We start from the raw sequence: 288,358 nt of genomic DNA on the forward strand, positions 1-288,358 counted from the left end.
TCTATTTCTCAGGTGGACAACTACACTGTGTGCTGAGTATGGCACTCTGCTCACAAGCGAGCCATACGGAGGCCTGTAGGACGTGCTGGAAACACAAAATGGTATTTCATAGTATTATCACAAAAGAAACCACTCAAGTTGGCTTTCATCTGAAGGCAATAAAGGTTACTTCCAGTACGGGTTGGGGAACCAAATATCCATGTAGTTGCCTATTTTGGATGCTTTATTCTGTTTCTGTAAATTAATGAGGTTTTATTTATTGTATCCTCCTCCTTACATAAAATTCACCAGGATCTGCTGACAAGCTTTCTCTGAAAACCGCTGTCCACACCTAGAGGGTGCCACCCCTTGCTTGTCTGTCTTGCACCCATTCTCCCGCTGATGGAATTGTGTACATTGGCTCCCCTGCCATGGGCATTCATCACCCAGTGCTCCCGCTCTGCTGCTCGACATTCTTGAGGATCAAATGACATGGGCCAGGCTGTATGTGGGGAGCAATGTTGGAAAATTCCTTTGATGTTGCGACTTGTGACACTCAATGGCTAAATCTAAGCTTTTGCTCTTTGACCAAATGCCAAATGTGCTAGTTTCTGAATATCTATGATCTTACAGAGAGCTGGATGGAAAAATAAGAATAAACCACTGGAAAAAATATTTTAAAATTATTTTGCAGGGCTAATTAAGGTAAAGTTTTTATTAATTGGAAAGTTAGTTGAGCAGAGTATTTAAGTTAATTAGGAGCTAAGGTATAACACTTTTAAAAATTCATTTAATATATACTGAATGTCATCTACGTATAAGGTATTAGGAATGCAAATAAGGGCAAAAGTTCATACAGTTCTTCTGTCCAAAGCATCTTCTGGTTTTCTTCTACCCATTATTGTTGAAAATTTTGTTCTATTTCCTTCTAGGCCTTTGTAATGCTTAAGTTTTTTGTTACAACGATGTGATCACACAGAATATGTATTTTGAATCCATTTTTATTCATTTAACATTATAAGAACTTAATCTAAGCATCACCCAAGCATGTAATGATGTGCTTAAATATTCCCTTATTTGCTTGAAATTTAGTTTGTTTCCTCTTGTTTACCATGACAAAAAAAGGCTACAAAGAAAATCTTTACACAAAGAAGTTTCCCTTTATTATTATTATTTTTGTATTTCCTATGATGAATTCTTGGATGTGGAATTATTGAATCAAAGAAGACAATTGTAAATGCTCATTGTTATCGATATGCGTTGCAATTGCTTTCCTAAGAAGTTATTCCAATTTATAGTCGCACTACCATTGTTTCACTGTAAGTTTCTCCTCACTATCTCTGTCCATATTGGGCTTTATTTGTTTACATTTTTTGCTGATGTAACAGGCAAAATACTTTTGAATCAAAAAAACAAATTTAACACCCATTATCTATTGAATTCACACAATAACCTTGCAAAGTCGATAGCTTACAGATGAATAGATACTGGGAAAGATATTAATTGACTTGCCCAAGTTGGTACAACTATTATCGGAGCTGGAACTTGATCTAGCTTCTTCTGAGTCCAGGCCTGTTGTGCGTGCCACCCTACCACAGCCGTGACTTAAAGAACCGGATGGGTCTAGGCTAATGAGGCCTGCAAGGCAAGCTTGGAGCGGCTAGGTGGTTGGTACGTACAAAGATGGGCAGGACTGTCCAGATGACTTTGTTCCCTTAAAAAATCAAACATTTCCTCAAACTGAGTAAGTTGTTAATTAATTTGCACATGCTGTTTCACCCTCCCACATGCACATTAAAAAGATTTTTTTTAAAAAGAAGAAAGTTATTTATCAGTGCCCAAGTATTGGAGTATTTTAACTGCACTCAGATACAGGAGTGCCTCCAGTGGAAGTTGTTCATGCATATCTGAAGCGACTGTGGCCTTTTGACTTTAGCATATTAAACACAAGGAAATTCATAGTTAAAATTCCACTCTTAGCTCTCTAGCCATGGTGGGAATGGCCCCGGCCACAAAACATGCTGGACAAGGCTGCCCCAAGGCCCAATAATCTGTTGGCATTCTAGAGCAGGGTAAGCAAACCAAGTAAATCAAGGTCTCACCTTCATTTTTCAAAAAGCTGGATGGATTAAAGTGTGTGCTTCGTTCTCTACCGTGCAAAGTCTGGTTTTCTGGAGCGTGGTGTGTGGAGTAAATGACAAATGCCTCCCAGTAAGATGGTGTTTGGATGCCCCAGGTACCATTTGGAAGATCTTTTGGAAAAATGATTTGGGACCATGCAGCCTTCTTCTTCTTAGCAAGAGTGAAAAGAAGGAAAACCCAGTTTGGAGGCCACAGTCTGTCAGCATCTGCCAGCATTGGCTCCACCACATGTGGCTTGGGCAGAGCAGTCTGTGCTTCCATTCAGCTGGAGGTTCTTGGATTTAGGAGGTCCCCTGTGAGCTGAGCAGAAGGCTGAATAACGGAGTTTAGCAAAACTCAGGGATGGGTTCACCTCACCTGGATTTCAAAATGCCATTAATCTTTAATAGGACCACCATTTAATGGACATTGAAAACAAGACAACATCAAATCACCAGTATTTATCCTGCAAGGATATAACTCTGAATGTGGGTAGCAGAAAGGATATCTTGTTAATATCACTCAACAGCTCCTTTTAGATAATTGCAAAGAACGCTGGCTTCTTCAAGCATTCGGATAATCTCTAGAGTCTTCTGTAGGGAGATGAAACTGCTTTGGTGCATCCTGCACTGAGAAGGTTATCTGGACTCACCCTGCTTTAAGGGAGAAAAGCTGGAAGCAGCAGGATGCATTTGTGCAGACGCGGAAAACTGATCATCTCTCCAGGTCCCTTGTTTTGTAACCAGATTTTAATTTTAATCAGTGAAGAATCCTGAAAACACAGTAACAGAAAACAACCTGGAAGCAGCTTTGATTTCAAAATTGCATAGTGACGCCTCCACTCCACCAATGTGTTTTCATAGCCCTTTGCCTGAAAGGCCAGGCAATAAACAGGCGTATCGTCCAGAGCTCTGCGTGGAGCTGGGTTCTTGTTTTGCTGGTGGCCTTCGAGAGCAGGCCTGCTGAGTTGAGCTCCAGGGGCATTTCCCCTAGCCTAGTCTAAACGAGGCCTCTCTCTGACGTGACTAGAGTGTTTTCTGTCACCTCCAAATATTACACACTGTGATAACATTGATTTCCAAGGCTCAAACCCTCTGTGACACTCAGGAATGCGTGTAAGATGCAAGCAGAGTTGAACAAGATGGGCGAACCCCTCCCGCCCAGCCCTGGCCAGGAGGTGGAGTTGGGGAGGGGCCGACCCTCATTTTGCCCTCTGTTGTTTTTGGAAGGCTTTCATTTGGGTTTTTACCACTGGGTGGTCTCTTGGGCCTCCCACTGCATTCCAAACATTTCCAAAACATTCTGAGAGGTAGTGCTTCAACCAAATGAGCGTACTCTCCCGGCTCCTGCGGGAAGGCTGTGAGGTGCTGGCTGTCCCTCTGTCACAACATTCCTTCATGCTAACCCCTGTGTTTCCTTGGAGCAAGATAGAATTGTAGATCTGACGTTCTCAAATTCTGGGTATGGTGGAATTTTTTCTTGCAGCCCCTTATGCCTTAATGCTCAGTGGTCTCCAAGCTTTTGGATGGCTTACCAGAATCAGTAAAAGATTTTAAGCAGATACTCCCAATATTTGGTATTTGTTTATTATAAATATATATGCACTATTGAACTAATATATGATATGTTAGTTAAAAACACACAAAGAAAAAATTTTACAAAATGAAACAATATTCTATATTTTTTCGATGGTACAAAAACCCTTTTTGCTTTTACTATGCTATTAATGCTGTATGTTCATTTTGTATTTACATGTGACTGAAATGAACATGCTTCACTTGAAAAGCTTGCTTTACCACTTTGTGATACGATTCAAAAGTCTGATTCTAAGCACAGTTTATTTTGATACCTGGTTTCAGTGACTATCATGGCTAAAAACAGTGCTACAAAGGTAATACAAGAAGTGCATTGTTGTCTGTCATTATTCCATAGTCACTCATGTTTTCAGCCACATCACCAGCTATGCGAGGATTCTGTTGAAAGTTTACTAATAAATTTCCATCTTCCTTAGCATCAATCAATTGCTCTTATAATCTAATCAAGAAGTGCTTCCCATTGGCCAGACCCAGAAGGCAAGGAAGCCTGGTTGATGCACCATTTTAACAGATAGATAGATAATAGATAGATAGATAGATAGATAGATAGATAGATAGATAGATGATAGATAGAAAGACAGTTTTAGATATGTTCGAAGCTCTCTGAAATTATATATTTGAAAGATTTTTAAATAATTTAGAAAAATCTGACTTCCAGTTTTCAAAATGTGTATGTATCAGAATTTCTAACAGAGAAAACATTGTTTTCAGAAACAAATTTATACAATAGTGAAAACAATTCTAAATACCCATTTTCAAAGTGTTCTCTCCATAGCATGAATTTTTTTTTCAGAGCAGTCACTTTCTCGCTCACTAGTACAATGTCAACATGACCTTGGCTGGACAGATTCAGTGTCTTCATTTTTGCAGAGCTGACCGCTAGGTTGCATATTCCAACAGCTTCTTGTCACCATAGCAAATTTCAGAAAGTGTTTTTTACACAGTAAGATGGCAGAAGGGGTCATCTCACTAGATGAAATGTTTTGGTTTGTTTCTGCTAGGTAGGATTATATTTTAGGAACAACTCAGGCAAATTGTGAGGGAAGCAAGTGGATGGGTCTGAGTTCCTGTAAGTAGCTCCTGGTGCATTTCACTGGGGTACTTGAAAAGAGTTTATTTAATAAAGGCAGTTAGCAAAGGGAAAAGGGCCGTGATAGGGCAGCAATAGCTAGAAGCCGTTACTTCTTTCCCCTAAGCCTGGGGTCTGGGGAGGGAGCAGAGACCCAAGCCAAGGGAGAGAACCGTAGCTCTAGGAGAGGGAGCATGGTCTGCACCTGTGATTTTGGGAGAGGGACTGTATTAGTTGGCTCAGAATGCCACAACCAAGTACCATGACTGGGTGGCTTAAACAATGGGAATTTATTTTCTCACAATTCTAGAGGCTAGAAATCTAAGATCAAGGTGCTGCAGTGTTGGTTTCTTCCGAAGCCCATCTCCTTGTAAGTGGCTGTCTTCTGCCTGTGTCTTCACGTGGTCTTCCCTTTATGCATGTATCTGTGTCCAAATTTTCTCTTCTTATAAGGACACCAGGTATATTGAATTAGTGCCCCCCAATGACCTCATTTTAACTTAATTACCTCTTTATTTCCAGATACAGTCACATGCTGGGGGATCAGGACTTCAACATATGAATTTTGGGGAACACAATTCAACCCACGACAGGGACACTGCCAGTCTGTGGCCCACAGGGAGGAAGCCTGGAAATAAACCTTAATCAATCTTCCCTCCAGCCCACCAGTGGTCTGCATGTACCTCAGATTGGCCAAACCTAGATGGAAGCCAGAGGCAAGCGAGCCTGTTTGATGCCGCCCCGGAAGGTCCGTCTCCTGGGACAGAGAGTAATCTGGAGGAGCAAACAGAGAAGATCCAGCTCACAAAGTGACTGTGCTGAACTTAGAAAACAGAGATTTCATTGACCTATGGGGTTATAAATAATTTAACACAGAAAGAAGGAAAGAAGTAATGATCAGATAAGCCAGGAGGTGTGGCTTTGTGGATTGCACAAGAGTCGTGAGTTTCAGAGAACTGCTGTTACTAGGCTCGGCTTTGTGGTAATAGATTGAATATCTTGCACAGCACTAGTCCTTGTGAGAATTAGAAAAAGATATTCCCTGCGGGCAGACAAATTAGAGAAAGATGCCTTCCACTGGGTCCAGCAGGCCTTTTGGTGCACAGCTTTTGGTGAGCTCCCCGTTCGCCCTCCTCAGCCAAACTCACCCTGCATGGCCGTGTACAGCGACCCTCATCATGAAGTCAGATGCACAGCTAACATGCTATTAGCATCCTCTTTCCAGCCCCGCATCGTGAATACCTTCAAGGATAAATTTTGATACTGTGTCTGCTGTACTCTGCAAACGGGCGGCCTTCTAGTTCCACATGGAAAAAAATCATTAGGCTATAGCAAAATTCAAATATGTTACTGGCTGTTTTATTAAATCAATCAAGCCCCTTTTGCTGACAGTTTCTGGCTGACCTGAATTTAACTATTTGCTGTGTCTTCCACCTAAAGGGAGTAATTAATGTTCATTTAGATAATTGTTCCTTATTAGCACTACTGGTAACCCCATTTTAAGATTTTGGGATTTTGGCAAACACGAGATTTGAATATAAGCATTGGATTTTATTTGTCCATCAGACAAACAGACTGCAGCTTGCAGTGAGAAAGCTGAGCCCTGTACAACTCCAGGGATGCCATTTGCAGTCATTGTAGATTTGTACGGTCTATCTGACAATCTTTCGGCAGATGGCTGTATAGAATTCTAAGAACAGGGTACCTCCTCCCTCCTAAATTGCTATAAAGTTGCCACTTGGGTAAGTGGCAGGTTAGGTCCCTGTGTGTGTGAGGAACTCTGCTAGGCACTGGAGTAGAGCTGGTGGGAAAGGACCCACTGAAGACTAAGCCGTGGTCCCAACTTCTCAATACAGTGGAGGAGGAGGGCTTATGGGCCCCCTCTCGGCTTCAGCTTCAGCATAATGCCCGGGTGTACTACCTCCACCTGCCCCACCTCTCAAGTTCTGTGCATGTGAAGGAGGAGGAAAAGGTCCAGGAGGATGTTCCACACCCCACTCAGGCGGTGGCAACATTAGGCCACTGCAGCTATTCTTGGGGCTCCAAGGGCTGAGCCTGTGAGACCTGTGATAGCCACTGCCAGGCCAGGAGTGCAGGAAAATTGCTGAGGTTGAGGGGTGGGAGCCAGTGGGGACTGGGGTGGGTGGTGAGGGGGGCTAGCCCAGGAGCAGCCTGGTCAGCTCCACAGCAGCCATGGGTGTCCATGGAAGCCACTAAAACACCATCTGAGGCCCCAGAGCACCCTAACAATGAACTGCATCCTTGCTTAGCCAAGCCTGGTTCCTTCTTTTCAGTAGAAAGGAGGGGAGATCTTTTTCGGTGTTCACAGTGGGAAAACATTTATACTACTTACACCCTTGGCCCAGCACCTTCCCCTTCCCGTGAGAGCTGGGACCCCTCAGCTGTGGTTTCTCGTCTGCTCTGCTGATCTTTGCCAATACTCACCCTCTCACTCACTGGGCTCTTACTGCAGTTTTTATTTATTTATTTTTTTAATCTCAAGTAGAGGTATTCTTTGCAAGAAGGATAGTTATTTCATCTAATCTTAGGGTCTGTGATTACCACTTTGAAAACATTTTGGCATTATCTTGTAAAACTGATGCTAGGCATACCCTATGATCCAGCAATTCCACTGCTGGGCATATACCCTGCAGAAATACAGGTATGGATGCACCAAGTGATACGTACAAGCATTTTCATCATGGCATGTTCATAATAGTCAAAAACTGGAAAGAGCTCCCACGTCTATCAAAAATAAAATGGGCATGCTTTGGTATATTTATACAATGAAATACTACTCAATGATAAAAATAAACAAATTACACTTATGCAAAAACTCATGATTAAATGTTAAAGATATAATACAGTCATGAATTGATTAACGATAGGGATACATTCTGAGAAATGCGTTGTTAGGTGATTTCGTCGTTGTGCGAACATCATAGCGTGTACTTACACAAACCTAGATGGTAACAGGTGTAGCCTACTACACACCTAGGCTATGTGGTACTAATCTCATGGGACCAGTGTCTTATATGTTGTCCGTTGTTGACTGAAACGTTGTTATGCGCCTGACTCTATTGAGCGAAACAAGTCAGACACAACAAAATATTTAACGCACGATTCCATTTATATAAATTTCAAATATAGGCAAAACTAAACTCTAGGTTTTAGGGATGTGTATTTAGGTGGTAAAATCATAAAGAAAAGCAAGAAAGTGAATACTATAAAGTCTGTATATTGTTACCTACTGAGCCGGGGCGGGGTGGGAGTGGTGGGGAGGTTGGGGTGGGGGTTATGGTTGTGAAGAGACACCATGGGGGGAACTTTAGGGAGGGGGCTGGCTGTGTTCTATTTCTCAGCTTGGGTGGAAGTCAGAGGGTATTCATTTTGCAACGATACTTTGAGCTGTACATCTATGTTTTATGCACTTTTCTAAGCTTATTTTACGATGTAAAAAAAGTTAAAAAGAAAGTAGTTATTTATTGCCTAATGATTCTCAGGAAGATTAGGTACTGAGTTGAATCTTAAAGGATAAATAGGAGTCATCCAGGTGGAGGAGGACATTCTAGGAGCGAGAGAAGAAGGAGCAAAGGTGCAGAGTACAGAACTCTTTTGAGATTTTAAAGTTCAAGATGGGGTGTGGCTGGAGGTAAGGCCCCGAGGACAGTGGAAACGAGGTCATGGGGGAGCCAGGCATTTAGACTCGGTGGGCTGGTGGAAGGATTTTAAGCAGGGGAATGAAATTTCAAGAAGAGGAGGGCTGTCAACAGTGACAAATGCAGCAAAGAAGTCATTCAGATAAGGATTGAGGGTTCTTTGACTTGGGAATAGGAGGAGGTCCCTGTCCCCCTGGGTGGGAACTGTGCAGTGGAGAGCTGGCAGCGGACACCAGATTGCAGTAGGATGAGGTGGAATGGAGCTGGGGGAGTGGAGACAAATGTGTTTGGCAGCGCTGACCGATGCTGCAGAGAGGGCCAGTTGGAGGAAACAACAGATGAGATGGATTAGACTGGTGAATTCACTATTTCTCCGTGACCATAAAAGGTTGTAGCTCTTTTTCTCAAAAACTCAAAGGCATTTATTTCAGAGACTCCAGAATGAACTTCTGGGTGATAAGAAGGTTCAGCTGGTGAGGTAGTATCCCCACGCTCTGTGAGGTTGGACTAGATTCACTTGGGAGGCAGTGGAAGAATACCAGGGGATATCAGTAGGCAGCTGCTTCGGAGTTTCCGTGGGATGTTGGATTTGTTGCCTCAGAGATGGCCACGCACTGCTGACATCTTAGAAACTTCTCTGTTCCCTTAATTTGATACACACCAGAGTTGGTGGCTGAGAGCTGGTAAGAGACCAGCAAGTTTACCAGGCCCTCGGGGGACAGCTTCGGGAGGGCTGCGTCAGTCAACAGAGTTCATTTTGTCTTCTTTTTCTCCTCCACTCAAACTTTCTTATATTCGTTTTCCTTCCTGTCTCCCTTTCTAACTCTCTTTTCTACTTCCTTTCTCTCTCTTCTTTCTGCCATCCTCTCATGTCTTTTCTAACTCCTTCCTGATTTTTCCACTTCCACACCATTCCTGCTCGTCAACTCTCTGCTTCAAACCTTTTACCATGTTCCATCTGACAGTGAGAGGAAAGCACACTTCAAGGGGCAAGTTTATGGCATCACAAAAGACCGCCTTCCTTTGGAGAACATTTACCCTGTCATGGCAGAATTACTCCTGTCCCTCAATATATGGTCCTCATCTCCTCTGGGCAGAGTAGGAGGAGAACCAACTTCCTCACCACCCCCAGACTCTCACACAGAGCCGGGTATGAAAGCCCGAGCAGGGGGCAAGGCTAAGGCATTTGTACAGCCAAGAAGGTGGTGGCAGAGATGGGAGGTTGGTTACATACAGGGGAACTGATCAAATGAGTAAGTATTTCAAGGATATCGGGGGTCAGGTCTCTTCCTGTCAGAGGAGAGAGTTACAAATAAGGAAAGGGAAAACGATCCCTGTGGTGTTGGATTGGAATTGGAGGTATGGATGTGCAAACATGTTCTTCAATGTTTATAGTTAGTATCGAAAGTACAGATGTAAATGTGTGTTTGTGCATACCTGCACCACCCCTGCACACACACACACACACACACACACACACATTCCCTAACCTTGTTCACCGACGGGACTTGGGAACAGTGACATGTCAACAGCAAAGAGTACATCTAGTGCCCAAATCTTACCTTCTAAATGCCAGTGTCCGCTAAAAGGATGCAGGGATCTTTGGAGAAAGGGTTGATTCCAGAACTGGGACAGGAAGAGTACAAGATGAGCTTGGGACATCGAGTGGCACCAGAAAGCAAGGAAGTGCTTAAAGAATGATGGAGACATATCTTAAAAAAACACAGAAGCTGGCCTGTAGGGGCTTCCACTGGCCAAACTGGGGACAATTTGAGCATCAAACCAAATAACGATTGTAACAGATTAGAATCCATTGAATAAAATAGGAAACGTTGAGTCCATACTCATATAAAATAAGTCGATGAATGAATTCAAAGTTTGAGGGTGTTCAGGATATTTACATGGTTCCAAAACATCTCCCCACAAAATACTTAACTGCAAAGTGGGAAAGAGTAACTTTACAGTGGAGACGCCAGGCACATACCACCTTAATTAAGTGATCGAAGGGAACAGCATCAGTAAAGAGACAAATTGAAATCACGCACCTCCTGGTGGGATCAGCGAGGAGAACACAGCTTCACTTCAGTCCTCTTCCTGCCAAAGGAGCAGGACCACATGGAAACTTCAAACAAACCAATCTGAGGACACTCTACAAAATAACTGGCCTGTCATCTTCAATCGTGTCAAAGTCATGAAAGTCACATAAAGACTTTCAGGAGCTATTTCAGACTAAAGGAAACTAAAAAGATATGACAACTAAATGCAGTGCATGATTTTGAACTGGATCTTTTTACTACAAAGACATTACTGGAATAATTGGTGATATATCACTATTACTTTCCTTATTTTGATGGTTGTATTGTGGTCGTGTAGGAGAATGTCCTTGTTTGAAGGGGATCATGGAGCATCAGGTTGATAATTTGCTCTCAAATAAATCAGGATAAAAGTTCTTTGTACTGTACTTACAACTTTGGCGTTTCAAAATTTTTCTTTTTTTTGGTGAGGAAGATTTGCTCTGTGCTAACATCCGTTACCAATCTTCCTCTGTTTTTGCTTGAGGAAGATTGTCCCTCAGCTAACACCTGTGCCATTCTTCCTCTACTTTGTATATGGGACGCCACCAGAGCATGGCTTGACGAGCGGTGTGCAGGTCCATGCCTGGGATCCGAACTTGCAAACCCAGGCCGCTGAAGTGGAGCACGAGGGACTTAACCACTACGCCGGACTTAACTACTACGCCATGGGGCCAGCCCCAAAATTTTAAAAAATATTTAAGAAATAAATAAAATGGCACAACCACTTTGGGGAAAAAGAGAAAGAAAGATATGTTATAAGGTAAACACAAAATTCCCATTAATTGCGGAGAAAACATAGGAAGTTTTGTGTTTATGGTGGGCCACATGGGGCTATGCCTCCACATCCCTGGAGTTCCCTAAGCTCTTTCCTCAGCTCTCAAGGGTCCTTTGATAGAAAAATAGAGCAGCACTATGATTTTTGAGGATCCTTGGAAAGCTGCAGTATTAGGTAATGGAAAGTGCCACGATCCTACTTCCCAGCTCACAGGTCTTGCCACAGAGGAGCGAATGCCTGCCCAAATCAGCCTGCCCAGCGACTCGCCCCCTAGTGCTGATTGCGGTGAAATGGAAGAAACCAGATGGTGTCTTAGGTCTCACTTGAAGTGCTCAGTAAAGCAGCAGGATGACTTGTGGTTTGCATCTCATTTTCCATTCGAGGGGCTGAATGTGGCAGTGAAAGGAGCATCTGGAATGTTTGTGCTGTTGCAAGAGGGATTTTGTCCTTTAGAATCAGAGCAATGGCCTTGGTGAGAGCGATGAAGCACATCTCATAGGAACATTTGGGAAGAGATTTAAATGAGAACGTCCATTACAAGTCTAGTGCCTTCCAGAATCACTTTCATGAAGTGGCGCTTTGATGTGCTGCCTTTGGCTTTCATGGAGGGGCCCTACCTGGAACAGCCTTGAGAATGCGTCACCGTATTGGCAGAGAAATGTGGTGGAGGACATTGCCCAGTGCAGTGGTCTCTATACAAAGCTAGTAAATACTATCTTTTTCCAGAAGATCTGGTAGGCTTTGCTCCCTTTGACAGTAAGAGCTATACATGTGTGTACCTTTCTCCCTTTTCATCTTGGCTGCCAGGAAACTCAAAACTACTGAGGTTCAACTATATGGATGGTGGAGGCCTTTTGGCTTGCAGAGCTACTTTCTGTGCTCTCCTTTTCTCTCTTCACTGTTAACCTCCCAAGCCCTGATTTTTAATTTTCTGTTTTACTGTCTTTCCTCTAAGTTGCTCCAAACCTTTGTAAAATAAATGGACAGAAGGATCATTGGAAGAGTGAAAGTTGAGGGAAACAGAAAATCTTCTTTACAAAACTGTACTAAATGTTAGGAAGAAAATCATGTATATAACAAGAATGGAAGCAGTTCCTTCAGTATTTTTTAAGAGAAAATAAAAGGCAAGGTGGCCAGAAACAATATTCATGGTCTCGGGCTTGTGTCAAAGCACAACGTGTTACAAAGCGGATATGATGGGATTCCTGCCTAGACTTCTGTGAAGAAAGTAATAAATACAAGAGTTCTCAAAATATAGTGGAGGGGGTCAGAAAACTACGCGGGTGTCTGCGAGTCCACAGTCTGCCACGTGCAGAACATTTGACTGAGGGTAAAAAAGTCAAAATGATGTTATTTGGAAAGTATCCTACATCCTGCTTGATTGAAACAAAACAAGACAATACTTTCTTGTTACACATTCCAATATTTTCCAAGCAGGAGTGACAAAGGAACATCAACTCTGGACATCTGCTCCAAGTCTCATTCTGGCAAAAGCAGAGCTCCCTAAGACTTCATTTGTCTGCCTGCCTATTTTCTCTCTCAGAATGCGGAGGAAGCAGCGAGGAAAACGACTGCGTCAGAGTGAATTCTGATCAGTAGAAAAAGGAACTGGCTGGTAACGTGAAAATGACAAGAATCTCAGGAGACAGTGTTCATGTCGTCTTGGCTCTCTTGCAGAACTCCCAAAGCTCTTTATCATCATCATACTTTTGTTACTTCTCCTTGCAATATTGTCATTTATATACTTGCGTCTCCCCACAGGAATGTCCCTCGAGGAGTGGGACCACATCGTGTCATCTTTGCGTCTTCTGATGTCTGGTGCGTTATCTTCTAAATGCAAAATATCAGTCAAACGTGCTGAACTGGAATACATTGAACATAGCGAGTTGCACAATTTCAGGATGATCTGACACGCTTTGTTAAAACCTTTTTCTCCTGATCATGTTTTCATTGCAGAAAACTGGAAAAACTTGGAAAAGTATAAATGAGAAAATACAAACTTTCTATAATTCTACTACCCACAGCTAAGCATTTTGAAGTATCTTCTCCTCATTTTTTATTCTTAAATATTGCTTCATAATTATGAGCATACTATATCTATACTCTGTACCTAAACTTTCCATTTACCTTATATTCTGAATATTTTTCATGCCATTAAAATGTCATTTAAAAATGACTAATAATATTCCATTGCATGTCTTGATTATAATTAATCATGACAAAAAACAAAACAACATAGAGATGTTAATTGGCTACAAGCTTTAAGAACTGTAGTGTGCGCAAGAAGTCAACAGGAAACCATTTCACCTGTATAGAACCATGCGGCTGAGCCGGGGGCATAGGTGAGGCCCTAGGCTATTCCTGGGGTGCTGGGTTTTGTCCTGAGTCACCAGTGGTGCATCTGGAGCATGAGCCGATGGCGTGGAGTGTGGAGCCAGAGCTGATGAACAATTAAAGCTACAAGGAACGTTCAACCCCGAGAAGATTCGAGGAGCCAGCAGTTTTCCACATTTGAGGAATGACCGACTTGTCTCATTTTTAAAAAAGATTTTATTGTACAAATGGTCATACATTAAAACAGACTTTTTGGTGTACAGTTCTATGAATTTGAGCACTTACATAGATTTGCGTAACCACACAATCAGGATATAGAATAGTTTCATCACCCCCAAAATCTCCCTTGTGCTATCCCTTTATAGTCACAGCCTCCCGTCCCCTTTAACTCCTGGCAATCACTGATATGTTCTCTGTCACTATACTTCTGTCTTTTCAAGAATGGGAATGACTGACTTATTCTGCAGCATCTCAGTTGTCAGAACAAAGGCTGATGAGTAGAAAATACAAAGACACAATTTGGACTCCTTAAGCAAATTTGAGAGCTGTTCCAAAAACATACAGGACGCCAGGTGAGGTGGGAAGTGCCCCATCATTGGAGGTATTCAAGCAGAGGAAGTGGCTTCAGGGAGCCTAGAGGGTAGGAGATACACGCAGAGTCTTGTTTATGATCCGTATCTTGTGTAAATGAGCAACGGAATAATCTAAATCAAACCTCAGTCTCTCAGAGTCACATTAAAAAAAAAAATGAATAGCATTAAAGTTGTTGTAGTTAATCCAACGCCACCTGTTTTCAATTCTGAGCGGCGCAGAGACCTGCCAGCGCTTTCTTGCGCCTCCGAGTCATGAGGTCTGGCAAGGCTTTTGGCTTCCTCCCCTGCCCCCAGCTTCCTTGAGCCTTGAAAGTCCCATTTAAGTTACTCCCCAGTCTGAGCAACAATGCTCTCCATGAGGGAGCTGGCAGCCTTAGGCAACAGTGATTATCTGTGCGTCAGTTCTTACTGTTAACCCCCAACTCAAGAACCCTATCATCCCCAGCACCGAGTGCCAGAAGACTCTGAATACCCACCAGCAGTCCCCCCTCCAATGCCCTCACCCACGTGGGCCGGGGCTCCTGCCTCAGAGCTCACAGCTGAAGGTGAAGAACAAAATCCTCCCTCTAGTGGCAAAAGATAAAACACTCCCTGGCCCTCCAAAGACCCAGAGGGTGTACACAACAGACACTCTGGAGCCATTTCACAGGGTTGAAATTCCATTGCCTCGCGGAGCTCATCCCACATGAAGGGATGGGCACACGGCACCACCTCTCAGCTGTGCCAGGAACCCCGGGCTGGGACCCGTGGGCGCTCACCTCGCAGCCCCCACTCCCCACTGCCATCTGGCACAGGCTGCCGGCGGGGCCCCGTGTTCTCAGCGATGACTGAGGAGTGATTACCTCATCACACTGCTATTAAAGGGGAAGAAACTGCCTGGGTTTCTTAAACCCTGAGCTTTGAGTTCTCCTCCTTCCTCACCTACTTCACAACTTCTGAAGATTTTTCTGTCGGGGCAGGAGATGGGCGGCTGGTGACAGGTCTGTGACCTTTACCCGAAGTTAGTTGGATCTTTTCCTTTTTGGCTACTCCAGTGGAATGAGGATATCAGTCAGATCTGAACATTTTTTGAGCCCCCACTTGGGCTGGGAGGCACCACCTTCCTCCTAGTGAATTTTTAATCAGTATTTGAGGAGGTGGAATTCAGGCTCCCGTGGACTTACTGAGCACCACGGCCGCTGAAGGGCATGGATGGTGGGGAGAAAACGGCTCCCTCACCGCCCCCCCCCCCCCACCTCATCCCAGCTGACACAGAAGAGGAAATATGCAACCAGGGAGCAACTACCAGAGCTTCTTCCCTCCCCTCCAACCCAGGAACTCTACCTCGGATGCTGGGTACCAGCCCATCTCAGACAAAGAGGAAACCCTGGCTCCTGATGGTGACCCGGGTAACCACAACATTTTTGCAAGGTGGAATTGAACCCCAAAGGCACTTCAGTTCCTCTTTTTATGTGCGAATGACAGCTCTTTCTGAACCATCATCACTCTGGTTTGCTCGTCCCTTGCGCACAGATGGAAAAGGTGCTCCTGAAAGTGTTTATCAGTTTCCGCGTAAAGGCAGCTAGCTACCAGATGTCCCAGGACTGCAGTGACATAAATCCTTCTTAAAAAACGAGAACAAAAGTAAGGCCAACCAAACCTAAGGGGCTTAGCAGGCTGAATGGCATTTCTCTCCTGCCTTTGGTCGTTGGTCACAGGTAGCAGCACCAGGACAGCGCAAGGCTGGGACAGAAAATGAGACCATGCAGCTTACATTAGTAGCAGCCTGTGGTGATCTCCGTGAGGCCACACTTTCCTCCTGCCCAGCATCTTTCTCTCTGCAGCAGTGGTTATCATCAGAGGACCCTGTGCCCTTTCTCAAGGAGCCACTGAGTTACCAGTGCTTTCTTGGCTCTGGCAAGTTAAGTGCTCTAAACCCCACTTACCTAATTCACATTCCACATCGTCCACACTGCAGGGGAGGCATACGGAAATGGAGGGTATGGATATTTTTCTTGCCCATTCCTTTCACCACCATGACAGAGCCATTGGGCAGCAGAAAAAGAATACCGTACAGCTCCACTAAAAGGTTCAATCTGCCTTGGGTAAAAGGAGTCACTTTCCTGTACTTAGTGCCTCCCATAGAGCACATGAGTGTGGGAAAGACAGTTCTCTCTCCTCCATGAATGCTGCACTGGAGGCTCCTATTGGGAGCAGCCACATGAGGTCCCTAAAGGAGGCCCTTGGTCATCAAGGCACGGAGAAGGTCATCTTGAAATCCTTACCCGCGTGCTTGCTTACCAGAGATGGGACACTGTTTTTATTTTGTCCTTCTTGCTGGGCAATGACAAATAGTGCCACAGTCATAGGACAGCAGTAAGGAAGGAGGAAGCAGAGGGGTCCTGCCCTTGGTCTTTAAGAACAGACCAAAGGCAGACTTTTGCTGAGATGAAATGTGCTGAGCTGATGGCTGATGTCTCTGGTCCCTGTACACAGATTTAAATAACCAGAAAGAAGAGGGTGGGCAGGTTTTTCCAATTCTTTTCAAGGAAATGTATTTTGAGTACACAATGAATCTGAAATAATTTTCAAGTCACTTTCAAACCAATCTATTGAGCTGAAGAAAGAGATCAGAAATGAAATTCTGATATACTCTACTTAAAAGAAATTGACAGGGAAAATAAAATTTCAGATGTTTTTTATTCAAAGGTTCTCAAAAGAAATAAAACAGAAAAAGCTAACAATCTGATCAAATGTACAGTTCAAAAATGTCTTTTGGCGTTTAACAACAAATCCTAGGAAAGAAAACTACAGAGTTATCTTGAACCGGACAAATAAGTTACCACTGGCAAGTTTGTGGCACTAGTAAAACAAAAATAAAAAATTAACTCTCTTGATCATATAGATATCTCTATGAAAATCTTTTTTTTTCAATCTGTACAAAAGGTCTTTCTTCATAAATTAATTTTTTTTTATAATTTAATGGCTGTCTACTATGTGATGTTTAACTGATTTTTTTTTTTTTTTATGTACAGAGGTTATGTTTCCCAAATCTTACCCAGACGAGTATGGCACTTAGTTCAGACATTTCTAGCAGCAGACTTCCCCTCCCCTCTAACTGAGCTATCAAATTTCTGTCTTAACTAATGCAAAAATATCAAGTAGTGAGAGACCCAGGTTTATAAATGTACTAGGTACAAGGAGGGTGCTGCGTTCAGTCTGGACTGTCACAAAGCAGTAATATTCCAGGGAGCATAGAACCAATAATACCACAACTTTAAAAAAGGAAACAAAAACAAAAACAAAAACACATTTCTCTTATGACTATGTAATTTTCACTAGAATCTACACTTCTCAGAGCAGCAAGGACTTTTGAAACTATGAAATGTCACTGACATCTATAATCAAATACAAGCATAAAATTTAAGAACTAAAAAATACTCGAAAGAAATAACTGTTAGCCCTAGCTCCTGAGCTAGGAGGATTTGGTCTGTGGAAACAGGGAGGGCCAGCAACCTGTCCCAGCACAAAAGAAAATAGACTCTGAGGTAGATAACTGATCACACACAGTTGACCAGACAAGTACACAGTTTTGGAAGACAACTTAATTTACCATTGCTTTTCAAACGTATGCAATTGTCTTAATAAAAGAGCTTTAATAACAGTGAATTATCTTATATGTACTAAAGTAGAAATAACTGTGTATTTATGACTCAGGAATTTCATAGTTTCAAAATTGGTTTTTCTTTACACTTAACACTTGTAGTGATGATGTAAAGTGTGGCACTGCTTGGATCCAAATCTTCCTTCATGCTTTTGTTTGTTTGTGTGTGTCCATACATCAGTTAAAATTATAAAACCTAAATGCGAAGGTACAAAAAAGGCACATTCTCCTAACCGCAAACTGGTCCGGCAAAAATAAAGAGCACAGAAGATGCGACACTGAGACGAGTTGGAGCTACTGGTTACTGGCTCTTCGGTCTTTGGTGAAGTTACCTTTAAAAGTGCCAAGTCATTTTCATTTCTCGAATTTACGGAATAGAGAGAGCGAGCTAGTAGCCAATCGTTCTGCTTCTACTCATATCTCAGCCTATGTTTGAAGATAAATCCTTACTTTTAGCTTCTGCCATTTCGTTGCAATAGCAACATTTTTCGGTTTGCCAGATCGCAGGCATGTCTCACTCTAAAGCACTAGCATTAGTATAAAGGAAGGACGAAACATTCGGTGACTCCCCTCCCCCGCCCCCCCGCCCCTAGCCCCCACGCTACCTACACTACATCTAGAACATCAAGTTAGTTTTTTTTCCTGAAAAAAGGCAAAAAAGACTTTACATTGCATCATACAGCAGATATCCTAAATCAGTCAAAACTATCAGAGGAAACTGTTGGCGTACAGCCTTACAAACGATTTACCCTATGAAAAGTTCCCCAGTCAGAAAATGTGTTTCACACAAAACATTTTTCCCTTCCTGCATTTCACTACCTTACACATTATGTGAAAAATCATTAAAAACACCTACTACATATTTTAAAAAGCCAAAATTTCAGCAACTTTTATTGACTACCTTTTAAAAGCCCTATGCTGCTGTTTTACAAGGCATAATAGACCAGCTCATTTGGTCAAAGCGTTCTACATTAGTTTGAACTAACTTTTACTGAAACAGCTACAGCATCAAAAGAGTTAAGGCAAATTGGAATTCATAGAAAAGGATAAGACACTTCACACTAAGTTGAAAGAAAAACGGAAAGCTAAGAAAAGAGACGCTGACGGCAACACTGAATTACAGCAACACTCGCACTGCAAGCAGAGAACACGGTGGGTGAAGTCGGACTATTGAAACTTCAGAAAGCCCATTTCATACAGCTGAAAAAAACACAAATTCAACACAAAATGAACAGAACCACAAAAATCCGGTCATGCACTTGGATAAGTCTTCATGGTCTTTGTGCATACCCAGAAAATTGAAGTTTTCTTTTCTTTTTTTTTTCTTTTCCTTTTTTTCTTTTTTTTTTTCCTTTTTTTTGCATCATAACATTTGATAAAAATCTTTTGTTTTGTTTTTGTTTTTTGTTTTTTTTTTTTTACTAAAATAAACCTGTTCAGGGGAACAGCTACTAGATGAATTTAAGGGTTTTATGCACCTTATAGAACTTATAGCAAAAATAGTTTTAGTTGATTTCATTATAAATAACGTTTTCAAGAACCTGTGCAAAACTGTCAATAATTTCCTAAAGCACAATTGATCAGAAAAATCCATGATTGTTCAGCCTTCACACCCTTCTTCATGTAAGAACACCCTTCTGTACATCTGGAAGAGAAAAATAAAACACAAATGCTTTTGTACACTTGGTATAATACATCACAGAGCTTTGTAATTGCTTTCTTGTTTTAAAGATATATGTGTTTGAAAAAGGCTTTGCTCATCTCTGGTGGTAGACCAACAAATGCAAACTCTGGAACTGAGGGTTGCTTTCTATGCCTCAAATCCACCTTTCAAATGTGGGATCTGCAACATACATTTGCCAGAGCAATCCAGAAACCCAGGTGTTCTCAGTTCCACACAGCTATTTTACTGCAATTGGCATGGTAAAGTGAAAAGTTTTGAGACTTGTGGTCCACGTGAGAGCTGGGAAAACAATCTCTCAATCTAAGGATACTGACATTAAACTCATAGTCAAGATATTGCTAATCTTGTAATGCTGGATTAGGCAACATCTTATGCTATATTTCCTTCAGTTTGTGAGCATTAAAGCAATATAAATGTAGGCTACACGTATTGTAGAACACATTGGGTAGCTGGTGTTCTCTGATATGTTACAGAATTTTTTACGAGGGTTAGGGAGGGAGAGAGTAAATATACATTTGACTTCAATATAAGGCACTATTCTTTTTGGACAGAATATTCAATCTGCAAATCCACAAAATCACTGATTTTAACATTTCAGTAACACTGGATTGCTTGGCCACGTTTAGAGCAGTGTGACTAAATCTGAGTTAGTTTAAGTACCATTTCGATAAAAGAATCATAGACTTTCCCTGACTTGAGCCCTACAGTCCAGGAGACCTTCCCCTCATACCTCACAGTTACTTATTGGGTTGAAAGGTGTATGGAGAATGGTCATTAGACGTCTCCACAGCCACCTGCTGCTGGCCACTCGCCTCCTACAACAAAGCAGAACAGATGAGACACGTGAGCAATGAAATCTGAACTCTGCTATGCAGGTCTGACCGAGTCCAACAGCTTACAAACAAGCACTCTTTAAAAGTGATTTTCTTAATGCCATGTAGAGCTCTCAGGGTTAATTATTTCCCTAAGGAGTTAAAATGTCTGACAGACCCAAAGAAACCTCCCACCCCAACTTTTATGAGTTGTCTCTTCATGTCAAGCTACAATGTATCAAACAATCTCTTATCCCCTGGGGCCAGGAATGACTTGGAATTCAGTATTTTCAGATTTTAGAATCTGAAATATGGTATTTATATGGTGAATATTCACAGAATATTCTGTGGGGTCTAGGGCTATACCTCATAATCAAACACATTAACAGGTCTACACTGAAAGATATGATTGTGCACAGTAAATGGGGTAAAGATTTTGTCTGACATTAGTTCAGGCTGCGTGTGGCCACAGGTTACAACGGTTTTTTGCTCAAGCAGTTACAAAGAGAATTTTTTTCGGATTTTTTTTGTGTGTTTCAGAACTATAGATAAGGGATTGTGGGTTCTGGTAACTGTGGTTGACAATAACTGCACAAATTTAAACCAAACAGAAGTAAACAAAACAAAACAAGAACCACTCCCAAATCCAGCCACAGTCTGAGGGCTGCTTCTGGAATTGGAACCTATGGGATCTCTCTAGCGAGTGGGATTGATCGGGTTGATGAACTTCCTTGGAATTTTAAGAGTACTTTGCAGGAAAACGCTATACTTTCTGTCCAATCTTAATTCAAATGTCAGACTTCTTCCCTATCAATATCATATCAGTATCTTCCATAATAAGAACTAAAAGTTATTTGGCTATACTAACAACCTCTATAAAAACAGGTATGGTTTGTTCCCATCCCTGTTGCAGTTCTGAAGCATCGGTTTTTTCAAGCATCTTAATTATAACTGATTTCTTTTTATAATTATTATTATTGATATAATCTTTGATACTAGGATTCCAAACTCCAGCTTTATCTTAATTTGCCTGTAAGCATCATTTTACAGGAGACAAGACAGAGTCTTGAAGGGGTATGAAATGTGCTACAAGCTTAGAAAATATTTCTGGGAGTCTTACGCGTGGCTTGGCTGTTGCTACACTAATTGTATGCAGAGAATTATATTTCATAGTTGAAAATAACTCTAGGTATATACTCCCTTCTAAACTCAACTCTTTATGCAAATGTTGGACTTTTGATTGATATTTTTTTTTGAGTTCTATCTAATTTACCCATTTCTGAAGCTACTCATTGCCAGAATGGCCATTGGATGGTCTGTACCAACCTCAACAGGAACCGCTGTCGTCTGCACGTGTGTGTACTGTGGCAAATAGGCCCCTTGCATAGCTGATGTTGCAGGCATATACTGAAAAGAAGAAGATGGTCAGGATGGGCAACGACAAGCCATGCAGAATTCCGAGCCCTTGGGGAATTTTGAGATGGGATGTCAAGTATCTGGAAGTCTCAAAGAAGAAATTTAAACAGGCTACCTCACAGTTTAATTTGTGCACATAAATACGTCATATGGAAGCAAAGTGAATGTTTTCTACTTTTTGAATCTGTCAAACTGAAAATCCCACCTCTCTTTGGATTTCCTAACAAAGAAGCACCTGGGTGAAGATCATGAAGGTTTCTCATCCTCAATAATTCAATGTCACCAATGTGTTATTTTAGAAGATCTCTCCTCAAAGGACCTGATTATTTTCCAGCAGCCCCCTAAACTAGTATCTAGAGTTGTTTCCATAGGCGGCGACCCAAGAGGTAAATGATTTCTCAGATCTTTAACAGGTCACTGTGGAATAGGAAATAGACTCTTGCTTTCCTGACGCAGAAGTCATCCTTTTCCAAAGGCAGGAGAGCTTGCCAGTCGATCTCACTGGATGTGTGGGGCCCTGGTTTAGCCTTCCCAAGAAGCTGCTTCTGGTTTTGAATGTAAGCGGGGAAAACTCACTACCCTCTTTTCTTTTAAGCCACCATAGACGTGGACTGAATTAAAAGCCTTTGGCCATCTCACCATCTAAAACTACACATACCAACCCTGGAAGTTAACCTGGTGTCATCTCAACCTCAATACCGAACTGAGTCCCCTGGACTTTGGGGAAATAAGTTGATACTAAGATGGTGATTCAGTGCCCCCAAATTCCATAAAAAAAAAGTGAGGAAAAATCTCCTGCCTTGACCACGATGTATCACCTTCATCTTTTGCTTCATGAGACCAGGTCTGCGTGTGAATCAATGTCACTAGTTATTAGGGCTAGGTGTGGTCATGTATGGGTGCTATATTCTAATAAAGGAGAGATACCCAGAGAACAGACTTCTAGTTCATCAATTAATTAAGAAATATCTGAGTATTTACTATGCAGAAGGCAATGTGTGGGTGAGAGGGGATCAGACATAATCTTTGACATCATAGAGCCTGTAACTGATGTGTAAGACATAGGCTGCATTAATTTACCCTCTGTTTGCCAAGACACATGATATTAATTTGCCACCTACTGTTCCGGTGCTGCCTAGTGACAGGTGACTCATCTGCTGGGCCAGAGGGCTGATCATAGACGCAGGCTGTAGTGACATGGTGTGCTCCATCGAGGGAGTTAACACGGCACCCTGGAGAGTCAGAGACAAGAACAATTGTGAGACAAACTGAGGGAGGGAGTTAAGACTCTGTAATCACCTTTTGCAAAGGAAATGTCTTAGTTTGTTGAGGAATGTGAAGCTAAAATAACCTCCTCTCAAACTTGCCAATGGTATCACAAACAATTTCCCAAAAATCTTCTAGATTGTGCTTCCTGGGACTTTTTAGAGACCAATGACTTCATAGAAATTCCTGTAATAAACACCTTTCCCTTTTCCTTCACTTAGCTGTAACGCAAGCTAGTCCAGCAGGAAGAACTGTAATAGGAAACGCAAACTGTTTTTGGCTGACTAGGGTTACAAAACTCTTTCTTTTTATACTGAATATATTAAATACAGTGTATGTTTAAAAATGTATTACACAGGGGGCCGGCCCGGTGGCGCAAGCGGTTAAGTGCGTGCGCTCCGCTGCGGCGGCCCGGGGTTCGCTGGTTCGGATCCCGGGCGCGCACCGACGCACTGCTTGGTAAGCCATGCTGTGGCGGCGTCCCATATAAAGTGGAGGAAGATAGGCACCGATGTTAGCCCAGGGCCGTCTTCCTCAGCAAAAAAAGAGGAGGATTGGCGGATGTTAGCTCAGGGCTGATCTCCTCACAAAAAAAAAAAAAAAAAAAAAAAAAAAAATGTATTACACAGATAGTGATTTGATTCAAGATCAGGCTGTTAGGATCAAGATCACATTCTTCACTCACTCAGTTTTTCTCAGAACTTTCAACTAAAATTTGGTGCCAGGAAAGCAGATTCAGATATGATTTCATAACCCAATTTCAGATTGATTTCATTTGAAAAAATTCTGGTCATTAAAAATAAAATTAAATATAGTTAAAAAAACAGAGAGGAGGGGTGAAAAACATTGCCATAACCCAGCCTCTCTCTCATATATCACTGTCAGCGCTGTCAGGGTACTACTGCCCAGATTCTAGCCTCAGTGTGTTTTTATAGAGTTGCAACCAGGGCACATAATTTCATATCCTGGGTTTTGCTTTTAACTTAAATATCCTATTAAATATTTACCTAACTTACTCCATAGGTGTCATTATCATTTTTAACGATTACGTAACAGCACATTGATTGTATAAACCCAAATTTAATTAATTCTATTTCTGGATTTTTGTATTTTCTCTCATTTATCCTATATAATATTCTTATGGATTATACAATTTCTCTCACTTTTGCCACCACCCAGTTACCTGAGAATGCAATTATTCCAACACACCCTACAAATATTAATGTTATGTTTTTGATATCACTGGACCTGACTTATCCCTTAAATACACTGTTATTTAGTGATAATCAGATACACAATTGAGGGCAGAGATTGATGTGTAGGCCCTTTAATTCTGGTTGCAGGCAGTCTAACTCATAGGGAAAGAGAATGAGTCCTCAGATAGGAACCTTCTGCATACACACTATGGTCTCCTTGGAGAAGTTCAACTGAGAAATGTGCAGCCTTTTTGTCTAAAAGTTGCCAGAAGAAAAAAAAACCAACCATATAGACGTGTGTCAGAAATGGTTTGTTAATACACTTCTTAAGAAAATTTTTAATGTGCATCATCAAAAAGTGTGTGGTGACATGGAAACGACTCAGAAGCCCAGAATATGCTGAAGGATTTTCCTACTCCTTTTTTCCTTCATCTATAGCAGCTACTGTACTAGGAAGACCCTAAATGAAAAGTGAGTTGACTTCCAGCATTCCAACACAGGACAGCACAAAGTACTAGGGACACAGATTGACATGGGCATTTGTGTACGTGTGGATTTGTGGGTGTCAATATGTATACATGTGTAAGTATGTGTGGGTTTGTGGATGTACATGTGCATAGGTATGCGTGCATGTAGAGACATACGTGTGTATGTTTTATACAGACACATGACATACACACAGACATCATCAGAGAGCTCTTCTGTGTTATCAACTAAACATGTTTATCTGCTTCTTCAAAGTCATCTCAGCAACTTCCTGTTCAGAACTCGTCCCTGGGGTGCTGTTTCATACACACGGTCTTATACTGTGCAGCGTCCTCTTGAAGAGGTGTCCTGAGAGAAATTCCCATCTCATTTTGAGGCCAAGAATTGTGTGCTTTTCCTCAGCAATGGATCTGTTTTTATCTTATAAGTACTGTGAACTGTATTGCTTATCAAGATTCCCATTTTGCATTAGTTACTAGAAAGCTTAGGGCCAAATTTGTGGCCCTCTCATGGCAAATATGCAGGTCACTGTGTTGGGCATTCTTAACTTTTTTTTGTGATTTCATTCTCCACCTTTATTTATCAACTTTTAAATCTATGTTTTAATTCAACAAACTGGATTTTATGTATCTTCGAAAAACACATTAAATATACTATCTAATAGGTGAAGTGTAACTCATTCAATTAAAAAAATGTAATACATACATAAGTATAACAAATGCTCATATCACTCAAGAAATCACATTTATTATTTACCAAAGAAGGTGTTACTACTTTGGTATCTATAATTTTCACAGAGAGGCTTACACTGATGAAAATCTCTCGCTCAATTTTTGTGTGTGTGTGTGTGTGTGTGAGGAAGATTAGCCCTGAGCTAACATCCGCTACCAATCCTCCTCTTTTTGCTGAAGAAGATTGGCCCTGGGCTAACATCCGTGCCCATTTTTCCTCTACTTTATGTGGGACGCCTGACACAGCATGGCTTGATGAGTGGTGCATCAGTTCACACCCAGGACCCAAACCTGAGAACCCCAGGCCACCGAAGTGGAGCGCGTGAACTTAACACTATGCCACCCGGCCGGCCCTCTAGCTCAATTTTGAACGCTACTTTATATTGGCATTAAACAGAATATGAAAAATGAGAGCTGTTTCATCCTATGTACTGTTAAAAATTTAGCAATTTAAAAACTTTAAAATTTAAAAACTCAATTGAATGATCTCCTACAGAACTGGTACGAGGAAGAAAATGGTGCCCTGCCTCAAATACGATGTATTTTAAGTTCTTACAGATTGCAAATTTAACTTAAATGTTAACTACCAATTTGTTTTAAGACAAGGGTGAAGGGAAGTTTTATAATGAACTTGTACATTCTCATATTCCATGCTTAAAATTTCCCAAATCCCATACCATCTTTGGCAAATAGTTTTAACCCAGAGAATAGTTTTAATGTATACATAGCTTACTTGCAAACCACAAAGCCATTAAGATGAAAAACTTACAGGGTGCTGTAGGATATATGGTTGAGGTTGCATCCAAGAAGGACTTTGCACCTGGAAAAGGAGGATTTTGAAAGAAACATTGATTTCCATTGGAAGGCTACCTATTTCTCTAGAACTCTTTTAATCATGTTAAAATCTACAGAAAGAAAATAAGGAAACAATACTATCAGTGATTAAACAGATTAAGGTAGGTAGAGTTCTTGGCAAACTGGTCACTCTGAATAGGATGAAATGATTATTTAAAACCAAGTTCCATTTGCCCACTCAAGAAGTATTTACTGAGTATCAGACAGCAAAGAGAAAAAGACCAATAAGACACGGGACCCACCCTCAAGAAATTTACTGTCTAAGCAAGGCAGATAAACAAGACACCAACTCAAATAAATAGTGAAAAGTGTTATAATCAAGGTATGAACTAGGTGCTTTAGGAATACAGATGAATGAGAATTAATTTCAGCACATCTTATCAGAAACTAATCCTTAAAGTATGTGCTTCTTTTAAAAAAACAACCAAATTCAATTCTTCTTTGATATCCAGGACATTAGGTTTCAGAAATCTTGTCTGGTGGTTAACAACTTCTAGTTAGTATGGAAAATAAAAACCTGAAATTGAGATTTAGGAAATTAAACTTCAGTAACTAAATCCTGACATCTACAGTCAAAAGGGCATCCACACAGTAGACCCTCTGGACTGAGAAATAAGACGTGAGAGTCAGGTTCCATGGCAGGAAAGAAAGCACGTGCAGTCTGCCACTCAAGACAAAAAAATATCGGTCCATTTCTTGATACCCAGAGCTTTCCTGAGACCATGTAATTTTTAAAATAACTTTCAGTCTCTAATTTTTAACAACAAACCCCTCTTGTATGTTATCCCCTACTGTTAACTTCAGAGGTTCTATAGAAAGGATATGGGGAAGAGTCATGGGGGAAGAATGTATTGTGATTTACCTTGATAGCAGAGCCCCGATACTTGTTTTCTCTGGTTTCCTTTGCCACCTAAGGCAGACCAAAGTTAAGTGCTTCTGCCTTGTTAACATTTCAGTTATCTGGACTGCAGCCTTTCCCCATCGGGGTATTGGTGGTTTCTTGCAGATGCCAATTTCTCAAATCCAATTGTATAAGCATATGGTGGTTTAGTGGAGAAAGGCCCACTCCAACATGAGTGCAAGGCCTTCACTGAATAAATCATGGGGAGGCGAGCAGCTCCCTATAGACCTCAATTTGGGCCAGAGGCTCCCATTTCTTGTATGCTTCAGTGGTCTTAATAATCTAATAGCTTACAGCATTATGAGGTTAGGGAGCTATGACATCTAATCCAATTTTCTTTCTTAAGCAGCAAATCAGCTGCTGTCAATTTCTAGTCCTCAATTTTCCCTAACTGTAAAATGGGAATAATAATCTATGTTCTATGAACTCTTAACCATTGGTTCTTTACCCTCTTTTGGGTCATGATCCCTTTGAAAACCTGATGAAAGAAATACACCTTTTCCCCCAACTAATTGCATATACACAAGCCACATTTTGCAACCAATTTAGGGGAATCACAGACCACTTCAAGCTCATCCACTGACCCTACTGGGTCCCTAAATTTATGGGGTTAAGAATCAGCCTTAGAAGTTATGGCACTGAGTGTCAGGCCAATGGAATGAAATTCCATATGTATGTTAGGGAAACACAGAATGCTCAGGAGAAGAAATCAGGCTTTGAAATGAAATACTGTTTCCAGGTAGGTATGTCAAATCTATTACCAACACTGGTCTCCCAATTTTTTTATTCTATGAAACAATTCTGTGGCCAAAACACTCATCATTTTTATAGTAAAGAGGGGAAAAGAGGTGGTGGGGAGATGCATTAATAGCTGTAATATCTGTAGCAGCATACATTCAAATTAATATGCACAATCTTTCATTTGCCTGAGAATAAGCTTACATGTCTCTATGTTTTAGTAATATACATAAATGGCAGAGGTTTCCAAGTTCAGATAGTTAAGAAAGACTACCTTTCAAAATCAGACACAGGAATTGTTAATTAGAGAAAATGCACCACAGCAGATCACACTGAGGCTTATACAGGCAAGGAAAACAGAAATCTGAAGTCCAAAATAATTAAAGAGGCATTAAGTGAGTGAATACTATGTCCAGCAGATTGAAGCACCAGCATAAGTAACATAACAATCAGAGAGCTAAGAGAAAAGAAAATAAGTGACAACTCAGGGAAAGGAAGAGAAAAGAACCTAAAAGCTGAGGGAAGCTCTGAACGCTACTTGCAAACTTTAGTTTTAGTGCATTTAATCACTTTTCTTTGTTATTCAAAGCTACTTTTATGTTTTAGACAGAACCACCTTTATGATATTGTTTATGCTGACCAATCCATTATTTTAAAAAAGTATAAGGAATATACTCTTAACAGCCTGCTAATCCTGCATATTAATGATGATAGTCAGAGCTAACATTTATTGAGAGCTAATGATATGCCAGGTACTGTGCTGAGCTATTTACACAGTCTCATTTAGTTCTTGTAAGAAGCCTATGAAATAGAAACTATTATTATCCCCATTTTAAAGATGAGGAAACTGAGGCTTACAGAGGTAAAATAACACAGTTATTAGATATTGCAGTCCTCTAACCCCAGAAATCAGGGCTACAACATCTAATTCAATTGTTTTAAAAACAAGAATACACAAAAGTTTAGTTTAGTCACACATGATCTCAACAGTCAACAAAAGAGAACTGTATTCCCACATGTCTACAACTGAACTCCGTTATGAAGTTCCTGTCTGGGCCAAGGCAGTAAGCCTGTTAGACGCACTCTGATAAAGGAGGAGAAATGCATGTACACCACTGGGTTCATGGAGAATAGGAGCTAACCCTGCAATAAAACCAAATCAATATTATAACAAGGTGCTTAATGAGATCTTGGTTCTAAGTTGGGAATTTATTTTAAGGTAAGGCCTCTTCACAAAATAACCTAAACAGGGAGTCACCTCCCCCCTCCCCTTTTTTTTTCGGCCTCCAATCTCATGGCACAGCTCATTTAATGTTATCTAATAGAGACACATCTTTATTTATTAGCTTGTTTCCTTGCTCTTTTGTCAGTTCCTGCTGACGAATAAACAAAGGTAGGTGCACACCTCTCCTGTATTTTACCTAATGGCAATTCTCCTTAAGCTTCAATTTCTGGGACACACAGGGTCCACGGCAGGCCCTGTTGTGGAGGAAGTATTCGGGTTCATCCCAATTCTAAAATGCTCTGATTTCAAGGACTGACAACTGACAACCATTTCCCCTTGTTTTACGTTCTCCTATATGTAAAAGTAAATCGCTCTCAAATAACAAGCAGCTCCTTCTAAATTGGGTATCCAAGTTACATAACATCTGACTTAAATTTCATTATAAATCTTCAAAACTTTAAGACACATAAAAAGGTAGCAATGATTCGTGGTCAGCAAGTTGTCACACTCTTGATGAATCCTAAAGGTACAAACCTGGTAGGCAGATACAGGAGACGCAATATAGGGTGTAATAGAAGTTTGAGTGATCATTCGGTTTGTAGCAATACTGTATGGTGAAGGATAAAATCTAGAACAAACACAAAAGCCTTTAGTAAGTAATCCTTTAAACAGAACAATTCATGGAACAAATGTCTGCTATTTTCCACCTTCACATTTTCCCTCAAGCCATTATGTATTTATCTTAATGACATACCCGTTCTGTATAGCAGCTGTGGTTGGGTCATAAGTAAGTGTCATTCCAGCCTATGGGAAAGAGAAAGAAATAGAAACATTCATCTGCAAAGGCATGATTTAAACATTCCCTTTCTTAGAGTCATGGCGACATCAAACAGTGATAGTTTAGTAGCATTTGATAAAATTGAGAGTTTCTGTCAGACATACATAATTATAAACTCAATATGACAATTAAGCTCTAGATCTGCACTGTCCCACATGGTAGCCATTGGCCACATGCAGCTATTTAAAATGAAAAGAAAAATTGAGTCCCTCCAGCATACTTGCCACATTTCAAGTGCTCAAACAGCCACATGTGGCTAGTGGTTATCACTGGGCATTGCAGATTCTAGAATGTTTCTACTAGACAGCAGTTCCCTAGACATTCTTGCACTAGTATGTGACTTTAGAAAAAAAGAAATTCATTGGAAATAAATATGAGGAAATGGAGGTCTAACATCTTTATTATGAAATTGAGCTTTTTTTCTTTTCTTTTTTTTTTTGGTGAGGAAGATTGGCCCTGGGCTAACATCCATTCCCATCTTCCTCTACTTTATATGGGACTCTGCCACAGCATGGCTTGACAAGTAATGCGTGGGTCTGCTCCCAGAATCTGAACCTGGGAACCGCGGGCCGCCAAAGTAGAGTGTGCGGACTTACTGCTACGCCACCAGGCTGGCCCTGAGTTTTTTGTTTTTTTTTTTTAAAAAACAAAACAAAACATTATTCTAAAGAATTAGACAAAAAAACTCAACAACAAATATACTAATTATTTTAATAATGTTATTTAGCATGATTTCTGAATAATTATAAACGTAAATCTAAGAAACCATGACATACCAAAAAACAAAAACACATGTGCATTTCTTACAGCAATGTAAAATGCTCTTTTACTTTATATGTCGTTAACTGGTAAACATAGCTGTTTTTACGTCTATCTGTCTGTCTAGAGAATCGTCACTCTCCTAGCACCATATCCACTGGGAAGAGTTTTAATCTGACATTATCTGGACTATAAAGTTTTAAATCTGGCACCATTCATGTAGGCCTTCATGATCAGACACCCGCACTAAAGTTTCAGGAAAGGACTTACAAGTCTCACCTCTCCTTCTCTATGCCATGGTCTTCCATTAGGGATGTATTTGTTTGGGTTCTGTCTTTTCTTCTGTCCTCCATCCGCAAACTTACACAATAAAGGTTCTGTAGGAGCTGAATAAATAGGGAGAAATAACATGAAACCAAAATCATGTGTGTGTACAGATGACAAAACGGAACTGAATTTCTTTTTTAACAGGAGCAGTGTTACTGCTATAAGGGAAGTGATAGAACGTTTTAAGGCAAAGCTTACTCAGACCCCTGTACGGTCATCCACTGGTGAAAAATACAGTACAGAAAATATATTAGTTATTATTTTCAAACCAGAGAGTAATAAAAACCTTTAAAGAGCTATTCTGAGGAAGCAAAGGAAAGGAATCTTTTGATTCACTTCCGCACTTTAAGTGCAGATCCACTTCTTTTCATTCTGGGCTCTCTCTGATTCCACCTCTGTAAATCTTCAAATGTAAAAAGGATTGTGTCAGCCTCTCCTCTCCCAACTTAAAAATGCTCTCATAGCTTCCCATTGTCATTCCTCAGAGAGGCCTTCACTTCCCTGGGTAGAAAACAAGTTCCCCTTTATACTGCTCACACCATATTTTTATTCACAGCATTCAGAACAATTTGCGAGTGTGGTAATCTGTTTGGTGTCTGTCTCCCCTCCAGAGTGTAAGCCCCATGGGGGCAGGCACATTTGTTTTGTTCATCATTGTATCTCCAGTGCCTAAGTGTCTGGCATGCTGTAGGCGCTTATTACATCTTCGTTGAATCAATGAATGAATACTATCTGTTTATCTTTGGGATACAGCATTGAAGATAGCTGTTGTGAGAAAGCTGAAAACACCTGCCCACTCTATTTAAAGGCTTTTCTGAGCCATTTACCATCCCACTTGGTGTTGCTTTACCGTATATCCACATCATAAAATGATCCAACGAACAACTCAAGAAACTAACATAGAAAAGCAAAAGATGCTGAAACTATTTTACAGGGATACATATTCATTAGTTAAAAAAAAAAGAAAAATTAATAACAAACAAACAAAAAGGCAAACCATAGTAGGCCACCCATGACTTTTCCTTGGCGTTTCATAACGGAAATAGCAGTGTATTCCTGAAAGGGGTGCATGTTTTTGTATGTTTCTAGTTAATGTAATAAAGCCAATCACACCTTCCTGTCTGGTTCTCACAATCCGTCCTTTGTCTACTGTAGAACTGTGATTACTACTTTCAAGTTCTGTTTCAAAGTTAAATAACCATGAAGGGAAAAATATTACTTGTGGAAAATTTACTCCTTTCTCCTTTGCCCCTTATTATCCTAATTCATCTCTTATTTTATATCACTATTACCCACCCACTAATGACAGGGTGGAAGCAATAGTGCCTCTCAACACTTCTCTGCCAAAAAACAAAACACAACATAAAACCCAACTGTAATTCCTTCTCGGCGAGCTGTGTAGGCTGTTGTCTGGCGCTCCTTTCTCCTCTCCCTGGCGTGAACCGCTCCAGAGGGACAGCTGGAACGGGTGCTCACTTCTGAACAGCAAGTGCACTACAGTATGAGGAGGTGAGAGCAAAACTGTGAGGGGCTGGTGAGAACACCAGAAAGTCTGGGCCTTACCTTTCACAAAGGGGGCCTTTGTTTACCTTCTGACTCCACTCCCAGGCTTTCCTGAACACGGAAAGGCAAACTGGGTTGTGTCGCAAGATGGATGGGGGCTAAATCCTAGACTGTAGATGAACTACACTCTTTATCTTTCCAAAAAAAAAAGTATTGATTTTGGGAAATTTCTACCTTCACCAACGATCACAGAAGGTAAAGTAAATGGATGCAATGAAGCAAGAGAGCGTTCTAATCACTGATGCTTTTAATTCTACAACTGGGCCATTTAGGGAGAGATGGAAATTAGGGCTGAGAGAATACAGCACTCACATAGAAGGAGGGGATCAAGGGCAAACCCTCCTAAGAGTAAGGAGAGTGTGTGTCTGCTGTGGCTGGGGATGCCTCACTTTGACTTCTAAAGACAAATAAGAAACTCAGACAAAGAGAAGCAAAGATCTCACTCTCTGCAGATGTAGAAAGGCCCTTGTGGCATCGAATGTTTTCTCCAACAACATCTGAGGTTTTAGGATTTTGCCTCCCATAACTTCATAGGGCAAGAGAGTATAATAAACTCTGGTGCTGGCACTTTGTGGGACCTCACTTGGAGGACAGACTTTAATCTAGAGGCCTTATAAAGACTAGCTCCTAGACTGAAATTTAACTTTATTTTAAAAAAACAGTTTACTTGACACAGTGAGTAATGCGAAGGACCATTTTCCTGCATGAGCACCATTTCTTCCAGAGAAAGAAGATGACCAGGTTGGGTGCATTCCAGAAGTTCACTACAGGCAGGTATGAATGAAGCAGTGAGGTGGCAATTCCCAGCGAGCGCTGAAGCTCCACACTCGCTGAAAGGCCAAGCGTCCCTATATCTGTGGTAAGGAGTTTCCAGTACATTTCACTCATCTAGACTACGCTCTGTTGAAGAAAAAGCAATCTCAGGCAACAAAAAAGCCTGCTAAAAACAGATAATGATGAGGTAAACATCAAGCGAGCAACGAGATGTTTGCAAATATATCATTTAAAATGAAACAAATGGAACTGGATGTAGCTGAATCTTTCAAAAAACCACTTATATTTACTACATGATTTTGTGCTGTCATTAAGATATTTTTCTCCCTCTAAAAGCAAAACGGTAAGTAGCTAAAACAGTTTGTACGCTGGCAGGTGTCTCCTATCTCAGGAAAACAAATTTCTTATTTTAAAACAAGAATTATAACCAGTAGAAACCACACATTTTTAAAATAGTTGTTGGCTCCTTGTTTCAGGGAAATGGGGGTGCCCCAGTATTCCCTGTGAAATGATATAAAATTCTAACAGCTTCCTTCTTGTATTAAAATTCCCTTTGCTCTATTTAGCAGTTGAAATTTTTATTGAGCACCTACTATGTGCAGGTACATTGTTAAGAACTAGGGATATAGTGGTGGATAAAACAGGGTTTTACTTCATAGGGATTGCAGTCTAATGGGGACAAGAGTGCACCCAATCTTATGAAAACCCATTTACCCATTTATGGTACAGAGCACTGTTTTTTTTTTTTTCCTGAGAAAGAGTTGCCCTGAGCTAACATCTGTGCCAAGCCTCCTCTATTTTGTATGTGGGTCGCTGCCACAGCATGGCCGCCTATGAGTGGTGTAGGTCTGTGCCCAGGAACCAAACCCAGGCCACCAAAGGGGAGCGTGTTGAACTTAACCATTAGGCCACGGGGCTGGCCCCAGAGCACTGTTTTTAATAAAAATGCCACCCAGAAGTGAAATACTTCTGATACAGGAACAGCATATTTCTTTTATAGTTGCTGCTCTATGTAATCGGATGACATCATGAGAAACAGCTTATCCCTATAAGTTCTTGATTTCTTATTTATCACCAATATTGATTGCACCATGTGCTCCAGGAAAGCAACTACACGAAGATTTCTTTTAGACATTTATGCTACCACTAAGCTGAGCAAGGGGGGTTAGATGATTTCAGTTAGATTTCTGAACAGAAAAACAAACACACACACCCAGATCTGTGCCATGGCCCACTTGGTTTTAAGTGCGTGTGTGCTTGTTTCAAAAAGAGAGACCCTTACTTGACCGGTATATCCTGTGGCTTATTCCAAACCAGGGAATAGTCTCTAGTTTGTGTTTTGGAGCCTAATACACAGGTTCTAGGTTGAAGATTGGGACACTCTATGTGATGTCACATTGTTCTACAGAACAGACCCTTCAAGTGACTTCCTTGATTGTTTTTTTTAGAAGGGAGGTACTGACATGCAGAAAAGGCAGGCCATGAATACTAGTAATACGACTATGATCGATAGGTAAGTTTGGGTATATTAACTTTAAAAAATTAGTATGAACAGTCAACTCATATCTTCTATATGGTCAATTTTTTGGATTAGCAATTCTTCACCTTATTGTGCAAAACAATTAATTGCAATGAGTTCTAACAAATGATTTGTGATTTAAAATATATTTCTGTACTAAACGAATACAAAAGTTATATAAAATTATCCCAATCAATTGATTTTGCCAAATATGCACAGTATTCTAGGCTGAATTTCCCCTTAAGTAACCACAGTCTTTTGGCTTTGTGAAGGGTGCACCTCAGATGTCTTGTGAGATCTCTCAGGTTAGATTCTCTTCCTTATTATCCAAGACAGAAAAGTTATTTCCTTGTTCATCAGAACCTAAAGGAACATGTGCCTCCAAAAGCTTGGCTACTGTAGTATAACCTCCAGCAAGCAATACCACAAATGCAAACACTGGTCTGATATTTTTTGGCACCTCTTAGAGCCATCTAAGGTAACTGCATTACCGGATTCTCCAATGTGTCCTCAAAAGGGCTTTGTGGGTGGGATGATCTTTTACTAATGCCTGATTCTGTGGCACTAACAATCCCTCCTAAGGGACTAGGAGCCATATGGGTGATGTCTGTGATGACTCACTGCACATCTCTACCAAGTGGTTTCCTTAGCCATATTCTGAAGCTCAAACTCTACCATAATTTAGGCTCAAATGTCTTCCCTTGATAGCCACACTATAAGTCACTTCTCGCATGTCTGCTTTGACTAAGCAGTGTAGCTCATGATGTGACCTCCTGGAGGTCCTCCTCACGCATCTTAATCAAGCAGCTCAGAGGACTCGGGTTTCTCTGTAGTTTGTAACAGAGTGGGCCTTTTCCTCACTGTGTTCTAACAGCTGGAGAAATTGCTCCTTCCAAACTCCCATTTTTCTAGTTATGCAGTATTTATCCCAATCAACATTCTGTAAAATGTGAACTGCCCTCGATAGAAGCTTTTCCATCAGTTGTAGAAAACTAGCCTACTCTGTAATTGCTTTCTTTCCGAAAATGTTGCCTACTTTCAAAATTCCTCAACTAGTAACAGGCAAGGAACTGTCTGGGGCTCTTCTTTTAAAAATTTCAACCTAAGGATCGAATAAATACTATCCATTTTTTTATGTGCATAATATTGTTTCCTGCTTTAGCTCCTCTCTGTTTCTAACCAAATCCTGCTGTCCTGCTCAACCACAGCACAGACCTACAGCTTCTCTCCACAGACCCTGTCCTCCCACACCTGCTGTTGGGTTCCCATCTCTCCTCCTTTCCTGACCCTTATACAGTGGTTCCAGGTCCCACTCAGTTTTACCTATCAGTAAAATAATGATTTAACAACATTAAAGTCAGGTTAAATAGAAAACGGAAATGCAGTACTTCCCTATCACTCCAACATCAATATTTTAATATTCTATATTTACTACTTTTCTATGTCTATATTTATTTTTCATATTTCCAACGATAGGTCCTTTTCTTCTACCATTTACATTGTGCCCCCTTGTCTACCTTGTTATAGAATCATTTAAGGAAAAGTGGTTACATAATGTTCTATTTGAAAAGGGATCATGTCTAGTTTCTTTGTTATTATAACTAACATTGTATGAACATCTATGTGTGCATATTATTTATTTCTCTGATCCCAGTGTCAACTGCTACACTGGCGGACAGATTCTATGGTTAGGACACGGGCTCTAGATTAGTCTCCCCGGGTTTGAAATTTGGCTTTGCCATGTACTAGCTAGTGACTCTGGGCAAGTTACTCAACGTCTCTGGTTCCATAATCTGCAAAACGGGGACAGGAATAGTACTTACTTCAAAGGATCGTTATAATTAACATATAACATATAAAGTGCTTAGAACAGCTCATACTAACTACTGTTATTACTACTATAACAACAGGAGGAGCTCAGATTTTTGAATTATGGCTCCTCCTCTTGCCTGTGAATTATTAAGATAAATTCTCAGGAGAGGGACTTCTGGTTCAGAAGTTATAACATCTTTAGAGACTGGCCTGTTTTCCATGGGATTTGATTCTGCGAGATTTAACGAGCTGGCTAGGGTTGCTGCCTTGGCTTCACATAGAATAAAGAAATGTTCAAGTCGTAGTTAAGGATGAAGTTACTGGAAAATGTCTTTTAGAAAACTGTTTCAAAGTAACACCTACATCTTCCACCCAAGATCCTTATGCTTTAATAAAATCTTACTCCACTATTTATTGTTCCTCCCCAGCAGAACCTGATAAAGTAAAGGTATAAAACGGATTTGAGGGGCCTGCGGTAGGCTGGGTATGATTGATGGTGATAACAACTGCCCGAAAGCAGCTCCATCATATACCTGGCACGGCACTCAGGCACATTTCTAGTTGTGGTCCTTTGTCACTTTTTAAAAACCAGACTTCCTTCTCCTTAGTGGAGAATGAGTTTGAGTTTTGGATCCGCAAGACAGCCCTCATCCCACTGGCCACCCAGGACTGTTCCAGCACTCCTGCTTTCATGCCAATGACTGCTCACGGAGTACAGCCCTTGGAGGGTACATCTCAACAATACGTGCATTCAGACTCTGCTCCACTGTACATGCTGGGTGAGGGGGTTGTGAGCAGACCACAATCCCAAAGGTACCATCCCACTGTTCTAAAGGTACCAGGAGCACTGCATACGTCTTCAAGTGTTTCTTTTGTCCTGGAGCTGCCAAAATTTTCTGTTTTTACAGAGTAACAATGCTTAAGACAAACATTCAGGGAACACAATGGGCAATAAAAACCCTTGAAAGATTTCCAGCCTTTTTAGTAGAGTCATAGTTTTTCCTCTAAACATTACCTTTTCTGCCTCCTGGCATAGGACAATGTCCTAATAATACCACCTCCACACAGGGAGTAAGGAAACGCGGGTAAGAGCAGTTTGAAGCCCTGCTGGGCACATAATCCAATCTGAACAGTCAGGGTAACACAGAAAGCAGATGTACAACAAGCTGAAGTCTTTGAATGGAGTCAGCCAGCAGTCACGTACGTACTTTGCCAAAGCTCCTCTACAACACAGACGAAGCTCTGGGCGATGTGGCAGAATGATGCCAGCAGAATACTGAGAATCTAACACAGAGGCAGTGACTAGATACATTTCTTTTTTTTTTAAACTCTCTGCCCTTAGCACACAGAAACTTATTCGGACTCTATTCATGTCATGGCGAGGTCCAGAAAGAGATGGGTGATCACATCGCTTCCTGCAGCACTGAACACATGTGTGACCTTTGTCCATGGGGTGTGCATGTGTGGTGTGTGTGTGTGTGTTGTGTGCGATGCCCACAAAGGCAAAAACAGCAGGCTCAGGGCAAGCAGCTCTAGGAGAGTTCCAGCTAACATGCCATGTGCATTAGTCTCCTCAGACACTGTACTCTCTTCCAGGAAGGTACTGAAAGAGCATTTTTTAGACAAATCCCTGAATCATGACCACGAGTGACAGTGTTTTTGCCTTGGGCATGTCTCCTAATTTGGACATCAGTTCTACGTAACTAAAACTTCCCATTCCTTATTTCTAACATTCACTGTGTGGGAAACCACCCACCATACTATTTCTCCATAATGGAATTTTTATCTAGCTAATATTAAGTAGATATTTTAAACTTCTATGGAATTCACCTAGATCGTCTCACAAAGAAGTCGTTGGTTCTTTTACCCTGGTTGGGGACCTTCCAAGCAAATGTGACTTACTGCAAACCAGCTGGCACTCAAAACCAATGTAAATCCAAATAAAAGACAATGCTTCAACATTTTCAGGGAAAAATGAGAGACTGGGTGGGGGATGATAGAAGGAAAGACCTTATGAGCAATTATTTTTTTCAACACAAACTCCAAAGAGTTTAAAGAAGAAGTTGCTATGAGAAAAGACAAAGCCTCTTTGAAAATATGATAACATCAGACACAAAAGCACAAGATTTTTTAATAAGCAATTTCAGAAAACAGATTGCATTAAAAATTGTGATGTGGATTTTTATATAACTATAAATATGTACTACATGATGTACCATGTCCTAGGCCAGGGTAGAGTCCGTCCGGCACGGGGGAACCCAGCCACATCACCCTGGTATGAAAAGAGTGTGTGGGCAGGAGGATGGGTAACATCTGAGAAGTGACAACTCATGTGCATACTGACCTCCTTCTGCTTCTCCATCTAGAGACTTTCTTAAGTGTCACAGTTAAGATGAGTTCACTGTTCAGTTTGTTAACTTTCAGAAAGTGTCTTTCGCAAACTGTGTTTAACGTGGGTTTCTTTACTGTACTTGACTCCAATGTCACAGGCAAATTGCCAGTCGTGCAAGAATCTGAGTACTCTGACAGAAACCATCCTGGATAATTCTGCTTATGCCAGCTAAACAACCTGCATCATTAAATAAACCATCCTCTGACTGTATTTATGAAATGTTATGTCTGCCTAGCAATGAGCCTACATTATTTAAACATTAAGGTGGAGGTTCATTCAATTTACCCTTGCCTGACAATATTTTCGTTTTTTCTTCTGGTTCTACTGAAAATAATCATGCACTCCATGGAGAAAGCCACGTTATGGAGTAGCCATTCAGGTAACAGAAGGGAGAGAGTAGCATCTAATCAACAGACTGGTAGTCAAAGATAACTCTCATATTATGTATCCAAAAAAGAGAAGCTGAAAACTGTTTCAAATTCTGTTGTGGGTTCTCAAATCTACTGGGGACTTGTTCTGGGGAAAAGTAGGGTTCACTGGAACAGTGTGCTTCCAAGTCCCACATTGTACATCTTAAACTCCTGCCTAAAGGCAGTTCAACCTTGCTTATATGCAAAAAGGTATCCAAAAAGGCCCTCAAAATAGCCATGACTATTGTTATGAGGTCTACATGAAAAATGTTCTTGGAAATTGCTTGGTAATCTCTACTGGTACAGGGCAATGCACAGGCTTTCTGTGCCTACCGCAAGATTAAAAATAAAACACAGCCCCCGCCACCAAAGAACTTGCAATCTATTTGGGAACCAAGACCAAGACACAGGAAAGATCACTAAATATTAGAAAACGGCATAAAATTAAATTCTGATTCAGAACAAAGAGAACAGTTTGACTGCACAGCTGCTCCTTCAACAGTGACGCTCTCGATGTAGAAGGAACCCGTCTGTTTTTTGTGCCCCAACTGACACTTGGCACAACTTGGAAGAAACTATTCTTTACTAGTTGCAAAGATGCAGAGAATCCTACAATCATTTACATGTGGTTTGGAAATCAAGGTCTTTTTTTTTCCTCGAATGGGTGTGACCAATAGTCTTCAAACCCACTTCAAAGAAAAGTTAGATGACACAACCATGAAGTCATTGGGAGAAAAAAGGAAACTGTCCAACCCCGATCCGTGACACCCTGAGATCTATTTCATTCAGAGAACTGGTAGATCTTATCTTAGATTGATACAACATGACAACAAATGTATGCTTGGATGTTTTTCCTTCTTGAACTTTCCTTGTTGCAGGCAAGAATGAGCTGAGAGAGTGAAGAGGTCACCAGTGAGTGGATGAGCAGCCCTTCAAAGGGACTCAAACTCCGGGGTCCTGACTATGTAAAAGATGGCACAGGGAAGCAGGGAGGACACCAGGTGCCAGCTGTGCACAGGGGTTAAACTTCTATGTATGAAATTCCTCCTTTGTCTTTACTTGGTTGGAGGGTAAAAAGCATTCCTTTTTATTTTTTCTTTCAACTCAAGTATTGTTGATGGGAAAACAAAACTAACTTAAAAAACAAAAAGGAAGCTCTTTCACAAGGCTGAGTTCCTTGGAATACTGTACTTCCAGGTCTTATATTTTATGCTCCAACCTCGTGCCTGTAGGCAGTTCAAGCTTACATATAGCCATGCCAACCGTATGCTGTCAGGTTTTAGTATTACAAGATGAAGTGTAGTCTGTGGTGTCGCATATACTTACAAATAGGTTCCCTATGAAGTGAGACTCAACTGGATGCAGAAAATTAAAGTAAATCCCTAATCAAAATCATCAGGCATCTGGTTAAAAATGGAACCCCAGAGTTATAAGAGGAATAAATACTGAACACTAGTTACACATGCAAGGCTAACATGTGGGGGAAAAATTGAAATGTCTTCTGGTTTGTGGTCAACCACTAACATGCTGGCTTGTAAACAGGTAGTATTGTCTTGGTGAATAGTGTAGTGAAATTTATACAAAACCAACAAACATTTACTGTTGCTTAGTACGGTTGGAGTACTGTGCTGGGCATGAAAACAAAAAGACGAGGAAACAGTTCCTGCCTTCGAGGAGCTTACAGTTTACAGTTTAGTGGACTGACAAGTAAACACGTTAAATGCTGTGACACAAGTGGGTGTCCTCAAGGTGCTATGCAAACAGAGGGTAACCCAACTGGATCAGAGGAGGCCCTTGCAGGGGAGGCAAGCTTGAACAGAGTCTTGAAGGGTGAGGAGGGGACAGCCAGGTTAAAGGGAACTGAAGGGATCTGAGAAACTGGAAACCACGTGAGAGAAAGCAAAGGGAAATGAAGCAGCATTCCGTGTATCTGGAATACCATCTGCAGTTCAGTAGATAAACAGTAAGGCAAGGAACAGAGGGAGACAGGACTGAAGAAATGGGCAAGAGCCCTGTCACCTCTGGTCTTCAATGTCATTCTAGGAATCCTGGGTCTTTTCTTCTGGGGGGAAGAAGGGGACTTTTAGCAGTAAAGTGACACAGAGGCTGTTATTTTATCTAAATCTCTCTGCTGTAGTCAGGGAGGATATGAGAGAGGAAGGACAGGGTAGGCAATGAGGAGGCTACTAAAATGGCCTAGGTGAGAGATAAGGGGTTAAACTAGGCAGTGGTAAGAGGGCTGGAGGGGAGAGGGAAGATTCTAGAAATAATCAGGAAGAAAAGTGTAAGGACTTGAATGACTGTATGTGAGAGATGACGGATGGAGGGGGACAGGGGAGCCCAGGATGATTCAGTCCTGGGTTTCTGGCTTGGGTGCCTGGGTGGATACTGGTTACATCAACCAAGATAACAAAAACAGGAAGAGGAGCTGGCTTAGACGGAAAAGGGGACTAGCTGAGTTTTGGAGTAGATGAATGTAAGGTGACTGAGGCCAGGCAACCTGAAACTCAGGGGAAAAGCCAGGATGAGAGATGAATGTTTGAGAGCTGTCTGAATGTAAGTAGTAGTTCAAACCTTGAAAGTGGATGAAATCTATCAGAATCAAGAGCCAAAAATGAAATTCAGGGAAACACCAATAAATAAGGAGTAGACAGAAGAAACAAGCCCACAAGAGAGAAAAGAACACAAGATGGAAAGAAAATAGAGAGACAGGTGAAACAGAAGTCAAAGGAGGACACATTTCAAGGATGAGTGAGGGATCAGCAGTACCATATATAGCAGGTAGACACAGCACAAAAAGCCTCCAGATTTGATAATCAGGGGGTAAGTGTTAAGGGTTGAATTGTGTCCCCTACACACACACAGCTGGAGTTCTAACTGTCAGTACATCAGAATGTGACCTTATTTAGAGATAGAGTCTTTAAAGTTCAAATGAAGTCATTAGGTGGACCCTAATTCAATGACTGGTGTCCTTATAAAAAGGGGAAATTTGGACACAAAGACAGAAACGCATAAGGGAAGATAACGTGAAGAGATATGGGGAGAAGACATCTAAAAGCCAAGAAGTGAGGCCTGGAACAGATTCTTCTTCACAGCCCTCAGAAGGAGCCAACCCTGCCGACATCTTGATCTTGGACTCCTAGCCTTCAGAACTATGAGACAATACATTTGTATTGTTTAAGCCACCTAGTTTGTGATGCTTTGTCACAGCAGCCCTAGCAGACTAACACAGTAAGTTTACCACGAGGAATTTCAGTTGCACACTAGGGGGAGAAGTCAGATTGGAGAGAGTTGAGGTGTGAATAGGCAGTGAAGAAGTGGGATTATACTTTTAAAAGGTTTACATGTGAAGGAGGTAGAGAGTGCTTAATTTAATTTAGTTTCAAGATCACAGAGACCTGAATGCTCTCAAACACAAATGGATAGATTTTTCTAGAAAGTTATTTATTAAAATGTATTGGCATAAAGTAGTTCATAGTTTTGTTCATTGTATTCTGTGATTTTAAGAACGTCTATTATAGTTATGGTCACAATTTTTGTTTCTAGTATTATTTATACATTTTATCCCATTTCTCTACCAATTAGTCTTGCCAGAGATCTGTTATTAATCACAAAAAAAGGTTTTTGGTTTTGTTGAAAAAAAAAAATAAAAGCAAAAGACAGACTGAAATTATAGGAGAGGGAGGGGATAACTGGCAGAGCAAGGTTCTGATGGGATGGGATCAAGGCCACAGCTTTGAACCTCCTGTCCTTGAGACTTTTGGGAAGGAGGGAGGCAAGAATGGGTGCGGGTGCAGGTCTCCTTGTCGGGAGGAAGCAGGAAGTTGACGATGGCATTTCCATCTGGTGATCTCGATTTTATTCATCAAGTAGGAAGTGAAGTCATCTGCTTAGAGGTGGGGGGCAGGGGTTAGGGAGGGGACTGAGCAGGATGGTGAAAATGGAGAAGAATTATGCTAAGGAAGGGTGAGAAAGCTGAGTGAGGACCAGTGATGCTGAGGGTCTGGTCAAGCTGAAGACAGCCTTTACCTGCCTGGATGTAACAGCAGCAGTGAGGGTGGACTGTTGCAGGATTAATCCAGGTTCAGTGTTCTGCCAAGCAGGTGTGACCAGGGGATGGAGCATAAGGAAACTGAGGATGCTGCTAAAGAAATGGTTTTAGTGCTCAAAAATGGAGACCAGATTTGGGGGGGATGGGAAAGAGGCAGAGGAGAACCAATAAAGAGCGAAAATGGAAGGATCCCTTTGTATTTCAGATCAGGTTTAGTGGGAATCAGAGTGAGTATGATGTTGGAATGAAAAGCTCCTGAGGTGCAGTGTTCTTGGTCATGACAACACAGGGCAGAGCAATGGGAGGAAGTGGCGACAGGGGAATGGACAGAAAGGCCATAGGAGTTGAGGTCCAGGCTCTATAAGGGGGGGAGGGGTAGCACATGTTGAAATCTTCCAGAACAAAGGAAGGAGCTGGGGTGGAAAGTACCCCAGTCCCCAACGGATGTGACTGAAAGACAGAAGATTTATTGAGGATGGTGATACGGTGGGTTGGAGGATGGCTTATGCATCAAAGAGGAGGCTTCTGAATGCTTTACAAGTCAGACAGCTCCTTACCACGGGTCTGCTTTCATTCATATTTAAACATCCAATGTCTGGGGAGAGGTGAATTTTTAAGTTTTATTTGTAGATCCAAAGAAATAAATTTTAAAGAGCTAAAAGAAGCGTTTTTGTTCTTGACGTAAGAATCATTACATGTTAAAATTATACACACAATACATAAAAGACTACTGATAAAATTTAGACAAACAACATACCAGAAACTCCGGGGGGTGTCTTGATGAATTTTCCATTAAAATGACCAATTACGGCTTCGCACTTTTCTGTTGACTCCATCCTATTTACATATAAAGATAGAACACATAAATTTATATTTAGAGATCTCTTAGTTTTCATTTTGTTCTGTGCACGTGAATACATTCTTATAGGTTTACTGGATACAAATGAAACCTAGCAAAAATGTGAATAAGAAAAAGTGCGTTTATCCTATCTTTTATCTAATTGCTGTTTGTGAACTTCTATAGTAAAATAAAATTGATATCCACAGTACATTTGGAATCCAAAGAAAAATAAATTATATCGAAGTGTTCACTATCAAGCATATCAAATTCTACAATTTTTTTTCTACTTGTTGGAAAACTGAGTCAATAAACAATAGCTCTGTTAGTCATGATATTGAATTAAAAACAAAAATACCAGTTTAAAATACTCATGATTTGCTGCTGCTAGAATATTGGTCATTTAAAGACGGTCCTTCCTTTTACATATTCACAAAATGACAGGCTCAAAAGTCATGATAAGAACTAGTGTGAATCAGAGTATGCCTTATATGTTTTTTACATTAGTTTCAAGTTTAAAATGAAATTAGTAAAGTTAATTATTTACTTTCTTTGTCATCTTGGTTTTGGAGGAGTAATTAAAGGATGGAGCCTAACTTTATAACTTATTCTATGCCTGCAAGTGGTTAAAAACATTTGTGAAACATTTCAGGGGAATTAAAGTATTTTGACTTATTTTTCTTTAATGGAAGAAACATTCAATAATCTACTCAAATGCGCTACACTCCTGGACTACCCAGAGAGTTATACTTTGGTTTTAACAGGTAGTGATAGTTTTAAAAAGCAATAGAATTTAATTGGGTTCCGTCTTTGGATGTAGAACTGAAATTACTTGATCTGCTTTCAGAAGAACACCCACAGAGGGGACGATTTTTAGACGGTGCCGATCTTTTCACTGTTTCATCTGGATCCTTTTAACCAATAAGGCGTACACTGGAGATGCTAGCCTTGGTGACTTTCTCCTTGTAGAATATTTTAGTTTTATTATAAAATTATCTTGCTTAACAGAAAGAACAAAGGACTAAAAGCCAGAAGAACCAAGTACTAGACCTTGATTCATCAGTTGGAAGCCTGGTGACAGTGGAAAAGTCCCATCCTTGCCTCGGTTTTCTTATACGTAAATAGTGAACAATGCTTGCTTTGTTGATCTCATAGGTCTGTGTTAGATGTGATTGTCATCAAATAGGATAATGTAAAAATGTCAGCAATTTTTCTTCCAAAATCAAAGTCAATACTTTACACTTCTGTTACTGCACAGTATTAATAGTTTCTAAATAATGTATTTTGTACCTGGGCTTTCAGATTAGAACTATGTCAAAAATCAAAGCTCCTTCTGTGTAAGATTTTTCCTGTAGAAACCAAATTAACCATTACACTGAAGTATCCTTTCTGGGGAGTGAGGGCCCTTTAGATATATCTGTAACTTTTTACTTCTTAAAAAACAATCTGAAGCAAAATTATAAAATGTTACAATTGGTATAGCAATTGGTGGTTATACGGTTGTCATATCATTGTCTTACTTTCCGAATGTTTGAAATAATCTAATTCATTGACTTTGTCGATGATGATTCAAACTTCCATCTAATGAAAAAAAAATATCAATTTATTTAGGAACCTGAGATCTTTATTTTGAAGGGTTATATGCATCCTGATCTAATTAACCAAAATATTAAGGACACACATTTTCAGAACTATTGTTCATGTGATATTTCCTTGCCCGGAGCCAGCAAAAATTTAGTGTCCTCAGGTTCAAGAATCCTAACGAAATTCTAAAGGTTTGGAAAAATGCAAACCAGTATTCACAAATTTAATTTAATTAATTTATTTATTTTCCCCCAAAGCCCCAGTAGATAGTTGTATGTCATAGCTGCACATCCTTCTAGTTGCTGTATGTGGGACGCGGCCTCAGCATGGCCGGACAAGCGGTGCGTCAGTGAGCGCCCGGGATCTGAACCCAGGCCACCAGCAGCGGAGCGCGAGCACTTAACTGCTAAGCCACGGGGCCGGCCCTAGTATTCACAAATTTAAATTCACGGTGCAACTGGCTGCCATAACCCTGGCTTAAATTCTCTCTTCTTGCTCAATTTTTATTTTCCAGGAAACTTTGCAGGGCTATTGTTGTTGACATAATAAAGACAGTGCAGCATGCTTACCTAGCAAAGCCAACACCACGACTTGTACCACTGGAATCACGGAGTATTCTCGTAGAAATAACTTGTCCAAATGGTTTGAGCATATTTTCAAGTTCCTGCTCATCCATGGACAGTGGCAAATTAGAAATATACAGGTTGGTAGGATCTTGTTCCTGTTGCTAAAACAGAACACAGAATTGTCCATTAATTCCCAAAAGAAGGTAAGATGTTTTTTATGTTAACACGTCTACTTTTATTTAGCCACTGTCATGGCTCAGGTCCTTTTAGAGTACTCCCTAGTAAGACCACGGGAACTGCAGAACACCCAAGTCACCCTGGACGCTTGAAAAGAGTATCTGAAGCTTGCACAATCTGTGCACGTCAGACATGTCCCACCGAGCCATTCTTAGTAGATTTGGAAGTGGAACTGCTGGCAGGCACCGCTGAGTTGGAGAGGATGCCCTTATGGAACCAGGACTCTCAGCTGTTTGCAGTGTTCCCAAAAATAACCAACGTCCCCTGCACAGTCCATCCCAGGCACACTGTTGCACAGAAGGCTATTACTGCTGATAATTCAATCCAGACAAACACGACAGATTCTAGACCAAGCCATCTAAAGTACAGGGGAGCTTTGCCCAAATTCCCCTCCTCCGCTCCACAGCAGGGTCCTTACTACTTTTGAGTTGTGATCACCAATGGGAAAAGGAGAGCTCCTAAATTAACAAAAACAAGGAAACTCAAAGCATGTAACATGATAAACTCAAGACAGAGAAAATTTTAGAATCTGGGTAAAGCTGAACTCAAGAGTAGATGGGGGAGGTAGTTTTGCTAAATCCTTGCTACTCAAAGAGTGATCCAGGGGCCAGCAGTGATGGAATTACCCGCAAGCCAATTAAAATGCAGAATCTCAGGCCCCATCTAAGACCTACAGAATTAGAAGCTGCATTTTAACAAGACTTCCAGGTGATTCATATGCATATGAAAGTTGAAGAAGCAATAATTAGATATTTCCCACTCACCTTTCCTTTGCTGAGATACAATCAGCTGAAACCAAAGATATGCAACTGAATTTTCTGAGAACCAGTAACTGCTATGTATATTTACTAAGAGTACGGTGCTAAATCATCAGGGAAAAAGCTTATATGACAACTGGAATATTTTCTGACCAAGTCAAAACTCACCTCTGCAATTGTGAGATTAGGAGAGTCAATTAATTTTAAAGCAGGCTTTCCTTTGATCTTATTAACCAACTGTATCTTTACAGAATGAACTATGCAAGCTTATATCTTTTCTTTAATAAGCACTATTAGTAAAGTCAATAATTGATGTTTTAGCCTTAGGCAACAGAATGGTGTACTCATTATATTTTAGATTTCCAAAATGCAGAGTACTTTAAAAATATATGTGAAGCATATGCATGTTTGAATTGCACAGTCTCTACTTTCAAGTGTGTCCTAGCATTAATTAAACCTAAAATGAAACTTGCCCTTTCATAAAATCCCCAAGAAAAAGTGAATGCTGATCTTTCGTGCTATACTTACCTGGTAAGATTTAAAATAACAATCTGGTATCCTACAGAATGGTAAATACCCTGGTATTCCCAAGAATGAAAGTTATCAAAGACTGAGAAACTATGGGCAAAAAGCCCTGTCCCTATGACTTCCTGGTTCTGACAGAAGGCGGCAACATGTAACCAGGCCAGTTCCAAAGGTACAGAGCAGAGGTTCCCAACCTGGGTGACTCAAACTGGCAGAGGCGTGTCAATGCGGGTGGGTCCAAGAAAAAAAATTAAAAATTTTCAAATGCTCAAATAGCAAGCCAAACACTTAACCTCATTAACCCTTCACAGAAGACACAAAATGACAACTACCTTTGCTTCTAGCTGAAATGGATAAATTCAGAGTGGTACCACTGATTATGTTAAGCCGAGCAAAACCCACTGACAATCACAGAAAGTGTATCTTTAATGTATAAAAATTGGAAAGGGATTTAAAAAAAGCACAACAATAATAGATAAAATGTTTCAAAATATAGGGCAAAGCAAAATGGTCTTAGATATTAAAGTTTTCAAATTCTTCTGAGGTGGGACAAGTGGTAAAATCTCATTTTCACTTCACTCACTACCTTCACCCAATTAATTACACAGCTCCTCGATTAGCCATCTCAAGTCAGCTCTAACTCCTAAGTCCCCAAAGCTTTCCTGGAGTGCGAAAGACTCGATTTGTTCCTGTGGAAGTCTGATCCTTAATCGGCCAAGGCAGATGGGGTCCCTTCTCTCTGAAGGTGGGTACTGAGGGGCCCTGAAGCCTAATACAGCCAAATGACATTTACAATGCCTCTCATACATCCCAGACTCTCCTTACACAATAACCATGACTCGTCCTGTCTTCTAGCTGCCTACAATTAAGTAGGGGAGAGAGAAACACACGTAATGAATGCTGTAATAGAGACATGTACAAATCACAATGGGAGGACAGAGAGGGGCGCTTATCTTAGGAAGATTAGGGAAGCACCCTTCCGAGGGCATGATATTGAGTTGAGACTTGAGAAACAAGCAGAAGTCACAAGGCTGAAACCAGATTGTGAAAGGCTATCTAAGGAGTTTGATTGTTATTTTGTCAGTCATGGCTGCTTAAACTTTTCCACTTAAGCAATGTTAACAGCAAGGAGAAGGACTACATATCCTGAAGAGTCTGTAGTCAAAGGCCAAAGAGTAGGCTTGCCAAAGCTGCAAAATTTCCTTAAAGCCTTGTGTTTTATCTCAAAAAAAAAAAAAAAAAAGTCACATAAATTTTGCAATCTACTTCCTAAGTACTGGAGTTTGTTTTAATATAGAAACAATATTTCTGACCTAATCCTTTCAAGTAACACTGATCCTCCAGGGAAGTAAGCCATGTTTACCCTGGAGGGGGAGGGGGAGGAGCAGGGAGGAGGGACTGCAGTTAGAAGGCCACGCCCTGAAAAATGGGAGCTTCTGGAGGCATGAAAGCAGGGGAGAGACATGATCAAATCTATCTTATTAGAAAGATTTCTGAATCATGCTTAGTCAGATTCAGAAAAAAGCTGGGAACTTCCTAATTAAAAAGCATTAAAACACTCCTTGGACAAAGACATGGCATAAAAAAAATGTTACATAAGAAACATATCATCAATATTGTGGGCTTTCTTTTTAAGCTAAGTTTAAGTTTTTATAAAAATCTGACTAATATTTAAGAATGTTCATAGGAGAATTTGTCATATGTGAAGTATTTTTAAAAGCGTTGACGATGTAGGTCTTGTAGGACAATGCAGTACTTTCTAAATCTGTGTTTTAGTTGCTTCTATTATTAAAATATTAATAAAAATATTACATTCTTTAAAGTCTTGATTCACCTTGAAAGTTTACCAATGAAGAAAATAATAATTGCTAAAATCAGAATCCAGAAAGAAATGGAGCTCTTAGCCCATTCTTTGATAAATAGTGAGATGGAGTAGACTAAAATACAAGGAAATATTTCCTATGATTTTAAGGCACTTGTTTTCAATAGCAACAACTCAGTTAATTAGGTTTCGTCATTGGAGATGACCCGTAGAGCTAATGTTATTTATCTTTCTTTTCAATTGGTCAGCTTATCCTAATGCAAACATTGACTACGAAGTTGCAATAATTAAAAAAAAAAAAAAAAAAAAAAACAAGAAGAAGGAACTCCAAGCTGGCAGCATTGGCCACAAAATGATCTAATCCCCAAGTGTCCACGCATTCTAATTACCATACATTCACAGTGAATGGAATAAATAATACTTGTAGTAAGTGGGGTGGTTCCTGAATGAGGGTAATTTAGTTTCTTTAAAAGCAGTGACAACCATAACTCTGTTTTATTACATACAATGCTATGTCTGAAAAAACAATTATTCTGTAAATTATGGGTGGCCAAACATAAAAATGGGGCCAACGGGCCTCTTTATATCCCTAGGCATGGAGAGAGTTCAATGGCTTCTCTAACAAGTAGAAAACTAGATCCCACATTGGCCGTGAGAGGGATAAATGGCTACTAATGTTCACTTGAGTAGAAAAGCGGGGCTCGGAGGTCCCGCCTGGTGTAAAGCACTCAGTCATCATCTGAAAGAAATTAACAAAAACCTCCCTGTGCATGTGGAATGGTTCCTAAAATGCAAGAAAGGGACTTGGCAGGAAGACCAGACATCTGTTTTCTCTTGTACTGAATAGGTTCCCCAACCAGCAGATAGCTGCTTACGGGCATGTGAATGCAAACTGCTTGAAGCACGGTAGGCCTCTGTGTGGAAGAGGGGTTAAATTCCTGCTCTATTGACTGCCTATTTACTGAAAAAAATGTGCAAGCTTACCACCAGGCAAATACCAGGCGATGATCTGCTGACCCCCAGCAGGCCTTAAGAGGTATGCTGAAAGGCCCACAGAAGTCATTCTGGTCACAGATATCACCAAGGTTGATTTGAGTTTTCCGTCTTTTTAGCTCGTTATCTGAGTTCTTCTCTTTTTTTCATAGATTCTGAGTCTTCTATTTTAAAAAGGCACACATGGGAAACAAATGCCAAGTTTAACATAAATAGAAATGGCCTTGAGCCTTTGGGAAAACCTTTTGGTAAGTTTCATCTGGGTACTCTATGGACAGAGCCCAATAAATGTAATTTTCAAAGGTCCCATTCTTAATTCCCAATATCTGTCCAATCTGGGAAGAAAGTTTTCTCTTGCATAACTGGCTTCTTTGATCATCAACAAAACAAACATTTAATATCTACCATATGCCAGGTACCAAGCAAGGCAGTGAAAATTAAAATAGGAATAAGAAATAATCACTGCTGTCGAATGCTCTCCACTTTCAGTTTTGCAATTCAGTTCTGAATATTTGTGGAGTCCCCTTTCAATCCAGGTAGCCAACGTGTCCAACAATATTATATTCTCCCTCATCCCTGGACTCCGCTAGTAGAATGCCCCTTAATTTTTTCTGATTACATAAGAAATCAAGCCTTTAGTATGTGGCAATGTGAATTTTTAAAACCTTATAGTACCCTGATTAATTCACTAGAGGAAAGTGGACGGTGACTGGTCCCTTATCACCCAACCATGGGAGCCAGATCTAAACTTCTTTTAAAAAATTGTCTCCACAAAAGGTGCATGCCAGGTGCTCCTTTATCCAGACAGCATAAAGGGGCTAAGTCAACTCCAGATACTCAAATCCATGGCTGTGGCATAGAACAATGGACTCTCTAGCATTTAAAACACCTTTGTAACTTTAACGGTATAATAAAAAAGAAATCAGGTCCAGGAAACTCAGTCAGTCTACAGAGACCTGAAGAAATTCAAAGTGCAGAATGTTGGCACACTGCTAGCGTCTCTGAACCTGCATACTGCTCCTTCCCTATAGATGATGTAGGAAGGGATCATTTTTCCTAGCCAATTCACAGGATCAAGCCTCCTAAAGAGGTCTTTGAACAGTGCTCATTATCAACCCCCGGGAAAGCTGGCATTCAAAGTGCACTGTTGACACGATATGTAGTGCCAATCTATACCCAGGCCAGTTTTGACTAAATGCATTGTCAAGACTTCTTCGAAACAGTGTATATTTAACATACTATGCTGCTTAATATCACTGGCATTGAAAAGATGCCTAGGTAAGTGCTCACAGGGCCACTCTAAATAAGGCTTCTGCATTTGTAGCAGGTTGTTAAAATAGGCCTATTTCTAACTTTGTTTCAGCAGAAGCCACAAAACAATGGGTGTCAGGCACTCCCACATTCCAGAATGAGAAACCAGACCACCTAAAGAGAGTCTGCATAGGAGCTGGCTGAGAACTGGTTTGGGATGCTTAGCTGACCACCCACCTCCTGTCTGTCTATGAGAGACTGGAGAGGCTGAGAATGAACACGTATATGGAGAGAGACGCTGATGTGTTCTGAGTCTCACCATGTGGGCTGCTTCCCTATCACCGCCAGTCAAGCAAGAGGGGCTTCAGAAACAGACCACTCAGGAGGCTTGATCTGCGTCCCGTGGAGCTTGGTGGATACAGTGGATCAATGTCCCACTTAAGCCTGAGGAAGCTAAAAGGCAAAAGGCTGGTTGACAGGGCCTATCAGTGTGGTTGGGAAGTAACTACTCTCCCACGGTTGGCAAACGTAGATCAGATATGGGCCACACAAGGTCGAGCCGGCCCAGGGTTGTGTTAGATCCTCCCAAGAAAGCTGCCTTGAAGGGCAAGGAGGTCCCAGCAGAAAGGGGCTAAAGACAGACCCTTAGATTATCAGAAGCTGAGGCTAATGGGCTGAGGACATGTATTCTCTAGCTTCAAGGAAGCATGAGGGAAAGATCAATTGGGCGTGCGGGAGGTAAGAGATCTCTGAAAAATTCCCAAAGCATTCCGTGAGGGAAAACGTCAGCTCTCTGTCTGGACAGAGAAATCAACACCAGATTACATCATTGTCAAGTCAAGAAACTTTCCCATCCTTACCACTGTTCCAACCCTGGAGGAGTAGAAACCACGGCTAGACAGCGGATGAAAGAGTGGGAAAGACACAGGTTTGGGAAACAGGAAAGAAACTAACCATGCTCCCATCCCACTACAGGCTTACTACTTAGAACAGACCTGAGCTGCGGGAAGGGAGACGCTTTAACATTATATGATACTCAAAATTTTGTCAAATAAACAGGATTGGACATTTAAATTATAGGCATCACACACTTAACATCAGTAACGTGTTCTTGAAAATCAGACTTTCAGCATCAAAATGTTAACCAGGAGCTTATTTCATATTATTTCAAATAAAAAAAATTATAATGTATTCCACATTAATCACAACCCCCAATTTCCTAAAATGTAACTAAATACATTTGCTACATATCTATATGTGAGTATTTGTGTGTGTGTATACACACACATAATAGATGGTTATATTGGGATGTAAACCTTTAAAACATTGCTTCCTGATCACCAAATAATCATTTGTTATTGTTAGCAGACAACTGCTTTGTAAGCTGTGATTTCTTCTGGCACCAGCAACATCCAAGACACACGTCCCTTTTGCTGACTCTCAGCAGAGTTTTCAAAACCTCTACACATGATTCTGACATTTTACAAATTGTATTTGGAATGTAACTTGAGATTTTCCCCATACAACATCTTCTTTAAAATATACTGAGGTTAATGTAAATACATATAGAAACAGCTGAAAATGTACTGAAAGATAATTATGTTCCATGAAATTTGGATATGAAAAATCAAGAGGCATTCTACAGAAAAAAAAATTAACCAGAAAAACCTGAAATGAAAGAAGCAACTGAAGGGACTTTTTAAAATAATGAGAGTGGCCAGAAAAGTCATGGGACCTGCCCTGGATTTTATCCACGCGAGGAGGAAGCAGGAGCTTCATAGAGTAGAGGAAACGGACAGAGTAGGGGAAAAAAATCGAGCTGTTTTCTGATTGTGCCTTAAAAGTCCTGCTTATAAAATGTATGGTTACCCATTGTTTACAGATGCAGATTAAATGTTCTGCAAATCATTATACAACATAGGTATTGCACATTCACAATTAAATATATTTAAAACCTCATAATCATTGTCTTTCAACAATGCCACAGGGAACTGCTCTATATTATGGGCAAATAATCTGAAAATCATGGTGCTTAATATTTACAGTTCCTGTTTATTTTACCTTCTTACTCCGGAGTTCAAGAAAATCTAAAATTAGTCCAACTCAATCCAAAGCTTTAAAAATATTAAAAGTCAAGAACTACTTTAGAAAGGTGATCCTTTTCATAATTCCTGAAATCTTTATGCTGATTCTTTTAGTCCTGGTAGCTGTACATATGTCCCTCAGTAGCCTTAAGGTCTTAGCAGGTAACTTATCTCTTTACTGGAGTCCTTTAACCTCCATAAATTTCCTTCCTTATGGAAATGGGAATGCTCCTCAGGGAATGATCACGTGCTACTATTCAGAAGTAGCAGAAGACAGCACAAAATTACTTTTCTCTTTACTTCAAGAAGCCAGATAATATGAAATTATTGATCTCTTGAAAAGAATACACAAAATATCAAACTGCGGAGTTTCAGGCTTGAAAATATTTTCCATAGCAATTCAAGGACCACAAATGGAAAAAAAGATGTACATGATTATATGAATATCTTAATAAGTGCACTATAGGTACTCGGTATGGTATAACCCAAGTTTACATTTGGGCCATAAAGACTGGGGCATAAATATCACTTCAACAATATTCCTCATCTAGAATGCTAAAAGTTGATCAGAAACATGTCTTGAATAAAGTCACCGCAGAACTACTAGAGCAGATTTATATCCCATAAATAACCAGTGTCTAAATATGTCTGACTTATACAGATTCGAAATGGCACCTGTAGGTTACATTGCATTAAAACTACTATTGAGGATGTGGAGGCATGGGACAAGTGTCCAGAAGTATCGGTGGCTAGCTGGGATGGCGGGGAGAATGCGAACGGTGATAGGAGAAGCAATGTGTCAGTCTTCAGAACCAAAGCCAGGGAATAGAGAAGAGATTACTCGCTCTCAACTCACCTTTGCCATTTGAGCTTGAACTCCACTAGCCTTCAGGGCAGACACAGCTTTCTGAGCTGCTGCGGGACTGTCAAAGTCAACAAAACCATAACCTGAAATGGAAAACACACTGAGTTTAAAGCCATTATTTTATGATTATGTGAAGAGTAAAAGAATGACTCCATTTGGTTTCAGATGCAGGCAAAAGAAACGAAAACCCTGATGTCCTGATGGGTCTCAAGCTTTAACAGCCGCAATGCAGCATCCTCCTCAGGCTGTCCTTCCCTGTTGTCTACCAGGGGCTAGACAGGCTTCCCTTCAAAGTAATAATAATAATAGTAATGATTAAAGAAAAGGAACGAGCTTTCCCCTCTTCCAGATCTTTTTCTCAGGTATCCTGTACTTACTAAAAGAAAAAAAATGACATCTAAATTACCAAACAAGGTTAAAAAAAAGGGAGGGTGGGGACGTGAATCAACTTCATTGCATTTTTTTTTTGTGTGAGGAGGACTAGCCCTGAGCTAACATCCGATGCCAAGCCTCCCCTTTTTTCTTGAGGAAGATTGGCCCTGGGCTAACATCCGTGCCCATCTTCCTCTACTTTACATGGGACGCCGCCACAGCATGGCTTAACAAGCGGTGCATTGGTGCGCGCCTGGGATCTGAACCTGCGAACCCCGGGCCGCTGCAGCGGAGCCCACGCACTTAACCGCTTGCGCCACCAGGCCGGCCCCAACTTCACTGCATTTTTAATGAGTTGGTAAGAAAAATGGAGCTATCTTATGGAGCTTACAAATGACAGAAACAAAAATTATGTGTAGACTAAGCTTTATTTTTCAAATAACTTATTAAGTACAACCATTAGGTATCTAAAACATAAAAAAAGTCTAAATTTTAGTAATTGGTTACAAATATCATTACTTATTTACCTAAAACATAGCTCATAATCTTCCTTCAAAATAAAGGGGGAAAAATGCCTCCAGATACCCAAAATAGCTGTTTCAGCAGTTCATGCCCTAAAGTCTTAAAACATAACAAAACAAGCAAATAAACAAATAACCTCCTAAGAGATGCCCTGCTTCAAAGCTTATTTATCCATAGCTTTACAAATATTTTTAACAACCTGGCAGCTATTTTCCCTGGCCACAACAATGAAAAGCAGGAAATTAGGGAAAGAAAGGGTTGGGTTGAGGAGATGGCTGCTACAAAGTAAGCATATGGATGGTATCTAGCAGTGAAAACTAGTAACAAGCAATAAAAGAGGAAAACTATACAAAGAACAGGATTTCTGCAGCATAAGAGCATCAGCCCCATGCATCTCAACCAATCCTGTGAGCATCATTGTATTAAACAGGCAATCATTGCTTTTTCACTGTGATAACTCCTAAGTTATTGAAAAAGGTTAAGTTATATTCAGCACACTGTTTAAAAGATTGGGATACCAAGCAAAAATACTAACAGAGATTTTCTGGGAACTCAAGGCTATTATAAAATTAATTTTAAAAGGAATAAGAATATTTTGAAAAAGTAACATGTGGGAGGTTGCAGAGAAGAGGGGCCAGTCCTATCATCTATTTATAGATAGTTTAAAGATATAGTAATGCAGACAGTAAGGTACTAATGTCAAAATAGACATACATATCAACAAGACCAAAGAGAAAGCTCGGACAAGATCCAAAGGTCATTTTGCAGTATTTGTACCAAAAATATTGCTGGTAACAAAACAGATGGTAATGAAACAGAGCGGACTATCGATTACAGAAATAGACGCTTTAGGAGAAATCAGTGTTAAAGCTGAAATAAGCAGTAGCTTCCTTCTATTACCTGGAATTGGATTGAAATAAGGCTTAATTTGATTTAGACAGTGGAGAAATAGCCAGGTTGGAAAGAAAAAGAAGAGGCTGACCCAGGTAAAAGCAGAAAATGCTACTCAACGGCCAGATCAGAAATCAAGTTAATATTTCAGGTGTTTTCTAGAAATCTGTTGTTAATGCTAATATGCAACCCTCTGTGGAGACACACACAGGCGCGCACTCACTCTCATACATATTTTAACACCAAACACAATTTTAGCAGGTCACAAATGAACACCCAACTACACTGAGATGATGTAATTCCTACCGATGGATATTTAAGTTTTCCCTCCAATTTTGCTGTAGTCAATAAATTACAATATATAGACGATCTCAATTTTAATGCTATTGTAGTTGAAGTTATTAACACTCAGGTATTATTAGTATTATTTTATGTTATTTTCTTATTAGGAAAAATCCATAATGGTTGCATTTTAGTTAATTGTTTACAACCTTTTCTGACCTTCTCCAACCACATAGCTGTTTCATAAGCATTTGCTGAAAACAAATGTAACTGGTAAGCATGCAATCTTGTGCTTTCATTTTCTCACTTTCAAGTAAATATGAGTATATAAATTTGAGTTACACAGGTTCTACGGGGTCCATTATACAAATATGTATAAAGGTATTTTTGAAGGCAGGATTCACTCAATAACACAGCACCTTCTCACTGGATCTCCAGGAGGATCTTCTCAGGTCTCAGGAGCAGGAATAGTTATGGCGTTCCTGCTTCTTTGATTTTCCTCCACATTGTGATGACTGAATAATGGCAATAGCTATGTTTTTCATTTTTGCTTTGGCCACTAGGAAACACAGGGCCATTTCTATAGTAACCTGAAACCCTGAAACTTCCTGCTCTCACCCCTATTTTCTCTTTGGTCTGACTTATCCTCACCCATTTTTAATGTGTGTGTGTACTCTCTGTATACATCTGTACGTGTGTATTCTGGTCTTACATGCCAATCCGTAAGCATTAATAATTAGGTAATCAGTATTACAATCAATCCTTTGTAAGCTTTTTTTGTTCTAAACTGCCATATACACCAGTGTTGGGAAGTGTTTAAATACCTTTTGTTGGCTAAAAACGAACAAAGATTGAAATGTAGAAGAGCAGCTGAATTGTGAATTTTTAAATTTAATAACTAAGGTACATGTTATTCAGAACGTTTCCTTCAACTTAATCTTGTCTCTTGGATAGAGGCTCTAAAATATGTTTTGTGACAAAAAATGTGCTATGACCAGTAAGGTCTCTAATTTCTAAGTTTAAAATTCTTTGATCTCACAATAGCCAAGACTTGGAAAGAACCTAAGTGCCCATCAATGGATGAATGGATAAAGAAGAAGTGGCATATATACACAATGGAATACTACTCAGCCATAAAAAAGATGAAATCGTGCCGTTTTCAACAACATGGATGGACCCTGAGGGTATTAAGCTAATCGAAATAAGTAAAATGGAGAAAGTCAAATATTGTATGATTTCACTCATAAATGGAAGATAAAAAAACAACGAACAAACACATAGACACAAAGAATAGACTGGTGGTTACTAGAGGAGAAGGGAGGAGGGGGAAGGGTGAAAGGAGTAAAAGGGCACATGTGTATGGTGATGGATGGTAATCAGTCTTTGGGTGGTGAACATGATGTAGTCTACATACAAATCAAAATATAATAACGTATACCTAAAATTTATCTAATGTTATAAACCAATGTTACCTCAATAAAAATAAATAAAACAAAAAAAATTCTTCGATCTGTTCAATCTCAAAAAATTAGTATACAACACAAGCACTTCTCATTTATACTGATACTCTATAACCTCTTATGCATTATCTTTCATCCATCCACCCACCTACTACATTCTCAACATGGGTAACATGTTATCTTCATTATGAGCTATGTAAAGTGTTATTTCTTCTCATTTGTCCTAAAATTACTTTTTTTCAGGAGCTCTCTCTCACTTCCAGGATTTTATAAACCTATTTTTGCTTACTCTCTCCCCTCCCTTACTTCCCACCCACCCACCAGGTATCTGTTGACATCTATTCCTGAGAGGCCTGTGTGAGACAAAGATCCCTAAAAGGTTTCTATCATTGTCCCCATACAACAGGCAAGTATCTCCTGAGATCTGCTTTAAGAGAAGGTCTCCAGGAAACATGTATCGAAAATCAATTCGAATTATTCCTACCCTTATTTCAAAGCCCACAAATCGCTCCACTTATCTTTGGACCCTTTCCAACTGTTATGGGTTTGCATTATGATAATATGTTAGATTTAGCATTAGTATTTTTTTTTACTCATACCTTTTCCAGATCATGTTGAGCACTTTGTGGAATTTTGGTTTTTAGGGAATAGGTTCTCACTGGAGAAGAGTATACAATAGTAGTTTCCAGTATAGGTACGTGGTGAAGAATTCAACCAGGAAGCCCTCTGGGTCCTCGCCCTCACTTAACTAGGGTAGCTCTGCTTTTTAACACACTGATCTGCTGTGTAAGATTTCTCTGTTGGCGGGTGGAGAGTGGGAGAAGGAGGAAAGGTAGGGTAAGGCTATAAAACCACTTGTCTACTGTGATTTCTCTCTTGGTTTGAAACTAATGTTTGAAATCAGCTTCCTGTTTTATGCTTGCAAGAGTTCACTTTTCTTTATAAAACCAAATATTTTTTTCTGTGTCCCTGCTCTCCCAAATCATTTACAAATATGTTAAATAGGACTAATCTTGGCAACTAAGTGTATACATTTCACTCTACAATTGGACTCTCTCTAGTTTGGTTCATTTAAAATATTTATTGAGTACTACTCTACATAAAGCACTGCTCTACTCACTGTCCTAAGGCAAAACTGCCCTCATGTGCCATGCTGATTAAACATGGGCTTAGATATTTGTCACAATAGCTCCTTTAAATTTAGGAGCTTTGAAGAAGAGACAGAAATACAATGAACCACTTCAAGTCTAGATTAAAGGAAATGGCTGGCTTCTAAGGCGAGGCCCTCCGGTGGGGTTCGTTTCTGTTCTTTGCCTTTTTCAGACTGTCCTAAGCCACAGCCGTCACCACTACTTGAAAAACTGGGGTCTAATTAATGAGGAGATTTGCCTTCTCTGCCTATGCCTGTCAACCTTATTTCAATTCATGGGGTCAGTCGTTAGACTCAAAGTCAGCTGACTCCATTCTTCCCTTTTCCTAGAAATCACATGCCTATTGTTAAGATGCTGGATCATTAAAAGTCAGAACTACAGAGCATCAGTGCTGCCTTCTATAGACGCCTCCTCTTCCAGCTCATGGAACTGGATGAGCTCATCCCAATTACATGGAAAACTGAAGGTCAGTGCATCAAATTAATGCAGCAGCATATTTCAAAGGGGCGTGTGACCTCCCCTCCCTATTACAATTTGGTCTGTGAAAATGGTTCTCTCCTCCTGCTGCCAATATTGTCAACAGGCATTCAGCAGAGAACAATCGAGAGTATTGAAACATGTAATTAAGTACTGCTTAAAACTACTCTATTCTAATTAATAGAGCCAATTTGCACAATATGTAATCTTTTCAGTTCTTTAGTACAGTCCAGTGGTCTTCAGTAAGCAGCTCTAATCTCCTCAGACTCAGGGAAAAAAAAACCTATTTTCTAACTCTATTCCCCTTTTAAAAGTAGGGGCTAAATGCCAACCAGTATTTTGCATGTTAACTCCACTGGCGTCAAATCTGGGATTCTGGCAAACTGCTAGCTGCTGTTGGGTTTCCAGCCAAAACGTGACCAGGGACAAACGTAAGCAATATGCTGACACTGTGCAAGACAGAAACTGGGTGATGTATAAGATTTGGTTTTTAATAAAACGGAGGTAGTTTTGAAACCAAACATCAGGTTTAAAATTCCATCATTTTTCTAAAGCTATGATTTAGCAAATCATCAGCCAAGGAAACAGACCTTTGCATTTGTTCGTTGTCTTATCCAAAATTGCCTTTGTGGAGACGATTTTCCCATATCTAAAAAAAGACAAAAAGAAAAAAAAAGAAGTTATAATCAAGGAACGCTTATTAATGTCTAAGTCCAGAGAACACACATACTTTTCAAACATCTGCAAACTTTAAAGTACAAAATGTTCTTTTCTAGAGGACAGGAAATGAGAATTCTAAACTTAAAACTAAACTAAAAAGAGGGAATGGCTAGGCCTCCCAATTGAACCTTTGGATTAAACTTTCATGTTCAGCTTTGAGGAATTCGGTACTTACCTGACAAATCTTGGGACCAAAAAAATGGAATGTGAGCTCTATAAAAAATAGTTTCTTCTAGTAACACTATGTCTGTGGTCAAATACCAAGCCAAATGCAAGGCTTCAGAATTATTAAAGGAAAGTACTACGATCCACACAGCCTTTATGAACTAATAACTGGAGAAAAGCTGCCTGCATATCTATTCATTCTGGTTTAGCAGACAGTACTGCATGGCTCCAGATCATCACAGAAGCATGCATGCATGTGAGTGTATTATGTTCAACACACGTGATAGTATATTTAAAACAGGTCTTTTTTTTTGGTGAGGAAGATTGGCCCTGAGCTAACATGTGCTGCCAATCTTCCTCTTTTTTTTTGCTTGAGGAAGACTGTCCCTGAGCTAACATCTGTGCCAATCTTCCTCTATTTTGTATGTGGGATGCCACCACAGCATGGCTTGATGAGTGGTGTATAGGTCCGCACCTGGGATCTGAACCCACGAACTCTGGGCCGCTGAAGCAGAGTGCACAAACTTAACCACTATGCCACTGGATTGGCCCCTAAAACAGGTCTTTTATACCTAAGATTTTGATACCTGTTTATCAATATATTTATTAACATCTCTTTTAACTCAGTAATAATAGTTATACAACATACTCACTAACGTGTGTACATGCACGTGTGTGCAAGCAATGGACAATCAAGAATATAAAACAATGAATCAGGGATTAGGCATTGATTTTACGAAGGTTTGTATGAGAAATGTGTTCAAACTCCTTAATGTAAAACAGAAGTTGGGGGAAGAAGGAAAAAAAATTCAGAACATTAAAATTTAGTGCACTGCTATTGAAAATGAAGCAGCAGTATAAGCTTAAATATTGGTACTAATCCTACACCCTTTCATAATGACCACAGTGAGCGCAACGTAAAACACTGCTATCTACGTTAGTCTTCTAAAAACTGAGGAGAAAAAACTTTGAAAAATAATTCTTAAAAATTATTGGGACTTTGGGAAATACACATAACGTACTTCACGTATCTGAGACTCACTTCCTCATTTACACATCATGAATTCAAAAATTTTACTTTCCTATCTATTTACAGCAAAAATTTCACATTTTCTCCAGTACTGCTTTGTCATGATCAATTCTGAGGACTAAAACGTCTTAAACGTTTTAGGAAATGGAAGTATCTGTGTGGCATTTTAAACCATTCTGAATACTGTAGGTTTCTATTTGATGCACTGGACAAGCTGAAATATATTTATCTAGAACAAACAACTGGCTTGAGCCACCTCTCTCTCTCAGTTAATTTTCACTCTGTGTAATCATGTAATCAAATGATTACTAACTAGGCATCAAAGTAAAGATAATTTAAGGTTCAAATGACAATTACATCCAAGAGGCCTAATGCTCCACAAATACCTTTGATTCCCTGCGGAGATCCTGAGGATTTATAACAACATTAACACAGGTCACTAAGCTTACAAATAAAAAAAAAAAATCTGCAAACCAGAAAAAATAAGTGATTCAAAGATCACCTTTTAGTTACCATTTATCTACCTAGGTTATTTACATGCTTGATATTTACCAGCGCTCTCTTGTTTGCACAAGTTTTAGCTGAAAACGCTTTTAGATTGCATCCCTACCTCCTACCTTTCCAAAAGAAGAGAAGAAAGTTGGTATGACTCCAATTTAGGATAAGGGGATTGATAAAGGGATTGAGAGTCACAGAGATTAAGAGACTGAGGTCACGGAGTTCAGGGTCTTTTGTAAACCAAACAGAAGAAAGGAAATTTAGAGAAGGTCAGGGCTGGCCTTCTACCCTTCTGGTTGTGCTCTCCACATTAATGATGGGAAAGATAAAGACGTGGAAAGCAGGAAAAGAGAAAAGGCTCTTGGTAGCCCTGATAATCCATGCCACACTCTCTTCTGGTTTTGGTTCTCTGATCTCTTTGCTGCATTTGACATTACCATTCACTTCCACATCTATGCGATGTGCACCTCTCTCTGCCTCTGCCCTCCCTCCTGCGATCTCATTCCACCTTTCTGGGTTCTTTTCCTGTGGTTCTTTGCCCATTCAGCTTCCTCCTCTCCCTCCTGAACCAAGTACTTTCATCACGTTTAATATTGGGTACTCAACCCTTCCTTTTCCCAGGAAATTCATTCAAAGCCATGGTTTTTATTATGCATCTTCTCAGATGATGCCCATTTCTCCTTCTTGGGTTTTTTTTTGCTGAGGAAGATTGGCCCTGGGCTAACATCTGTGCCCATCTTCCTCTACTTTATATGTGGAACGCCTACCACAGCCTGGCTTGATAAGTGGTGCATAGATCCGTGCCCGGGATCCAAACCTGCGAAACTCCAGGCCGCCAAAGCAGAGCCTGCGAACTTAACCACTAAGCCATAGGGCTAGCCCCTTTGTTTTTGTTTTTAATCCCACTAAATCTTTAGTTTTTGTCTCTTCCTCTTTTAATTTAAATATCTTAGTATCTTAAGATACTTAAGTATCTAGTTAAATGTCACCTCATGCTCACTATTTTCTAAATCCCATCCCCAAAGAACCCCAAACACACCCTTCCCTGTCTCTTCTTCATGTCTCTTTTCATTCAACAGCACTGTCACACTCCCAATCTTCTACAAAGCTTGAGGCCCTTGAGACATCATCAATTCAGTCATTCCTGAATCCAGGAAGTTAGTACTCTTCTGAGTTTTGTCTCTGACATGCTTCTAACATTCATTCCTTCTCTTGACTGTGCTTAGACCTATGCCAGAAGCACATAAGAATACTCCTTGCCTCCAGCCTCTGGTCCCTCTAACCCTGTCTCCTGCATTAATTTACCTTAAACATCACTTGAAACATGCCTCTCTCATCTCTCTATTCTACCCATCCCCGATCTTGAAGAACCTGTTCAAACATTATCTTTTCCATGAAACTATCCCTAATATCCTCAACCATTTACAGTCATGTGCCACAAAGTAACGTCTCAGTCAACGACGAACTGCATGTATGACGGTGGTCCCATAAGATTCATACGAGATAGCCTAGGTGTGTAGTAGGCTAAACCATCTAGGTTTGTGTAGTACACTCGATGATGTTCACACAATGACAAAATCACCTACCGACGCATTTCTCAGAACATGTCCCCACCGTTAAGTGTCACATGACTGTAGTAAGAAACCAGAAAAGGGATTACATTTACTCAGTTCCTACTTATGTTTTAGGCACTGGGCCAGGCACTTTGTATATATGACCTAATTTACTTTACAACAATCTATGAAGTAGCTATTATTATTCTCATTTTTGCAAATGAGAAAACAAAAGCTCATAGACATTTTGAGCCTAAGATCTTGCCTAAAACCCCACAGCTCAAAAACAAATTGTGTTTACATTCTCACTGAAATTTGTCTATGAAATAATCTTGAAAAATAATGTTTCCTTTATACACTCAGAGTATGAAAGGGGGGGAACAAAATGGAAGATCTCTTCTATTAAGGTATTGGAATAGATTTATTTTTCAAGCCAAGGCAAGTCTCTTGTTTGTCTTAAACACATGAAACAAATGTGTGGTTCATGGTTGAAAGAGCAATAAGGGGGGGAAGGTGTAGGAGAAGAGATATTTCTGAAATTTATCAGTTTTACTTTCTATTGTGGTTTTCATCATGATTTGTGGGTTAAGACTGAAAGACCACGACTTCCCAGAAAGTCAGAAAACAGTTTTCACTCTGTCTGTGGAACTATTGCATATGGCCTCCCTGCAATCCAGTGGATCAGGAAGATGCTTATCTGGAGTTACCTGAGGGGTGTTGAAGGGTTTCCCTCTCCTAAAACATCTTCTTTTTGGGGCTGTCCACTCAGTTACACGGCTCACAGCACAAGAGGCTCATTAAAATGCATACCCCTGAACTGGAGGATGTAACCCTTTAAATCCCTCAGACCCTGGCTAAGTTAGCTTCTCAGTGGGTGACGCACTTACCATGCTGTGGGAAGGGAGTATAGAACAAGTAGTTTTGATGACATGAGAAAGAATCTAGAATATGGGGAAGAGTTTGTCTATCAAATGGCACCTCAAGGAATGAGAAAAGATGTGGCAGGGTTCAGAGTGGTCACTATTTCCCTCTACTGGTTTTACTTGAAGTAAGATTTAATAATGGGGAAAAAGGATAGGGGGGTGGGGAAGAAGTCATTACAGGTGCTTAATTAACATTTAGTCTAATTCTATTGCTGATCATCAGTGCCTACGAGAGTAACAGATATCTGGGTAAAAATGTGTAAAGCAACCAGATTTTCACCTCCTCTTGTTCCTATTTGTAGCTTAATTTGTAAAAAAAAAAAAAAAAAAAAAAAGTCATCACTAAGTAACAGAGACATACGACGTATTGAGAGACACAGGCCTCCTGACTGGCAGAACTCACACTCTAAGAACACCAAGGACATGCATGCCCAATAAAGCAAGCTGTAGAATTTTACGGGAAAAGTGGTGACTATGAATATTCTCTGGGTTTTATCCAGCTTCAAAGTAACAAGGCTCAGACCACAGCCTTGGCTACCCACAATATAATATTCTTTGCTAAGAGTAGATAATCCATTCTAGAGGAAGCTCTGACAGTAAAAGTTTAAAGAGAAATTAAGAGATGTGACTACAGAATAATTAGAATTTTAAACAGAGACGATAACAAGTAAAAGCTCACATTTAAACCTATTGGCCCAAGCCAACTTGGCTGATAATAAAACCTTCTGCTTAGAATGTACCAAAATTTCCTTTGTTTGCACCACAGCCTTAGTCATTTCTCCCTCATTTCCATTTATACCTCTTCTTTCATCTGCTGTAATATAAAATCTAAGTAGACTTTAGTTTGCACTTAGCAAATAAAGCTTAATTTTCTCCTCTGCCCCCCATCACTTTAGTCCCTCCTAAATTCTACCTTTTTGTTAATCTACCTTAATTACAAAAGAAATACATATTTATTCTAACTAGAAGACAGAAAAGTAGGATGAAATATTAAAATCACCTGAAGTCCTAAATATGAATGTTAAACATATTGGTGCATATCCTTATTGACTTCATCCAATGTGCGTACACACACACACACTCCCCTCTATTAGGGAGCCTGCAGTGTTTGAACATTCCTAGTTAGAAACCAAGGCTCTGGAGAGTGGAGTTTACTCCACCCACCACCAACAGATGGCGATAATGGTCGATAAGTTATTTTAATATTGGTCATCTCAGTTGTAAATTCATTTAAGGCACCATGAGGTCCTCTGCAGTGTTTGTGTTAGTTTTGGAATACTGTATGAACATTATTAAATCTGATAAAGCAATGAGTGTGTGGAAAACAACAGAAAGGAAAACTGTACACATAACATAAACAAAAAAGATTTTTAAGTTTGAAAAAGGGCAGGATATTGCTCATGCATATAGGATGATTGTTTTTATTTGTTTTAATAGCTGAACTGCCTCTGAAGGACAGAGAAGGACTCACACATCCTGTGAGAGATGCTGTGCTAGCGTCAATGACAATAATCAGCAAGAATGAGGGACAGGGGACTGAGATGAGGGAAAAAAACAAACATAAAACTTCTGAGTATGTCGCTGTCGGATCAGAATCAACATGGGAAAGCCTATGACCTAGTGAGTTAATTCAGGGAAATAATAAAAGTCATGGCTTACATATACAGCTTTTATTTTATGCTAGGCGCTGTTCTAAGTGATTTAGGTTAGTTATTTTAATCTTTACAACAACCTTCCGAGTAGTAAAGTATTATTCTCACTTTGGAGATGTGAAACTGAGGAGGAGAGTGAGTACGAGACCTACTGAAAGGTTACACAGTTAATAAGTAGCAAAGATGGGAAGCAGGAAGTTTGCTCTGGCCAACCATGTTGACAGTTGCAGAAACTTTGGTCACCAACCACAGACTGTTCCATGGTTCAAAGCAATTCCCACTGTGCATCTGCACAGCTACAAATGAGTGAGGGGATGAGGGCAGACTCCGTAACTGCTGAAGTCTCTAAGACAGATGCTGTAACCTTCAGAAAGTTACCTGACTTTCTGGGTAGACAACACTGTTCTATTTGGAATAAGATGCTCAACAGAACATAATATATCAGTGAGGAGGAGGCACGAATGGCTTTAAAGCTTAAAAGGAGTAACTGATGTAACTATTTGGTGGGAATGGATTTGGGGACTATAAGCCAAAACTCCTTGTATTATTTTGGACTTATTGGGGGCAAAGAAAAAAAATACACACATATATACATCTACACACAGATGATATTGTATATGTAGTTTTCTAACTTGCTTTTTTTTTGCTGCTTTATTTTTTCAGTGGCCTCCCAGGAAAAGGGGATTTCCTAAAATTTACTCTAGCCCTTATAACAGTGGTTGAATAGGGGAAGAAAAATAGTATAAATTACTGAAAAGTATGTTGGAGAATGAGGCCTAAAATAAAAAAACAGGAAGAGTCATTTATCCACGCTATTCTGAATCCTCATTACCTTGAGTAATTCAGCTGGTTACATTTTCTTTATTTACTTGGTATAGGAAGTGGTCAGCATTTGCAAATGAGAGACAAGGCGTGAAATTTTAAAATTAGGCAATCAATATCAAACAGATTTGGTAAGACTTTATCTTTTTGGCCCTGAAGATTTTCATTGTTTCTACAAGACTCTTCTAAGATATAAAAATACTAAAGATGTAGAAAGATATTCCATTTTTCATTCCAGTTGTTTTAACTCTTACATTCAATAACTGTCCCTTCCACTTGTGTTGTATGGCTGGGCGTGTCCTTATGATTACACGACTCCTGGTATTTGGGATAGAACAGGAAGCTACATCTTATGCAGCTGGAATTGGAGCCAGGGTTTGAAGGAGGAAAATGCTTGGCAGGACAGGCTGCTGCAGCCCTAAAGGTCAGAAACAAATCTGGAGCTGAAGATGAATGGAACACCGGAAAGACGAATTACAGTCAAGAAAGAGATCAGATGGAGAAATCAACCCACAAATATTTATAGCACGTTTATAGCATGCCCTTTACCATACAAGGCCTATGAAAAATATATAAAATGCCATTCCTACCATCAAGGGGGACAATCTTTCGGGGGATGTAAGGAATTTTTAATATTAAAAAATAAATAAGAATATTGAGATCTTGTATGATGAATGCTAAATAAAGGTGGCATAACCATAGAATGAAGGTCAAGTTCAGCAGGAAAGACTGAGGAAAGCAGAAATTCAGGCGGGCTATGGAGGACACGAAACAGAAGAATCTGTCTAATGCAACCTGTATGGGGGGGGTGAGTAATGCAAGTCAGTCTGAGAAGATCCTATAGGGCCTTAGTTTCAGGAAAAGGAGTCAGGGAACAGAAGGTGGCTGGAGGTTTTGCAATTGCAGAATGATATGACAAAAGCAAGATTTCAATAAGATCAATGAAAACCTTATGGTTAGGATTAGCATAGAGAGAGGCCACATTTTATTATATATATAAATATATATATTTTTTGCTCTCTGTATTCAAGCAATAACACTCAAGTTCAAGAAATTAAAATGGAGGGATGAGGACAGCTAGGAAATGAATGGAAAGGTTCTAAATGACAAAAAAGTTCTAAGACAGAGGACTTCGAACTAGCCTTAAATAATTACCTTGACATCTGAGAAAAATAATCCGTGATATCTATGCTATGGAAAGCCAGTGGCTTGTCTTTGTGAATGCAGAGAAGATGGGAAAAGGAACCACCATGTTTCACTTTTCTGAACTATCCTGGAAAGGACAGTGACTTCCAGCCCCAGCCATGGACCTAGAGCCTGCAGATTAGAGATGACGTAGCAGAAGCTCAGACCATCTTCAAGTGGTCTAACCCTCAGCTAGACTGGTTGCCTTACAGCATGTGAGCTGATGGAGAATAAATTTCAGAAGCTTTGGGACAAAGTATCACATTTTTCAAGAGAAAACATACATATCTACACAGCTGATTTTTCATGACACGAAAATCTTAAGATAAACATCCTTTCAGAACAAAACTAAAGTTGGTAATTCGCACCCAGATTTTGAGATTGATAACCTTTCCTGACTAAATTTGGAACCATTTCTGCTAATTTGCCTTTTCAACATTCCTGGGTGGCACAACTCATCTATTATAAATGCTACACAAAAGTAAAAATTGATGCTGCTTATTGCATGTCTGGCTTGAACTAAATAATTCATATAAAATGAACGTTAAAACTACCTCATTAGAAATGGCTAAGATGCCCTTTTTTGCCATATTTTATGAAAAACTTATACCTCTCTTCTAAACAAAGAGCACACTATAAGGCATTTGATTTATTACAAAGATTTGCTCTTACAGTTTAGTATCAAGTCTATTATGATCCACAATCAAGGTAAAGCAGCTTTACACGATTTTATGGTCTTTTAAGAGCACAAAGCACACAAAGGGTCATTTACATTATCTTACGACAATATTTTTGCCACTAGTCACTGTACTACAGCACTTATGAATGCAGTCACAGATGGTCACACCCAAATTAGTGCTCCCAAGTACTAATATGTCAGAGGAAAATAATACATGTTGGAAATGGAACCCAGAAGTTTGCAAGTAAAATGTAGATCATCCATCATAAAAATGAATCCCTAAAAGTCTCCAACACTGATGAATGTCTAACTTTTAAGACAAAGGCCACATGATTACAGAAAGTGGTCTTTTATTTCTGAATTGAATTTATGAACTGATAATGATTGAGCATTTCTTAAATTCTCTTCCTGTCCCACCAAAACCTATAATGTATTTGCTTTGACAATCTCAGCTTCATGTTTATATAGTACTTCACTTTATTGTATCATAAGGAAGACAATGTTACATTGGAAAGAAGATAGAACTGCAACCAGAGAGACTTCTTCTCAAGCGCTCATTCGGCCAATGACCAGCTCTGGTGATTCTGGTCTCGCCTCGGTATCCCCAACTGTAAAGCATCATGATAACATTTAGCTCACAGGACTGCTGTTAGGGGGCTAGCACAGTGGTTGATACATAACATATAGTCAATAACTAATAAGTGTTATCCTTTTCTCCCACCTCCTCCAAATAACGGCAATTCTAATTCTTATCACTTGAGAGCACTAAGCGAAGACCACCTCCTTACCTTAATATCGATATGGTCCTATGCTGCCAAATGTTCAGAAAACATAGACCTACCATTTTTATGGTTACTTTTCAGCACAGTTCTCTGTATATTGTAACCACCCAATATATAGGGTTGTATGAATGAAATATGTATAAACATGTAATACGAATTTTCTCCCCTTAAAGTATTTGGTGTGGAGAATTAGGGTGGTTGACAGTAGTAGGGAGAAGGGAAATACTACATTTTGCCTTGGAAAATGGACATGGCCTTGTACTTTATCCCAATTTAGCTTATAAAAACACCTGGGGGAACCTAGATAATTTAGGTGTTTGATATGCAATTAAAAATTAGTACTAAGGGGCCGGCCCAGTGGCGCAAGAGGTTAAGTGCGCGCGATCTGCTGCAGCGGCCCGGGGTTCGCTGCTTCGGATCCTGGGCACGCACTGATGTACCGCTTGGTAGGCCATGCTGTGGCAGCGTCCCATGTAGAGTAGAGGAAGATGGGCATGAATGTTGGCCCAGGGCCAGTCTTCCTCAGCAAAAAAAAGAGAAGGATTGGCATCGGATGTTAGCTCATGGCTGGTCTTCCTCACCAAAAAAAAAAAAAAAAGAAAAAAATTAGTAGTAAAATAAAATAGGTTAGAGAAAAAAATCCCAAAAAACCTAGAAGAGTTTTTGTTCCTAGATTGTTTTTCAATTATCTCTAAATTTGATGCTTCTTTTAAAAGAAATCAAAACTGGAAATCTTTTACATACACACACATACATACACACACACATACAGTACCAAAGAACTGTGTCAGTCTGTAGAAACCGAATGCATTAAACTCCAACACTGAAAACCATAAATGGCTGCTTCATTCAAAACAAGAAAGCGTGACAGAGAGTAAAAGCAAACGTGCTCTCTGAGGCAAAACAGAGCGTTATCTGCAACTATTAAAACAGTGTGCAAATTACCCAGACATTTCTCTTGCTTCTGACATAAGCTAAAAAGGCAAGAGTCAAATTGGACATTTCCTAGACTGAACGCTAATGCTGGCTTTGATCCAAAACACAGCACCAGTATATTGATTTCTGAATGCAGCCAGTCCATCCTTTTCTAAAGTAATAAATCCTGACTGCCCCACGACCTTGAGGAGCCAATCTGAAGAACAGACTGAAAAGGAAAATGATATCTGTTTTACTCACTTCAGCTCTAAGAAATCTGGAGATATAATATAAATGTATCACTAGTAAAAAATACACTTGGACTGTATAAGCAAGGGAATGCTAATGTAGCCTGCCAGCATGGTTGATGTTTCTAAACTTAGATATTTTGTTCCACGGTCACTTGTGACAATGGTCATGGCTTTAAGAGAGGACCTGATGGAAAAGGATAAATAGGGCTCCCACACTGGTTTCCTACTGGTTTGCCTATGAACAAGACAGTCTGTAGACAATGTAGATAAAGATATGCAATCATTCCAGAGTAGCACAGCTCTAAAAATCTATAATCTTAAAACTAAAGAAAACCAGAGGAATTAACTTTATTAGCGAAAGAATGGAACTTAAGAGAATCAAATGCTGTAAGTTACTTTAGTATCAGTTTCACAAAATTACCGTAACCCAAACCAAGATAATATGCCTCACTCTCAAGACAGCTTGAATTCACCACATTTTCCAGAAGATGTTCTGATTCTACTTTACAAGTAAGGGGGCTGTGAATGGAGACTGGGGCTAAAAGTGTTTCTTATTTACATGAGAATTTTCCAGCCCTGGTTGTTTTGAGAAATCCTGCACAACAGGAGAGGTGTTAACAGAAAGGCAAAATGCCATTCAGATTCTTTAAAAGAATAAAACACTAGATTCTAGAAATGAAAGGCAGGTAAGGCTAATGCTGATCTGAAGCCAAATTCCAGAGTGGATTAGCAAATAGAAGGTTAGAGACACTTGTGAAAAGAATAAGTACCAGTAAAGTCCTTAAGAGCAAGTCATGCACATTAAACTTTTGTTCTTTCTAGTTTGGGGGGGTGGCGAGGAAGGCAGGGTTGCTTGGGAATGCTAAATAGTATATTTTGATTTGAGCTAAATAAAAATCCTTATTTGCTCATGGATTAGATAAGGATATCTGGGAAGAGGAAATTTGGTTTGGATGAGCGGGTACGTGGTTAAACAAGTGACTGAGATGAAGTCTGTTGGTCAACGGTCACAGTCAGCACACAGGGAAGCCTCTAGGGATATGCCACAAGGCTCCATTCTCGGCCAGCACTTTCTCAACATTTAAAGAATGACATCAGTCAGATAACTGATAGCACAGATGGTGAATATAAGATGTCAGAATTAATACTTCAAAATTATTTCAACAGGCTAGAATGAATACTTGGCCAAAGCCAACACTGTAATATTTAACAGGGAAAACATTAAGTCTTACATGTAAGTTCCAAGGCTAGGAAAATCAACTGTACAAATTTAGGGAAAGCCTTGGCTTATTCACATGAAAATACCTGCGTGTTTTGATTAGGAACAAGTTCAAGTTCTCTAAAAAAAAAAACAAGTAACACTGAGAAAAATATATGATCCTGATCATAAAAAGAAATTATGCTCTTGGGCCTCTATGCTCACCATTCCCCAACACCCACATTATGGGTTGAATTGTGTCCCCCAAAAAGATACGTTGAAGTCCTCAGCAACAGTACCCGTGAATATGATCTTCTTTGGAAATAGGGTCTTTGCAGATATAATCAAGATGAGGCCCTTAGTAGGCCCTAATCCAATGTAGACAGTTGTTCTTAGAAGAGGGAAATCTGGATACAGATAGAGCCACAGGGAGAACAACATGGGATGACTGAGGCAGAGGGATACAGCTGCAAGCCAAAACACCAAAGATTGCTGGCAAACCACCAGAAGCTAGGAAGAGGCAAGGAAGGATTCTCCTCTATAGGTTTCAGAGGGAACGTGGCTCTGCTGACACCTTAAGTTTGGATTTCCAGCCTCCAGAACTGTGAGACGACAATTTTTGTTGTTTTAAGCCATCCACCTTGTGGTACTTTGTTACGGCAGCCCTGGGAAATTCACGGAGCTCCAGCTTACCTACACATCCCTCTACAAGTCCCTGTGCCTGCCCTGCTCCGTCTAAATTTCCTGACCTTTAACATGGTACTTCACCTGGGAAATTCAGTGCCATTCTGCAAGCCTCAGCTGAACGGTGCTCTCCAGTAGCAAGCCTCTTCTGACCTTCCCTGGCTGAGCTCAGAGCTGCCTCTGCACTTTCCTGCTGCATCTCAGTTCAGCAGTCAGCACACTGCTGCATTACCTGCATGCCTACATCCTCATTAGATGCATGCCCTTGGACTGATTTCCTCTTAGCATATCAGGCCCCAGCCTGGTGCCTGGCAAATAATAAACAGTCAAAATTCAGAAGAAAGGAGTGGAGGAATAAATGACTGAATCATGATAGCCTGCTCTCACTGAGTGCTTTCTATATTGAACACATTTGTTCCAAACATCTCCTCTTCCCTAATCTGAACTCTTTCAGAAGAGAGTGAGCACTGGAGACAAAAGGCTAGAAATCATATCCTACAAAGAAGGAAGGCCTTGTGGACGCTTACATGGAAAAGGAAAGACTAGAAGGAAGGCCCTGTTAACACTGGCAGTGTTCAAGCAGAGGCTAGGTGCCCACCTGGGTCAGGGATGCTGCTGCAGAGAAGTATTTCACAAAAACTAACCTAGGAAGAGATGATCAGCAGTCCGTCAGTGGTAAACAGAAAAATAAGTGTAATGAATTTTTTAAAATGCTAAATTTAATCTAAGATTATGCACATCTCACATTTTTGGTGTTAAAATGGCCTTTCTTTTTATGAGACAGTGATGAAAGATGGTGGTTATTTCAGAGTATGTCTTTTTTTTTTGCTGAGGAAGATTTGACCTGAGCTAACATCTGTGCCAGTCTTCCTCTATTTTGTATGTGGGTTGTTGCCACAGCATGGCTGCTGAGGAGTGGTGTAGGTCTGCACCCAGGATCCAAACCTGGGCCCCCGAAGTGGAGTGCACCCAACTTAACCACTAGGCCATGGGGCCGGACCCAGTTTGTGTCTTTTTCGACAAAATAAAATTTTAACTCTATACTGGATCCCTAACTCTAATTATTTTTGCTTAGTGTCTTGGTCCTTAAAATCCAAAAATCTAGGGAATCACTAAAATATGGTGGGTTGGTGGGTGGGAGGTTGGTATCTCTGCTTTGAAAGGGGACTGGACTGAATGATCAATAAGATGACTGTCAATAAAGACAATGGTTACGTGGAAAGAATCACCGGGTAAAACGTTTTTTAATAAACCACATTTCCCAGCATCCCATTTATTTTAATTTCAAGTTATAAACCAGGATAAAAACAGCCCAACAAAATTCTGTAAAATCGTGTATGAACTGGCCATACCGCAAATAAAAATACACATAAGAAACAAATGAGACAACAGGGAGAAGGCTTTTGACTAGCTTTCCTCTCTTGGTCTCCCCAGGATTCAGGCGAAGTGGGCATCGTGATCAGCAAGGATGCTCCTTGTACTCACTGTAGCTATCCTGCTGCATTAGCAGAACACAACCCTCGGCTCGCCCGACTTCCTGCTTTGTTCAGGGCTTACTTAACCTTGTACGCTTACACAGTCCAGGTAAAATGGGTTCCGAACGTAAATGTAGCATTTTATAGATCCTCACACAGGCCCCATAGAACCTGCAAGGAGAGGATCCTCCAAAGGAAGCCGAGATCCTAGTGATACTAGAAAATCACTGAAGACATGGTGCCAAAGGAAGTAACCAGAAAGCTTCATTACATAACACAGTTTTACGTATATAAGCTCACACTTAAACATACACACATATATACACATACACACACCCAGTTCTTTTCAGGTAAATGTAAAGTGCTTTATATTTCAAAGAGTAAGTGTAATATCTCTGGTATTAAAATGGGACTCCAATACAAGGCAATCCAGGTGGAGACGAATTCCCTCTTCGCAGACCCTGTCCCAGGCATGGCTGGGTGGTGATGGGCGTGGGGATGGGAAGGATGCGTGGGCTTTCTTTGAGCCTGAGTTGAGGGCAAAAAGTACGGGTATGATATCATATCTCTCCTGTTCTTATTTGACAAATACATATTACATATTATCTATATTATGACCCTAATACTTCTAATTCCCACTCTCTTCTGAGACACATGGTATCTATTTTACAACGTAGGTAAAATAAAAGACAAAATCCTAAGTAAAAATTAAGTACCTTTTCCTACTACTTAACCGTTGAGAGCTCAGCTTATCAAAATATTTGTTTTTCTTTTACCTGGGTCGGCCCCCACCAGGCCAGCACCTGTTCCAAACTGTATCCAGAGGAAGGTGATAATTGCCCCCTTAACACCCGGGCTACCCTGAGCGCACTAATTGCTCCAAGTCCCTGCTTGTTTCCTCTCACAAACACCCTAACTCAGAAGGAAAGCAGGGAATGGCCTCAAGCTGCAGCTCACTTCCTAGGCCTGACTCCAAGCCCTTCCCAAACTGTGCAACCCATGTACAGAGGCAATGGGACAGGAATGAAGGGCTAGTGAAGTTGGGAAAGGGTGGTGGACAGGAACAGGCACTTTTAGATCCAGTAAATGACAAGCTAAATTTTCTTCTAGTACCTACACATAGAACACAAGAGATATTCAATCACAGACGAATCAGACAGAAGCTGCAAAGGAAATTCAGCAGATAATAAGAAATCAATCTTTTTAAAACTGACAAATACTTCAGAGAGATGAAACCATGCAACTCTTGAGCATGAACCCTGAACGGCAAACCTTAAAGAAAACAAGAGATATACAGTGCATTCACTTTAAATAGATGAAAACGTGAGGGTTACAGCACCTTGTGTAGTACCACATGTAATGAGAGGCCCACATCTGTAAATCTCTTTTGGCAATGATGATAATTTTGAGCACACGGTTCTATAAATATTTTCATCCTTTTCAGTGAGGAGTCCTCCCTTACTACTCACAGGGTATTTATCTACAGTACCCGAAGATTTCCATTTCTCTGACATGACATTACGCAGGAGATTTTGCAGAAAAGGAGAGTAAGAGGTAGTAACGCACCGTAGGTCCTCAACAAAATATTTTTGAGTAAACAAATGAGCTAATGAATGGGGAATTTGTATGTCTAACGAGTGTAGGATGAACATGGGGGCAGTTAAGGTAAGAATCAGGAGAGAAGCTATAACATGCGTTTGATTTTTATGACAAACTTTTCAAAGAACTGTCACATTTGACATTTTATAAGGGCTTTCACACACATATCTCGGCCAAGCCTCACGACAACTCGGCAGGGAGATTAGTCCTTTTCTAGAGGGGAAGGAAACTAAGACTGAGGTGGAGAGTGACTCATCTTTCCACTGCACTGCAGTAGAAAGGAGACAGAAAAGGAAACCAGGTTATTTGGTAGGTGCTCAGTAAAAAGAATGAGTCTGAGTCAGGTCCTCCTGAAGCTCACTGAGGAGCCACTTCCAGTGACAATGCATATTAAGGAAACTGTTGGCTAAGATGGGAAGAGATCATTGCTAGAACCAAGACTGGACATCTGCCACGAAGAGTGTGTCAGGTCAAGAAAATAACGCAACACATCCCTCTTCTTTAGGAAAATGAAACTAAAACACTTAAACCCAAAACTCATCCCTTTAGTCACCATTTCAGGCTAAGTTTAAAGCATAAGTTTTAAGTTTACACTAATAAGAGACTCGATATGATTTGGAGGGAAAAAACAACCCAAAACAATAGTCTTTGAGCCGAACAAAAAAAGCTATAATGTAATGTAAGACTTTATCTTGAAATGGAGGGAAAAGGGTATTTACCTCAGGAAAAAAAGGCCAAAGCCCTTCAGCTAATCACATAACAAAAACGAAGTAATGAGGATTAAAATCCATCCCAACCTAGTGTGCAGAAGAGAGAGAGGAAGAAATGTCTAGAGTCTAAAGAATATGGTTTGTACACATAAGCTCAGCAAAGAAAAATAAATGGTTTCTGAAGAAATGGCATGTGACCTATCCATCAACTGAAAAGGGGACGAGAGAATGCATAAGACAGTATTGTTGGGGAAAATTTTTTTTTTAATGTCTTTATTTTATTATCAAACTAATCAACCAAGTGAAAAATACAAAGGCACAAGGATTTGCGGAACCATCAAGCTCTACTCAGAATAGGGAGCAGCCGGGAGAAAGAAGGTCGCACAAAGGTTTAGGAGCATCAATTCATCAACCGGCTGAGCCTCTCTTATTGTTACAACCACGTAGCAAACCTGAGACATGACAATTACAGGACAGCAACCTCCTAGGGAACTGTTCAAACTGTTGTGTGTGAAAAATGTTAATGTGCCGGAGACAACAGTGATGATCAATTTCTTGACATAAACCAGTTCCTACTCTTGCTAAATAAAAAGAAGGAAAGGTAAAGTGTGTTCCGGGTTTCTTTTCATTTGTTCTCCTCAAGTGCAGAAGGCACAGAACAGATTTTTGTAAACTCTTGGCTAATTGGACTTGCAATCCTGATGTAACTGTATTCCATGTAGCCATGCCAATTAAAAACTTCCCAGTCTAGAAGGACTCTTTTCCCCAGGACCTTCATTAGGTACTTCTAAAACGACGTGTAATGTTAAGTGTTCTTGGTTTCCTTTCATTTCTAGGGCACATGTATGGATTGGTTCCCACAAGATTCATCCCGCCAGGTAATCCATGCAGTTTAAATGATTTATTTCTTAGGGTCTTCATGGTTGGCAAGAGGACCAGATCTTCACTAAAAATATAATTTGGAATGGTCATAGAGTCTGATGTACTTCTGCATAAACTACAAATTGATTTGAATCTCTATCTAAAGTGGGTTTGGATAAACTGTCCATCATCCTCTCCTGTTATTTTACGCTGAGCAGCTCATGTCAGAGTGTAAAATTTAGTTGTTTTTCCTTTTCTAATCGAAATAACACACACGATCTATCAAATTGGCAAAGATGATAACAAAAAAATGAAAATCCCCCCCCAGGTTGCAGAGGAAATGGCAAAAAAGGCATACACTACTGGTATGAGCAAGCTGGTCACACTCGGAGGGCAATTTTGGCAAAATAGGGCAAAGGCTTAAAACCATTTCTCCTAAGGAAATTACAAAGATTGTATAAAGATTCTGTGGCAAGAAACACTTAATAATCTAATACTAAGTAAACTGCAAACAACCATAGGATGGAAAAAAAAAAATCAATGTATTTGTTACAGTGTTGTCTCCAGCAAAGAGGGAACAAGGTATTGTATTTTGTGAGATACAGACTGTGAAGAAATCATATACACATCTCCACTTTTTTTCTCCTGAAATACCTAGACTGGCACTGTCCAGTAGAAATAGAATGCAAACCACAAACGCAACCCACATATATAATTTTAAATTTTGTAGTAACCACCTTAAAAAGTAAAAAGAAACATGAAATTAATTTTACCATTTTCCTTAACCCAACATATCCAAAACACTATCATTTCAACATGTACTCGATATAAAAATAATGAGACGTTTAATATTTCTTCTACCGTATGTCTGAAATCCCATGTGTATTTTGCACACCCAGCACATCTGAATTTGGACTAGCCACGTTTCAAGCGCTCTATAGCTACCTGTGGCTGGTGGCCATCCTGTTGTTTGTGCAGATCTAAATGTTTATGTTGCCTCTTCCACAGTTCAGCATTTCCCTTACCACGGGAAATAGTAGCCTGGCACCATTTAAATCATGGCCTCAGCAGCTGGCAACCACTACTTTAGACTGCTTATGGTAGTTGCTTTGGAGTGGGCACACATCAGGATAATAATCCAACTTTTGCACTTCTAAAGTTATTTTTCTAACCTTGCCTGTAAGGGAGATAATCATTCACCTTGGGGGGCTAATCTCTGAGAATATCTGAACAGCAAGGTATACTTGAAAAGCCCTGACAGCATTTTCCTTTTAACTTTCTTGGGAAGATTTTATGGTTACTCTCAGAGTATAACTAAAGTCCTGTGGCACATACACAGCAGAACATTCTTCACTTTTTCCCTCATCATCCCCAACTCTGGGGACTCTGAATGAGTTTTATTTATCATAAAGTTTGAGTGGAATGAACACCACCTATGACTTAGGATCGCATGTCAGAATGGTACATTTGTTTGATAAGACTTATTTCAAGAAAAAAAATTGGGGGGCAGTCACATATTTATTCACTGTCTAAAAACAAGGAACTGACTAAATTTGAAGCCAACTGACCTTGTAGATCTGAGACCTCTACCTGTCTCAGATATCACATTTTAACCATATGCTACCACATGATGCTAAGGGAGCAACTGGGATAGCCACTAGCCTTTAAGGCACCTTTCTAGCAAAAAAGAAAAAGGTACCCTCTGTGGGAGGAGGAAATCCCTCAGGCCCAGCACTTGGTGACTGAGCGTGAGATGCATTTCAGCCCCACACACCCCCTGGCCAGTGCAGGTGACAATGTCCCCAACTGTACATGGGGTCCTGGGAACAATTTCCCAGCTGGCATACAACAGCAGACACAGGTAGCAAGCTCTGGAGATAGCAATGAGCCCAACAGGTAGGTCACAGATTTCCTTCAGGCACATCAGTACCAGGAATGCCACCCTTATTAAATATTACAAAATGGTGAGAGCCCTCCCTATGGACAGGTGAGGCAGAAAAGGAGGAGTAGAAATCAGATTCTCAAAAAGTAAAACTGCTGTTATACATAAAGTTGGAAATGAAAGTTTTCAAAGTTGAGGCAGTTCTTAATATGAATAAATACATGACGAATTTAATAAAAAATGTTTCCCATAAATCTTTATAAGGTACATAATAAACGATTCTGAGAGAGTTCATCTAATGATACAACTGGGAAAGCTGGGGCTTGATCACACACTTCTTCATTCCTCCTTTGCTATAATTTGACTCTGGCAGAATAAAGAATAGAATACTCAAGTTAATTTTATATGTGTGCTATAAAAAAGTTACAGGACGTTCTACTGTCCATCTAAATAGGGTCTAAATGAAAATGTACAATAACTTCAAGCCAAACTCATCGTCTCCCCACCCAAACCTGATATTCCTTCCATGCTGAGAAAACAGTCATCACATCTTGCTGTCCATCTATCTTTTTTCTCTCGTATATATTACAATCTTGTTAAGGATAGGAACCAGGCCTTATTCATTTATATGTCCTACGCTATCTGCCACAATGCCTTTCACATAACAGGTGCTCAATAAATGGTGGTTGAATTGATTCATTTAAAAAGCGTTAAACTGTGGGAAAAAAAGAAAAAGCAGTGGACGTGAGGCACAAACAGGGTGAGAGAGAGGAATATCCAATAACCATGTGATACTTAGAAGAGGGAAGGCGAGAGTAAGGAAAGAAAGAAACCCTATTTATTCCACTCCCTCTCTGTGCCAAGCGCTGGTGGAATGACTTTACATCTGTTGTCTCACTTAATCCTACTTTATGACTGAGAACACGGAGGCCAGAAAGGAAAAGCACCTTGCCCAGGATCATCCAGCTATCACATGGCGAGCCAGGACCGAACTCGGCCTGCCTATGCCAAATCATATCCCTTCTCCTGTGCCCTCTGCTCTAGGGAGAGGAGCTGTGAGAGAAAAAGCCAAGATGCCAGCTGTGCGGACTCTGGAGGAAAATTCTGTGTGACATTATCCAAGCAGTTATCTTTCTCTTTTTCCTTTACTTGTCACGCATCTTGTTCTGTTCTATTGAAACAAGTTTATTTTCATGATGAACAACATTACAATCTGAGTATAAATGCTAAACTGATGACCAAGTTACTTTAATAATATTCAATATAAAATTCCAGGAAAACAAATTATTTTGAGCCTTTGAAGTTTATGGTAACAATGGTTTTGTTACCCGTTATTTTTCCTGTGTTTCTGATGTAGCTGGAAACAAATAGATGTCAAAGCTATGTTGGCGCTCTAAAGTTATTTATGGTGATCTAAAAGTTCTGCGAAGAGCATGTATAAATTAATTTTTCCCACAGTGCCAGGAACTGAAATACAAGTGTGTATTTATTATACGCTACAGACTGTCCTAAAATAATGTTCTTAGTAAAGTGTCCAAAATAGCAAAATGAATATATGTATATGCCCAGTGTATGAACGTATCTGTACACACATGTGTATGTGTCTGATGCAATTAAAAAATATGTGTGTATATACATATGTATATATATGTATGAAATAGCCTTTGTGACCAAAGTAAACTATAATAAGGTCTAGTTAGTAAAAGTTAGACTATTAGTTCTTAATTTATGAGTTTCTTCTTATTACACAGAAAAAATACATTTTAAAGATATTTATCTTATTCTTGGATTGGTGCTTCTTCTTGGACCATCATTAGTGCTCATCAAATATTCACAATATTCAGAGTGCAATGTAACCCAAGTCCCTGTCTTTCAGAAGCCTGTACAATCATTCTCTCTCTCTCGCTCTCATAAATTTGGTGCTCTGTTGTGTAGACCTTAATGAATCAGTTTAGGTTAACTAAATATACATATTTTAAATATCAACCAATGAACTGTGGAGAGGGGTGTTTTAGCAATGGCATTACTTTTGATTCTTAGTTTCTTCTTTAAACTTTTGTATATTTTTCCATTTTTTCATGAGCATATATTATTTTTGAGAGAAAATAATAAAACATACCATTTCCACTGCTGTAATTTATTAATGGATCAATACTATTTAAAGAATGTTAGCTAAAATATTAAAATAGCCACATGAGATAAACATCTGAAAACATCTCTAATTCTGTGAATCCCACTGACGGCTTTAAAAAAGGACATCCTAGAGCTATGTTCTTATAGTGACTATGAGACTCTGGAAGATGCTGGAAGTAAGAACTTCTCAAAACATACTCCCAGGAGGCCCCACACTGGCTTTTGGTTCCCCAGGGAGTAATCTAGTAACAGCAAAAAGACACAAGCTGACCTCGGGGCACATGGGGAGAGAGGAAGAAAGAGGGGAGAGCCCCGAGGAAACGATGATAGAAATTAGAGGAGGCTCGCGAGTAAGAGGAATCAACAACTCTTTTTTAAAAAAATCTGAAGTAGGTGCAAATTCAACAATAAAGAAATGCTGATAACCAGAATTCTCTGACACAGAAGATATAAAAGATGGGCAAACTGTTACCACCATCCAGGAAAAAAAAAAACTTAAAAGCCAGAGCTAAGGAATTAGTAGTATGTGTCCATCCCTTAGTGAAAAGGTGAAATTTCCAATTTAATCTTTTAGAAAACTGGGATACTCATGTACTGGTATGTCAGTAATATAGAATTTTTTTTTTAAACTTGCTATTCTAAAATACATGTAAGTCCTAGAGGAGTGATCAATACCGTCAAGCTGACATAAATACCCAACTATTATAGAGAGAGTCATACCCCAAATAACAGCTCTTAATCAAATGATTAAGAACATTTTCACAATCTACTCTCATTTTTTCTATTATTTCTCCCGTTTTGTGAACTGTTCATTTTTTAAAAGATTATAAAATGGGTTGGTGCTCTTATAAAATTAGAAAAAATAATTTTCTTAGAGTTGAAAAAAAATGTATGTATGTGAGTGGGTGGATGGACAACTAAAAATTTTTAACAAAATTGGGATCATGTCGAATATACAAGTATTAAATCTTTTTCACTTCATAATATATTGTGAGAATCTTTTGCATATCATTAAACATTCTTTAAAAACAAGATCCGTAATGATTATAATATGTTTTAATGGATAGACTATAAATCCACTATTTCTGAACATTCAGGTTGTTTCTAATTTTTTAATATTATAAATGACACTGTGATAAACATCCTTTTACTGATATCTTCAGCCCCATAATTACTTTCCCTCCCTCCAGCACCGAGCCCTAAGTTCCTGTGCTCTGACACTCAAGCTGATAACTTGGTACCACTGTCAAGAACAGGAAATCTCCGTCTTGACATCCCAAAAGGGGCAGGGGAATCTCATGTTCACTATGAGGAGGAGAGAGTCAGGGGTCCAGAAAGAAACCAGAACTGAAAAAACAAACCAGAAATCTAGTTACACAAGAAGAGACATATTAATTAGATAATACATTTTCCCTGTTCTCGGGGATACCTAGAAATGAGTATCCCTAAATGCAGACAGAATAGGATGGTTGAGCTATACTACCATCTGTTTTCTGTTTTCACCTGAACCAGCAAGATAAATTAAAATGTCCAAATAATTTTAGCTCACATCTCAACTTTCCTTCCATTCCAAATCTCACAATAAATAGCTGAGTGGATAAATGAATGTGAGCAAGATCTAAAGTTGAACTTTTACCTCCAATATAGTTACATGTTTTTAAACATTTATACTAAATTAAAATACTTAATGTGGTCCGCTAATGATATTGAGAAAACTCAATAAAAAACTTACTCTCCAAAAGAAAAGTTTGGTAAACTGGTGGGACCTTTCTTAAACCATTTGTTTTATCTAGCAGTTATATATAAATTTCATTTCACAATCTTAATGTTTGATCTTTAAACCTGGTAAAATTGCCTGTGAAATCAAGTGACAGTTAACATGTTGTTCAAAAGGCTAATTAAGACGCCCTGAGGTCTGAGCGGCTGTTTTATCACTGTCATTTACAGAAATTTGTCTTAAATATCTGACCCTTTCTCCTCAAAGAAAATGACTTCTATTAATGCTTGGCATAATATCATGAAACTTCAGGAGGCAAAATCATCTTCTGAGAGTGGTTAAAAGGTACAAATTTCCAGTTATAAGATAAATAAGTCCTGGGGATGTCATGTACAGCATGGTGACTATAGTTAACAACACTGTAGTGTATATTCGAAAGTTGCTAAGAGATAGATCTTGAAAGTTTTCATGACAAGTATTAAAAAAAATTTTAACTATGTGTGGTGACGGCTGTTAACTAAACTTACTGTGGTAATCATTTCACAATATATACATATATCAAATTATTATATTGTACACCTAAAACTAATGTCATATGTCAATTATATCTCAATTAAAAAAATCATCTGAGAGATATGTTCCTATATATGTTTAAACATCTAAACAGATATCTCTAGTGCCCCTTACAGTTACTGAAAGATGCAGCACGTGTAACACAAAAAAGAAAACCCAACCAGAGATTATTTTTTAAAGCTCTTACATTCATTTGTTAACAGTACCAGCTGCCTACTTATTTAAATGTTCACACAGTAAAGTCTCTTCTTAAAATTGTTAAATCAACATTACAGAAGAAATAGAACATATTCTTAGGGGTCAGACACTCCTTCCACCCTGAAGCATCCACATCATTTGCTCTTACCAGAGTCTTTAAGAGGCATATATATCAAGTTAGCAGTAAAGCAGGGAAATTTTTTTTTAGGAAAAATTTTACATTGTCATCACCTCACTACAATCCAAACTCGGCATTTTCAAGTGATATATGAAAAAATGATTATCTACTAATAATTGGAATAAGGGACATAAGAAGCCATCATGGCATGAAACACACCTCATGGAAACCTACTGACGAAGCCAAACTATAATCCAGGCAATTTTGTCACTACAGACCAGGTTTTGAAGAAGGTTACCGCCTAGGTTAAAAATACTTGCTTCGACCAAATGCTATATCCAAGGAGGAACAAGGCACAGTTCTAATAGGGTTAGGAATTCCTCTTTTCAGGAATCTTAGGCAGGACAAACCTGATTTCCAGTGAATATTCCTAAAAGTAAAATCAAGAGTACCCATTACTTGACCTTTCAAAAATGGCTATTCAGCACTTCAGAAATCCTTTTTGATTGTCATAAATTAAAAAAAAAAAACCCAAAATGTAAAATTTACAGTAAAATGACAAACTGACTTTATTAGCATTGTAGCATTTGCCACATTTTGTTGTCTTACTGTAGCCAAATTATAGCAGTCGCTCTGTCCTAGGTCTGCATATGGAAACGGAACAAGCTCAATGGGGCCTCCTGTTTCATTATTAAACCTATCGGATTACTGGTTCTAATTAAGGGTTGTGTTACTGGCTACCACACAGTTATTAATGTGCATTACTGCCATTATAGGAAGTTCTGATCTCTGCTGTGAGTCACCTGGAGTAAAATTTAATTACCAACCAGAGAAAAGAGAAGTGAGGACGATATAGAATGGCTATATCTTGTGAGGCATCTGTGATTATAAAATACTATTTTATAGTTTTGCTTTAACATTAGGAGAATAATTACAACTAAACCCTCTTCTAGAACCTAAAAATAATTCATCCTGAAGGTGAGACCACAGTGTATCTATTCTAATTTTCATGTGTGCTATTAATTTGGCAAATTCTTTATATGATATATTGTTCAAAATTCAAGAACATAAGCTACAAGAAACGGGATTTATTGACTGAAATTAGACTGACCTTTAAAACAATATTGTAGGACTTGCCAACATATGTTTTAAAACTATATATTTATTTCCTATCCTATCCTTTGTTGGCCAAATGCTCTAAACAACTTGGAATTAAGGAAAATATTTGTTACCATTTGCATGGATATTTTCTTTTTTTTAAATCTGAAAGTTATACCTGTAAAAAGTCAACATGAAATCAATAAAAATGGACCTCTTTCTGGTATTTTAATTACTAATTATCTCACATAGTCCTCACAACAGCCAGTAAAGTAGGTAAAATAAGTAATTTGTAAGCAGCAATATTGGATGGCACAGCAGGTATTACTAAAAGGCAACACAGTTCATTCCTCTAGAAAGTTTAACCTAAGAGCAAACACTTACTTTTCTGAGATACTTTCAATGTGGCCTCACTCAAAGACAGAACGTGGGCAGATACATTTTTATATTCTTTTCCATATCTATGATGTTCTGCCTGCCTTGCTGAGCATTTGAATTTATGACTCTAACAATATATGGAAATACTGATGTGTTCCGTGAAGATGCAAACATAAGCTATTCAAAAGGAAGAGGTCAGATTCTAATTTTTCAAGAGGCAAGTGTATGGGAATGGCAAAAAATTTCACAAATATGACATTTCACAACTACGTACTGAGTGTCTGCTGTGTGCTAGTACTGAGCACCTACTGTGTGCTAGCACTCAGTCCAGACAGTAGACAAGAGAGGACAGAAAAGAAAACCTGGTATAACACAGGTGGGTAAGTGTTAGGTGCAGTGGGCTACAGGAGTCCTTACTTGTTCGGCAGCATCATCTTAGGATCCCATCATTTAGCACAGTGCCTGACACAAAGCAGATGCTCAAATAAAAGCTTATTAAATTGAACCTAGTATACAATGATTCCCCAGATTGGATAGGTGATGCATCCCTAATCCTTGACTTAAAATACGATGACAATAATCATATTAATAGAAACTTCCATCTGTGATTGTCCATGGGTCAGGTGGTCTGCATGAGAGCAAGGACATGTTTTGCTCTCTCCTAAAAATAACCTTAGAATGTTAGTCTTCTAACTTTATTTTACAAAAAAGGAGACTAAGTTTCAGGCAGATTTGTCCAAGATTACACAGTAATTTCAGTAGAATGACATAGAAAGTAGAATCCTTTCTCTTCTCACAATGCTAAGTTGAGTAATCTGTAGGACATTCAGGCCCTATAGACTAGCAGACAAAAACATAAGACAGCAAGCAGCTCAGAAAAAAGTGCTATACCAGACATTTTCACACCAGAAATAATCAGTTTACAGAGAGCACCTGAAAATATGCAAGAGAGCAGGAAAAGCAAGTTAGCAATATTTAAAGGCAGGAAGAGTAGCCTATACCGAGAGACTAGTAGTGAGGGGCCATGGTGAAGAGTTCTTAAGGGAGACCCCAAAGTGTCCACTTCCGAGGGAACCTGGAGTAGGGGTTCGAAATTCACATTCCACATAACACAATTTCCATGTTAAAAATGAAGAAACCGAAACTTAAATATTTAGTGTATTCCTAACAGTTGGCTTGTAACCAACCCTTACTAGTAAGTAGTAGGTCCAGGGCCTGAAATCAGGTCTCCTGCTTCTACACTGACTCCAAATCATATGCTCCGTTTTTTACTTATTCTTCGAGACGACAGCCCAGGTAAATAGTATCCTTTAAATCCCCTTCGAAAACTAGGGAAGTTTCCCATGGGGGGGCAGAATGGGAATAAATCAGTTTGCCAGTGCTTATTCCAACTGGTTAGAATCTGTTCTAATTGTTAAATTATTTTGACTGTCACTCCAGAAGGGAGTGGTGAGTGGGAGGAATCATCTTCCCTCATAATGCCGTACTTAAAACTTTAAGAAGGATGGACATCACGTTAAGAGTCCAGGCTATGTCAAGCACAGTACCATGATTAGTATCCTAAGCAGGCAGTGACTGTTCAGAGTGAAGGACTGTGTTATTAACTTCACCTTGGATCTCCCAGAACCCAGCATAGTAAGCACTCTCATTAGATATTTCCTGAATTGCTTGATAAACAAATTTCCCCCAAATCTGGGAAGCCTTCTCCAGTCTTCAGGGTCTCCTCAATCATGGAATATCTCTCATGCCTGCCCATACTAAAAAAAAAACAAACATTTAATTAGAGCTTCAGCTCTTGACCTCTTTTGGTGTGGGTTTTCACAATTCTTACCAGAGATGGGCTACAACATCATTCACCATCAGAATGTACTCTTTAACTCAGATATGCCAGCCCAGACGTGATGCTAAAAATATTTAACTCCTGGTATGACAGAGGCACCAACCAATCAGAATGGGCAGCAGCCAGTGGGCCCTCAGCGCTGAATGTGAGCCCTAAGCCAGCTTGCTTATTCCTTCAGAACGCTGACCCTCTTTCCTAAGATGAAGATTTTGCTTATCAAAATAAGAATCAGATCACATTCTTAAAATACAGACAAATCACAGAAAATATCCAAATCTCCTTTATATCTCTTCCTAAATTTAACCCAAGTTGACCTGAGTCGCCATGTCGTAAAACTGGCCTGAGCTTCCATTCTCTGTCCCTTCCTCCTAAAGATATATTAACCAACACAGGAATGGGGTTAGAGTGAAAACAGCCAACAACCAAGAGATGCTACACATGAACTCTCTCAATGACAAATGCTCTGACTGAATTTTTCATTCGTTTTAAGCCATTCTTACAAGTTAAGACCTCAAAGGCAACACAATGCAATGGAAGAACCAAAGAACAGAAGCTAGTGGTCTTGGTCCAATAACAAAATCCTCTAAACACTACAGAGCTTTGAACACAATTTCTTAAAGCTACCTTCCAAAAAATACTAAAGAAAACTTTTATGTTTCATTTGGGTTCCTTAGTCTAAACTAATTGCAATTATTATTCAGAAGTTCTTTTTTCAGAAAATAGCAAACTCTGCAAAAGAATGGTTACAAAAGAAAATCCATCGTTTCCTTTTGTAGAAGTACTATGAAAAAGAGATCTTTTCTTATTACTTGTGAAAAAGATAAGCAGAAAACCATCGTCAGAGAGTGAGTCTCCGCGCTTTAACTTAAGTCATGTGAGAAATGACTATCAGAGAAAGAATGAATGACTTTGAACTAAAGGAATAAAATCACTTGCAGTGTTAATGCAGAGGTGGGACCATGGATGTCTTTTCCTTTCTAAGGGCCAGAATTAATTGCTTAGAATACTAAAGCAATAGTCTATTGCCTCAGTAGCTGTAATAATTCAAATAGTTTAAAGTTTCAACGAAAAACCCAGCATCCTGCTCACAAGACATTTCAAACCACATAACCACCAAAGTGAACACAACTCTGCAAAAACTTAAGATTTTCGAACAATAATTTTTCAAGTAATGGTTCTAATACTACACTGTGTTTCTTTATTTAAACACCATTTTTAAATCTTATTTTTATCCCCACTTACAGCATGCATGTGATATCCAGTGATATAAGAGCATTTATAATAATGGATTTCTCTGATGCAAGAGATCAAGTAAGACTGCAGAACTGGAAAATTATTTGGAGTAGAATGGTGGTGAACACAAGGCAGCAGTAAGACTAATCAGTTTCCTCACTGGAGATCAATCAAGTACCAATGTAAATGACCAACCCTGAATACTATGGGTGCAGCCATCTCAAAGGTCTGTCTACCAATTTCATCCACGGAACATATAATTTTGAGAGTTACATTTTTATTGATCTCTAAAACCATATAAAAGCACTTTCACATATATTATCACATGAATCATAACATTTCTAAAATTCTAAGAAATTTTGCTGCATTTCATGGGCAATATCTCAAATCTAGCCCAACAGCACACCAACAGAGGTCCTGATTCCTTGACCTGTTTGAATAGATTGTTTTATACTTTACAAAGTGCTTTCACATTCATTATCTCAATCTTAATTCAGAGTTCATGATTGAGAAAGGAGGCTAAAATAAATGGTAACAAATTAGACACCGTCCACTGCATGGAGAATGGTCAGGGGCAGTATTTCTGAGCTTTGACCATTCTAGAACAGAACAATGGCCTGCAAAGTCATTATCTCTAATTTTATTACCTTAAATAAGTTTCCCTAATTGTGATCCAATTAAAGAATGCCATCTATTGCACTTAAAATGTAAAGTGAAAGGAAATCATTATACAAATCTACCCAAAAATCAATATTGGGTTTTTTGTTTTTTTTTTTTAAAAAAAGAGTGTATGTAATTGACACTCCAAATGTTCCCTATAAGACATTTCAAAAGATGTCTCATTCAAAATATCCTCTTCACCAGAGTAACGAAAAGGTTTCTAGTTGATGGTTTTCATTACTTTATTCACAAAAGTAAAAGTGACATCTATCCATTGGTTTTACACATTTAAACATATAAGCTTGCGTGCATGTACGTGGTATACAGAAACATATGTATGTATATGTACATACATATATGTATATGTATGGCCTGTCCTGTTCTAGAAAGAACTTAGGGTAGCTTATAAAAAGGCATACCCTACAAGATAAAATAAAGGTAAAAATCAATGGTAAAGAATACAGGCCAAAGGGAAAATGAGGCAGGAGCGAAATGGCTTATTGACAAAGGTCAACTGTTTCAAGTGCCCGACTTTTCATCTGTAGTTGAGCCTGAAGAGCTTGTCTAATGATTATCAACCAGCCCACTGATGAAACACAGCAAACGACCTGGAGATCAAGCACCTGACTGACAAGAAATCTATCATAAGCAGCTCTTCAGCACAAGCATAGTTCAATGATGATTGGTTCTAATGATGACTCTGAAATGCAAGTGTTAAGTGTAACCTGAATCATGATAGGAAACGTACCATACTGTATTCTATTGGTTTGAAAATTGACAATTCATATAAGATATATAAAGTAAAACTAGAATCATAAAATTTGATTAATTAAAACAACCTGTTTCTTGACTAAACTGCAAGACAGTCTAGTGATTGATTACTTGGAGATACAAACCCTGGGTTTATTAATGTGTTTTATGCAGGGATATTAAATACCAAAAACTGAAACAAGCAGGTTCCAGGTCCCTAGAAAGACAGAGTAACCCTTTATTTCTCCCTTTCTTAGACCACAGAGCTGGAAAAAATCTGCCAAGGGTTTCACATAGCTATCATCTCGCACGCCAACTCTGATGAGTTGCTAGTGGTTATGTTGTGTAGGGAAGGATTCTGAGGCCCAGCCAGGCCCAGCAGGAAAGAGTGTTCTCATCTACTTATCAGCACTTCTGCCAGGGAAGAGGAAATGAGGCGGTACGTCACCACTTACTTGTTTATTCCTGATTTCAGCTCAATTTGCTGACGTTACCGATCAGGAGTGGCAGGCTCAAGGGGCTGGTTATTTATTTACCATTTCTTTTTAGGTTTATTTGTAGCCTACCTTATTATAAAAATTATTCTATGTGTTACAGAAATACACATAATAAGATAATAATAAATAGATGAGAAAAACAGGATAAGAGAGAAAAAATATATACCATGGAGGAGGAAAAACTCTGTCCTTGTGGCAAATTCTAAAGCCTTCATTTTCACCACAGCCTTTCCCAGCACTGGGTAATCCAAATTCACTGACATTTTAGTTGCTCATCTCAGTGAGTGTGAGTGTGTGCATGTGTCACAAATAATGTGCCTCAGGACTAGGTCCCCAGTTTGGCTCTCAAGAAAACAATGCCTCTGCAATTAGAAATGTGGGCTCATACCTCAGCCTTCCTTTGTGCCATATAAAGAAGCATTTTATTCATTCATTCAAAAATATTTACTGATATTTGCTTTATAATAAATAAGCAAAAATAAGCAAATTGCACAGTATGTGAAAGGGGGGGATTATGATTATTAAATAGCACAAGGAAACGGGGATTGAGATTAAGAACACCAAGGTGGGGGCTGGCCCCGTGGCGTACTGGTTAAGTTCGGTGTGCTCCACTTCAGCGGCCTGGGGTTCGCAGGTTCAGATCCTGGGCACGGACCTACACCACTCGTTAGCCATGCTATGGCGGCGTCCCACATATAAAGTTGAGGAAGACTGGCACAGATGTTAGCTCAGGGAGAATCTTCCTCAGCAAAAAAAATAAAAAAAAGAATGCCAAGGTAAAGTGGAGGCAGATTACAATTTTTTAAAATGTGGCCCAGGTAGGCTCACTGAGAAGGTGTCATTTGAGCCAAGTCCTGAAGGAGATAAGGGAGTGAGTCAGGAGGACCCAGGGAGGAGCAGAGCAGGTGGAGGAGGAAACATCAATGCGGGGCTGGAAGGCGGCAGCAGACATGGTGGGCTTTAGAAACACCAAGGAGTCCACAATGGCTGGAGTGAGGTGGGAGAAGAGAATAAGGGGAGATATGGTCAGAAAAATAATGGGGAGGGGGGCAAATAATATAGGACCTTGTAGCCATTGTAATACTTGTGAATGACATGTAAAGTGAAAAAGCCATTTGGGGTCAGTTAGCCAGGACAACTGAGTTTACTTGTCTTTGGGGACAGGGCCTATCTGCACATTTTGTGCAGAAGTGGCCAGCAGTGGGATACACAGATTGTGGGCACATGCCCAAAGATGTTCATCTTTATGGCTCATATTGGTCTATAACATGAAAAGACATGCTCAGATTGTGACACATCCGGGCAACTGTGTCGGTGCGGCAGCTGCAGTCCTAAGATAGTGCTGCTGGGGTGGTTCAGAAAGGAGCAGCAGTACAAGTGGAGAACGAAGCGTTGCCTAATTTGCTGCAGTCTGAGATCATTTACGAAGCATCACCCCCTCATTTCTTCAGTTGTGGTATTAAAATTCTTTCTCCTGGACATCTGTAAGTGGTGGACCCACAGAGGAAACCTTGGTCTAGCAGTATCAGAAGTCAAAACAACATTAAATCTATATAATTAGACTGGCGTATAAACGAACTCTATAAAGAAATAAAACCAATCCTGAAAAATTCATAATCAATTTATCATTACTGTCTATGCAAGCCCAGTAAAGGTTGGTGCCATCAGAACAGAGATCTGAAGAGAGAGGGAAGCAGAGGAGAGGAAACTAACAACCAAGCATGATGACTTACTTCTGGAAGAAGAATGTTCCTTCAAGCTCAAGTCTGGGAATTTATCAAGGAATTTATCAGGAACTCATAGTAGATACAGAATCAAGCAGACGCATAGCCCACAGGAAGTTTAGAAGCTAGAATCAAATAATTTAAATTGTGACTTATTAAGCCACTAAAACACAGAGGAAACAAACTCCTAGAGCTAAAACACACATCCAGGCAAGTTGCTGAATGTTTCTGGTCTTCAAACCTTTTAAGACAGACAATTAATTCAAAGCCAAAGTGAATTCCAAGTGAAAACGGATATAAGAAAAGCACATTTTAAAAAACCTTCCTTTTGCTGAAGATGTCAATCAAGCTCAGAGTTGCTGGAAATCACGATTTTGGGTATTTGCTGATTTTAATGCTTACTGACAGTCAGGGAACAGTGTGCATCCACTTATGTCTTTACAGGGCCATGAAGAGAAGGGACTAGATTTTCCTTTCCAATGGAAATGCTATTAGATATTAAAAATATCAGTATTTCCAAGCAAGCCACTTTGATAAGAATGATTGCTGTACAAACTGACAAAAGAAGATGACCAAGAAATGTTCCACCTACTGCGATTATAAAAGAAGCAGTCAAATAGAAAGCATGAGAAATATTTATTTATACCTCTTCCCATAAAAGTTTGAGACTGCTGGCAAAAATATAAGCAACATCACAAGATAGAAATAGATGCAAAGTTTCAAGGTGAAGGGAAAATAAACCCAGGAGTAGAGTTCTTAGGCAAATATGTGAACCAGAAAGTGAGGTCCTGCAGAACTGCCAAGAGTAGATGCAAATTTGGTTCAGAACTTTCTAGTACTCAAAATAAGAAGGAAACACAACAATTACGAAATTGAGTGTTCATGAGAGTAAATGCAAGTCAAGGGCTCATGAGAAGTTCCGTTTGCCCCAGCTCTAAGGCCAGAAGGATCTTCCTCCTGTGGGTCTCCCTCAGGGCCACACCCTATGTGCAATGCTCCGGCAAATGACCACTTGGTGCTCAAATACCCTGGCGCTGGTACGGAATTCTACAAGGGCAAAAAGCTAGTGGTTAACATACTAGACTCTCGGCCAACTTTGTGGCATCCAGGGATAAAATCCACACTCCCTGAAACAGTGATTATCAAGTTAGGCTCTGAAGAGGTGCTTTAGGAGTTCTACCAATTTTCAGTTTGAATTTTATTTCTTAGCCTTTAAATACAAAAACAAATAGGAAATGCAAGCAAATACACAGCACAACAAATCTTAACACACTGATAATCACTTTATATGAAGTAACCTCAAGTGCAGATGCTGGACAAATGTGTCTCTTGCCATCTCTTTGAGCACCTTTTAACTTCTTAAAAATGAGTCATTGATTACGAAAGTTATAACACTATGTTGGTACTCTGAAGTTCAAGTCTATGCACGTCCATTCACATAAAATTGTACAAATGACCTACACACAAATCATGCTCAAACAAATGACAGGCCAAGAGCAGGTACAACTAGTTGGCGTACACCCTCACCATGATCTAATAGCCAGTTGTACAATAATAAGCTACCTACCACATTGAATCACGACAAAGGGACACCACTAGGACTGGTACTGACTCTAAGTTTCAGGTGCTCCTGTGAACAGCTGTATTATTAGGGATTAAACATCAAAACAAAAAAAATTTCTGGTTCTCTCTAGCTTCTGGATCAGATTAATTCAAGAACATACTAAGAAGATAAAATGAGCTGTTAAAAAATTGTTACCTTTGCAACTCCTTATGGACCTGAGTAAATATTTTTCTTAATACTGTACCACTAAAATGGAATACAGAGATAACCTACATATGTTAAGTTGTTGATACTGTTCTGCAACTGGCATCCCCAAGTCCCAATCTCAAATGTTTGAGTTCATCAAAACTGCCTCACTGTTCCCTCTGATGAATTTTATAAATTTGTATTTATCAAACATATACTAAAAAAAATACTTTGAAATATCTGTATATGTAGTTCAGTTTAAGATTTCATTTGACTAAGGGCTTTTCTACTAAAAACTTTCTAACCCGCCTGCTGGGGTAGTTCTCTTACAGGTGTGGAGATACAGACCCCATCAGCCCCTAGACACTGGGCAGGGCCTGTCACTTCCGGCACTGAGCAGCCTCGCCACTGGATGATAACCAATCTAATCTAATCCAATACTAATCTAATCTAATACAAACATCATCCTATTCTATGTGTGCCACGACAAGGTTGGGAAGCTCCCCTGATGAACAAAGGAACTACAGAGCCTTCAGGCAATTCTTCATAAATCTGATTTCTTCCAACAGTTTTTGACAAGAGCTGGCAGTGGAGAGGACAACGTTAAGTTCTTTGGCAAGAACGTGAAGTGCAGATATTTCATACTTATGATTAAGGGCAGAGTTGAAGGTAGAGCTTATATTCATTCATGAAGAGTAAAGAGGCAAATCAAGATAGGTGGGTGTCTCAGGAGACAATGGGATCTATTCCCAAGCCTGTCACCTTCTAATTTTGACTTCAAGAAGGTCATTTAACCTTTCCTGAGCCTCAGCTTTCTCAGTTATACCATGAAGGGACTAAATCAGAAACTCTTAACTGGGACTGAACATCAGAACCTCCTGGGAGCTTTAAAAAATACATAATGATCATAGTAACATTAATATGTGCCAGGAAATGTTCTGAGCACTCTACATGTATTAATCCATTTAGTCCCCACAAGAACTCTGTGTTGTACTATTATTATTCTGATTTTACAGGTGAGGAAACTGGGGCACAGACAGGTTGAGAAATTTGCCCAAGCAAGTATCAGAGCCAGGTGGAAAGCTCTAGAACCTGTGCTCTGTAGTACAATTGCATGTTATTCTGCCTCTCTGCACATGTATCTCTCTGAATTTTTTGACTCAGAATCTACTGAAGGGCCTGGGCACGTGTATTTTAATTCTGGTGAGCACTCTTCGTTAACAGCCACTTGACTAGAAGAGATGTAAAGTTCTGTGATTCAGACCGGAGATGAAAAAAGTGCAATAAACTTGTAATTAAATGAATGCTCAGATTCTTTCACCTCAAAAATCTGAGTCAAAATTAAACAGGTTTGGCTTTTAACAGCTAATTGTATAGCATCAAACAAAAAAAGATAATGCATAAAGGGGTAGAAGGGAAAATATAAGAAAGAAAATGTTATTTAGCCAGCTAGTAGGACTACAAAGGGCCATTTAAGCAGATTAAGTATTGGAGCAAAAGCTATGTCTATCAAGGGGAAATAATACTATTTTCATAATTTATGACTTAGATTTGGGGGTGAAGATGAAACATTTTGGAAAAACCCTTGGAAAGGATCAGTGCTCCTGTCCAAATGGGCCAGCAGCCTAATTTGTTTCTAGGATCACAAATGACTCTCTCTTTGTTTCATCTTTAAAGAAACAGTCCTCATGCTAGCAGAAAGTGGCCTTTGTAAGTTGGAAATCCACAACTATGCACGTAAATGCTGATATTAAAAAAAAATGTTTGTTTCCTCATACGTGTTCCCCCATTGACATTTGACACTTAATAGAGGCAGGAAGATGCTATGGCATAAAGAGAAAATGAGGAAGACAAGTGATCCTGGTCCCATAAGCAATTTAGATAAGTTGAAGCCTGGTATGGCCAGCTCAGTGAGTGCACAGACGGCCAGGAGGAGAAAGAGTCCTTGTCCCCTGGCAGCGCCAGGAACTTGGTCAGGTTTGTTTGTGTTATGAGTGTACTTCCTCGCTAATTCTAGATACCCCATTTAGAGAAACTCATTCTTCTCTCCTCCCACTCAGTCCCATGGCTCTTATAAAATCTCTTCTCAAAAGTCTCCAGTCTGAAGCCAAATGATCCTATCAAGGGAGTTGCAAAGCACTTTATTAAACAAAAAGGAACTTTTAAAAAAGTTTAAGCCCCTAAAACAACTATAAAAATTGAAGAAAATAATCACATATTAGAAGAATATATAGATCTTATCATTGTTGATCATAAGGACTATATCGATCGAAAGTTTCCACTATATGGTATTCCAGTTGACAAATAAACATGTTTAATTACTAGTCTCTCTTCTGCACTGAAGATTCACCAGTCTGGAATTGATGCATTATTTCTTTTCATTTAATAGCCACACCAAAAGCACAAACTCATGAAGCAAACAGGCACTCCATTTGAAAAGTTTCCCAAGAGTGGATGAGAAGTGCCAGGCAAGAATAAAAATAAGCTCTTTCTCCTGATCCCCATATCTGTTAATGTTACCAAACTCCCAGTTTCCTAGAATCAAAATTGTATACTCATCTTTAAATCATCTTCTTCCTTGGACCCACCCTCTTTTTCACATTCTATAAAGAACAAATCCTGAGACAGTATGTATTACCTACCTTCCCAGTGAAGTACAAACCTTCCTCTGGCATTAAAATCCCCCATGATGAGGTGGTCCTGGTAAGGACCAGACAAGGCAGGCAGCCAGGCTAGTCCTGGCCTCCAATCTGGACTTCAGCTGCTCACTCGGCCCTGAAGACTCATTCAAATGCCAAGCTTTTCCTGATGCCCCCAATCCAATCACTGTGGCACTTTCTATCTCTCACATGACACATTACATACATTCTGGTACACGTGATGTATAAAGGTTATTGTCTATATAAGACAAGAACCTCCTTGAGCACAGAAAATGTGTCCTACCAAGTGCAGTCTAGCAAAATCAAAGGCATTCACCACTCACTTCTACTTGTTTAATTCCTCCTCAAAAGTGGCGTAGTCTTATGTTTTAATCATATTTATAATAGTAGTAAAAATATAATGCTATGTTATGCCCATTATTTTCTAAAGCAATGTTGCTTGGATTTGTTAGACAGCGATCCCCAAAAGAATGTTTCTTTTTGTATATGCACTAACCACCTCAGGTATCAAGCAAATGACAAATTACCTCCTCTGTGCTGTACAATCCTGGGGAGCTGCACACTGGACAGCTAATCAGGAGCTGAGTCTCACATAAGCAGCTACATTAAAAGGGATTACTTTGTGAGATGTCAGGAAAGACGAGTTCCTCCTCTATCCTCCTGCCTTTACTTTGAGCTTTTGATTCTCCTGGCTATTCAACTGGACTTAAGGAAAGCTGATTTTTCTCACAAAATCTTGTTAAATCTATCATGGCTGAACATCTTTTTTAGGATCCTGGAGAAATAAGTCTTTTTGTAGCTTGTGGGAACATGGGCACTGATGAGGGAAGGATGAAGATGATCAGCTGGCAGTCAGAGTATATTTGGGGAAGTAGAAAGCACAGGGGTTCAGAGTATGGGCGATAGAGCCGACTGTCCAAGCTCAAGTCCCAGTTCCACCATTATTAGCTGTATTATCCTGACAATAAGAAAAAGAAACCTCTCTCAACTTCATCTTTAAAATAGGGATAACAATACTGCTGACAAAGATAAAACACTTGGCACAATTACTGGCACCCAGTAAGCATCTGACAAAGGTTAGCCGCTGGCATTATTCAGGTGTTTATACACATTATACAGGATTTTTTCACAGATATTTATTATAAAATGAAGATAGGGAAAGATGAAGGGAGAAGTTGTAAATTTCTAAGATTCATGGTAACCCAACAAGGAAATTCTTTAAGGAAGAAGTTCTATAAATTCAGTAAGTCAAACTGAGCACAGTGTCAAGTAAAGACTTTAAAGGCTTTTATTCCTGATGACACTACCTTCACCTTCATATAATGGTTAAACACCCCCAGGCTGCTGCTACAGAAATCTAAGGTTCATATAAAGGAACACAGAATGGACATAAAGTAAATTTCATGTGCTCTCACGGAGAAGGAGAGAATGCTCTTTAAAAATTTTTTATGGTTATGGCCATTATTTTCAGAGCTGGCTTCCCAATTAATTTCTGCTAAGGCTAATATTACAATTGGTTTGCCAATAGCTTGTGCAGTATTTGGGCAATACAGGGGAGAATGGCTCTTAACCATGCCTCGGAATAATAAAAAGAAATCCTAAAGAAAAAGGTCAACTGACAATAAGGAGGGTAGGCTAAATCTCTAAATATCCATTCCTGCCAGCAGGTTTCACACTAAGGATAAATTAGAAAATAGACACAACCGAGATTTTTTGCCAAAATATCAAATGCGTGCATACAATAGGTATTTGGCAATAATTAATACTTGCGGTTTCAACTACTCAGGACGACACTGAAAGTCTCTGACGTAGTAATTTTTAATTTTGCTGCATCATGTATTTGAATCGTGGGCACTCTTAGGCAGAGGGAAGTGAGTCATGTAGCCAGCGAAGAAGCGTTCCCTATCACCCAGGGTCCACAATTCAAGAAGATTTTGCTCTAATTGTGTAGCAGTAACTCTCAAGAAGGGATTAAATATTGTGTTAATTTTAAACAAACTGCCCACCCCCTAAAAAAAGCCAACTGATAGTTGTAACGATAAAAGTAAAGCAAGAGCAAGGAGAGGTCTAAGAAAGAGATGGTGCTCTACTGGAAAGTAGGTATTCATGGGGAATTTGTTTGATGCTAAAATTATTATTGTGAAATTCTGGGATTTCCAAAAGTCTTCAGACTATAACTTGGTATGTCAAAGATCTACTATATACAAAGTATTTCTTAAAAGTGCCAGAATTCTTTCATACCAAGAAGAAAAATGAAGCCATTAACATGAACAAGAAAATGATTCTATATGGCTGATCCAAGAGATGAACAGAGACAAGATTTAGTTAAATACAATGTTGTTCCTAAACTCTCAAATCTGCTTTGACCTTCGTTTTTAGAAAAAAAGATCACGAGGAAGATATATTTTGCTGTCTCCAATGCACCGTGTCATACTCTTTGACTATACAGAACCATAATGGAATACTGTCCATGAAGAGTTAAATTATAATTAGTGACTCAACGTTTTGACTCAATAGACTGGCATGCCTTTTTAAAAGGATGAGACAAAGTCTGAAAACTTCCATCTTAGATCACACTTTTCAGTAAAATGCCCAAGTTCCTTGGTCTAAGCCCTCATTGAATTATTTATTATGTGTCATACTTTTATGCTAGCAATAATAGGAGAAGCTAAGTCCCAGAAACTACTGCTGTTAGTATTTTAAGTATTGAGAATCTTCTAGATCAGTGAAGAAAGAACTCCTGAGAGGATAAAACTTAGCTGCTTTACAGAACAAAAAATTGGGAACTTAAAAGAAATCCTATTATTTATAATAAAAATAAAATATGTATATGGGCAAGAAATTATATAACAGTAATAGAAACAAAATGGCCTGCATTTTCTATGATTAACTGTGGAAAACTCATCATCTTAACTCAATTTCCTTTTTTGGGAGGCTCAAAAAAAAAAAGTATGTCAGTCAATAAAGAAATATATTTTTTTTAAAAGTACACACAATCAGAGAAGAACTATTTTTCTATTACTCCACATTTCTGTTAATTTTGCTTTTTCTTTCCCTTTCCCTGTTTTTCAAAGGAATCTGAGAAATATGCTAGATATAGTTTTCAGTACACTTGTAAAATACAATTTAGAAAAAACTGAAAATTCGAATGGCTTTGAAATAGAGTATAGTTCAATATGTCCAAAATCAAGTATCTGAGATGCAGTAGATACCAAAGAAAAAATGATCTGTCGGTCTTTCACTATTGGTGTGAGTTAAATACACCACAACCACTGTCACCAGCACCACCACTAAGACACTACTTGAACTTGCCTAGAAGACAACACTTGAAGGGTAAATTATACCTTAAATAGAGATCATCTCCTTATACCAGCTTCTAATTCAACCCTATATCAAGAGCTTTGGGTTTGTAAGACTCACATACCTAACTCTAGAATGATGCTGAATGTAGGCAATAAAATCTCTGGTCTATGTCTTTCATGTCTATACAGCTATCTGAATACCCTAGTGTAGAAATACGTGGAGTGTGTGTGTGTGTTTTCTACAATAAATGTACTAACTCAGGATACGTTCAGGCTTCTTGGACTGAGTCATTTGGGAATACCTGAAGGACCCTGGGTCACCTGCTCTAAATTCTCTCTTCAATTTGAAAATGATAACCAGATCTCTTTTGGGTGAAATGATTTTTCCTATTCCATCACAGGATCATTGTTTTGTTTTGAATTTAAGGTCCTCTCATTTCATGTTTCTATAAATTCCAAAGGATTTCATATTTACCTTTTTCAGAATACTAAGTCTGGCAGGCCCATTGTTACTCTGAAGTAAACATTTAAGGTACTTTCAAAATAGGCTAAAAGTTGATTAATTAAGCATAGAAAACGGTATTCATCTTATTAGAATGCCTTCAATTTCAAATTTTACCCTAAAAGTAGTCTAATCATTTTGGAATAAAGGGATGATCATTTTATTCCAAGGTAGAAGAAAAACAACTTTCAGCAGATAGATTGCTTAAGGAATTTTAGAGTTACAGAGATAAAGGAGGATGTATACAGAAAGAATATAATTATTTCAAGTTGTCCATTTTTCTGATAGTCGCCCTAATTTTTTACAATGGCAGAACAACTTAAAATACTCTTTTAGAATCAGTGTTCAACAGGGGGCTGGCCCAACCACGTAGTGGTTAAGGTTAAGTTCATGTGTTCAGCTTCAGCAGCCCTGGGGTTCGCCAGTTCGGATCCCAGGCTCAGACCTGTGCACCGCTCATCAAGCCATGCTGTGGCAAGTGTCCCACATAAAATAGAGGAAGATGGGCACGGATGTTAGCTCAGGGCCAATCTTCCTCACACACACACACACACACACACACACACAATTCAGTGTTCAACAAATAAGCTGGTTGTTTCAGAATAGCATTTGGTTCACTGGGCCCTATTTGTGGGTTGTACAAACGAATCAAAGCACAGTCACATCTAGGGGACACAGGGAGAGGCTGGCCTTTGGGATCTGAGAGAGAACCAGCGAGAGAGAGAGAAACCAACCTTTCCTGTGTTCTCTCTCAGCTAACGCAACTCAAGTTTTCCCTTTACTCAGAGCTAAAACCTTACAGTCATTTTTAATCATGCTCGAGTCTTGATGTTCCTATCTCCAAGACACCCCCCTGCAGTCCCAGCGTTCTCTGCCTTTCCCATTTCCTATTACTGCCCTGGGTCAGGGTCGCATCATCTCTCGTCTATGAGAGTCTCTCTCCTCCAAGCCAACCTTCCTATTTTCATCAGAATTACCATTCTGAGAGAAAAACAAACATAACATTGAATTATGCTTCTCTTCTACTCCAAGGCCTAACTCCTCCTCTGTAACTAAAGAATAAACTCAAACTTTTTAGCTTATTTGTCAAGGTGCTAACACAATATGCCCCCAACCTGCACCTCCAGCCTCATTTTCCTCTATACCCACACTCTCCACTCTGGTCACCAAGAGCCCTGGCTAACCAACAATTGCTGGATGACAGCTATGCACCAAGAAGTGTTCTTTGTGCTTTCTTAAACATCGAAGCACTCTCACACCTCTTGGGCTCTTTCTGACACCTGGAGGACACTACTGTTTCCACTCCACAAGAAATCTTCCTTGTCCTTTAAGGTGGAGATGTTATCTCCTCCCTAAAAGCTATCCCGATCCCCTGGAATCAAGGATAATGAAGCCCTCCTCTGACTTCTCCCAGAATACTACACCAATTATAATATTTACTTTATTCTGTCTTACATTAGGGATGGTTTTATATGTCTACCTCTGTTGACCTATCTTGCTTTTCTGCTTCATCTTTTTGAGATGTATTTGTATTGTATTCAAAAGAATAAGGAAAACTTGCGGAGAACAGAAAACAAAGGGATAGGAAATGAAAATAAATTGGCTATTACAACCAGGGATATTGATTATACTTCAAAAATATTTCCTTTTAATTAGTAATAGGCTATAATATTGTAAGCTAGATTTAATTTCACATTTATATTAAAATCATGTTTTATTGCACTTTGAAATGAATTAGATATCTATTGAATGAAAAGAAAAACAACTGGTTGACCAAGGATTGGTTTGGGATTCAGAAAAAAGCTGTAGAAAGTGGGAGGAGTGGAAATACCTCATTCTGTTTTAATATCAATAGATGAATTTTCCTTTAAAATAAGTTGTTGATGCACTGAGTTATCCAGACCTTCTCATGTGATGTCAATACCACGTAACCTCTAAGCTACCGAGCCTTGGCCAGCAGAAACACACACATTGCTCCCACTGCAAACCAGGAAGAACTATGAACCAAATCTTGCATGCAAATGTTTTTAAATCTTCAGAAAAGATGGCTTGGACACAATGGAAGATTTTACATGCACTAGTCATCATTATGACAAGAAATATATCAGGGGTGGTCACACGGCTGAAACTAGTCTTTTGCAAGTGACCAAAAAAAAAAGCCTCAAGGAGGAGGAGGCTGGCGGTTATGTTAACATAACCTACTTCCTTGGCTTTCTCAGCTTTCAGAATCAGAATCTGGTATTTTTTTTCTCCTTAGTTTTACATGTAGGATTACATATAATTTAAGTTTATTCTAGTAGTTAAGATTCTGAGGAGCAAAGGCTCAGGCACAGGGGAGATAAATATTTGCTCAATAGCAACAGTTTTCTAGGCAGCAGACCAGCTCCTTTCCTTAGATTACTTGATTTAATCCTAATCACAACCTCATGATACAAGCATATTTGACCTGTTTTACAGGCTACTGACTGAGAATTAGGTCCTTGCCTAGCACTGTGGTGGGTAACTCGGGGGTACCAAAAACTTGCCACGCTGAACATCATTATTTTATACTGTAGGTGAGAAACTGGTGAGGATGATGCACTGTCAGCATGACATGCTGTCACAGACATGCTGCTAGATAATGCAACAGGCACTTGGAGGGCAGAACTGTATGGAAAGAAGACGCTTATTGTGAGGTGGTGACACATAAAAAGAAATAAGGAGAGCTCAGTGTGGCCCCAGCATCACCGAGGCAGAGTGAGCTTGGCCTTGGCCTTGAAGAATCAAGAAGGGTAATGGGGAGGCACCTGAGGTGAGGCAGCAGCAGGACAAATGGTTCTTGCTTGTCACACTGTAGGGAGGGAGGGAGGAACCACCCAGTTCTTCTGGCAGTGAGAAGGAAGAAGAAAGGCCAAAGAAGCTACAGGACTCGGTGACTAAGAGGATAACGGGAAACAGTCATGACTGCTCCAAAGCTCCCAGTGGAGGAGAGTAAACCTGGCAAAGTGACAGTTTGGAGAGGAAAAAGATAATGTTGAATTTGAGGTGCTAATAAAATATTCGTGTGGAAAATCTATAGAAAATTGGAGAATATGTAGCCCCCTATGAGAGGATGGGGCTAGAGAGGAATGAGCCAAGAAAACTGAAATCAAAAGAGCCAAAAATTGAGGAGAGGTGGTAGATAGTGAAAAAAAGCCAGAGAAAATAAGGGAAATGGAAGATGCCCACGCAGTCTCAGTTGAGAACTTGAAGGCAAAATGCAAAGGGTTAAGAGAGCAAGAAAATGGAAGCAACAAGAGTACTCAACTCGTCTGTCAAGAAAATTCACTGAAAAGTTTGAATGAGAGATATAAAATGGTAACACCGTCAAGCAAAGTATTTTTTGGCATGATTTTAGAGAAGGGAGAGAATTAAGAATGTATGAAGGTCAAGGGGTAATAGAGTAATCCTTTCTGTTAGCCAGAGCATTCCATTTCCTATACCTGCTGGTTAATTGTACTGATGTACTCTTTCTGAGTAGATAACTTTTTAGAAATAGGGAGCAAAGTTGCAGCAGCCAGGAGTAGTCATGAGGTCCCAACAAGATTTCTCATACATATTTCCCAAATTAGAAGTTAACTAGAGCTGGTCAGCTTCTTTCATTAAATACTCCTAGAAAATTTACCTACTTTCAATCCATATCACCTTAGCACCACGACCACGGTCACATCCCTGCCTGGTCCTCGATGCTGTCTCCCTCAGTAACCTAAATTGACTGCCTTCCAGCTGGGCCCCTTCCTCTTAACTTAACCATGTGGATCTACACTTTCCAGTGTCACGAGTCTCTCTGACTTGGGGTGAGGCTGCTTTTTCACTGTCACCTCTTGTTAACTGTCATCTCGTGTCATCACAGTATCTGCTTTTTCACTGTCATTTCTCCTAACATTATAGGATCTGTATATTCTGCTCCAAGCATAGCTTTTTAAAAATATTTTTTGTTTTCCTCCCCAGTTTTCACAATCCTCATGTCATTCTTGTCTTTAGACTTCCTGCACTGTTTGTTTTGAACTGAGTCACTATTATAAACATTCTTAGGTATCTTCTCATCTTTCTATTAGATAATCCTCTAAAACATCCCAGCCCCCTACAGACCCAAATTATTTTCATCCCTATCAGGTCAATCTGTAATTACAGTGCTAAATTTTTATTTCTAAAACATGTTGTCTTTTTTAGAGCTATGAATTTACACCTATGTTTTCTGAGAAGTTTCTGATATTCACTTTTCTAAAAAATCTCTAATTACGTCCACTGGGTTTTTTAAGCTCTAGGATGAGTTACTTTCCCATAAGTTTCTTGTCACTTTGAAGTCACCAACTAGCTACTTTTTATTGGAAACAATTAAGTCCAGAACAGGAATGCCCTTTTTTGGCTCTCTCTACATTCCAAAACACAAAATCGTCAGCAAGTCAAATCTGGTACTTATAAGATGCTCTGTGTTAAAGGGAATGAAGCTTTCGGTAGATATTGACATAGAGTCCTCTATAATCTATTGCATTGTATAACAGAGTCCCCTGTATGTCTTGCCTCTGTATACTACATATCAAGAAAACTATCATCAGAGTTAAATATCAAACCTGGAGTTTTACAAATGATAGGAAAGAGTGAGAGTGGCAAATGGTTATTGCTGCTATTGATAATAGCAAAGAAAGTGATGTTTGCACACGTTAAGAAAATCTACATACATCAAATAGACCAACAACAAAAAAGAAATGAATTTTCTAGGAAAAATGATAAAATGCTCTTCTACTAGATTTGGAATATGATTTGATTCAACAAAAAAACTGGTGGCTTAATTTTTCAATACATCTTTACTGTATATAAAACGTGGCAGTACTCTATTATTTTATGGTTATTTAACTCTATGCCCTTGATGTTAAAACTCACCTTACATGACTCAAAACTAGCTGAGGAACAATTTGTCTCTTGAAATCCTTTTCCCTTCTCTTATACGTCAAGAATTTGAGAGTTAGCTTCATTCTTTTGTTTCCTACAAAGTTATATTTTTAGCTCCTTAGACTTTATGGCGCTCTATCTACCTGTAATTATGCTGCAAAAGCATAAGAAGACGCCAGCAAAGGCCAGCAGCAGACAAGATAGCAAAAGGCCTATTTGCGGTCTTGAACAGCTGCAGTAGGGCAGGGCGCACCTGGCAGAGTTCCCTCTGACTCTGGACAGGCATGACAAACCCCAAGAGCTGGACTTGCGTTCAGAGGAGTCCCTAGCACAAGACATTATTTCACTGCCCTGGAAGCAAAGGGCTGCAGTCAATATCCACGGGGGCTGATCAAAAGGGTGGTAAAGGCTAAAGAGAAAGGCACAGGGAGGGGCTAAGAGTGATGGCTTTCGGAAAGCTCTCCAGATCCTAAAGAACCACCACCCACTGTCCCACCAGCCTCTCTAAAAACAAGAGAAAACCACCACCACCTCCTGAGGGAAGGCCAGATGCTACTTTTAGTTCCAGTTTGGAAATACTGCTCAAGTTAGTTTAAAAAAAATTTTTTTCCTTAAAATAAGAAGTAATAAATCTGTATCTTCACCAAGACAATAGAAATGAGATGCTATTAATCAGAGGTTTAGAAATGGGAAAATTTTTCAGGGAATAGGAAACATCCTCTAGTGGACAACTTCTTCCACAGTTACGTAAAATTCCTTTTGTAAGGGGCCATTATTGTCTTTGGATAAATAAAAGATGCTGTTCTCTGTGCAGGCTTTTCCAGCTCAATGTGATTAGAGGCTTTACGTTTTTACACAGTGATCCTTGCACGGCACAGTGCTTCTGGCTCCTTAGTTTAAATTAGTGATTTCTTACTTAGGGAGGTAATGTAATTGCAGCAAAATAGCATATTTATATTCCATTCATCAACAACCTTAGCATATAATGCAAATTTACTTTGGAATTTCATGTACATGCACACATTTCTTCACAAGACTCAGAAAGGGTGGAAGTGAGAAAAGGAATAGGAATTTGGAGAATAAGAATTCCCAAAGAGATGAGGTGAACAACCCAGACCACAAAGCTAGGGGTGCTAGTGAAGACAGACTATCATTGTCTGGCTGGAATGAAGAGTTTGACACATTTAAGATAAGGTTAGATGGTAACTACCTTTCTGACAAACAATGACAACTAACATTTTTCTTATTATGGGAAACATTGGCCCCCAGAGATGCTTCTATAAAAAATAAGCACACCTCAAAGGATCCAGCCATATGTTTTAAAATAATGCATATTTTACTTCTTATATGCCAATAAAGTCATATTCTACTGAGAAAATGCTCCAGTTTATTTTGTTTTATAGGCATTCTGTTGATGTTAATGCTGACTGAATAAGTGTCCTAGGACTTAAAACCTGGAAACCCTGCCATTGTGTCGATAATGAGCAATCACAGACTTGTCTTATATTAAACCTCTCTTATAATATAATTTATATCACTCCATAATATGACCAAGGAAATATTCAGCAGCTAAAAACAACAAGAACAACTGCTACTTACGGTTGACACAGCTTCACCAGGTCCTGGTCTGTGGTGTTGGGAGGCAGTCCTCGGATATAGAGGTTCGTTTTGCTTAGCTGATCCCATCCTGAGTTGCTACTGCTGCTACTGTTGTTATTACTGCTGGTGGTGCTGGGGCTGGGAGGGGCCATGGGGTGCGCTGGGACCAGAGACTGCTAGAAGAACAAGATGGGGAGCGTTAGGATGCTAGATGGACGTATCCAGCACCATTCAGAGGCTGTATTTCCCAAATCAAATGAAGTTACCAAGATATAAATACAGATCTTAAGCTACTTTAATAAATACAAAATTTACACCTTAAAAAAGATCTAACAGATCTACCAAAAAAACCCTCCTTCAACATGGAATTAATAATAGGATTTTATTCAGAAGCATATTCCCTATGCATACCTTAAATATGACTAAATTTACGTAAGATTAATTTATTCACACATTTTAAGGAACACATCTACTGAGACTCAAAATTAACTTGCATGAAGTTATATGATAATATCATTTTAATATACAATAATTTAGAAATCACTAGAACTTTTGAAAAAGTTTTCAAATTCCAAACAACATTTGACTGAAAATTGCTGATAATTTTACTAAGATGACTCTTGGGAAAAAAGATTACTCTTCAAGTGTAAGAAAGTTCGGATTCAATCAAGATGCTCAAATAAGGAAGACTTCACCTACTTCTAAGACAGACATACAGCCTCACTGAGACATCTGGATAAGATTCATGGCATGCTGCCTTTCACTCTGGCTAAGGTTGTGAAATTTAACCCCTGTGAGAATGCGGTAGTAGTTGGAAACTTTCTCAGGACCTGCAGCAACCAACACAACTTGTGTAAAGCCTGCAACCCAGGGCTCAGTGTGGTTTCACAGTCAGCAGCCACTTAGGAAGAATGTCTGAAACTGTACTCACACCTGACAATTCTGTTAACCAATCGAAAGAAACCACAGTTCTCTGTCCCTATGCCACACACATGACTTTTGAGGAAGTCAAATGGTTCAGTTTGAGATGGAAGTCAGACACCCTGAAGTGTCCTCACAGCAAATGCTCAGCAGTTTCACACCAGTACAGTAATTTTTTCACCTCACATCTTCTAAATAATAAATATATTAACCCAAGGATATCACTTACATTGACTAACAGTTTGAAAACATAAAATCACATAGTCACTAAACATTCAACAAAAATTTCAAATCTTACAGCTTTTTACTACCACAAACGAGAAAATTAGGCATATGTAAGACACAATTAAATTCCACTTTGGAATGTTCAAAAAGCAAACCCGTTGCAATAAATGTAACCTTGCTTAGCTTGCCAGTAATCTCAACTATCCACGAGACATATCTGGCTCTGCACCCAGTTTCTGCCATGACCATCCTGATTCCACAGTATCCCAACACACTGGGATCCTCATTAATCTAGACATGTAACCATTTCTTCATGTCCTATACTATGCGGATTCTTCTTGTCACTGCCCAGAGTCCTTACTAACATCATTGAGTCCAAACACCCCTTTATCTCAAGAGATTCTCTTTAAGAAGGAAAGTAGCAGAAGGGTTAACAATAGTCAGTGTGTAAATGAAAGCTGAACTTGAACTGGGAACACCAGTGCTGCTTAATCCAAGATAAAACCTGCCTGAGATCACATCCTATCAAATCTATTTGATTGATGCCCTTAGTAAGCTGTTGAACTCATATCCTTTCTTCGCATCCCTGTTTTTTCTCTAAGGGATAAAGACTCTGCTTTTTAGATGTAAAACTAAGACGAAGTCCTGTCCCTTGCTCTGCCACAGGTGGCACCTCATGCCTCCAGCCACGCCATACAAACACCTGTGTTCCTTCTCCAAAGTCATTCAGTACAACTGCTAGTTGCTCCCTGAAATTAGCCAGGCATCCCCTATTTCTCACTTCAGTTAAGGACAGACACGCTGGGAAGTAACACGTACATTTGCCTCCCTGCCCCAAGCCTTTGATTTACACAAAGAACTTGTAGCTGTACACAAAGCTAGGCAAGACTGAATTTTTTCTTAAATCACCTTTGATTAATGTCCGAGAACCTGTCCTTGCCACAAACCACACTGTTATTCACAGTGGGACCCGGTGTGTTCAGTGCAGCTGTTGGGGGATGAAACAGGGTCACCCGGGATAAGACTTGAAAAAGTCTGGAAGAAGCTGTGGATCAGGTCCATCCCCACCTCTCAGTGGGATTACACCAACACGAAGCAGATGAACCATCAGACATTTTAAAGACTGCATTCCAAGTCTGCATCAGCTCCAACCTCTGCTTTTCTCTGGGCAGCAAAGCGAAGCGCCGGGTGTGGACTTAAATGATTAAAAGAAACATTTGTGGGTATGATTTATTTGGAGATTATTTGGACATGAAAGTAATAGGTTTTTATTTATGTATTTATTTTTGGCAGAAGTAGAACCATGATTTACATCTCAGAATTTACATAGCTGATTTAATATATCTTTGACAAGCCTCCATATTTATTACAGTAATATTTCCCACTTCGGGAAGGAGGTGGGGAGCCTGTTCCTCCCCACTTCCCCTCTAGTCTGCCTGAAGGGGAAAGAAATCTCCAGCACTCCGATCCCAGCGGGGAGAAGGGGGTTCCTGAATGTACCCTGAGGAGGACGACTGGCCTCTGGTGAATCCTGTATAGAACAAGTTCAAATTCAAATGTTACCCTAGTATCAACTATTTCCCAGAACTAGCTGCAGACAGAGAAAGATACCTGAAAGAGAGAAGCACCAAATTATTTTAGGTTGTCAACTTCTTATTTTGGGGTACAGAAAATTTCAGATCAAAGATTAAGTGTTTAGAAGTTGTTGAAATTAAACATTTAATCCTGATAAATACTGGACACACATTCATAAGAAAATTTAAACACAATAAAGCTGTTTACTCTAAAATATTCAGAATGGGTTAATGATAATTTTAATAGCATGAGTAATAATTACTGTCACGTACTGCATGATTAATATGTGCCGGACACTGTGCCAAGGGCTTTATATGCATTAACCTACTTAACCCAGTGAGGCAGATATGTTAATGTTCTCCCATTTTGCACATTAGGAAACTGAGTCTCAAGAGAGATTAAGTGATGTGCCAAGGTCACACATTTAATAGGTAGCAGGGCTGCAATTCAAACCCAGGTCTGCTGCACAACAACCCAGAGTCCTCAAACGGTACTCTAAAAGGCACCCCACACACTGTCTATATCCTAAATGTCCTATTTGTATTATTTCATTTTTCTGTGCCCATCCTTCTTGCAACCTAATAATTAAATTCAAGTTTCTCTGAAATGTGACATTGGTAGCTATGATTTTTTAAGAAAGAAAGTCAAAGGTGCCTTCAAGTTAATTTAATGAGCAGTCCGCTTGTGCGTGTGTGTGTGTGTTTTTAACAAAGTTAGCTTTAAAAAGGTTAGTTTTTTAAATTCTACCTTATAAATCTTTTCATTAACAAAAGAATTCTGCAAAATTTTTTTGAAAGCTACAGCATATTACCGCTGAACATCAGAGTCAGCATTTTCGGAAAGCTCAACTTACTCTGTCAAGAATGAAACCATCACTCCCAGATTGAAATGCAATCACTGACAAGTCTTTAACTACAACTTCAGAACGCTGATCAATTCAAAGCAATTACACTTTGTAGTTATGCGCCTCAAAAGCACGAACTGTAAACTTCAAAAAAAAAAAAAAGCTTACCAAGGGACGATATTTTACCAAACTCCATTCCCATTACTGGTTGTCCTTTTACATTTTGCCTCTCAAAATCCCTAAACTGCTCTGGAATTTGAAAAGACACCCCCACCCCCAACCCCTTGGATGGGCTTGCTAATTTACAGGAATTCAACCTAATTAAGGAACTGGGTGGTCAGCTAAGCGCTGATCCAACCCACAAGAGCCCAGTAGTCTATCTCAGCATTCTCTAGCCTAATTTCACTGCTTCAGGTCAGGTAAACAAGCTACCTATCAGGCTGTCCATCCAAGAGCAGGGGAAACAAGCTAACTCAGTTTTCATGATAACATTTATCTGGTCTTAATTTGCATGCCAACACTGACAGAAAAACAAAGTCGGTGGTGAATAAATGGGGAGGCTGTATTACCAGACCCCCTCCGCACTCCCTGCAGGAGTGGGTGTGGGCACCAGCAGGAAGAGTGCTTGTCAGCACTCAGGGAGGACTTCCTGTGTGGACAGCTCTGACGCCTCCATCCTGCCAGGAAGGCCCACTTGCCTCCTACATTAAAAGACAGGATGATCAACAACAGGCACACAGCAACTACATACACGGCAATCTATTTCCCTCTCCATCACATCATCCCCCACCCCAACGTGAGACTAAGCAGCCTCTCCTACATAAATGCAAGTCTCAAGTCTTTTACAAAAAAGGCAAAATTAACCATGTGTGAACTAAAATATGTTAGTAATCATGTACATTGTTGTAGATTTCTATTCAGCAAAGACAATCAGAAAACAAAGACCTGTCATTACAAATTCTATTGTCTTATTTCCTTCCTATTTCTAACAGGCTAAAGAATAGTGCTCTGACCAATCTTATAGCTGAAGCTGCCCCACCCCTCCTCCTCACACTTAGTAACTTCCCTAAGAATTCTAATGTATTCTGAAGGGAAAAGAAACCTAGGATCTGCCTTTTAATTACCCCCAAGTCTTCTTTAAGGCTTTTGTGTTTAACATACACAGATCCACCAAACAGCAGAGGGGTTCAACACATCAACTATTTCCTTTCTCTAGAAGCAAAATAATCACTACAGTTGCTCCTGAGAGCAGAGAGAAGTCACGGAACGTTATCATTTCCCTAGGAAATAGTATACTATCAAGCCTGGCATGAACTGAGTACTATGTAGAGACACTGTATATTACACTAATTCCATACACTAGCTACTCTCCATAAGCTTTTAAGATATAAAAGAAATTTAACAATTTAAGGGAATTATTGAACAGGAGGGAAGGAAAAGCATCCAAATGGGCCAATTTCACTTAGGGTATTTTCTCTGTTTCCTTTTAGACATCTGAGTGGCCCCAAAAAGGCTAGGAATGGTGGCTGAGAAAGATAAAGCCGCTGGCACAGGGAGCTGGGAAAGGGCACACAGCTGAGAGGTGGGAGGTGAAACAGTGAGAGACAAGAAACTGGCCAGGAAGCAGATGCTCTTCCGGGTGGGCCAGGATGAAACGACAGCACCTATACTGATGACGAACAACAGTGCCCCTTCCCACATGCAGGTTCTTACTTATCCGTGACGTGGGAAGGGGGGGCAAATGGGCAAATATCATTTAATCCCATTTGATGCTAGGATAGCAAAGCTAAAAATCACAGAGCTAATTCGTTCATGAAACTGGTTCTCGTATCACTGTCCCTTGTCTGGAAACAAGCTTTGCCGCCTCTAAAATTGTGAAACTGAGCAATAGATTATTCAGTATTTTTGGGTGCATTACGTCTGTCAAAGGCGAGAGGTCCCTGTTGTTATGTTAGCTATTCAAATAAAATCTAAAAATAAAAATTCCCAATAGACTTCATAATTAATATTCCCCGAGACATCTATCAAAGCTGATCCTTGCATGTAAAGCTGCAATGTCTACACAGAAATCTCCTTACCTAATTCCATGAATAAAGCATCCTTTTCTTAGACTTCAGATATAAGAAATATATTTAAAACTTGTATTGAATAGATAAATATCTGTTGGATACAACACGACTGATTGAATGGATGGAGACCATGCTGCAGAAGTGAAAATCAACTTAAACAAAAAGGAAAAGTCCTTAGAAATTAAAGCAGCCTGGACAAGCTTTTTGGGGTGGAGACAGTGGTTGTGAAGGGGGTAAGAAGAAGAAAGGGCAAACAGGTGTTCAAATCCATTGTAGAAAACCTACCTTAGATATAGCATATGATTTCTGAGGTCAAATTTTCTTTTGAGGTCCCACCAAGAAACTAGATTCCTTATCATTCAAATATCCTTTAAAGATTTGTGTGTTCCAGCATGCAAATCAGCTCAACTGTTCTGTTCCCTCCAAGGGCTCTCCCAAGAACCCAAGTGATGCCCCAAGTTGCCTACTGAGAACTCTGGTCCAAGAAACACTAGCGTTCTTGTGCAATTTGTTCCTTCTAGTGCTTGTAACAGCATTTATAAGGGGTGGGGGGTGCAGGAGTTAAAAACCAACATGAAACCCCCTTAAATATAGTCAACTAATCTTTGACAAAGGAGCAAAGGCAATACAATAGAGTAAAGACTGTCACTTCAACAAATGGTGCTAGAACTGGACATTTACATGCAAAAAAATGAATCTAGACACAGACCTTACACCCTTCACCAAAATTGACTCAAAGTAAATCACAGACCTAAAATGCAAATCTGCAAACCTCCTGGAAGATAACATAGGAGAAAACCTATATGACCTTGCATATGGTGATGCCTTTTTAGATACGACACCAAAGACACAATCCATGAAAAATATAATGGATAAGATGGGCTTCACTAAAATTAAAAACTTCTGCACTGCAAAAGACAAATTCAAGACAATGAGAAGTCAAGCCACAGAGTGGGAGAAAATATTTCCAAAAGATACATCTAATAAAGGACTGTTATCCAAAATATACAAAGAACTCTTAAAACTCAACAATAAGAAAACAAACGACCCGATAAAAAAATGGGCCAAAGGCCTTAACAGACACCTCACCAAAGAAGATATACAGATGGAAAATCAGCATATGAAAAGATGCTACACAGCATATGTCATCAGGGAATTGCAGACTAAAACAACATAGAGATACCACTATACACCTATTAGAATGGCCAAAATCTGGAACACTGACAACACCAAATGCAAGGGAGGACGTGGAGCAACAGAAACTCTCACACATTGCTGTTGGGAATGCAAAATGGTACAGCCACTTTGGAAGACAGTTGGCAGTTTCTTACAAGACTAAACACACTCATCATACAATCTAGCAATTGCACTCCCTGATATTTACCTAAAGGAGCTGAAAATTTATGTTCACACAAAAATCTGCACCACATGTTTATAGCAGCTTTACTCATAATTGTCAAAACTTGGAAGTAACGAAGATGTCCTTCAGTAAGTGAATGGATAAATAAACTGTGGTACATCCAGACAATGGAATATTATTCAGTGTTAAAAAGACATGAGTTATCAATCCATGAAAAAACACAGAGGAACCTTAAAAGCACATTACTAACTGAAAAGAAGACAACTGGAAAGGCCACATACTGTACAATTCCAACTATATGACATTCTGAAAAAGGCAAAACTATGGAAACAATAAAAAGATCAGTGGTAGCCAGGGGTTGGGGGGAGGGATGAACAGGCAGAGCACGGAGGATTTTTTCGTTACTGAAACTATTCTATATGATACTACAATGGTTGATACATGTCATTACACATTTGTCCAAACCCACAGAATGTACAACATCAAGAGGGAACCCTAACGTAAACTATGGACACTGTGGGTGATTGTGATGTGTCAATGTAGGTTCACCTTTGGTAACAAACGTACCATATTCTGGTGAGTGACGTTGATAATGGAAGAGGCTATGCATTCTGTGTGGGGGCAGGGGTATATGGGAAATCTCTGTACCTCTCTCTTAATTTTGCTGTAAACCTAAAATGGCTCTAAAAAAATAGTCTTTTTAAAAAAAATACAACATGAAGATACCAGACTGGAGGCATTAAATACAAGTTATTCACCAGAAAACTAGAGAGCCAAGAAAGTAGTGAGGGGCTTAAGGTAACAGGTTGAAAACTCCCTTACCAGAAAACACATTCACCAGGAAGGAAAAGCATTTAACAGTGGTTAATGTACATAATGCCTTATGTACCCTTAATTGCATCACATATAAGGGCGTGGTATAGTACAGTTTCTAAAAAGAGTTCAACCAAGGACGATCAGGGATGAAAAGGCCTGGGACAGACAGGTTGAAGAAGGCTTCACAGAGGGGGTAGACAGCTGAGCGAGCTGAATATTAACGGTAAGTTAGAGGAATGGCAGTCCTGAGAGGGGCGGTATTCAGTGAGCGGAGAGAAAGAGCCAACAAAGATAAAGACAAGAAGGACCATTCTTTATGAAAGCCAGTGCAAAGATCAACCTTGGTTGGCTCAGAGGGTATGCTAGGACAAGTGGATATTTGGGGAGTGGAGGGACAGGAGGATGGTACTGGAAAGGTAGCTGGATAACCTAGAAATTGAGATCGAATATGGATATGATGTCACAGATTACTGTCCAGAGTCACACAGGGAGAAAAGAAAATTTAAAGATGATAATGAAGAGGATAGCTTGTGGGGAAACGTAAAACTAGGGAAATTCTTCCCCCTCCTCTCTATGAAAAGGTATATAGAAAGCAAAAATTCTTGGATGGAAAGATCTGAATATTGGGATTCAAATCCTGCCTTGGCCAGTAACTAAAATGTCATTTGCCGACAGGTCAGTTCGTCACCTGGGAAATGAGCACGTTAGACTGGGTGATTTCTAAGTTCCCTTCCAGCTTTCAAATTCTATAGCTGGATAATGCTTCTCACAGTCTCCAGCTAAGGCATATCAAGATAAAACCCACCCAAACCCTTGGGTACTCTTAACCGTCTGCCAAATAGCCAGAGAAATGGAGGAAGAGGTAAACCGGCAGACCCAAGAAGGAAGACTAACTGCTGCATCGTGGAGCAGAAAGCCAGCAGGAACCACACTGCCATCCCTGTACATCACTTAGGCCAAGCACTGATTCCCTATTTAGTCACAGATAATTATGAGAAAATATTATAAATACGTAAGCCATACTAAAATTACAACTAAAGCTTACAGGAACAAATTTTTTTTAATGACACTATTCCGAGTTCCAGAAACCGAAGTATTCTTAAGGTGAAAATATGATAGCTGAAATCACCTTAATAACTTAGATCTACAGAGACTTTGTGTTGGCTAATAGCCTGATATCCTTTTGTTTCAACATATAACCAGTATAAAAAGTGGCATTTCACATTCTATTTAATCTCTTATACACAGAAGTACCACGTAAGAGCTCCAAAACCATCTTAAAAGAAAATGAAAACAATAAGCAATTTACATCTGACACAACCAGCTATTAGGACATGGTAAACACAAAATCCTGCCCCACTTCAGGTGCGAAATTAACTACTCTTCTGGATTCTGAATGCAGGTGTGTGGAGAGTGGTTTTCTCCTCCTGCTGAGCCCCAAATGTGGAATTTTCAGATCCAGACCAGTTTTCTTCCTCAGCACTAAGCCTTGTGAAGGGGACAAGAACAAACTCTTCTTTTCCTTTTTCGTCAAGATAAAACGAAAAAAGAAAAGCTGCAAAGGGAAGTAAAGCACTGCTTTTGTCATGACAGTTTAGAACACCTCAGCAATGCTTTGAATTTCCTGCCTCACCCCAATGGAGTTAGGATTCCAGCACCGAGAACTTCCTTCCAGCTGTTTCTAAAAGTCTAAAAGTACAGTTTGTATCTTTTCCTATCATTTCTTGTAAGTAATGAATTATCGCTGAGACTGCAAAGTCTTCAGGGTGGAAATTACCTATTTTAAAATACACTTTCTTCACATTAAACAATACTTATTGAAAGTATTGTAAAGTGATTAACTAAACATTAAAGTTAGAAAAACTATGAGTCAGCTTACCGGAAAAAACCCCAAATGAATTTATTCAAGTTATTATTTTTTTTTTTTAAGATGCAATGGGACGTGTGAATGAGCCTGCAGTATTACTGGTTTCACAAATTAGCCCCTAGAGAAAAAAGCATGATCTGTAATTTAAGGAAACAGAACGAGTTTTGAAATCTCATAATAATAATTTTTAAAAAATTGAAATCTTAACTGACAGTGTTTTGATTCGTATACAACCAAAGTAAAACCTTATCAAACAGGAAAATGTTTTTTATACAGTTGATACAACTCAAAAAATTAACGATTACATTGTTTCTTTCTCACAGTAAAATCCAGCAGCTGATATCTGATACAATATGGATAATTAGTGTGGACCGGCGCTTTACTATCTATCTCTGTGTATGTATCTCTATGTAAATGTCTGCGTGTGACTGTGTGTGAGTAAACAGAAGGGACTAAGTAGATGGCTGTCTGTGAGATAACACTGTCTCTGACATACAAAGCACAGTGGCTTTTTTTTTTCTTTAACTTTTTTTGCCTGAGATCCACCTAAAAAATTAACTTTTTGCCCGAGATCGCAACACTGTATACACATACAGGCACAGACATATAAAACTTATACAAAAGTTTTGTGAAACAGTTATTTTCCTTTACAATATGCAATGTACCCTAATATTATGTTTCCTGATCTATTTCCTTAAAAAAGAAATGCTACTGTTGACCTACTAAATTGATTTGAGACTCCTCTAATATTGCCACTTGCATGTTAAAAAACAGTGGTCTGCCACACTGTTCAATCTTTGATGTACATAGGAATCACATGCATTGTTAAAATGCAGATTTTGATTCAGCCAAGCTGGGTGAGAGGGCAAGACTGCGCGTTTCTAGCAAGCTTCTAGGTGATGCCCATGCACAAGGTGGGACTCAACGCAGGACTCTCGGTGTGTGGGGATGAATTTTTGAAAGGTCCCCTTCCAGCTATGGAAGCAACAAGCTGCATCTATTCAAAAACTGAGATAAAAACCTTTGTTCATCTGATTTCCAACCCAGCATCTATCTGCTCAGAATCACAAAATGTCAGAGCTGAGAGAGACATCAGAGATAATACAATCTAATAATTCTCAACCGGAAGTATTACAGAATCTCGAGGGATGGTCGAGGGGTGCGGGGGGTAGTATTTTAATTTTTATCAAAGGGAACTTGACTTTAAAAATGTTGAGAAACACTGATCTAATCCAATCCCTCACCTCAGAGAAGTTAAAGCAAATATCCAAGGTCATACAGCTAATTCAAGGCAGAACTAGGTCTCCATTCCCACCACTGTTGTCAAAAAGCACTAGTTCTGGTTTGCTACAAGGATTGTAGCAAGGATGATGGTATATGCCAAGTTTTATTAATGAGTTTTAAAAAGGAAAATTGATATGTTTATCCCGGTAAGGCATTATAGAAAAAGTATATATTTTGTATAGCCTCTTTTACACTTTGTATTTCATCCACTATCAACTTCTAGATGATTTATGTGATGTCCATGTCTATGCTGGACATCCAGTTTCTTAAAAAAATAGACAAAAAAGGAAAGGAAAGGGAACTCATACAATCCATTAAATCTATAACTCAAAACTAAAAAATGCTTATGAATGCCACCATTTCTATTTTTGTATATTAAACATTTGTGAATAGCACACACGATCATTATCTGTACCATCTACAAGAAGACACAAAAATCAAACAGATTAATTATAGCAGTTTGTTGCCTTTCTGTCAGAGAATTACTTTCACGGTCAACCAGCAATTTAATAGGTTTAGATGAGAAACTTCTGAAGAATCACTAGAACTGTCCACCCACTGTCTAGTCTCCCTATATATGTCACAAATTCACACACTTAAAACAAGTAACTTCAACCTCTCAGTTTCCTTACAAAGAAAATAAAGAGCTGTACAACTTTTCCTTTTGTGTAATCCAGTGTTGGCTTTTATCCTACAGCTTCACAATGACTATACTCATACTAATTCTCTAAGATGAGCTGGTCGTCCTTCAGAAGTCCAAAAATTTATGCAAACCCTACTCCCAGCAGCTCGCCAGTACACTCTAGAGAACTGTTTCTCTTTTGACCTGACTAAGCATTTCCCCATTTTTGTACGGACAGCTTTCTTAGATGTGAGATTTTTCATCGATACTGCATATTTGGACTGACTGACTGCTGCTACCAATAGTCCTGAGACTTTCCTCTCTTTTACGGAGCCAGCCCATGCACTACTGTCTAATCACTTCAGGAGTGATGCTATCAACCTGGAAGAGCTAGGTGCCTTGGAAGCTAACCAACCCAAATGCTAGCAAGGTCCATTCCTCTCTTCATCTTTTCTGAAGTACATGAACTGAAGCTGAACTTCATTCTTCTGTAAGCAGAATCTGGGAAATGGTTTCAATATTTACGTAAACCAGATGCAACATTTTTTTCTTCTGGCTTAAAATTATTTCACAACATTCTTTGTTTAAAAGTAGGGAGTTACTGCTCAAGAAGAAAATGAGGGAAACTAAACACTTTATTTTCTGTTGCTCAAGTTACAAAGGATCAGTTTCATCACCTTTACTAAAACGACCTAAATGTACACATTGCTACTTATCAAAATTTCAGAGGAAGCTTCTTTTCCGAGGAGTCTTGGACAATATAAATAAAGTTCTGGCTCTGTAGAACAGACACCCAGAACCTCTGGAGTGTTTGGGGCAATGGGTGTGGGGATCACACCCCCCACAGCACTTGGTGACTACACATGAGTTTTTCCATCAATTTTTCCTCTCATTATATTTAGTTTCATTATAATATCAAAGAAAATATCTTTTAGCTTTGCTGTACATAATCAAACATGCACTCTTTCCCTTTCAATCACAAACCCAGATTAACCTAATTTATTAGTGACAAGTACCCAAATTGGCTTTCATAAATCTCTGCCCTTCTAAAGGCACAAAACAAGAAAACACCATCCCTTCCCACCCAACACAAAGAAACAAATTTATGAAGAGAATCATGCCTAAATGGAAACTGGCTTCAACCACCAGGGATCTGGGACCAGCTCTCTGCCCTTGCCCCACCTAATCCAAAGCAGCCAATCAGCATTTCCAGCACAGGAAAGGGAAAAACAGGCCAGAGCCCAAACACTGTGTGGACCCCTGCTCGCCCAGATGAAGCAGACAGGGACAAAGGTCTGGGTGTGGCCCGCAGCTAGGCCAGGATCTCTGAATTCAGCAAACACAAAGCTTCAGAATCCAAACTACAGAGTACCCCTACATTATCAAATCACTTTGCTAAAAAAAGAAAAAACGCAAGAAGGGGACACAAACAGTTTTAAAATTTCTATTTCTCCATACAGACAACATCACAAATCCTAAAATGCAAGTCTCTGGATACTTCCTTTACATCTGGGACTAGATTTAATCTCAAAACAGTACTCTCTGCCCAGTCTAAAAATCAGAGCATAGAGCAAAGGAATGAACTCAGAAGGAGGTGGATTTTTTTTTAAAAAAAGATCAGAACCAGGCACTACAACTTCAAATATGGAAAAAAATTTAGCAGTGAACCAGCAAGCTGCCCTTTCTACACCACGGCCAGGAAGCCAGAGAGGCAGGTCCATACCTCATGGCAGAGATGATGCCAGCAGCTACTCTGCTCTTCTCTGCACCCCAGCAGTTGCTCCTTGCAGTTCAGTAAAAAATACTGAGGGAAACCGAATATAATTAGGTGTGCAAAAAGACCTGTGTGGTTGCTTTGACCATAAATGAGTTAATTAGCCTACAAACTGACTTAGCTGCTTAGACTGTTAGTATAGTTTTACCTATGTTAATAAAATTATAATATTTAGATTAAGAAATGAAATCATCCTACTGCATAGACATTAAAAGTTCTAGTCCAAAACTTAATCTCTAAGTTGAGATTTTTTAACCAGAAGACATTTTTTTCATAGAAACATTGTATTTGGTAGTTTGGTTTCCAGGTTTTCCTATTGAAATATTATTAATAGTATTAGGTTCCCAGGTTAGCCCCAAAGCCCATAGTCTTCTAATGGAATTTTAGAACTGAGAGTGTAAGCTTCAGTTGAGTCTCCCATGAGCAAAGGGTTGTCACACGGTACACTAGGTAGAGGAAGAAAATCCCATTCTCACCTCTGATAATCATAGTGAGAAATGTAAATTATATGGCCTTTGGCACTCTCTCTCTCTCTGAAGGTTGAGAATCACAAAAGTGCAGCACCTCTAATGGAACATATGCACATCTTTAAATTCCCTTGTTGATGCTCATCTCGACTGTCTTAGGTGATGACTGTTTCCCCACATCGTAACCTGGAAGTTTTGGGATTTCAAAGAGGGGCCCTAACCCAAAGGCATCTCAATTTCAAGTGGTAAAACTAACCCAAGTGAAAAAGTCCAGGGACTATGAAAGGTTTGATCTGGGCAGCTTTCCTAGGGAGCCTTTCTGGGGAATCAGCTCCCCCAGTTTTACCCGCCTTTTGCAGCAGCTTTTACTTTGAACCCACAAGGTCATTTCTCTTTTCAGTTTCCTCCATTTTTCCTTTACTGTGTCTTTGCAAAGGAGCCTCAGTAGATAGAGAGGGATTGAGAAGCTGCTTGTATGTATAAGTCAGTTTAAGATTAGGACTGGTGGTGCTTGCACTGGGCAGAGCGCTCATGGCCATCTGGATACCAAGTCTAGAGGGGGACACTGGGAAAGATGAACTTAAGCACAGCTGACTATTACTGAGCACTTCTTAGAAGTTTGGCATTTTACTGAGGGCTCAACCGTGATGAGCTTGCACAGTCTTCACAACCAGTCCGTGAGCTAGAACAGATGGTATCATCTTCACTCAACAGATGAAGAGAGGAGACTTAGGGATGTTAAATAATTTGCCCGACGTCACAGTGAGCGAGCGGCAGTGGTGGGATCTGAACTTGGGCAGTCTGATTTCAGAACCCACCCTTTCAACTCTAATTGCTATACTGGCTCCAAGTCGTCTTGGCCACAGAAGTTGTTTGGTTACTGTCATTTGTTTAGGGGTACAAAGGAATACCATTGGAGGGACAACAGTTATCATTAAAGATTTAAATTTGGATAAGAGAAGGGGAGACTAGACTTGCTATATGTTGTAGCAATTAGCAACGTTTCAGAAATAAACTGAGGCATCTGCTGTCTTGTAATGATCCCCTACCTTCACACCCAATCTCCATGCCACAGAGAAAAATCTGACTTTGGCTATGAAACTGGACAAGATGATGCATAAGTTTCTTTCCGGATCTAATTATGGCTAAAGAATTCATTGATATTATAACTTAGTGGGTGCTTATGTAAAATTATTCTCTATACATGTTTTGATTACTTCACTCAGATTTTTAAAAGTAAGGTTAGGAGAGTCAAAATCGGCCTTTAGAGAAAGCCTCTTTAGTGGGTTGAATAGTATCCCCCAAAATTTCCGTTTAACCAGAACTTCAGAATGTGACTTAATTTGGAAATAAGATCTTTGTAAATGTAATTAGTTAAGGATCTTGAGATGAAATCAAAGTGGATTTAGGGCCCGCCCTAAATGACCAGTGTCCTTATAAAAAGAGGATACGACAAAGCCACAGAGAGATGGCCACGTGAGGATGGAAGCACAGATTGGAATTATGCCACCACAAGGTAAGGAACCACCAGAAACTAGAAGAGGCAAGGAAGAGTCTCCCCTAGAGCTTTCAGAGCGAACACTGCCCTGCTGACAGCTTGATCTCAGTCTTCTGGCCTCCTGAACTGTGAGAGAATAAATACCTGTTGTTGTAAGCCACGCAGTTTGTAGTAATTTCCAGCAGCCCTAGAAAACAATATAGCCATTTTCCACTTTCTCTCCATTTATATTTGATCTTTAACTTCGATATAGCTTAATGCACATACATGTCACTGTACAAACTCTAAGTTTTAAATTTCCTGACAGAAACTAATCACATTTAAATTGTATTAGGATGGCTACACTTATATTTAATTAACTTTTTAAAGAGTTGAAGTGCATTTCAAGGAGTAGCTTTTCTCTTATTTTTAAAGCCATGCTGGAGTTGGGGGTGGGGTGGAGGCTGTGATTCATCTGAAAGAATTTTATCAGACCACTCAGATGACTCCATTAAGAAGTTAGTCCTCTAAATAACTGTCTTACACTTCTCTAAGGTTAAAAATCAATTAAAAGGATTGGAGTGAGGGTGTCATTATTCAATTGAAAGTCTAACAAAGCGAATCCTGGCAAGAATGAATAACAACTGCCTGACCAGATGTGGCCGTTACCAAAGGCAGGAGGATCCCAAAGTGATTACATCTTCTTGAAGGTTTATAGTAATTCTGATTAATCTGTTTTGAAAAGACAGATACCCACATATCTCATGTATCCAAAGGTAAGAAGATTAAGATTATTAGGACTCATATTTTTCTCTGAATTATAATTCTCACTATCAATCATAATTTGGCTAGTGTCCCTAGTGTTTCAAAGTCTAAACTAGGAATTTTAAAAGTCCACCTGTCATAGAGTTGGGAAATTGTTCTAGAGATGCTTCAGTCTGGAGAGGAAATATAACAGATTTCTAGTGGAAGCCGAGATCTTGTTTCAGCTAGGAAAATGATATGATTGATGCATTTCTCCCCAGAAGTCAAACTCCTAAGATACTTAGGTTCCATCACCAGGAGCTCTTGCTAACTTCTTGCACCTCCTTACACCCCAGAGCTGTTCAACATACAGCATTTTAATCACTGCAACAGTTACATGGTTTCTAACATATGTCACTCTATGTTAGTTCCCTCACCAAACCCATAAAGCTCTCCGTCCAGGCTCTGGGCTATACTGGGTGGATTTATCAGGCAGGATGCAGTCACACATCATCAAGGGACTTACAGGCGAGTGGGGGAGATCTGTTCTTTAATTCAAATGTAGAAATATCACATGAGATAGTGTTAAACTTTTGTTGAGATTAAATATCATATATTGAGAACATCTAAAAGAAAGCAGGTTGCCTGGGTATTTTCCAGCAGTATTCCTTCCTCGTAATACTGTACTGTTGGTATGGGAGCAAGGAAGGATCTGTCACTAAGTTTCACTGTTTTGAGACCAGTTTCTTGAGCCAAACCTTTTGATTATGTTTTATTGATGAGTGTTAGGAAAATTTTTAGTATCCATGACATAGATAAACTGTTCATGACAAAGGCCAGTTTTTCTAAGAGCCTTAATTAGAGCAATTGTGTATCAAGTAAGACTCCCAATACAGCGAAACTTAATGGCATACCCCCCAGCCCCTTATTCTCATTTTCTCTCTCCTAAAAAGCATGTCAGACAGACCTTATTTCACAACCAGACTGCCACCTCGGTGTTCTTGGGAAAACTCCTTAACTTCAATTCTTATCTGTATACTGGTGAAAATCCTACCTACCTTATTCTGGTCAAATGAAAGAATGCATACAAAGCACTTGGTACCAAAAACACAGTAAACACTCAACAATATTAGCGATTAGTACTATGAATAACAATGATCCTCTAGGAAAAGAAAATGTTTTCAGTAAGTTGTCATGGTTTAAAATGATTTGTTCACCTTTGGTTTTTGCTTATTTAGCTATTTTTAAAGACTGCCTAGACTACTGTGAGAGTAAGAGAAAGGTGAAATATTATAGCTATTAGCCCTCCTTTTGTTAACTTGGGCCATCTTCCAGTGTGCTGGTATCTTTCTGCTGTTATTCTATGTGGAGCACCATTCCTCCTAGGTGGATGTCACCTGAAGGATTGAGAAGCACGTTTCCTACGTGGTATACAAGTTGTTTTCAACAAATTTTATTAGAGGATAGTCACTGTCTGGTTTATCAAATCCTAAGACTGCCCCCACCTCAAGATTTTCCTGTGCTTTTCCTCTCTAGTCCCCTCTTTCCCCCTCTATTCAATAAATCTATATATGGTTGTCAACACAGAAGTTAAAATTTTCAAAATATTGTGATTAGCTGCAGAAAGTGGGGCTGGAGAGGTGGTGATGATGGGGAAAATGTCGAGGTCAGTGAGATTACATTACAGTGACTATTCTTTTTATCTTACTGGTTCTTTTTGCCCTTTTTCCTTAGAAGGAATGAATAAGAATTGGGTAAATCTCTAAATTTTAGCAAGAGCCTTTAATTAGTAAATGTTGTTTCCTAAAATTAACATTAACTGGCAAATTTTGTGGACTGTGGCTAAGCAAGCAGAGGAAGTGTACCTGAAAAAGCGCAAGAAGCTGGGCACCATTGTCTAATGGGACGGTCCCTCGCTTGCCTCTGGTTGTACAGCCATCCAGCTTGGGAGGGTGTCTCTGCAACGGTGTGAGCCCTGGAACCCTGCCTGTCTCTGCTGCCAATGGCAGTCTTGCCAGCTGTGTGTGTATAGCAGAGAGGGCGAGGAAAACGGTAAATGAAAGAAAAAAAAAAAGGAAACTCACTCTCATCACTCACTGTATTTGGGTTCTGAGATGCTCAGCAATCTCCTCCTTGCCATGCCCTCCCCCAATAAGACACAGAGCTAGCCATGCATCCACCCTCCCCATCCCTGCAACACACATACAGACCCCAGGCAGTTACTTCGAAAAAAATGCACGGCAAAAATTCAGCAGGGGAAAAAAAAGCTTTCTGTATCCTGAATTTCAAAGATTTCATCTGGTCTCTGAGGTTTATGGCTGGCCCTGGCGTCTTAGCTGGCTCAGCACATCTAGAGACTGACCTCTGAAACCATTGCCAGTTTCCTGTAGGAACTCAGAACGGCTCGAATGCATCAGCTCAGCTAGTCCAGTACTCTGGCCAACCAAGGTGCCAAGGGACATGTGCTGTTAGCTTTATTGACGTCAGCCTTAAGAGATGTATCCCAGTTTTTCTTTGGACCCAATTTTGACTCACTTAATCATAAATTTGTCATTCTCTGCTTGGCACCCATTTACATTTCCTGCCTGCATCACCCCTGGACTTGCAAGATCACTGCTTTATAAGATAGCTCATTCTTCCTCACGAAAGATTCCAAAAGGCAGAGCTTCTCTGAGGAATATTTCACCCAGCGGTCCTCAGACTTCAGAGAGCTTCTAATCACCTAGAGACCTTAAAATGCCCCTGTAGGGTTTGAGTATGCCTGACGTTAGGAAATGCCTACGTAAGGGGTAGAACCAAGACAACGCATCTTAAAATTCAGAGACCCTGGTGTCCCTCCTACTCTGGAAGGTCTACTCTATGGTCTCTACAGCTGATCTGAGTCTTCAGGGCACTGGGGCTCCCCCACCCACTTATGTTCCACACTCTGGCTCCGTGACTGCACCACTTGCAAAGCAGCTGCCATTCTGTCCCTTGCTCCTCACAGGGTCTATCTTTCAATTCTTCCAAATGACACTTGATACTTTCACTTGCCAGCAGGAAAAGGCGTCTCCTGGTTCTAAAACTGCACACTCTCTGGCCACACCCTCCAGATCCTCTTTTGCATCAGCTGATCCAAGCAATTTCCGGTTCCCCGATCTGACACTTCTTACCAACCCTCCCTCAGACGGGAGAGGTTTTTGTGGCTCCTCACTAACTGACATGCAGAGAGCTCACTGCCCAGCTCTAGGTTACATCTCTCATACTTCACTGGGTACAAACAAATAGAAACTCATCTGCTCAGATGATTCCCCCGGGGAGAGACCCTCTGTGGTGCTCCTCCCACACAGCTGCTAGACAAAATCTTTCTGTTCCTATTCAGAGGCATGGAGTCAATTCCACATGTGTTCCTTTTACAAATTACCTCAGTCTTGACTTTAGTGTATGTGACTGTTGGTGGAAAAAAACTTCAAAAAAGTGGCTGCTTTCGTAAACCTAATGATCTTATTTTGGGCACAAAGGTACATTCCCTGACACACCCCACTGCCAGTCACTGCTAAATTCTTGCTGAAATAATGACTGACAGGTATGCCTGATTTCACACACAGGATGTGTTTCTGAAAAATTCTACATGAGCAAATCTATATTTTAAATGCAGTAAGGAAATAAGATTTTTAAGAAAAAGTCCTGAAAATAAAAGCAAATATTGTGCCCCAAATATGTGTGTAAAACACCATGCCACAAAAACACTATGCTACAAAGAAATACAGGTTCCAGTGCTCAAAAATACTAAACAATCTAGTTGGTAATGAGAAACACACCCAAGCAAAAAGTTAAAGAACTCAGCAATTAAGCAACAATCACATATAAAGAGGAATCCTTTTGTAAAGAAAAATAACTAATTTAGCTGAATTTTTTTTTTAAAAAGTGGTATCATCAGAGATATTTCCTCAGTATTGCTCAAAAAAAAAAAAAAGGGAAACGTGAAGGTTGAGAATAACTTAAGTGAGGCACCTCTAATGGAACATATGAACATCTTTAAATTTTTGTATAAAACTCAAAAGGCTTTAATACCACTTCACATTCTTACGGAATTACAGCTCTATAACAGCTTTCAAAACAAACTTACAATGGCAAGACTCTCCCTGTTACGAAGGACTTACTTAATAACTACAGGAACTCACTCCCATTCCAATTCCCCAGGGGTAACCTGATGCCTTAATGGGTAACGGTGCCACTCATCCCCTTCTGTACATAAGGGCATTACTGCTTCTCCATTCCACCTACACTGCCCCTCCCAATTGAGACGTGGTTGATGGAAAACCATCACATCAGAATTCTGTTCTAATGTAATGGCAGGAACTGCAGAAAAGGGAGATCACAGAAATCATTTTCCTGGAACTCCAAATTAAAGAAGAGAGGAATGTGAACTCAAGGACGAGGATAGAGTTCTGTGGCCATTTGTGATAGCCTAACAAAAGCCTGGCGGAGAGGAAGGAAAAACAGACTTCAAGAAGCAAGGAAAGAACTTTTGGCTGGAATGGCAGATATGGACTTGGGCAAAGCAGATCAGAGGAAGGGGCAGTTAGTTATTCAAGGTCCTTGAAGGCTACGTTGCAAATGGATGTTTCCATAGTCATTTACATGTCCAAGTTATTTCTTTTTTGTGTGTATGGTGAGGAAGATTGGCCCTGAGCTAACATCTGTTGCCAATCTTCCTCTTTTTGTTTGAGGAAGATTGTCCCTGAGCTAACATCTGTGCCAGTCTTCCTCTATTTTGTATGTGGGATGCTGCCACCGCATGGCTTGAGGAACAGTGCATAGGTCCGCGCCCGGGATCTGAACCTGCAAACCCCAAGCCACCGAAGAGGAGCACGTGAACTTAACCACCATGCCACCGGGCCAGCCCAACATGTCTAAGTTATTTCTGTAAAGCAATATCTTTTATCCTGTAGGTTAAAAACAACAACAAAGCAAAACATAATATTTCCTTATATATTATGCACAACAAGGTCACCAGCATAACACTTCTGTTATGAAAGCTAATGTGATCATGAGTAAGTCACAAAGCCTTCTGGCTTTATTTTGGGCCAACCAAGGGGTCCAACTGCCTAAGCTGAATGAAAGTCTGGTACCAGGTTGTTATGAGTTGAATTGTGTCCCCCCAAAAAGATACACTGGAGTCCTAACCCCCAAGTATCTTAAAATGTGACCTTATTTGGAGAAAGGGTCTTTACAGAGGTAATCAAGTTAAGATGAGGTCATTAGGGTGGGCCCTAATCCAATGACTGGTGTCCTTATAAAAAGGGAAAATCTGGACACAGAGACAAACACACACATAGGGAAAACGTCATGTGGAAACTGCAGTTAGGAGAGAGACCTGCAACAGATTCTTCCCTCGAACCTTGAGAGGAAGCATGGCCCTGCCAACACCTTGACCTCGGACTTCCATCTTCCAGACCTGTGAGAAAATAAATTTCTGTTGTTTAAGGACTCAGTTTAGGGAACTTTGTTACAGCAGCTCTAGAAAACTAATACACAGGTGCATTGACAGTTTACTTGGGCCAAGTTGTTTTGATAATAATTAGTAAAACAAATTTAGCCAAAAAATATTTTTGAAAATTAACATTTTACTCCCAGGATGCTATTTCTATTTTACTATGGCTCTCTGACTCACTACTTCAGAATTATGGCCTAGTTTTAGGGATTCAAAATACAAAAGATGACCAAAGTAGTACTGATTACATAGATACATGATGCCTCCCCAAATAGAACCAAACAAAATAACTATCCAGTCCAGATGCAGCTTTTAATCTAAAACCTTTTGCTCAAAGCTATGAATCAGACCTGCATTCACTTGGTTTTATTCTGTGCCTACCCTATTTTGATGGTTCTAATAAGTATCATTATTATCTGGTTTCAGTCTCATTTTCTTTCAATTCTTTCTGTGCACCTTTTGGAAAAAGAGTCAACAAACAAAAGGATTTTATAGATCAGGGGCCTGCCACTTGCTTTTGACAATAAAGTTTATTGGAACACAGCCGTGCCTGTTTGTTTATGCATTATCTATGGCCGTTTTCCAGCTGCTAAGGCAGCGCTGAGCAATTGTGACAGAGACCTTATGGCCTGCAAAAGCCTAAAATATTTACTATCTGGCCCTTCACAGAAAAAACCTTACCAACCCCAGCTATAGACAGTCTATGAAATGTATGAGGAATTCCTATGTATACCTTTATACCTTGACTGTTTCCCTTGTCAACAATCCACAAGTACTATTTTCTAATCCTACTTCACACATTTGACCAGCGAACAATGAAAAGAGGAAGGACCTCTTAGAAACTGAAATCATATCTTTTTTGCTTGATTTTCTCTTAATGCTCTCTAGTTTTTCCACATCCCTTTTAAAGAACTAAAACCAAATTTGGCAATGAACTGATGCCCAGAACATGGAAGATATACTTCCTTTTCTTCTCTACTCTGCTTTAGTACTCTAATAAGCAGCTTAATACAGTCAATTAAAGGGTAGAGCAACTCGAAGGTGACAACCAACACAACCACAAAATTATCAGGCAACTGAGAATCTTTCGTTTCTATCCTGGAATCAAATCAAATGCACCTGGAAGTCAAATAGTCTAAATTCAGGTCAATTGGAGCATGACAGCTGCAGGTGAGACATGTTTCTACTATGCACTTCTTAAATATCTGCACCTCTTACGGCATTAATTTTTACCTAACATAGTAATTTACATACCTACTCCATAGCCCCTATTAGACTCTAAGGTTGAGAATAAGATCATTAATTTGTTATCCCCTTTAGGGCTTTATACAGTGATTGGTCCACAATGGCTCTAAAATATTGATTGAATGAATAATAATCCAAGCTGGATTTATTTGAAAAGGTCCAAACTGCACTAGTAGTCAGGATGCATGGGTTCTAGTCCAGGCTTTCTTACAAATAAGCTGTGTGATATTGAAACATTCTTAGCTCTAAAATGAGACCTTGTAAAAGCTGATCTCTTAAACTCCTTTCAGCACTAATATTCCATGCTTCTTTTGTGATACATATGATATAATAGATGTTATTTCATATCACTTCCTCCCAAACACTAGTATCACGTCACAGAATTCATTCAGAGTAAAATTACATGTTGCAGCCACCAGAAAGAATCAGTGAGGGACTCTGACAGACACCCAACCACTTTTCCTTAGACTAGACAACTAAGAACCCTAAAATATATAAAAAGAGAAATGCTCCAAGTGAACTATTAGTGCCTGAAATATCTTAATTACAAAAAAGGGCAATAAACTGGTCATTCAGATTTTTCAGCAACACACAGCAGCATGTCCTAGATGGGTTTTCAGCACAGAAGGGTTGTACAGTCTTCACTGTGGTTTCTTCTATACAGGAACTTAACCTAAAAACCACAGAGCAAATTTTGCATGCTGTAATAAGTCAGGCAGGAAGGGGCCAAAAATATGTAAATTCATCTACCCACAGCCAATTATATGAAAAAGACAAAACAAATTTAGGGCAAAAGAGTATTCATTAATAATTAGAATGTATAGGTTTTCTAGATCACTGATATTTTAAACTAGACTGATTTCCTAAGTCAGTAATCTTGATTTCATAAATGTTTTAAGAAGCAATAAAATAGGTGAGAAAATTAATCTTCAGAGAGGAAAAATTAACAACAAAAGAGATGATAGTTGGCAGATGTTTTTTTATTTTTTCTGAAAATAACATGCAACATACCACCCCTAAGGGCCTACTTGTTCAGAGAATTAAAAAAAACCTCATATGAAAACAATTCTGAAAACATTGGTGCAAGGGTGTGCCACACTTGGAAAAGCCAAGACTTTTAAGATAGGATGGTGGAGCTCTGAGAGTCAGAAGACCTAGGCTTTCCAAGCTGTGAGATTTGGGACAAATCATTCAATGTCTCTAGATTTTAATTTCCTAATAGGTAAATTAAAGGGGTTGGACTAGATAATCTCTAAGGTCCCTTCCAACAGTTCCTTTAAATAAGTGTTTCCTAAACTGTTTCATAAAATACAGTTAGTAATATTCTAGACTAATTGGTTCCATGATCAAATAATTCTAGGAAACAATAAAATACACAAAGTTGGACAAATGTCTTTACTGCAGGACTTCTTAGAAACTTTTTTATGCTAATTTACACTGTTATTCTCCAAGACAATACTATATGGTATGCAGTGTTTCTCAAGTTTCTCTGAACACTGAATATTTCAATTCCTGGAATACTTTCAACATTATTTAACAGAACCTGAATATCTTAGTGAACTTCATGAATTTACAATCAGATGCTGAAAAAAAGGAAAACGCTCACATAGTAGTTTAAGGCACCCACTTCAGAAACTGTAACAACATCTCTATAGTGTTGACATGTCACAAAGCACTTTATCTTATATTAACTTGTTGACCCTTCACTCTAGGAAGTCAAGGACGGGTATAAGAATCATTTCCATTTTACCAATGAGAACTGAGTTTCCCTTCTAGATCTTTCTCATCACAAGGTATTTTCCGCTAATGAAGAGAATGATCACAACCTCCAGCACTATTATCACTTCAGGCTTTCCTTGACCCATTCTCCAAGATTCTCTTGCGTAAACTGAATTGCTAGGTAACACTCCAAGGAAGGAGGGAAGCAGACAGAGCACCTGTGCCAGGTAATGTATCAAGTGCTGTCACATATACGACTTCATCTAATCATTCTCAATAACATTAAGGAACTATTATATCTAGTTTTGCCACTGAGAAAATTAAGATCCAGAAAGTTTAAGAAATGTGTTCACAGTAATAGAACTAATAAATGATGAAGTTGGGATCCACACCCATGTCCACCTTTTTCCTTTAAAAACAACTTATGAGATCATTCCTGTTGATGCAGTGGAGAGAGAGGCCCTGAACGCTGGGTAAAAATGCCAGCTCTATACCCATTCACTCTGGGATTTGGGGTGAACAACGCCAACTGTCTTGATCTGTGAAATAGAGGTAAGAGGAAATACCTCACAGAGGTGTTGTAAAAGAGAGACAATGATGCAAAAGTACCCCGCCCTCTGCCTGGTCCATAGAGTGCTCAGTACGTATTAGCCCCTTCCCTTTAGAGAGCTTACAGGTTTTGTGAGGAGAAATAAATAGTTCAGAAGCTAAGATGCTAAATGCAACCAAAGGCAGAGAAATAGATTTATCTAGCACAGTGAGCGAAGGCTCCTGGAGGAGGAGTCTTAACAAAGTAAGGTGGTCATGAGGAGAAAGGTATCACGGATAAATCCATCCGATTTTCTACCCTTAAATGAAGGAGAAGCCAAAGCCGGGCACTAGTACTTCCTAAAAAGAGCATAAGAAAAAAAAAATACGTGTTCACAGTAGTAGAAATAATAAGGGATGAGGTTGGGATCCACACCCATGTCCACTTTTTTTTCTCTAAAAGCAACCTAAGATATTTTGAAAGTTTGACAGTATATTTTAAAACTTGAGTGGGGCTTGTGGTTCAGTTAAAAAAATTAATATTTTATTTTGGTTTGTGGTTCATGGTCGGTTGAAGTCTGTTTGAAATACGATTTGATTTACACAAATATTGTAACAGTAATTATAGGGAGGTATAAATTATACAAGAGCCACATCCTAATAATTATAACCACCTGAGCCTGCCAGACAGACACATAAGTATTAACTCATTTAATCCTCCCAACAACTCTACAAGGTAAGATCCTGGAACCACTCCAACTTAAAGATCTTGACTATGGAATTTCCTCTATGAACTCCCTCCTTCCCTCACTCATAGGGACTTTTCTTTATATCTTATCAGAACCTCCACGGCCCTCCTTGTTCTCAAAGTCCATAATCTCTCTTGATTTCACCTGTTTCCTTAACTTTCATAACAGTGCTCTCAATTTTCACACCTTACCAATGCCAAACCCTACATAAATTCATTACCCAGATTCTTTCCCCCCATTTATTGCTGAAAAAGGGTAAAAATATCTTGCCTACCGGGACCACTGAACTCCCAGGGGCCCTCACTACAGCTTAGTCATCCTTTTATACTCATCTCTGCTTGAATGCTCACCAAATTCCCAAGAGCAATTATTCCAAATCCTTTGTCACACTCTTTTAGCCCAGAATCCCCCCCGCCTTTTTTTTCAGTCTAACAGACGACCTAGCCTCTCTACTGAGATGTAAGCTTTTAAAGAGTTGAGCTTCACTGGTCTTCTACTCCTTCTGGACATCTCTAGCCTAACCAATCTCCTCCTTCCTGTATCATTGATGGGAAACTGTCTCAGATCCCTTTCCTGCAAGACTAACCTTGCCTCAATCTTTCTTAAAAGAAGGACCTATTTCCAACTAGTCCCTGTTTTCTATCACCTTGCTTTATCTACAACCACAGTCAAGATACTAAAATAATCTTGCCTCAAGGCTGTCTGAAGGGACTCTTTCCTTCTGACTCCTGATTTTTCTAAAGACACACCCTCTTCGCTCACTCACTCCTTAAACCCTTTAGAATGTGCTTTCTGCCACCCCTGCCCCACCTCACACCTACTACTCTTGAAACTTCTGTTTCAAAGACTTCCCAATGGGTATTTCCAATAGCCCTTTACTTGGTCTTTGTCTTCCTTGACCTCTAGGCAACATTTAACAGAGCTGATCATCTATTCTTGAAACTTGGCACTTCTTGGGCTTCTGCGACACTCTCCAGATTCTCCGACATTTTGCCATTTCTTTTGCCTCCTTTGCCAAAGGCTCCTCCTCCTCCTTCCCACTACAGAATCGATGCTCCTCTATGTCTGTCAGGATTCTTCCAGACACATTCTCTCCTGTAATCTATTCCCAATGCTCCACCTATTAAATTTGAGGAGGTTCTGAGCTTCTTGTTCAGGGCTCCAGTTCTGTTTTTCTAACTGTTTGCTAGACATTTCTGTCCGGGATTAGGAGGTAGGAAGGGTGGTAATGTGTGATTCCAGTGGCCAAATTAAAATGGACAAACCAAGCTCATCACCTTTCCTCAGAAACTATTTTACTGTGGTAGGATGAATACTCTAACCCCTTCACCACCCATCTTCCATACTCCTGTTGAAGTGAGAGATTTTCTTAACATAACCAATGCACTTGTTATATTATAGATGTTACAGATGACTATATACTTATAGATGCCATATACTATCAAGAAAAAGATTCGCTGTAAAAGTGCTCCACTTCAAAGAATGTGAGGATTCAGGCCAAACATGAAAATCCATGCACCCATGTGACGCAGCCTCTACGGAGACTTTAAGGCAATCCCAGGGGAATAGTAAAGAAATGTTTACAATCATCTCCTGGATCCAAAATTAGTTCCTAAAGTGGTTCACACTGTGGGCGCTACTGGTCTTTTACGTTCGACAGTTCTTCCTTATGAGACTGACTTGGACACGGAAGGGCCTTCTGCATCCCTGGTGTCTGAGCATTGGGTATCAGGAAAATTCAGCAAACACACCCTCATTTATTTTAACACCTAAAAAGTTGTAAGAGAATGACTGTAAGAGAATAGCTGGGTTCTTCCTTATCACTGAGCCCAGAGCAAGCCAGTTTGCAGTAACTTCATTTTCTCAATCGTTTAAAACTAGAAACCTAGGACCCTCGTTTACCAACACCCTCCCCTCCTCGTCCAGTCAGTCACCAGCCAAATCTTATCAATTTTCTCTGTACATTATCTTGAATCCATCCATACACTCACACTGCCACTACTCTATTTTGCAGTTTTATTTCAACTGTGGCAACACCTTCTAAACTCAGGCTCTCCTCTCATCCATTTTAGCAAGCTTCACCCTATCCTCCTCTGCCCCCCAATGTCTATCCTGCAGTCCAACTAACCTGAATTACTCACTATTCGCCTAATAAAGCCCATGTTTCCTATCTTCAAATCTTTGCTGTAATGTTCCTTCCACCTGAAATGTCACCTTCCATGATGTAACCATCGATCCTGTCTCCTGAGTTAGAAATTCCGGCATCATCCTTAAGTCCTTCTGCTCTCTCTCTTTCCACACGCAGTCATAAAATCTTGTGGAGGACACGGATCCCTTTGGCAAACTGATGAAAGCCATGAACCTCTCCCCAAGAAAGAGCTAATATATGCAACATGTTACATACAATTTTAGGGGCTTTATGTACTCAAATGTCTATAAAATTTGGTTATTCCTCCTGTCCACAATTTAACTGCCTTCTTTTGGGTCCTTACCATCTCACAGCTGTTCTAACAGCTAGCTAACTGGTTTCCCTGACCAGCATCTTCCCTAATGAGAAAGTGTATCCCCTGCATGCCACCAGTTTACTTCCTACAGAATGATGTCTGCTCCAGAAATCACCTAACTTATGCTATAAACTCAATAATTATTTAACTCAGTGTTTCTGAGTCTCTGTTAAACTTTCAGTTAAACAAAAGAACATAGCGACTTCCTTGGAGGTGGTCTGATGCCCTTTGACCTACCAAACTGAGAATACAGAGAGAGAAAGTCAAGACAAAGTCATTTCTAGAATATATGACTAGGTAGGATTGGGTTGATATAAATGGTGTTCCAAAAGGGTGATTTCCAGGCAGTTCCTGGAGGTGGAGAGACAGAGATCTTGTCTTAGAACAGAAAGGGAATTACAGGTGATGCGAACGATATAAAGAAAAAAATGAGATATAAGAATCTTGAGATAATACGAAACACTGAAGGCTACATATTTGCACCCAACCTACACAGCACCAAAACAATGAGACTTCAACAGATTTTGTAAGGTGACACATCAACTAATAAAATAAGAACCTAACAAGGCAACACTGCTTTCCTTCTCTCTCTCTTACTGAGCCCCCACCTCTTCCTTCCTCCCTTCGGCGCTCTCTCCTCCTTTCACTCTGAAGTCTTGCAGCCTCCACAGCGCACACCTAAAACTCCCCTGATATACTGAAAATCCCCCTGGGTTACACAGCAACAAAGCTTCTAAAGTGCTGACATTATCTGTACAGTGTGTTTCTTACAGAAACCTTCCCTGTTCCATTTCAGATTAAAGACGCCACGCCTCCCACTCCACTGCCCATTCAAAAAGCTAAAACTAAAGAGGAACTGTGTGATGAAGAAAATCACGAGTATTCACAATAAAATAAATCCAGGAGATTCTGACGTAAGTAGTAGGACAGTTTTGGTTTTTCATATTTAATACAGAAATTAAATGTGGGGGAATTTATCTGTCCACAAAACAGCTGTACTTAAGTGCAGCTATAAGTCAAATGAAAACAGACTAAATAGCGGTAATTCCTCAATATTTAGAATAGCGACTTTCCTGAAAAGTAATCTAGAATAGGGAATTCCATATATATAGCTACATCTTCCCTTCACTGACTCATACAGATAAATTGGTGTCCTAAAAATGTTTTAATTTTTATTTATTTATTTTTTTCCCCCAAAGCCCCAGCAGATAGTTTCATGTCATAGCTGCACATCCTTCTAGTTGCTGCATGTGGGACGCGGCCTCAGCGTGGCTGGAGAAGCGGTGCGTTGGTGCGTGCCCGGGATCCAAACCCGGGCCGCCAGCAGCGGAGCGCACACTTAACCGCTAAGCCACGGGGCCGGCCCCTAAAAATGTTTTTATAAAAGTACAAGAAGGCCTGTTTAAAGTATGTATAAAATAGGAAAATACTAAGTTCATAAATATACAAACGACCTGCCAAAAAATAGATGATTTCCAAAATGTGGTATAGGAGTTTGCAATAAGAAGAGAAATTCATAAAGAACAGGAAAGCACCACATCTCAAAGCTCAAGTGAAGTGAAACAAGTAGCACCCACACACTTCTTGCTGAAATTGTCAACGATACAAATTCCTTGAGTTTTCACCACAATTTTAAGACAATAAAAATAATAGAATTTTCCAAATTTTTCCCACTTTATCTTTTTCTTGATAACCAAAGGACTGTCTATTTACTGTGGGGAGCAATGGGCACCAGAAGGTTGAAAAAAAATGTAAAGAATCAGGAAAAATAAGTCATTCATGATTCTACCTACCAACAGAGGAAAACACTTGTTAATATTTTGGCGTATTTCCTTCTAGTCTATTTTTTTAATGCATTTTTGAGACTGTATTGCATGTACAATTAACAAATATAATCTTCCCTAATTTACATTACATTGTTTTGAAATTCCATATGTTTGGATGAATAAAGCAGAGCCAAAATAGATTTCTATTTATTAGAGTACTACTCCGAATAACACTAAGTTCTGTTGTTGCTACTGCCATTTAGTGTTAAATAACAATAGCTACATCGATTCATTATTTTAATACAGAATTTAGTTTGCTCCCTTCAATGTTTTCACTTTGTCCTAACTCCAGGAAAAGCTTGCTTCCTTCCTCATGGTATGTCTATCCTATTTTAAAATTTACCAAGCTTTTAGAATGTGTTAAGCAAAGCATTCTCTACAGATGCGAGTTTAAAAACAAACACCCACCCAACACCTACAGATGTCCATGGACCAAAAAAATGTTTATTTTTCTGAGTAATGCAAAGACGGCATCTTTGAAAACCAAATATACAAACAGACAAAGGAAAGAATTCAGGAAATCATTATGGATATACTAATAATCAAATCTGTCCATTTTTAAGTAAATTAAAAGGCAGCATTTTTCATCAATAAGAGGATCAATGCTCTTTTTTTCCCCTTTCCCCATCAGGTATTTGCATGAAATAAAGAAGATCAAAAGCATTTCTCTCTCCAAAGAGAAGGCAAAGTCTGCTAACAAGAGCATATCATACAGGAACAATTCTTTTAAAATATGGTGTGACGCACTTTTCTACTTCTTTTCGTTTTTCTTTTTTAATGTGGTTCAGAGTCTCATTTTCAAGCTCCGGCTCCTTACCCTTTGGAGGCTGCCCCCACTTTCTAAACACAGTCCATTCCTAGAGGCTGTGTGAAGGTCTCCCAGGATCACACAGAGCCTCCCAGGACCACCCGCTGTTGCTTGCTCTGTGGGGACGTTAATAATAATAACACCTTAGAAGGATTAACAACAACAACCCTGTGGAGTGGGCACTATTATCTTTACTTAACAGAAACCCGGGCTTAGTGAGGCTGAGTGAAAAAGCATGCAAGCAGTAGAGCCAGAACGTAAGCCAGTCTTTGATTGAGTGATGGTTCAAGAACTTAACATGTGAAATTTACATTATTATCAGGGCTCAAGGTATACGCTAAGAGGCAAAATTTTAAGTGGGAAAAGTAGGAATAATATGGTTCATAATTATGATTTCTTTATAACTAGTTTTAAAAAGTGGATTGTCTTCCCCGAACATAGAGTTGCTGGATTTAGCAAATAAAACTACACAGTACCACGCACTATTTGGCACATACCTACACTAAAACATTATTTGTCCTTCATCTGAAATTCAAATTTAACTTGGCATCATGTATGTTATCTGACAACCCTAGAGTAAAAGTCTTTTTTTGTGTGAGGAAGATCAGCCCTGAGCTAACATCCGTGCTAATCCTCCTCTTTTTGCTGAGGAAGACCGGCTCTGAGCTAACATCTATTGCCAATCCGCCTCCTTTTTTTTTTTTTCCCCAAAGCCCCAGTAGATAGTTGCATGTCATAGTTGCACATCCTTCTAGTTGCTGTCTGTGGGACGTGGCCTCAGCATGGCCGGACAAGCGGTGCGTCAGTGTGCGCCCGGGATCCGAACCCGGGCCGCCAGTAGCCAAGCGCGTGCACTTAACCGCTAAGCCATGGGGCCGGCCCCCCTTCTCTACTTTATATAGATGTTGTGAAGATTAAATATAACTGAAGTTGGGAGGAGATATCATATATATCTTTAAATATTTATTTATTGGCAGAGTGCTTTGGAAATATATTCTAAGGAACTTGGACAAGACAGACTCTCCCTACCACCAAGAAAGGACTCAGAAAGTACTACCAACATATAGTGAGCCCAGGTGACAGCAGTCTCTAAAAGAAAAGAAAGAACAAAAATGAGAAATGTGTTCAAAACCTGAAGTGAACTACGGAAAATGCAGTGAGATGCCAAAAGGGGTGCCCAGCAGAAAAACTGAGTAATCGCTGATGGAGAATTCTGTACTTTTCAAACGGCTATGGATACGTATTTAAAACAAAGTTACCTTGACTCATAAATATCATGAATCACAAACACATCGAGATAGCCTAATATAAAAACAAGACAAGACTTTACTTATGCATACCAATTTAATTTTCTGCTATTTCTCCCTAACCTTCCAAGCTCTATGGCTTGAGCAAGTTTACCTCCTTTTAACAAACAAAAAATTGGGACTGGCTCAGACAATGTTCATTTAAATATTTCTATATACAACTTTAATCTTCCAAGTTTAACAAAACCCAATCTATTACACATAAATTGCTGTGAACAGAAACTGCTTGAAGAGGATTAATCAACAGCTTTGTATGTCATCCTCTAACGAGGCTAAACACTGAATCACTGTTGAATTCTTCACGTGCAGCTACACCCAGTTAATCTTTAAAGAAGCAGCAAACTATGTAAATCTACTTAAACTGGGGCGATAAGTACTTCACTCATCAAAAGTTAGCAACATTTAACAAGTACAGCTATTAGTTGGCAAGATCATTTGTAAAGAAAAAGAAATATATGTGTATAAACACAAGAAAATTCTGGCATTCACTGCCCTACCCCCCAAACCCCACTGCACACTACTAGGATATATTACTTAGCAAAAAAGGACTTGCTTACATGCCACAATTTGTAAAAACCAAAGTCTATGACATAACTGAGTCAACTACCTCAAGAAAGCAGTTCCAAAATGGAAGTAAGGAAACATGTAGAGAGAAGTAGCTGATAAAACAATTCAAAAGAAAATGGAAATATTCATTTTCTATATTTAAAGGCTTTTCAGCATAAAGCACTTTTTCTTTCGAAACACACTAAAATATTTTCCTAACTACAAAAGTCCCGATAAACGGTTTTCGTTTTGGTTGTGGGGGTGTTTTGAGATAATCAGACTGGATTTGCTAAAGGAATATCGTATATCTGAAAGTCACAGTCAACAATAGGACGAACACGTTTCTCCACTGAGACTTGAACCAACAGTCTTTTTTGTCCAGATACCGCCTACTGGGTTATCGCTCCGCTCAAAAGTGTCTCACTCTGACCTGAGCTGAGCAGGTATATCTCCAATGTGCTCCTAGGCCTGTGATGCAGGAAAATCCTGTTTATCCTAGATGATGCCAGAGATCAGTGCTCCTTGAGGCCCTTGATACACTATGTGGGGCCGGTGGGGGACGGGCACCACCCATCTCTGCTTTAACTGAAACCGGCTGACTGCTATACATGTAAAATACAGGACAACTTAAAATAAGTTTTAAGAAACTGTATTGCCATTCAGTGAAGCAATACTTTGACATCAACGCTGCTTCCAAATATCAGGAACCCACCATCCACGTCATCCATTTACCTCATCCTTCACTTCCAACCTCACAACCTCTGCCCTCCTCCCTGTCCACTCCCCCGCCCTCCCAAAAACGTGGGAGGAATCCCCAAACTGGACTTTTGAGACTAGAAGGGCAATGGGCAGTGATGCAGATGAGCTCTGGATGAGTTTCTATTGAGAAGTGCACGTAAGCAGGCAGTTGGAGTGTGGTGGTTTTAAGACCTTGACTGCCAGGGTTGAAATCCTGGCTCTGTACTTCAGGATGTAGACACTGGGCAAGTTACTTAATCTACACCTCAATTTTCTTAATATTACTACCTGCTTCATAGGACTGTCAAGATGACTAAATGAGTTAATCCACCTAAAACACTCAGAACAGCAACCAGGCAGTAAGGCGCTCAATGATGGTTAGTTACTATTATATATGTATAACACAAGTGTGATTCTGACTCATTATATTTTTTTCCAAAGGCGATTTTTAAGTATTCCTCACATTCAATTTTTTTCTCAGGCAAATTATCTGAAATCAGCTCTTAACAGCTGATTATATATTTCTAGATTGGAATCAAACTGCATTATACACCTAAAATTTACCGATTCTTTCATCAAAATGAACAAACTAATACGAACTGAAAGGAGCAAGCTTAACATCACAAAATCTTACAAAAAGCATTAATTAGACCTCCCATTTAGGCTAAGCCAGGATGAGATCACAAAGTCACTCATGGTAACCAGGTCCCGGAGCTGGAAGTGTGCTTTGCCAGTGAATGGCTAAATACTAACAAAAGAAACCTTTGACTCAAATACCACTGGTACCCGGGGTCTTGTGTCTGTATAATGCCTACACATTCATTTCTTTCTTTGCCTATAGAAAAAAGAAAGTCTGTTTGTTTTTCTGATTCAGTCAGCCCTTTTAGTCTCTGAATCTAAGGAGAGCCCAGTGAAAAGAAGAGCATCTTATCAGCGTGCTCCAGACCAGCAGGCTGTCCCCTCCACACACAAAACCTCCAGCCCCTCACAGCAAAAGGCCTCGCCCTCAGAGCTTTTTCCTCATTTCAGAGCTAACACCCCGCCGGGTTTTGACAACAAATAAATGAATACACAAGGCCCTTACGTAATTAGCCATCTTTTCAGGTAGAGTGAGGTGGGTGGGGGAGGAGGGTTCGGGAGCAGAATATTTATTGTAAATTGGCTTCATTTAAGAAGTTGATTTAAGTGTGCCGGATCCAAGGGCATTTATTTTAAATGAGACTACATGAGGGGCTTAGAGATGCCTGCTTCTGAATCTTGACACTTTTAGCATATACTTCAACCAAGTTACAAATGCAAATTTTTTTTTTTTTTAATTCAAGGAAGGGGCTTTTCCTAAGCCAGGTAAAAGTTCCATTGACTTGGACAACAAGGGCACCCAGACCAGAGTGTGTTTACTGCCTTTTCAAGGGAAAGCTAACAAATAAAAGAACCAAAGACCAGAAAACAATACTTTTTGACACTGTCACTGTTTGACAAAATTAGCCCTACTTTCAGATATACTTATGCTAGGTTATACCCTCCAAAAAATGACTTTGAGAACAAAAAGAACTAAGCATAATCAATAATCCTGTAAACGCCTATAGGAAAGCCACCAGGCATCACTGTCATCTGTCATGATCTTAACAGAGCCACGGTCTGCATGGAAGGATACAGTTCGCTTGTATCATTATTGGGATAATAACTTAATTGATTTGTCTCAGTGGCTAAGGATGAAGACAAGAGATTTATTATGGAAGAAAAATACATGCAATCGTGTTTTTGTTTTCTCAACAAGCATCTTGCCACTGACCTCTAAATCAGTTTAACCTTTTCTAAACAGACCTGCACATTTTTTACATAATTTAAAGCTAGGTTTTGTTATTGCTGCTGCTGAAAGGCTCTGTGAGATTTATCACAACATGGCTTCAGTAACCTTCTTTTAAAAACAAAGATGAAAAACAACACAAAAGGCCGCAACTATAAGCTCCCAGCTCCACTCCTTTTCCCGGCAGGGGATTTTGATCTAACCACTAAAGTGCCTTTGGAGTTCAATCTGTTAAAAAATGTATGAAATGGTATTAAAATAGGAAAAGGCATGTGTATGACTCAGGCTTATCCAAGTATCTCGGCAACTAGGATGTCACAGGATTTCCCTGTGCTTCTTAAAACTGAAAACCTTGAGAAAGTGACAGAAGTTCCTGTTTCTTTTTCTTTCTTTTTTTTAAAAAATATATATACGGGAGGGGGGGCGCGCGCGAAGGCGAATACACATACACACACACACGCAAATTGGTCTTCCGGGTTTCCTACGAATCAGGCAGGTTCTTTGAGGTTTCAAGCGAAGATTGTTGCAAACCAGCGTTACGACTCATTATCGTACTCCTCTACACACAAAGGTTTCAGAAAAAAACCCAAACTTGTTGCAGAGCTGGGCGAAGCCCCCGGCCCGGCGCGCTCCGCCTCTCCGCCCCTTCCCCTTCCTCCACGTCCCGCCCGGCCCGGCCGGCTGGCGGGGGCGAGGGCATCTCCCCTGCTAAGGTCACCGGCCCGAGCCGTCCCAGCGGGCCGCCTCCTTCGGAAACCAGGTCACCGCCCAGCCCGGTCCCCCCGAGGCGGAGAGCGGGGTCCGGCCGAGCGCTGCCGCCCTTTGTAACGCGGGCCCGCCGGCCTCCGCGCGGCATCCCGGCCGCCGCCTCACCTGCTTGCGATAGGGCGTCCTGCAGTTGCTGCTGCCCCCGGGGTTGCCGCTGCTGCTGGGGAAGATCATCGCGGCGGGCGCGGGCGGCGGGCGCGGGCGCGGACGCGGGGCAGCCTCGCCGCGAGGGGGAGGGCGCAGGGAGGGGGCCGGCCGGGGCCGCGGCCGCTCTGGGAACTCCCTCTCGCCGCGCGGCGGCGGCCGGCGGGGGCTGCAGCTCGGGGCTGACTTCTCCTCCGCCCTCGACCTCCGGACTCGCCTAAAAGTGCAGCGCGGCGGCGGCGGGCGGGACTTGGGCAGCTCCGGCGACCGCCGCCCTGCGTGCCATGGACGGGAGTTCGCGCGCGGAGCTGGCGGCGGCGCGGACTCTCCCGGCGGCAGCGGAGGAGCAGCGCCGCCGCGTCCCCACCTCCCGCGGCCTCAACCACCGCCCCGAGAGCGCGCCGGCCGGGGGCGGGGAGGCGGCGGCGCACCGCCTCGCGCCGCGCCCAGGCCCACCCGCGCCTCCCCGCCCGCCCGCTGGGCGCCGCGCCCGCAGCCCCGCCGGCCGGCCGACCCCCGCGCGCTCCCTCCCGGACTTGGGGCCGGCGGGAGCCGCGCGGCCCGGGGAGCCGCCGGCGCCCCCGCTCTGGTGCAATGGTTGGGTCTGTCTCCCCGCATGCCGCACATTCCTTGGAGTAGCCACCCCCCTCCTCCTTTCTTTTTTTCCCCTCGGCTCTTTGCCTAAGCACCAGCGGCAGCTTTGCGCCCCTGCTCGAAGCCCCTTTTAAGGGCATCGCTTCGGGGATCACTCTGACACCTGGTAGGAAGCGAACTGGTCCCAGGTCTTCTGACTCTTTTCCTTCATCCTTCCAAACTAACCGCCGCCGCCCCCCCCCCCCACCACACACACACACTCTCTCCCAGAAAAGATGCGGACAATCACTCCTACTTCAACGAACACACCAGCCCTCCATCAAACCTCTGCAAATCCCCGTTCCCCCAAATCACACGCTAAGATTTTAGCAGAGAAAACAGGTCTCCACTCCCCATCCCCTCACCGCAAACACACGGTTAAAGTTCTGTGCTTCATTCCTGTGCCGGAGTTTGCAAGCTTACCTTCACGATGCCAAATATCAAATAGCGAAAATCATTTAAGGCTATCGGTTTGGTAAGCCTTCCTGAAAACCGGAATAGTGTAATCCTTCTATATGTTAATTATTAGATGCAACACCAATGTGTTCTATTCAAAGGACACAGAAACTCTGCAAAAAAGGGACAAAGGGAGGAGGTAATTTCCTTTGTTTCGCAGTTGAAATTATCTAAGGCAGCTCAAGAGGCCCCTTTTCTGGATCACCTTTGCGTTGGTGTATCAAGCCTAGAACTTGTGCAATACAGAAGGCCTCTACCGCAAGTCCCACAGGCAGAGCCCGCCGTCTCTGGATAGGCCACTGGGACAGGCTTGCCAACTTTCAAGTTGGCCTGTTCAACGTGAGTATTACAGAGTAATATCATCGCGGTAAGTATAACAGCTTCCTGGAAAGGGCCATCTGCCATGATAATGAAAAATCCTAACTTGTCTAAGAAGTGAAGGCATTCGAAACAAAGAAAAACAAAATAGCCCCTATGAAAGTTGAGTCCTCTAGCAAAGCTCTGGTCATTCAAGGGTTTTTATCCAGCAGCAAGGAACTGAAAAATATCCATCCTAGATATCCTGCTGACTTAGTGAGCCGCCTCCTTACTCCGAGGTGCTCCCAACATTCCCAGCAAAAGTGATGAGAACTAGCAAGTCTCACCTTATTAGAAACAACCATATACACAAAGTAGACATATAACTGCTAATTCTTTTCATTAAAAAAAAAAAGCAACAAAGGAACTTATTCTAGGCACAGTGCTAGGTGCATAATGGGCAAGTAAGAACTTGCTAGATAAAATTCACAGTAACAGATCTGTCCTTTAAAGTGATTTAATAAACAGAGCACAACTAACATTCAGGTGTGTGTTAATATATATGCTAGAACTATTTCCTGCTGCTCTATGGATTTACAGTTGTTCTGGCTGCCCCTGTGCTATCTCCTCTCACTAGGACCCTTTACTGCAAGTTATCCAACACAGGTATTAAATAAAAGGTTTTAGATAGGACTGTTCAAGTCATAGGTTCCTTTTCCTGAGAACTTAATGCCCAAGACCCCAGCAGTTCAGACCTGTCATCTGTGGAAAAAATTCCACGTACGTCGTCAGTCGTCATGACTGGTCTCTTAGGAAACCACAATCTAAACCACAAAAGAACAGCACAGATAAATTTTTCTATGGCTCTGCTCTAAGGTCATGATACTTTGGATGTTGTGCTATTCTGGAATGCTAAGACTTGATTTGATACCCTGCAATAGTTTTACAGTGGTAAGACAAGATTTTAAGTGGTAATACAATTTATGTTAGAATATGAAAAGTATTCTAATACTAGATACTAAAGTATACCAAGAATACTAAAAGAATATTAAAAGGACTCTATCTTTAAGAATAAAAAAGATATCTAAATATCAAAAAATGTAGTGTTCTATAATGGTGAATGACATAAAAGGAAAGAATACAAAGCATATATTTTTAAAAACGTCTACTAGCCAGGATTCAAAAGTTCCAGACTTAGGTGGGCGCTACACTCTTAACTTTAAAGTAAAGCACTTTAAAGAAAGAAGACAGATCTTCCACCCTCAAAGACAATAAAATGTAGCAAAGTCACTAAGGCCCAAATGATTCCAACATAAGAGAAATAACAGAAATATGAAACCATCTGTGTCTATATAATCAATTATAGATATTCACAAATGCTTAGTTGTAAGTAATTACAGGGATAGATCCTGGTGAGATTCGTCTGGGAAAGCTGACTGGCCTTTGAAATAAATGTTTTAAAACAGAGAAAGTAAGGAAACATTCGAGAGAAACTACATATCATCATGGTAAGAATAAGGGCTTTGGAATCTGTCCTGGAGACACTCATTCTCTTTAAAGGGAAACTGAGACTCTGCAGCCTGGGCTGTCCTACAATACTCCCCTCCCCTAGCTCAGCGGGTGGGTAAAGTTGTGGGAATCTGACCCAAGGGCAGCCAATCCACACACAATCCAGTGACCTATGCCACGGCTGGGATTGAAAAAATGAGCAGAGCCAATCAGATTCTCACCCTTGGGAATCTGATTCAGAAAACTCCAAGAGCTGAACCAGTTAGGAAAGGGGCAGAAACTCCAAGAGTGCCAGGGGGTAGAGTTGAGGCCACAACAAGCCAAAACCATATGCAAGCCAAGGTGATGAGGAAGCAGAAACTATGAGTAAACAGGAAGCTGACTGGCAGCAAGCAGAGAGTAAAGCCGATGCCAGGAGCGGGTGAGCACTTGGCCATGAGATGATGGAGGGAGCGGCAGTCCCTAGAGCTGCTTTGGCTCTGAAGATGGACAACAGCCCCTCCAAGTGTCGAGTTAACCACGCCCCCTGCCCCCCTTCACATAGTTTAAGGGAACCTGGACTTTGCAATTCAAGGAACAAAATTAAAACAGCCAACAGATCTGGCTCATTTGAGTATCCCACTTACTAGCCACATGGCCTTGGCCAAGTTAGTTAACCTCTCTGAGTTCCGGACTCCTCACAAGATTGTCTTAAGTATATATACAGTACACCAACTAAAGTGCCAAACTCAATAAATGGCGGCTGTTATTATTGTTTTTCCAGGTTTTATAGTGGTGGCTTATAGATTTAAGTGGGTAAACTGTGTAAATAACTGATGCTTAGTAAATCTGACTGACCATCAAAGAGCAGGAGCAAGGGTGTAGTTGGAATTGACAACAAGTAAAGAGAGCGAATTTAGGTAAGGGGAGGACACTTTTTCAATAACTTTGTTGAATGGCTGAATGAATATGCTTTCTAAGGCTGTGTGTACCACACACTTAACTTTAAGAAGTTTAAAAAAAAAAAGTCTGGCAAAAGGTCTGTTTCAATAGCCTAGGTGCACTGAAGTTTTCCCCCTACATTTGTTTTTGTCTCATTTCCTTTACAGAAAAGTTACGTGTTGGACCAGGGCCATTTTGGTATGAATGGGAAGACTGTGAGCAGTATCAGAGTATCAGTATCACACTCTGTCAGGCAGGAGGAGTATACAAATGAGGATAGAAAGGATGGAGCCATCAGTACCTGCAGAAGCCTGCAATCTTGTAGACGAGATGCAACTTTGTATAACTGGAATTCGAGAATTTAGTAGACATTTCTCTCATAGAAACAATTTGAAAATGAGACTTTAATTTATAAATCTTTCACATCTCATTTCACTTTCACAAACCTATGAGGTTGGAAGAGTTATTCGGCTCCATTTACAGAAAGGAAAAAAACTAAGACTGACCTACCCATAGAGCTAGTACCTAGCAAGGAAGTGTTAGAATCTAGACCTAGCTAGGGTTAAAAAACTGTCCTGTGTTCTCTCAACTCCATAATGCTGTGTCTCCAAAAAGCCTTATAAATAATGCTCCATTTCCCAGGTGAGTACTTGTAAGCCCTACAGCACCCAAGCTACTCTACACTAATAATGCAAGGCATTAAGTGATAAGTGCCAGCCAAGTGGTCTAGACAATTATGTGCTATGGGAGTCCACAGGAGGGAGAGATCAATACAGGATATAACATGGGCGTGGGAAGCTCAGCTGTATAAATGTTTTCTTTGAGGGACATTCAGAAAGAAGCATTGTGCAGATGACCAGAAAAACAGAACCTGAGATAGAGGGCTGGTCTGAGAGAGGATGTAGATTTGGGGTGATCACTGCTCAAATCACTAATCGATGAACTCCCTGATGGGGGCAGATGATGAAGAGATGAAAGGCTAGGGGACCCCGGGGACACCCCCCCCTTCCAAGGCACACATTACTGAACCCAGTAGAAGAGAGGAGTCTTTGAATGAAATTACTACAAAGAAAGTGTGGTGGGGAAGCTAAGCTTTGAAAGAAGAAAAAAAAATGGGGGCAGAGAAGATGTCCAATGAGATAAGAACAGAACACCTCTGTCAACAAAAGAACAGACTTATAGCAGGTTCTACCCCTCTACCACTGCTAAAGCATTTCAAGCACCCTTTTTTATTTGGGTCAAATTAAAAACAGAAAAGAATTAAGAGGAAAAATTCATTTGACATGATTTCAAATTACAATCTTTAAAGAATAAAATATAACCATATAGTATTGGTTAGTGTAAGCAGTTCACACTAAAAATTGTTTATATTTAAAAGTCTCTACGTTTAAAAGCTCATGAAGCCTCTGGCTCCCAGCAAAACAGAAAAAAAAAAAGAAAAAATATGAAGTCAGCAGATTCTTTAAATTTCTTTTCTTTCCTGGTACAAAATAGAGTTGATAAAGTACCCTATTTCTAAAGTAGCAGCAATATTTTCTATTATTTACTATTTTGCTTTTTAAAAAATCTATGATTCTTATTCTAGACTTAAAGCCTCCCTAGACACACATAAAATCGCATGTATATAAAAATGAAACCACTATAATAAAATAAAACCATAGCTCTATAGCTATAATCCTGGAAAGTATATAGAACATCATAAACATAGCTATCTTTTGATGAGTCTTATCAGAAGCAATAATCTGATGATTCTTAAATCCACTCTGGCGAACAAAACAGAAGAAACGGGCTTTGCTCTACTGCTGCTTCTCTGCATGGACTAATAAATAATAGCTGCCATTTACTGAGTAACTACTATATTCCAGGCACTTTCTCAGCACGTTCCTCTCTCTCTCTCTTTCTCTCTCTCTCTCTCACACACACAGACACACACACACTGTGAGAGAAGAATGATTATTCCATTTTACTGAAGAGAAAACTGAGGCTCAGAGGTTTAAGTAACTTTCCCAAGGCCACAGATCCAATACATAAGGGGCTGAGGTTTGAACTCAGGTCTTTCTGCCTCCAAAGTCCCCTGCCTCCCATAATACTAATGATGGTTATTACTACTATTAGCTATGGATGAAGTACAAACCCCATAGGGGAACACTTAAGAGCCCAAGCCTAGGCGTGCATCTTGGCTTCCCCAGTGACCATCTATGTGACCTTGGGCAAGTCACTTAAAAAAAAGGATATGGGATTACATTGAATTTCCATTCAGTTGAATATGAAGGCAAACTGTCCATAATTAGAATATAAAATTAATAGTACAGATATATATTCTGGCCTAACCTAGCTCCTAAATCTCATTTAACTGATGGTTACTAAGATGTATCTCCTCTCTTGCAATCAGTTTCATTTTCTGAGAGAGTTGGTAGGATGGAGTTGGAGCAGAAAAAACTATCTTCCATTAGCTTTTACCTAATGGTGATTAGGTAAAAAGTATTTCCAGAAACTTAAATGAAACTGAGAACATATTCTCCCTAAAAAGTAGTGGAAGACCATATTAGTGATTAGCTTAATTATGAGATTCATAGATGCTTACAGTCAACTAAAATCCTGATCACCATTTAGGATATCTCTATGGCGAAACATCCTCCAAATTTGAAACAAATAATTTACATTAAAAAATTTGGGGGTACAATCTGTTCATGTTATTGTCCTGCTCTTGCAGAATAGTTAAAATTCAAAGCTCACTCAAATTTCTGGCATAAGGGTTCTCTGTAAGTTAAATTTCTTTTCCTAAGTTTTTCCATAAAAATAGGTATATGGGTTCTTATTCTTTTCAAAAAACAAAATTTGGGGCAGGGGAAGACTATATGAATTAAAAATTTCAAGTTTTTGTTTTGTTTTGGTTTATGTTTATACTACATTGAATTTATATCTGTAAATCAAATTCTATAACAAAGAAAAGGAGAATCAACTCTTTGGGAAACCAGGAGAAAGAGAAGCTCCATTTTTCATTTATTGTGGATTACTGTTTTCCTAAATTACCTGGATGGATGCCTCAATAACCTATATTCTTTAACTGTGGAAATCTAGTATTGGAGCTGTTATTCTCCATTTCTACAGCATGCCTTTAAAAATAAGTGCTCATTTTCAGAATACTTGAGATAATTCAATGAATTTTCTGTGAATTATAGTAAAACTTACAAATTATGAAAAAAGATATTATTAGGTAATCTTTGCAATTACAGCTTCCCTAAAGAGATGGAAGTAACATAATCATCTACTGTATGTGAGCAAACTATGGGTAGAGGATAAGAGCTGAGGTGAGGAAGGGAGGGGCTGATGTGCTGTGGAAATAGCTAATCACATCCACCTCTTGCTACATGACCTGGGAAGAGACAGAAAGTACTTAGGAAATCAACAGAATCTGTGAAAACTAGAGCCAAAAAAAAACCTCTAAATCATTGAAAAACAAAATTCCAAACCTGGAATGACCATCTCCTTTCCATGAGTAAAAATAACTATTCAAATGACAACTTTGACAGTGCAGAGCCAACTGTACCTGGGGCAAACAAAACCCTCATATAAGCTAAGAATGACAAAAGGTTATCATAAGACATTTCTACATATCCAGGGGACATAACCAATGTCTGTCTATCCAATACCTGGGATCCACAACACAAGTTAGGTTTTAAAGCATTCAAAACACACAGGAAAAAAGAACAAAACAGTGTCCTTTCTCTTCAGTTGCTAAGATTACCCTTAAATTAGTTCTATTTCACCTGAAGAGGAAGGTGACAGAATAATTACTGACAACCTTTAAGTAAATGAGAATGCTGAAAAGCTTTTCATTTTCCACTGAATTATAAATGTAAAGGTTCAAACAAGAAAATAAAGAATTAGGAATGAATTTCTATTCAGCTGAATATGTATGAAGGCAAATTTTCTAACATTAAAATATTTCATTAAGCATACTGGAATGGGCCACAAGAGGAGCTTATAAAAATTCCCCACCCTAAGTGTCTTTAGGAATGACTAGTTTGGGGTTATCTAATACACTTAACACATGGGGCAATCTGATGACAGACCTGTGGCAAACTGATACTCCCCAAGCGAAGAGAAGGCGAATGAGGAAATTCTGATGTTGTCATGACAATATGACTGATCGTGACATCAGCAATTCTAATTCCAAACCATGAAGAACACTCCCAGAATGCTGACAACATATTAAACAGATCCTCCCAGAACCACCCTCCCAATCTAACATTTGATCTAGTGGCAAATGTGGTGATGTTTCAACCAAAGAATTATTAAGCATTAAAATCCTGTTAAACTCTTCTGAGTTGGAGAAAGCACCAGGAGAAAGATAACTTCTGAAGACATTTTTCGGACCTATAATATATATATTACATATACATGTGTGTGTGCATATATATACATATATATATATATATATTCACACATAGAGACAGAATGAAGGTATAAACATGCTACAATTTATAAAATGTTTTATTATACATAATCTCCTTAAAGTCTCAGGGAAGGAGGCAGGGCAGGCATTCTCCACTTTTTTTTGAACAGGTGAGACAGCCTCAGGTAGGTCAAACAACTTGACCTAGGTCATGAAGCCTGGAAATATAGAATCTCAGAGTTGGAAAGAAAATCAAGGGCCAGTCCTTGTGCCTGGTATGTAATAATCATTCAATAAATATCAGTGATGGAATGAAAGCTGCTGTCTCCCCTTGGACACCTTGACAAATATATATTCATTCCATATATCCATATTTGGCTATATCTATTAGAATGTTCTTTGTTAAATGGCCTCCAAATCTGAACCTATCCATCATAGTCCTTCCCCAGGACTACAGTCTGTGTCTTCTGTGAACTTTATGGTGCTTTTCTCTGCATTTTACACTGCCCTACCCATAAAAGTGAGCACTGAGTCATCTCATTTTGAGCCTTGACAATCTTGAAAGATTGTTTAAACAGGCTGTAAATCCCTAATGAGTTACTTAACCCACTGTCCTACACACAGTAGGTTTTGTTGGAAGCATGAATGGATGAGGCAAACTTTCTTAAACATACACACACACAAATAGCAGAAATGATGATTTTCACCCTCTTTTCAAAACCATGATTATCCGAAGTTAGAAAGAGCTGAATGTAAGAAATGGAGTGATCAAATCTTAAAGAATAGGTTTTACAGATTATATTAAGCATGGTGAATTTGCATCCTAATCTTTAGATCACATGGGATCATAAGAGGGGTTGTAATAAATGCTTCATTTTGCATTTGTATGTGACTTACTAAGGAAATGAGATTCCACGACCAAATGGTTTCTCTTGACCTCAACTGTTACTGTCAGAATAAATCTTCCTGCTTTACTTTTTGTGGAAAAAAGAAACGTCCTACTCATCTCTCTGAGATCAGTCTCCTATAAACATTTGGATATAAGCTGTATGTCACGCAATCTAAGACACCACTGATTATAAGACGCTTTGACAACTATTGAGATGTTAATATTTGAAAAAAATGGACAACAGTAATTATAAGACATCATAAATTATAAGATGCACCCTGATTTCTGAGCTGTTGAAATGTTAAAAAGGTGAGTCTTAGAATCTATGCAGTATGGCACACAGGTGCAGGAACACAATGCATGCAAATGCAGACATACTCTTTCTGTTCATAGCCTAGGCTTGAGAAATATATTTTTTCAAACATTCATTTTTAACCTTCCTAAGAACAGAGAGCTACTAAGTGGTTACAAATAAATGGCTCACACACTCAGTTTTTCCAAGGAGATTTGACAGTGTGTCTTACAATTAGTGGGCACAGTCTCCACGAGTCAGAATGAGAAACTACCCTAATCTCGAAAAAGCATCCATCACAAAGGAACAAGCTGAACTGTCTGCTTCCCTCCTCAGCCATCTCCTCACAGTCACATCAAGTTACACCCATAGTATTTTAGATATACAGTGCATTTCTATAATAAGAAAGGTTAAAGGGAGATGAACCTAAATCCATAGATATTTATCAGACTTCTCCACTCTACACTTATTGCTATTAGTGCTTTAAAGCTGTCTGTGGCAACAATGAGAACATTGATCCTGGACTGTTATTTCTTTAGCAAGTTTTAGTGACACACATGTATGCACACGGACACACACACTCAAAAGATCAGTCATCAGTGCTGTTCTGGCACATGGCATCAATTCCAACCTACGAGTCTTACAAACAGGTTTCCATGTTTTTGCAGGACCTGGAGTGCCAGTTCTCAGTCTTCCTAGGGATTCAGATTGGAAAAATAATTTTTACATAGATAGGTGAGTCAGATAAAAAGATATATAACTGAAATGGTTATTGCAATCCTTAAAATTGATAGGAAATTACAAAGTGAATCAAAAGTAATAACAGGTAAGATAACCCAGTTTTAGAAAAAGATATAAATAGTTCCCACCTGGAGCAATGACTATTATTAGTAAATGTTAGTATCTGATATTTCATATTTTTTCAGGAACTAACTAGTCCCCTTGCATTTCCTCCTTCTTCCTTATGCAGCTTTTGTTTTAGTCATTTCATTTAGTCATTTCACTGCTGGTGTGAAAATTAAAAAGTATTAGTGAAAAAAACTGGTCAGTTTATTAACTGATTATAGGTTGGTCAAATTGCAGCTTGGAGATTATCTATGAATTTCATTTATCTGTAATGTTTCTCTTGTTATATGAAAAAATTATAATTGATTTCACACTGGAAATTATCTTACAAGAATTATTAACACACCAAATCACTAATATATCCCAAGCCCTTAATTCAGAGCCTGGCACATATTAGGCATTCAAATATTGGCAATGAATGTATAAATAAATGAATACACAGTATCTTCAAAATGCATGCAACTCCTATTCAAACATGTTATTATTCCATAAAAGTAAAACAAGTTTATGATTTTGAGATATGTTAATTCAATGACAAATTATAAACTCCAATTTATTAGCCAAGCTTCTTCAGTATTAAGGAATATCAATTCCAGGTACTGTAACTCATGATCTCTTGAGTGATTTGAAAATATATTCTATGTTTGGGGCTCTTTCAAGAAGTCTCAGAATCCACTTAAGCTATTTACTATCATTAAGTATCTCATTAAGACATCATTAAGTATACCAGGCTACAAAATATTGCAAATCACTGTAGGAACTGTTTTTCCCTATTTCTGTATCTATTTGCCCCCTTTATTTAAAAAAACATAATTTTAGTTTTTGATGACTACCAGATTTTTTAAAGTAGGTATACAAACTCTTATAATTGAAAATTATGCAGTTTGTTTTATTCTATCACATAACACTTAAAAAAAATTCCATCAGTAAATAATGGCAAATTGTTGATAATTATTGAAGCTATTCTTTCTCCTTTAGTGTATGTTTGAAAATTTCCACAGTTAAAACATTTTTAGATGATACCAGGGTACTAAAAGCCTTATGAGTTTGATTCTCAGAGGATTCCAGAAACCAAGGCAAATTTTGCCTTGGTTGATTCTTGGTGCTCTAGCACCAAGAAAGGGACTACATAGGTGGTTATAAGTTTTTTTTTAAATAACGACTTTATTTCCTCATTTTACTCTTTACTTTTCTCCATGAACCTCTCCTAAAAAACAAAACAGAGAAAGAAAAAAAAAAAACACTAAAAAAGTTGAGATATGAGACTACAGTCTGGATAATACGAAAGTGACAGCAAATCTGTTAGAAAATGCTACAAATCCAAGTGATTAAACAGATAGGACTCAGCCAACTTCAACATTCAACAGTGAAAATGCACTATTTCTGAATTAGCAGCATCTCTATTGTTCCTACTGACTCTCTCTTCTTTTTCCCTATCTTTTATCCATTAGTTTCCTCAAGCTAGAACTGCTAGAACGTCTTCTGTTTCTCCCTCTGCCTCGTCCTTATTTATGCCAAATTGTTATGTACATTGCTTCCAAAATAATTCTTTATGACCTCTTTGGCCATATGATTCTACTTCCCAAAACTCCCACGTCAAGTGCAAATTTCTGAACATCACTTGTAAAGCACTCTACTTTCTAACTCCTTTCTCCCTTCACCTCTCTTCCAGCTACTATTTGTGTTTTGGCTGCCCATGAACTCACTCTTTTCTGGCTCTGAGTTTTGCCAGGAAACAGCCTCTGTTTTTCCATCAGCCAAACCACATTCATCCCTCCCTCTGTTTACTCTGTTGAAATCACAGCTCATGGTCTACCCCCTCTAAGTTTTTCCTACTCTCATCCATTTTCTGAGACCTCTCGCTATATTTTCTAACGACTGTAATAATGCCTAAATTAGGTCAACTTAGTATCTTTACTTTATAAACTCCTCTACTGACAAAACCATGGCCAAGATTTGCCATGTGCTCTCCACTATTTACTATATGGAAAGGCATCCTGTGAGAGCTCAGCAAGTACTTATTGACCTGGCTTCACTATAAATCACTTGTTCTTAGCCTCTTTTCCAGTCCAGCACACCTCAGGAACACTATTTATTCCCATCAGACACTGTGGCTTACTTTTACACGATTCTGAGTCAGAAGTGATGAGGATATACACTCCCATCCTTATCTGAAAAGTATTGTTATAAAGAATGAACCAGAGAGTGGTTACAGGAACCCAGAAAAGATAAACATTTAACTTCAGCTAGCTAGCTAGTGTGCGCTTGTGCCCTCTCTCTCTTTCTCTATGTATATATAATAAATATATCTATATCTATAACATATATATTATAGATACATAATATATAAGGTACATGAAAATTACAGCCTCTTGGCCTAAGAGGGCTTGGGAATGATTGAATGTTTTCTCGGGTAAGCATGTATTTATTAAAACCCAAGATGGTACCAAAATGTGTTTTACAATGATTGAAAGCAGCTGAGAATTACTTTCCCCTGATGACACAACTTCCCTTGAAACTCCAGTGGTTGATTCTTCTGTCTTGCCCACACCAAGAGGCATCTGCCTCTTCCTTGTTCCCCTTTGATGCGAAACAGCACAGCCCTTGAAATGTACTCCATCGATCACCTATAGACTGCCATTGCCATTTATAGCATGGAGTAGTGGACAAGGCATGGGCTTTCAATAAAAACTGCTGTGTTTGAAAGACATTCTACCACCTGCCAGCTTAGCAATCTTCACCTAAATCTGTTTAACTGTAAAAAGGGAAAAGATAACAATACCTCCCTTACAGAGTTTTTGAGAGAAGCAAATAAGACACTTCAGTTTGTTAAATTACAAAGATCAGTTATCATCACTTACTTACTTTCAGCATAAATTTACTTACCTTCAGATAATTTAGCACATAGCTAAAAGCTTTTCCTAGGTGATATCATTTCATCTAAAACCCCAACCTTACAGGTCCTTGAACTCCATTTCAAGAAAACCTGAATATTCACTTTGCTTCCATGACTAACATCACTGCATGTCACCAAGTCTGAAATTCCCATTCTTCCATCTATTGTGCACTCTTATTAATGAAAATAATAGCATCAGATAACTTTTGAGTGCATAATATGTGCCAGGCATTGTTATAAGTATTGTATAGGCACTGTTTCATTAATCTTCACACCACCATTATTCTTTCCATTTCCAGATGTGGATATTTAAGCTTCCCCTTCATTCACTCTATTCTCCATTCTTCTATCAGGTCACCACTATCACCACCATCACCGCCATCACCCCCTCCCCACATTTCACTTAATTCCGACCAATCTAAATCCCCAAATCAAGAAACCCAAGTTTGTTATTTCTGGTACCCAGGATCCACAGACCTTTCATTTTGTTTTTAAGATGAGCTCTTTGACCATCAGATTTTTCTATTCCTCCACCTGAGTTGCTGACAACTGCAAATCATAACTATGCTTGTTGGCTTCACAAAAAAGTCACTTAAGCTCAGCATTCATTATACTCATTTCCAAGTGGCTCCCTACCCCATCCCACACAGAATTAATTCCAAACCTTTTATTTTTTCCCGTCAAACGCTCAATCTCACTCTTCACTGTCAAATAATAAGGTAGAGATGATTTGACATTATTTACATGAACTTCCCTCAGTTCTTTTTCAAATGTATATATACATATATATATTTTTGTCTTGGCATTCTTCTCTACCTAGTAGTAGTGATGTTCCTAGTTCTTTTCAAGATATAGGTTTCCATTTGTATCCTTGATTTCAAATGAATTTCCCTATTATCTCCTCTCCCCCACACCCTCACCCATCTCCCCAACCCAATTTCTGTACTGGCTTTCTTCCTTTCCTTTCCTTCCTTCCCTTCCCTCCCTCCCTCCCTTCCTCTCTTCCTTCCATTTTCCTTGGCTACTTAATATATATATTTTTTACTATAAAAGTAATACATTAATATATTTTCCTTTTACAAATAAGAATAGCAGATGCAATGGCTTTTTTTTCCCTATAAACTAACTTGCTCAAGTCTTCTCTATCTTAAGAAAAGGTAAATGCTTTCTTTGCTTCTTAAGCTATTTTATTCCTTCTTTCCTTCATTGCCAGAGTTCTTATAAAGGCCATTCATCTGTGTGTACGTCTTCTCTTCCCATTCTAGTTACAGACCACTATAATCTGGCTTTTGCCTCCACCACTCACCCACAACTGCCTCTTGGTCCCCATGCAACATAATTTAGTTCTGTAACTCACTTTCATGGAATTCCAAGATGTCTACTCTTTTGGTTGTGCTCCTTTGCCCTCTTTTTCTCCCTGCTCTAGATTCTTTTCCATATATGAGTTCACCCATGACTAGCACTTCAGTAATCACCCTGAACAAAGGAGTCCACATCTAGAGATCCAATCTTGGCTTTTCTCTAGAAATCCAGACCCATGGTTCAAACATCCTTGAGCCTCTATTTCCCCTGGTCAGCATTCAGTGCTCTCTCTCTCTGATGTCCCCACTGACATCTACATGCTCCCTACCATAGCCACTTGTATTGTACTTTGGTTATAACTACCTGTGCATTTCACTGAAATGTAAGCTTGTCAAGAGCTAGGGGTCTAGCTCGATGCCTTGCACACAGTTGCAACTCTCTAAACAAAAGTTATTTTAAATTTACTGACTTACAAGTCCAAGAAAAAAAGTACCCTTTAAAAATTAAAGAGAAACTTTTCCTCACACTCATGTATTTTATCTGTTTTGTTTTTGTTTTGTTTTCACACAGATAGTCTTCAGAATCTGAGAAGCCCTTCTTCTCTAATAAGGGAAAATATTCTCAAATGCTTTTGAGAATGCCAATCATTTCCAAAGTGCAGGAGGAACGAAGCTCCATTAACGGGAGAGAGACTCATGCTCTAAGAGTTCGGGAAGCTGAGCAACTGCATTTTAAACTGCTTTTCTGGTTCTTCAACCCAATTTTTAGTTGAAAACTTTTAAATGAAAAGAAGAATTACACATTTGGGTCTAATTATGTCTACCATCTATTCATAAACTATTATACAAATGGCAGAAACTAGCGAAGATTTTATTTTAGAGAATGAACTTCAGAACCTCTTTTTCATATTAAAAAAAAAAAAAGCCAGCAAGGGAATGAAGAATTGAGAACTCTTTCCTGGTGTTTTTTTTTTACTTTATTTTCCCAGTTACAAGATGAGTAAGTCTGGGGATTCAATGTACTCCTGGTGTTTATTTTCATACCCTGAGCAACAAAAAGCTAAAAGATGAGCAGCTTAGGAAGGCAGGGGATTTAACATGATGTAATCTATGCAGAAATAGAAGTATAATGATGTACACCTGAAATTTTTACAATGTTATAAACCAATGTTACTGCAATAAACAAAAAATTAAAAAAAAAAAACACACAAAAGGGATGGTTGCCTTAAGATAATCAGGAATTGGGAATCTATTCACAGACAAATAATTAATTAAGATTAAGATCTGAAGGCCAGAAAAAAGTAGTCTTCAGACCCATATTAGAGACGTTAATCTTGGTTCCTGAGTGGAATATGGTGAATAAAATGACCGCTACACTTCTTGGCATCTGTAGTTAAATTGTCTCCATTCCCAATAGTATTTGTAGCTACCTAAATGGGACAACATGAAGTGGGAGAATTTAAAGGCACTTCTGTCTTTCAATGGGATAGTCTGGACTCTCAAGTTTAAACACATACATTTCTTCAATGCCTCTGTAAACAAATAATTCCTTACTACTATTACAGTGAATTCTTTTTAACCCAAAGAGAGACCATCAAGTCTCTTAAAATTTTCAAAATCTTTCCTCTTCCAGCTGCCTTTTATTTTGTATCTTATTAGCTCCTTTAATGTTTGATTAAAAGAGAAAATAACTTAGTTTTTCTTTTCCCTAAAAATGTTCCTCACCTATTCATTCAAACAATATTTACAGGAAGCCTACTATAGTCAAACCGTTGGGTGCTGTATAGAGGGCGGCCATGACTAAGCTGAAGTTGGGAGGAGCAGAAACAATGAGACAGGGGACTCATCCCTTCTAAGAGTGACTCATAGGGCAGGGATTTTCAACAACATGGAGACTCACAAGAGTGGAGGAATGAGATGCCAGTAGACAGCAAAAAGCAAAACACCCAAGGCTCAGAACCCAGCTAACCAAAGAGAAACTGGGTGACAGAAATAGTGGAAGTTCAAGGGGGAAAATTCAAAGCTCCTGCTCTTGAATTTGTGCCTAGAACTGAGAACAATCATCCAGTTGGTCTCCAAGAGGACCATAGCCACTATGGTTCCTGCCAATCCGGAGGCCTGGAAGGCAGCTTTCCTGGGTTCCCCTGAGGTCTGGTCTCATGACCGAGCTTCTGATGCCCTTATATTCTTAGAACAACTCCACTCCCATTACTTCACACAAACAGTAGTGGGTCTCTATCACATGCAATCAAAAGCATCTTGCTAAACAAATACTAACAAAATGTTACAATAAAATGCTTCTTGGAGGTTAGCACCTAGCAATAGCAAGGTATTTCAAGAGGGAAATAATTTCAGGTCAGGCAGCACCACCCGTGTTTTTAAGACAAGTTACTAAATGATTTCCATCTCTTTCAAATCATTTATTCTTAACAAAATTGCCCTACTTGCACCTACGTGATCAGCAGGTACTACATTCATCTTTCTTATCATCCCAATTAAAGTATCGCCTGACATCCAAAAAACAACAAGCTTCTCATATACAATCTGAGCTGTCTCAAATTCTTTAAAAGGAATGACAAGACATAGGCTCCGCCCCCCACAAAAAAATACATACAAATTAAACTGCCCTTCATCAAACTTAAAATATGTCTTTAATGTTTATACACTTCAATGACTCTAAAATAAACTATCATTTGATATATGAGAGAATGTTATTTGTTGCAGATCCTTCTACAAAGTGTATATATGATGTATTGTCTAAGTAAGTCTAAGGGATTCTATTTTGCTTTTAAGTGTATATGTTTTAAATCAAAGGAGGCACTCTTTTGCTATTAGAAGCTAACAGATTTTTGATAAGACGGTCTTAAGGGTTGTGTTATATTTTAAGAATGAGCACTTCCTGTCCAGATTTGTGCCGCCGCCTCGTTCCTGGTGACTTCTAAACAAACTAGGGTCACAGTGGCCTCTCTTTAATTAGTATCTCACTGGAGGGAGGGGAGCATGTCAAGAGGAAAAGAATGCACGAAGACATTGTAAACAAAGGTCTTGGAAGCAACTTAGAGATTTGGTCAAGGAATGAAAAAAAGCCTAGCTCCTTCTTTGTTACCAAAGTAAAGCTGGAAATGGTTTTGATTCCTACAAATTGAGAAGGCTGGAATTTTTATGTATGTTTGTTTGTCAATTGTGGCTTAACGTGTTAGACTTTATCTCTATTTCAATTTGATAGCCTTGATTGAAAACTATGCGTTCATTGTTTAGACAACAAAAGAGTGATCCATAAAGAAAACAATTGATTCAGTAAAAACTTTTCTATCTAAGATATGATTCCACTAAGGTTTGGAAATATCCAAGTTATATTGACATAATATTTTCTTTCTTTAAATTAAGAAGTACAATATTTAGGAGAGTAAAAGTCAGTAATACCTACCTAAAAGATATTTTTAAAATAGATATTAAATAGCTAAAACTGTACCTCTCATATATACATAATCAACTAATCTTATGAGGCTAGGAACAAAAATTCTGTTTAAATTAGGCTCACTACAATGAATGAAGGAAGGAAACTGAAACAAAAATAAATTTTGCCTGAAACTCAAGAATGACACAACAATTTAAAAATTCTGAAAGCCTAAATATACGTAAACATATGTGTATATATCCCTATCTATCTATCTATCTATCTATCTATCTATGAGTGGGTGTAACAGACAGATATACATACAGATTCCATATAAATTTAATTCCACAGGGGAATTATATTTTCAAAATATCAAAGAGTAAAATTCTGGAAAATTAAGGTGGTTATGTGTATGAATAAGCAATGCTTTTAGATTATTAAATCTTCAGTTAAAAACACTGAGATTGATTAACGGTTTCTATTGGGTACTATTTACGAGAAATCACCTCAGCAGGGTGCCCGTGTCCAGTTCCATAATCACATAGTACCCTCGCCCTACAGGATTATGTTCCAGGCAAGTTCACGTGTTAAGTTGAATTTCATTCTCTTCAGGAAGTGACTTTTACTCAAGATTGAATACAGCTGTTAGCACAAACCACTGCTCCAAAAACACTTCTATGAGAACTGGAAGAAAACACCATTTTAAGAATTGCAAATTCACTTTCATTATTCCAAATCCGTGCAACTAAAACGGGAGGGGAATCTGGTCTCTATTTGTTAATTAAATTAGGTTTTTATAAATATTCAAAAAAACCATGCAGGGTGCTTAAAAGATGGCTATAAGACTTTCCATGTACTTCTATAGCCTGTATACTTTAATAACCAAATGACCAGTTTGTTTATAAGAAGTTTAGTGCATTTTTTTGCTTCAAAAAATCAATGTTATACGAACACTTAATTTTTTCTAAAATTTCACTCTCTAATACAACTTGGTTTTCTCTCTATATTCACAGAAATGAAGCCTGGCAAATAAAGTGGGCCTCAACAGAGGAAATGCTGCCAGCTAAAAACACCGGATGTAATCGAGACCACAAGAGACACTACTCGGTATAAATGTCGAACGAAAAAGAGGTACTGGAAAGAAACAAAGTCTAACTTTTATTGGATAGTTTAATTGTCTTCATGAAATCATACTAGCTCACAGTTTACTCCTAAACAAAACAAAATCTCTGGGAATTATTTTGATAATCCTAGGTTCCACTTTCCGGAAATTTAAAAGGAAAAAAATCTATGGATTCTTACCTACCATCCCCCTGGCCATTCTACTATCTTTGTGGGAAGGAGAGAGGGATGCCGGCCTCAGCCTGCCAGATAAGACAATGCAGTATAAGTAACTTGGATCAGCTTAGGCAAATAGTAGAGAAAACAGCATTTTGTAAGCATATTTTTTCTGATAGCATTACAGAAAATGTCCTTTTTTAAAGAATTGGAATAAATCTGTCTGTAAATGGACAGATAACAGAGTGAGTTAATGAGCATTATTAACTCTCTTTGCTGTGGGGTGGGGATAGGAAAACTTCATTTACAAAGTCCTAGTAGCTGTTTTTCTATTCCCACCCTTTGACGTTGTGCTTCCTTTTGCACAGAGTGATGGTGATAGCTATGATGAATATTGTTTCCCCACTGGCTATGACAACACAAATTTGAACTTTTTTAAAGAGGAAAGCATAAGGCTTTGGCACCTCTGTTTTGTTTGTTTTTTTTTAGTTTGGCTATCAGTTCTTTCTAAGCTTCACATTTCAATAGCTACCTATACTCTCTTTCTAGAGATTTTTGCAATTAAATACATTTATCTGTTCAAAAAAGAATTCTTCAGACAAAAATTTAAAATTCAATTCAGAGATCAAGATATTTTAGTTGTCAACACAATAATTTTTACTTAAGACTGATGGATGGGAGCAGTTAGCATTTTTTATACTTTAAAAGTTACCATTTTTTTTCATATAATATGATCAATGCTTCTCAGGAAGGTGAGCATTTCTCATATGAGATGAAAGAATCTACGATAACTCACACAGGAAAATGCATCTATCTCAGGAATAACCAGTCATTTTTGAAACTGTGTTCTGTTATAGATATCAGCCATCTTATTATTTCAAACGCAAGGTCTTTGAAAAAAAAATAAAAGAAAGTCTTTTGCCACTAGAGGGAGTTCAAAATTCCCTTTGTATCAATAAATGTGTAGAGGGCATTTAACTTCTGAAACAATAAAAAGTATGATTGTAGTACATTTCTTTTTTATTAAACAATAAGACTAAATCAGGAGTCAGACTTTTAGGGGATATATTTTCCTCTTCAACTAGAGTAACTACTGTGAATATATTTGATGGCTATTATGCACAGCACACATATTAAAAATGACTTAAAAATTTTAATCTCTGGAAGTAGTGTAGGTCAAGAGGGTGATTCTAACTGCTTATTTATTGAGAATGGAATCTTTTAATTTATCAAACTTTATTTAATAATAATTGTGGTAGAATGTTCCAAAGATGGATGTCACAATCCCATTCTGCATATGCTTTCCCACTGACTCTGCCCTCCTTGGTCAAGAGCTGGAACCTATTTTTCCTCCCCTTGAATGTGAGATGGCCCTGTGATGTACTAGAAGAATGCAAAAGTACTGCTGTGACTTGCTGCTCTAGGTCTTAAGTGACCTTCAGCCAAATGCCATGTAAAGAAGACTGGCCTGGTCTGCCCTCCAGACAGAGAGCCCACGTGGAGAGACAGGTCCTGCAGAATAGGAAGCCAGGTAGAGGGGAACAGAGGCTCTCCAGCCAAGAGCCAGACAACTCCGAGACATATGAGTGCAGCCATCTTGGACATTCCATCCACAGCCGAGCTCCCAACTGTGTGCAGCCGGGTGAGCTCCAACATCACATGGAGCAGAAGATCCACCCAGCTGATCCCAGCCACCCCGGGAGCTGTACAAAATAACAAATCATTATTTTAAATTGGAGGTGGTTTAGTCCTCAGTAATAGACAACTGAAACAATAATACTAGCAAATACATTTGTATGGTGCTCTAGTTTTTAAAAGCCCTTTCACATCCACTATCTCCTGTAGCCCTACCATGCAGTAGGAAACTGGGTCAGAGGTTAAATATCCTGTCCAAGAGCTGAAGAGTGCTTAAAAGCAAATACAAAGTTTATATTTAAAAGAGAGATGTTTCTCATTAAAAAAATAGATCTCGCTTTTAAATATAAACTTTCTCTCTATTTTTTCTATTTTGTATCTAGTATAGTAGCCATTATCAAATAATCAAGCAGTGACTAAGAACTATTCTTTGTAGCACTTTTTAGTAAGAACTGATTAATCTAAGCAATTTATTCATTTCTACTAGTCCTCAGGATTCAAAAAAGCAAAAATAACCTTTCTGGACCTGTCTCTCTTTATGCACACAGATTTTGTTTTGTTTTGAAGTGTGAGAAATGTTAATCATTTAAAAGTTCTAAAGCTTTGCCATCTTTGAGCAATATTATAAACTGGATTTTTAAATTTGGAAAGACCCTTAAAAATGTCTTGCCTTCCTTATTCTCATTGCATTCACAAATTTTACAACTCTCCTATCTGTTTGAGTTCCAGTTCAACAAAATAATGATTGAGCACCTAGCACCAAGTCCTGTGCATTTTAGTGCCAACCCCCTGCCCCCCAACCCTTCCATCCTTCAAGCTTATGAGGAGACTGTTTATGATTGATACGGACACACAGCTCCAGGAAGAGAAAAGCGTTGGGATTTTCCCTTTGACAGTTAAGTGTTTGGGGGTGGGAGGTGTTGTGTGTGGCAGGCGGAATGGTTTCAGGATTCAAGAATGGCCCAGTTTACCTAGGCCATAGTCCAAGAAGAAATTGGTAGGAAGATGATTGCTAGGAATCAGTTTTTCAGAATAAACTGAACGGTCTATGTTCAAGACAGAATAAAATTCAAATTGTGAAAGCCTTGCATCCAGACTGGTTGTCCTTCAACCTACTAGTCAGTTTCTTTTCTGAGGAGGCATCTCATTATCTTTTGGTAGAGAAGTTCCAACTACTTGTATAAGTCATGTCACTTCCTCTTTTCCCCCTAACAGTGCAAATGAGAATGAGCGTAAATGTAGTTACAGAAGCTGGAAGGTGGAGGCTGTTAGGATTAATTGAATAAATATGTAGATTAAGCATCTTCTACTTTATACCTTTCAATGGCTGTTTCTTGATTTTAAGCTAAAGAACCAAATCCTGTAGATGCTCACAAATCTCTGCAAGATTTGAAGCCTATCTACTCCTCCAGCACTGTATCGCACCATTCTCTTCCTCACGCACTACGTCCCAGGTATTCTGATCTTTCAGCACTTCACATCTGCAAGGCAACCTATCCAGCAACATGCTTCACACATGCTGTTCCCTCTGCATGGAAAGTTCTTCTCATACCTCTGCCTGGTTAACTCCTACTTATCCTTCAAATCTCAACCTACACCACTTCTACCAGAAAAACCTTCCCTCTTACCCCTCAGAAGAGGTTAGGCCCTCCTGTTACATAGTCTTATTTATAGCATGTTGTACAATCTCCTTTTCTGGACTCATCAAGTTGCAATTTAAATTATTATTTAATGTCCATCCTCTGATGAAAGCTCCTTGAGAGACAGGGTCGTACCTGTTTTGTTCATTGTTTTTTCACCAGTGTCTTATATAATGTAGAGTAGGTACTCAATACTATTTACTGAATATGAATCTATTATATATAAGGAACTTAAAAATACATGTCTATGTGTAAACATATATTATGTTATGTTATATTACAGGTACTTCTGAAGGTACACAGAAGAATCTGACAGTTTCATAAGAGACACACACAAATGACCAAGTGGCAATGTAGAACCTGAGCAGTAATATGGTAGCGATCTAAATAATACACAGCAGAAGAACAGGGACAAGGAGACTGACTCCAAATGGTGACTATAGAGAGCTTAGTGCAGAAGGTTCTGAAAAGGCCTGTAAGAATGGGCAAGATTTACAAAAACACATTTTTCTGGCTCACTAGAACAGTAAAGTTCCCAAGCGTTTGTCATCCCCACAAACACTTTTCTGTTCTTCACTCTTCCTTTCCACCTGGTGTCTCAGATGCCTTCCAAACTCTAGGAAATAAAAGAAATGGTGGCTTCATAGGGCACTGGCAATGATTAACTCAAAGAAATGGCATTTTAATGATAGACTATTAGACCTATGTGTCAAGACTGACTTAACTCCTTGCAGCAATGACAGCTTGGCATCCGTGGAGGAATTCAGATTAGGAACTGCAAACCAACCCTGCCCAAGAAAAGTCCTTAGCTAAATCCACATATAAGGAATGTAAACTGCTTGGAAGCAGGGAGAAAGCATGCAGGCCATGCAGGTAGCCTGGTGGCAATGTGTCTATGAAGGAGCCAGAGCTGTAGGGAAACCTAGGCTTGCTGCTACACAGCAGGGAAATCTTTGTGACATGTTGATGTGTCATGACACAGTGATTGGGAAACACTGACGACAAGCATTTCATTTACTGGTTTGGAATTCTGGACAGATATGCTAAGTAGCCTGCCCAACTACCTAGAACAAAGCAGATTTAGACCTGGGACATCACCCTCATTGCTCAATCCTCAAGCAATTCACATCACATAGGAAGTCCAATGAGAGGAGCTGTGTGCTACTCTTTCCTTCTAAGGTTTGTGGCTCCCGGCTAACTGGCTGAATCTCCCAAGGAAGTATCTATTCTTACTCGTTTTGATATGAAGATAGGAAAATATGCTTAAAACAAGTCTGTTCACAGAAGTCAAGTTTTAAGAAACAAAACTTTATTTTCAGTTTCACAATTAAAATTACTGAAATTTGGTCCATGTAGCAAACACTAAGTGACATTAAGGTATAATTTTGTTTCCTGGCTTTGCATAAATTATGCCAATGTTAAGGTGAAAAACAGGCTTCCATGATGGAAGACCCGCCTGGTAAACTACACTGCTTACACAAATGTTTCTGGTACTGATCCAAAGAAATGTGGCTTGGCTTTGAAGACTGTCCTTTTTTACACCATGTCTTCACAGTACTATCTTAAAACCTTTTTAGCAACTATTCATCAAAAGTGAATTTTAATTCCCAAGTATATTTTAATATCAATTTCTCAACATGAAGCACTATAATTTAAAAACAGTTTGCAATACCCAGGAACATGCCTGTGCAACTGAACTGTGCTTCTTAAGTACAGAATTGTGCAATCCTCGTTTACTTTGGGTTTTGTGATAAGGACTCAACTCCTAATCATTTTAATCTCACATTTTTTATGACCTCTTTGTTTAAAGTCAATATTTTAATTGGCATATATCAAGATCTGAACATATCTTGGATCAGAAATTTTGTTTAAACTGAGAAAACAGCACATATTACTTTGAATGACCTAGATATGAGCCTACTGGCCTAATTTTCACTTAGTAAAAGAGTCTGTAATAAAGTGAAATTTTTAGAAGTAATGAAACAACACTCAATAGGAAAAGTGTTGTCACTAGCTTATGAGAAGTGTTTAGCTAACACATGATTCTAGTCCATTTAAAAAACAGATATAGTCACCTCCACAACTACCGCTTTGGGCAATAAATATAAATTAAATTCAAAGATATTTCAAAAAGCTTACTCTAGTCAATAGTTTCAGTTTATCCAGTTACCAACTACTTCACCAACACTATTAAAACACAGACACACTGGACATGAGTTTGATCTCTTTTTTTCCCATTGCTCATCCGTAACAAACAAGCATGAAACAGTCTTGGAGGGAGACAGCAGGAGAAAAAAACAGCAACAAATGAGTTAGAAAATAGTCTATCACAGTGCCATCCATTAGAATTTTCTGTAATGGTGAACATGTTCTACATGTGCACTATCCAATATGGTGGCTACAAGCCACATGTGGCTGGTGTGCACTTGAAATATGGCTAGTGTTGACTGAAGAAGTGAATTTTTTATTTTAATTAATTTAATTTTTTTTATTTATTTATTTTCCCCCAAAGCCCCAGTAGATAGTTGTACGTCATAGCTGCACATCCTTCTAATTGCTGTACGTGGGACGCAGCCTCAGCATGGCCGGAGAAGCGGTGCATGGGTGCGCACCCGGGATCTGAACCCGGGCCTCCAGCAGCGGAGCGCGCACAGTTAACCACTAAGCCACTGGGCCGCCCTATTTTAATTAATTTAAATTTAAATAGTCACACGCTGGTAGTGGGTACCGTATTAGATAACACAGGCCTGTAATTTACTGAATCCCTGAAAAATGAAACGCAAACTATTGTAAACCATCGGTTAAATCTGGCAATTATCTTACAGCCAGCGGGAGTCTAGAATTATTTTTATCTGATGATCTTTTAAAATCCTTATTAAATCGGTCATGAAAAGGATCTTTAACCATAAATAAGTAAAAGTACTGTCAAGGAAGGCCAGAAATGACAGAATGTCAGGCAGAAAGGACAAGCACAGTCCTGAGTCCTGTGGTTACTGTTCTGCCACGTTACCGGCTTTTACGGGGAATTGAACACTTAAAGGGGACTGGTATTTTGGCCAGGGAAGTTCAGCCTGACCCAAACTTTCTACATAACCAGCAGAACCAAGCAGAACGGCAAAGAAAAGGTCTTGCTAGCTCTCTCTGGAAATGACTGAGATTATTTTAAACTATCTCCATGCCTTAACGAGATATTCTACTGGAAATACTCTCTAAGGAGACTTGAATCCCTTGGGGGAAATACATACATATATATATATTTAACTGAAATCTTTCTCACTTTTTTTTGGTATCCCAACACTTCTTTTATCACCCAGTTATCATACGTTATGTGTGGCCCTGAATACTTTTATTCATTTAAATTTCACAAACATTCTCTGAGGTAGGCGGAGTAGGAATTATTCCCCTCATTTTATAGATTACGAAAAAGGCTCAAAGGTGAAGTGACTTGACAAAGGTGACCAGAACATCAACCCTCTCATTCCTATTCCATGGCTCTTTATTCAGAATATTTAATACACAATAATCATGCAATATATTTTATTGTCTAATAATTGGAATGCAACAGGATCAGTAGATTTTTATATTCACCAAGCTATAGACTAGCCTTGTATTTGGGGGAATTTTTATATTAGAACTCCAGCCTTATTTTTTCTCCTAAAAAAAGTCACTTATTTTCAAGATCATCTCTGGCTGTGAGAAAAGGGACATATACTTCTCCTCCAGGAAGTAAGAGGAAAAATAAGAAGAGTTACATGGTCAATTAGAGTACAACAATGGGAAATTTAGAATGAGTTTCAGGTTAAGACTAAAGTAATCTTCTTTGCCCAAATTTCCTAAGAATCAAGAATGCACTCATTACATTATTCCAAAGATACTTCCAAGTTACATATGTAAATAACAGTGATAGATAATCTCCAAACAGCCACCATTAATTCCTTCCCTTCATGTACTCACATGCCACTCCATCCATCAGGAGGTGGAATCGACTCACTTCATCTTGAATCTGAGCTGGTATGTAACTTTTTTTTGACCAATAAAATGCGGTGGAAGTGATGCCTGGCAGCTTCACCTTTCCCCTTGGAAGCCACCCACCATATAAGAAGTCCAACTCTCTTGAGACCACTGTTGTGTGAGAAAGGCCAAGCCACCAAGGTGAAGAGAGAAAGGATAAGAGAAAAGCAAGAGGCACTAACTATTAAAAGTGAAACCTTCACCACCGTCTAGCCCATCCACGCTGCCAGCTGAATGCAGTTGAGTGAGTGAACCCAGCTGAATATAGCCCAGTGCCCCACCTCAGATGATGACAGGTAGAGCAGCCAACTCTGTCCAAACTCCTGTGCCACAGAATCATGAGAAAGAATAAATTATTGTTGTTTCAAGCTGTGAAGTTTTGGGTTGATTTGTTATGTTATCTAGTCCATACTTTATTACCAAGCTTGCTAATTCTATTTTTTATTCTGAATAAAAGAAATAACTTGCAAGTTTCAGTTGTCCATTTTCACTCCAGCTTAAATACGGCGCCACACAAATATCTCTGAGGATGTTATGACCACGGAAAAGGCCCATCCAAACAGAAAGTTCATCTTTGAGGTTTCCTGCTACATTGGTCTCACTTTTCTTGCCACCACCAAGTAAAAAGAAACTAAAATAAAAAGGGAGCTAACAGAGTAATGGGTTCCTGGAAAACTGCAGGATGCATTTTTACACTGTTCAGAAAGAATGTGTTTAGCAAAAAAAATCCTCAGCTAAGGTCTTTACATTCAAATTTGAAGGATGATGAAGAAAAATCGCCAGATAAAACTGAAATTAAGCAAAGCAGCCCAGCTGTCCATCTCTGGAGTATATCCTAGAACCTCATCCCTGCCCCCACTCTATTTGATGTCTTTTCTTTTTTCTCATGAATATTTAATTCAATGATGGGATAAAAACTTCAAAACATTACAAAACATAAATAGATAAGTGTTAAATTTGCACATTAATCTTGTTCGATTGTGGAGCAGACTGCTTCGTTTCCCTACAACGACATAATGCTGGGAAAATATTTTTAATAAATATTTAACAAAATAAATATGAACGGTATGAAAAAAACTGAATAGCTAGAGGAGTCTAAAATGCTAAAGGGGATCCTCTCCATGGTAAAAACTGCTTTAGAGCTCCCAATCCACTTAGATTGAACCCTGAAGGAGTGATGTTAAAGGGAAAAAAGTTACATAAAAATAGAATAGCAAATTGGCAACTACTATCCTAGACGCCATCATGTTACCCTCAGTGACACCTGAGTTAGCTCCACCACTGCCACCTCCTTAGTTTTCTGTCTAGTTTGTGACTCCCACCTGCACCCTCCTAAAGCTACTCTGGGGGAGGGAGAGGTGCAAAGCGTAGACTCTTCTCATTTCTCTTGCAATCTCTCCCAGTTTAGCATAATTAGCAAGAATGGTATATAATCCATAATAAAGTGATACATAATCCATAAAGCAAAATCTACCTAATGCCTCACTCAAACTGAGAAACCGCCAGTTCTGTCAGAAAAGCCAACACTGCAATCCAGTATTCACTACACAGAATCTTCATCTTTCCATCAGTACATGCAGGGGGGTAACAGATGTTAAAATACAACCAATTTTGTGGCTGACAAATGAATCTTGAAATGACTATAACCATATGAACAAAGGTAGTCCATGAATATGACATTTTCTTCTGGGTCAACCTCCCAAAGGTTTGGTGGACATTGTCTCACAACATTGTTGCATCTTTAGAACATTTCTACATTATAGGAAGTTTAGAACTTCCTACATTATATAATGTAGGAAGTGTTCAAAGTGTGAGGGCGACGGGTACAGAGGACCAGTCCATAGCACATGCAAATCACATTGCTGTCATTCAGGAAAAATCAGAGGCACTGATTATTAAGGGACCCAAGTGATACCTCACAGTTTCTCTAAAACCAAGTTCCAATTATAGCCATATTAGATACTTCCCCATTTAAGGGAATAAGGATATACAAGTAAATTTCTCTGAAACAGTTTTCAAGAGCCTCAATCCAAAAATGCTGGAGAATCACCCTGTTCATACCACTTTTACTTCTGTGATCAGCTGAGATTTTTGACAGGACCTGGACAAGAAATAAGAAATGCCTTTACGGTCCTGCTGTTCCTGCCATTGCAGGAAGGGAAGAAGTTACTTTGATGTAAATGCCTTCTCTGACTTCCCATCAAGTCCTTTTTGCTTTTCAGCAGCGTCGAAAGCATCCGGAAGTCAAATACTCTTTGAGATCATTATAAGGGACTCCATAGGGGAATCAAGTTATATAAAGTCCATTGTCTATGCAGATGAAAGGCAATCTTTGAAGGATCAATGCTTTCCGGTAACTGGAAACATAAAGGAATTCTCCTTCTCCATCAAAAAGGCTGACCAAATGGATCTGGCCTCCTGCCTGACGCGGAACTCAACATTCCTGGCCTCAAGAAACCGAGTCCAAGGTGCAATTCTGACACCTGAAACCAATCCAGCATCCCTGACTTCAGGATGCTTCCACCCCAACTCCACCTTGAACATACACCAAGGAACCAATCTTTTGGTCAATCAATTCCCAAGCCGAGGAACACCAAAAATATCCTCGGAAGGATCTCCCTGTACTGCCTTCTCTGGATGAAGCCTGAGAATCACCATCTCTACTGCTGGCAAAGCCTGCCTCTGGCCCTCCCCCTCCTCACTAAAATCTGCTCCCTCTAAAATGGCCTCTTCAGTGTTGTCTCTAGACCTGCTGGTACAGAAGCTGCACTTTCCATTTCTATTTCCTTAGTAGGTTGTTGACTACAGATTGTCCTAAGATTCTTTTGAGGGGTTCTCATAGCACAGACATATTTGTGCACATTGGAGGCAGCCAATTTCTTCTTCTTCCAAGAAATCTCTCATATAACATTTTCTCACATTCTCTAGGCTCCCATCTTGGATTAATCACCAGTCTGCAATCGTTTTGGTGGAGGAAGACAGATTCTTCTTGTTTTTTTTTTAAACTGAGATATAATTAACATAGAATAAAACACACAGATCTGGAGTGTTTAGTTCATGAGTTTTGACAATTATATACAATTGTGTAACCACGACTCAAGACAGGTCATTTCCATCCCTAAGAGAGTTCCATCATGCCCCTTTCCTGTCAACGTCCCTCTCCAACCACCATCTGATATCTGTCATGATAGATTAGTTTTGCCTGTATTTGGATTTTATGTAAATAAAATCATAGAATAAGGGCTTTTTTAAAACAGGATTCTTTCACTCAGCATGTTTTTGAGATTCATCGATGTTGTTGCCTAAATCATTAGTTTGTTCTTTTTTATTGCTAAGTAGTATTCCCTTATAAAGGAATATGTTTATCCAATCTCCTGTTAACATTTGAATTGTTTCTAGCTTTTGGATTTATGAATAAGGCTGCTATAAACATTCTTAAGCAAGTCTGTTTGTGGGCCTATATTTTTATTACTCATTGGTAAACACCTAAGAGTAGAACTGCTAGGTCATATGGGAGATGTATGTTTAACTTTATAAGAAATTATCCAACAGTTCTCCAATGTGCTTAGCCCACTTTATACTCCCACAAAAGACTGAGAATTCCAGGTGCTCAACATTTAGCATTGGCAGTCTTTGTTATTCTAGCTATTCTAGTGGATAGGTAATGGCATCTCACTGTGGCTATAATTTGCATTTCTCTGATGTTTAATGATGTTGAGCCCTTTTTTGAGCTTATTAGCCATTCATGTATCTTTTTATGTGCAGTAGCTGTTCAAGTTTTTAATTGGGTTGTTTGTCTTTTTCTTATCAATTTGTAGAAATTCTTTATGTATTCTGGATTCAAGTGCCCTGTCAGATATAAGCACTGTGATCATTTTCCCAGTTGCTACTTGTCTATTCATTTTCTTAAAAGTATATTTTGGTGAGCAGAAATGTTTAATTTTGATGATGTCTGATTTATCAATTGTTTTAGTTCATGATTTATGCTTTTTGTGTGGTGCCCAAGAAATCTTTGCCTGGTCTGAGGTCACAAAGATATCCTCTTAAGTCTTCTAGAAGATTTATAGTTCTGAGTTTATATTTGGGTCTATGATCCAGTTCAGATTAATTTTTTAGTATGGAGATAGATGTCAAAGTTCCTTTTTTTTTCCAGAGGGACTGTTTCTTGATACTATATTTGCCCACAGTTTGGGAAATAGTTGCATCCCAGTACACTTGAAATATAATTTATAAACACCTTAGTTTGCATGTAAATTGTACATTCTCACACCATGCTGACGTTATTTTCTACTGCATTCAATATTCTAGTAGAACTGGCCATCCTAACTCCGAAAAGTATGACAAGGACAGATCACTTGAGCTGTACATCCTGCAGCAGCTAAAGACTACACTACATAAATATTTCACTTTAATTTCTTTTTTAAGGCAGAAGCTTAGATATAAAAAGACTCTTAGGTTTCTAATTTTAGTACAAGTCTTATAATTTGACTCATAAGTACAACTATTTAGAATAAAATGTTTATAAGTGTAAAATATCCATGACTTGTTCATGTACTCAAAATGGGATAGAGAGGTAAGCAAACGGTCCAACTCCCACAATAGGAATTCAGGAAAAGAGAACTGCTTGCTAGGAAGGGGGCTAACAAAACTCATGGGCATTTTCTTTCTTGCTTTTTCTCCTTCCCCCTTTTTTTTAACCCTGCCTGCCAAACAGAAATGACTTCAGTGCTGACAGAAAACTTAGCTCCTCCTCTAGACTTAGAAAGAGCCAGGAAGGATTACACTGTCTGACAGTGTGTGTTGCAAATCTTGAAAAATAATTTATTATTTGAGAATCAGTTAAGTGCACTTTCTCCACCCTTTTAATTCAATTCAAATTCCAGTCAGTGTTCAATTTAACAGAGGAAATAGAATATTGGCCAATGAATTAGGCCACTTACTGGTGGCTTAAGAGCTACTGGTAAGTTATCAACTTAGCTTTCCTACTAAGCTGTTTTCTGCTTAGCTTTCCAAGACACTAACTAAGTGGGGACATCTTTGACTCCAAATTCCCTATAGATAGGGTCCAAAGATTACTGAATTTCTTATTACGGATGAAGTATCTTGATTTCCACAGCAATAAGGTATAGAACCATGTGTTCTATTTTTTATTGTACAAACAGGAAAGTGTGTGTGTGTGTGTGTGTGTAAGGGCTAAGTGGCAAAATGGGAAAAGTAGAGAATTCCTTTTTCCATAGCTAGGAAAGTTACTCTACCTATTTGACTATTTGGTAGAATGTGCACAGAATCTTCTGGAAATCTTTAGATAATAGACAGAGAAGGTCGTGAGTCTGTTTGGAGAACAGACATTCTCCAGTGCTAGGGGATGGGACAGGATAGGTGGGGGAGACAGATCAACACTGATGGGAACAACTTCTTTATAAGAATTTTATAAAATAAAATATACTCTATTCCCTTATATTTAAGCTTCTATCAATATTCAGGGGGAAAATTTTCAAGGCATGCTGAGAATCCCCAATGCCAGTAATCATTTGATATGTAAACATGAAGTACTTGGACATCACATATATAAAATCACAAAAAATCTTAGCTAACAGCATAAATGTCTAGTTGGATATTTACTAATAACTGGCATTTACTGAGTGCTTAGTAGATGCCATGCACTATGTCCTTTGCATGTCTTAACTCATTGATTCAACATGATAAAGCCATGAAATAATTACTATCTTTATTCTCAGTTATACAAAACTGAGAAACAGAGTGGATAAGTAACTTGCCCCTGGTCACATTCAAACTCAGGTGGTCTGACTTCAGGCCCCACTGCCTATGTGTGATGGCCTGAATTGTGTCCCCTCAAAATTCACATATTGAAGCCCTAACTCCCAACGTGACTATATTTGGAGATGAGGCTTTTAGAAGGGAATTAAGGTTGAAGGAGGTTATAAGGGGGGACCTAATCCAACTGAATTGGTGGCTTCTCTCTCCATGCTCACATGAGCACCAAGGATAGACCATGAGAGCACACAGCAAAAAGTCAGCCATCTGCAAGCCAGGAAAAGAGCTCTCACCAGAACCCAACCGTGCTGGCACCCTGACCCCAGACTTGCAGCCCCCAGGAACCGTGAGAAAATAAACGTCGTTTTTTAAGCCACTCAGTCTACGGTATTTTGTTACGGCAGCCCCAGCAGACTAAAATGCTATGAAATCATCTTCTCAGAAACTTCCAAGTAAGGGGAGAGACAAAAAGAACACAAGATCTAATTTTTGCTTCATCTATAATTTCTTCTCATACTAGTAAACTTGCCCCTCTTTCATAGGATACTAAAAGCATCTGAGAAACTGAAATCTTTTTGGATTTTATCACTATAAATATTCATAGAGTTTTAAAATATACGCATCAATACATGCAGGTTAAGACGTGTTTACTATATTGATCTTTGCAAAAGAAACATAAAAGCTTCTGATCAATGTAAATGTAAAAGTTTTTGGTCAGATTTTTAGCATAACTAGATTTTCAGGCAATGACTGGGCGTGAAATGGAATAAGAATGAAGACCTTAAATGGCTGCTGTTACAGTGTTCCTGATTTATTAAAAATAATCACAGAGCATTACTAGTAATGCTAAATCTCTAGTGTTCCGATCTAGTGAAAGGAATTATCAGTGTCTAAAAGGTCTTTGTCAACTCTAACATCTATAAACATTTAAGCGGTATTGAGCAGATTCCATAATCTGATCTGCTTTTAACTGTGGAAATCAATGCAATTATTAAGAAGCTATTTGAATAATTCATGTTGTAAGAGAAGGCCTTCAGAGCAGCCATAATGTGTTTGCATCTTAATGGTATTTTAAATAAAGTTGTGTCTTGCTACAATGCACATTTAGTAAGCGAGACCAATCAATCCCCATCCATCAGTTCAGAGATAGCAATGAGAGAAATTCTGACAGCTTCAGAAGAACAGCTGATCTACCTGATTTTGATAAATAAGGGAGTTAAGGAAAAGTTTCTTCCCCCAATATCTCAGAGATGATAGTATCTGCCTTTTCATTCACCCCACTGCCTTGCCGCTGGGGTGTGATGTTCTATTGGAGACACCAATTAGTGATATCATTGCAAGGTCATTTAGCCATAACTGGACAAAATGCTTATTCATCAGCCCCCCAAAAAAGTATGTATTAAGTGCCAAATGGTTAGCTCTGAGTAAAGACATTTGTGCAAGCATAGTTTTCTCTCTCTTTGAAAGTTTTTAAACCTTATATCATACATTTCCCTGACCTTGAAATCAGGATGTATGTAAGTAAAGTTAGCCTTCATAAAATTGTAAATTTCAGATAAATATCAAAGAATATGAGACTATTAGCAAAGACCTCAAAAAGTATCTAGTCCCAGCCTCATCCAATACTTGAACCCCCTCCATGGCAATACCTCCAAGCTGTGAGACAGTTTATTTCAACTCTTCCTGTTCATAAAACTCATTGCCATCTACTCCCGGACTGAATGAGTGCTCTTCCGGCAAATATGACAGAAAGTTCTTCCTTATGCTAAACCCAAATCTGTTTTGCTACCCTTCTACCTATCAGTCTTAATAGCCTTGGGGGCCACTCAGTCAAGTATAACCCTCTTCCACCTGCTATCCATACTTGAAGGTAATGATTATGGTCCCAACTTCCCTATTCTTCAGGCTAAACATTCCCAGCTCCTTCACTTTTCTCATATGTCCTATCAATGTCCATGTCCACATCAGCATCAATGGAGGGGTCTACAATCACAAACGTTAGGAGACCTTGTATGTGAGAAAACCCATTAAGCATGTCCATTACTAAAAATTATCTTTATTATTAGAAATTGTTTCTATTATTAAACCATTTACCAAAGGTGGGTTAGCTCCTTTTCTTTATTGCTTGAATATAACTATTACACACTCCATCCCTTAGGGTGCTTTTCTCTCAGGTCTATGTGGTTCTCCTCCCTTAGTTTGGCCCACAAAGCTTTCCATGATCTGCTCTTGACTTTCCTTTCCAGTCCCATCCATAAATACTGCCCTATACTCCCACTACTCCCTGGCCACACTGAGCTATTTACTGTTACCTGCAAGTTTCAAGCTTTTTCCTTCCCCTATGCTGCTCTCCACCTGGGACACTCTTCTCGCCCTTCTTTACATAACTAATGATTACTAGGAGCAGGTATCCCATAAGTGGACAGAGAGTACATTAATCAATATAGATTAACTGCTATAAAAAATAACCTTCAACATTTAGGGACTTAACACAATGAAAGTTTACTTCTCATTTATCTTACAATCCAATATCGTTTGGGAGGAGCAGTGTTTATTGGTGGGTGAGTGACCTGCACACAATTCTTCAAGGACCTAGACTCCTTTTATCTGATAATGCTGCCATCTTCTACACCTGGCCTCAAAGGTGATCTCAGAAAGGGAAGAAAGAGCATGAAGGATTTTATATCCGTCCAGGCCAAGATGTGGTGTACATCACTTCTGCCCACATTCCACTCACCACAACTCAGTCACAGGGCTCCATCCTTACTGCAAAAGAAGCTGGGAAATGTAACTGCTGGAGGAAAATGAAACAGGGTTGCTGAATCCATAGCCCTGTCTCTAGATTACTCTACTTCATTGTCCATGAGAGTCTAAGGTCACTGATTTCATTGCACTTAGTACACTGGATGTGAAAATTATGTTTGTTGACTTGTTTGTTTCCCCAACTGAACTGTAAGCTCCTTGAGGACAGCAATGTGGCTTTCCTTTTTATATGGCTAGCATGTAGCACAGGACACTCCTGCCACAAATGTCAGTTTATACTTGTGAGTGAACGGATTAATGAAGGAGTCTTGGCCCACTCTTCCTACTATTTCTAACTAGCTTGCTGAAATGGTACTTGAAGACCCAAAGATCAACACACACTGAAGCATGGCTCCTCTGAGCACTGGGGGTCAAGAGATGCTATAGTGGCCCTTATAGTGGATTGGATGATGCCCTTAATAACCATGCAGATGATTAAGCCATCTCCTTTTCCCCTAGACGATGAGCTCTCCAAAAGCAAGAGCTACATCTTACTCATCTCTGAATCCTTGGCATTGAGCACCCTTAGAAAGTATCTGTTGAATGAATGAATGTAAAACATTGTTATAAATAGGATAATCAGAACGTAGGCTCTATTAACTCTAATTTCATGCCAAAAGTAATAAAATTTGATATCAGGACCAGCCATGAAATGCCAATAAAGAGTTAGTTTTACTATGGCTTACAACAAATATTTTTATATCCTTTTTCTTCCCCCCCGAAGCCCCAGTAGATAGTTGTATGTCATAGTTGCACAGCCTTCTAGTTGCTGTATGTGGGACGCGGCCTCAGCATGGCCGGAGAAGCAGTGCGTCGGTGCGTGCCCGGGATCTGAACCCGGGCCACCAGCAGTGGAGCGCGTGCACTTAACCGCTAAGCCACGGGGCCGGCCCTTTATATCCTTTTATAATACTGTCTACAGTCATGTATTGCTTAATAATGGGGATATGTTCTGAGAATTGCGTCATTAGGCGATTTTGTCACTGTGCAAACATCACACACAAACCTAGACGGTACGGCCTACTACATGCCTAGGCTATACAGTAACTAATCTTATGGGACCACCATTGTATACATGGTCTGTCATTGACCAATACGTCGTTATGTGGTACATGACTGTATTCTTATATTCTTTTTATAACACTAGCTCTAATATATTTTAGGGCTAAGAAACTTTTTAGAAAGTTGCTTAAGTGAAAGTTGCTTAGCTTAAATGAAATGGTAGAAATCACTTAACCACTGGAATTTGACAACCCTGACCCCAGCTTTTAACAGTGGTGGTTTCTTCCACAGATGTAGAAAGAATGCCTTCTTCCTTTGGATTAATTCATTACAAACTGAGATATCATCATTAGGAAACTGAAAAAGCAGGAAAGGCTGTCTTCCTTTTCCAGTCTATAAATAAACAGGAAGACGAAGATAAAGACTGAAGTAGCTCCCAAGCCAATATTTTGAAACTCATGTTGACCTGCCTTAAATGCCTTATTTACTTACTGTGACCAAGTTTTGCTAAGGGAAAAAAAACCCCGACTCAACTAAATGTCTAAAACTAGAAAAAAATTTACAACATGTGCTTCTTTTCTTGACACTTTGTATTAACTGTTAAAGAAATAGTCAGGATCCTTAAATTTATTTGTTTATGTCAAAACTAATTTAAACATTGGCTCTTTGGATGTTGGCTGTAGTGCTCAAAATACCAGATTAATCTGCTAAAATGAGAGTGTTCACCTTCCAGTGCCCTCAGTTCTTACCTCTTGATAAACAGAATAAAGAAGCAACAGGTCCAAAACTAATCCAAAAATATAATGACTTGAGCATATACAGTGCAGCCTACATTTGAATTAAAATGTAAAAATCAATAACTTATTTTTTTTGTACTAAAAAAAACCCCTCAGCTTCTTTATTGGTAATTTCAAATCTACTTAAATCCAATCCATCTGGCAAAATATGAAAATGAAACTTTCAATGCAGCATATCTTGAAAAAATCATCTTTCTACCATCTTCATCTAACTTTTTTTTCAAATTACAAAGCCTTAAAAGTTCAATGAAAATCAGATGGATAAAATCTGAATAAAAGCAAACTTGAACCCTTAAAGGAAACTGCTCAGAGAATTTGAATATCAACCTTGGCAGGCCTGGAGTCCCTGTTGTCTAGCTCTGCATGAGGATGCGATGTAGTTCAAGGCCTAGAAAATCAAATCAGTTATGAGAGGCCCCATGGAATAAAGGGAACTGATAGGAGATGGAAAAAAAGATATTCAGTTTGATCTAGAGGCATTTAAGCCCCAGGAAATTCCGAAGTCCTCATATCTCAAGGCCCCAGCGCTGTCACAGAGCCGAGTTAACAAGTATCCCCTGCCAGTGTGGGCGCTTGGACCAGGGCAGTGCATCACAGGCTTAGATGGACCTTACTACAAGAGTAGCAATCTTTAGTGTCAACTGGTTGGTTAACTGAGCACCCTACCATGAGACATGTAATTGCAAAGCTAAGTATTGGAGGGTACAGCCAGGAACAAGATAGACACAGAACGTGCCCTCATGGGGCATACAGTCCAACAGGGAAGATCCACATTTATCAAATAAATATTAATATGATAAAAGTCTCCCCAGAGAAATTAGAAGCCTATGAGATCACATTACAGGGTTTTCTAACTTGGATGGAGGTGTGAATGGCTTCCTTGAGGAAGTGATAAGCAGTGATATGTACACTTGCTTTTAAGTCACTTAATCTGGCAATGCCTTAGCATCTTCATCTGTAAAATGGGAAAAAAATAGTACTTACCACATAGAGAACTCTTGTGAAGATTAAATTAGATAAGAAATGAAAACACTAACCACAGTGACTAGCACTGGAAAGTCATCAATATATATTTCTACAATTATTGTTATTATTATGATGCTTATTATTACTACTATTATTTGTCTGAAGGAGTAAAAGTCAGCCAGGTGAAAGGAGGAGAGAAGGGACAGCAAGAAGAACTATTCCAGAGAAAGGAAAAGAATACATATATGCAAAAGCCCTGAGACCCAAAATGTTGTGGCCCCTCTAGATGGACAGAATTAGGACTTGTGGGGAAAAAAGAATTAAACTAAGGGATCTCCATGAGGGAAGATCCTTCCAGATCCTTTCCAAAAGTTCCTCCTCACCCTGACCATCCTAAGAGCATTTTCTCTTGACTCTGCTTTCCTTTCCAGAAACCATATTGTAATCTTTGGCTTTTTAAAATAATTTTCTGCATTTTCTCTACTAAGCATGTATTACATTCATAATTACAAAAAAAAGAAAAAAGGAAAGATTTTTAAAAGAGATCCCATCATTATTTCCCTTCCCATAAGAACCTAACTTCTGCAAAGTTTGACTATTATTCACTGCCCTCTTCTGTCCCTTCCCACTCACTCAGCAACTCATTGCCACCACCCCATTGAAACAGCTCTCTTCAGATAGGTCTTCAGATAGAACACCAGCATGATGTTTCTAAAACACACATCTGCCCTCTCACTCACCTGCTTATAACATTTCATGGCCTCTTATGGCCTACAAAATAGTATCCAAACCTCTTAGCCAAATCACCCAAATGATCCAGGACTTAAGCCCAATCTATCCTTCCAGTGTCATTTCCTGCCACTCTCCTCCATTACTCACCCTTCTCCACAACCACTCCCAGCCACACAGAACTTCTAGCCAAATTTCCTGAACACAATGTACTTTGATGCCCCTCTGCCTTAGCCCATTTAAGTTTTTCTGCCAAGAGCAGCCTTCCAACCTTCTCCATCTAGCAAAATTCTACTCCTTCTTCCAAACTCAATGAGCTTCAATGTCATTTCCTTTATGAAAGTTTCTCCTATCTTGTCCACCTCTCCCCAAAACACAAGCCCTTGGGAACTATCCCCATATTGCCCTCCAAAGAGTTAGATAAATGTTTATCTCTCTGCTTACATTATGAGTTCCATTAAAGTCGAGGCTACATCTAATTTACCTTTGTGTGTAGAAGCACCCAGCTCATAACTCAGTAAATGTCTGTGTCACTGCTACTCAAATTAAAATAATATTATAACGGTTTCTTTGAGGAAATCTCATGAGAGGTAGAATGTTTACAGCAAACTAGAGGTAGGAAAGAAGCAAAGACGACATACACAAACCATTTCAATTATTTATCCTTCTCTTGCAATCTTATGGGAGTATTTATCAATTCAGCACACAGTTATTGAGTGCTCGCTATTTGCCAGGCACTGTGCTAGATGCTACGCACACAGTTGTGAATGAAACAGAATCTTTGTCTTCAGGGGGCTTATAATCTACTTGTGAGATAGATGCTAAAGAAACACACAAATAAATATACAATTACAGATTGCCATAAGGGAAAAGAACAGGAGACCGTGAACCATGGCGACTTTGAGGCTCCAATTTAAATCAGGGAACCAAGGAAGCCCCCTCTAAGAAAGTAACTGTGACAATGAGAAGTGAAGGCTGAGGAGGAATTAACCATGTAAAGAATGGGAGAAAGAGCATTACAAAGGAGGTAAAATTTCCTGGTAGGTCCTGAGGCAGAAGGGAGCATAGACTGTTTGAGAAAGTGAAGGATGTTCAGTGTGTCTGGTATCTGGTAAAGAAGTAGGAGCACAACGGGCCAGCTCTTCTAAGGTGTGCTGGTTCTGTGAAAGAGACTGCATTTTCTTCTAAGGGGACCCATGGGCCACTGAAGATTTTAGGCAGTGTTGGCAGGGGTGCGAGTGGTGTGACAGGGTCAGATTTACATTTTTAAAATATCATTCTGAAGTGAAGAATTAAAATTCCTTAGGTAGAATTACTAGTGAAATGGAAAAGTTCTCAGTTTATTTGATTTTCAGTACATTTAGGATAATAGTTATTTGAACATCCATCAGTCAAATATTATATTCCTCAGTCAAATATTTGTCTCTGATCATTCTCAAAAGTTAAACGCTGTAGCTGTTGTTTCTCTGAATAATATACTTTGGGTGTACAGTTACAGTACAGATCCTGGTTCCTAGAATGCCACATTGTATGTGCCAACAAATGTTTAATCAGAACTATTGCTCCAAAGTGTTTAAAGCCTCTTGTCAAGTTAAAGATGAGTATCTGATGTTGAGTGAAACTCAAATTTTTCATTTTAACTTCAATTGAAGACTTGGCTTTTCTACCTGAGCTGATGCTTTATGAATGGTATATAAGAAACAGTGAAGGCTGTTATTTTTGTTTGTTTAGAAATATCACAATCCTTCTCTCTGTTGAGAACAAATCCACTCGAGTTACGATTATGTCACAAAAAGGAAACAAAGCACAGTATCATTTTTAGAATGTTCTTGTGACATTTTGTTAAACCAAAAGAAATATTACAACCAGAAAGGGGGAGAGGAAGGAAGAAGAGAAACAGAGACGCAGATAGAACAAAGAGTAACAGGAACACACTTGCACACTTCGGTACACGGACTTTAGCTGACAAGCAGCAATGCTGCATGGGTGCTACTTAGAGCTTGGGAGGGAAAACTGTAAACACACATGGAGAGGACACCAAAGAAATAGCCAACATCCAGCCAAGACAAGAAAAGAAAAAAAGCCGAGGAAAAAGCATAACCATCACACACAATGTAATATAAACCCCCTGTTCAAGCTTTTAATGGGCAGTGATTTATCTAATATAAAAACAATGTTTGAAAAATCAAAGAGAGATGAGGAAATCTAGATCAAACATGGGAGTAAAGAGCAAGGACCTTCAGAGTAACGTAAAAAGAGTGGGACTTAATGGTTTCAGAAAAAAAATTCTTGGAAAGGTGAGACAGCAACTGTAACATTCACAGTGAGAACACCAAGAATAAAAGCTAATCTTTATTTAGTACACACTTTGTATTAGGTCCTGTGTTAAGTGCTTTCCATGGGTTATCTGATTTAAACCTCTTACCAGCTCTATGGTGGGTGGTAATTTTAATTCCATTTGAAAGATGAGAAAATTGGTGCTAAATCTAATAATCAGGAGGCTTAAATGTGAATGTGAGGTCAGCTCTGTTTGACTGGAGCTTTTGCAAATGAATTCTAGGTAAGTTTTGTCATTGTTTTTTATCTAGATAATGAAGGCTTAAATAAAATACAATACAGATTTTTACCTTAACTCTTTCTTAAACACGATATCCTGAGCATAATTTAAAGTCCTCTTAATAATTCACAGTATACCGAGCATAATTCAAACATCAGCTATCATGTTCTGCCTTAACAGCAACTTCAAGAGATACTAAGATATGTAGGACTAGTGGTTCCTACAGCAAATGGGAGCCGAATGCTCTCTGAGTTGTTCCTGATTTTTATATTCTGACTGTTTACTCCCTCACTGCCAGGTTATCAACTCTCACTTCTAGCTACTGTGAGGGTACTGAGCTCGAGCAGCAATCTGCCCTCCCCTGACTCCAATACAACTGCTTCTCCAACCTTCTTTTGCTCCATCCACTGCCTTCTGAATCTCAACCAGTTCAATCTAGTACATTTTATAAAGTCGACTTCGACCTGTGTTTGTCCTCCATGGGCTATTTTATCAACAATAATAGCAGAGACACTGTGCCAAACCAAGAAAACTTACACTTCCTTTCCAGCCAACCTCAGCTAGCCAGTTCTGAAGGATTCTGTGTAACTTAACGGAGGCTGAGAGGACTGACAATCCTATGAATTCGTAGGAGTATCCTCATTTTACAGAGAGGTAAACTGAGGCTCAGAAACACTAAGCAACTCAGGCTGTCACAGCCAATAAGTAGCAGAGCTGGGACTGGAACACCGTCTTTCTGATTCCTAAGTTTCACTGAAACAATGAGAGGGAAAAACAAAGCAGTTTCACGCAGTATTAGTGGTCTCAAGAAACAGCCACAATTTGCTTTATGTCTTATTGTATGCTAAGTATCGAATAATATCACAAATCTACTTTGAAATTATAAGACAGGATTCAGAGCATAGACCAGAGACTGCTAAACAGGCAATATACAGTTTATGATCAGCCGGGGAGTGCTGCTTGTGCATTAATCAGTGTCAGCCTGAAAGTACACTTTTACACATCATGTGACCTCCTCAGTGATTTCCTGGCACTCTTGGGTGCAACCCACCACTTTCGAGGCAGATTATTGCATAAGAATAAAACAACTATGCAAAGAAATATAGCTTTCTTTAATTCATATTAAATATCTTTTGGAATAAAAATATTGCTAGCATCAATTTTTGCATATCATCACACTAAAGCTTTACTGATCACCTGATTCAGAAGTCCATTTATCTCTCCTATTTAGTCCTAATTCTATTTCAGCCTGGTTGTCCGAATTCATGTATTTATTTAACCAATATTTATTAAGTGGGTACTCTGCTACAGACACTCTGTGCTACATATTATTCTAGATGGCAGGACAGAGGTGACTATTTTATAGTATATAACCCTGGATATCTACTTAGGTACAGTGATTGTAATTGGATTAACATGTACCTTCCTTTATTCATGATGATCATTAAAACTGTCAATATTTTAAAAATGGATCAAGAAACTTTCCATACATAAAATTACATTAAAAGCATTTTCTTCCCAATTTACTAATATTTAAAGTTATTGAAGTCTTTTTATTTTTTTTAATTTTATTTATTTATTTTTTCCCCCAAAGCCCCAGTAGATAGTTGTATGTCATAGCTGCACATCCTTCTAGTTTCTGTATGTAGGACACGGCCTCAGCATGGCCGGAGAAGCAGTGTGTCGGTGCACGCCCGGGATCCGAACCCGGGCCGCCAGCAGCGGAGCGCGCGCCCAAAAGTTACTGAAGTCTTTACAAGGAGTGAAGAGGTCTCCATACGGCAACCACACCCCGAAGAACTTCCTTAGACCTGTAGTAAGAACAGGTCACATCTTGGGGTCCTGGATCTTAGAGCACACAGACAGAAAGAAATCTCCAGAGAAACTTTGTAAACACAAAGGCCAATAACATATACTACGTGCACGGAGTTGTGGAGAAATGGCTTCTTGGATGGGGCAGACCCTTGCGTTTCATTCACTTTAGACTCACACAGCCTTTATGTGCTGCTTCGACTCTTTTTAACCACAAATCAGAGGCACCCTAGCAAAAACTGCATCAGCTTAAAAAGCTCCTTAGAAGTCCAGGTAGCACCTTTACGATACTGCTTCAAAGGCAACACCTAATACCCACTACACGGTCTAATTGTTTTTTGTGATGCAATTATATTTTGAGATTGTTTGGCCTATGGGTGGTCTGCATTTATGTTCCTAACTATCCTGTTAATAGAGTGTCTGTGGCACTTTAGATAGTGTCCATTCATACAGATTCAAGCTTTCTTTAAATTTATTTATATATTTCTTTCTAGGCATATTTATTTCTATTTCCCACAAATGTCTACTCTTTCTTAGGGTTACTAAGTTGTTGTCTTCCTCCAAAAAAACTCTAGTAGGCTTCCCAAATACATGACATTTAATTTCATCTTAGAAAAATAAACAAGACACCGCATGAAGTGCTGCCATTCTTCCTGCTTATAAGATTTACATTTAAAATGCTTTTACTTGATCCTCCATGATCTTTTTAATAGCACAAATGCTTAAAAGATTAAATGCATTTTGGGGAAACTTTAAATCCATAATTCTTAATGGCATATTTAAAATAACTGAAAATGATACACATGCTGATTTTTAAAAATTTCAAACAGAAGTACAAACCAACATAAGCATTACTTTTCTGACCTATTTTAAAACATTTTCCTCTTGCTTCCATTCATTTATTATTATTAACTGTTGACCAAAATCATATATTATTTCACATGTTATATGGCTAATCTTATTGCCTCTAATGATCAGGGGGCATTTTATGAGCAAAGTCCTCAATAAATAATTTATTCCACCTTTCCATTACTTGGAAAGTAAAGTTTCAGAATAGTGCCTGACACTAATACTCGCAGCATAGCAAGTGACTTACTGGATAGATGAGATAAGGTCTAATGCACTTATCTTCTTTCTAAGAGATCAGTTCGTCAATACTGATAGAACCCAACGTGCACAAAAGCATATATTAGGAGAGAGGAACTTCCTCTAAACACTACTTTACTTCAAGCCCAAGCTTGCTGAACCATGGGAGAATTTATGGCTTTTCCTACACTGGCATCATTAATTGGGAAGAATCTTTAATTACAATCTAACACACAATTAAATCCATTAACCTTGTAGATAAGTTCAAACAAATGTCTGGGCCCACAGAAGGTAGAGTCTCCCTGAAGCAGGTGATGACCCCACACCACCCTCAACTGTTCCGTCCTTAACCTGAAACAAGGCAATCAAGGTGAATGTCCTACTTCTGGTCATAAATTTGGGAATGCATCTGCTTTTCTGTGGGGAACAGGAAGTTACGGCCACCTAATGACTGTGAGAGGCACCAACTGAGAGGAGCAGGAGGAGAAGGCGGTGGTGACCAGATCTGGGTGCCTTCATCACTCACCATGTCACCATGAGGTAAGGGGATCTACAACCAGGGGTTCCACAAACGACAACTTGTTGATAAGGACACTGTGGTTCAGAGAGGCTGAGTCTCAATTAAGGTTATCGTAGAACTACTGGGGTTTGGCCACAGGTCCACTGGCTGGCTAGTTAGGGGAAGAAAGTTCTGGAGCTGCTGCTACAACAGTGCTCACTCCCTTTTCTACCACTGGCCATGCGATAACCAGTTGCTTTTTTGAATTCTTCTCTTTGGCTGTTCTGCTCCCCTTGAAGGCTGCCCTTAACTCACTTATTTTAATTGCACTAATATAGCCACCATATTGAGTGACTATGTAAGGTGGGGAGAAAGGAGGTGTGTTTTCTCTTGGTCCCTAAGCTCCCTGAGGAATGACCATCCCTCCCACCTCCCCTTATGGTGACCTTGTTGGAGCTCTTCTGAAGACGGCATCCTCTTTTTCTCTTTGTTCTTCATCTACTCTACTACAATAAGAGTTAAAGGAGCAATGAAGCTTAATATTATCTCAAGTAGAAAATGTGCTTTTTTTTTTTAAACCAGGGATAATGCTCTAATGAAAGGAATAGAGTATAAATGGTGGCATTACAAACATCAGAGCAAGAAAGGGTGGCTGTGGCCTTGTCCACAGTTCTAGAACTAACTGCACTCCAATTCAAGGGAGTGGAAGGGCAGGGTGTGACTTCCCGTCTCTTTCCTTTTACTTCTGTAACATCAGCACAATGGTCACTGAAAGGCCAGACTCTGCATCTCCACAACCTCTGGAAGGAGAGCCGCTCTGGCTGGTCTTGCGTCACGAGCTTTGGGGGGGCGGCAAGTGCACAGGGCCACAAAGGCTGTGGAAGACACCCTGCCCTAGCTCACATACATCACTGCCACTCACGGCCTTCCTCCCTGAGTTATAACTTCCGTTTTCACTGCTCTATACTCCATTAGGCCCGCACAAGTATTTGCCTACAGCAAATGACTCAGAAATTCTTCACAATACAAACTGCCAGTAGACTATAAAGAAAGGGGGTCAGAGAAAGGAGAGAGAGTTTAATTTCCCTTGGACCTGCTGCTTATTTTCTTTCAGGCATTCGCCATGTGGCCTTTTGCTTAGCTGTAAAAGACTAACTTTCTTGCCCTCAGGCTTATGGGTAGCAGAATGGAAATCACCATTGTCATCTTCTTGATTTAAGAATTTCAATCAATATTCAGTTTTCTATGGCAACGGAAGGCAAGTGGCATAGCAGATGACCCAGAACAACAGATAACACGAGTTATTATTATTGTCTTAGCTATCACTGTTCTACGTGCTCTGCTCCCACCAATTTCCTTCCCAAGCTCTCTTCTGCTTAGCCCAGTGGACCCCAAACTTGGGTGGGCACCAAATTCATCTGGGGGAGGGTGTTCAAATAGCCTTAAAGCATATTGGATTGTGAGGAAAACCAATCTGCTTTATGCCATTTATCACAGATAACCGGCAAGTGGACACACAAGAGTTTGTGCCTAATATTTACTAAGACTACAAATGCGCTGAGTATTGTACTGAAATAACAAGGACGTGATCCCTGCCCTCTGCTCCTACACATGTCTTTTTGCCCAGGGGTTTCAAGGTAACAGCTCGGAGGACACCTTCTCCTGACCTATAATTTAACATATCACACTGGTCAGATTAGGGCAGGAAAGGAAGGGGCTGACGAAAGGGGAAAGGCTGATTTTCTGATGACACGAGCAGTGAGTGGTACCCAGGAGGAAGACTTTACAACCAAGTGATTTTTGAGATTCTAGTACTGGGAAAGTAGAAATGATACTCCCAACAATAAAAATATGTGGTAAGAGGAATAGCGAATTTGGGCAAAAGATAAAGGATATCATATTAGCCACAGTCATTTGCTAGATTTAGATGGGCATTTCAGTCAAAGAATGAAAATCTGAGATGAATGGAAGAGATATGAGGTTAAAGAGGCAGTCTGATATTTGCTATTTATACATTAAAGGAAAAGCCTGGCAGGAAAATGGGCTTTTCCTGCAGAACTGAGGAGAAAACAGAACCCACTATCAGGAGAAGAGAAAAAAATCATGATCCATAAAATTAGTCATAATGCTTTTTTTTTCCTTCTGACAAAACCAGGGTTTCATTTCCGCTAACAGTAGTTTCCATATAAAAGAGATGACATCTTTTTTAGAAAAGAGAGGTTCAAAAAGATGTTCAGAGTGGTCAGGATGGTTAATCCAATAACTGTAGAAGCTAATTCTTACTCTCTTAAGCTATTTAATCCAAACCTTTCATTAGATATCTACTTTCATTTTATAATACACCTCTCAAAAAGCATCAGTTCAGGCTGCTACAAGACTAAGTATTTAGGGCTGAAAAATGATTATTATGTAGTCTTTTCAGCCAGGATTGTCACCAGGAGGTTCAGTCGACATCTCTTTCAGAATGAGATGCACTTCGATGTAGTTCAACAGCCACTCTCGATGCAGAGCAACAAGAGTTTTTAACCTAATGTCTCATATTTATTCCATGACTATTCCCTTTTTTCATTCACAAGTGTTTTGTTTATTATGTTGTCTTCCTTTCTCCTCTAGAATTATGAAAAACAATTTGAATTTTGCAAAATTAAATAGCAGTTAAGCCCTTTACCACGAACTTTAAAAAAAAACCCAATTTGCATATTTTACTAAATACTAAAGCCTCTGAAAAATATGGAGAAAAGGTATTCTCCTGCATGCTAGTGAAAGGATGAGTAACAACAGCCCTTTCAGGGAGCACACAACACACCAAGACCTGCCACTCCACTTCCAGAAGCACGCCTCAGAGAAGCTCCCACACATGCGCACAGAGACCCATCAGCGATGTTCGCGGGGACATTTCTGTCACAGTGAAAATAACCTGCAACAGGGGACAGCCCGGTGGCGCAGTGGTTAGGTGCGCGTGCTCTGCTGCGGTGGCCCGGGGTTCGCAGGTTCGGATCCCGGGCGCGCTCCGATGCACCGCTCGCTAAGCCATGCTGTGGCGGCGTCCCATATAACGTAGAGGAGGATGGGCACGGATGTTAGCCCAGGGCCAGTCTTCCTCAAGAAAAAAGGGGAGGATTGGCATCGGATGTTAGCTCAGGGCTAGTCCTCCTCACAAAAAAATAAAATTAAAATAAAATAAAATAAAATAAAATAAAATAAACCTGCAACAATCTAACCATGCAACAAAAAGTGAACAGATAAATTACGGTATAAGACAGAAAACTACTAAGTGACAAAACAAATAAAATAGATACATATATAATCAACGTGGACATTTCTCAAAAACATAACTTTGAATGAACAAAACTACAGAAGGATACTCTATTATAGAGTATGGTATCATAAATGTAAATTTAAAAACACAAAATAATCCACCACTACATACTATTTTATTGATACACACAAATGTAGGAAAAGTATAAGGACATGAACATAAGAGTAGTCTCAAATTCACGATGAGAGGTGCGTCGGAGGAAGGACGGAAAGACATATTTTACTCCCTTTATTAAAAAGAAAAAAGGAGGTAAAGGATATGTGGCAAATGTTAATAGCTATTAATACTTTATGGTAGCTATATGGGCTCTTTTGTTATTTTCTGTAGCTTTCCGGATGTTAAGTTGATTTTTTAAAGTATTGTAGCTTTGAAAACCTTTTATTTAAAAGTCATATGTTTTCTTAAATTCATTCAATTGCCTATTTACTCATGCATTCAACAAATATTTGTTGAACATGTCATTCATCCTGGGATAAGAAGAATAAGAAAAGATCCTTGCCCTTGCAAGGCCCACACAAATGGGCTAATTCCTGTTTAGGAATTCTGTCACATTCTGCAATGTAGGTTTCTGTATAGAGTAAGGAAGGATTTCCTAGGTTTGAAACTGCCCAAGAGTAACTGCAATGTGCTTACTTACAGAATAGCATACTACTATAGTTCAAAAAATATAATTGTCAATATTAATCTTTATCTTCCTGCCAAGAGTTTTTGAAAGGGCATTGAAGCAAATGAGTTTTGAAGATGTTCCACAGTGAGTTATTATCAAACAGACAATCATAATGACAAAAAGTCAAATAAGCTCATCTTTCTTTGAAGGTTTTCGAAAGAGACAGATTAATTGGCCAATCTGCCACTACTAATGACAATAGTATGTGACACAGTGAAACTCGAATTTGGCATAATCACTACAACCCTACAACAGCACCTCCAACATCTTATGACTCCATTCTGTGGAAATTCAAGACTAAAAGTCTTGTCTATCCTGTTTTTCTCTAAGGTAGCTTTGTATAGTCTTTGCACCACAAATAATACATCACCACCAATACTGAAAAAAATCAGGCCCCAATATTGTTGGCTAACTCCAACATTATCGCCCCTGCCCAACTCAATCCTACATTTTTCATTCAACTTTTTTATTTGATAAAGATGAGAAAGGCACCACTTTTTCAGCAACACCTGTCGGCCCTCAGGCCTGCAGTCAGGCTACCCTGACTATTACTTACTTTCAAAGAGGGACCAGGTCTAAGGAAAAGTCAGATATTAACCAGATCACAGCCAGTACCAGGAGTAAGGGATCCCAGTGTGGAATCATTAAAGCAAGCTTGGCTCAGGAACCAAGTGTGAGGACCGTGGGACTGAATTTTCTCTTCTCTCTAATGCCTTCTCCTGAGAGTGCTCATCAATCATGAAAGTTCATGGTAGAGCCCATCAGATTAGAAGGCTGGTTCAGATTACCCAACCTTATGCTTGGGTCTGATCAAGCAGTAGGGAACAAGAGGCCAGGTAAATAAATTAGGCCTTGGTAGGGCTACAGTGTATGTGTACACACACACACATGCACGCACACACATGCACACTTGTGAATTTCACTCTTTATCTAGTAATTATGAATGTCATCTAGCTTCCACAAAGCCTCCCTCTCTGGATAATCCTAACACGAATCAGAAAAGTTTTTGTTAAAGTGTATTCATGTATTATTATCATACAGTATATATACACTCAAAGTATTTTATTACAATTTACTGCAATTTATTGCCATCCCAAGTGAGTTAGATTATGTCTGCCCATCACACCTATAAAAGCAAAAGTTTCTAAAATTTGCTTTTTGACATTAAATTTACTCAATAAATTATATCATAGTAAGTTCTAGAGATTCTCAGAATATAACCACATGTAAATATAAAATATTTTTTGCTTTCAATTGATGCTTTGCCAAATCCTAAAGGGGAAAAAACTATAGACATCCATGTGAAAATGAGACACCAAAGCAGATGTCACGCTACTTTTAAGATTTTTAAATTTGAGAACTGAAGTAGCGAGGCCTCAGCATTTGTTTTTATCTGAGGTAAAAGTACTCATGTCTCAAATGTTAACACAGTAACCAAAACCCAAAATGTATACAACACACACACACACAACATACGCACATACACACCCCCAAAACGAAAGCCCCAATTTCAAGCTTCCAGGCCTACACCTATGATGCAGTCAGATGTAACATCTGCTGTTAGCCGAATTCTAAATGTGTGTTGAATCTCTATTGTGAATAAATCACTTAAGGGAGCCTCAGAAAAGTTAAAAAGAGAAAAACTAAGTGAAGCTCTGCCCTCAAGTGAACCAATGAGGTAGAGTGGAAACAGTTTGGCTGTGAAGTCTGACACAGGTTTCAAATCCTGACTCAACTCCTTACCTGCTGTATGGGCTTCAGCAAGTGCTTCACCTCCGTGAATCTCAGTCTCATCTTACATAAAATGGAATAATAATAATAATAATCTGCCACAGGTTGCTGTGAGGATTAAATAAAATAATTTCACAAAGTACCTGACATTAGTAGGCAATAAATAAATGTTAAATAAATAAATGTCTCCTATCCCTAGATAGGTGAGAAGAGAACCAGTTGGGGACAGAAGGAGTAAGAAAGTGTTGGCAACACTCCTGAAGGAAAGAAATGAAGAAACTGTTACGAAGTGGAGATTATAATGCAGGAGAGCATTCTAGTCTGCACATGCGATAGCAAAAAGATGGGCAAGGACTAACTGCTATGAGAAAGGCAAAAGGGAATGCAGCTGACCAGTAAGTTTGTAAAGTAGAAACTGAGCCCTAAAGAAAAAGACAGGGTCTTTAGTGAGAGCTAATGAGAAGAATCAGAGCTTTTGATTTAAATACCACTTGGATTCCTGATTGTATCCCTTCAGTGCCATCTCAAAGTGAACCTTAGGCACAGCGAGGAACCATGATGAAGCAACTACAGTGGGACTTTGTTTCCCAAACCCCAAACAGGCTTAGCAGAATTAACACTGCTAAGACACTGTCATCCAGACCGACTCATACCTTCAGATCCACAAGGGTATCATAACCATATTCTTTACAAAGTAAGCTTTCTGGCTCCTCTGGCAGACAATCGGCAAACCTCTGTCTGGCTTTCAAACGCCATGGATCAGATGGATAACTGCAACCTGAACAAGTACTGTATTTCATCAAATCTAAGATGCCATCAACAATAGGAGACACCATTAATCTATGTACCACTTAGAAATAAAAAATGCTCTACAATGAGGAATCTGATCAAGAGTGCTATAGAAAACTGGGACACCAAAGGGTCACATTTGCTGGGGAAGGGCAAACAAGAAATAAACTTACCACGCTGAAAGAAACAGCAAGGAAATGTGCCTGTCTCAAGCTTGTGACTGGGTGAAGAGGAAAAAAATCTCCCCCTAGAATTTGAACTACCAGCTGGTACCGCATCCACACAACCAGTGTGGCCAAGAAAACCTCAGGCAGAGAATTTAATTTCAAGTGGTCTCAGACTGGTAGTGTCCCCAAGTGGCTATCAGAAGTAAACACAAACCCACACATCTCCAGAAGAACTGGGTTTTAATCCAGGCCGATGGCCCCTGAAACATGCCATCAACTATACGATGCACTCTGATTTCAGGGAAGTTAAAGCACGGGGGGTAAGTGCGTGCATTTGTTATTAAAGAAATGCAGTGGCTGTTTTCTTAAAAAGGATCAGACGATATTATATATGGATCTGGGTCACTCAACAAGTATTTATTAGTATATATCCACTATGTGCATAACAGAGGTTTCAAAGCAATTGAAGGCATGACCCCTGCTCACAAGCAGCTTACTAACAATCTCTCTGGGAACATAGATTCACGTTTTTATCCGACTTACTTTTGGATTATTTCACCAACATGGTTATAGCGCTGTCACAAAATGGTTAACGGGGTAAAAAGGCACACACTGTCCATCTTGGCTCTGCTGTTTTATGGTCTAGCCTTGAAAGGGTGTCTATATAAAGTTAGCTTCAATAGAAGCAAACTTATTTTCATCCCTCCAATTTCAACAAAAAACATACAAGCTACTTTCTGATTACTTTGATTACATTTCATTCAAAATAACAGCATTACATACAGCATGTGGGATATTCAATTTTGATCATTTGGTTAAAATTTATAGCATAAGTAAATACAATTAACTTTTATCTTGGGAAGGAAAGTTTGAGGGAATTTCATCCTTAAGGCTTTTTATAAAAAAAAAAAGGTATAACGTAAGAAATCATTAAGGCAACTTTCATTCATTAATTCAGCTTTGAAAAGTGAACATCTAATTTATTGGTCAAGAGAGGGTCGAACTCCTGCATGAAAAGAGACAGCAGGGCTTTAATAATGGCTCACTGAAAAAATTATTTGTTAGCATTAGTTCTGCCCTTACCCATGACAGAGTTAGTATTTACTTGTGTTGGGATTATTACATGAACATATGTCAAAACTCAGGCCCAGGGGACCCTTACACAAAAAGTCTCCATTTGATGCTACTTTTTGAGACATGTTCTGTTACCATCACCTGGAGGAATACAGGTTTCCCCTCCAAACACAGAGCCACTTGGTTTCAGGCCTTCGTTCTTTTCTTACAACGCCCTCAATGCCCCTCTGAGTCCTTCAGCACTATATGTTCAGAATGTCATTTAAAATAGACAAAATGATTGACATGGTAACTGTTTACAAGAAACATAAAGAGAATCTCGGGGAATAAACTACACAGAAATTAGACATATTATAGGTACACACTCTCAAATTCATGTGGTCTGGCTCAGGTTTACACATTAGATCATTCTTTCCTGGCATTTTCAGTCTTTTTTGTAAGTTCACCCTCACTCTCAACTTTAACTCAAACCAGAGTCCTCTCTGTCTGCCTCCTTGGACATGAAGGACCCAGAGGTTCTTCTCCAGGTCTGGTTCTCACCCCCTGGCTCCTTGCTGCCACCACAGCGCTGAAGCCAGGCTTCCTTGGACTCTGTCCATACAAGTCAGGTGGCCCCTGATGGCAACTCGGGGCTGCAGGGCCTTGAGAGCTTCCAGCGTTTTCTAAACTTGTTTCCGTAGTAGGTTCTAGAATCTTCACAGTTGGACAACCCTCAACCAGAATTACTATCCAAAGGTTTCTATTTGCCCACCTTGGTATCCACCTCCCTAAAGACCATTTTTCCTCAGGGAGTCACTCGTCTCAGCATTTATATTCAGGTCTTCTGTTTTCTCTCAGGACCTTACTGGTATCCCTATAACTTTTACTCAAGCCACAGACTTATGCAAACAACTCAAAAATCATTCTGGGAACTCATCAAGAGAGTTGTCACAAGGCAGCATATATAATTATAGGAGACACACACTCTGGAATGTAACTCCACAAGGGAGCACAAAAGACGTTTCAAAAAATAAATTAAAGTAAAGTTAAGGAGACAAAAAGCTGACCTCATAGTGAATAGATAGAACAATGAAAAGTGGGGAGAGGTCAGGGCTATAAATTTCTGAAAGGAAGAATGAGAAAGAAGAGTCTCAATAAAATATGCGCAGCCCGCATTGGCAGCTTCTGAAGCCTAATGCAGATAATTATGATGTTCATTGAGCGTGGTGCTCCAGAGCCAAGAAGAAGAAACTGCACAGATATATTTTTAAATCCATGAGGCTGTTGTGCGGGTGTAGATGTAAAAGAAAAACAAATCCAAGCTGGTGTTCTGCTTGGAATAGCTCCACATCACACTCTCCAAATATTATTCTGTACACCCAATTTATTTTTACTTTCTAGCATAAGTTAATGAACTATATTACAAACTTTTTCAATTACCAGTATAAAACAGTGACATTATTCATTTCCCACAGTGCCTAGTACATAGGCATTTTCTTGATGATATGAAAATGGACAATATTTATAGACTGTTCTATTTATCAAGCACATCAAGTTGTTGTTCTCTTCCCTTTTTTCTATTGTTTATTCTAACATGAGATATATTCATACTTAACTATATATAATATTTTAACAATAGTAATGTGTATACATATAAACTCCTTGGGACAGTGCCTGGCACATAGTAAGTAGTCAATAAATGTTAGCTGTAATCATTATTACTTTTGTTATTGTTGTTACTAACAATTTACCTTACTATAATGAATTCTAATTATATCACAGCCTATACCTGCCAGGAAAGTCCTACAGCTGGGCAGGATGGATTTACATAGTACTTGAATCTGATAAAGTGAAACTACAAATTCAAATAATTAATGAAAAAAATGTAGAATCACTTTGGCTAGATATCTTTTGTACACATCACAGGTACATTTGATTTTGTACTTAAATATTTTAGTGGCAGGTAGTGAAAAGAGCTGTTTAACACTAATTTTATTCGAAAGAATATGGGCAGTACCTCAGATGTTTTCAAGAAATCTTTGACATGTTTCCCACAGAATCCACTTTAAAATACATACAAAGCTCTATTATGCTTAGGGTTCCCCTCACCTCCAAACCATTCTTCATGCATCTGCTTAATTAATCTCCCTGAAATGTTGTCATTCCTCAGCTTAAAACCTTTAATGGCTCCCCATTGCCCAAAGGATAAAGCAAGAACTTTTTGCTTGCCTAGTCTTCCTACATGGATGCCAGACGGTATATCGCACTGCTCCTCTAGTCCACCCCCAACGTACCAAGTCTGTTCTGCCACCACCACCAACCAGCATGATCATTATATTTCTTTCAAGGCTGAGCACAAATGTTGCCCCATCCACAAGCTTTTTTGATCTCTGCTGGACAGAAATGAAGTCTGTTTCTCCACATTTCCGTAGACCACTCTCCTCATACCATCCATAGCTCTCCTCTTAGGTTGTTAATGGCTATTAATTATACATTATTTCCCCTAGTTGTGTCAGACTCTTTCTAAGAGTCAGGATATGTCATCTGACCTTTGAATCCTCCTTATGCCTAGTTAAGAGTATTTGTGCAATGAACATTATTATGGAAGGAAATGTAAAAAAGAAACCAACATAAGAATCATGACAATTCTTTCAAGTTCCAAGAATGGTGTCTCTCAGACTCATGCCTGGCTTAATCTCACATTTTTATACAGCATTTGAAAGAAGTGGTATACACTGAAATACCATATCTGCATATACCACTCCACCCTTTTACCACAAGATATACTGTGCTGATGACAACAAGCCATGGGAAAGTGGTCAAAAAGGTAACAGATGATCGTCAATATCCATAAGAGTAAGACTAACACAGCCCACTAAACTACCAGTTGCAACTGGAACAATGTTTGGGAGTCATTTTGGATGACCTGAGGGGTACCAGGCCAACACGAACCATAACCCAAAAGAGCAATAAACTTTGGGCATGAGAGTTATTTAATGGAAATAAAATCGAAAACCTAATGTTACTATGTACAAATGTCAAGTGCATATGTACAAATATCTAGACCACTCTAAGAAGTTGTAATTATTTCCCATCCAAACAACAAAATGAAGAACTAAAATGATTCAAAGAAAGATATTTCCATGTAAGTATAATTTTAAAATTAGGATTCTTCATTCTGGAAAAATATTAATTTGAAGGAGATATTTTTAAAGTTTATAAAACCATAACCAAACACTTCTCAAATCATGGAAAATTAGGAATAGAGAAAACATTTCAAATATGTATCTTCTTGAAAAAAAGAAGCCAGTAGAACTTCACAAATGTGTATGGATCACATTGCTCTGTGTCCTAAACACATGAGTAAGTCCAAGAATGGTCTAGTCACACTCACAGATGACTGATCCATTGGTTACTTAGGGGGATATTTGGGGCATTTGGTTGACCTTGTCCAAATGACAACTAGCGCTCCAAAAAGTCCCTCTCTTATTTCCAAACGTAGGGTCAACACCATGTTTGGGAAATCCTTGGTCTAACTCAATATAACCTTTCATATATTCTGATTACAAGCGGAGGTCCACCAGGTATTTTGAGAAGTGGGGAGAAGGATTCATAATATAAGAGAAAGCAGAGGACAAAAAGTTATCTGTACTGAAGGCTCCAAACTACAAGTTTCAGGCCAGGGTTAGGGGAGGCAAACGTTTAATTTTTTATTGAAAAACCGTATTTCAGGCGCCCTCAGAGATAGGGACAACGAGAGGCGTAGAGGAAGAGTTTTCCGTCTGGCGGCGGCAAGTGAAAAGGCAGCGCTCAGTACGTGCCGCGGCGGCCCCGGCAACTGGAACCCGGGCTAGAGGGCCTTCTCATCACCTGCAACATGAACGAGCGCAGGTGCGTGGAGGAGGCCTACAGCCTGCTCAACGAGACGACGTCAATGGCCCGGAAAAGTTTGGAAATCGTTATATTCTTGGCTTAGGATCTGGATCCGAACACTCTGAGGAATTAAATGCAGGAGGATCGTCCCCAGGGGATTTGAATTCAGAATCTGAGAAATCAGTGCATCATATTCTCCAGGATATGGACAAAACCAAGAAGACAATGACTTGGGTTATTCTACAAATGCTACCCTCTCAGGCACAAGCTGGGCTTTCTTAGAAGCTAGGAAGAAATATGCAGGAACATTTTTGGAACTCTGGTTTAAAGCTCCAAACAAAAGGACATTTCAGATTGTATATAAATCTCGAAATAACAGTCACATAAATAGAGAAGTTATCAAAGAACTGGCAAAAAAAAAAGAGAAAAACCGTATTTCACATAACTTTTTAATTTTTTGAGGTGCTCTAACACTCAGTCAATCAAATATCATGCTACAAACCTTTCATATATCAGGTTCACAGTCCTTTTTTGAGGGGAGGGGGATCATATCATAGGTTACCTTTCTATCAAGCAGTTCAAACCTCTCTAGAAACATGCTTAACAAATTCCCAAATTTTAGACAACAGACTAGAAAACAGAGGCAAAAACAGCAGGAGTCACTGGCTCCACTGACCTAAATTGAGCTCAAATTTTCCTCTTGGTATTGAGCCATGTGATATAGCTATGCTTTATTTTAGTGTCGATGTAAACTAATTTTCAGAATTGTAAGCCAAGTATTCCTGGGAAACTGACAGGAAAAAAATACTATAGGGAAAACCCAATGCGTGTATTAAAAACATACATTTATATTACTGCAGGACAGAACTATAAATCAATCTCTTAAATATTCCACTTTCAAAAAAAAGAAATTGCTTCAGCTATGTATCTATCCCTCTTATTGTTGCCATCAACACAGAAGGATCAACCTTTCTGGTCTAGCTCTACTAAATTGGTCTAATCTAACTTCAACAAAACACGATGTGGACTTAACACTTAGCTTATGTTTGGTTTCATTTTAATCTATGATATTCTGTTGCTTCTTTGCATTTGTTATTTGAAGTAAATGTCTGAAAGAGGGAAGCAGGAAGTGCATTTTGTATTAATTTCTAGTGTAAAGTTATTTTCAAACAAATAAAATTCACTTTGTAATCAATTTAAACACAATCTCTTGTTTATATAAGCTTACATAAAAGTCCAAAGACCTGAGTGCTTAGGCTCAGTTACAAACAAAATAAAAGTACTACATTCTTCGACAATCAAAGAAATAATTCTCATTCAGTGATCCCTTTATTATTGCTATCTTTTGTTTCCATGGGGGTTTATGTGAATAACATAAAATAAAATCCAGCACGCATTTAGATAGAATTACAAATGAATGTTCTCTATTCCTGTTTATGTTAAGAGTTCCAAGAATGACTATCATGTGAGCATAATGGCGGTCTTTTAGCAATGCTGACATAAAAGGGCCGTTCAACTGTGTTGTTTAATTGTATATATTCCAATGCTAGGCAACTCTCCAGACCTTACTGTAAACATTGTATAAGGTCTGTAAGTTCAGCAAAGTAATGGAGCTCAGGCTTTTTACAGTTAACTCCAAGTGACAGCTGACTTCTCTTTAGGATCTTATATATTGTTTGCCATGATTAGTGCAGATTGCTTTGTCACATAAAACAAGTTGACATTGGGAAATTCAGCCTAATGTTATGCTCCAAGGGTGTCATTTTTTCCCCAGGAACACTGACTTGGTGCAGTGTTTTGTTTCCAGGTCTATAGAAACAGGTAATCTATTACAGATTGCTGTGTTAAGGTTGGAAATATAGAAATATATAATCAATAGCCATATTGAATGGGTATTAACTTATTGTGTTATAGCAACAGAGAGATTTTGTTAATTTGATGGAAATTATAATTTTGAAGTATTCATAGACAAAAATTCATGTTTTTGTACACTTGAAGTAGACACTAGTTTCTGTGCAATGATTAAGGAGGAAGGAAAGGCAGAGAACTATAGAATAAAAGGTAGTACATTCCTACCCTTGAGTTTTATAAGAATGAGGCTCATTTACTGTTCAAAGGACGTTGTTTATACATTCCAGACTTCCATCTTATAATTGCTCCAGGATTTGTAAAAAGGAAATCTCAGCAGGGCAGCAAAATTTATTCAAAGCAATAGCTGCACATAATTGGTATAAAATACCAGAAGAGTCTGCTCTGAAAACTCTTTTCTCAGCAATACAGATTTCCACCCCTTCAACTCTCTTTCAAATAAAGTTTGACTTCTCTTCCATTACTTGAATCTTTCCTTCCCCTACCCAGCTAAGGTATTTTTTAAAAAGATCTTATGAAGAATTTTCAACAAAAATTGTGTGAGAAGTTTTTTTGATGCTCATTTGGTTTTATTAGTGTTTATCTGGTTACCATGGCAACAGTAAGTAGGAGGAACCCATGTTGTGCAAGAAAGCTGGTTTTTATCTTTCATATTTTCACAAAACAGTATGAGTTAATTATGCGTTTCATCACACACAAAAGTAAGTTAAAATTTCGTTGTTGTATTAGTATCATCTCAAGAACTCAATTAAATGAACAAAAGAAAGGAAGCTTAAGTGTGGATATTATTATACAAACTTGAAAAATACATTAAAGGAAGGTGACTCACAAAGTGTGGCATATCCCATACATTACAACCACAGCCTTTCTTCAGCACACCACATCATTGTTCTATAGTGGTAGTTGGGTTTCTGACAAAATTCCTCCAAAAGCGAAAATAGAAAGGAGAAAAATAACTGCATCTTCCTATTTAAAGTGCCATTTCCATTTAAAAAGTTATTTCAACAAGTTCTTTTTGTGTGTTGACGAACAAGCTTACAACAGCTTTGCTAATTTAATACCACTTTAAAATGCCATTTGATAGGATTTTAGCAGCTGTTTCTTTACTGATATGAACGAGAATTTGGGGAAGATTTTGTTGCTGTTCTTTTTGGAAGAGAAAAAAAAAGTTCATGAAACTGGAAACATCACCTCTCAATATTAAGGATTAAAAAACCTTCTTGAGTGGTGGCGGCTGCACAACAACATGAATGCACTTAATGCCATGGAATTGGACACCTAAAAATACTAAAATGGTAACTTTGATGATATGTATATGTTACCAAAATAAGCAAAACAAAAACATCCTTGAGTTTGTACAGCAAGAGCTATTTTTAAAAGGCGTCATAATGAACTTAGAACTTGTTCCTTTTACAAGGCACAGTCTCAGATATAATTCTTATGTCCTACTAAAGAGAGATCAAATAAAGCAAAATGTGGAAAAGGTAGACTTGAGTAGAATAATAATCAGAAAACAAATATCCAGGAACTTAACACTCCAAAAAGTATTTTTAGTTGAATTACAGGTAATACATCATATTTGTGATATGATAATCTGTTTTTCCTTATGGCATAATTATGAGCTTCAAGTGATTGTTTTTTCAGATTCTGGACTTAACGCAAATTTCTGAAGATAAGCTAAAAAGAAGAAAAAGTATTAGGAAAAGGGCTAAGAGAACTCTCAGATTTTATCATAAATCTGAATATACATATTCATGTATAGATATATCCAATAAACCCAAGAAAATAAACAAAAAATGAAATGAAGCCACTAAATATCAAAATCTTGAAGATATATATGCCTTTCTATACCATCAGTCATATTTTCTTCTAGCTGTGTACATATCAGATTTCCTATCTTTATTTTTTGAATATCTTCTTTGTCACCAATTGCCTATGTACAGAAGCAACTGGTATGGTAATTAAGAATCAAATATCCAGAATAATTACATCATAGAAATAAATGTATTGTTTTTTAATTGAAGTAGACTTTTTGTGTGTGTGTGTGAGGAAGCTCAGCCCTGAGCTAACATCTGCCAATCCTCCTCTTTTTGCTGAGGAAGACTGGCCCTAGGCTAACATCCATGCCCATCTTCCTCCACTTTATATGGGACTCCGCCACAGTCTGGCTTGCCAAGCGGTGCGTCGGTGCGCGCCCGGAATCTGAACGGGCGAACCCCGAGCCGCCGCAGCGGAGGGCGCGCACTTAACCACTTGCGCCACCAGGCTAGCCCCTGAAGTAGACTTTTTAATGATGATAAACCTGGACACAGTGGTCTATTTTTAAATGTAACTCAGTCTAAATAAATATAACTTACATTGTAAAGCATATACTATATAACATAAAAGAGTTCTTGCATCTTTCGCTTTGCTTTCATTTGCCAAAGCCTTAGGACCTGCTCCCTCTTAGTCGCTTTTGATTTCTTTTCCCTTTACATCCTAGTCACCAGTGTTTGCAGGGTTCCCAAATATGGAGGCTTCCTTGTTGGTGCTGTTCAGTCAATTCCTAGAGACCCTGTGTACAGCAGAGCGGAAGCCTGCCTGGTCTTTTCTGCCATCCTCTCACCTTCTGGCGCTGCATCAGACAATGCTCTGCTGCTTTCCATTTTTTCAGAAGTGGGTGGCCAGGTCCTTCTTCCTAGTCTGTCTTAGTCTGGAAGCTCCGCTGTACCTGTCTACCATGGGTGACCCTGCTGATATTTGAAATACTGGTGGCACAGCTTTCCGCATCACAGCAGTATGCAGCTGCCACTGTATGACAACCGACAGACGGGTGGTGTGGTTCCCTGACCGGGAAATGAACCCGGGCTACAGCAGTGAGAGCACCGAATCTTAACCACTAGACCACCAGGGCTTGAAGAGCTTAAGTATACTATAAATGTAAACTTACAATCTAAAATTCATTTTGGCAACTTTGATTTTCCCCCTAAGAAACTTAAGAGCACAATATTCCATCAAATATCCATCCAATTCTGCCCACTCTAATTATTAAATTTTTCAACTTATTAAGAAACCACTAGACCACCAGGGCTGGCTATGTGTGTGTGTATCTATCTATCTATCTATCTATCTATCTATCTATCTATCTATCTATACAGAGAGAGAGCACCCAAGCGAGCTGTTCCTATATATGGAGGCTAGCAATCTGAAAATCTGAAAATGCAAGACTGAACTTCTTCAAAATGGATTTCATATAAAAATTAAATCAGGTAGTGCATACTTACTTAACAATTTACTATAGCTTCACTGTCCAATATGAGAGCCACTAGCCTCATGTGGCTGAAAATTTTAAATTCGGTTACTCAGTCACACTAGCCAAGTTTCAAGTGCCTAACAGCTCCATAGGGCCTGTGGTCACTGTAATACACAGCGCAGATATAGAACATTTCCATCATCACAGACAGTTCTGGACAGACCTGAACTACAGGACTGCTTTAAAAAGCAAGCTTCCCAAATTGACTTGAAATGAGGTGCTCTGGATTACTTATATATCTGTCACTTCAAAGTATTTAACGTCAACACTTGTTTGGTTGTTTGCAGTATCTATCTATTATGTAAAGCAAGGTACAACTCCACTAGCAGCTAATTTTCTTAGAAAGTCATCCTCTATTGATAGCAACAGGCCTGGTAAAATGCTTTGCACATAGCAGGCACTCTACTAAATACACCTTATCTCATTTGAGTAATAATGCAGATTTTTAAGATGGCAATAAGCAGCACTGTTGCTTGAAAGAAACAAAACTATCCATTAAGAAAAGTAGTAAGCAATCATTCATTTATTCAACAAATATTTACTGATTCCCATACCTCTGTTTGCTCTCCACCTTCTCCACCCTATTCTGTGCCCTGGGAGGCTGACCCAAAATGCCCTGTATCAAAGAGATCCTCCTCCCTCTGGCTTACTATTGGTTCCAATTGGAGGCAATGGCAGGAGATCCAAAGGTGGGAGGAGAGTGGGAGATGTCTGCCCAACATGGGTTGGCCTTGGTCCTCAGCTGAAGGTCACTGCTCCTCTCAGGCAGCCCTCCTCCCAGGGCTACCCCTCTAGATTCCAGTAACTGCTCCCACCCCTTGCTCTTCAGACTCTGCATAGTAAAAGCACTCATCTTTTGCTGGCCTCAGAATACGTCATTATCCTTTTCTGGTCCTGCCAACACATTTGTAAGTATTCTTGTTTATTAAGCATCCCTTAAATACCAAGTTTAAGTATGCCATTGTTTCTTGTCAGAACCCTGACAAATGTAATCACATATCCTTTCAGATACACTTCTAGGCCCTTAGAGTTCCAGCTAATCCTAGGAAATATTGTTCTTAGAAATACAGCCTTTTTAAAAAATTCAACTGCTTTTCAATACTAGTACCCTATCCACATGTTATTCAAAAAACTACACTTATAGAGTAGAAACTTCATTTTAATGGACCTCTTGTTTCTATATACATTATATTTGCTATATTTAACTTAAGAGAGTCATTGAATATTTTGTTTTTGAACTTCATAAAGTGCTTATATGACAATGACAAACTAACCTAATAGTAGTGATGGCCTTTTAGGCATGAATAAGGAGTCGAATAGTAAAACTTGAGATTGAGAAAATTATTTAGGTAATTTAGACTAAAAGCCCATCTTTATCCTAATCATGTGTGTATTTTAAGCAGAAGCATTTCATCCCTGAAGAATTCTAGCCATGCTTCATATTTCTCTTTACCATGTTAGTAAACAAAAATTATGGATTCAATTTAATAGACATTTATTAAGTACCTACTATGTGCAAAGCATTGTAATAGGCACAAAATGAACACGACATATCAAGAATCTTACATTCTTATAAAGGAGACTACATGTACACAAATTACTGTTAACAAAATGCTACACCAAACTGTTACTAAATATACATATAACTTCATGTGATGCTTTTTCTTTCCTGGTATCTTCTGACTTTTTTCAGTCTTCCCCCCAAAATGTAAATTATATTATAATGCTGATTTATTACACAGTATAGTCTAAACGAAATGCCACTGAGTGAAAGTTAAAATCTAATAAGAAAAAGAAATATCAAGTTAATCTCACATCTCCAACTTTTAAACACCCTAAAAATGAGACTTTACAAGCTAAGAGTGAGCATATAACCAACACAGAATTTGATATATCTGCCTTAATTTGCCTGTATATTCTTTAAAATGTGGGTCAATTGTGCTCAAAAGCTCATAGTACGTTGAGGAAGTGAGATAAAAGGTACTAAAACCAGAAATTTTTAGTTTAGGAAGTAACCTTGGATCAGAAAGGAAATTCCTTGTATTTCTAGAGATGATAGTTACTCACGTGCTTACTGGAACACTAACTCTCCTTTTAGACTTCCAGTCACTGACTGAATATGTACGTGTTTAACTTAGACAGACAATGCACAGGACTTCCAAGGTGTCAAGCATGCCCATGTTTCGCTGCTGAATACGAAAGAAGTAAAGGGAAACCAGATGCAAGGCTCCTGCTGTGTTTTGGGAGCAACTCAGAGCAATTTCCACACTACCATTATTAACAGCAAAACGTGCTGATCAACATGTCGTTGTTTAAGATGATTCACTGGAACCCACCTGAGAGAACTTTCTAGCCCAAGTAGTCAACAGCTCTGTAAAAAAGGTACTCTAAACTGTTTTAAAAGGCCTATGTCTCCCCAGTCGTTAAACATACCTCCATACGGGAAACCTCGTTGACTGTGACACTTGAAAACTAATAACGGTCCACAAACAACTTGGTTTTCTTACGGATAATAGAGAGGCCCTGATATGATTTTAAATCGGCCACAGCCCTTTCTGTCATGGCCTTCTGTGCATCCAGGCCTTCCAGAGTTCACTAGTTACAGCCCCCCATACTTACAGGATGGAAAACAAAAAGTTTAAGCCAATCAGCACAGAGGATTCTTGAAACCATGAGAAAAAAACAAAACAAACAATAAAAATTTTCCTTAATATCTAATTAATCTTTAATACATCATACTTCTTGATGGCATAACTTTAAATTATACTTTCTGTCAAAGACTTAGTGATCTGTAATAATCTTTGAAATATGTAAATGAACTAAGGAGGCATTTTCACTGGCGAATCTTTTTGTAAACTGTGGAAAAATCATTCTTCTATTTGCTTATTAGAGTAGTCCCCCCTTATCCTCAGTTTCGCTTTCCAAGGTTTCAGTTACCCATGGTCAACCAAGGTCTGAAAATATTAAATGGAAAATTCCAGAAATAAACAGTTCATATGTTTTAAATTGCACACCGTTCTGAGTAGCATGATGAAATCGCTCCTGCCCTCCTGCTCCATCCCTCTTGGGACATAAACCATCCCCTTGTCCCATGTATCCACACTGTATATACCACCTACCCATTAGTCACTTAGTAGCCATCTCGTTATCAGATGACTGTCGAGTTAGTACAGTACTTGTACTCACGTAACCCTTATTTTACTCAATAATGGCCCCAAAGTCAATTTTATTACTAGTTATTGTTATTAATCTCTTACTGTGCCTAATTTTTAAATTAAACTTTATCATAGGTATGTATGTACAGTATAGGAAAAAACATAGTATATATAGGGTTCAGTACTATCCATGGTTTAAGGCATCCACTGGAAGTCTTGGAACATAGCCCCCACAGATAAGGGGGGACTACTGTATATCCCAATTTCTCCTATATATATATTTTGTGTGTGTGTGTGTGTGTGAAGAAGATTGGCCATGAGCTAACATCCGTTGCTGATCTTCCTCTCTTTGCTGAGGAAGATTGTCCCTGAGCTAACATCTGTGCCAGTCTTCCTCTATTTTGTATATGGGACGCTGCCACAGCATGGTTTGATGAGCGGCGCATATGTCCGCCGCCCAGGATCCAAACCCGTGAACCCCGGGGCACCGAAGCGGAGCACTCGAACTTAACCATTATGCCACTGGGCCAACGCCCCAATTTCTCCTATATTTGATTTCCCTGATGTGTGACATATAGCAGGCATATTTTTAGCTAGTGTATTTAATGAGTATATGATCCAAACAGCAGGAGGGAAAAGCTGTGTCCAAGTGGCACAATGGGCTTGTTGATGCCACCTACTGTGCATTTTGTTTTTCCAAGGTTCTCCACACAATTGACTGAAACAGACCTCCCGAAGCCTGATCATATAACGAGTGCTGAAGGCTGCCAACTGTGTTCAAATATTTCAGGAAAAAAAAGAAGATACTAGAGACTTGCGTGTAGTGCTTGGCATTAGGAAGAAGGTGGTTCCCATCAGAGTGGTGAATGAGAGGGTTGGCTTCAACAAATAAAGGAGGTGTTTAATCAGAGCCTCTCTGGGGGGGTTTTTGGTGACCAAACAGGTTAAGCAGGCAGTGATGGCAGGATAGAGAAAGTTTAGCAAGAATGAAGTAGTCTGGAGTCTATCCCCCAGTGCGGGAAAGCTCCAGGGGTGCTGAAAAAGTGAAAGGGTTTTGGCCCCAGACCCAGGGCTCTAAAAACAAAGACCCTTAGGAATGTGGTAAAGGAGGAATCCCGAAACAGAACAAGGCCACGAATAGGCCAAGAAACCATGGAGGATGAGCAAGGCCCAGCTCTGGGCTACCCAGCTAATCTGCAAAGTTAGAAACATGAGAACAGAGAGGAATCAGCTCTGGACCCTGTTCTGGCAAACCAAGAGAAGCGGCAGCGCTGGTGGAAGGAAATGCAGAAGTTTGGGCAGCCCTACCTGCCGGGGTGACCTCGGACAGAGTGACCACTACTGATTCCTCATTAGACACCAGCTGGGGACGCTGGCCCCATTCACACCCCCGTCCAACCTCTGTGATAAAATTTCCTGGAATGACTGCTAAAGCTGTGTGTGGCCTCCCTTCTCCTTCCTTCCTCTTTAGGTCACTGCACTGATCAGCCACGTGAGGTCAGGCCTCCACCCTCCCCATCTCTGGCCCTCCTGCCACTGGCCCCAACTCTCTGCCTCTCTGGAGCGCTACTTCTGTCTCTTCACTGTGGGTAGCTTTCCTCATCTGTAAAATGAGTGGCTTGGGCCAGATTATCTTCAAGTTCCTTCCAGTTCTAACATTCTGTGATTCTTGGATGTTATAAATTCCCAGAATCATAAAATCTAGAGTTGAAAGGAATTTCAGAAGTCATCAGAAGTTGTCGTTCAACCTCCTACTCAACCTAAGCTAACCTAGCCAGAGCTAATAAGCTTTGAAAGTTCTATGTAGTTGTTTTTGGCTGGCTGAATACACAATAATCAAAGCTTAAAAACCTTAAATATAAAGCATGAAAAATATACATAAAAGATTTTTAGAACATCTAAGAAAAAGTTTGAAAGATCTGAAGCCCATAGAGCAGTATGTTCTATTGCTTAGAAGTTAGTATCTAAGCAGCAATTCCCCGTCTTTGTTTTCACAATATCTGGGGCATACTGAAAAATCACAAGGGATGTCAGAAAATTCTCCAAACACAACTAATTTTCAATTTCTTATTATGCTTATAAATATATAAGACAGGGTGATGGGATGTCACAGCATTAAGTAAACAAAGCCTCAAAAGGAGAATAAAAAGTATAAAGAAGAAATAGTCATATTTTGAGATGCATTCAAAAAAGAATGTCATCTGTTCTTTTTTTTTTTTTTTCTGTGAGGAAGATCAGCCCTGAGCTAATATCCATGCCAATCCTCCTCTTTTTGCTGAGGAAGACTGGCCCTGAGCTAACACCCGTGCCCATCTTCCTCCACTTTATGTGGGACGCCACCACAGCATGGCCTGACAAGCAGCGCCTCGGTGCGCGCCCAGGATCCGAACCCGAGTCGCCAGCAGTGGAGCACTCAGCACTTAACCGCTACGCCACGGGTCCAGCCGGAATGTCATCTCTTCTTACAGGGTAAGTTTCAGTTAGTAAGCTACTTTCCAAAATTAACTGTGATCTCTGATAATATACATTCTCTCTCCCTCTTCAAAAGAATTGTTTTTTCTTAACAGAGTCTATGTCAACTATCACACCAGAGATCTTGAAGAAATCATTGGATATATTTAAGAAACAAGCATTTAAAACAATAATAATTTTCCATAAAATTACATTTATTATTATTTATTTAAAAGTGGTAAGTTCATAAATAGAGACATTTTTACAGTTTGGAGGATATCAATTCTCCCAAAATTGATGTAAAGATTTAATGCCATTCCACTAAAAATCCTATCAGATTTCTTTTTTATGGAAAGTGACAAACTGATTCTAAAATTTATAAAGAAATGCAAAGGATCCAGAATAGTTAAGACCACTTTGAAAAATATACACTTAATATATTGTTACAGCAATTAAGACTGTGTAGTATTGACACAAGGATACATATGGAACAAAACAAAAAGTCCAGAAAAAGACATAAATATGGTTACCCAATTTACAAAGGTGACACTGAAATTCAAAGGGGAAAATGAAAATGTCTTTTCAATAAATGGTGCTGGATCAATTAGATATTCATATGGAAAAAAAAACAAATCTTGACCCTATCTACACCAAACACAAAAATTAATTACAAATGGATTGCAGGCCTATTTTGAAAAATAAAATACAGCTTCTAGGAGAAAATATAAAAATATATCTTCATGACCTTAAAGTAAGCAAAGATTTCTTAAACAGACACAAAAAGCAATGATTATAAAAGATGGGTAAATTGGAATCATTAAAATTAAGAACTTCTATTTATTAAAAGATATTAATCAGGGGCCAGCCAGGTGGTGTAGCGGTTAACTGCGTGGGCACCGCTTCGGCGGCCGGTGGTGGTTCCCCGTTCGGATCCCGGGTGCACACCGACGCACTGCTTGTCAAGCCATGCTGGGGCAGCATCTCATATAAAGTAAAGGAAGATGGGCACGGATGTTAGCCTAGGGCCAATCTTCCTCAGCAAAAAAGAGGAGGATTGGCATCGGATGTCAGCTCAGGGCTGATCTTCCTCACCAAAAAAAAAAAAAAAAAGATATTAATCAGATAGTGAAAGGGAAAATTGAAAATTGGCAGAAAATATTCTCATACATATATCTGATGAAGGATTCACATCCAGACTATATTTAAAAACCTACAAGCCAATAAAAAGGACAACTCAATATAAAAAGCGAGCGAAAGGCTGAGCTATATGTTACGTGAATTACATTCAATAAAGCTGTTATTTCTAAAAAGTGAGGAAAAAACCTGAAAGATATTTCACAAAAGAGGATACCCAATTGGCCAATAAATGTATGACAAAGCACTCGATATCATTAATCATCAGGGAAATGCAAATTAAAACCATAATGAGATACCACCCACCAGAAGGGCTAAAATTAAAAAGACTGACAACACCAAGTGTTAGGACAGGTAGAGCAATTAGATTTCTCATGCTTTGCCAGTAAAAGGGAAAAACCAGTAACATCTACCAAAGCTGAACATAAACATATCTTATGATCTACCAGTTCCTCTCCTACAAGTAAGCGCATATGTTGACCAAATGATATGAACAAGAATAATTATAGCAAAATTGAAATAATCCAAATGCCAATTAATAGAACAGATAAATAAATTGCATCATATTCTGTGATGGAATACTACATAGCATTAAAAAAGAACCAATAACTGCTACACATAACAACATGGATGAATCAAACCAAAATAATGATGAGCTAAAGAAGCCAGACACAAAAGGATACCTACTGTCGGATTTCATTTTTATGAAATACAAGAATAGGCAAAACCAATCTACGAAGACAGAAGGAAGACTAGTGGTTACCTTTGGGGAGTGCAAACTGGGAAGGGGCAAGAGGATGCTTTCTGGATGCTAAAAATGTTATATAGTGTCCTGGGTGACAATTACACGAGTATTATCAATCTATAGATTTAAAATTTGTACACTATACTATATCTATGTTCTACCTCAACAAAAATTTTAAATAAACAGGGGCCGGCCAGGTGGCGCAGAGGTTAACTGCGCGCGCTCCGCTTCAGAGGCCCAGGGTTCGCCAGTTCAGATCCTGGGCGTGCACTCACGCACCGCTTGTCAAGCCATGCTGTGGCGGCATCCCATATAAAGTAGAGGAAAATGGGCATGGATGTTAGCCCAGGGCCAGTCGTCCTCAGCGAAAAAGAGGAGGATTGGCATCGGATGTTAGCTCAGAGCTGATCTTCCTCACACACACAAAAAATTAAAATAAATAAACAAAATTACTTTGTGTAATTTGTGTTCCACTATGGCACAAATCAAGCCTTATTTACATATTTGCACCTTCCAGGGCCTAATACAATACCTGCCCAGGTAGTTCCAACTATACGATCTCAACCAGATGATTCTAGTACAGCATGTCTGAGTTGTCAATAGTAGAACTATAGCTGTGCACTAGCTTCCTGCAGACTCCTTTTAAATTCCCAGTGCATTTATATTTAAAATATCCATTTTTTCCCCCCCAAAAAAGGAGATAGGACTATTTGCATAGTGAAAAACAACCCCATTTGCAGGGTTTAACAAGATTCAAATCAAAAAGGCAAAAGAAGAGGAAACAAAGGAAGGTGCTGCTGTGGTGCCCTAGAAAGCAGATGTTCATTAAGGCCCAGACACAGAGATTACTATCACAATGTACTTATCTGAACGTGCTATCGTCAGACCACACAGGCAAATCAAATTTTGAAGGCTCAGAGGATGTGCACTGAAGAACATCCTGTACTGCTGAAACATGAATTAGAATTTTGTGACAGAGACAGAGGAGTAGAAAAGAACACCAGATACCACCCTGTGTCATTTTAAATCCTATTTATATGTTAAGATATAATCTACTCTTTTTTTTAAAAAAGCAATCAAAATCAACATTTAAAATATCTGATATTAAAATTAAAATCTGAGCAACTATTACCAAGTAAGAAACACATCTTTTTTTAGTCTTTTGCAAATTAAAAAAAACACAATACTTTTGTGACTGTTTTTAGATAAAGAATAGTTTTGTGAAATATTCAAGAAAGGGAAAAAATGTTTATGTGTGATTTTAAATTTTAGTATGGGGAAGAAAAAACGAAAATGGCTTACCATTTCACTATGTCATATTTAAGTTCCAATCTCATTAGGAGTACACATTTTATCATCAAAATACTTTCTCTTATGCTAATTATGTTCTCTTTTGTTCAAAGTATTACATCACGTCTGTGCTTCTATAACACACTTATATATTACCAAATAAAATTTTATTTAAATTTTCCATATAAAATTGGATAAGGAATCAGAAAGAAAATCCAATTCAAAGAGGCAATTGTAGTTAGCAAATTCTTAATCATAATCTGTGGCATTAAGAGGTAGTAAAGATATTTTTAGCCAAATTAAGTCAGGCACAGTTGGTCCCCGATTTGGGTAGATGCAGTGGGAGTAGCTTATATGTGACGATCACTGGTGAATCCACCACTAGCACACACACCTGTAGCTGGTCAGAAGTAAGTCCAGAGTAGCACTACCCTTAGTGGCAGGAAGAAAAGTTGGGGGCAGGAGTGGAGGAGAAGGAAGAAGAAGGAGGGAGTAGGGGAAAAAGAGAATCCATGGACTTTATCCCCACCCATTCCCACTTTGCAGGCCCTTATATATGAAATATAGGAAACGAGTTTCAAATTCTAAGTAACTGACAAGTGAACTTTTTGGAACAAAACCTGTTGGCAACACAAATTACTTGTAGGTTAAGGTGGAAATCATTACACAAATCACACAGAGCCCTAGAAAATATCTGCTCAGCTATAGAATTTTTGCTGTAGAAGTTTCTCTGGCAGCCAATTCTTTCTGTGTCTGTTGTTGTTGTTTAATAAAAGTAGGCAAGTGATCATGTGGCATGAAACCCATGAAGAGGCTGAGATTAGGAACCTTTTTTTTCTTTTAGATTTCCATTTTTAAAAAACAATGAAATTAATCAAAGCTGTGCTTTGTAGAAGGCAGAGAAGGCCTTGGGAGTATTTCAGTTAACGACCTGAAAATAAAAACAGGCAATTTTTCTTTTTATAAATGTCTGCATTTGTCAAAAGCTTGTTTGGTGATGAATCCAAATTGTTGTTGAGAAGACAAAAGTAAAGCTAATGGTATTACAAATTCCTAATAAAATTTACTTTTCCATATAACCAAATATTTTAACTGAGAGTTTATTTTACAAATTGTGAAAATATTTCATTGTCATTCTACAGGTAAGGAAGGGTTTAGAGATTCTCCAGAAAAACATACCCCCAATTGCAACTCTCAAAATCACCGTGTTTAAAAAGTGTTAAACAGGGGAAATAGTAGTGTCATTTGAAGAGCTTTTTTATTAGAGATGTGGAGTCAATTCCGGCTCCTAGAGACCCTGTGTACAGCACAGCAGCTTTGGGCCATCCTCTCATCTTCCAGCACTTATCAGACAATATCAGACAATGCTTTGCTGCTATTCAAAGGGTTTTCATGGCCAATTTTTTTCAGAAGTGGGTGGCCTGGTCCTTCTTCCTAGTCTGTTTCAGCATGACAACAACACACAGCCAACACAGTATGACAACCGACAGACGGGTGATGTGGTTCCCTGATAGGAAAAGGAACCAGGACCGCAGCAGCCAAATCTTAACCACCAGAACACCAGGGCTGGCTTGAAGAGCTTAAGTATAATATAAATGTAAACTTATAATCTGAAATTCATTTTGGCAACTTCGATTATTCCCCCCAAGAAATTCAAGTTAAGAGCACAATACTCCATGATATATCTATCCAATTCTGCCCATTTTTTTTTTATAAATTTATTTATTTATTTATTTATTTATTTATTTATTTATTTATTCCCCCAAAGCCCCAGTGGATAGCGGTATGTCATAGCTGGACATCCTTCCAGCCGCTGCACGTGGGACGCGGCCTCAGCATGGCAGGAGAAGCAGCGCGTCGGTGCGCGTTTGGGATCCGAACCCGGGCCGCCAGTAGCGGATCGCATGCACCCAACCGCCAAGCCACGGTGCCGGCCCCTGCCCATTCTAATTATTGAATTTTTCAACTTAAAAAAACAAAACTGGTATGATATAAAATGGGCCCACACTTGCAGAGCTGGGACGATGGATTTTTCCTTCAAGATAAGTAAAAGTTATGTATAATATCTATGAAACGATCTAGTTTTGTTACACAAAAACTTTTGCTGGTTGTCACTCTTTATCTGGGACCCAGCAGCCCAATAGTGCACATTGTTTGATGGGCAGCCAGGGGGATGAGTTCCGTGTCCCACACTGAGGCCTGACAGAGAACAATACGACTCCTGAAGAACTTAGTTTCATTTGCAGAGGTGAATAACAGCTTATTTTAAAGGAATTAAAGCTAGATAATGACCAAATAATGAGAATAAAAAGCTATATTTACAAAAGATCAAGAATAACAAAAAATTTGTTATTTCTGAAGAAATGCCAGCTCACATCAGATATATTATCAATGTGTAGACTGCAGGCGCGCAGTGATCTAATTAGCAGCATAACAAAACTCCAAACTTATTTTTCCCATTTGCCATGAGCAAGGTTAATGAATTAGGAGAAATAAACATGATTTCAATTGGTTTAAAACAATAAAAGTAATATTTCTGTATAACCATTATGTATCATTTAAGGATTATATTCTCAGGCTGTCATAATCCTAATAGGTTGGCCTCTAGTACATTTACAGCATAAAACTGGAAAAATAATAATGTAAAATAAGGTAACTGAATATGAAACTCTGAGGGGAAGGAGTTAACATAAAGCACAAAAAAAGTTATCCTTTAAAATTCTAAGTACTCATAAGAGGATTATAAAGCAGAAAAAATACAAAACAATGCTGATTATCAATTCAAGAAATTTTCATTCATTAATCTAAAGTCCAATTTCTTTTTAAAATTCCCAGATTTACTGTAGCTTTTATTAGCACTTTTTTCTCACAAAATGCATGGCATTCTTTTTAATCCCACATTTAGATCTTAGTGACTTTTCAGTCACCAGACCCTTGGTTGATATGCTGCCTTCCTGGGTCTTACTATTTTCTAAATATTCTTCGCTTACTTCTTATATTGTGTCATTCTGTCTTCCCTGGTAGCTGGTGAGTTGCTGGAGAGCAGGGACCAGACATTACACTCCCTAACCTTTCCCAATGTCAAGTGCAGAGAATGCTGCTTTGGGGTCACTCAGGAAATACGATCAATTAGTATTTTAGCCCTTCATGAGCCTCAGCAATTTTCCAACAAGCTACCAGCTTAAAACTTAACCTAATTCCAGAATACACATGCTACAGCCAATGTAGGAAATCATCCACTGGACATTGATTTCGTGTGTTTACAGTACCAGATTTATAAGCAAGTTAACTGTTCATATTACCATCGAATCTCTCTTTTAGAATCTACGTTTTCATATTCATCATCCAGAAAACTGTTCTCCATCCTCTAAAATGACAAACGCATCCATTTAAGAATTAGCTAAAAGACAATGTATGGAAAAGGACAATATTCAATTTTATACGTCTCCCCTAGGAGGTCTAGGATGTTGTTTTTTGCCCTCTCCTTTTTGTCTCTCTCTCTCTCATCATCTTTGACGTGCTTATTTTCCAGTACTTGCTTGAAAAATTAAAATATTCATATAATTATGTTAAGGTTACTAGATGCATTAAGCAAAAATAAGGAATTCAATTATGGGAGATATATGTTCAGTTTGTTGTTTGCTTAGCTGTCACCATCCCCTTACACTTTTCACCTCATATCTATCTGATTAAGAAATGTTTAGTTTCTGTTATCAAATCTGTGTGTGCTCAAATGTGCATGTGTGTTCGACACACGCGGTTCTAAGACATTTTGCTGTGTATCATCTGACCAAACTCCCAGTGGTAAACGTCTGTTATCATCCAACGGTTGCCTCTCGGGATGCACAGCCGAGTTCCATCAGGTTTTACTATTTTATTCGCTAAAATGATACAGCAGAAAAAACAGAACATTTAAATTTATCCACATAAAATCCCCAAACTCAACCTTCAATTTTGAATATATGCTTTGATTTTATATCAAATATTATGGCACTGCATTTAAATCACTGACATGTCATTACTACATTTTCTTTAAAATAAGCTATGTTACATTGATTAAAACACTTCCACTTAACTTGCTATATTCCCGCTTATTCCTATAATATCCGAATGAATGGGATAAAAAACTAAATGGCTGTATGTCATGTTTAGGGTTATGCAACCATCAGTAACAGAGATAACTATAATTCTGAACACCTCAATGCTAGTTTATATTTTAGTTATATTTTAGTTATTATCCATTAAATGAATAAATGTTTTTACCAAGTCTGAAATATACTGGAAAAGGGATTTTCTTGAAAATTAAGCAGGAAAAAGTTTGCATTGTGTTAGTGGGGGCCATTGATAGGAGGCAAAGACAGGCTGAGTCACTAATTCATCACATGTAGCATTTCCTTCCCCAACATAATACTATGAGATTTTTTTCTGGCACCATATTTTTTAATAAAGATTGCACAGAAAGGCACTTTTGATCCCAACTGACCAACTGATATGTGATTCATCTTAGGGATCTTACTCAATTCATAAAACATTTGAAAGTTTTCATTATGGGAACAAAATAAATCAAAGCACAAAACAAACTATATTGAGATTTCATTAGAAAATTAAGCTGGATTATTATATTTGTAGATTTTAGTCTACAATTTTTTTCTGGTCTAAAAAAATTTTGCATGCACTTATTCTGAATAATAACAGTCAATAACAAGCATTTATTTAGCACCTACTGTTCTGTGAAGCAAGCAAGGAACTAGGGAGATATTGATATCCATTGAAGAGAGATTTAACGGTGGGACAGCAAGACCATGCTTGGGGAAAATAAACTTTAGTGAACTAAGCAACCAATAAAAAACAAACTAGAATGAAATTCCTCATTTTAAAAAGAATGAATGATATTTAAGTGTCCATATCATTTTTACTAAGCACTTATCCTTCCATTATAGACCTTCCTCATGTGATTTTTACTGATTAAACATATATAGGGGAAAAAAAGATTTTCTTTTCCGGCAACTCTCTCTTTAGTAAAAAGAAAAGGGAAAAAGATCCCTTTGTCTTTAGCTAAAAGACCCCTAACTTAAAATTTCAGCACTCATTAACTAAGCTGGGGTAATTTTAAAGTTTCAGTAAACCACTAGGCAAAATACAAAGTCTGAGCAACGTATCAGTAAAGTTTTTAAAAAATTATTCTTGAAAGTATATCACATGGAAATTGCCCATATTTGAATTTAAATTCAAAGCCTAGATTGCCAAACATGTAAGGTATATCTAATTATACGGATAGTAAATGATTGGATACTTTCCTACTTCTCTTCACCTATATTTTCCTGTTCCCTTCTAGTAGCTTAAGATTTGGCTCCCAACAATAAAAAAATAGTATGTATTATGGGAAATTCAAAACAAATAGCTACCCGAGGAAAGGATGCTACAATACTGCATTATAATGCATGTTGATTTTAACATTTCCTTGACCTTGAGTCTTCCAATGTCACTTCCAGAGAGCCACAATATCCCACTCACCTAAGAAAATGAGGTGTATTCACGGTGTAAAATATTCCATTACTGTACTAATACATTTAAGCAAACTTTATTCACCTCATAAATGTGGTTACTTCCTTAAGACACAAAGCACCTCAAGTCTTATTAATATCATGCCTCTATACCTCTAATCCACCTTAATATACTGTCGTGCTATGAATCAAATCATGACCCCTAATTCCTGGAGAAACAGACTGACACAATATTCATTTAACTACAACTAAGTAAAAGTTAAAGAATTCATTAAAAGTTAATGCATGCAAAAACTCAATTCAGAAAAACTGTTTTGTCTAGTAGACTTTATTAAAAGAATCCCAAATTATATCACTCATTATTTTTCAGATTTTGAAGCTAGGTTCAGATATGTTCTTTGGTATACACTTAAACAAAAATGGCTTTAAAACAAACTTTTGTTTTAGAAACAAACATTTCTTTAATATAGAAAACAATACTGTGGTATACATAAAAAATTTGAAAATCAAGCTTTCAATATGAAATATTTTATAGAAATATATTTTGATAACTATGAATAAAGATCACAAATCTGTCAAATAGCTTTTAGTTCATATAAAATATCAGCTAACCATATAAAGAACATTTTGTACTTCCCTTTTTTCAAAAGAAATAGCCTAAGTATTGCAAATCCGATAAATATTGCACACATGCATTGGCAGTCGTGAATGTTACAGTATCTTTGAAGTAAACAGACCATAATTCAAGGATTGCCTTTACAATAAGTGAAATTAATACAGTCATCGTTTGAAAATGTGTACATACAAATTTGGAGGTTAAAATATGTTAAATTATCAGAACTTTTCCTGTGTAGCTGAAAAGTGGATACCAAATTAAATTTTTCATAATATAGCATAGTCATTTTATAATTTAGAAACTCCTTTAGAACAATATGTGCTCATATTTACAAAGCTACATCAAACTACATCTTAGAATGAATGTGTCAGGTGATAAAGAGAACCTGCTGTGATAAGACCATCCTGACCGAGCAATACAAAAAACCCAACAAGCGTGTAAAATCAGGTTACTTGAAATCTATGTTACTCTCCACTAAGGTATTATGAAAATTTCACAATCTCCTTCATTTCCACTCATGTCTTGCCTTTCCATAGCATCCTCAAATTTACTTTATGTTTAATGCAGCTGTATTATTTTCTCTAATGATTTTCTCTCTCTGTCAAAGCACAGAGCATACCAACAGGGTCACATGCTGTTATATAGCTCCACAGATTTTTGTTATCGTTAATAAAATGTAGAAGTAACTAATATGTTTTTATGGGGGAAAATTACTAAATACATTTTCCAAAACAGACTCTGACTAGATGATTAACACGAGAAGAATGATTTGACATATGTTAACTTTTTAAAGTATGGTAACAAAACTCATTTTCAAGCGCCATTTTAATTGGTTATCTATTCCTTCTGATGAAAAGAAATCCCATCCATTTATTCTTTCTCAGTTCAAAACAATCATATCCATCTCTTGAGCACAAGTTTAAGTCAAACACCACTTTGTAAACGATGTGCCATTCCTCGGTTTTTGATATAGTTTCCAAACAGAAGTTTCAAAACAACTCTGACTAGCAAACACATCACTGTACTTTAAACAGAGTGATGTTTTCTATCCCATATTTCAGGAAGGTTAAAACACACACACACCCAGGCAAGGATTATCACTGTAGACAACAGATTCTAAGTGAGTTCATGAACTCTTTAGGCAGATTGGGCGATGCTTGTTTTTAAACTAACTACAAATCAAACGAAGTGTCTATTCTTTTTAATGACTCACACCACGTTACCAATAGATATGCAAGGGAGAAAAAAAAAGGGCTATGTGTTCTGAACTGTGCTTACCTAAAATCTGCATCTAGTCACTTTAGATTTTGGGAGATGCCCCTTTCTGAGATAATCAAGATACTTTACAACAGGGAATTTAGATTTAATTATCAAACTTTAATACCATGTTATATAGGTCAAGTGAGTATGTGTGTCTTTCTCCAGAAACAAAGAGATTCAGAGTAATAGGATTTCAGATTTCACAGTAGAAACAACAAGATATGTTTTGAGAATGTCATTTACCGTAACACAAATCAATATTAAATGCTTTATGCAGGAAGCACACTTTCAGAAAATGGGCCCTAAAGCTTTCTGGGATCCGACCCTAATTACTAGAGCAAGCTCTTGCTGTTGTCTCTCTCTTCAATTATTTACAGGGCAAAAAGAGCCAAATGGCATTGCATTAGCTATATTAAATGCTATGTACTTGGTTTCTAACTTACTAATGGTACATAAAAATTACTAAGGTGAATGTGCCTGAAGAAACATGGCCTTTTCTCTTCTTCACCTGAGCGTATGTATTTATTATTCATATAGCTAAGTGTTGAATAGGCTGTCTTTTAGGCACCCAATGCTGCATAATTTAAACAAGCGCATTAAACATATATGATATTTAAAAGGTAGTGCATTGATTATGCCTCAAAATTTCTTTGAACAACTTATATTTACAATGTAGCTCACAGAAAACAAGCACCTCCCTCCAGTCCCTGAAAACAAATAGGTGGGTGCCACACAGAAATGAATAATGAGTATGCTTGCTGCTACCATCTTGCTGCTTTCTGGCGACCCAAAGTAAAATGAGAATTGGGGGGGTGAAAACGAGGCCCTCGAGTGCTAGGAAATTTCCGTCTCTATGTTGACTAGTGTCCTTTTCACATGGACAAACACAAAGCTATGTTGTAGGTACATAAAACGGACCACACACACTGCAAGACAGAAAAGGTTATCAAGGTTGAATCAGCGATTCTTTGTACCAGGCCAGAAATGCCCTCTGCCCGCAAGCAGGGCAAGATTACAACCTCCCAAATAAAGTTCAGACACTGCATCCATACTTGATTGTTTTGTGATCTAGAAGGGCACCTGGAGTCGTGATAGGAGACGCTAATTGCGGAAGAAAGCTGGTGCATCCAACTTCCGCCCTCCCAAATCGTGGAAGAAGCTTCGAAAGCAGTGAAACCCTCAGTCTTCATGGACCCAATTTTTTTTAACGATTTCAGGAGGCATCAAATTCTTATTGTAAAAATAAGATAGGTCCACTAACAAAGTACCTAGGGTCCCTAGAAAGCCAGTCGCAATTTCTACGGCTACATGTCATCAGTGTTACCTAAAAGCATGCCAAGGCCACTTCTGAGAAAGCACCGTTGGAAATCGATCTGTGGTAAACACATAAGGTAGTATTATTCTAAACTAAATACAAACTCACTTCTTTCTCTGCACTGAAATCTGCCCATTGTTCCTGCTTTGCAAAAGCCACAGGGAAGATTCAAAGGGACATCAGTGAACACTGAGTGAACTTTGGCCACTCTTCTACCCAAAACACCAGCGTAAAAGTAGAGATCAGTAACCAGGTGAAGCGCCACACCGCACAAAGATCAAGGCGAGGGGCGGGCGCGCAGGGCCGGAGGCGGGGAGGAAAATGTCCCGTCCCCCACCCCAGGCCCCAGTCATCGGGCGCGCGGGAGGTGGAGGGGTGTCCCCGGGGGGCAGGAAGCTCCGCGCAACTCCGAGGCAAGCCAAGAGTTACTGCTCAAAAGGCAAGGCCCAGGAGAAGGGGTCGAAAGCCGCGCCGCCAGCGGCTCCTGCCGCGGGCCCCAGGCGTCGGCGGCCGAGCAGCCAGCGCTCGGCGAGGGGCGCCGCTCGGCCCCGCGACCCTCCCCGCCTCCTGGCCAGGAAGGGGCTGGCGGCTCTTTCCTGTCTAGTCTCTCCCCCCGCGGCTTGCTGTAACCCGATCCCCGCACTCCGCTGCCCGGGCAGCCGCCGCCCCGCGCGCCGCCCGGCTCTACCCAGGCCAGCGCTATAGTTAGCAACCTTTCATCAACTCCACCGGGGGCGACGGGGGGTCGCTCCGCACGCCCCTCCCCGGACCCGACCCACGCGCGCTCCCGGGGCCCCCTCCTCCGGCACTCCCCACCCCCAGCGCCCCTTTACCTTCGCTTGAAGATACTGGGGGTAGTAGTAGGTGGCGTACTGAGGGTACATCTGCTGTTTCCACACTTTGCCCATGAAGCTGGAAGGGAGCCTGCTGTGCAGGGTCGCGGGCACTTTGGGGTTTCCAAGTCTCGATCTCTCCTGCCTCTCCCTTTCCGGCGGCGGCGGCGGCGGCGGCGGCTGCTGCCGCTGCTCCACCTCCTAGCCGGGACCAGACGTCCTCCCCCTCCTTCTTCTCCTCCTCCCAGGCAGAGAGAAAGACACTGCAGAGCGCAGAGGGCACCCCGGACAGGGCGCTCGCAAGGAGTTGCCTCCCGGAGCCCGGTTGCTCCGGGGCTGCCAAGAGCTGGCGCGCTGGCCGCGCTCGGTTCGGGCGAGCAGGCTGAGCCGGGCTGGGAGGTGATCAATACAAGTGAAAAGTGTTGCTGCGGCGGCGGCGGCGGCGGCGGCGGCTGCGCTCGGTGCCAAGCGGCATCTGGGGTGGGTGCGCCCGATTGGGAGAGGGGAGAGGGGCTGGCGTGCCGGGGCCGAGGGGGAAGGGCGGGCGGGGGCGGGGCTTGGGCGCCGCGGAGCCGGGACCGGCTGGAGGTGAGGGCTGAGTTTTAACCACTCCTCACCTCCCAGGCTCGCGGTTGGACGGGCAGAAACCCTCGGAGCCCGGATCGCTTTGTGTCGGGGGTTGGGGGATGGATTTGGGGGACCCAGCTTAAGAACTGAAGAGTGGACACCTCGTTTGCTTTCATGAGTTTTTATCTCCGTAAGGGGGAGGGGAGGTAAGGAGAAAAAAGAGGAAATCTGATTAATCTCTCACTCCGTCCCCCCCGCCCCCCCCCCCCCGCCCAGTGATTTTTGTTTTTCCACAAGGGAAGGAAAGTGATTTAGTGCCCAACCACAACGCTGGAGTCGGGACACCTGGGTTCTGTTCTCCCCACCCGCCAGGTCACAAGACTAATTTTCTAGGTGACCTTGTGAGGGTTAGTGTCCTTCGGTTTGGTTTTCCCAGATGTGAGAGGTGAAATCATGTCCTCTACCCAAGGGGAGGCAAAGCTCTCGCGCGCGCGCCCACACATACACACTTCACAACAAATAGACGGATCCTTCTAAGGGGGAGATGCCGCAAAGAGGCAGAATGTTATTATTAGAGGACACAATATAGACATCAGCTTTTCTCTGCCTCTTTCTAATGCTGCCAGACAGTCTGTCAACTCCCACTCAGGAGCAAGGAAACTCCCTGAGTTTGGAATATTTTAAGGCCATTTTGAAAGTCACGCTGGCATATTGTTGCAGTGTGCTTCAGTGACATATAAAATCAATCTCGCTCTTTCTGCCTCTCCATCTCCTAATTGTCACAGCTCTAGACAGCCCCAGAGAGCAGTGGTTCGGTTCACTACATAACTGGATATAATTTAATGGAGTTAATTGGTCCCTGAAGCTGCCTGGAGAAGACTTTTATACTCTAGCTCAAAAAGAGAGAATACCAAAATGTACAAACAGGATAAGTAAGAAAGCACCTCCAGATTGGAGTTCTTGCACATCTAATAAAATGTAATGAAAAATTCATTTGTTATTAAATACACCTTGATTACTTTGTTTTGTCATTTTGGTTTTCCGAGAGTCTGTTTTCGTAACCTCACAAAAGTAAATCAAACTGAAATGGCATGCATGATTTTGTTAAAGTTATATTTTTACATGATTACATTTCAAAACAGGTTTAATAAGATACTTAAAACAATGAAATAGTGAGCTGAAAACTTTATAATCTTTTTATGATTTAGACAAATTTCTAGGTTGACAAAACACAATAAATGTAAGTTCATATGAGAACATTTTGGATATGCCAGGAGGCTGATCATGTTCTCTTGAAAAAAAACATTAACAGTTAACTTATGTGAAATCGTCTACGGAAACTAGTATTTACTGAGCTTCTGCTATATTGTGGGCACTGTTGAGGTTAACGTCAGTCTGAAGGTTGGAGTGGTTCACTGTCTAGCTAGAGAAGCTTAAAACAGTTCTTTATATTGTTTCAATGTGGGACCCTTTAACGTTTTCGGGCAGAGAGCTGACGTGAGCTAATCTGTGCTTTAAGAACCTAGGAGGACTAGGAATGATGGTTTGGAGGAGAGATTGAAGGAAGAGAACAAGTTAAGAACAATGTCAGCAGTTCTAGACTTGAGGTGAGAAGGGAAATTACCCGACTTAGGCTAATCTATTTTTTTCTGGATGATGAAAATTCAGCCTGTTTTAGAGAGCCCAGATGCACATCCACAATTATGTAGACACTTGATTTATGACCAAGTTGGTATTGCAGAGCAATGGAGAAAAAATTAGCTTTTCAATAAATGATTCTGGGTCAATTGGCTGTCCATATGGAAGAAATGAAATTGGAGCCTTGCTTCACAAAAGGGGAAGAAAAAAGTTCAAGTGAATTAAAGGCCTGGATGTAAAAAACAAACCTATAAAGCTATTAGAAGACCATATAGAAAAATATCTTTATAGCCTTGAGGTAGGAAAAGATTTCTTTAATATAGTGACCAAGAGTGCAAGATTGATCAATTTGACTATGTTAAAATTCAGAACACTGATTCATCAAAGGATTCTATAAAGAAAGTCAAAAAGCAAGCCACAAAATAGTTATTTGTAATCCATGTAACTGCAAAAGGTTAATATACAGAATACATAAAGAACTCCTTGAAATCAGTAAGAAAAAGAAAAACAATTTGTTAGAACATGGGCAAAAGAATGAATGTGTGTATTTCACAGAGAAGGAAGCACAAATGTCCCTCTGACATATGAAGATGCTCACACTCACCAGCAATAAATGAAATGCAAATTAAAATAATAATAAGATATCATTTCACACTCACCAGATTGGCCAAAATTAAGAACTATGAAAATATTAAGAAAAGGTGAAGATGTAGAAAAGGGAAAAATCTCCAAAACACTCCTTACTGGAGGAAGTGTAAATTGGTACAGCCACCATGTTAGAAACAGTTTAGCATTACTCAATTTCATTTGCATGTATGCTGTGACACAGTAATCCTACTTGTAAGTATATACCTCAAAGAAATGTACATGAATGTTCATAATATACTGAAAATAACTCAAGTGTCTACCGACTGTAGAATGGATAAAAAGACTAGTGTATGTGTACAATGGAACAATTTGCAGCAGTGAAAATGGATAAACTACAGTTAAAAGCATTAACATTGATCATTTCAAAACTGATGTTGAAGAAGCAGATCAACATAAAGCATGATTCCATTTGTATGAAGTTCAAAAACAGAAAAAAAATGGTATGTTGTGTAAGAACAAGTACATGAATACTTAAAAAAAACTGTAAAGAAAAATAAGGGGATTATAACACAAAATTCAGAATAGCTGTTACCTCTAAGGAGAAGAAGGGTGAGATATTCAGGGGTGGACCAAAGAGGACTTGGAGAGACGGTAATGTTCCATGTTTTGCACTGGGTTGTGGATACATGGGAATATACTGTTCCATGTTTTGCACTGGGTTGTAGATACATAGGAATATATTTCAATATTTTTCTTTAAGTGGTTCATAGACTCTTTTGTATGTTTGCTGGAGTTGACACTAACACATTTTAAAAACTCAGCTTTTAACTTTAATCGTGATCAGTTTCAAACAAATACAAAAGCAGAGAGACTAGAATAATGACCCCTCTTTTCCTAATACCCAGCTTCAACATTTATCAACATTTTGTCATTCTTGTTTCACGCACACAATTTTTATTTTTCTGGAGTATTTTAAAGTATATCCCAAACACCATATCATTTTACCTGCAACTATTTTAATATCTATCTCTAACAAATAAGAACTTTTTTTGTAACACAGTATCATGATCACATCTAACAAAATTGACAATGATTTTTTAAAATCAACTAATACTCAGTTCTTGATCATTTTTCTCTGATTATCTAAAAATTGCTTTTTGTAGTTCGTTTATTTAAATCAGGATGAAACAATGTCCTCATTAAATTTGGTTGCTATATCTCAAGCCTCTTTTAATGTATAAAAGTTCACTCTCACTCAGTTTTTAAAGTGATATTTGTTTGTTAAAGAAATCAGGTCATTTGTCCTATAGAATTTCCCACCTAGCTGATTGTAACCTCATGGTGTCATTTAAAGTGATGGTTAGTTCTAGAGGTTTAGTTGCACGCAGTTTCACATTTTGGCAAAGAAATACTTTATGGATGGTTCTGAACACACATAGGTGATGTGCGTGCCATCACATCAGGAGACACATAATGTCTGGTTGTCTCACTTCTAGTGATGTTAATATTGATCAGAAGTTCAGGTATTTCCAGTCTGATTTATCCATTAGAAAATTCTGTAGTTTTAATAGCCATTCATGAGTGTTATCTCAATCCACTATTTCATTAGGGGTTACAAAATTGTGGTTTTTATAATTTTATCATTCCTTGTGCACTTATTAGTTGGAAATTGTCTACAGAGAAGAACTTTCTCTCTTCAACTCTTTGGTTAACTTGAAATACAATTAGCATAGGAAAAACAGGATAAATTTCCCCCTATTTACCAATTTTTAAAATAAAGAGTTGATGCCATAGGAAACTCCAAAGCTAACTAGTTTTAAATAACATTCTGAACTTCTGGATTTTTTTTTTTTTTTTTTTTTTTTTTGCTGAGGAAGATTCACCCTGAGCTAACATCTTTGCCAATCTTCCTCTGTTTTGTGTGTGGGCTGCCGCCACAGCATGGCCACCAATGAGTGGTGTAGGTCCACACCCAGGAACCAAACTGGGGCTGCTGAAGGGGAGCAAGCTGAAATTAACCACTAGGCCATGGGGCTGGCCCCCTGAACTAGTGGATTTTTATATATTTGCTTTGTTTCAATCCATTGCAGTCATTATTCTTGTTAATGCTCAAATTGTCCCATCTTCAGCCAATGGGAAACCCTTTGAATTGGCTCCTGTATCTTTTTTAACAGACCCCAATAGTCCAATAGATTTTTTTGCTTTCTAGCATGATAAGATTGTTCCAAGTTCTTGCACAATTCATGCCCAAATCTGGATCAGCCATTTCTCTAAGAAACCCACATCAGCTTGACCTTAAAAAAATGTTTTTTACTAATAACAAATTCTTTAAAATGTGTTCTTCATACTTATCACATTGGAGGCAGAAGCTCATGAAAGATTCTTAATGAAAGTTGTCCCAAGATGACCTCTAGGGGAGCATGAGCCATTGAGTGAATTTCCCCAAGAGAAGTTATACATTTATTCCTTTACTAGCATTTAAGAGGCATCCTCTATGTGTAGGACATTGGGGATACAGTTGACTTGGTGTTCGCCTGCATGGAGCTTACAATCTAGTTAGAGAGACAGAAATAAAACAATGATAAATTGTGATAAACTCTATGAAGAAAGCAATGCGATAATGGGAGGAGAGTAATTTTGTGAGAGTGAGGTTAGGAATTTTAAGCAGAGTAGTCAGGGAAAACCACTACAAGGAGACATGATAAATGAGAATGGGTCAGCCCCATAAGAACCTTGTATGAGGTGAAAAGTGGGGGGTTGTGTCCTTGCAGAAGCAGCAGCAAGTTAAAGACTTTGAGGCACAAATTATCCCATCCAAGATCTCCAATCTGGTTTCACTTATAACCAAAGGTAAACATTTTTTTTATTATAGTTAATCAGAAGTGGAGCAAACAAATTAGCATTGATTAATGCCTTTGTTCTAATGCCATCTGCCTGAGAGTATTGAAATAATTGAAGGATAAAATTAGAAATTTTGCTACAAAAAGCCCCTGTGCTGGAGCATCAGTGAATTGGAAATGGGATTTAGGTTCATTAGAAAGATTTCATGCAGAACTTGAAGAATCACTGATCGGTGAGTATTCTTGCTTCCACGCTAGGTATCTAGGTGATGTGTGTCATACATTTACTGAACACTTAAAGCAGAAAGGCCACATGGTTTTTGCAAGGTGGAAGTATGACTGACAAATATGTTACAGTTCTTAGAGGGTTAAACAAATAAGAATGTAGATAAAAGGGAAGCAGTGGTTTTAATCTACAATGAAGTTTTGTCACAAATAGGGAATTGTTTTACAGTCTTCAAGGAAGGTTAAGTCTAAATCTTCTAGCCTGATGTTTCTTAGATATTTCTCCTCAAACTCTATTTTGTGGAGCCCTGTCTGAAGAAACTAAAATCTTACTATCTTTATAAGTAGTAATATACTTTAAAATTTTTTTCATCAAAATGAAAGACAAATTAAAAAATTCTCAGAGTGTGTCCCTTATCCCCCACTAGACTTTGAGAAGCACTGTTTAGTTCACACATTTTATCACAGCTCACAAATCCCTTTCTAACCAGACATTCTCATTTTTCCAGATTCATTTCCTTCCACTATATTACCTCTTGGCTTGTAGCTCTTTCCTTCCCTCTATGCTTGACTTGTCATTCTTTCCTCCACTCCATGTTTACTCCTTCCAATCCTTACCATATTGTTGTACAACTCCAACCAGCTTTGGCTATTTCCAATCCATCTCTCTAGAGCACATTTCACCTTTCTTTACCTGGTCCGTTCTTACTCTTTCTTAAGACAGCTCCATCAAGACTTCCTTCAGCCACCATGTTAGATTGGATGCCCTTCCTGTGGCACCAAGTCTGAACCTCTCTCAGATCACCACTTATCCAATTAATGTGCAAATTCATTGGAGGCACATGGAGAAGTGTCAAGACTAGGCAACCTCCACAATTCGTGGTAAGAAATGTTTTTTAAGTGCTCAAAGGTCCCTTCCAATTTAGAAATTCAGTGATTTTGTGATTTGCAGAAGTGACCGTGTAACAACCACCCACATATTCTCTCCTTGCCCCAGTGTATCTTCGACCAATAAAAGGAACATATATTTCAACCAGTAGGTACTAAACTTTAGGAAAACATTCCTCCACGAAGTGAAATAAACAAAAGTATACATGAATTGAAAATTGTTTTTGATAAATTTATTAATGAGGGCTAAAATTGGGCAGTTGAGGAACTTGGTTACCCTGAATATTTAGTAATGTCGACGTTGGTGGACTACTATGTCCTAAATTTAGCAAGTAATGCATGACGTTGGATGCTGCTATCTAAGAATTTAGTGGAACTAAGGACTCAGTTGACCATCAAGAACATACATTCCCCCAATCAGCTCTGCTTGGGGTGGGTGGTCCATACAGAAGGTTTCACCTCTTTATCCTCATACCCTAACTGACCTAGCCCAGATGACCATCTCCACAAAGGGACAAAAGAAATAATTTAGTAACTAATTAATTCATCTAGTAAGCATCTAGTAAGCACCATCAGTATGCAAGGGACTATTTATTAATGGCCTCTAGAGACGGGTAAAGACGTAGACCCTGACCTCAAGGAACCATGGTTCCATTATATGCACTCATTAGCTAATCCTATGAATGTGTTTGTTAACAGGTTGCTGATAAGTATTATTATAACCTTTGATGACAACAAAGCCCAAAATAAGTTAAAATTTTCAAAAGTTAAGGGAGTAAGCCAGTTGAATAGCAAGGGGAAAAAATTCTTTCACTTTACTGTCTGATTTCTTTCCTATAGGCCAGCAGTCCTCGTGCTGATTTTTGTTAGAAATTTGGATTTTGTGGAGGCCAATATTTCTTAAAGATAGCTTTTAATTTTTATGCGTTAGCTTTCCAGGTTTTTAAAATGCTTTTGATAAAAATCATTTAATGGCATCATTTTAAAAAAAATGTTTTAAAAATACCAACAAAATCATGTTATTAAACAGATGTCTACTGAAGGTTATTTTTTCAACTGTAATTTAACCTTTCAATATAGCCTGACCTATGCAGCAATATGTTGAGATGCCTATGTAAGGTAGGCTGTGATTTCATGAATTCAGAGTTATAAGAGTTCAAGAAAACGTGCCTGTGCTCTGAACATTTTAAGGCTCGCTTTTAATTAGAATGTTTCCAGTATGTTCATCAATAAGAGAACTTCTACAGAAACATCAGAAGAGATAGAATAGACTGTTTTCCTTTCCCCACTTCTTTCTTTTTTTTACATGTTAAAAAACCCCAACATTAAAGATAGCTATTTAGTATTCAATTCTTAGAAGTTAGAGGGTTTTTTTTGGTGAGGAAGATCGTCTCTGAGCTAACATCTGTGCCCGTCTTCCTCTATCTTGTATGTGGGATGCCGCCACAACATGGCTTGATGAGTGATGTGTATGTCCACGCCTGGGATCCGAACCCACGAACCTTGGGCTGCCAAAGCAGAGTGCACAAACTCAACTACTATGCCACCAGGCTGGCCCTGAGAGATTTTTTTTTAAAGTATTTAAAAATGAGATAGAACAATGTTCTCAAAGCTGAGATTTCACATACACATATGTATACACACACTCACATACTCTTCAATGCAGTACTGAAATGAAAAGATACCTGTGTTTCAAAATCATATAGAAATATTTAATAAAAATAAAAATCCAAGACTATAAATTCTATCAATTTTTATCTACCAGGGTATGGGTTCTGTGGCATTATAGATTATTAGCCAAGTCAAGGTGGAAGGCATTGGTAATTCTGTTTACTTGATGCTGCTGTGGAATTAGAAAGCTGGGGAAGAAAATATAAAGGAAGCATCATCTTTAGCTTCTTTAGCACTTGTAAATTTTCCAAATCTAAATTATAGTCGAATTCTCAGCAATACTTGTTTTTGTTCTTAAGACTTCCTGTAGTCTTATTTGAATTTTATCACCATCATTGCCATCACAATTATTTTGAAATTATTTTAACGTAATTACTTTTTTGTTTACAAAACCCTCTCACATAAGTTACCTCATTTGATCTTCACTGAAATCCTTCCAGGTAGATATTGTTATTAAGGGCACAGACTCTGGAGTCAGATTGCCTCAGTTTAACGTTGGGCGTTCCACTTCCTAACTAGGAAGGTGTAAAATAAGGTTGTTGGGAGGATTAAATGAGTTAATATACATAAGGGACTTAGAATAGTGCCTGGCACAGAGTAAGCACTACAAAAATATTAATTATTATTAGTTATTTTATATATGAAAAAAACCAAGGCTCAGAGATATACAATAATTGGCCTAGGATAGTTCTTTATGGTAAGTTAAAATCTAGAGCAAAATCCCAGGACTTCTGATTATAAAGGCCCTATTTTTTTAATATTGTCAGTACTGTCCTCCTACTTAGACTGGATTTCTTTTAAGATTTCTTTTCTCCTTCTCTTCTTTCTCCCTTTGATCCTCTCATCTTTTTCTTCCCCTTCATCCTCTCCTTTCTCTCTTCTTCGTCTTCTTCTCCTGGCCCTACCATCATCCTCATCACCTCCTCCAGTACTGGTGCCACACATCACTACCAAAAACGTTAACATGATGAACTCAGTTGCCAGCAAACTTGAAAGGAACTTATGATGATAAATTTTTTTTAATAGAGTGACAAAGAAGAAAGGAAGGAGGGTAGGAAGGAAGGAAGGAAGGGATGATTTATGTATTATAGCGTGAAGGGACACATTTTAGCTGACAACCATACTATGCTGTATATTTAAATTGCAGTTATGATCTCTACTTATTTATAAAAAACAATGCCTGAGATGAAAAGTATACTTGAAAAGATGAACAGCAGCTTAGACACTACAGAAGAAAAGATTAGTGAACATGAACAGATAGAGGTAGAAGCTATCCAAAATGAAAAAGAAATGCAGAATGCTAAACTGTGCAAATGCTATGCATAGAAATTGATAATTTATATAAAATTAATTATCTATAAAAATATGGAAATGCTTGTGTAAACATTACAGTAGTTGTGAGTTAGGGTGTTATGATAGTGGATAGTTTTTGTTGCTGTTGTTGCTTTAATTATCAATATTTATTCATTCCATTGTTTAGCACATGCCTACTAGGTGGCCTGACACTGTGTTAATTGACAGGGCACTAAAGACGAATTTAATATAGTCCTGTCCTTGAATGGTTCTCAGTCCAGTAGAGAAAACAGATGTAAACATACAATTGCTATAGAGTATGGTAAGCTGGATAAGGAGGAAGCACTTTGTTTGGACTGAGGAAGTCCAATGAAGCTTCTCTAAGAAGAGACATTTTAGCTATAGTTTGTGGAAAAAAAAAGAAAATTCACCAAGTAAATAGCAATACAATTGGAATGGAGTAGGGGTAGAGTTGGAGGAAAATTGGAGAAATCCAGGCAAAAGATCAGTACGTGTGTGTACTATGCAATAAGTGAAATTTTCCAGTATTTTCTGCATAGGCAACATGAAGAGCTTTGTAAATCACCTGGGCTTTGTTCTGTAGTCACAACGGAGTTATTAAGGGATTTACTATAATCTGAGTTACAAGGTCAAATTTATGATTAGAAAGATTACATTGTCATGGTAGATAGATTCAGTGTGGATGGGGGAGACGAGAATCAGAAACTCCAGTTATTCCAGGGAAGAGATGACAATGGCTTAAACTATAGCAAGGATATATAAGAGCAGTGGGAGCGGTCCATTCTGGGTGCAGGCAATAAGGGAGCATTGTGGAGAATTTAAAAACAATAAGAAAGCTAACTAGAAGTCAGTATGCTTTATATTATCACTGTGCACCCTTTTCATCACTAAACAATGTTAATGAGAAAACACTCCTCCCTGAAAAAGTCTTTTCTTGGTCTAAATTCCAAATAATTGCCATGGTTACTGTTGAGTTTTAATAATTGTATTAGTTATCTATTGCTGATTAATAAATTACCCCAAATTTAGCAACTTAAGCAACAAACATTCATTATCTCACATGGTTTCTGAGGGTCAGGAATTTGGGAGTGGCTTAGCTGGATGATTCTGGCTCAGGGTCTCTCATGACATTTAGCTGTCAATTGGGACTATAGTCACCTGAAGGTTTAACTTGCATTGAAGGGTCCACTTCCAAGGTTACTCATGTGCCTATTGGCTGGTATCCTCAGTTCCTCTCCATGTGAGCCTCTCTATAGGACTGCTCTTGACATGACAGCTCTCTCTATCTCTATATCTATCTACCTATCTCTCTATCTATCATCTGTCTGTCTGTCTATCTATCTATCTATCTATCTATCTATCTATCTATCTAAGAGAAGGCTCAATCAAGACTGAAGCTGTAGTGTTTTTTATAACCTAATCTCAGAAGTGACATACCATCAATTCTGCCATATTCTATTAGTTACAATGTGGCAAGGAACTGACTACACAAGAATGTGTGTAGCAGGAGTGGGGATCATTGGAGGCCATCTTGGAGTCAGACTACCACAATAATGTATGCAAGTTCAAATGAACACATCCTTATTACTTACTCTTTTACTTTACTTACTTACTCATATAATAAACACTGTATGCTACATGGAAGTTAATTCAGCAAATTACCTATTAAGCAATTATCCCTCATTCCCCTGTCTTCCAAGCATCTGGCAACCAACAATCTGCTTTCTGTCTTTATGGATTTGCCAGTTCTGGATATTTCATATAAATGGAATCATACAACACGGGACCTTTTTTTGTCTGGCATCTTTCACTAAGCGTGTTTCTGAGGTTCATCCACATTGTAGCATGTATCAGTACTTTATTCCTTTTTATGGCTGAATAATATTCCATTGTATGTATATACCACAATTTGTTTATCAATTCATTCTTTGATGGATATTTGGGTTGTTTCCATCTTTTGGCTATCATGAACAATGATGTTATGAACATCTGTGTAAAATTATTTGTTTGGGGGGTACTGATTTTGAGGTGCCAGTGAATATGTGAGTGAATGTGTCCAGCAGGTATTTGTATCTGTGAGTCTGAAGTTAAGAGGAGATATCAGAAGTGTAGATAGACTTGGAGTCAGCAAGTATATATGGATTGTGGTCAAAACCAAACGATCAGATGAGATCACCTAAGGAGAACATGTACAGGAAAAAAAGCAGGAGATTGAAGGTAGGAGTTAAGTCAAAATGTTTATGTATATAAGACTTGGCTAAAACCGCTAGACATGCTCTGGTCTAACACCTTGAATCTCCTCAAGTATCAAACCAGTTCACATTAGGCAGAGCTTCTCATTTATCATTGACCTGTAGACTTTGCAGGATCACATAACTTCCTTCAATAACTTATTCAAGTTTAGCCATTTTTATTATCAAGAAATCCCTTCTTTCAGGTACTCAAGTTGCAATTTATGGCATTAAGAAATCACATCCTGCCCTGTGGAAGATGTATAATGTTTAGTCAGTGCTCTGTGATATAAATAACTTCTCAGATATCTTTTCTATTGACTAAATAACTTCAGGTTTTTCATCTTTCCTTTAAATATTTTCTAGTATTTAGATGCATTTTCTAGGTGCACAATTTACCACATTGTGATTCAGTTGGATAGTCTAGTAAAGCACTGTCTCATGCTCAACAAAGTATGTGCTTTACCAAGCTCTTCCGGTCTACCCTTCTTTTAAGATACTATCATGTTCTATTATTATAAAAAGGAACAAGACAAATCCACTGTTGATTTATCAGTATCTTGAACTTGTATTCCGCTGAAATCTCAAATCCAGGTATTGATGTTTATGTCTAGATCATCATTTCTCCTATTATATCAGCAGAGAGTATTTTAATTTCAGGGCACATGTTAATGTTGCCTTTGTACTTTTCTCTCAAAATTCTTTGTTTACACATATCTCTAATTTATAAAGAACACTTTCAATTTTCTTCTTGTATTTTTTACATTATAATCTTGTCATATTTGCTATCATACCAGAATTGAGAATTTCCCAATTCCATTTTTTCACTGATAAGGAATATTGAACATTGGGGACCTAAGATTCACCCCAGTGTGGTAGCTTTCAATTAGATTGACACTAAGCTGTTCACTTGCACTTTTGAGGGACATTACTCTCCATCAAATTATGGTTCTAAGGTTGCGTGAACCTTTTTATGTTTGCAACCTTCCCACTTTAATGGATATTGGAGCATAAGCAAGACTGTAAATCTGTCTGGTGGACTAAATTCCACTCATACGAACCTCAATCGTTTCCATTTCCTGCATGTGCAATGCAGAATGCAGTGATTGTAAACCCTCCAATCTTTGTCACGACTTTCTGTGTTTGGTATATATTGTGACTGACACAGCAACGATAATGAAATGCGAGTAATCCTGCACTGTCAAGATGCTTTAGATAGATTTCCTTGTATTTGGGAGATGTCTGGCTAGGGAGGAGAGGAAATCTAATCTAGCATTCAGAAGAACAGTACCTGCACCCTGATGTCTAGAAGGAAGGAAGTTAGACTCCTGGGTAATGCGATTACAGGGCAGTGGTGTTTACTGCAGCGGAATCATTAGGATATTTCAGTTCTTTGAAAGACCAGTCTCTTATGTGCTCAAAGGGTGGAGTTAACATCCCTTAATGAATGCTGTGCAGGGAGACTTGATTGCCTAGCAGGCAATTGGCGTTAGTGGGAAATGGGCAAAGTGTAGTTAGGTCAGAGCACCCCTGCCCTACCAGGATCCAGTCCAAAAAACAGCCATTTTCTTGTTGGCTTCCTGGAGGTCATGCTTACATTTGACTTCCATGCATCTTTTACACTTGATAGATTTTGCACTTGATAGATAGATAACATTTATTAAATGTTATCTCACTTAATTCTCTCAATCACTCTGCTTTGTAGGTTACCATCTTTGCATTTGCAGATGAGAAAACAAAGGCTGTGTGAGGTCACATCTTCCCAAATCTTCAGAGTAGGGGAATCAGGATTTGAACTCAGTTCATACTCAATGCATTATGCCTCATTATTTCACTTTAAGCAAAGAGCCAATGAAAGATACGAGTGATTCAGTTAATTAATTTTATAATTAATTTTGAAATTAGTAAGCACTTTTATGTAAATTTTTTGTAACATTGTGTTTTTACCTAACCTTACCTTGTAAAAGCTTCTTCTGATCTTAATTCAGATATAATTATAATTTTTATATTTGTTATCATAGCAAATGCAAAATTTCAAGACCTACATACCTTTCTCATGTGAGATTTCATTTACATTTTTTCATGTTGTATAGTTTTTACAGTTATAATTTTAGTAGCTACACAATAGTCAGTAAAAATTCAATCATTTAAAAAAATTCTTAATGTAGTAGTAAAAATTAAGACAGTATCGTACAAGTACACCTCACTTCAGAAAAATCAGAATTCTGGACAAACAAAAAAAGCAAAACAGAGGGGGAATATTTTCTTAATGAAAGGATTCAATATACAATTCCTTTAAATAGTACGCTCCAGTGGATCCCCAGGGGATTCAGTTTCTTAAAATTAAGAGATACACACTTTTGTGAAGGTTTGCCTAAGGCTAGATAATTTTTGAGATCCTTTCTAGCACCACCATGACTAATATATTGATTGGGTAAAACGAGACTGTCCATATATTCCAGGTGTTTTTCAGTTACAGAAACCTACAGGAATGAAGGATGTGTTTGCTTCTCGGGCCCTGGTGGTTCAATAAAAACTCAGAAGAGTTTTTCTCTCCTTTACTCCCATGGTGCTGAGTCCAAGCGTTTCTAGAATCATAGAGTCCTCAGGATGTCAGGGACGGTGTGCGGTCGTCTATTCTAGTCCATCCTCCTGCCTCCAGTCGGGACCACACCCAAACCAGCCCAGACAGATGAGACTCTGTCCTATTTTTAACAAGACCCAAGGACAGGGAGCATTTTTTCATTTCCTCAATAACTCATTTCAAATCCTACCCACACTTTAAGTTTAATTTTCACGCAATTAACTGACAGTCTCCATGCACTTCTTACAACCTTAGATCTAATACAAGAGACATTTTCATGATTTTAAAATTGAGAAAATAATAAATATGCATCAAACAGAAAACAAGATGTATTTTAGATTGTCCGTGACTTTAGAGATACTAGTATAATGTCATATTATGTTATAATGTTAGGATATGCAAAAGTAAATATTATTTCCTAAAAATCCCAATTCCATAAGTGTAAATACATATCTTAAATATCTTAAGACATTTGACTGGGAATAGATGATTATATTTAAGAGAGAAGGTAGTGTCACACCCTTTACTCACCTCCCAAAAAAGATTTCACTCTTGCTTAGTGAGATTAGATTATATGTAATCGAGATTGTATTTGAGCAAGGTTATTTTTAAGACACACGGTAATGAAAACCACTCTACCCTCTTCCACACACAAAATACAGTTTTATTTTTGCTCAATGAGGTTAGATTGCTTGGGGAAAAAAATCGCTATTTACCATTCTGCTAGTGTTCTGTTAATTGCCTCCCATCAGCTTTGACTTTAGTTCTTTTAAATATCAGGAAGCTGAAAATTTTGAGGAGACTTAAAAGGACAAAGATTAATCAAGGCTAAAAGTGCCTGCTTTAAGTTGGACCTGATCAACATCGCTGCTTTTATGTTTTCCACATGGCCCTCTCCCCAAATCGAGTGCTTGCTGGTGTTGCAGGGAATCTTTCTTAGTAGGTGAGGACATGCTTTTCTAAAGCCTCATGAGTTATTCCTGTAATTTTGGCTAGTTTATTTTGTAAATTTATTCTACAAAAATAGATTGATTGTCTTCCTCTGACATTAACATGCTAACAGACCTGGTTCCCTCATTTTCTTTTTCTTAGAAAATTTCTATTTTGAAGAATGTAAACAATAGTGAATACTCCCCCTTGATCCAGTCTTCTTTTGTCTGCTTTCTTTCTTTCTTTTTTGACACAGAGGCTGATATGCAGACACAAGTGCTAGATAAGAATTCTCTATCAGATTGAGCTGTTCTGCACATGATTAATTTTGTTATGGGCAAAACAGAGTGTGTTTTCTAGGTTCTCTGGCAGTCACTGTATAAAGCTGTTCCTGCCCTTAAATCATCTCAGTTTGTGTGTAGTAAAGTAGAGTATGTCTTAATTGAAATAATTGTTTTCTTCCATTCATGCTGCAGTATCTCCTGGACTTTCTAGGACCGTATTTTCATATGTATGAAAATAGTTAATATCACTTTGACAGACTGTCTTGATCTTTTTCCATGAATTATAAAATCCTATAACAAAAACATGATTTTATTTTTCATGTGATGTATTTTTCATGTCAATTTTGAGGCAAGATACATTAGTAAAAAAGAGAAAAAGAAGATAGTCTAAATCAGACAACAAAATAAAACAAAAACAAAGCAGAAAACAAAATATCTTTCTTATCAGGCTCTGCTAAAAATCTACAAACTCTTCAAGTGCAATGAAATTTTATGTTACACCAGCGTTCAGTAGGTGTATGATTAACAAATATTACTGAGTGGTTAATAGGTCTGCAGACTCAGAAAATTTAGCCAAAGGTATATTTGCTGATGATATCTAACAATAGTAGTATTTTAATATTGTATATGCAGGTGGCTTGGTGGGTGGAAGTTAGGAGATAGACCTGGATTTGAACCCTTGCTCTCTCACTTAATTGCTGTGTGACCCTGGGCAAGTTACTTAACCTCTGTGTGCCTCAGTTTCCTCATTATAAAATGGGGAAGATAATAATTCTTCCTACTCATAAGTTGCTGTATTAAGTGAATATGAATAAATATATCTCTGAATATCTGAACATGAATATATTGAATAATATTCAAAATATATGACTATTAAGATATTATTCATATCATATATGTATATATCACTGAGAAAGGTACTGGGTAAATAATAAGCACTATATATGTTAGCTATTATTACTAATTTTATTTATTTATTTTTAAAGATTTTATTTATTTATTTTTTCCCCCCAAAGCCCCAGTAGATAGTTGTATGTCATAGCTGCACATCCTTCTAGTTGCTGTATGTGGGAAGCGGCCTCAGTATGGCCAGAGAAGCGGTGCGTTGGTGTGCACCCGGGATCCGAACCCAGGCGGTCGGCAGCGGAGCGTGAGCACTTAACTGCTAAGCCACGGGGCCGGCCCTATTATTACTAATTTTAGAATGTAAAATCTCATTGCTGTGATTATTATACTGATCTTGGACATTAGCAAAAATTGTGGTGCTTGGAAATGATTGCCAAGAGAATAGAAATTCTTCATACAGATTCTAGACAGCACGGGGTCTTAGAAGATGTGCAACCATGAAGAAAGGAATTTACTCTTTACTGGGCAAAGTTACCACTATTCTGTGATTAATTGAATGTTAAGGTTAAGTTAATTGTCATGAGGAGTCACACAGACAACTATGACTTTCTTGAGATGTCCACAGCTGGCCTGACCTGACCCAGTTAGCACAAGTCAGGATGGATGGGGATCCACAGTCCAAACTTCCTTTGGTTTACAGGGACCCGCAAGCTGCCTTAACTTCATACTTGTCACCCTCTCTACTGGCCCCGTGGTGCTATCTCCGTTTCATCTGTGTTCTCCACATTTGGGTAACCAGTTGCCAAGTTTCGAATTTCTTCAGATGGCATTGGAACAGTCAGTAAAAATCACGAGATCTTTTGTAAATTCTCCCTATTCTTCATGCTATATGTAAGAATTGCTTAATTTTAAAAGAACTACAAGCATATTAGAATACTTTCTCATTTTTAGTGTTCATTAATTTATTAGATGAATATGTATTGAACACTAGCTATGTGTTAAGCATTTGATATATAGGGATAAATAAACCATGGTCCTTGTCTGTGTTGGATTTATACTCTGGTAGCTTAGTGTTGATCTCTTATATAGTTGACCCTCATTATTGTTTAGTTTACTCACTAACATTTATTGGTAATTCCAAAATCAACACTTGTAGTGCTTTGCAGTCATTCATGGACATGTATAGGGTAGCCAAAAATTTGAGTCCCTTGTCACATATTTCCAGTTGAAGTCAAGCAAAGCAATGCTCTGCCTTCTTGTTTCAGCTCTCATACTGTCAACAGTGTCCTTTCTGCAGTCTATTTGTTGCCACATTTTTTGCATTTTTGTGCTTTTTATTGGCTATTTCTCTGTTTAAAATGGCCTCAAGTGTAGTGCTGAAGGACTGTCTAATGTTCCTAAACATTGGACTATGATGTTCCAGAGAAAATATGTGTGTTAGATGAGCTTTGTTCAGACATGATTTATAGTGCTGTTGGCTGTGAGTTCAATGTTAATGAATCAACAATGTAGTACAACCAGAAAAAGAGAGGAAAATTCACCAATCTGTACATGAGACTACTCCAGAAATGATGACAGTAACATCTATAGCGCATGACGAAGCTATGAAAAAGACAGAAAAGTGGCCGAATTTGTGGATTCATGAGTTGAGGAATTGTTGGAGGGCTGAAAACCAATGAAATTTACAGTTATGTTATCCAGAGTCAGACAAATATTAAACCTGTCTTGGCTAGTGTTTTATTGTAAAGAAATGCTGCACGTAATTATTTGTAAGAACTATATGTTAAATGTATTGTCTTTAAACAGAAACACACATGAAACAAGATTAGGAATTGATTTTGTTGTGACCAGAAGCTCACAGGAACCTAACCCAGTATTTCCGTTAGGAGAAATGGCTCAGTATTTATTAATTCAGTGTTTCTAGTGACTTTGTACAACATAACTACTGTGCATAACAAGAATTGTCTGTGTATTCTTTGATAATCTATAGCAGTGATTCTCAACCAGAGTGATTTTGCACCCCATGGGACATTTAGTGATGTGTGGGGGCATTTTGACAGTCATGACTTGGTGGAGGGTAGAGGTTGGGAGTGGATGCTACTGGCATCTAGTGGGTAAAGGCCAAGGATGCTGTTAAACTTCCTACAATGCACAGGACAGCCCCCTACAACAAAGAATTAGCCTGTCAAAAATGTCAACAGTGCCAAAGTTGAAAAACCCTGCTCTATACTGAGGGTCTGCAATTCTTTTCTATAAGTGCCAGATAATTAATATTTTCAACTTTGTGAGCCATGAGGACTCCATCACAACTACTTAACTGCCATTGAAGCATGAAAGCAGCTGCTGACGATATACCAGCTGACAATAAGGATAGCTGTTTTCCAATAAACTTGATTTATAATAACAGTCAGCATGTTGGATTTGGGCCTGGGCTATAGTTTGTGGACACCTTCTTAGCAGTGATTCTCAGTCTTCGATGTTCATTAGACAACCCAGGAGCTTATAAACAATGGTGTTGCCTGGACTCCCCTCCCCAAAATTCTGATTTGATTGGTCCGGGAGGGGCCCCCAGTGTTGGTATTATTTAAGGGAGAGGAGGGCTCCCCAGGGATTAGAACGTACAGCCAATGTTGAGAGCCATTCCTCTGAAATAGTTGCTGTTTGTGTATCTGAAAGTTGACCCAGCACAGTAGACCCTTATCAGCAATCAGCAGGCTCTTCTCTTGCAATCTGGCTTTTGTCCCAGGCACTTCCCTGAAAGTCCCCTAATTAATGGTCTTTTATTAGTGCTCATTCCTCTGAACCTCTGGCGTTCCGATTTAGAAACACTCCAGGTTTTCAGGTATCCTGAAACTCCTCACTCTCCTGGTTCTCCTTCTGTGCGTCTATCTACTCTTCTGCTGTCCTAGCGTTCTTCTCTGATTGATTTTCCCTGGACCGTGTCATGGCTTTACCTCTCTTTAAACAACATTCACACAACTATCTGTTCACACAACATTCACACAACTATCTCCCACAGGGGTTGTTTTAGTAGGCCACCTGGTGACTCTATTCTTGGTTTGATAATAGTTTTTGAAATTAGATGTGAAAATTCTTATTCATGATACAAAGTTACAATCTCTTCTTCCAGATATCAACTCCCACTGCACAGGACATTTCATAGAACATTTTTAAAACATAATCCTTACTGTGCAACTATCTTACAGGAGAAACAACCCCACAATAAGGTCATTTGGGGACTTTGTAAAGTATCTTATGCATTTAGACCTACCTCATGCTGGATAGAAAGTTACCAGTGTATACAAATTTAAATACCATTTAACAAGTACTATAAATACCAATTTTGCATATATGTCACCAGAACACTCCTAGAGTACAGAGTTATAATAACAAGGCATTCATTCATTGCCAGATACATCCAGCAGATCTTGGCAGGAGATAGGTGGCACATGCAAACTGGATAATTGGCGAGAGTTTTAAGAGGGTCTGTTTACAAAGATATGGGCAGGTGTATTTGTTTCCTTGGGCTGCCATAACAAATTACCAAAAACTTGGTGGCTTAAAACAGTAGAAATTTATTCGCTTGTTCTGCAGGCCAGAAGTCCAAAATCAAGGTGTCGGCAGGGCTGCACTCCCTCTACATGCTCTGGGAGAGAATCCTTTCTTGCCTCTTCCAGCTTCTGCTCCCTGTTGGCATTCCTTGGCTTCCTTGACTTGTGGCCACAACACTCCAATCTCTGCCTCCATTTTTACATCGCTTTCTCCTCCTCTCTTCGCATCTTCTCTTCTGTCTGTGTCAAATTTCCCCTTGCCTTTCTTTTATAAGGACACTTGTCATTGGATTTAGGGCCCACCCAAATAGTCAAGGATGATCTCCTTGTCTCAAGATCTTCAACTTAATTACATTTGTAAAGATTATTATTTTTTTTTGTAGGGAAAGATTCGCTCTGAGCCAACATCTGTTGCCAATCTTCCTCCTTTTTTTTTTTTTCTCCCCAAAGCCCCAGTGCATGGTTGTATATCCTAATTGTAAGTGATTCTAGTTCTTTTATGTGAGCTGCCACTACAGCATGGCAACTGACAGATGGGTGATGTGGTTCTGTGACTGGGAAGTGAACCTGGGCCACTGAAGCAGTGAGCACTGAACTTTAACCACTAGGCCATCAGGGCTGGCTCTGCAAAGACCACTTTTGTACATAAGGGGTTAAGACATGGACATATCTTTTTGGAGCCACTATTCAACCCACCACAGTAGGATTGGGAGAAACCAACAGGGGACAGTGAAGTCCTATAGGGTTTGTCTTTAGTAGGGCTGCAAGACAAAGAGAAGGAAGCAATCAGTGGAATCTAGAGCCAGTAGCTGTAACTGTAGGGTAGGAAGGGGGTCACTTGACAGCAGTGTGGCTTTTTTTTTTTTTTTGTGAGGAAGATTGGCCCTAAGCTAAATCTGCCAATTCTCCTCTTATTTTGCTGAGGAAGACTGGCCCTGGGCTAACATCCATGCCCATCTTCCTCTACTTTTTTATGGGATGCCACCACAGCATGGCTCGACAGGCGGTGCGTCGGTGCGCACCTGGGATCCAAACCAGTGAACCCCCAGCCGCTGCAGCGAAGCACGCGCACTTAACCGCTTGTGCCACTGGGCCGGCCCCTGTGTCCTTTTTTTTAGTGAGGAAGATTAGCCCTGAGCTAACATCTGTGGCCAATCCTCGTCTTTTTTTTGCTGAGGAAGATTGGCCCTGGGCTAACGTCCGTGCCCATCTTCCTCTACTTTATACATGGGACACCTGCCACAGCACAGCTTGATAAGTGGTGCATAGGTCTGCGCCCCCTATCCGAACCTGTGAACCCTGGGCCGCCCAAGCTGAGCACGTGAACTTAACCACTACGGCACTGGGCAGCGCCAGTGTGGCTTTTGAAAGAGAATTTTACTTAATGAGTGGACTGACTTAAAGAAAACTGGGGGAATAGATGCCCAACTTAATTCTCTTCCCACCCTCTTACTGGTGCCTTTGATTGGGCCAATGAGAGAAATGTGAGAGAAAAAGATGCCCAGTGATGCAGTCCATAAAGGAGAAGGGTGGAGAGTGGATCTGGAGGGGCATATGAGGACATTACCACTCCTGAGGAGGAACAGAAAAATTCTCAAGTTAGAGGTTCAAATGAGGTTGCTTTCACAAGTGCAGCAGTAAGTTTAGCTTTTTCTATATGTAAAAACAAATGAGAACATATTTCATTTTTTCCTGTAATTTCAGACCTTTACACACTGGTACTGGGAAATACTAATTACCTCTGTGTTTTGGGAAAAGAACTATAAGCAGAGTACAAACCACCACGGTCCCTTCCATATATAGAAATAATCCTATTATCATAAGCATCATCATCATTATTATAATTTTACTTCCCTTATTTATATTCCTTTTTTTTTTCTCAAAAGGAATTTGGGTGGCTCAGGAAGAAGAAGAGATGTATTATAAGGATGATGAAATTGAAATACAAAGTCAAGACCATGGAAAGGAGGAGAAAGCAAATATGTCAACCTCAAGGGCTAATAGAGTTGCTGTGATTGAGCATCGAATTTGGTTCTGCCTTCCTGGCAGCATCATTATGATAACATTATGATAACATAGTTATATCCACATCTCACTCAAACAGAGCTCTGCTTATCTAGTCAGGAGAAACTCCTCAGCACATGATTCCATAAAGGCTGTCTCCCTCTCCCATTCATGGAACAGTCACATTCTATGATTAAAAATTACCAGGTAATTTGTAGAGCTAATCACTTCTTGTGGAAATAAATATCTGAGGAATGAGAAAAAGACTGTAGAAGAATACAGAGGGACAAGAAGAAAAGAAATAACGAGGGGAGAAGAGGGAATATAGTTAAGGTCAATGTAGCTCTTGTAATTGCTAATTATTTTCAAATTTTTCTTACTCCTTTTGTATTTCTTATTTGCTTTATTGAGGTATCATTTAAAATATAATATATTTTAAATTTTCATTGTTTTATTTTATTTTATTATATTTTATTATAATATGTACAATAAATTCACCAACTTTACATGAATTGTTGATGATTATTGGTAAATGTTTACAGCTGTGAAACTACCACCACAATCACAATATAGAACATTTTCAACAGTGCCCAGAATTCCCTCATTCCCCTCTTCCCACTGCTGGTCTCTAGCAACAAGTGATCTGCTTCTTATCAATATAGTTGTGGGTTTTCTAGAATTTCACGTATATGTAGTCTTTTGTGTCTGGCTTCTTTCACCTAGCACAATGCTTTTGAGATTCATACATGTTGTTGCAGGTATCATAAGCTCATTCCTTTTTATTGTTGTGTAGTTATCCATTTTTTTATACCCCACAATTTATTTATCTATTCACCAGTTCAACTGACATTTGAATTGTTTCCAGTTTTTGGCAATTATGAATACAACTGTTGTGAACATATGCGTACAAGTCTTTGTGTGAGCATACATCTTCATTTTCCTTGGGTAAATACCTCATAGTGGGGTCAGTGGGTTGTATGATGAATGTATGATTAACCTTATAAGAAACTGCCAAAACTGTTTGGAAAGTGATGGCACCATTTTACATTCTCACCAGCAATGTGTACTACTGTTTTACATCTTTGTCAACATTTAGTATCGTCAGTCTTAATTCTGACTATTCAAGTGTGTGCATAGGTGGTATCTTTTTAATTTGCAGTTTCCTAGGGATTAATAATGCTAAGCATCTTTTTATCATTTATAAGTCTTTGATAAAGTGTTCAATTCTTTTGCTCATTTAAAAAATTAGGTTTTTAAAGATCTTATTATTGACTCCTAAGAGGTTCTTTTTGTTTTAAAATAAGTTCCGATTTAAACAAATCCTTAAGTGAATGTGTTTTGCAAATATTTTTCTCAACTATGAAAAAGAAATATTACTTATACCATAGAGCTATTGTAAGAATTAAATTAGACTAGAAATATGCAAAGGTTCTGATACCTAATAGCCACTTAGTAAATGGGAGTTCTCTTCTCATGTCCCTTCTCCCTATCAATAGATTCACATCCTCTAGAAAAGTTGAGAATGAGGCAAGCAAGAAAAAGTCTTTCAATGAGGGCATCTTGGAAAGAACATTTTCAGGACACTGAAAATTGGGTAATTGTGGGGAAAATTGGGAAAAACAGGGAAATTGCAAAGGGTTAGAGAGTGGTAAGGATTTAATCAAGGGCAAAGATAATCCTTTCAGAAAATTGGGAGATGACGGAAGAAGAGAGAAAGCAGTAGCATAAGTGAGAGGCAGGATTGCACACTGGTTAGCACAAGAGTACAGCCAGGTTGCTTGGGTTTGAAGTCCAGCTCTGCCACTTACAAGCTGTGTGAAGGTGGGCAAGTTATTTAACTTCTCTCTGGAAGAGCAGGCAAGAGAGGAGGGCAAGGTCCCAAGGGAAGTTATGAGGCATGAGCCTGGGGAAAAAAGGTCAGATTTGTATTTACTAAAGGATAACAAGAGCAAAGACCAACCACAAGGAATTCTGAGGGATACGTCAAATTAGATGATCTTCATTTTTTCAATAAAATATGATGTTAAATCAGCTTCACTGAAAGAGGAAAATCAAGGGCAGAATTGGGAGTTAAGGAAAGTGAAGAAGGTAAGGCACAGTAGCTGTTGAGATTCAAATAGTGGTTTGGCAACAAAGGCATTAAAAGATTGCCAAAAATCAAGAAGGATCCAGGTGAGCCAGAAGAGCATGAATTAGAAATGGGTTCTGTCAACAAGTTTTTATGACTTGCTCTAACAATATTTATCAGCCCGGAAGCAGGAAAGGGAGAAAACCGAACACAACCTGCTGGGGGAAGATAGTGGTTGGCAAAACAGCAAATATTTAAGGGATCCCAGATGAACATATTTTTGAAATGGTCAGCCATTTTACAGATAAATCTATACTATGTGATAGTGTGCAGCCAAAGAATGAGGTGTTCATGAGTGTGTTTTATTTCTGTAAGTAGAAAAAAGAAAGGATAATTTTTTTAAGTGGAAAATTTTAAATGGCTGCCCAGATGCACAGAGTAAGATGGAGAAAAAAGCTGACAACGTGGTCACTCAGATATTTCAGATTCAGTGATAACCAAATGCAGATGGAGTTGAATTGATGGATGGAGAGATGTCAAATGCGAGGTTCTCCTGTCATGGGGAATTTTAGATTGGAGATTTTGAGGTAGGGAACTATGGAGGTTGAGGTACATGGTCTCATGCGTATCAGAGTTAGAGTGGAGAAGGGAGAAATAGCAAATTAGTTGATGAAGAGACTGTAGGGTCAGTATTAGGAAGGGTGGTGCTGGGGGTGGTACATGAGATGCTCACACACACTGAGGAAGACTGAAGGCCCCATGAAATAAGGAAAAGTGCTTTAGAGACCAGTAGATTATTGCAGAGATTTCTCAACTACATTGTGTTACCAATCAATCCTAAAAACGGGTGGAAAATCTTTATCCAGATGAATATTTGCTTAGCCTTGTCTTGAAACTAATGCTGAGTGAGTTTTTATATTATCTTTTATAACTGATGTCATCTCAGTATTTATAGCACACCCACGCCACGCTCCAGAAAACATGCAGCTATCAAGGCCGGGTTCTCAGCAGCTGCCTCCTCCTTCTCAGATGTAACATGCCTGCTGGGATAACTCCAGTGAGCTGCCTTTGCCTGGGACAGAGCAGGAGGGCTGGAGAGAATGGAAAACAAAGTATTCTTCTCTTCTTCTTCCTGTGGGTCCACCCGAAGGGGGCGGAAGAGTGAGAGGGAGACCTTACCTATATTTCAGTGCTGGTTAAACAACATATCTTGGCTTTTCACTCAAGGTCCTAATTTATATATTTTACACATTTGTACTCTGAGCCCCAAGGTTCTTAGTTAGTACACATGCATGTAAAAGACCATTTAAGATGAGTCACTGAAATCTCTAAGGAAGTTTATTCTCCTTCTTCTTCTCCTTCTAGAGTGTTAGGTAAAGTTGTATTTGAAGGAGGCCCACAGAAAGACTAACAATCCTCAGAATCCAGCTGGAGCTTATGATACATCATTTACCACACTGGAAAAAAAATAAACTAGCCAATGTCTAATCAAAAGATCTTAAAATTCGTTTAAACAAGGCCAATTTCTTCTTTTTCTATGAAAATAGGCAAAATATTGCCATTTAATATCCCGTTCCAAGTAATCGGCAGTACATACACAATTAACTTAGGGGTTGAGGTGCCTGTATTGATAATTCAAGTTTCAAAAAGGGATTCTGAGAAAATATTTTACTGCTTGTGTGTACAGACTGACTGTCTCCATTAAATCCATTCATTGAATAGTTGCTTAACTTTCCACTTTCCTTTTCTGGTGAAGTCACATATAATATGTCCAAAATGGCTAGAGGAATGATGGGATTTGTGCATATAAATACAGCATTGCTTTTCAAAAAAGACAGAATATGTTCTAGAACTATTTATACTCTGGGTAAGCTCTGAATTGTATATATTACATGCACAGAAAATAATTCATTATGAGAATATCTCATGTTGTCCACCAAACTAAATGACCCTTTGATACTGATGTCATGCCCATTCATGTTAGTAGGAGTTATAGATACCAAGAGGACCAAAAACTAATGCCAAGAATGCACGGAATGGTTTCCATGGAGCATAATGGCACAATTGTCTGGTGGAACAAAATTGAAAAGAACTAGAGAACAGGAAAAGGGTGTGGTGTCTGCAAAAATAAAAAACTTTATTCATGGATTCAAATTTATGCTTAAAATGAATTGGATGTGATATATCATTCTCAGTTTTCAGGCAAAAGTTAGAAACTAGTTAAATACTGATGGAACTTTCAGAGTAATCTGGCCAATTCTCTTGGAACTATCTTTCCCTCCACCTCAAATATACTTATTTTCACCAGTTCTATCTTTCTTCCCCAGAGGATGACAGACTATCCTCCTTTTTTAAACCAATGCTTTTGAAAAGGTTCCTTCCATATCCTTTTTAAGACTTCGTGCCACCAATCTTCACATAGTTTTGTAAACCTGCCATTTCCTCCCACACATCTGGAAGGGCCTGTGGGAAGAGTTCATTACCATAAAAAACCCAACCTGACTAAGAGACAGTTAGGAAAAAATTCTAAACATTTCTTTTGTCTTCCCATCAGACATTTTATTCTATTCTATAACCATAATTAAATCTTCCTTTGATTTCCTTTATGAACACTGAAAACCAATAAGCAGATTTAACATTATTATGACTGTGTAAATACTGGTCACTTAAAGGCTTCCCAATGGTACAGTTTCACGACTTTGGTGCCATTCCAAGGACAGTTTCTTGTGTTAAGTTCAAATGAAGATGCCTTTTTTATGCCACCAATTGCTTAAAATTATTTCACAGTTGAGTTTGTTTCATAATGTCTAGCTCAGACAGTTTTCTTATAGTGCCTTCCCCGTTATATATCTAAATAGTCCCTTTCTTGTTCTTTATTACTTGAAATCCATTTTATTCTTCCTTAAGGCTCCTGACTTTCTGTTTCAGTTTGACTAATTTCTTCATTTGTGGACCAATACTTTCATACTTACCCTCATTCCTCACTCCCAACTCTTACCATAGATCTTCTTCTTGGGATCCTTTCATCTTAATAGCATTAAAATTTGGACCAGTTACTTTCCAGACTTGATGTCATTCTAGAGCTTCCTTTTATTGTGCTCCTTGATTGGATGGATCTACTATTTTTTGGATTCTACATCTCTCCTTTGATTACTTTGCACCTTTGTTTTCCTGTAGTACATTTTCAAGCAACTGCCTATGAAAAGATAAATGGGATGCAAAGGTTCTGAGACTTTACAAGTTCGAAAATGTCTTTTATCTGCTCTCACCTCTGATTGAGAGCTTGGCTGAGTGTAGAATTCTAGATTGCAAAAAATATTCCCTTAGAATTTCCTCAGTATACTAAAAGGAGTTTACAAAAACCTCACAGATAACATCACTCTCAGTGGTGAAAGAATGAAAGCTTTCTCCCTAAGACTAGGAAGATGACAAGGTTGTCTGTTTTCGCCACTTCTATTCAACTTTGTACAGGAAGTTTTAGCTACAGCAATTAAGCAAGAAGATGAATAAAAGACATTAAGATGACAAAGAAGGAAGTAAAACTATCTATCCACAGATGACATGATCTTATATATAGAAAATCCTAAAGAATTCTTCAAAACTATTAGTGCTAATAAATGAATTCAGCAAAGCTGCAAGATACAAGATCAACACACAAAATTCAGTTGTATTTCTATACACTATCAATGAAGAATCCAAAAGAGAAATTAGGAAGACAATTTCAATTACAATAACATCCAAAAGAATAAAATACTTAGGAATAAATTTAACCAAGGAGGTGAAACACTTGTATACTGAACACTATAAAACATTGCTGAAAGAAATTAAAGAAGGCTTAAATAAATGGAAAGATGTAACATGTTCATAGACTGGAAGACTTAATATTGTTAAAATGGCAATACTACCCAAAGTAATCTACAGATTCAATGCAATGCTTATCAAAATTCCAATAGCCTTTTTTACAGAAATGGAAAAGTCAACCCTCAAATTCATATGGAATTACTAGGGACTCTAAATAGCCAAAATAGTATTGAAAAGGAAGAACAAAGCTGGAGAACTCACACTTCCTGGTTTAAAAAAACTTACTACAAAGCTACAATAATGAAAGCAGTGTGATACTGGCATAGGGATAGACATGTAGATCAGTGGAAAAGAATTATAAATCTAGAAATAAACCCATAGTCAACAGATTTCAACAAAGATGCCAAGACCATTCAATGAGAAAGAATAGTTTCTTCAACAAATGGTGCTGGGACAACTGGATGTCCACACAAAAGAATGAAGTTGGACACTTACCTCACTCCATATACAAAAACTAACTCAAAATGGATTAAAGATCTAAATATAAGAGGTAAAACTATAAAACTCTCAGAAGAAAACATAGGGATAAATCTTCATGACCTTAGATTTGGCAATGGTTTCTTAGATATGATACCAAAAGAACAAGTAACAAAGGAAAAAATAGATAAATTGGATTTCATTGAAATTAAAACTTTTAAGCATCGAATACTATCAAGAGAGTGAATGAAAAGCAACCCATGGAATGGGAAAAAAGCATTTGCAAATCATATATCTGATCTAGTATTCACAATACATAAAGAACTGTTATACTCAACAACAAAAAGATAAAAACCTAATTTAAAAGCGGGCAAAGGACTTGAACAGATGTTTCTCCAAAGAAAAGATGACCCACGTCATTAGTTATTAGGGAAATGTAAATCAAAATCAAAACCACAAAGAGATACCACTTCACATCCACTAAGATGGCCATTGGGGGAGGGCGGGGGGAAGTAAAATAACAAGGATGTAGAGGAATTATAACCCTTAAACATTGCTATGGTGAATTTTAACTTACGTGTATTTTACCAGAATAAAAAAAAAAAAAGAAAAGAAAGAAAAGATGGGTAAGGGAGGCTAAAGTAGGCACCTCTGATGGTTGGTTACTTGTCAACTTGGTTAGGCTATAGTGCCCAGTTATTTAATCAAAAGCAAATCTAGGTGTTGCTGTGAAGGTATTTTGTAGATTCTTTAACATCTACAATTGGTTGACATTAAGTAAAGGAGATTACCCATGATAACGTGAATGGACGTCATCCAATCAGTTGAATGGACTTGAAAGAGAAAAAAAAAATTCTGCCTTAAGATCACAGCGTCAACTCATGCCTGGTTTTCCAGCCTCCTGAAAAGCCCTACAAATTTCTGACTTGCTACCCCTGTAAGGGACCTCCTACAATTACATGTGCCAATTCCTTCAAATAAATCTCTCTCACTACATAAGAGAAAAAAAGATTCTCTTAAAATATTGAAGGCATTCTTCCAAATCTTTTAGTTGCTAATGAGAATTCTGATACCAGTTTGATAATTATTCTTTTGTACAAGATTTATTTCTTTGCTTTCTTCCTTCCTGTCTCTTTCTTTCTTTCTTTGTTGTGTCGTGTTCCCCCACCCCCGGCTTTAGAATCTTCTTATCTTTGGTTTTAGTCAGACAATGGTATACTGAGTGTTGGTCTTTATTCTTTCATTGGTAGAATAGGGGTTTTCTCACTATATGAAGACGTGTCTCTCTCTTTAGTTCTGGAAACTTACTTGCGTAATTTCTTTATTTTCTCATCATTGTTTTCTTTATTCTCTATGTCTGGCATGCCTATAGATGGATATTTGACCTTCTGATTGATCTTCTATGTCTCCTTTCTCCCTGTTATTTTTATTTTATTTTTAAAAAGAAGTTCCATGATTTATCTTTCTACCTTGGGTTGATAATTTTTTGGGGGAAATTATGTTTGAAATTTTCAAGAGCTCCTTATTTATTGTTCTTTTTCATATTATTTTACAAGTGTAATATTTTCTGGAACATCTAATTAAATTGACTTTGTTTGATTTAAGTTATCTCTTTTCTCTGGGGTCAGTTTTCCGTTTATCATGAGAGGCAATATAGCAGAATCGTTTATCAGTGCAGACTGGAAACAGATCAAATCTCATCTTCAATACAGGCTAACTGTGTAACTTTGGTCAAGTTACATCAGCCATCTCTGCCTCAGTTTCCTGGGGCATAACAGTCATATTAAGCTTATACAATTGTTGTGAAGATTTACAGAGTTTGATTACGAGTGTGCTTAGACAATTCCCAGCACATAGTAAGCACTTAATAAATGTGAACTATTATTATTGGTCCTTTTCTTTAGTGTTGCAAGCTTTATTCATATGACTAATGAATCTTGGTTGTCCATTCATATTTTTTAAATGTGAGACTATAAAGTTGACTTGGGAGCTCAGTTTTTGCAGGTGAGGTTTGCTGAGTGAAAAGCCTAGATTTAGTGTGAGTCAGAAATGGGCATCGAATTAAGCCAAATGAAGAGACGTTTACTATGAAGCAACAACATCCACGTTCTAGTTCTCCCTAGATAATTGGTTGAATATCTTTAGAGAAGAACCCTCAAATTATTTTGCTTTACGTTAAGACCTGACTGCAAGTTCTTCTACATGGGGAAAGAGTGTGGGAGGGGTTAAGTGTTAAGCATATTCATCTAGAAATGATTCCCCAACTTTCAGCCACAGTCTTCATCCCCAACCCTCAGTCCTGTTTAGCTGACGCTTTTCTGGGTCAGCCCTGTGGTTGCCTCTTTCTTTGGCTCCACTTCCTTCCACATGTGTTCTGAGCTGGGGCTTTGTTTTTTTCTTTTCATGAATATATTCCTTTCCATCATCTTCCAGAAATTTGTAGCAATTTATCGTCAGCTAAAAACTTCTGCCTCCACATTCCCTCTTTATTTTTGTGGGATTATACTTATTATTATTATTTTTTAAAACCTTCATTCTTATTTTAATGTGACCTCAGGAGGGTGAGGAACAAAACACATGTACTCAGTCACCATTTTGAACCAAAAACCCCAACATTTTTTATACATTTTTGCAGTCTGAATTCCAGGTTAGTTCCTAAATTGAAAATATTCCATTGTATTTCACCAACGATTTACTGTTCCATCATCCACAATAGTGGTGCTATTTAATTTCCCTTTTTAAAAAGCTAATTTCATCATTGTTTACAAAAAAATCCAGTTTATTGTAGAGAAATTGGAAAATAAGAAAAATCACAAAAAAGTAAAAATCAACCATAATCCCATCACACCAAGGTAATTATTGTTAATTTCTAGTCTTTTTTTCTTTAAAATCACCATGTTCTCTTCTGTAGTTCTGTTTCTACCCATTTTATAGATTCTGCAACACTAAAACCTAGCATACAGGCTGACAAAGACAGAATATCCCCAAAGCAGGTGGAGAAAAGAGAGGGACATGTGGAAGTGTGCCTGCCATATTTGAGGAACTGCAAGGAGGTCAGGGTGGCTGGACCCGAGCAAAGAAGCAGAGTATTAGAAGAAGAGGTCAGAGACATGGGGGTATGTGTGAGGGGCGCAGATCATATGAGCACTTAGAGACAGACCATTGTAATATCTTTGGCTTTTACTCTGAGAAATGACAAGTTATTGGAGAGATATGAGCAGAGGAATGACATGCTATAACTTATGTTTTTAAAAGATCTCTCTGGTGGCTGTGTGCAAAATGGGCCATAGGGGGCAAAGGCAAAAACAGAAAGACTAGTTAGGAGATTATTCAATAGTCGAAGAGACAGATGATGAAGTCTCGGACCAGGGTGGTTATTGCAGAAGTAGTGAGAAGTGGCCAGCTTACACATACATTTTTATATCTATATTCAAGAATGAGAGTTATCTAACCATCCACCCACCTGCCTGCTTCTCCATTCATCGGTCCATCCATCCATCCATCCATCCATCCATCCATCCGTCTATTCCTATTGTAAGGTTTAGATTTCAGAATCTGGATTTGGAAAATGTCCATATTTTTCTATGTTTCAAAACAGTTTATATAGCATGGAAATTGTATGTTCCTTGAGGTTCAAAAAAACTTGCTCCTGTGACTTTCTTGACCTGATGCTTTTCTTGTAGATAAGGCTTTGGTAGCTTTTTATACATCTTCCATGTTAGCGGTCTCTTAAAATTGTCTATGTCTTCCCGAGTCAGTATTAGTCATTTGCACTTTTCTAGAAAGTAATTCATTTCTTTGAGATTTAAAAATGTATGCTTTGAGTTGTATACAGTGTTATAATTTTAAAAATCTCTCTGTATGTTTATGGATATATCCTCATTGTTATTATTTTTATATATTTGTATTTTATCTATCTTTTGATTTATTAGACTAAGTAGAGGGTTGTCTATTTTAATGAATCTTTTTCCCCAAAGAATAAGCAGCTCTTAAATTTCTTTGTCTATTTACCATTTTTACCTGACTGTTTTTCAGGTCATTTATTTTTATTTCTTTTTAAGTTATTGCCTTCTTCCTGCTTTCCTTGTATTTGTTTTGTTTTTTTCCCCCCTCTCACATGGTTTCTTAAATTAAACACTTACTTCACTTTTTTTCTTGTGTTCTGAATTTGCCTCAGATAAATGCTTTAGTCATGCCCCATTGGTATTGATATGTCATGCTATCATTACTGCTCTTTTCTTAGTATTCTATACTTTCAGATTCGTCCCAACAGCTATTTATTAGCGGTTTTTCTTTTCATTTCAAAATTTTTGTTTTCCAGTTTACTTTTTGAAATTAATGTATAGTTATCAAGATTTGTGATCAGAGACTATGTCTTATACGATTTCTGTTTTCTTGGCACTCACGGCTTTATGGCTTAACGCATGATCATTTTTATAAAGTTTCCCTGGGTCTTTAAAATAGAGAGTGAATTCTCTAATGAGTACTGAGTTCAATTTATAGTTATTAAATCAACCTTTTTGATTACATTATTTAGCACTTCACTTTTATAATTTTTTCCTTGATTAATATGAAAAGAGGTAAGACAGATATTTGTCATCCACATTTATTGTGTTGTTTATTTACCTTTTTTACTTTATATATTTTATTTGAAACATATAGTTTCATGACTATTAATATCTTTATTAATTATGCCCTTCATTAGTACAAAATGTCCTTTCATTACTATGTAATTTTCCCATTTATTGTATTTTTTGCCTTGAATTCTATTTCGACTGATATTAATATTGTGATCACTGCTTTCTTTTTGTTTGAATTTTCCTGATGCAGTTTCACATATGTATAAGATCCCATTATTTGGCTGTACCATATAGCTTTAGCTTTATTAGAAATCAATTGAGATGAGTCAATATTGATAATTCAATTTTTCTTTAAAAATCATATTACATTAAATACATAATCTACTTATTTTATATTTTCAGAATTATAAAATTTATATAAATTCATGTGGTATGATATCAAAATATAGGTTTGAAATAGAAAATAAATAATATGAAAATTTAAGATTATTTTTTAAAATTCAGTGTCATAACATTTTAATAACGGGAAATTATAAAAGCTGCCTTCAATTTATTTTCAGTATGGATTCAGAAAGATGTTCTGTCTCAACAACTTTTGGTAAATAAAATAAAAATGATAAACAATAGCTTAAGAAGTATGGATGACAACGTTACAGGATTGTATGTCCGTAGTTAATTATTAGGTGATATAGAAAAATTTAAAGACCTCAAGCTTCTCCATTATTATTGTGTTGATTATTCTGTTTGTCTTCTGACACTCCATTACTCAGATCCATCTTCTACCCTTCTCTGCCCTGACTGTGCCCTAGGAGGCTGACCCTCTGCATACTGTTTTACTCACTCTCCTCTGTCGACAGGCTTCTGGTAGAGCTCAGCCAATGGGAGGCATAGACAGGAGATTGGGGGACAAGAGGAGAAAAAGATTGGAGTATTTTTTCCCACCCATTGGGCAGCCCCATCCTTCTTGGCTTCTGCTTTTGCTGAGCTCCAGTAATACTATTTCTTCTTTCCCCTTCAGGCCTAGAGTTGGTAATGGTGCGAATCTCTGGGTACCTCAATACTCCTTGTTGGTCTCTTTGACCCTGCCCACACCTCTGTAAATTATCTCTTCACTGAAGTCTCTTCAGGTGAATCATGTAAGCGGAATTCTGTTTTCTTCCAGATCCTGACTGATCCAATGCAGTGTAAGCCTGGGTTGTTTTTTTATAAGTAACAGAAAGCAACCCAGCCTTTTTTGAAGAAGAAGAAGGAGAAGGAGGAGGAGAAGGAGGAGAGCTTGGGGGGGAGGAGGAATGTTGGAAGGATAACAGGGTGCAGAGGATTAATGGGAAACTTGAGAATAAGGCTTAGAGAGTGGGCAAGAGCTGAAACAGGGTCTGAGAGCTAAGCAGCAGAAGTTGTGATGAAGGTCACACTACGAGAATGATCTGGCTCGCGTGCTTCTGCTCTTGAGATAATCTTGAACTCGCTTATATAATTTATAATTATAAAATTATAAAAATAATTTTATTCTTGGTTCAGCATCCAAAATCCAAGGAGAAGCCAGTCATGTGCCCAGACCCTGGCTGTGATGGGGAGGTCGAGAGGGGATCTCCATCATTTGGCTTCAGAAATATGATGTGTCCATAGGAAAATTAGGCAGATAGGAAGGAGAGGTGGATACCAAAAAGACAGAGATGACCAATGTCCACTGTAGATACTATCTTGATGGCATCTTAAAGCTCAACACATACTATTATACAAATGCTTATTGTAATACGTTATAGACTTAAAAGGTGGTGGAGTCAAGTGACCCTCTTAATTACTAGGTAATTATTTGCTCATTCATTTATTGATTTCTCCTGTATGTCTGCAATTGAACAAGAGCCATTGGTTAAGTTATCCAGGGTGTTTCCTTAGATTTCATTTTTATCAACCCAGTATATTAACATTCAAGTAAAGCAAATATACGCATAGTAAGAAGTTCAGAATTTTATGAATCACATTCACATCTAAATATGCTATCCTCTGCCTTTTCCAAGAAACAATATTGTCAGAGGCTGCTGATAACCCTCTCAAATGAATTTGTTCTTGCTTATCAGGATACTAAGCCCATATTGAAAATCAATGTTAATTCAAGAATTCTCAGCTCAAAATGCAGCTTGTTTTGAGCTCCAGGAATTGTGCAGGAGACGGAAAAAGGAATGATTTGTGATCTAAGGAATATGTTTTGACAGCCCAAACCCAAACACATTAAAAATTTTTCACAGAGGCTTTAAAGGTGACCTTGGTGAGGAAGAGATAGCAATCTTCATCTAGTCAAGACAGAGTGAGAAACACTGCCTAGAAAGATGCACAGACTAAATTTAAGGTAAAAAGAATTTCGGGTTTTACCAGATGCGTGCTTTGGGCTTTTGGAGATGCAGTTTAAAATGCTGGCATCTCAGCAATAAATATTGGAGAATCTGGAGACTAGATGTCAGGTGGTGGCACCTATCTATAAACCTTCAAGAGCAATGAGAAGATTCAGCTACTGTAAAAGGGAGCATGGGCTCCTGCTGCCCCCAGCCACGGACTGTCATTGAAATGACTCTCCAACGGCCTCCTTGGAAGCTGGGTCTGGAGCTGGTCCACAGGGTATAGTTATGAGATTCCTAAGCTCGCATGCTACTGTTAGCCAGAAATAAAGGTCATCTAACTTACAGTTCAGCTGGAAGTCTCTGTCCAGAGGAAAGTATGAAGGAATGGGAGTAGGGGAGGCCTTGTCCTTCAGCTCATAAACTTTTTCCTTAAAATGAAACATTGGTAGAAATCGTTCCACTGCTTCTTCGTTGTTTAATGGGTATAGAAATAAAATGCTAGACGTTTAAATGTACCGAAAAAAAAAAAACCCTTCAAATTTATGTCCAGAATAGAACACATAGGCTCTAAACTATAAAGTCATAGTAAACTGTGATGCACATTTCTTTAAGATAACTTTAAGAACTTTCTAGTCCTTATTATCTTCATTAGCCTAGCAGTATTATGGGGCAAAATGCGATACAATGCTGCTGGAATTAGTTAGAAATCTTAAAAGCCTTGTTTCATTTTCAAAATGAAAGATTGCTTTTCAAGTTTTTTAAAAGAAAGCATTAGGTTGAACAAATGAAGAGAGAGACTAATCTTGGGAGTACTTCTGACTTAGAAAAATAAAAATCCACTCTCTATCAAAACTGATGTGAGTTTCAAGAATTATTTCCTGTTGAAAGACCTTTTTACATATTTTGGGCCTATTAGAAATATTTTAAATGATCAGAAATGAATGTCTATTTGGGGCATCCCATGTGTATCACATTGTTTTAAGCCATTAAATTGGAAGACATGACCCCTGCCTTCAAGGGACTCACAATTTAAAAAATATAGATTACAGATAACCCAGCCTCAGTGCTAGAGGACAGAGAGGACCAGGCCAGGAGGCTGAGGTCCTGGCCTTACCAACAGTTCGTTTGAACCTTGTTGAAGTTAACTAAATGTGTAGTATCTCTGTTTCCTCATCCTTCATTGGTAAAGGAATAACATCCGCCTGCCTTATCTCATAGGTTCCTGTATGGAGAAAATAAGATAACGACTATCAACATTCCTAAAAATTCGAATGCATTATTGTTATCTATATTAGGCTCAGAAAGACTGAAAAGGGGTGTGCATTTCCTTTTAAATAGCTTTAAGAAGCATCATTAATATTTGTAGAACTCTGAAAATCTCTTTTCGGCCCCAAATTGCAGAACTGTGTTTTTAGCTACAACTTGGGCTGTGACTGCAGAGGAAGATGTTAAGTTATATCTCCTCTAACCAGAAGCAAAATGCTGATATCTTGAAGAACTTTTTTTTTCCAGTTTTATTGAGAAATAATTGCCATGCATCATTGTATCAGTTTAAGCTGTACAGCATGATGGCGTGATTTACATATTTTGTGAAATGATTACCAAAATAGGTTTAGTTGACGTCCATCATCTCATATAGATACGACAAAAAGAAAAGAAAAAAATTACTCCTTGTGATGAGAAGTCTTAGGATTTACTCTCTTAACGCCTTTCCTATATATCCTATAGCAGTGTTAAGTATAGTCATCATGTTGTACATTACTTCTCCAGTACTTGTTTATCTTACAACTCACCTTTTGACCATCTTCTCCAATTCCACCTTCCCCATCCCCTGCCTCTGGTAACAGCAAATCTGATCTCTTTTTCTATGAGCTTGGTGGGTTTTTTTGTTGGTTTTGTTTAGTTTTTTAGATTGAAGAACTTTTTTTTACTGATACTCACAGATATGTGGAAAGAAGCAAACTGCAAGAGGAAGAGGAGATTATACTTTTTAAGTCCTGAAATATAAAACGTTTTGGCTTAAGGCCTTTTGGGGTAATTGGCAAAGTAGGTTAGCCTATTTTATTGAGCCTTTGGAATGTCAGGGATACGATGATACTTGAATATATTTGAAATTTATATACGATATTGTTGACAAAGAAAAAAATGTGGAAGATTGAGTAAATATATTAAAGGCAGAAGATATTGGTTTCAATTCTAGGTTCACTCATGATACAATGAAACCTTGAATGTAAAGAACTTTATTCCCACAAGAGTTAAAGATGTTTTGTGCCACTGTGTCTTATCATCTTGCTGTTCACCAATGAGTCTCTGAGTTTCTGCTGCCATGATTGACTCTATTTCCATGTATTTCACCTTTAAATTTCCCAAGAGAGGATTGGTTGGGTTCATCACTCTCTTCAGTATTCAGTGCCCCTCTAGGTCTCAAAACAGGGCACTTCAGAGGTCCCTGGTCAGCCAACTGCTGTTCCAATTGGTTGTGGCTGTGGTGGTGGGGTCAAATGATGCAAAGGACACTCTGAGGATTCCAGTGCACTCAGTTTATGTGGGAAGTGCAGCAAACACTAGTTGGGGAGTGGGGAAGTGAGACAGGCAAGGAAAGGCAGTCAGTAAAGGGTGCATTATCAAGCACTGTGGGTGACCGGAGTTTAATCCCATGGGGAAATCCAGGAAAATGGCATAAAACACATGTCCCAGTGTTATCCCAATGAAGGCAAGGGAGCTGGGGTGTTTATACACCAACTCCCCTTAATCAGTGGTTCAGGGCTGCCAGGAGAGAGGTGGGGGAGGTGTTCATTGTTCCATACTCCAGTGTTTGTACCCTCAGGCTAAGAGATACAGTTGAAAATGCTGCAGCTCACTGAAGTGGTTAGGCCTGAGGGATCTGGGCCGGCACTGTAGCGTTTACTATACTCAGTATCTATATATAAGAAATCACTCATAGACCCTTTCCCCTAGAAAAGCTTTTCATGTATAGTCTTCATGGCTGGTCCAATACCACTTTTATTAGGGCAATAATTCAATTTAAATTTTAAATTAAATTTAATATAGGTGGTATTAGATTTTTGTGTTTGACTTTTTGGACAATCTTTATTTATATATACAAGTTTAAGTGCCTAAAACTCTTCTTTATATTGAATTTATATTTTTTTGTACATTAACTGATAAATAAATATTAAGCTTTTCCGTGGGAATGCTGGGTGTTAATAACAGTTCAGTTTTGGCAGCATTGACATTTTTTGTCAATTGGTTGAATTGGGCAATAGTTGATTATTTTATTTTGATTTTTGCCCCAATTTTAATGAAAAGTACAAGTGTTAATATTAATTGTGGGGCCTTTCATATGCTTAATACAGTAGAGACAAAGATGAAAACCATAAAGCATGCCAAAAAAAGGAAATCTTTAGTTATATTTAAACTTAAACTTTGTTTTCAATTTCAAGAACAAAATTAACAAAAACAAAGCACAAGATTATGATTCAAACGTAAGGTGAGATTGGGATTTTTATATATTTTGATTTCTGAGAACCAGTGCTCTTTAAAAAATTTGTCTGTTGTTTGACTTTCACTTTTCAATTTTGTGCGTGTTGTTTTAGTAATGGGCAGAAACAGAAATCAGAGACTGCATAGTAAAACTGCTTTACGCAAAAATAGAAATGATTGAAAATGTCATCTTACTAAAGGCAAATTTAGCCCTGGTAGAGATGGAGTGTCTGACCAAGAGACCACGGATTTGGAACTGCCCCTCAGGGTCTGAGTTCTATCATCCCACCGAGTCAGGCAGGCCCAGTAGCCATCCAATGTGAGATGGCAGTGATACATCCAGGGTTGAGCACAAGCAGGACCAGAGGGCACAAGCAAGCTGTGTGAGCAGAACACTCAGACCCAGGTAAGGTGCTTGTTTGGAGAAGCACCTTAGAGGACATCTATGGCCATATGGGAATTCATTACCACCAGCTGATGGAAGAGGAAATAACCTCAACTTGAGTTATAGGTGGATCTGCCCACTTTGTGGCTACAAACCAAGAACTCAGGAGTGACCTTGAAAGTCTACTGTGCAGCAAATCCTCCTGGTAAACCAGCTGCTTGTACATGATGCAGGATATGATACAAACAGTGGATCCTGTAGCCTTAGAAGACTCTGGCAACTTCTCTGCTGTGAAGTGAATCCCCTGGTCTGTGTGGGATGCTACGCTGGTGGATCAAACACTCTATTAGCCTTCAGATAGTGGTCTGGCTGGGGTGCTGCAGGCAGGAAAGGCAAACCTATACCTAGAATATGTGTGTATTCCTGGTAGGACAAATCTCTGGCCCTTCCAAGGTGGAAGGGCCCATGTAGTCAATGACTGAGGTTGCTGTTGTCAGCTGTCCAAGTCATTTTGTCTACTTGGTTGGTTAGTGTCTCCTCTGTGGTGGGTGCCCTCTGTTGGGTGCTGACATGTGGTATATAGATCTTCACACTTTGTGCCCACTCCCATATGTTGATCCACATGTCTCTATCTTATACCTCACTGTACTTAATCTTCCAATTTTTTGTTTTCCAGGCCTCTGAACATTTGACTATTTTTTGGTCTCTGTCAAAAAAGCTAGGCCTTTTGCCACCTTCTCTGAATCATATATAGGCTAACATTGGGCCACTTCTCCTTGTACCCAAAGTGGATATAACCAGGTCCTAGGAGCATTTACATATATTTACACTTCTATGTTTTCATTTCTCTTGAGTAAATATCTAGAAGTGGAATTGCTGGGTCATATGGTAAGTGTATGTTTAACTCTACAAGAAACTGTCAAAGTGTTTGCAAAGTGGCTGTAGCCTTTTGCATTCCTACCAGCAAAGAATGGGAATTGCGCAGTAGAGCTTAGACTTTTCAGTCTCTAACTTCAGCTCTTTAAATTTGGATATGTTATAGCATCTCATTGTGGTTCTAATTTGCATTTTCCTTGGAACTAACGACGTGGACTATTATTCATGTGCTTAATGGTCGTTTATATTTCTACTTTTGTGAAGTAGTTGTTCAAATATTCTGCGCATTTTAAAGAATTGGATTACTGTATTTTTTATTATTGAGCAATAAGATTTCTTTATATAATTTAGATTCAAGAAATATTTCCTCCCAGTGTGTGACTTGCCTTTTCATTTCTAAATGGTATCTTTTGAGGAGCAAAAGCTTTAGTTTTGATGAAGTTCAGTTTATCAAGTTTTTCTTTTATGTCTTATGATTTTTGTGTCCTAGCCCAGAAATCTTTGCCTACCACAAGGTTGCAAAGATTTTCTCATATGTTTTCATCCCAAAGTTTTATAATTTTAGTTTTTATGTAGGTCTATGATTTATTTAGAGATTTTTTTGCTCACGTGTGTAGTGTGAAGGAAATATCGATTGATTTTTCTTTATATGGATATCCAGTTGTTCCAGCACCATTTGTTGAAAAGATTATGCTTTTCACATTGAGTTACTTTGGCACCTTTGTCAAAAATCAATTCACAATATATATGTGGGTATATTTCTAGACTCTCTATTCTGTTGCATTTATTCATACCTTTCTTCTGATGCCAGTACCACACTTTTGCTTTATAGTAAGTCTTAATTGCTTTAGCTTTATAATAAGTCTTGAGATTAGATATATAAGTTCTCCAACTTTGTCCTTCTTTTTTAAAATTGTTTTGTCTAGTCTAGATCTTTGCAATTTCTACACAAAATGCCTGCTGGTGTTTTGATTGGGATTGCACTGGCTCTGTAGACCAATTTGGGTAGAAATGACATCCTAACCATATTGAGTCTTTCAATCCAGCAACATAGTATATCTCTCCATTTATTTAGATATCTGTAATTTCTTTTTGCATTTTTCAGTGCACAGATCTTACACATAGTTTTATTAAATGTATCTCTAGGTGTTTCATGTTTTGGATGCTATCGTAAATGGAATCATTCTTTTAATTTTATTTTCCAATTGCTTATTGAGTATATAGTGAAATACATTTGATTTTTATGTATTTGCTTTGTATTTAGCAACCTTGCTAAATTCACCTATTAGTTCCAGCAGCTCCTTTGTAGGATTTTTAGCATTATGTCATTTTACTTCTTTTTCAATCTTCATTTATTTATTTATTTGTTTGTTTCTTTGTTTGTATGCCTTATGGCACTGGCTAGGACCTCCAGTATAATGCTGAAAAGAAGTGGTTTGAGTAGATAAACTTTTTTTTTTTTCTGATCATAAGGGAAAAGCAATCAGTCTTTTACTACTAACTATGATGTTATCTGAGGTTCTTATAGATATCCTTTATCAGGTTGAGGAAGTTCTCTTTTATTTTTAAAAAAACTTTATTGAGATGTAATTTATATACCATAAAATTCAGAGTTGTGCAACCATCACCACAATCTAAGTTTAGAACATTTTCATTACCCCAGAAAGAAACCCTATACCAATTAGCAATCCCTGCCCCTTCTCCCACCCCCTACCTCTCCCAATTGCAACCACTAGCTTACATTCTGTCCCTATAAATTGACCTATTCCGGACATTTCATGTAAAGAGAATCATGCAATACATGTGGTCTTTTGTGACTGACTTCTTTCACTTAGCATAATATGTTCAAAATTCATATAAGATGTAGCACGTAATAGTACTTTACTCCTTTTTCTTGCTGAAGAATGGTAATAATAATAATAATCCCTATGGTACATTTTCTTTATTCACTCATCAGTGGGTTGTTTCCACTTTTTGACTACTATGAATAATGTTGCTATGAACATACAGGTACAAGATTTTGTGTGGACATATGTTTTCATTTCTTGGGTATATACCCAGGAGTAGAATTGCTAGGTCATATGGTAAATCTATGTTAAACATGCAAAGAACTGTGAGACTGTCTTTCCAAAGAGGCAGAAACACTTTAAATTTCTACCAGCAATGTATGAGGGTTCCAATTTCTCCATATCCTAGTCAACACTTCTTATATCTGTCTTTTGGATTACAGTCATCCTAGTGCATATAAAGTGGTATCTCATTGTAGTTTTGATTTTCATTTTCCTGATGACATTCTTTGTGTGATATTCTAAAAACAAATAGAACTGCAAAGAAAATTTAAATGTAACTCAGTAGTTTTACTGTTAATAGTAATAATGTTATTGTAATTTTGAAACTATTTTATATATAGTAGGGTAAAGCAAATAAGACAATTTGTTAATGTCATTAGGAACCAACATTTTTTAATGTAAACAGTAGGAGATAAAAATAGCAAATTAAAGAAGATAAAGAAAAAAAGCCCTCTGATATTTAAATCTGAATTGAACATATTGATATAACTCTTGATTTTATATTAAACTTTATCCATTGAAATTGTCTAGAATCAATGACACCCCAGTAACAACAGTTGTGCTTAACATCCTCATCTTGGTTTCTAAATACCTTGGAGCTGAAAGGAATCATCTCCTTGGAGAAATGACTGATTCTTAGACATGTGACAGGAAAGCTACAAAGTGAGCCTGGGATGTTTGTAGTCATAGAAAGCAAGGAAGTGCTCAAAGGCCAGTGGGCAGATTGAAGAGGCTCCCACTGGCCAAATTTGGGGCAATTTTAGCATTAAAAAGAGTACCAAGTGTATAGTTCATAAATCCATAGTGAAAGAAAAAGGACAAAGAGCGCATGCCTCATTGGTCACATTGAAGGTGATTTTGACATCAAACCCTCACTCTCAAAATCTGTAATTAAAGGGAAAGAATAATCATTTACCATGTCTTTTTAGAAGATCATAAGGGAAAGCTCTTCTTTATAAAAGAATGTCAGCTAATAAATGTAGAAGAAATGAGAGAATTAGAAAACTGTCATTTTGCAATTCCCAGTGAAATAATCGATTTTTGGCAGGATGACCCAAGGATGTTAAAGGCTGCAATCGTTAGGTGAAAGGTAGTTGCAGAGAAGGACTACCTCATGATGCCTAACTATTCCCTTACTGCTAATTGCTAAGGGAAAAATAAAACCGCTTTTACAATATATGTATCTGGTTGTCAACCCTTAACCAAATCCACGTACAGTAAAGTTCAAATGATGTCCTTTCCAGCAAGAGGATCCATTCCAGGATTATGTGTTGCACCCAGTTGTCAGGTGTTTATAGTCTCTCTCAATCTGGAACATTTTCTCTGTCTATCCTCTAGTTCCATGCCATTGATATTTTTGAAGATTACAGGGCATTCCTTTTTTAGAACGTGCCTCAATTTGGGTTTGTCCAATGTTTTTTCATGATATAACCCAGGTTATGCATCTTTTGCAGAAATATCACAGAAATGAAGCTGTGTTCTCCTCACTGTACCATTACTCATGATCTTATCTTTGAGTACTTAATTAGGAGGTGCCTGCTAAATATCTCCACTATTAAGTTACTTTTCTTTCCCTTTGTAATAGGTATTTTATGCAGAGATACTTTTGAGTGTATGTAAATATTCCATTTCTTATTCTACTTTTACCACTAGTTTTAGCATCCATTGATAATTCATATCTGAATTATTACTCTGACGATTGCTAAACGATTTTCTAATTCCATCATTTCCCTATGTGTATTTTTTAACTTTCTATGGTAAGAAAGCTCTTTCTCATCTCCCTATTTATTTACCTATTTATGTCAGTGTGGACTCAGGGACTCCTATTTTATTCATTGCTTGTAATCCATCACTATCTTTATTTAGTTTGATGCTCCAATTAGAAGATATTAGAAACTTCTTCAAGTTGCCTTCTGTGTCCTTTTGACATGTCCCATCAGTCTTTGAGTATTTTCTTACTTTCTGGCATAACAGGATGTTCTAGGCTCATCTTGTACTTTCCCTGCCCATTCCTGGAATTAGCCATTTCTCCAAGAATTCCTGGTTCCTTTGAGTGAAGGTTTATTTGGAAACCAGGATTTGGATGTGACTGTGCTGATGGTTATTGGAGTGTTACTGCTCCCTGACCCCCTCAGTGGGAGCAGCAGGAGGTACACGGACAAATCTTTATACATATACATCTCCTTGAGTTCACACAGCTCCAATTCCAATTCATTACTGCAGAATTCATTCTACTTTCATCTTTTCCACATTTGTATTCCCCCCCTCCATCAGTGAGAACCCTGCCTCCTATTATTCTTAGAATATTTACTAATTTGTCTACACACCTGTATGTAGCTAATTTCCTGATCCTACCAGGCTGTCCCTGCTGCCCCATTATGACAATGTCCTTGTGTGGGACACAGGTACTGGCTGGCACTGAAATGTCCTTTTCCCCCTTCTGACGCTGTTCTTATTACCAGCTGCCACTTGTCTTCCCCTGACATCTCACTCCAATACTGCTCTCATGCAGGCTGTCATTATCCATCTTGTTTCTCGTGGTAATGGAAATAATTCTAACAATTCTTCCTTATGTGTGATGCTAGATTCTGGTTATGTATATATATATGTGTGTGTATGCAATGTATGTATATCTACACATATATAAATACATATGAATTATATATATGACTTTCAAACCAGGGAACGATGTTCGACTTTGCAAAATATCTTTTTGCCCTTTATTAAGGTGAATAAATACCATTTCCCCTTTAACTTAATTAATGTGATAATAATAAATTAATAGATATTCTAATTTTGAACTATCTCTGTCATTCCAAGAATAAACCCCATTTGATCATTGTGTAATCTGTTAATTTGCTTATATTTTGTGGCATTTCTTTACCATTTGTTAATTATATTAATTATATAGCTCCCCTTCTTGCGTTTTATTTGTCAGATTCAGTGTCAGTGTCATTTTTTTCCCTCTCTCTCTGTGCTTAGGGACCACTTAGGATTGAAATAATGTGTTCCTAGATGTTTTGAATGAAGTCATTAGTGGGACTGATGGGGCCTGGTGCCTTTGTGAGAGGTTAATCTTTGATAACCTTCTCAATTTCTATACTCAAAACTGGTCTGTTTGTTATAAAAAAATCTTTTCTAGGGTGAGATTTGATAATTTATATTTCCTTAGAAACTGATTTATCTAGATTTTCAAGTGTATTTGCATAATTTTATGAAAAGTATGTTCTTACACCTAATTATTATTTTAACTCATTCTAAGTGCTGATTTTGTGTTTATGTTTCTCACACATCCTTTAAAAAATGAGAAAAGCTACTATTTTATCCATTTTGATGATATTTTTCAAGTAATCAGTTATGTTTATTTCTTTTATGTTTTGTTTCAAAATCATAAATAAATGATTTTGTCTTTAATTTCTTTTTTCTGTTTTCCTTAGGTTTATTTTCTTATTCTTTTTCTTACCTCTTGCTTTAAATATGAACTCAATTATTTTCTTTTTTCTTGTTTGATAATTTGGTTATGGCTCTGAATTGTTGTTCCTCAAAGCATTGCTTTTAGCAATAACACATGGACTCTGATGCATAGTGTTTTCATTAATATTATTTTCTAAATATCCTTCAGTTTCAGTTTTTATTGTCTTTAGGTCAACTTTTTAAATAGCCTTAATTTTTAGCCAGTTGGGGATTTGGTTTATCTATTTAAAAAATTCAATTCTGGGGCCGGCCCCGTGGCATAGCGGCTAGGTGCGCGCGCTCCGCTGCTGGTGGCCCGGGTTCGGATTCTGGGCACGCACTGACGCACCGCTTGTCAGGCCATGCTGTGGCGGCGTCTCACTTAAAGTGGAGGAAGATCTGCACTGATGTTAGTTCAGGGCCAGTCTTCCTCAGCAAAAAGAGGAGGATTGGCATGGATGTTAGCTCAGGGCTGATCTTCCTCACACACACACGCAAAAAAATCAATTCTACGTTCTTTGCACTATAATTTGAGAAGATGATCCGTACTGTTTTTATTTGTTATATTTTTTGAGAGTGTTTTGTGGACCTACATAAACTAAATTTTTATGAATGTTCTTTGGGTACTTAACGTTAGAGTGCTCTTTGTGTTCAAGGTGAAATGTGTGATATATTTTAGGGAGATTAAAATTTTAGAGAGACTTTACGAATTATAGAGTTTGATCCTATATCTTTACTTTTTTACTGTTTTCTTGATCTGTCACAGGTCAAGAGAATGAGTGAACTTTCCCCGTTACTTCTGTATTTCTGTCTATTTCTCCTTGTATCTCATGTAGTTTTTGCTTTAAGAATTTTCATGCTAGGATCTTGGGCATTAATGATCCGTGACAGATCTTCATTTAGATTGACTCTTTTATTATTATAAACAGAACTTATTTGTCTTATTTAGTGCTTTCTGCTGTGAGTTCAACTTTGATCTTAATAATGTAATCACTTTGTTAGCATTTTTTTAGGAATTGCCTGATATAAATGCCCAGTATCTAATTTTGCTTTAAATGTATCTCTTGTGTGTAACAAATAGTTGAGTTTGGTTTTCTAAATCTAACTGAGAATTTTTTTCCTCTAATGGATGGCTTTAATTCTATTGACATATATTGTTATGCAGATGTGTTTTGTCTTAGTTCTCGTATCTGTTATGATTTCTGCTGTTATTGCTTTATTTTCTATTTTGCTAAATTATCTATGCTTTTGAAATTAAATGTATATGTGTGTTTTCCTTCTGATAGTTCAGAAGATGTATAATGTGTTTTAAGCCCTTTAGTGGTTACTTTATAACTTTTAATAATATACATAAGCTTACATTTTTTCATTTATCAACTTTTGACACTACCTATTGCCTCCCTGCTATGAATAAGAAAACTACTTTGTGTTCACTTCCACACACCTTTCATCCAACTCCTAATTTTAATTAATTATATTATTTTCTTTAATTCTTCTTTATAACTACAATTTACTTGATGTATAGATTGGTTTCTCCTTTGAACATCAGATTTATTAAGGTATAATTTACATGCAGCAAAATTCACCCTTGTCAGGGTGTATAGTTCTATGAATTTTGACAAACGTATACAGCAGTATAACCACTAGCACAATCAACATATAGTAGAGTATTTCCATCACACCCCTAAGTCCCCTTCTAGGCCTTTGTAATCAACCCCCTCCCCCACTCCCAGATTCTGGCAACCACTGATCTGATTTTTATCCCCTACAGTTTTGTTTTTCAGGAATATCATATACATTGAGTAATCCATTATGTAGTCTTTCGTGTCTGCCTTCTTTCACCTAGTATAATAATTTTGAGGTTCATCCATGTTGTTGCACGTGTCAGTAGTTTCTTCTTTTACGTTGCTAAGTATGGATATGTCACAATTTGTTTATCCATTCCCAGGTCAGTAGACACTTGGATTGTTTCTAGTTTTTAGGGATTATAAATAAAGCTGCTTTAAACATTTGTGCACAGGCGTTTGTGTGGACATATGTTTTCATTTCTCTTGGATAAATACCTAGTAGTGGATTGCTGAGTGTATGTTTAACCTTATAAGAAACTGTCAAACTTTTCCAAAGTGGCTATACTATTTTACATTTCCAACAGAAATGTATGAGAGATTCAGTTGGTTTGCTTCATTGTCAACGATTGGTACTGTCACCTTTTAAAATCTTAGCTATTCTAATGGGTGCATGATGCTGTATCGCTGAGACTTTAATTTGAATTTCCCTAGTGTCTTATAACGTTGAACATATGTTCATGTATTTGTTTGCCGTTTGAATCTTTTCTTTGTCAAAGTGTCTCTTCAAATCTAGTCAATTTTTTTTAAATTGGGTTGTTTGTTTTCTTCTTATTGCATTTTGAGAGTCTTTATATATTCCGGGTACTACTTCAATTTATCATTTTTATTTTATTGTTTGCACTTTTTGTGTCTTATTTAAGGAATCTTTGCTAGCCCGATGTCACAAAGATTTTCTTTTTTTTTTCACTTAAAAGTTTTTTTTGTGTGTGTGAGGAAGATCAGCCCTGAACTAACATCCATGCCAATCCTCCTCTTTTTGCTGAGGAAGACTGGCCCTGGGCTAACATCTATGCCCATCTTCCTCCACTTTATATGGGACGCCGCCACAGCATGGCTTGACAAGCAGTGAGTGGGTGCGCGCCTGGCATCAGAACCTGGGCCGCCAGCAGCGGAGCGCACACGCTTAACCGCTATGCCATGGAGCTGGCCCCACCCTTAAAAGTTTTATAGTGTCAAAGAAAAGCCCGAGCTGGACAGTAGTTAAAGAGGTAAAAACAGATTTTATTCAGGACTGTTGCAATAGGGGGAAAGAGACCTCAGTATAGAACTGGGCTCAATTCCGAATACAGCATGGGCAAGTGGTAATTTATAGCCAAGGAGCAGGGTGGGAAGTCAGTGGATGGAAAATTACTAAGAAGAAACATCAGAGGTAAGAGGGATTCTGGCTAAACTGGCTTAACAGATTTCTTCTGAAGACAGGCCAGGCGATCAGACATCACCTGGGGGATGGTGGAGGATGAGGAACTTGATCATATATTGAGGTGGGTAGTTCTGGTTAAACTGACTTACAGGGGTTCTTGCTAAAACTGGATTTTACAAGAAAGTGCACAGATGGGCCTAGGAGAAGGTGCACACATACAAAACACATAACTTTTGTATGTGGTGTGAGATATGGATCCAACTTGCAAATTTTTTTTAATGGTTTGTGCCTTTTGTGTGCTAAGAAATATTTGTTAGCCTAAGATTCCAAAGATTTTCTTTTATATTTTCTTCTAGAAATTTTATAGTTTTAAGTTTTACATTAGGTCTATGATTCACTTTGAATTAATTTTTGTATATGATTAAAGATATGGGTCAAGGTTCCTTTTTTTTTTAACATACAAATGCCATCGTTTGTTGAAAAGACTATCCTTTCTCTATTAAATTACCTTGGCAATTTTGTCAAAATTTGACGAGAGATACATGGGTCTATTTTTGGGCTTTCTGTTCCGTTCTTTTATCTCTAATCTTTTGCCAGTATCACACTTTCTGGATTATAATAAATTTGTAATAAGTCTTAAAATCAGATAGTATGAATCCTTCAACTTTATTTTTCTTTTTCAAAGTCATTTTGGCTATTCTAGGACCTTCGATTTTCTATGTAAGTTTTAGAATCAATTTGTTGATTTCTGCAAAAATGTCTCTTGGGATTTTGATTGGGAATTGCACTGAATCTACAGATGAATTTGGGTAGAATTGACATCTTAATGATATTGAATTTGCTAATCCATGAACATAGTATATTTAACCATTATGTCTTTTATTTCCCCCACCAATGTTTCATATTTTTTAGCTTTTTGCCAATTATGGGGCAGAGGTAATGTAGACTGAAAGTACAAACAGCTTTCTTTCTTCCTTTCCTATCTGTATGTCTTGTATTTCTTTCCCTTGCTTTATTGCTTTCGCTAGAACTTCACACAATATTGCATAAGAATGGTGAAAGTGGACTTCCTTGTTTTGTTCCCAATCTTAAGGGGAAAGCATTCAGCCTTTCATCACTAAGTACAATATTAGATGTAAACTTCACTGGTTTTTGAACAGTATAATTGATCATGCCTTCTTTCCACGAAAGCTAATTCTATCTCTACCCATCAACTTCTAGATTTTTTGAGTAATATTATTATTTCTATATTGCTTTGGTTCATAACATTTACATTTTATTATATTATTTAGTCTTAATTCTACATTTAAGTCAATTTAAAGAGGACTACCAGTCTTTTAACCACATTTTCTCTATCTCTTGGTTGGTGAAGTTCTTCTTGAAATTTATTTAAGAAGATTGAGATGAATTATATTCTAAATTCCTTCATGTTTGAAAATAGCTGTTGTTCTTATACTTGAATGAATATTTGGCTGGTTTTTTCCCTATGATCTTTGTAGACATTCCTCCAGTGTTTTCTAGAGTTGAGCACTGCTGTGAAGAAATCTAAAGCTATCCTTTTTAATTTTTTTAATCCTTTTAGGTGATTTTATTATTTTATTGCCTGGCTTCTCACAGAAATATATTTTTAATCATTTAAACTCATGTAGAATACTGCCTCGGACTTAATAATCACTCAGTAAATGTTAGCTATCTGCTTTGACTTCTTGTTGCATGAAGACTATTGTTTTCTTCAAAGTTCTCTTATTTAATGAAGAACTCTTTAGCTTATTCTATGATAGAAATTTGTGTGTGTGTTCTTCCTGTGTTTTTTGTTAGCTCTTTTACATGAATTGTTTTTTCATAATTTCTAAGCTGATTTTGTTTTTCAAAATTACTGATTTCTAATGAGGGGAATTCTTCCTGAATAAGCTATTTTAAGGAGAAATTTAGGGGAAGAGTCAGGGGACTAAGCTGAGGTAGCAGTAATTTGAGAAATCTTAGACTCTTTGGAAACTCTCTCCTTAGCACACTGGCTTATGAGTATTAATTGTCTCTAGAATAGTGTGATTTCTCCCCTGTGGGGTGTGTGTGTATGTGTATGTGTGTGTGTGTGTGATTTAGATTTCCTTTTCTTCCATATCCTTGACTCTATTTTAAGCACTGTTAAGTCTATGCTTTTTTTTTTTCCCCTGCTTATTTTCTGTATTGGTCTTATTTTCTTTCAGCTGCTCACTTTACATGTCTTTCTGCAGTCTAATCAGTCTTCTTTGTTTTGTTCCTCTTCTCTTCATTGGTCCCACAGCTCCATTTCTGATTATTACTCATCTTTGAAGAGGATTATCTGGTCATAACCAGCTGTGACCTCAACTATTTGCAGGAAACAGACCCAGAGGGTGAGCTGAAGCAGCAGGCAGTTTCAACTCAGGGGACTAAGCTGAGGTAACAGCAATTTGAGAAATCTTAGAGTTTATGGAACCTCTGAAAGTCTCAGAACACTTTCTAGCACTCTCTATTAAGGTCTCTGCCTGTGAACATGTCTCTTCCCAGCATTTTCAGCATTCTCTGTACTCTCCTTGGGTGAGCAGGTTGGCTTTCTTTTTTAATGACAAAGGTTTTTGTGTGTGATGATGTTTCCTTCCTTCATTTTTTCACTCATTCATATTTCCCTTCAAAAAGGCACTATAAACTAGTGGTTATGAGCACAAACTCTGGAGGCATTCTGCTTAGGTTTGAATTCAGACTCTGTCACTCAGAAGCTGTGGCCCTGGGCAAGTCACTTAACCTCTCAGTGTCCTCACTTGTAACATAGGGATGGTGATAATAATAGTATCTACCTCATAGGGCTATCAGGATTAAATGAGTTTGTAACACACCTTGAACAGTTCCTTGCAAAGAGTAAGAACTGCTTATAAAAATAAATAAAACTGTCTATGACTATATACTACAAAATACAATTGTTTCTTATCATCTCTTCTCCATCCCATCACACAAGCAGACTTCTTGTATAAATGTCATGTCTCAGTGTTTCTCACTCAGCTCCACATCCCCTACTGCTAGCAGATGAGAGCAGGTTTCTGGAGTATTCCTGGGCAAACTCCAAGCCTCTTTCAACCAAGGCTCAACTGATTGAGCCCTTCAGGGCTACGTGCTGTTTTTTGGGAACTTGGCCTACTGCACAAGATCTGTCAGTTCCCTGTCTTTCCTCCCAGCCTCTTTCTGTTTGGTCCAGAATCTGCTGTCTTTTGGCAGCCATTTTTCATAGTTTATGGTCTGAGGTTGTGATTATTTTCCAGCTTCATTGGAGATGAAGTTTTTGTCTCTGTTTTTATCATTCTTCTTGTTGTTTAGGTTGGTTACAGGGAGGACAGCAGGGGTAGATATATCTTGAGTAGGTCATATAGAACTAAACGTTGAGTCAACTCGACTTAAATTGATTTTATTAAATCAGATTTTAAATTGCTGTTTAGAAAGTACAAGACTTTATTTTCTCTAAATCAAGCACTTGTTCTTCACAACTTAGAGATATATTTCATTTTAGGTCTATACATTTTAGAGCAGTAATTACAAATCTTTTATTAAATTAATATATTCACCTAGTTACAAATCAAATAAGACAGAAAAGCTTAAATAAATGTCTCTCTGCCCCTTCCCCATTTCCAATTTTCTCAGTTCTACTTCCCAAGAGCAATCATTTTTACCTGTGTTTCTTTTGAGTTCTTCTGGCAGTTAGCTTGATATATTTAAATCATCGAGAATGAGTTTATATATCGATATATTTTTCTTGGTTAATTTTGTAATACATAAAAAAAGAAAAACAAATTGGCATGTAAGGACATGTTCCGTAGATCGTGTCACGATTCCTCTGATAGAGTTGCGCTGTCTGAATTTTACATGGAGCTTCATTAACCTAGTCTCAGGTACGAATTCCTTATGGTTTGCTGTCAGAGTAGATTTTCTCTTCCACCATAGAACTGGTTCATTGACTTGCAGGGACATGGGGGCATTTTTTTCTGAAGATTACCAGAGTAGTAGTCTTCAAAAGCTTTCTCTTTGTTTCTCTGTCTCCTTACGTTTAAGTCAGACGTCACGTCCCTACCAAGATTTACTCAGAGTTTTCCTTGAAAACACTTTAATTCAATCTGAGATTAAAAAAAAAATTAGTCCTTTTAGTAGTTTTTCTAGTACATGTTCGAAATGCTTTATCCACAACTCCAAATTAAAAAGCTCTGAAAACCATAAGTATTTTTTTTTTTTTTTGGTCACTCATTCGGTGGCAAAACCTGACATAAACTGATTTGAGGGAATATTTATTCCCTCAAGTGTTTAATTATGAAGCACTATCCCAGACTCCATTGGAGGTATCACACAATTTAATATATGTGTAATATTATCTTTCTAAAATCTGAAATATTCTGAATTCTGAAACAATTTCTGGCCCTTAATACTTTGAATAAGAGCCTGTTGACTTGTATTACAAAAGTAGAATGTTATTAGTACTGGAATTCTCAGCTTTATTAAGTAGGTGGACTCCTTTGCTAAATACCATCTTAAGTCAAGAGTGCTGTTTATATTTGCATTCCTTAGTGCCCAGTCAAGAAAAAGAAACCACACTAGTTATTTTAAGAGAGAGAATTTGATCTAGGACCTTGGTTACATGGTTGCTAGAAAATCAAAAAGCAGAAAGGGAACACCACTTTTAGATAGAGGTAGTAATGGGAGGAAGACCTACCACTCTAGGACTGAAGAACAAAGGGAAGAGTTTGGAATTATTAGAAGCTAGAAAGTTGGATAGAGACCCTGAGGAGTTGGAAATCAAGCCAATAAAGAGGTGACACTACGTGTCTGGAGCTAGTATGTTTGAGGGGGTATAATGAGGCTGGTTCTGAGAGTGACAGAAAATGACAACTGCTGCTGACAGGATGAAGGGCAATTGTTGGGGTGACATGGACAGGAAAAGCAAGAACAGGAGGGAATAAGTCCTTTCTCCCTCCTCTGGCCTTCTTGTCTCCTTCTAGTGCCCTCTATTAATAGAGCCTATCAAGGAACCAGCTGGCAAAGGAGGAATACCGTTTGCAGATTTTTATTGACAAGATTCTAAAGCAGAATACAGAAGGATGGTTTTGTCGCTGAGAGGCATTAGCTGAAAAGTTGGCATAGCCCAATTTTTGGGCTACTCAGCATCCTTTCTAAACATATTTGAATTTCCATATAGCAACAATAACAAATATATGCAACTACCTCTCATACAAAAGAAGCTGGTTTCACCTTCCACTCAAAAAGGGAGATATAAAGTCACAGTAGTCAAATTAAACAATATCCTAACATTTAATATTGGGATGATCATAGTCTCCATCTCTAGGTGGTATTAATTACTCCTTAAATTTATTCTCAGTCCCATATAAATATTCTGTAATCTAATGACTAAATTATAAAGTTAATCACCACCAATAATCTTTTCAAAATAAAACGGAAAAAAGAGGGGGAAGGAAAAAAGAAATTTGTTAACATATGCAAGTATATATATTATAATACACAATATATTATATAATACATAATATAAAGGATAATAAAATAATACATTACAATAACATACAAAATATATCATGTAATATATATTTATTTAGGTAACAAGCAAGGAAGAAAACACACATAGTTGCTGTAGTCCTAGTTTCACAAGACTAGAGTGATATTTATAACTTCCTTCTTCCACTAAACGTTTCATGTTTTCTTTGCCTTCAGCCAGCACTTCAACTGGCCTAAATCCTTTACCTGGTGAGGTGACCCAAATCTTCATTATTAAAGTCTCTGAATCTTTAGTGGTCATGCCTTTCTTTGGTTGTTATAGTTTTCCAGTAATGTATTCTATTGGAAATGGAAGTACTAGGAGGCACCTGAAAGAATACTCGGGTTCCATACGTTTCCCTTCTTGCCCCCATTTGTAGCAGCACCTAACTTTCCCTTGATTACCAGGATCAAATGCTCCAGTCAATAAGTGACCCCCTTTTGAGCTGTTGATACAGTAGCATAAGGAACTCAAAATGGCCAGATAGTAGTCTCAAACTTCCAACTGAGTGGAATCATTGCTGTGTCCCCTGGTGAAAGCATTCGTCTAAGACCTCTAAACCTGCAGAATTCCAAACTGGGAGAATAGGAATCAAATAATCTATGAGTGGTATAATATTGAAAGAAGCCACTCCTACTTCTACTCCTTGATGATTCCTGAACCCATCTAATCTGGCTGTGGGAGAAACATTGAATCATACTGGTCACTGATTCAAAGCTTATGCTGTAGCCTCTAAGAGAGAAACCAAATATTTCAGGATATTGTCTCATACTGGTGTTGTAACTGAATCTTCAGTAGGTTATCTTACTGTTCTATCAGACCAATCATTTCTGGGTGATGGGGTACTTGGTTATATCCCACTAGCCATACATCACTAGAAACACAGTTACATTTATTAGCTTGCTGCTGCAAGGGAGAATGTACACATTGGGGAACTATGGGTTGTGTCACAATTGGTGAATCAAAGAAGTTTTATAGGGTTTAGGGAACTGGAATTAGCCAGCAAATGGTCTTGTCAGGGATTAGTCAGAATTTGTAAGCCAGTCAAGTTGCTGAGACAGTCAGTGGTCTTATCTTCAACACAGGAGTCCACACAGTTACCACTGGATCAGTTCATTAGTGGTCCTGTCCTGAAACACAGTGATCTAAATGAGCTGTGTTAAAACATTATGAGTTTAGATTATTGGTCTTGCACACTATGGTTATCTGTTCTGGGAGTCCTGAGTCCTGGTACAATTTTGCAAATTGTGGTCTCTGCTTCAATTTTCAGATACCCCCTCACATCTACTATTTGGGCTTTTTTTTTTTTTTTCCCCACTTCATCAGACTCCCTTTCTAAAAGATGGACTGTTATCTTCTGGGGATGTGATCAATACAGACCTGCACTGCTCTTTGAGAGGTCATTATTGTGTATTGAGCTTTCAGTGGTAGTTGTTTTCATCTCTTTAATCATCAAACCTTCTTGGTCTCTTTGTTGGATAATCACTTGTTGAACTATGTGGTATGACAGCAGCTGTACAGCAGCAATTAAGACTCTGGAGATCACATATTTGGCTTCTGTAACACAGACAAATACTAAAAAAGGACTTTTTTATTTAAGTTTGCATGGTACTTCCAAAACGAAATACTAGGCTTCCAAATCTGAGCCATGAAGACATGTCTCATAGTCTATTTGGATCTTCCTCAGATAATCAAGTGACATTTCCCCCTAATTTGGATATGGATTACTCAACTTTGCCAGCATCTGAATAATCAGTCCTATATCTAGTGACTGTCATGAGTGAGGATTTTAGGAGTACTGTGATTAAAGGCTGGGGATTCCTGTGCGTTATTTACAACATTAAACCAACTAAGAAGGAAGAAAATAACCAAGAGTCAAAGGCCAAAATTATAGAAAGAAGCGAGATGCAACCAGAGATTTTTGGCATCTGGAGGGTCTTATTCTGACGGTCTTGGGTGAAATGAATCTACTTCTACTAGCTTTCTCTTCTAAAGTCCAAGAGACAGCAGCTTGCACTGCAGACTGGACTTGTTACTGAGCCTTTTCTTACTCAGAGCCCACTCAAAATTCGCAGCTGTACAAGTTATTTGGTAAATGGGTCAGAGAAGCACTCACAAATGTGGTATATATTTTCCTCTGATTCCTGAGATTCTCAGGTTTGATACCAAGAGACAAAAGCTTAAAAACCAGCACAGTATTTAACCTTTTTGAACCTTAACACTTTTGAAGAGAGAAGAGAGCTGGACTCTAAATATACCAAGATGATTCAGTCTGTTGTTTTTAGTTTGAGTATAATAAGCACGTTAAAAATAATTGCTCTCAGCACATGCTAACTATATGATGTCCTTTATAAGCATTATGTCATTTAATCCTGACCAGACTATAAGGAAGTAAAATTAGAAAAATTTTCAAGTTTATCGTTAATGATCCTTGACTGTCTTTGGAGACAACAGATCCATAATTTACAAACTCAAACTAATGTCTTTGCTGATGCTCAACGAGAACTTGAAGACTTCCTCAAGGCTGGTCTGAAACCACTTACATCAGAATCGTTTCAAGAGCTTAGTGAAGGCACGACTCCTGGATTTTATGCCCAAACTTCCCATTGGTATTTTATCTAGTATCTCATTCTTTTACTAGATACTTTTACTAGTGTCTTGTTCTTGCCTTTCTTATGGACGTGCAGCATGTCTAGCTCCAAGCATGGAGTCTACTTTCTCTCAACATTCTTTTCTTTTTTGCAAAAAAATCTTCATTGCAAAACGCTGTGCTCCAGGTCTGCCACGTAGTTTACCTTCCTCTTCTCTTTCCAGTACGTGGGTTCCCCTTTTCTCATTACTGCCAAGAAGACCGATTCAGCATTCTCCTATATGGAACAGAAAGTTTTGAAGTTGCTGAGAAAGGTATATAAAAGTAAATCCACGTGAACAAAATTTTGGTGAGGTCAACTCAAGGTTGGGGAAGAATTTGTTCTATTATGTATTGGTTCTTTCACACATTTCACAAGCAGATCTTGACTCCACAGACCTGGGACTGTAAGATAGTTTGTAAGATGCAGTGGGAGGTAAAAAGCTAAATGCCACATGGACTTTGCCCTCAAAGAGAGAAAAATTTTGCATCCCTTTTCCATTATTATATACTTGAGTTTAACACAAATTAAAATCATTTTTACAAAATGATACGATTTTTAAAATCTTTTGGAACTAATTTTATTACTTTCTGAGCATCTAGTGAATCTACTGAGGATGATGAAGATGATAATCACAATTTTAACTAATCATTATCATATGCTTACTGTATGCCAGGCCCTGTTCTAAGTGCTTTATGAATATGAATCATTTAACTTTACTACACCAGTCATTCCCATCTTACAGATGAAAAAATTGTGTCTCAGAGAGGTTAAGTTTCTTGCCTAAGGTCGGGTAACTTGTAAGTATGGATTTTGCATAATAACTCTGCACAGGGGAATATTTGCTTGTTAGGCATATACTTAAAGGATAATCAGAAAACCTACTAAATAACATAGTGTGAGATTATGATAGCTCTTTGCCTCTATTAATCATTACAGTCATCTAGAAGATTCTACATTTTGAAAAGTCAGGGTTTTTTTTAGCCTCTCATAATGCGGTGCTTCCACTTTTCTCCCAACTATCTTTTAATTTTTTTTGCATTGATTTATTCCAACAGCGTTTATCAAGTGTCCGCTCTATTGCAAATCACATAGGACGGAGGTAAATAAGAGACCCTTATTTTCTCTAGAAGAGTAGGCTGTTTTAAATCTATGGATGGCCATCTTCGGGAATTATAAGTTGTTCTCTATTAAATATTAAAAAAAAATTTTGAGGGAGTGATATTGACAGGGAAACCTAGGGTAAATTAAGAAGTAGGCAAAATTTTCATAAGCACTTTACTGGCAAGGTTTTCTGGGGATAGAAAAATGTCCTTTTTGGGGCACTTTTACTTCTTTCTGTCCTGCACTTTATCCACATTGTTCACATCCATAATTTGCTGTCAAAGAAATCTGCCAGTGCACTAATAGATAAAGAAAAGGCTGAAGTTGTTAACCACCTATTTCAGAATTATAAAGCATGTTTCTCTCAATGTTATTGTCTTAAGGTTTAAGCTGAGTCTCAAAGATGTAGTAAGAGTTTTCAAGGTAGCCTCTAAAATTTCCAGTGTTATTATGTACACTTGGTAAAAATAATTAAAATGAATTTCTTTATTTTTCTTCACTTATCTATTTTCAAATGTTTTACCATTTAAAATAATGCCATAGAGAAATTATTCGCTATAATATATCCTGGCCAAAACTTACTTCTTCGGATTGTGTATGGCATTATTCAGAAAAACAAAAATTCTAAAAAGTAGATCTACTTGGTGATATAAACTATCTTATTTCTGTTAATACTTCTATATTCTTGTTTTTTGACTGTTTCCATCTCACCTGTGATGAAATTCCTGGTAAAATAAAATAAAACGAAACAAAACAAAACATCCCATATCCTTAATACCTGGAGGGAGAATTTCTCAATTCCTTTTAAAGGCACTTGGACCTGAAGGCGTAGATGCTTTCTGATCAGGAAGCTGGGACATTTGGTCCAGGATGTGGTGAACTAAAGAGTTTTGGATCTAGAGGTGAAAAATGTGAGCCCTGGAAAACAAAGAATCCAAATTCTCATGAAGAACATATTTTAAACTACTACAAGACAAAGTTTTGCTGGTTGTCAATTTCATTTATTACTGATTTCTGGAAGCTGTGTTAAATCAGTCTGTGTTCTAAAATTTGGAAAGGATGGTCTGACTAAACTTCAAGATTAAAAAATATCGCCTCCCCTCAAGGTAACCTTTAAAATATATATTTGATTTTTTTTCCCCTGTGATTAAAACATGAAAACCTAACACAGAATAAAAATATAACATATTCAACTTAGATTTCACGCTTCTGTCTTCGTCTTTGATTGGAGGTCAGTGATTCTGAACATACTTTTTGGTTATTTTGTAAGACAAACCTAGGTGCAGGTGCACCAACTTGAAAAAAACATATTGTTTGGCATAAAGCTCTCCACTGCACTGACAGAGCTGGAAAATGTTCCCTTGGCCAAGCAGCAGAGCCAGTTATGGAGAAGGAAATGAGGCACTGCTCCATAGAATGTGTGAATGCTCCTTCTCAGGCTTAAAAAGAATGCTTATCGATTGAAAACTGAGGCCATGTGGGATATGAGCAATCAGCTTATTCATGTAAAGGTGCCAAAACTAGTGGGGATATTTTGTTTTTTTCCCCACCTCTCCCATTGCGTATAAATGGAGTCTGGTGTTGTCAATAATATGGGCATCTTCAGAATTCAAATTTCTGAATTTCTGTAGAGGCTCTAGCAGAGAAAACTTTAGTTCTTTATCCGGGTGTCACTGGCTTTTAGCCCAACATATTTATGCCTCAGATGAGCACAGTATTTTAAAGATTTCTTCAAGGTTTTGAGGACAGGAAAGACAGAGTGTCTTTTAGCATTAAGGATATCTTTAAGTTTCTCATTTCCTGACCCTGGTGTATTCACCTTCAATATTTCTTTCCTATCAACAGATTTGTAAACAGCTCTCCAGCAGCATTCCATTTGAAATGGCATTGATTTTGTCTTGAGGCAGCTAACATGAGGAGCTAAGTGCATGTTTCCTGTTTAATCATTTCAACTTCATTTCCTAAAAAATGAACACACTGAGTATTTAACCCATTTGGTGGTGGAAAAAAAAAGTACAGACCTTTGGCCCATCGCCTAAAAAAACCCAGTAAGACCTTAAGAGGTAGCAGTTTGGGAAGCAGTTAAGTATGTGATTAAAAACAAATCTAGAATCCTCAGATTGCATTGGATAAAATCTCAGGGTTTCTGGAAGTCAGTCTTATGACCCCTAATCCAATCACTCATCCGGGGTTCGACTCCTCTTATATAGTTGCCAAGTGGTCACCCCCATGCCTTATCATTGCAGGGACAGAGAACTTAGCACACCCCAAAGCAGTCCCCCGTAACTCTGATCATGAGGAAGGTTTTCATGATGTGGACTCAGAATCTGTGTCATGGTAATTTTTACTCGTTGGTTCTGGAGAAATCAATGGGGACCACACAAAACAAGTTCAAAATTTGATTCCACAGTACATTAAAGACAGACTGACACCTCCAATTCTGTCCACAGTTGCCTCGCTCCAGCCTTGTGTCGAGCAGACTCCAATTTGTTTATGCTAGTTTGTTGCTATGACACCCGATCTCAACCCCTTGCTCCAGTTGAAGCCGGAGCAGAGCAGAGTAAATCATGACCTCATCAGCCTCTTTTCAGGCAATGGGATTCTAATTAAATAAAGCCTTAAATGACATGGACTTCTTTGGCAACTCTGTCCCACAACTGAAATCTATTGAATGTAATATTAATTACTATATCTTTTTCATAGCTATTTACTAGGTAATATCCCTGCCGGCACTCCCATACACACATCACTAATAACAACTAACATTTTTTTTTGTTACTCTGTGCCAGAGACTATTCAACTGCTTTACATACATTAACTCACTTAAGCTACTATGAATTCGGTATTTTTATTATTTCCATTTACTGATTTGGAAACCGAGGCAGTTAAGGAGAGATAAAGTAATTTGCTGAAGTTTATACAGGTCATTAGTGGCAGAACCAGAGAACGAACTCAAGCTCTCTAGTCACATATGTAAAAGATCTTGTAATTAGTTGGCTTTTCTGGACTCAAGTAAAAGGCTGGTCGCATATTTCTATTAGATATCAGTTTATATTGGTTCATCATTCTGATTGATCCAGATCTTTGTGGATCCTGAGCTGGCTTCTGATGCATTCAGTCTCACTCTAGGTTTCATGTCATCAGCAATTATGATCAGCTTATTTTCTAAATCTCACCCAAGATACTGATAAAAATGTAAAACTGGACAGGCCCAAACTAACACAGACCCTCGGGTGCCTCATGCGGAGCTGCCCTCCAGGTTGACATCTATCCATTATCTATCAACAACTTTGGATAAAAGTGCTCAACCATATATGTGGCTTTATGATTATACTATTTTTCTAGCTGAAGATTTCTCAACTCTAATGTCACAACGTACTGGTGTGTTGTAATCAACTGTGAGGTGTTTCATAACTAGTGCGTTTCTTAAAAAAATAGAACAGATTAAAGATTATCGCCAAATTAAAGCCACTTCCATTATATCAAACTTTCTTGAGTGGGATAAATAAGGTAGGGGTTATAGCTGGCATGGCAACAATAGTGGATATGTCCTTGGCAGAGTGACAAATAGAAAACTTAACTCTCAAATGTGTGAAGGTGGAAAAAAATGATAAATGTTGCTCTGGTCCATGTTTTTCCATTTTGGTTACAAGGATTTAATGAGAAAACTTGTTAAATTCATTTTGAGTATTTCCTCTCTTCATTCCCGTGGCCATGACCTTGTATTAGATTCTTACATTTCTTCCATAGAATATTAGAATGGATTTTTCACCAACTTTTATTCTGAAAATTTTCAAACATAGAAAAATTGCAAGAAGTGTATAATGAACATCCATATACCCACCTTGATTCATTACTGTATCACCTTTGCTTTATCTGTATTCATATATATATATTTTCCTCTCTGAACCATTTGAAAAATAAGTTACAATCATCATGACAATTCTCCCCTGGGCCAGTCATTTGCCTCCTTGATCTATTATTCCCCATTCTTCTTCTGGATTGTTCTGAGTCTCAGGGAGCCGGTGCCTACAAACTACTTTTCCCAGTCTCCCTTGCAAATGGGTTCTGTTTAGGTTTTGGCAATGGGAAGCACTGGCTGGAGATTGGATGGTAAGAGCAGAGGAGAAGACAGGATATTTCTACTACCCTCGCTGTGCTCTGGGAAGTGTCTTTGGCAGTGTCTTTGCTTATTTCTGTCAAACAGCCCCTTTTTCCATGGTCCAGGCTTCCACTGGGGAGTCCCTGCCAATTCCCACTGAACTTCCCTGGCTCCTAGGCTCTGGTAACACCACCTTCTCCCATTGTCCCTCCAGTCTAAGGGGTGGCAGTGGCTTTCTGCTTTTGTCAGTCTCTGGGTCACTTCTTTATCTCTTGTATGCCCTTGCAACTCTTCCAACACATTTTAAAACAGTTCCCTGTATTGAATCTCCTCTTTTGAATTCCTTTTCTTGTGAGTTCTGTTGCCTGATTCTGAATAACACAACCTTTAAATTCAACATACTTCTCTTAAAAATAAGAACATTTTTCTATCAACCTCAATACCATTATCACTTAAGGAAATTACTGATAACTTTCTAATGTCATCTAATACTCCGGTCCGTATTAACATTTCCTCACTTGTCCCAAAATGCTTTTTATAGTGATTTCTTCAAATTGAATCCAATCAACATTCACTCATTGCCTTTGATTGCTATGTCTTTTTAGTTTCTCTTAATCTGGTGCAATTCCACCATTTTTTCCCCATAACATTGACTTTTTGAGGATACATGATCAGTTGTCTTCTAAATGTTCCACTTTCTGGATTTTTCTGATTTTTTCCTCTTGATGCTGCTGGATTTATTCCTAAACTTCCCACATTATTTATAGTCTGGAAGTTAGGAATAAAGGCTTGATTAAATTCAAGTTAAAAATTTTTGGCAAGAATGCTTCATAGATGTTGCTATTTATTTCATATTGTGTCACACCAGGAAACAACAAGACAGCAGGTCCCACTATGAGTGATGAAATGTTTAATCACTTAGATGAAATTGTGACTACAGGATCTTATAAGTAGTCAACTGTAAGGATATTTTTCACTTTTGTATTTGTTTGGGGCATTTTTGTAGCCTGTATGATAGCTAATTGAATGTTAGTATTATATTTCTATTACATTTTAAGCTTATGTTGTGTATATATATAGTTTAGTGATCTTTATAATTTCTACAGAATACTACCTTGGGGACTGTATATCTTCTGTGAATATTTGTGAAATGAATGGCCAGCCATGAATTTTATACCAGTGTGATTGCTTGCTCTTATATCCTAGTTCCTCTTTCACTGATCTCTTTCTTTTTTGCTAATCTCCTTTACTCTTAGCCTTTATATCCAGTAAAGAAACAATGAAATGGAAATGGGTTGGAACTAAAATCAGCTTGCTTTCTGCCCATTCAAATCAGTTGACTCAACACGTCTGAAGGTGAACTCATCATCTTTCCTACCAAACTTGCTCTTCTCCCTTTATTGCTTAACTTGGTGATTAGCATCATTCAATAGCACCAACCACCAGCAAGATTCGTCTTTGACCCCTGACTGTCACTCACACTCCTCATCCAATTCCTCCTTAAGGTGTGTCCATTCTGCCTGCCTGGCTGTGTCTTCCTCAATAACTTGACTCTTATTACCATTACTCAAGGTCAGTTTTTCACTAAGTCTTATGTAGACTACTTCAAAAACTGGCCCCCCTGCTTTGCCCTCAAATCTTTCTTCCACATTACTTTCAGGAAGTTCATTCTGATACGCAGATGTTCTCATCTCAATCTCCTGCTTAAAATCTTTTAATTGCTCTCCATTGCCCAGAGGATACAAGGCCCTTCATATCAATGTGCTGTTTGGCTCTCCAGTCTCACATCTTGATGCTCTGCTTCTTGTAGCCTCTACACTAATACACTAACCCCCCAACATTACAGTTCCACAACAGGCTATGCTGTCTTATCTACACATTTGCACCCATGCTGTGCCTCTTCCCTGTAATGTCCCTCTATGTTGTACTCACCTGGTTACCTCTGCTCATGCCTCAAGTCTCAGCTGATGAGCTGTCTTTATGCGAATCCTTCCTTGACTCTCTCAGACAAGGTATCCTTGAATCTCAGTATCTAGTACAGTGCTGACATCAGTACATGTCCCCTTACCCCACTGAAGCGGGTACCCAGCCACACTTCTCCCTGCAACCCTCAAAAGGCTTTCCTTGATTCTCGCTTCCATCTGAATTAGCCTCCATCCCCATTAATCTCTCTCTTAGCAAAATTTTCCTTTATTTCCCAGACTTGTGATGGCTATATATAAATATAAAGAAATTAAAAATGTAAAAATATATTCGAAAAGTGAGGACTCAAGGCTTGAAGCAGAGATCCTCAGACAAGCATCAGGGCCTCCAGGGACAGAAGTCTAATGAGGTCACAGAAATCATCAGGCCGGAGCATGTCATTGCCAGGAGTCAAGGGCCAAGATCCAAATCAGGACGTGGGAACCACAGCAGGGCTAAAGCCTGGAAGAAGTAGCCATGTGAATTCCACCGGGCCCTTCCTTCCGTCTCATCTTTGGGGCTATGGAGGCCAGTGACGAATCTAGAAGTTTATAGTTTGTACCAGCCCTGTGAAATCACAAAGTAGAGCTGATAATAGTTGTATAAGAAGGAAAACTGGGGATTGGTCTTAAATTGTGGTACATTAAATAACCATTTCTTTTTCTTGAATGAATCTCTCTATGTTTTTTTCTGCCTCTTTTAGAGCATAAGCAAATGAAAAACAGGGACCTAAGACAGAATAAAAATAAACCAATGACAAATTTTAACAAGGCCAAGTCAGAAGGCTGCAAATACTACTGCATGAATCTGGATAGGAGAAGGAAAAATGTTCAAAGCAAAGTGGTTATACAAAGAATGATAAAAATAGCAGCATAATGTATGGGAAAAAATAACACACCAGATACCACTGTTTCCTCACTTCCTTATTTGCTTAGTATCTGATAATCATGTCATTCTTCCTCCTAAAATCCTCCAATGCCTTTTTAATGTATTTGGAATAAAATCCAAAATCCTTAGCATGACCTGAAAGTCCCAGGATCTGGCCTCTGTCCACATTTCCAGCTGTGTCTCATGCCCTTCTTCCTCTCTCTCCCGCGGCTCCAACCACACTGGTCTTCCTTCCCTTTTTCAAAT

At 38.7% G+C, this 288,358-nt stretch overlaps 1 protein-coding gene across 7 annotated transcripts; it reads right to left on the reverse strand.

Moving 5' to 3' along the window:
- Window positions 1-16,860: 16,860 nt before the first annotated feature.
- RBMS1 (RNA binding motif single stranded interacting protein 1) lies at window positions 16,861-223,667 on the reverse strand. 7 transcript variants are annotated; one of them, XM_058549078.1, is made up of 15 exons: window positions 223,202-223,667; window positions 107,504-107,676; window positions 60,867-60,925; window positions 55,113-55,204; window positions 46,590-46,747; window positions 44,356-44,435; window positions 31,021-31,136; window positions 29,908-29,957; window positions 29,688-29,781; window positions 27,152-27,199; window positions 26,204-26,254; window positions 22,877-22,987; window positions 21,666-21,746; window positions 20,258-20,342; window positions 16,861-19,488 (listed from the first exon to the last, which is right to left on the reverse strand). In XM_058549078.1, exons 1-14 carry the CDS (start codon window positions 223,274-223,276, stop codon window positions 20,265-20,267), a joined length of 1,266 nt encoding a protein of 421 aa, XP_058405061.1. In that variant the 5' UTR covers window positions 223,277-223,667; the 3' UTR covers window positions 16,861-19,488; window positions 20,258-20,264. The 7 variants fall into 7 exon arrangements, with proteins under 7 accessions (XP_058405061.1, XP_058405063.1, XP_058405060.1 ...); XM_058549080.1 differs by having other exon boundaries at window positions 31,030-31,136; window positions 107,504-107,679; XM_058549077.1 differs by having other exon boundaries at window positions 107,504-107,679.
- Between the last annotated feature and the right edge of the window lie 64,691 nt (window positions 223,668-288,358).

This window comes from Diceros bicornis, chromosome 10 (assembly GCF_020826845.1).
Source record: "Diceros bicornis minor isolate mBicDic1 chromosome 10, mDicBic1.mat.cur, whole genome shotgun sequence".
Taxonomy (NCBI): Eukaryota; Metazoa; Chordata; class Mammalia; order Perissodactyla; family Rhinocerotidae; genus Diceros; species Diceros bicornis.

Coding starts and splice junctions, on each gene's coding strand:
- RBMS1 (XM_058549077.1), bottom strand. CDS start 223,276: ATGGGCAAAGTGTGGAAACAGCAGATGTACCCTCAGTACGCCACCTAC. Junction 107,680..223,201: donor CCCAGTATCTTCAAGCGAAG/GTAAAGGGGCGC, acceptor TTGTTCTTCTAG/CAGTCTCTGGTCCCAGCGCA. Junction 29,782..29,907: donor ACAGCTGCTATACAGAACGG/GTATGTCATTAA, acceptor TGTTTGTTCTAG/ATTTTATCCTTCACCATACA.